The sequence below is a fragment of the Abramis brama genome, assembly GCF_963993115.1.
Source record: "Abramis brama genome assembly, chromosome: 10".
NCBI classification, from domain to species: domain Eukaryota; kingdom Metazoa; phylum Chordata; class Actinopteri; order Cypriniformes; family Leuciscidae; genus Abramis; species Abramis brama.
This window is the reverse complement of record NC_139972.1, coordinates 19,490,835-19,779,192: the sequence shown is the minus strand read 5'-3', so window position 1 is coordinate 19,779,192 and position 288,358 is coordinate 19,490,835. Positions and strand designations below refer to the sequence as shown.

The following is a 288,358-nucleotide window of genomic DNA, read 5'->3' as shown; positions in this document are numbered from 1 at the left end:
TAGGGAACAGATCTGATGACGCCTTCAGCATGACCGCAGATTAAAGAAGAGTAGCTAGTCCCATAAACCTCCAGAAACTCTCTCAGCCCGGTTCGACAGAATTATAACATGATCTTACGGAAGGATGATTCGTGTTTTTATTTCAGTCGCTGTTTGAGCGTGTTAACATCGCAGTTCCTCCGCATTCTCTCATACGCACAAGATGTAGGTTTCTGTGTGAATTTAGTCGACGGCGAGCAGAAGTGCTGTGAACAAGGGCATGTAAATATTTACGTCGTCCGTCACTGTTTTCCTCTCGCACAAGTCATCCCAGTATTTCCTTCCACGCAGCCCGCGGAAATGTCACTGTTCACTGCTGAAATGTGCCGTGTCGAATTATTTCTCGCTGTCATATGACCTCCCCTCCCCAGGTGTGTCCCGTCTGAGGGCTGGGTGTGTTCAGAGGAGAGCGACTGAACGGTCTCTCATCCCTCAGATGGAGCGGAGAGGCGCTGGGTCTCGACATAGGCTGTGAGGGAGGGGTGGAGCGGTCTGCAACATCCTCCACTTGTTTTTCAATCTACAGTCCAGAATGTACCACTGCCATGGTACAGTTAACCAAGTGGAGAATATGGTCGCAACTGGGACTGCTCCATGTCTGCACTAAGACGCATTTCAGCACTTCAAAGGATATAAAAAGAACCATTCACACATTCGGGCAATCCCATATCCCCGTATATGCGTAGGCATAGATTCTCCTCAAGTTATTTTATATCATTGACTTGTTCACTGCGGTCATAGTTGGCCTTTCTTTGGTGACATCTGGTGTTTAACACATGGCATATCATCTCCTGCACTTTTTTGTTCTTAGGAGGAAAATTTGGTATCGAAAATAAAACTAACACTTACAAAAGAAGCATGGAATAATATTTAAGCTAAATATTGCACATAGAACTATAAGACAAATATAGATTATTATAGATAAGTAATTGAGATGACATCATTACCTCATCGATCCTCTTTTAAAGAGATAGTTCACTCAAAAATGAAAATACTGTCATTTATTATAGTATTTTAAAAATATAGAGTGGAAGTCAATGGCTACGGTCAACTCTTTGGTTACCTACATTCTTCAAAATATATTTTGTGTTCAACAGAACAAAGAAATGCATACAGGTTTGAAACAACATAAGGGTGAGTAAATGACAGTAATTTAATTTTTGGGTGCACTATCCCTTTAAGTATCTTCTCTGTAGAGAATGTCAGCTGCTATTGTGGAACCACATCAATTTTAATAAAAAACAGGAAATTGGAAATGTCATTTTATTTATGCTTTTACAAACATATTTACAGTAACCAGTAAAACAGTTCATCATCCAGTAGTCTAAACCAAATATATGATCAAAGGTTGGTTTCAAGATGATGATCTCTAATAGTTTTATCCCACTAGGCTTTTTTAGTCAAACCACATTTCACTGGCTGACTTCGGCATGACCTAAGAATAATCTTTGCATCAAGTCATTAATTAGACAATATGCATTTGGAGAAAGCATTCAATGTACACTGACAGTCTTCACCAGAATATAAGTAAGGAATTAAGCATAAGAGGGGTTTGAACTTAAGATATAAATTGACAATACACTGGGTTAACGCTAATAAGATTATTCAATTGATGAACACAGCCATTCCAAATAAATAAAAGAAAATATAAATCACAATCAAATTCTCTCAATACGGCCTTTGGAGGTGCACTTGCATCATTCCATTTAATAAGATCAACTCCTCAGTTCATCTTGCTATGCCTTTTTTCTTTTAAGATATGTGGTTGCTACACATTTCCAGTGCTGCAGTCAGAGACTGAAGGATGCTTTGCTAAAACCATTGTATATTTAAGGAGCACTGATAAGGGAACAGCCTGTAGGGATGCTGAGCTGAGCCGTGATGGTAGTCTTATAGGTGCAGGTTTATTACAAGGGATAGCCAGTAGGGGGAGCTTTGTCATACTTATTGCTTTCTAGTGAAAAGGGTGGAATGCGCACGTCAAAGTGTGAGCCATCTGTCCTTTCAAAACAGAACGTCCCCCTAAAACAAGGAAATAAAACATGATAGTCACACTTTACTACTGCAAGGCAGAATAACGGTGAAAAAATGAATTCATATATCACATGATCAAAAGTATGTGAAAGCCTTCAAAATGCAAGCATTCAGCCATCCAATCTAACAGATGATTTTAGAAAATGTAAAGCGTGCACTGGTAGAGGTTGTAACAGAATGCTGATAATCTCACCACATATGTCCACTGGGTGCTTGAAGTGAAACATGACTGCTGTACTGAAACGCTGGCTGTTCTCTTGACAAAACAGGCTCCTGGTGAGATGAATGACAGATTGCATTTAGAAAACATCTCATATTTCCATATTCTAATTCTGGTTTGTGCTTTTGCTGACTAATAACTCACCTTGCCAACCACTCCTCTTCCACGGACTGTTTCCAGAGTCCCTGAGAGACTGAAGATCCTCCAGTGTCTTTCCCTTAGTTGAACCACCTCATTTCCCAGGTTCTCCAGACGGATACAATACCGCCACTGAGGAAAACATCAACATATTATCTCTAACAGGTCACCAATGGCCATTCCATAAATAACCCTTTTATTGAGTTATTACAAAAAGCATAATTAGGTAATTTGGCCTACCCAATACACATGAGAGTTTTGAGCTTCCTGTGGACATAGAAAAACAAATCTGAATCAAGACCACAAAGAAAAATCATTTCACTACCATAAATAAAAATGCACACACACAAAAATACACTATTTTATTTTATTTTATTTGATTTGATATTATATATATATATATATATATATATATATATATATATATATATATATATATATATAGTGAGGAAAATAAGAATTTGAACACCTGTGCTGGTTTAAGCAGGGGAACCTTCCGTGCCATGCATGATTTCAAACCATGACGTCTTAGTGTATTACCAACAGTAACCTTGGAAACGGTGGTCCCAGCTCTTTTCAGGTCATTGACCAGCTCCTCCCGTGTAGTCATGTTTAGCTTCTTCCATTTTCTAATGATTGCTCCAACAGTGGACCTTTTTTCACCAAGCTGCTTGGCAATTTCTCCGTAGCCCTTTCCAGCCTTGTGGAGGTGTACAATTTTGTCTCTAGTGTCTTTGGACAGCTCTTTGGTCTTGGCCATGTTAGTAGTTAGATTCTTACTGATTGTATGGGGTGGACAGGTGTCTTTATGCAGCTAACGACCTCAAACAGGTGCATCTAATTTAGGATAATAAATGGACTGGAGGTGGACATTTTAAAGGCAGACTAACAGGTCTTTGAGGGTCAGAATTCTAGCTGATAGACAGGTGTTCAAATACTTATTTGCAGCTGTATCATACAAATAAATAGTTAAAAAATCATATATTGTGATTTCTGGATTTTTTTTTTTAGATTATGTCTCTCACAGTGGACATGCACCTACGATGACAATTTCAGACCCCTCCATGATTTCCAAGTGGGAGAACTTGCAAAATAGCAGGGTGTTCAAATACTTATTTTCCTCACTGTATATATATATATATATATATATATATATATATATATATATATATATATATATATATTTAATAACAAAATATATATATTTACACATATATACATATACACACTAGAGATGCACCAATGTTATATTATTAACAGTAAATAAGCTCCTCTCTATTGTTTTTTTTATAGCTAACAAAATGCAAACATTGGATAATTCCTTTCTGCGGTTGAAACAGTGATGGAGATATTACATGAGACATGATTAATTTCGGTAAATTGTACTATATCTTTCAAAAAACCTTCTGACGTTAATGCATGTTTTATCATGCTGTAACTTGTCTTAAAGAGGAAGAGATGACTCGCGCTGCCACTTAAACTGAGGCCCTACAGCAATCTGTCACGTCACATTTAAGAGCATCAAAACGCCATTTATTGTTTATTGAATTTTGTGATAAAATGGACAGAATTTGAAAGCAGAGACTTTCTTATCGCAAGTAACAAAGAACAAAGCTCTTTGCGATTATTGGATGGGAGGTGCACTACAAATAATGTTTGATGTAGGGAAAAACAGCAGACCTGGCAATCCTGGCTTGAATTACAGGTGATTCACAGGGTCAAATAGAGCCAGCTTTAACGTCGCTATTTTTTAACTGTTAATGCGTTATTGTCGTGTTAACTTGCCCTAAATTCAATTGGCCCTGATCATCGGCTGTTTTTAAACAATCGGCCAATGGCCCATAGTGAAAATTATTTCTTTTATCGGCCGCAAATTATTGGCCGATACATCAGTGCATCTCTAATATATACATACAGATAAACATAAGTTTTTTTACTTTCTATTCAAAGGATTCTAAAATATTTTATCATGGTTTACACAAAAATATTAAGCAGCTGTTTTCAACATTACTAATAATAAGTAATGTTTCTTGAGCACTAAATCAGCATTTTACAATGCTTGAAGACTGGAGATGGGAGAAATGGCTGCTGAAAATAGCTTTCCTATCACAAGAATAAATTACATTTTTAAATAGTTCTTTTAATTGTAATAATATTTCACATAATACCGTTTTTACTGTATTCTGTATATCTGAACTAATAAATGCAGACTTGGTGAGCATTAGAGGCTTCTTTCAAAGACATTAAAACATCTTACCAACCCCAAACTTTTGAACGGTAGTGTATAATATATCGTAATCTATACATTTAATAAGATGTAACCTGCAATGAGAAATTGTAATGACAATAGTAACCCTTCATTCTTACCCTCATGCCCATGTAGAAGGGGATAACAGTGACACGGATGTTCTCTGTGGTTTCCCGGTGCACATCTGAGAGCTCCAGCCAGGGATGGTTCTTCTCCTGCCAGGCCCGTAGGGTATCTCTCGCAGTGAATGGAGGATCTAAACAATATGAACGCAATCCATCAGAAACTTTTTTTTAATCAGAACTAGTATTAGTTGAATATTGTTGAAAGAGGACTAGTTACTTCTGGAGGGGTTAAACATGAGGAAGCGTTCAAACAGCTCATGCTGGATGGGGACTTGCTCAGTGGAGTTGTAAGGCAGGATGTCTTCATGACTCACATAATCCAGACCTGAATGACATTAGCAGACACAGAACAAATGGAAAGAATGAGACAAATAACAGGCAGATAATGGAACATTCATAAAAATGCTAAATGCTTAAATTTAAAGTGGTGACAAAATGGGCTTTCAATAAAACTTTACGCGGCAGAAGAACTTCATCATCATTATTTTTTACAATTATGTAAATCTTGCGAGCACCCCCTTTGCCAAAAATGCCAAAGTACTGGGCGTTCACGCCATGTCATAATTACGTAAATAAAGCTCTGTAAGCTTTTGAAATCGCTCTTGCGGTACTTTGATGTCATACACCGATCGGTCTGCACACCTTAAATCTGCAGTGGTCAGGTGGTACAGCGGCCACATGGTACAAGTCGTAACTCTCAGAAAATTACGAGTTTACACATTGCAATTACAAATTTTACAAGCACGTAAAGGCTTTTTATACAGTTCAGAATTGTTACGGTAATTACGACATGGCGTCCTGTCATTTTCACAAAAGCCCTAGAGTTGTCAAAAGACTTCAGCTGACAAATAAACCGTGCAGGTAACACGGAGAAAGAGTACAAACAATGTTCATTTACAGTTACTACCGACATTGTAACAATGCAAAGCTAGTTGAAAATCGGCAAACTTAACTTTTAAGGATAGTTGAATATTTAAGTTTACCTGGAATTGCATACAGGGCTCTACTATCATCATGATTTGCCAGAAATGTGACTGCTTCAGTCTGAGACCGCTGAGACTAATAGTGACAAAAACAAAGTAGCAAAGGTTGACAATAACCTCATTATTGCACTAATATCATTCACCAAAGACAAACATGAATGCATTGCTTATTTAATAATAAAATGCTTCAACATATACTACTGTTCAAAAGTTTGGAGTCAATACTGCTTTTATTCAACATGTATGCATTCAAATTTATTAAAAGTGACAGTAAAAACATTTTCAACATTGATTGAATGATTAGAACGATCTCTGAAGGATCGTGTGACACTGAAGACTGGAGTAATGATGCTGAAAATTCAGCTTTCCTATCAAAGGAATAAATTACATTTTAAAATATAATAAATAGAAATCAGTTATTTTAAATTGTAATAATATTTCACAATATTATTCTATTTTTGATCAAATAAATGCAGCCTTGGTGAGCATAAGAAACATTTTTAAAAAATTATAACCAACTCCAAACTTTTTTAACAGTAGTCGATGCAGCAAAGAACAAAGTTCTAAAAATACATTTGATGATTTTAAAGTGTGGTTTAAAGTGTCAGAAAATGTATAAGGGCCACACTACATTCAACTATTTACATATGTATTTTGATGCCACTTACTATGTGAGGGCAGTCTCTGGTGTCTATGAGGACCTGGTAGTACGTATGCATTTTGCCCTTCACCTCTTTAGACCCATGGCCCACAGAGTCTGGCTTACTGAAAAAGCAAAGGACAAACAGGAGGATCATTGAGCTGAAATCCAAACTTAAGAATATAATCAGGTATAAATCCATTAGATCCTCAACTACATACCTGTCAGCCACAGCAGGACTTACATCTCTGTCGTAAAGACGAGCGTGCCAGGGGAATAACACGATTCCTCTATACCCAAAAACACTGTGCAGGAAAAGCTGTGAATGTTAAGAATTAAAATTACTGCATCTGAGCAATCAGAATCAAGGGATTTCGCAAAAGAAATGATCACTGACCTGGCCCGTTTCATATTTGCCATGCTGCTTCAGAGCTTCAAATATTCCCACAGGTTCCAGTATTTTACCCTCAGGCCTGTTTCTACCAAAGAAACAATCATTAAAGAATGTAGATTGTACTATTGCATAGCTAGGATGATGAATGACATAATTGAATTCAACATCCCAGCCAGCAAGGTTGAATATTGTGCAACATATTAAAAATGGAGAAATATTTGGAGACCAGACTGAATCTGAAAATTTTATGGTGCACTAAAAAAACGGACATGAACAGAAATAGGACTTGTTTACTGTCTGCTGGCTCAGGCCCAGACTATGGGGGGCTTTAAAGCAAGGCTGAGGTATGTCATTCTTTTAGGCCTCAATTGAGTGTATTGGTATCTGTCCTTTTCCAAAGGCATTTTAAGATCAACTCAAAAGTATTGTAATCAACACATTCGATTCTAGAATTCGGCTGTCCACACACTCGGTAAAAAATAAAGTGCACTGCATAACCGCAGCTGAGCACTGAAACAATATGGAAGTGGTATTACAGGTCTGCAAGCTTGTGAATCACTCAAACTACAGTAACAGCTCATATTATACACGTGACAGCTGATATTAAATTCTTATTGAATATGAATGCTTTTCACAGATACATTTTAAAGGTATTTGCTGTCAAAATAGTTTGCTGAAACTACAAACTCTGCGAAGTTATGTAACAGGAGGACATGGTAGGTAGGACGTTCGTTCGCTTAACTAACGTTAGCTCTTACCGTGATGACATGAACCTCTTCTGTTGAAAACTGGTCAACCCGCAAGCTGAACACAATGGCTGGGGTTTTTTCTGATCTAATCCGCTGCTGAAGTCTAGTGCACTCAATATTCTGTGAGTGCATTTGTGCTGGTTATATTTACTAGCGGTGGACAATAAGCCCCGACGTATTGCACACGCTGCCATCTTCCTTTAGCTATCTGCACATGAACACACGGACGCAGGTTATATCTTTCACGTTAAACCCAAAACTCACATTTTAAGCGCGTGAAATTCGGGAATATTGAGAAGCAAAAGTTAAATAACATTTAATTAAGTTTTTACCCTTTTATTGCAATATTGTACAGTACAAAGTAGCACACAATTTCCCATAAGGCATTGCGACCGGAAGACGTCGATACTATTAAAGGTCACACGTCTTTTCGGTTCCTTTTGTAATCATTTTTTATTTTTTTTTGCCGAAAGATTCTTTCATTTATTATTTTGGCCTTGAACTCATGTAAGGAAATTTCAGAAAGATTTGACTATATTTAATGACCCCACTTTTTCTTATTATATAATAAATGTACTTTTAATTTTCGCTAAATATCATATACATAAATGTAAATATATTAAAACCAAGCCGTTGTTTTTTAATATACCGGTATTCTTCATTCAGATAACAAGAAAGCCATTAAGACTTTATCTATATATGCGAATCTTTCAACGTATTTCTTTTCAGCCACAGGCTGTGTTTTATTTTATTTATATTACTGTAGTTATGAGTGTATGCTGAATTTGTCTTTTGTCAAATACAACGAAATACAAATTCAATACAAATATTAAACAACATACAGTAAATAGATTAGCAATTCACTTAATAACTAATTTAAAAAAGAGGATGCGTTTATAATATAACGTGCATAGACAAATTAAATAAAAACAACATAAAACCACTGATCTATATAGAATGACGTCATTATATAGATCAGTGCATAAAACACAAAATAAAAGGTGATGAGGGACTATAAACCCATATTGGTAAATAAGGTAATTCAAATAACTGACTTGAGGATTTTATTCCTAAAGCATGATTTTGTAACTGTATTTCTGAATAAAAGATTTTAACAAAATATTTTTTATCTCCATTATTAAATCTTAAAACCCTGTTTTTCATTGTTTTATCCAGTCATGCGCCTCAATCCAAAAGGCCAGTAGGTGGCGGTGTGCGATTAAGTAATTGGTTTGCAACCAGCCAATAAACACGCTGAAGAAGAAGAAATCAGCTGATACGCAGGGATGAGAGCAGAAAACATGCTCAATTTAAGATAAAATATAACTAGTGTATGGGTGTAACATTATAGTTTAGTTCTGTTGGGAATATTTTCTGTTTTTACTTTATATAATTTGTGACGCTGAATTGATTGCAGTTTTATTTTGAGCCTTTTTCATATGGTAAATAAGGAAGTTCTCTTTTTGCTTTACGCTACTTTTCTATTTAGTGTCCTCACAACCCAGATTTATTACTGATATAAACTACTAAAAGTAAGTGAACGTGTACTGAACTTCAGCAGACATTTTTGTTATCATGACTTCTTCGTTTAAAATCGGAGAGAGTTTTCGGGAGAAGGCGAGAGATTTACTGGAGAGAGAATCTGCCATATCAGAAGAGCTGAAGGAAGAGTTGAATGCTCTGAAAGATCAGTCCATCATTCCATTCAAGATCGTGAAAAAACTAAGCAAGCTTCTTCAAGAAAATGGTAAGAAACGTACACATGTTATGGAACATTTTGTGAAGCTATTGTACTTTAGAAGTTGAGTTTGATGTTTTTGTAGGACATCCAGTGTATCTTCATGAGCTGTTTGAGGACAGCGCACTTCATCTTCCAGAAGTCATCAAACCTCCAAGGGTAAGTGAGATTCACTGTTTCAAGTTGTGTTTGAAGCATGACCATCAACAAAAAAAATAACGATTAATTTCAACCCAACAGAACCCCCAGCTGGTGGCCCGCCTAGAAAAAATTAAAGCAAAACTTGCCAATGAAGAATATAAGAGAATAACACGGAATGTAAATCCACAGGTGAACTCTCTCTTAGTCTTTATAACAAACACGTGCTCTATAGTTTTTGAAAATACTGTCATATTTATTAATATACGGTTTTACTCAAAAGGAAATGAATAATCATGGAAACTTAGCAGACTTTGGAAGACAAGGTAAGGATGTTCCCTTTTCTCTTCTCATTTTTAATGTCTCCCTGATATGATTTTCATCTTGTCATTTTGTCTTCTGCAGTACGTTCTGTGAAGGCGGTTGTTGTTACTGTATTCAACTTCCTGGTAACTGTAGTTGCGGCATTTGCCTGTTCATATCTGGGCAGCCAGTATCTCTTCACAGAGACGACAGCAGTAAGTGCACACTGCATTCACACCAATCAATGCACTGTAAAACAATAAGGTGTTTTGGAACTAAACATTAATGGTTATATGCGTGTTTTTTCTTTTAGAGAGTGTTAGCTGCAGTGATTGCAGCATCTGTTGTCGGTCTTGCTGAGCTTTATGTTCTCGTCCGGACTATGGAGGGAGACCTTGGAGAGCCCTAATATCAACTAACATCATCCAATATTTCCATATGTTTTGTGTCATTCTTTCTGTACAGCTTACAGTTGTTGTTTTTTTCTTCTTCCTCCAAATCCAAACAGTGAGATGTCTAACAGTGTTTAACAAATTAGTCTTTTGCAAAAGAATCCTTTGAATTAAAATGTACGAGATTAGAATCCACTTCAAAACACCGGAAGGTATATTATGATCATATTGTTGTCTTGTTTTCCACATCTATAATCTTAGTATTTATTGGACTGTCTTGTACAGGAGTGTCATTTCTTGTTTCAGTCATTAGAGACATAGATGTTAATGATTTGTGCTTTGATGTTTATTGTAATTGTTATCGACTCACAAGACATAGTGTGGGAAAATGTCATCTTTTTTTTTCTTTTTCTTTTTTTACAAGAAAATAATAATAAAAAACATCCAAAAAGCTAAAGTTGAGTCAAAAGCGTTCAAAAGAAAAAAACATTTAATATATCACGCTCCCTGGTGATGCTCACTGTTTAACCAGGTTTACAGCATTTCCTGTTATAACGTTGATCCAGTGCTTACTGTACGTGCTGCACATGCACCTGTGTGTTTGAGCTACAGACACAGTATAAAAGACAACCAGAAATAGGCAGCTCTCTGAAAATTAGAAAAAAAAAGACAAAAATTATTTAAAAAAATGTGCTGATCTATCTGAGAACATATATTGTACCTTATTTCCTGTACATTCTATATATTTCTATCTTTCATTAGTAAATATGAAATCCACTAATACATGTCTCTATCTTTGCAGTCTATAAAATGGCTCCATAATGCAGTTAGCGTAACCAAGCTGTTTTGTAATCAATCAGAGGCCACAATTTCTAAAAAGAGCCTGCCATACACAAAAGCCACGTCTCAAGGGTCTGTATTAATAGTCGATGACCTTTTCTTGACTAAAAATGCAACCGTAAAAGCGTCATGCTTGAAATGGTGTGGGTTCCCATGGACATTTTGTAACCCCAAACCATAGTATCTATATCAGAGTTCAGTTTTTGTCCAGCAGAGGGCAGTGCAGAAGTGTTCAGCTGGGGCTGAAGGGGCCAAGATCTCACTCAAACTTGCGCAAGTGGTTATATAGTGACTGGACGTAAGTAAAGACACACATGGGGTCTGGCTTTCTGCCCATCACCATCATGTCCTCCACTTCAATAAGCCTATCGCAGCCAGCTTTCTTCCTGGAAATAGAGAGACACAGATTTAACAGGGTGGAGGTGTATGACTGCTTCTATTCATTCTCCATGTCTGTTGACTATTTAAGTTTATGATAACTGTAATACATATGTTCAGATGACGTTAATAGTGCAGTTTTAGGTCTAGGTAAATATTTCAGGATGTGGGAATTGGGACACTGGGAGAATGATGTCATGCTGCAGCAGGGCTGTCAAGTAGCCGGTTGAGGGAAAGGGGAGGTTCCTCTGAGCTCAACTGGGATTTGTTGGCATGCATTGCTTTACTGGTTTAAAGTGCCGGTTACGGACACCCTAGACTCAGACGCATCGGAAACTAAGTAACATTATCTTTTGTGCCGTACTGTGAGGTGATGTGTAGCATAACTGCAGATGATTTGCGTCAACTTGCATTGTGGAATCATTCTGTTCAGGTCGTAAGGTCGGGTCACATCAAGTTCACATTTCATCTGTCTGGTCCATTCCTATTTAAAGACTTTTAATACCTTATTGGTGCTTTTAAATGAAAATGAATATGTTCCAAACTTGTGTTATTTTTTCATTGAACATAAAAGGAGATTTTGAAATAATCTTTTCATAGTGACCAAGACTGAATATAGCGCATGATCTATATGGATTATCTTTTTGCTTATATGCAGCCTTTTTTTGGCATTCATTATGTTTTTGAAACATGATGACAGAATTTCCCTTTAATACCCTGCAAAAAATACACACGTTTTTACAGTTTAGGGGTCAATTAAGTTTTTTTTTTTTTTTTAAAAAGGCTGCATTTATTGTATCAAAATACAGTAAAACAGTAATATTGTAAAATGTTATTACAATTTAAACCGTGATCCTTTTTTTTAATCGGGAATCTTTGATGAATAGAAACAGAACAGCATTTATTTGGAAAGAAATCTTTTGTAACATTACAAATGTCTTCAGTGTCACTTAGTTCAATCTTATGCATCCTTGCAGACTTAAAGTATTAATTTCTTAAAAAAACTAAAATCTTACTGACCCCAAACTTTTGAACAGTAGTGTATCTCAGTCATCTTTTCAGTATGATAAAGGGATGACACTAAGACAAACGGTTACACTTTATTTTAATTTGTCCCTGCTACAGTGTGATTGTACATTTTAATACTGAGTAATAGTAATTAACTACATGTACTATAGGGTTAGGGTAGGATTAGGCTTTGGTTTAGGGCTAGTTGCATGTAATTATGCCTAATTTATAGTTATTAGTATAGTAAATACATGTAACATGTGGAACAAGGACATATTAAAATAAAGTATTACCAGACAACCTACTCAACTTTAAGAGATAAAGGAGATGAAGTGTCGACATCTCAATGCCCTTATCTAAAGGGTGAACAGAGACGCCTCCATTCCAGTGACTTACTCTGCAGTGCTGAATGCCAGTTCGAAGTTATGTTTGCGCTCGGCAGGGGACAGGACGTTGTAATCAAACTCTGTAGGGAAGAAAGAGTGGACTAGGGCGCAGAATGCCATGCCGTCACTCCAGCTGGATGAGAAGTTTTGAATGTCGATGTTCTGTAGATTAACAGGAGAGAGTGAAGCTATTATACTGTATGTCACAGGACACTGGGGTTTTGCCCCCGTACCCATCAACACAAAGTCAAAATTGGCTTTATATACTTACTCTACTCAGAATAAATGTGCCTGATTTCATTGTGCATTTATATATAGCCTATATATATATATATATATATGTGTGTGTGTGTGTGTGTGTGTGTATGTGTGTGTATATATATATATATATATATATATATATATATATATGTGTGTGTGTGTGTATGTGTATATATATATACATATATACACACACCTTAAAATAAAGTAAAATATAATAAAACTTAAACTTATTTTATTTCAGCTAGATGATAAGTCAATATTTCTCATCTTCATTTACTTAAACTTGATGTTCTAAAAATAACTAAAACTGAAAAAATAAATAAATAAACATTTATTTTTGTGATGATGCAAAATTGAGTAGCGTGCAAGAAATAAAATCAATTAAGCATTTATGAATCTAAAACTAAAACGGAAAAGAATAATGAATAACAATAGATAATAACAATAACAAAAAGAAGCTATTATTCTTCTAGCATTTGTTCCTCTTGATCAGTGAGTAACCGAAAGGAATAGAAAAACAATAACGTCCTTTGAGATTCTGCAGAACTGCTTGTGGTTGTCAGAGCTGATGTTTTATTGTTGTCTGGCTCTTATCTTCATATGCTGAACTTTATAGTATTTTATAGTAATATTTATATTTACTCATTGGTATAGCTGGCAAATCTGACAGGCAAAGACAGTCTCTGTCACTGAATGAAATCGAAATCTTCATGCGTGTTTGCCAGCTGTCTGCTCTGGTTCTCATGTTTACATACTGCTCTCTCGATACTAAATTAGGCTTGACTGTTAATTTACTATCTCTAACTAGAGCCACATGGGCTGGTTTGCAAAGCCGCACTAGAGTCAGTCACAATATATATGCAGAGGAATCATAATACCACACACATAATGTTCATTCACAATCTTACTGATGTTAATAAAGTTGACATGCTAAAGCTAATAAACAGAATAACACTTTATAATGAGCTCAATCTTAAAATAACAGTATAGGAAGCCCTATAAGGCAGGATAATCTGCATCTTATCAGGCTGAAGTGTTGCTAAACCTTTCTTAGTTTTAATACACTGGCCTTGTTGATATGTGGGAAAAGCTCCCTTTTTTCTTCTGAATTGAGATAAGTCCCATGACGTCTATTGAATATCTTACCTGGTACCCAATAGTCTTGGATCGACACCACTCCAGAAGAATCTGCTTGATACTGCTAGCACTTGATACTCCAAAGCTCTGAGAGCGTTTTAGCTTTGGTTTGGAATCCACTGGTTTGGGTCGACTGAGTTGGGAAAGAATAAAGCAAGAGGTTTTTACTTGGATTGACTTTGCAGAGCATTAAAAAAGCATGTGCTTGCATAGACAAACAGGATGATTCCATTACCTGTTGTTTTCAGAGTCCAGCCTCTCAAAAATGGACCTGCGTGCCTGAGCTCCAATGTTTCGAGGTAAAGTCTGGGACCTCACAAGCTCCCGTCTGCGCTCAATACCTCTGCCGAAAGATAAATCTCCTGGCATATCCACATTCCTGATGCAAAGAGAGAGAGATGGCTGAGGAACATTTCAGTACTGTGAAATATTATAATTTTTTGGTAACACTTCATAACACTTCATTTACTGTATGTTCCGAAGATGAATGAAAGTCTTTGGAACGACATGAGGGTGAGTAAATGATGACAACATTTTCATTTTTTGGTGAACTAACCCTTTAAGTATTAGTATTACTATTGCTTGTTGTTAGTTAATGGTAACTAATGAACTAACTAATGCTAACAAATTGAATCTTATTGTAAAGTGTTACCATTTTTATGAGACTGTCTTGCTAAGTGAGAGAATATTGCAAATTCTATTTGCATTAACGTATATTCATACTCTACCCACCTGTCTGTATTGTGTGAGAAAAGCCCAGAGTAAGTCACTGACTTGGCCGGAGCTGAAGATGCTTTCTCTGTAAGACAAAACATGGAATGACACAAACAATGAGACAGACTGTATGATAAAATCACATGCTGTGAATACGAGTCAAAGGAGTTGGTTGAATTTGTCCTACCACTAAGCCGTGGAGAACCCATTGTCCTGGCTGGAGTTGGAGCCCATGTTTTCACAGACGGCACTGTAACCACAAGACAAACAACACACCTTTAGGTGATGACAGCAGAAAGAGTCATCTGTAGCCTCACTCTGTGAAGCTGTGATGGAGTCATACCTGCATTAACAGGAGACTCAAGTTGTGGCTGGTTATCGCTGCTGACCATCTGACTGTTTGTCAGTGAATCTGTTATGGCTGAAGGCATTGCTTGCATCGGGCTACCAGGTGACTCAGGACTCTTCATAACTGCAGAGTCAGCCACTTTGGTGGTTGCTGTGATTGGCAGGTGTGGCATCGCCATGGGAACGGTGGCCGAGTGCTCCTGTGACACACCGTTGGGTGGTGAGTTTCTCCTCAAAGGCATAGTAGAGTTTTCTGATTGGATAGAGGATGTAAATATGTTACAACTGAAGCAGTATAATGTCTGTCTGTCTGTCTATCTATCTATCTATCTATTGTTAAGGGAACACAGAATAGGCTTTCCAGAAGGGATTATGGGTAATACCTGTTGAGGATAAGTGTCCATTCTCCAAGCCTTGGAGAATTGGTGCTGGATCCACTTCAATGGGCTCATCTCGCTCAATGCTCTGTTAGGGAGAGAAGCAGCATTTACGTTTAATCTTTAAGAAGACTATTAATTTAGTAACACTTCAATGTAATCTTTAGCAAATCTCAGAATGAATATCCATTTATACTGTACATTATGATGTTGTGATGCCTAAAGTAACTTATAGCATATAAATATGATTGATTTGAGTTTTTAGAGATTTATTTTTTGACAAAACAATTTTTTAATGTCGATCCGTTTTTGAGCCTCGGTCTGCTTAGTTTTTTCTGTGTTTCGCACCGCTGGCACCTGTATGTCGCCTTTAGTCCTTTTGGTGTGTTCAAAAGCAGGTTTTGGCCGAGATGCAGCCGACGAGAGGCGACAACACAGTCAGCTTCTGTCGCTGCTAGTTCTTGGATGTCAGCTTGGTGTGTCCTGTGCTTTAAAAAGGCTATAAGTAGAATTCAGAAACTCTGGTTATAAGCGACACTGGTGGCCATTAAGTGAACTGCAGCCAGCAACTTATTGCTAGTGCACATGTAACGTACAAGAGACTGAATGTGATTCGAGGCCCCGATATACTCACGGCGAAGTTCTTTTTTGTTCTTTGCTCAGAAGTAAAAAGTTGAAAATATCTTTGCAGCGAACACCCTGACCCTTTCCTCTCAATAACAAAAGAATCACACAACAAAAATGACAGCAGTGAGAAAGCGGCAGTTAAGAAAGCATCTGATCATGGCGATGTGGACATTTGGACTAGCTCTGCAATTCACCGGCATCTTGTCAACAGATGAGGTCATTAAAATCACACTGTTATGATAGTTTGATTATAAAGCAGGCCTATATTTGAGACTATAGACTATAGATCTGGCTATGTGAGTCTATAGTTTGAATGAATCCCTTTTCTTTGCATGACACATTGACATTACAGTACAGAATGGCTCTTTCGGCATTATCCTGAACATTGTATAAGCATTCATTTCATGTGTCATTGAACGGAAGCGAGGCTCTCGGAAGCGTGTGTGACCATCACGTCCTTTGGATTTTACTGGCAAAACCAGCTCGAGTCCATCACATAAAAATCAGTCTACAGGCTTTCATAGACAACCTAGGAAGTCGGGGAAGGTCTTGTTTTTTTAAGTTTTGCTACAAGCTGTTCACACATTGGCAATACAAAAAGCGATTAATACATGACAATTCTTACATATAGCCCCTTTAACATAAAAATAATTATCAGCTTATTGGTATTATCCAGAATTTGAAGAAAGATATCAATCCCTGGTGCGCCTAAAACAAGTATCCTTTACAAGAGGCACAGTCCCAAGTAGATGAGCACCAAAACAGGGTATAGAACATGAGGCAACTGATGCGATTATCCAATAAACCCCAATCAAAGACATGAAAAGAGACAAAGTGGCTCCAAATGTGTTTTTCAGGAGGGCACATTCTGCAAAAGTAAATGAATGATGTAATCTAATCAAAGACATTTGATTGATGGTTCACTATGATTCACTATGGAGACCAGTAATGTTTAAAAAAGCCTAGTCTCCTTTAAAAAGAAATCAATGCTCTGGATCAGGGCCGATGTGGGTTATCAGTACAGATATTGCTGCTGGTCTATTTTAATCTTTAATAGTTACTTCTACCCTCCATGCACTTTTCTGCATGACCTAAATGCAAGATCACATGTTGGTATTAGTGCCTTGAAGTTACACACTGACACATGAAGCTCGCCGCCTTGCTTCATTTCCTTTAGACCTCAACCATCAAATAGTTATACAGATACAGATGTTTGGCGTCGGCTGCAATGAGCTAACCATTATTAAAGTCTATTGACTATTGTCTCCTAAGGGGATAAGGGGGTGGCGGACTAGTTTTTTAGGGCCTGGATGTAAACCAAAAGAATGACTGTGCATGTTTAGTTATCTCTGGCGCTGTCATTAATTACCTGGCAGCTTATCAATGGACTTTAAAAAGCTCTTTTGTGTGTGGCCTGAACCTCACTAGTACATGCAAACACATGCTAATATGCTAACAAATGTGCACAGGCTATAAGGAAGTGTTTGTTTATGAATGCAAATGCAAAACACACAAGGATTAAAAACCAGGCACGCAATCAGGAAAGCATTGCATTTTAAAAGAGAAATAACTTCTTAGTGAGACTCAAGGAGTAAGTTAACTGGCGAGAAGGAGGCCAGGTGACATCACATCTAAAGAATGCTGGAGGGGCGTGCGGTCGAGGGGGAGCAGCTGCCTGTCCCATTGAGAGAAGGAGATAGGGGGAGACAAAATTCACCCCAGCCATGAAACGTATCCAACTCTGATTTGCTGGCTGAACACGCAGGTTCTTGGCTCAATCCAGTGCTGGAGTTGCTGCAGTGCGAACGTCTGTTGTTGGATTGTGTCATATGTCAGTGTCTCTAGGGTATATCAGCAGACACGTGACCTGTATTACAGTGATTTTGGGCAGCCTGAATTAAAAAAAACAAAAATATTGCCTGCAGACATTAAGGTTTGTATCTGAAATTCCTTCCAAATGTATTGGTTCAGGCACTATTCTGGCACAGAGGTCACCTGCTGCTCGGTCCCTGGGCTAAATTAAGAGGTGTAGGGGGGGATCTTACCACACCCATCTCACATGTTCACTGAACTACATGCACTCACCCCAGTTGCTCTTTTTTTTTCCAGGAACAACACATTCCCAATCCCAGAGAATGCGTCATCGCATTAATAGAGAGAAGCAATAAAACAAGTGCAGGAAATAGGGAGGTGAGACAGAACATGTGGAAAAGCACTTTAGTATAAGGCTGCAACAGCTATTTTGATAACCGATGAATCTGTCCATTATTTCTTTAATTAACTGATTAATTAATCAGTATGAACATAGTTTTGTATTGCTATGATTTTTTATTTTTCAATCTTATTAAAGTTACTATTCATATTAAAAGATATGATTTTTTTAAACATTTTTAATTCATTTTAATATTTTTTTTAAATGAACATCCAAAAAAAAAATTTGTTTTGATTAAAATGACACATCTAAAATGTTCCATTTGATTGACAGGCATGCACATGTAAGTGTAAGTTGTACATTCAAGTATTTAAAGAACTGCATTTTATCACTATTATTCTTTTGACCTAATTAAAAATAGATTTTTAAGTACCAAAAAAAGGGATGAAGATAAGACTAATTGCTAATTAAATTTGACTATTTTCAATATCAATCTGAAAAGAATGATTCATTCACAAATCTGGGTCTCAAAACAGGTCTCGAACAGATCATTGAATCAATGACTTGATAACTAATGCAATCAGATCATTTGAATTCACTATTTAATCATTTTAGTGCTATTTGTGAACTGCTTCAACTAATCAATGGAAAAAATTGGCTCAAAAAAGGATTTGTACGTGAATCGGATATCGCTATAAGACCTCAAGTAAATCACTGAATGATTTAGATGTTAATTACTGCAATTGGATAAGTCGAATTCACAAATTAATCAATTAATGTAATTTTTTTAACTGATTCAACTGATTAATTGAAAAGAATCGGCTCAAGGAATTATTCATTCATTAATCGGACATAGCCATTGGGCCTCGATTCCGAATCATTGAATCACTGGGTTGTTAACTTCTGCAGTCAGAATTCACAATTGAATCATTCACTGCTACTGCTGTAACCTTGTTCAACTGATTCACTTAAATTACTATTTTCAATATCAATTATCATCAACATATAAACGTTTAGTTGTTCAGCTCAACTTCAGCTCGAGTCCTCAAGCCACACAAAAGAAGGGAAAAAAACTGGACAGTCCATACTTTTGTCCTCGGGGAGGGTCACTCGTCTCCTGTACGTGCTGTTCCTCCATAAGTGAGGACACTCAAAGACAATGAGGGTGGTGTGGAGAGTAGCGTCGCCTCCCAGACTATACAACACAGACCACTAGAAGACTAAATGCAGCCCCTTCAGAGACACAGTAATCACTCCGGCAGGTGAGGAGACAAGAAAAGGCCTAGAGGAGTCTTCAGTCTATTTGTGCTGTCCTACAATAGGCCTACATAAACCGAATGCCTCTGAATGTGGTTACTATGTACAATCCGTTCAGACAATGGACTCCCCTTACAGAAAACCTTTAATGTGAGTCTAAATGTCCCTCTACGGCAAAATAAGAATTTCCCCAGCGTGTTGGCAGCCTGCCTGTGCAATGCTGGGGTGCATAAAAGAAGATTTTTTCCAGTGGATAATCACAAGGTTGTATTGTATATAATCTCAGAGTGATTTGATGGGAGTGTGGCGGCTTGAGCATTGTGACTGCAAGAGAAAACAGAGAGCTGCTCTGTGTATGATCAGAGAGATGAATGCCAGTTTTGATGAAGCTCTGTGTGTGTGAGTGTCAGATTTTAAACGTATCTGAGGAGATATTCTTGCGTCTCTGTGACATTTGAGTTTCTTGGAACGTTGTGGTGGCGGGGGAATGGAATGGAACATAAACAACAATAGAGGGCATGTTTGTGGGAGAACTCTGGAGGGTTCAGTGGACTCATTCCAGCCCCAGTCTCTCAAATCCTACAGATAGCCAGCTCTTACAAGGCCCTCTCTGGTATTAATAAGCCATGCCGATAATGCTATTTATATTTTTCCAGTGTACAAATAGCTGGGCTCATTTTGGGAGTGGGGGTCAAGATCAGAAAACGTAAAGTGGATACTGTTTAAGGCATAAATTAACAGTGCGAAAAGCAAATGTATAATTTGTGATTGAGAGAAATTTTTGCCCCCAATTTTGCCGACCGTAATTTAAGGGTCATTTTTCCTGCTGTTAGAAAATCAGAGAGATGTAGAGTCTATAAAGTTGAGACAAATGGGGACGGGATGCCTGGTTTGTGAGGGTCTTTGCTCTGTAATTTCCTCCACAAACTCAAGTGTTCATGCAGAAAGAAGCCCAAACACCTGTTTTTAAAGCACCACAAAGTCTGCAATTTCTCTCTTCTAGCAGAAGCAGGAATGGAAAGAAAATCTGCGCAGAGAAGCAGAGAGAGAGACGTTTGAACACTCAGCTGTGTGTGAACTACAAGAATTCAGGGAGTTAGTTGGGTGTGCTTCATTTTCACTCCCACATACTCACAAATTCACAAATTACATTGTAAAAAGCCTTATAAAAATGGTCCTTCGGGCCATAAATTCAAGCCCTGAATCTGACCTTCTGATTTAATTTCATTGGTGTAATTTAATGTAGTCAGGTGGATTTGGTGACATTATTATAAATAATGAGTCAGCATATTCAAATTCAATTCATCAGTTTGTTTTGTTAGCTTGAGAGTCACTTCAACTAAATTACTGAATCAGTAAGTTTAACAATGATATTTGTGAATCGAAGCATTTCAAACTAACTAGCCTAACTAACTAACTAAACCGGAGATTGCCATCAAGTCTTGGAGCAGGTCTCGACTGGAAAATTTAATCAGAATTGAAACTGAGTTGTTAACTGATGCAATAAATCACTCAAATTCACAAATGGATTAATTAATGACATTTGTGTGCGGTTCAAGTGATTCATTGAAAAGAGTTGGTTCAAAAGAATGATACATTCAGAATGATACAAATCAGACATCAGGACTCCACTAGATCATTGAATCACTGCATTTTTAACTGATATAATCAGATCAGTTGAAATCACAGTTAAATCATTCTTTGCTATATGTGAACTGGTTCAACCGATTCATCAAAAAGATTCATTTGTTTACAAATCAGACATTGTTATCAGGTACTTTTCAGATCATTGAATCTTTAGGCCCTATTTTAACGATCTGAAACGCAAGTATCAAGCGCAAAACACAAGTAACTTTGTGGGAGGATCTTGGGCGCTGTTGCTATTATACCGGCGGGATAAATGACTCTTGCGACTGACGCAAATCTAAAATGGGTTGGTCTGAAGTAGCTTCATTATTCATAGGTGTGGTTTGGGCGTAACGTGAAATAAACCAATCAGAGCGTCATCTCACATTCCCTTTAAGAGCAGGCGCGCTTGTTCTATAGCGGATTCCTATTATAACGGCGGATTTGCCAGGCGCACGCCAGGAGCGGTTCACAGCCGAGGAGACCGACGTTCTCGTCAGGGACGTTGGGGATGGAGAAACACACCCAAATTAACTTCGGTTAAACACGCGTATGATAATTTGGGTAAATGTGTAAGCTAGATGATTGCTTTTATAATAAATCTATCTATCTATCTATCTATCTATCTATCTATCTATCTATCTATCTATCTATCTATCTATCTATCTATCGTAATAATGTATGATTTGCAAAAATGATAACTGCTGCGTCTGTGTGTAGATGAGAGAATCAAAGTGTATGCGCGTTGAGCACACGCTACATTGATTATGGCCCTTAAAATAGCATATGAATAACATGCGCAAGGCGCCACTGACTTTAAATTGTTTTTTTTTCGGCCAGTGGCAGAATTGTTTTCTAAACCTGCAAAATAGCATGAGGGAAAGTTTGCGCGGGAACACGCCTCCTCTTTGCGCTGAATCGCCCCCGGGAGCGCAAGTGTATTTCTTAGTTAACCGACGTGCGTCTGTGGAGGGAAAAGTCCGCTTTGCGCGGGTGCAAAATAGGAATGATACATGCGTCGGTGTACAAAGTCAATTGTGCTGGGTGCAAGATAGGGCCCTTTGAGTTCTTTTCTGCAATCAGATCAGTTGAACTTACAATTGAATCATTCAATGTTATTTGTGAACTAGTTCAAATTATTCATTGAAAATAACTTTCTCAAAAGAATGAAAATTGGCTTGAGAGGATTTGTTCACAAATCAGAATTCAGGAACATGTTTTTCTAAAAATGTAGTGAAGTAAAAGGTCATATAGTAGGCTATGCCTTGGAATGTAGTGAAGTAGTGAAACTTTAGAGTAAAGATAATTAAAAATCTACTTAACTACAATAATGGAGTAAAAATAATTTGCTTCCGTCAGTGGTGGGTTGGTACTTCATTGGAGTATTATTTTATAAGGGTATCTGTTGTTTTACTCAAGTCCTTGATTTGAGTACTTCGTCCACCACTGGTTACTGTCCACATGATTATTTTAGATGCTACCACACAAGAACATTTTAGGTTGCCTATCAAAACATTTTTACTGTGTGTACACCTCTTTGGTTTACTAAACAACCATATATTGGGAAGTGTGCATGTAGCCCAGTCAAAACTAAACTGTCCATTACTCATCTGTAAACAATCATGTGTGTCCTGACGCATTGACGCAGGAGCTCCTGAGCTCTTGAGAAATCTCATCAGATTAATACTACGTGGCCACTGGCCATGCAGTGATTCCACTTTAATATGATTCACTGCAGCGCGATTGATGGGTTGTAGCCTAAAGGGACGCACTACATCTAAAGCCCCACCTGCAGATGGAGAACACAGACCTGGGCAGTGGTCAAACACACCGCCTCAGGCCAGAGAGAGAAAAGAAACCATTCCAGGAATACACAGCAGTTTGCACACAATATCTAAGAGCTTAGCTTGGTTTAGACTTCCTAGCACCAGCTGAGATACCAGCAGCCTTGTACTCTGCTCCAGTGACACACACATGGGTGGTAATGTGACCCCATGCACGGTGGATAAGCAAGGTCTTCACTAGAGTTTCCTCACTTAAATTCTCTGCACACATGCATTCCTTCAAGGTGGGACAATGGTTCCTGAGGGGCAGTGAGGTCATCCCGTAAACAACGAATTATTAACCTGTAACCATGGAGATGAAAATACATGGCATTGTCTGGAAGTAATTAGGAGAGCTAGGGGCAGCATGGGAGTGGCTGGATGCCTTTCTCTAACCTCCCATCCACAATCTATTCTCTCTTTCCACCCTCCCTCTCACATTCCCTCTTTCTCACCCTCTCTTTCTCTCTCTTGCACTCTACTGTATTAATAGCTGTGCAAAGGTTTTTTGTTCTGCTACTTCTTCTCTGCCAGGAATCTGTGCTGGACATGGAGATATAGGCAGGGCAACGGGAGGAGATTAAACGTTCCGTTCCATTGTGAGAGCTTTGGCTTTGGGCCAGTCCGAGCTGGAAACATCAAGCATATCTCAGGCAAACACATGCAAACAAACACACACGAGTGTGTTCGAGTAAGCTCCTTAAACCCTCCTGCTAAGGTGTGAAACTACACAGGCGCATTTTCATACACTTTCGCCTCATAAATAAAAGTCAGGAGTCCAGTGGCCTTGCAAATTTGGACGCTTAAGTGAATCTTTGCAAACAAATGCTCAGCCTTTAAGCCTTCTGAGGCCTGCTTGGCTACCTGGTTGGCTATCCAAATCTAGAAAATTCCCAACATCAAAACTGAATTTAAAGCAAAGCACATCAGATCAAACGACATTCCGTTCTGGGCTTCATGTTTTAAAAACAGCTCATCTCTGGCAATGTTAGATGGCTGTGTGGACTAAAAACTAGATGTACTGGTACTCTGGGGTAAGGTAAGCCAAAGTGAGGAGGGTGTTTCTCACACTGCCAGAGCCAAACGTGGGATTTGAAGTACTATTATGGTAATTTGGTAATGCTTGGCAACATGGGGTGTGTGTGTGTGTGTAGAGGAAAAAAGGTCCTTGCTACAGATGTGTGGTGTATATAAACATGACAGGAAAGATATAAATGTTTATGCTATGTCATAGCATGGTAAACGGTGTACGTCAAAATTATGAATGTTAGTGGTTATTTGCCAGTTTGAAAGTTCTTGAAAAGTATGACCACAGGAAAGAAGGATACACATTCTTGAGCTCCTCAGTAAAAACAATATCTTAATCTAATAATCTTAATTCTTAGGGCTAGTTTGGTTCAAGAAAATGTTCGTCAATAAAGGGTTTTTTTTTGTCAACAAAAAGATGATTAAAAGTGTGTCATGGCAATAATTATAAACAATGTTGATGAAAATATAACTAGTAAAAACACAATATTTTGTACTCTCTCGTAAACTAAAATGTTAATTCAGCTGAAATTAGATGCTATTTTAGTTGTGTAAAACTGAATAAAATCAATCAGAATGACAAAATACTGACGGATATGTTCGTCAACAGACAAAATGACTAAAACTGTGTAAAAATTAACTGTGAATGAACTGTCAAGAGAACTACAACACAAAATTGTTAGTTGACAGATTTCTGAAACCCACTGTCAACCATGTTAGCAAGTCAACCAGGTTAGCAACCGAACCAAGATGCTAGGAGACAGCTGCTAACATTCAGTCTGATGCAGGGCTAACTTGGAGCACAATGTGGAGCAGCTAAAAAAAAAACTAAAAACTCTTAGACAAGAGCAAGAATCCGGAGGCCAAACCCAGGCCTTATAATCTTCATAATTTGGGATTGACAGCATGAAGCTAAGTTAATGTTTAAATATTTCCAATATCTGTTAGCTTATTTGTGTATGTGGGCATCTGTGCATGTTTATATCCTTTCATTGAGATTTTAAATGTGCCTTAACGGAGTTTCCACAGATAACAGCCGTGCAAATCTTATCTTCCTCCCACCCCAATCACTTGCCCTGGAGAAGCACAGCCGAACACAGCGGGAGTTCAAAGTATCTGACATTTTCAATGCAGTGCCAGTGACTATATTGAGGCACAGTAGAATCAAAGATAACCCACTGACCCCTAAACAATTTATTCACATCGGCAGTAATGAAGGGCAGAGTCTTTGTGCTCGGGGCCAAGTGTGATCGTGCGGTGAGACCACGCTCCACAGGTGTGGTTCCCTTCCCAGCCAAGCACCTGTCCTCCGAGCAAGAGAGACTCCAGAGGAGCCAGCAGGGCTACATCTACATCACATTTTGGTGAAGAAAGAAAGGAGGAAGGTGTCCTGGGTGTTCTTCAAATCCTGACTCACCCAACGTACTTCAAATGAGGCAGAATGTCGACACAATGGTCCATTGAAACCACAGAAATGCTGTGGTAATTGGCAACAGCAGTGCAGGACTTCTCTGTGGAGCCAGCACAGAGTGAGGACAGAGCAAAAGCATTTCGCTGGCCGCATGAACTCTGAAAGGAGAGAGGAACACAGCACGATCCGGTTCATGCGCATTTAAAGTTTTGACGGAAAATTCAATGCAGCATAAACATACATAGTGAAGCTGGTATCTTTTTGTCATCAATCAATCAATCAATCATTCCATTCATCCATACATCATCCATCAAATCATTTATCTATCTATCTATCTGACTGTCTGCTCGCCCATCTGTCTGTCTGTTTATCTGTCTGTCTATCTGTCACTATCTGTCTGTCTGTCTATCTATCTATCGTTCTACCTATCCATCCATTCATCCATCCATTCATCCATCCATCTAAACCTTGACAAACTTTTTTAGTTACTGATATGAATTTCTTTGAATTGCTATTACTACATTAAAATTTTAATTTCAATTGTACATCTTGTTTGCTACCTGAATTTAAACTAAATTCAGTTTAAATTCAGAACTAAATTTGAACTATAAAACCTGCCAGAGGACTATAAACTGCAATGAGGCCAATCATAGAATGAGAGAAAGAAAGATGGAGAGGGAGAGAAAGTGATAAATATATGATGTGGACTGGAGACTGGAGCTTTTTGTGTGAGACAAAATGATAGTTGGGAGAACTATCCACAGAGAACAAATGCCACAGATACAGTGGCGGCAGTCTCAGATTGAGCCCGGGATAAACTGTTATTTCCCAAGAACAGAAAGTACAACAGGGCTCTGTAAGAATCATAGACAGACAGAGTTAGGAGGAAGAGCGTGAGATAAAGCGTGATTCTCATGATATCTGCAGGTGCTCACAGCACAGCCATGTGGAGGCAGGCCAGCACACATCCCCACGTGGAGTCTCGCTGTCTTTTTTTCCAGTCTTTCTCGCTCACTTTTTCCTGCAGGCTGGGACTGAAAGGGAGTGCTCCGAAGACCTGCCACAACAGTCTCTGAGTATTTTACAAGCCCAGAATGCAGCTCTCTCATTATGCGGTTGGCAGGTGTGGATGTGGCAGGGAAGATAACAGCCTTCCTTGTCTCTACTGACTCTCACTCACAGCCTAAATCAACTGCACACCCAGCTACTGATAATGTAAAACAAGACCTTATGAAACAAGCCAATGTAATTTGAATGCTATGCAAATGATAGTATTTTTATACTCCATAGCACAGAGCTCTAGATTAATGAGTGACGACTGCATGATGTTTGAGTTTTCATGTCACAGGCAGCAGCTGTAAAGGCTGCAAAGGCTTTGGTGACAGGTTCAACTCAATAGAAAGTCTCCTAAAAATAGAGCTAAATCCTGAATAGAGTCATTATCTATCATGTCAGAATATGTTTGGGGGTTTACAATATAAATATGCAAACTATGAAATGTACCTATCAAATAAAACATGCTTTGAATTAATGACATCTGCTAAAATGGCCTCATGGTCAAAACATCTGGGTTGTTTGAGCATTTCAAAGTGATTGTTTTTAATTAAAATGTGTAATTTCACAAAAATATGGAATCTTTAGACAGGCAAGTGTAGGTTTCTCCGAGTGAAAGTGGCTCTGTTCCTGCTCCAAATTATGCGTAAACGCACAGCGTTGCATAAAATATGCTGCTTTGTTTCTTTCTGTGTAAATGAAATGCAGCATCAGAGCCACCTTAATTTATTTCCATAATTCCATATTTATTATAAGCTCATATTATTAATTTAGTTCTGTCATGTCAACTCTCTGAGTGTTTGGCATGGTAATGGGTATGACGATGTTGATTTGGTACTGGCAGAATAGATCTGCTACGCTGCTGCTGTTATTGCTGCTGCAGAGTAAGTGCAGGGCTTGCTACTGCCAATAAATTCACAACACAACTGCTGTGAGCAAGTAAGACATGCTGCTGCTGTACAATATAGTGTACCGTATTTTCCGCACTATAAGGCGCACTTAAAAGCCTTCAATTTTTTCAAAAAACGACAGTGCGCCTTATAATCCGGAGCGCCTTATATATGGATAAAACAACCGCTGACTTAAACCTTGTTTATACTTTCGCCTGGCACCGGAGCGCGAGCCTCCGCTGACTGCGCGCGCAACTCCCCATACAGACGAGGCATTTATACTTGACGCAACTGTTTTGTTTTAGACTGAACACCAGACCATACAACTGATTTAGACGCGCAAACTGGGTGCCGGTGTGATGAGATATATAATATCCGTCTGCTCGGGCAGATAATGCTCAAAGTCATGCATCTTCGGATGCGGAGGCGCGCGCGCTGTTACAATGACGTCATTTTTGCCGCGCGCGCGCCTCCGTGTCCGGAGATGTATGACTTTGAGCCGAATCTGCCCGACCAGACGGATATTAGTTTTTTTATTACCTACGCGCTCATGCGAACGCGTCGAGTATAAACAAGGTTTTACAGCTCAGCCACTTGTTTTTTCATATTTTTTTGCAAGTGGTAGATCTTGGTTTACATTTGGACTTTGGATGTGATCTTAGGCTTGAAAAGGTTGGTGACCACTGCATAACGCAAACCCAGTCAAACGTTTGACTGCAGTATGCGCCTTATATTCTATGCGCCTTATAATCCGGTGCGCCCTATATATGAAAAAGTTATAAAATAGGCCATTCATTGAAGGTGCGCCTTATAATCCGGTGCGCCTTATAGTGCGGAAAATACGGTACAAGAATTACCAATAGCAGATCTATACAGGTGGAGCTGGGGAAGGAGGAGGGTTTCTGAAAGAACTGCAACTGCTACAGCAATGCTGACCAAATAATTGAAGGTTGTGCAGTGAGCTCATTGGCTAAGCCACTTAAGATGCAGCTTCTGTATCGCCTTTGTAAACATCCAAAAAATATTACTTGGTGGTCAAATTCTTTGTGCCTATAAGGACACCCTTAACTGTGGTACAATAACCATAATGCATGGCCATATGTGGCTTAACTTCATCATAATGCTAGGTCGAAATGGTGGCAGTAAACGACTGTAAATTGATTTAAACCTCATCCCACATTTGTCAGAGACTGCGCCAAAGGTCTTCTACTTTTACAAACATTCAGCTCGTTTGTATACGTTTTCCAGCTTCGGGCTTCTCTATATGTCTAAATATTTAGTTTTCGAACATAAGGTTTTCTCACATCACTTCATTTTTTCCAGTTCCACAAAATGACCTCACTCGAGGTCACGCTTCCACTCATTCTTGCAGATGTCTACTCACGTTTGTTTTGCTGGTGACAGAGAAGGTGGCTCTGCTGGAGAAACGTGTGGTGGTGGGGCTGGAGGCAGAGCCGCTGGCGGAGCCGGTCAGAGCCGCTATGCTGGGGGCCGCAGACGGTGGAGACTGATGCCCTGCGGTGTTGCTGTTGGTCTGTGGTGGCGCTGATCCTCCTGTGAGAAGTGCGCTTCTGTCACACACCGACCCAGTCAGCATCTCTACCTGTCGGGTCAAGGCCTCTAACTGACCCCTGAGCTGCCGGTTCTCCTGCTGCAGCTGCGCCACGGCTCGGCCTAGAGGTCCGCTCACATGGATGGCCTCTTCCAGTCTCCGTTCGATGCCTAGCTTGAAAGCGCTGACGTCCACGTGGATCTCACGCACGGCATCTCGCAATGTGGTTTCATAGCGGGCCAAAGCTGCACAAACCGTCTCCCCTTCCGGGGAGCCCTCGGCCACTGATGCCAACGGGCCTGCGTCCATCTCTTCTGTGAGTCCAGGTATCTTCCTTCACAGTCCAACAACAAATTGAGATCTGTCTCTGATATTTCCCTTTTGAAATTGTTTAAAGTCCCAAATCCATATAGAAATCCAGAGGAAATGACAACAGTGACCTGTGGAATCAAAACTCAGTCAGAAACAAACTTAATTTCCTTATTGAATGAATGAAAACATCTTTAAAGCTCACTCAGCATAAGAAAAAAATTCAGTAGAAATAGTGTTTACAGACCTTGTGTTTTCAGTATGATTTTCCTGCTGTAAGTGTGTCTGAGTGTGTGAGTGTGTTCTGCCCGCCGTGCTGTTTTAAAGTACAGCTCTCACAGTCACGTTAACCTCCTACTACTCCTGGAGTCCGGGGGAGGGAGGAGAGAGGGAGGGAGGGAACAAGAGAAAAGAGGAGGAGAGATAGAGCTCCACTTTATCCTGGCTCCCCCTCCTTCTTTCCACTGTATTTGTATTAATCTCCACTTTCACAACACAGTGCTCTGTCTCTGCTCTCTCTCACTCACTCTTCCTCACTCTTTTTTTTCTCCTGACAGATAAAGGCCACAGCTCACATTACTCCAGCTCAAGCATGTCCCACTGTCTCACCAGCGCTATATCAGAGAGGAACAGACACGCCTTTTGTTTTTTTTTCTGTCTCACTTTCACTGGGTTCAGAATGTGGTGGTTGAGGTCAGTATAAAGACTGCACTCTTAAGGTTTTAAAGTACCTGTCTGCACTGCAAAGATTTACCATATGCGGTTTAAACTGTCCTAACAAGTTTCCAGCATCAAGCAATTTGTCTGAATGTGAAACTGCTGCATGATGATGTCACACAATCACATCCAATCTAAACATATCATTTGATGTTTAATGTACCGTTATGAGAAGTGAGATTTTGGGTTACGTAATGCATTGTTGCAGAAACAGAAACCAAGTTGTTGCATCATGCAGCGTTTTTGAGTTCGGTTGGGACAGACAAATTTCTTGTTGCTGGAATGTTGGTTAGGAAACAAAAATTACATAATGTAACATAATGTAATCAGGCTGATTCAATGTTATTAAATGCTATAATTTACTTTTTATATTTAATATTTACTTTTTTAATTATTTAATAAATATACTGAAAGATAAAATGTATATAAAATACACTATTAAATATATTATTTTATAAAATACTTACATTTAGTATCTTTAATATATACATTCAAAAGGTTAGGGGTTGGTAAGATTTTTTGAAAGAAGTTTCTTGCTTATCAAGGCTGCATTTATTTGATCAAAAATAGTTGATTGTTAATTGTAAAATATTATTGCAGTTAAATATAACTGTTCACTTTTTTATATATATTTTAAAATGTAATTTATTCCTGTGATGGCAAAGCTGAAATTTCAGCATCATTACTCCAGTCTTCAGTGTCACATGATCCTTCAGAATCATTCAAATATGCTGATTCGGTGCTCAAGAAACATTTATTATTGTTATCAATGTTGAAAATAATAATGTTTTTTGGAAGCCATGATACATTTTTTTCAGGATTCTTCAATGTATATAAAGTTCAAAATAACAGTATTTATTGAAAAACATTTTGGTAATATTATTTGTCTTTACTGTCACTTTTGATCAATTTAATGCATCCTTGCTGAATACAAAAAAAAAAAAATCTAATTAGGCTGCCTGACAAAACATTTTGGAATCCTCCCTTCTCATTTAAATACAATGGCTAAACTCAATTCAGCATAGTAAACAAGGAGGTAATTCCCTTGAGAATTCCCCCCTGTACTTCATAAGAGTTCAATGTCTTGTCCTTTCCAAACTGACCTTGTGTCCTGTCATGATCATTCAGACTATAGGCAAAATAGGGGCTGATTGGATTTCAAGAGTTTGCTGTTAAGGGTGAAAAGAGGGACATAATGGATCTGGAGGAAGTGGGCTTGTTGTGTTTGTGTCTGTGTTTGTCTTTTGAGGGTGGAGGGAAGAGCTGCAACAGAACCCAGGCAAAGCAAACAGGCCTGATCAGATAATGAGGTACGGGGGGGCTCTGGGTAGGCCTAACGGTCTGTGGCACAACCACTACAATGAGTCCTGGCCAACGGACTGAAATAACTTTACATTCCAGCCCACTGTTTACTGTAAACACTGGAAGCCGCGGGAGAGCGGAGGTGATTTATAGCTGTACACACTGGGCATGTGCTCATCAACTTTACATAACAGAGCTGTGAGTGAATGCTACACGCATGAGTCAAAGATTAAGATGCCATGCTAAGGAATAGGTTATCTATTCATTTTTCCACAAGACATCTTGATCTAGACAGATCTAAAAAATATGCTGCTAAAGCAGAGATTCTTCAAGAGTTAATCTTGCAACATATCTTTAACATATGACTCAAAGTTTGCTGGAAATTCTGTTTCTCGTTAGCCTTCCAAATATGATTTCCATCTTGCAATGATGTCAGACTTTCACGTCAGGCACGGGCTGTAAATGTCTCTCAGGATCAGCAACAGGCGCATAGAGGAATGGCACAATGTCATGCTTCACCCTGGCAGTTTGTTATTGTATCTTATGCAGCCACCATTTCTCTCCTATCGCCCTTATCTGATCTAAGATACCCAGTGGTGAGAAGTCGCGTCGAATAGGATCAGTAGTGCTGAGAAGGACCAGTGCAAGACCTCACATGCTCATGCAAGACCTCTTATCAGAGGAGGGATCGGTGATAGAGATAACCTGCACAGGTATTGCAACACTGACATGAGAGAAGGATGTGACTGAGACAAATCTAGGACACAACTATAACTTCTCCCCAAGGAGCTGTTGAGCCCCAGGGATTTCTGGGTGTTGGGAAATGGCAGCTGCTATACAATCCTGATATGACTCACCAAATTACAGTGTAAGATTATGTATGATTTAAACATACTCATGTATACAGTCATTTTGACAAATTCTTACAAGACTAACAAGTCAGATAAACAATAGTGTCTATTCATGAAAGACACATAATACTTTCAACACTTCCAACAATCATGTAATTATGTTGAACTTTATCCACAGTTTACAAACAACTATATATGTACAGTATATGTACTATATATGTACATATGTAAATATGACAGCATAATTTCATCTCACTGTTTGTGTTTTTCATCATCTGACAGTCCAGAGTCCAGATGCTGTGGATGTTCAACGCTTCCACTAAGCTCACATTTTTAAGTAACATTTTTTAAAGCAATTATTAGTCCTATTTCTTTTTTTTTACTCCAGTTGGACTACGCACCTTTACTCTCTTCCATTGTAGAAAAGTGAAGCTGCCAATGCCCCAATCTGGCGCTGACATCTTGTGCTCATTACGCAGACTCTGAGCCCGAGTCTGCGCAGTAGTGAGTGTGAAGTGGTTATCTTCACACTCCCGCCCACACCCATTATGTCAGTGTGAAATAAACTGTTATGGAAATGTAGAAATTAAAGTTAAAGCTCTAATCTACCCCCTAAAGATCCGGAAAAAAAGTCCGTTGGTGCCTCATGGCTACTTCACTCAGAGAAGCTGTCAACCATAGCTGTCAATCATGAACGTCACACCCCGTTTGTAAAAGCATCAAATGAAATTAGGCTACTAACTAAACTTAACTTATTTACTATTTACACTTGACCTTCCATCAGCCTGATAAAAAACTACTAAAAATGACAGAAACCATCTTTGGCAAAAAAAATTATTTGAAATCTAATTTGATTGTTTAATGGTGCCATTAGATTACATAGAGGGCGGGGTTTATGACATATACTGCATCCAGCCACTTGGGGGCGATTGAAACGTTTTGGCTTCACTTTTCAGGACTTCTATGGCACACACAACACATGGTTCAGACTGTCATTCCAAATCCGTTTTTTGTGCATATCCGATTGAAATCCGATCAGATTTAGCAAGTGTGACCAGCAAAACAAAATAAAAAATCACATGAAATGCGATTTTTACAAATCCGTTTCAAGCTACATCCATATGTGGTTTAAAATCCTATTCAAATCGAATTTCTGGAAATCCGTTTCAGTCTGACCGCTCTGATCGGATTTCGTGTGGTTTATGTGACTTTCTCACGACCATGTATAATGTAAACATCAGATGTGTCAAGCAGAAAATGACAATATAATGGAGACATATTTTGAAACCGGCGAAGATGACAGTGCAGAAAAAAAGCCGTGCATAGCAGCCTCCGGTTCTGTCGCTGCCTTATAAAACGCAGTAGCCTAGGCCAGAAATGCGATTTGAATAGGATTTCAAACCACATATGGGTGTAGCTCAAAACGGATTTTCGCATTTCATGTGATTTTTTGCTGTTCACACTAGCTAAATCTGATCGGATATGTGTACAAAAAAATAGAATTTGGACTGACAGTCTGAACGTAAACCTTAGGTAGCCTATAATCAATGAGAGTTTAGAATTATTTGATATTAAATGACACATCCCTAAAGTTTCACAACATAAACCATAAAAAGCATGCTGTTGGTTAAAGCATCATGAAAGTGTTGAAAAGTACAAGATGTCTTGCAATGTGTTCTGACTGGCTGAGTTTGAATCATGAGTCATGCCCCATTTTCACATTAGGTGCTGGTTTGCTGTTCTTAACTAGTTTTAGCTGGTCTCCCAGCCAACTAGCAGACATGTCTAAAACAGATTACTACTTCTAAACACTAGCTAAGAATGTTTAGGCTTGTTTTTCTGCAGTAAAGAAGCATTTTTGTGTAAAAATATTATAACTATTTTTATCTTTTTATGGATGGATCAGTGGTGCCATCCTAAAATAACCATCCTGTCCTTATTCGGGAGAATGAAGCATGGTGGGAAACATGTGGTAAACATAAACTAGGGAAATTGAGTTAACCACAAATGATCAGTTCTACGTCACAAAATTTAACACACACCGGTTGAACCACTAAGCCTGTGAAGCACATGGTTCCTTAACCAAGCCATGATGACATGGACTGGAACGTTTCCTGTTCATATTGAGAAAATGTAAAACCATCAGCCTAAAGGAAGAAGTTTCATGATCATCCTCAGACGTGAACCTTGTCTGACTTTCATCTGCAATATAGCTGTTGACAAACCACCGATCCTTCCAAAAAACAAAAGCCCATCTATTTCACCACGTGTCAGCTGTGGTTTTCCTGAAAACAAGTCTGCGTGGCCATTACATCAGAGTTTCCATGGGAACCCTGAAGTCCAAACACGTCCAAAAGAATAACAGCCAAATGATGATGTCATGGTCGCTTCAAAGTCAATTTAATTAAGCACACATGGTGCCAAGTGTGTGTGAGAGAGAGACAGAGAGAGAGAGAGAGAGAGAGAGAGAGAGAGAGAGAGAGAGAGAGAGAGAGAGAGAGAGAGAGAGAGAGAGAGAGAGAGACGAGCAGGCAGACGAGAGAACAATAAAACTGATTTAAAGTTATTTTTGTGATATTCTTGGCATAGTCTCAGAGGCATGAGCAAAGACAGTTTCTGGCAGGCTGAGCTGGGACAAGAGTTATAGTTGAAATGTGATTATATTGCATATCTGAACCAGAGGAGATTGATTTCGTGCTCTCACAAACCATTTACATACTTAAACACATCACTGAGATGGACACTGCACGGCCTGTCTTGTCCAGCTGAAGAAATGCTCTTTCGCTGGAGAAGAGAGAGATGGAAAGAGGGTTGAAGGGTGAAAAGAACAGAGGTGTGGAGGAGGGGGACACATTCCCCAAACCCCAGCCGACCTCCTGAGATGACTGGCTCCGGATAATTACAGCCCCTTTTGCTTGGAACGGTCAGGATGGGATGACTGAGCTGTACTTCACTGTTCTATGCTGATCTCCATTGCTGCACACACACATACACAGCCTCTTTTATCAATCGAACCACGCACACATTTACAAATATATACACACATAAGCATGCCTGAGATTACATCCACACCACATCAGAACTCACCGCAACACAATTACCCCCTGATTCAGTTAAACCCTTCGATCAACACGGTACTTATTCTACTGTAGAAATGTGGTCTAGTGGTCTGCTGGGATGTCTTTGCAATGGAGAAAGTGATCCCAACTCCATCTCATCCATGAAATGAGCCATATCTTGGGCTTTGTCTTTAAATGAATAAGTAAACAGAAACTATTGCAACAAGTGCAGAGTAATTATGCACGCAATGGCTTAATATCGCGTTTGGATGGATTAATTTCCTCTCAAAACCACAATTTCCTTCCAAATTAAAGAGTCTGTTTGTCATTCTGGTGTAAATTAGGCTACACATTGCCTAACATTTAAACAGAACAATGGGGAATGATAGTGTTCATTGAAAGCTTGCTGGAAAGTGGGTCATCTCATTAGAAAAAAAGCTTAACCCCAAAAGTCCAGAACATACAAATGAAAAACACTGCGGGGTCCAAAAGTTCGAGACCACATTGAAACATGGGATTTATTTAATTTAAACAGGGAAATAAAAAGAAAGACATAGGATGTCAATGTAAAATGAATAAGAAATATTAAAGATTCTGTAGTATTTCTAAGTAAATGTGACTCTTTTGTAGAGACAGCAAAATGTCTATTGCTCTTTGGATCATCTCAGGTTTTACACAAGATATTGAAATGTTTCTTGAGCATAAATCAGCAGATTAGAATGATTTCCTGAAGGATCATCTGGCACTGAAGATCGAAGTAAAGATGCTGAAAATTTAGCTTCGCCATCCCGATTAATTACATTTCAATATAAAACAGATATTTTAAATCGTGATAATATTTCATTTGTTTTGACTGTATTTTTGCTCAAATAAATGCAGCCTTGTTTGAGCATTAGAGACTTTCGAAAACATAAAAAAAAAATTACAGACCCCAAACTTTTGAACAGTAGTGTATATGAGTGTATTAAAAGAGGGTAAATGCACACAATAAAGTCAAGCTCTTGTCTGCAAAGCGGAAGCCCCTTCCTGAGAAGCAGGAACTATCAGTCTGTAGCCCATGCCAAGAATAATAATTTAGCAATGATAGATTTTCTAGGAAGCAAAAAAGAGTGATGTAAGCGAGGCAACACAAGCCAAAACACATTTTCTGTCATATCCATCTATTGTTTCTGCAATCAGCTCTGCTGTACCGAAACTTGGCCAAAATCTCCCAGGCTCCTTTGCCCTACAGCAGCCTCATATTGCATGACATCATCCTCTCTCTCTTTAACCGTTGGTGAGGCCACTTGCACGCCACTTGCACGCACGTACAGACGCAAAAATACACAGCAGTGCACTTGGAAAATCATCATTGGTATTAGTGTCACCATGCTGAAAGTGATGGGGTATGTGCACTCCTCTGGAGTGGTTTGGACAGCATAATGATCAGCTTATTTGATCGTGTTCCTGATGAGAGTTTCATGAGCTGTGCTGAGAATGTTCATTTTGGTTTCTCACTTGAGGGAAGAAAAACATATTTTTTCTATTAGTGGTTGATGTCAGCATGTACAATAGCGGTTTGAAATAGAAGGGTTGGAAAAGAGTTTATCAAAAAATACAATGAAAACACTTGGACGGTGTGTTACTGATGTATATATTTACTCAATATGTCATATGGCTCACACTTGACTGGTTCCATAATGCATTGTATAACTGCATATAAAAGAATGCAATAAGACCCCTATTATAATGGTTTGTAATCAAAGTTAATTTGAAAACTAGTAATTTAATATAATATAATATAATGTAAACTTCAACCAAAGCTAAAGATAAGAATCTAAAAAAATCAGCTAGTTTTTTATTTATATCTTTAAATTGATTTTATTTAGTCGCCAGTTTCCAATACTGCTTATTTCCAAGCAGTGCTGGATAAACAGTCAACCAAACAAAGGCTTGTGTGAGAGAGAGAGAGAGAGAGAATGCAAGCCCCTGTAAAATCTTTCATTTGGTGTGAGCTATTCACCATGACGGTTGAGAGGCCCTTTACAGGCTGAAGCACGGAGGCCTCTCCAGGTGAATTAGGTGTCTGTGTGTGCTTGAGTATGTGTAACATTCCTAATTGTTTGAGCACAAAGACACTTTGGAATGAACATTGAGAGTGAGCTTCAACATATTATTAGCATGAAGTCTTTGCTCACAAATCAGCCTTTGACAGAACACACACACATCACAGCGGGCCTGTGAGCTCAGAGTGAAAGTGTTACTGATTTGTGCAATAACAGGCTTCGACGTGGCATACGTGCATGTGCTCACCTGTGAGGGATCAGAGCCAAATGTATGTAATCACTCATACACCTGCCACTGCAGTTACAGTATCAGCCTCCAGCAAGAGTCAGTGCTTTGTAGCTCATTAGCTGCGATGCACCCTGGTAAAAATACAGTGAAATATTATAAGACACAAGTGATATATTCATATTGGTGCAATTGGAGCTGACAACTAATTGCATTTTTACTGCAAACGTTGTATACTTAAATATTATATATTAGCTGTCATTTATATCTGCTAAAAATAGGCTAGAACTATTGACCACTTGGGCGCCTTTCATGTAAATTGCATATTAATATTTGAAAATACTTTCAAATGTAATTTTTTCCTGTGATGGCAAATCAGAATTTTCAGCAGCCATTACTTTAGCCTTCAGTGTCACGTGATCCTTCATAAATCATTCTAATGTGCTGATTTGATGCTCAAGAAACCTGTATGCCAGGTTAAAGAGATGTTTTTAGTCTAGATTTAAAATGACAGTGTGTCTGCTTCCTGAACGGCTATAGAAAGAAGATTTATTTAACACTCCTACCACCCCAACAAAAGAAGTACACATCTATGTAGTGGAGTAAAAAGAACGATATTTGTCTTTCAAATGTAGTGAAGTTAAAGTAAAAAGTTTCCAGAAAAAATAATACTCAAGTAAAGTACAGATACTCAAAAAGTGTACTTAAGTACAGTTTTAAGTTTTACTTAAGTAAAAAAGAAAAAAAAAGAAAAAGGATGACATATTTGTGCATTTAAAGTCTCTATGAAAAGTTTTTTGGCTTTTATTAATATGTTAGCCTTACTGTTCTCTATAAGCTAGTGTGCTCCAAATCAATGACCAAATTAAAATTTAGAAGACCAAACCCAACGCTGAAAATGAAAATCAGGTTGATGTCAGAATCCAACGTCAGATTGACATTAATCTCCAACAATGGACAGACGTTGTATTGTGGTTGAAAAAGAAAATCGGGTTGACGTCAAAAAACCAACATCAGTCAGGTTCTGACGTCAACCCGACTTTCATTTCCAACCAAAATGCAACCCCTGTAACCAAAATCATCCCCTGACTGATGTTACTACTTTCTACTCAAGGACCTGACAGAAATTTAGTGGAGTAAAAAGTATGATATTTGTCTTTCAAATGTAGTAAAGTTAAAGTAAAAAGTTTCCAGAAAAAAATAATACTCAAGTAAAGTACAGATTCTCAAAAAGTGTATTTAAGTACAGTACTCAAGTAAATGTACTCTGTTACTGTCCACCTCTGAATGTATGCCATGTTTAATAGAGGGAGATAATGCAGTGTTGATAGAACCGAGCTCATATGGTCATACTTCCTGGTTCCAGTAAACTCTGCTGCATTTTGGACCAGCTGGAGTTTATTAAGCATCCAGGGCAACCAATCAGTAGAGCATTACAATAATAGCCTTGAACTCATGAACTAACTTTTCTGCATTTGTCACTGAGGGCATATGTTGTAATTTAGATATATTTTTAAGATGGAAAAATGCAGTTTTACAGATGCTAGAAATGTGGCTTTTAAATGAAAGTTTGGTATCAAGAAGCACACTCAGGTTCAGCCATCAATTGTTAGACAGTATTCTAGGTTATTACGTGGAGGTTTATTGGTCCAATAATTAAAGCCTCTTTTTTTTGGAATTAAGTAGTAGGAAATTACTAGTCATCCAATTTGTTTTCATATCAAATGTGCATTTTGTTAATTTTGTGAATTGGTATGTTTTGTCAGGGCGTGAAAAGATTCAGCTTAACAGTGGAAACTAATACAATGCTTCCTAATGAAATCTCCCAAGAGTAGCATGTACAGGGTGAAAAGCAACGGTCCTAGTACTGAGCCTTGCGGTACTCCATACTGAACTCCAACTGAATCGATATGACATCTCTTCATTTACTGCTACAAACTGATAATGGATAGATAAGTATGATTTGAACCATGCCAATGCAATTCCACTAATGGCAACATATTTTTTGAGGCTATTTAAAAGAATATTGAGGTCGATAGTATCAAATGCAGCACTAAGATTGAGTAACACTAACAGAGAGATACAATCACGATCGGATGATAAAAGCAAATCGTTTGTAACTCTAATGAGAGCAGTCTCAGTACTATGGTACGGTCTAAATCCTGACTGGAAATCCTTGCAGATACTATTTCTTTCTAAAAAGGAACATAGTTGTGAGGATACCGCCTTTTCTAGTATTTTTGACAGAAAAGGGAGACTCAAGATTGGTCTGTAATTAACTACTTCTCTAGGATCAAGGTTTTTTAATAAGAGGTTTAATAACCAGCAGCTAATAGGTTTTATAGGTACATATATCCTAATGAGAAAGATGAATTAATGATATTAAGTAGAGGATCTATGACTTCTGGAAGACTTCACTGATGATTTAACAAATGTAGACAATTTTTCCTCTCCTTTAGCACAGAATGAAATATCTTTACTGTCACCTTTGATTAATTTAATGCATTCTTGCTTAATACAAGTATTCATTTAAAATAAAACAAAAAAATGTTTGTTACTTTTAAACAATAGTGTATATATAGTCGAAAATAATTAATGAGGTCTATTTCATCCTGGATGACTTCACATGACAATATGTAGCAGGCTGCATTAGATTGTGCTTATTCTGTGAGTTTACTTGACTTGATTAACTTGACTTGCATGTATGGTGCTATTAATATAGAACATTCATCAACTTTAATGCCTAGCTTAGCAGGTGAGGAGAGAACCATGAACAGATAGCAGCAGAAGCAGAATGGGCCTGGAAAAGGTTATCTACTGGGACACAAATCATTTTCAGTGAGGGGCAAGCAGAATTTAAAGTGAGAGTTCACCCAAAAATGTCATTCTAAACCTGTATGAATTTTGAAGTCTGTCCATTTTTGCTTTCCTGTAGCTCATACGGTAGAGCATTAGCACTTGCAATGCCAAGGTCATGGGTTCGATTCCCATGCAAAGCAAGAACTGATAAGAATGTAAATGTGTACCATGAAATGCAATGCAAGTTGCTTTGGATAAAAGTGTCTGCCAAATGCATAAATATAAATGTAAATGTTTTGACCCCACTGACTTTCATTATAATGACAAAGACCATGTGTGGTGGTGATCCGGTCTGCTGTTTGGAATGACAGGTCTGAGAGGTCAGGGCTTGTGCTGGAGGGATGTGGCGACTGCTGGGCGTCTGTCACTGTTCATGATAAGCCTGGTGGACGGGTCTGGCGGACTGCAGAGGTACAGGAGATTAGACATAATACAGAGAGCCGAACAGAGACAAGAAAGTGTGTCGGTAGAAGTTGGCTTCTTACACTGGTCAGAGATAAACTCAGCTGTTGGTAGGTGTTTCTGATCCCGGATCAGTCGAATGCAGACTTGAACAGAGAAGTGGTGTTGAAAGATGATGTCTTTCCTTTCCCTCTGGAAATAATCCCTGTATGAATGAAAATGAATGATAAGCAGTAGGATGAGTATCAGCAGAGCTCTCCCACATACCGCTCCGAGACATTCTGTCCTGGACAATTATTGGAGTCCATTCCCTACGTCTCCACACCATTGACTGCGGGGCGACTCTGCTGGACGTGCTTTACCTCTGACACCATGGTGGACGCAGTGCGAGGCTCAGTAAAGTGCGTCATTGCTACATTTAAAACACACTATGAGGAATGTGAGATTTAGAGGTAGAGAGTAGAAGTAATAACTGGACTTGCCTCTGGCCCCCAGACTTATCCTTCTGTGTGTTTCTTTAGCTATGGCGCTTTTGGACCTGTAAAAATTAAATAAACACACTTTTCAAAGTCATAGATAAACATGTATCACAGGACAATTTTTTTTGTCATGAACAAATGCCATTTCCATCACATCTGAAATCACCATTCAATATGTAGTGTAAATGATAGTAATGGAATGGATAGTTTTTTGGAAAATAATGACAGGCTTCTTTGTTTTGGATAAGCTAATTACAAACTGTAAATCTGGAAATTACACACTTTATTTTCTTTACACATCATGTTTCTCTCAGAACAGAACATCACTGAGGGAAAAGTCATAATTTGGGGAAAAAAATTCTTTTTTTTCACAATAAATGTTGAAATCAAGTCAAGTCACCTTTATTTATATAGTGCTTTTTAAAGCAGCTTTACAGTGATAACATTAGAATAATGCAACATAGTTTGATTTGACTGTACAGCAGCTCTAGAAGAAAATAGTGTTATTATCCAGCTTAAGTAAATTCAGTATGTCATCAAGATGGATTTTCATATATTTATGTCTGGGGCTCAGTAAAAAAAATTGAAATCAGTAAAAGTTATTGATCTTATTGTGATGATTAATCCAGGTATATGTATTTTTTTTACCTCATGATTTTTTATTAAAATATGTGACAGACTCTGGTGACGTATGCCGAACTTCTCCAAACATTTCGTCCCCATAAACCCCACCCCTTTCGTACAACTTGACTTCATCCAATCGACAACAGATGGATAGAAGTCTCGCCCTACATTATTTTCTTTTTCAATAATCCATTTCACTTGGATGTCCATCAAAAAGTGACAGAAAAGATATGTTGCTGCATCAACTAACATCACAATTTTAAGAAAAATCAATGCCCCTGCCTGTATTTATTACTTTTATTATAACTTTTATTTTACCAGGAAACGAAGCACATTGAGATTAAGAATCTCTTTTACAAGAGCGTCCTGGCCAAGACTGACAGACACAGCTTGTGTGAGTTTAACAGATAATACAACACACAATGATGTGTGAGGGTTTTAAGATTTGTTATGAACCATGATTAACAGTGTCTAAAGCATGAAAACACTGTGAAGATGCATGCATTATATATAACATCACCATAGTCCAGTACAGACATAAAAGTGGCAACAAGCCTCTTTTTTGCCTCAGAGGAAACTTAGTTAATGAATAATGGGCATGAAACATTGATTTGAGTTTAAATATTATTATCTATTAATAAAAAAATTATTATGTGAGAAGAAAGAGACTACGAGATACTAGCACAATGTAGGTGACTGTCTGCCAGGAACAATGATCAAATACAGATTAGAGGTCATTATGCAAAAATATTTCACGGAATGTTGCGACTGACCAATAAAAATGAATTATTTCTGAGCGCTGTGCAATAAACTTCTCCATATTAAATGAAAAGAACGAACACAGAGGCCCGCGACGGGCGCCAGAGCTATTGATGACTGTCTATATTGCAAACACACGTGATTGAGCTGACAGGGGCACACAAACACTAAATGACTAATGGGAGAAAGATAAACAATGTTAGGAAAGGCAGACAAGGTAAAGAGATAGAGAAAATGACAGGCCCCCAGCAGACCTGATAAAAAGGAGTGGATGACTTCATTTCTCGGCACTAGGTCCACAAGGCATACGAGCAGACAGGGGTCAGGGGAGGGCAGTGGCCCGCAAGGCTTTTCCATCCCTACCCGTTTTAATGGCTGGGAATCTGCCCTGCTGACCCTTCTCGTGTAGCGCTGCAGGGGAGGGTGTCTGATCCCCACCTTTGACCCCTCAGCTGGTCTTCTCTTCTCTTTCCTCAGTCAGTTCGGCGCAAATAACACCACATCATAGGAATCAGATTACAAGCAGGAAAAACATCAAATGCAGAGTATGACGTGTTTTACCAACAAACCACTCTTTGAATCTGTTATACTCAAGGACGGTCACAGATTTATAGGAGTTCAGCAGGGGAACGTCTTTGGGATCCTAAAATCCTCCCTACTGCAGATTCCTATAAAAATAACAGATGACATAAAGATGGCCGCCTTTAAATTACAGTATAGTGCTGCGATATAGAGACGAGCTGTCAGAGTCATCAGAGTCATCACTCGGTTTGTGGCGTCACATTTTTTCTGAAGCTCACTTTCAGCTGACAGCTTCATCTTTAATCACCTCTGCATCTGGAGAGCCAAACGACTGAAGGAAAAGCCTGGCGCTATTTCCTGGCAGGTCTCGGAGAACATAATCATATGGTCTACAGCTTTGAACGATTGCTAAGCATTTTAGTATGTCTGCCCCATGACATCATGACCGAGCAAACATGTGTAATACGCAAGCCAATTTTCTAATAATGCAGCAGGGAGGCTGGGTGTGTGTGTGTGTGTGTGTGTGTGCTGTGCACGTACCGGTACATGGCTGTTTCTCTTATCTTCAACCCTTTAAATTTTTCAAAGGTGTGTTTTTGTTTCAGCTAAGCACTTTCATCAGGTTTTGTTTTCTTAGTTGGCATTCATTTAACATGGATCCACAGGCTTGTTCCACAGACGGCGTGGAACAATTACCCCTATGTTCTCCGTCCATGCTGCGCTTTACAGAAAAAACAACAACAACAGCCTCAGGCGGTGTGAGTTCAGGTATATGTTGCATGCTTACCGACTTAACGGATAAACACTACATCAAAGCAATGGTTGCTGAGAGACAGTAAACTATTATCATCAAGCTTTGAGCCCCCTGAGACCTTTATATGCCATAGCCATTTTCATTCATGTCATTCTCATGATTCCATGTGTTGATTTGTTAGATCCCCTTTCAGACAAACTCCCAACCCATTTAAACAGATCTTCAGACTAAGTTTTTCTTGGACTGATATTATTAGAAAGCCGTCTCCCACAGGCTCACTGTATAATTAAATGCATATGATAGTAATGTCCTATTGTATATAAATTAACCCTCCCTTTGAATTCATTTTGAAGGATGCTTTGGGGTCATTACAGTTCGTTAAGGTGATTTTTAAATATTTATTGGATTTATTGATTAAAAAAACAGTAATATTGTGAAATATTATTATAATTTAAAATAACTGTTTTTTTATTTGAATATATTATAAAATGTAATTTATTCTTGTGATGCAAAGCTGAATTTTCAGCATTATTACTCCAGTCTTCAGTGTCACACGATCCGTCAGAAATCATTCTAATTCGCTGATTTGCTGGTCAAGAAACAATTATTATCATGTTGTATGCATTTTTTTACCTGAAATAGAAAGCGTTTGTAACATGATATACTACTGAAAAGATTGTTTTTCAAATATGCTGTTCTTTTAAACTTTCTATTTATCAAAGAATCCTGAAAAAAAATTGAATTTGCACACAACTGTTTTCAACATTGATAATAATAAGAAATATTGTTTGAGCACCATATCAGAATATTAGAATGATTTCTGAAGGATCATGTGACACTGAAGACTTTGTTAGCTTTGACATCACAGGAATACGTTACATTTAATAATATATTCAAATAGAAAACATTCATTTTAATTTGTAATAATATTTCTGTAACGAATGAAAAGGAGGAAGCAAGATGCAAGTAAAAGCTCTTTATTGAGTGCAAGTATTTCTGAAGGACAAAGTTCAGGATCGATAGGTTAGTGGCGCAGGGACCCCGATGGTCAGATAAACCCGGTGCGTGGAAGTGCAGCAGTGCGGTGAGAAGAATCCAACGATGATAATAATCCAGAATAAATCCACAGGAACACGAACAGGAACAAGGAAGGCACAAGACTCGAGACGCAGACTGGAACACAACCGTGATACCACAAACAACGATCTGACAAAGGAGATGAGAAGGTGGTGAGCATATATAGGGAGATGAGATGAGCTGCAGCTGGTGACGGGAGTGATGAGCTTGATTACTGATGAGCGCTAATGAGTCGGCACGCCCACATAGTCAGTACACACACACACATAACAACAGAACACGAGACAAGAAAGAGGCAACGGATTTATGAACCGTGACAGTACCCCCCTCCCTAGGAACGCCTCCTGGCGTTCCCAGACTCCCTTACCTGCCGATTGTAATCATCGATAAGGGAGTGATCCAGGATGTCTCTAGCTGGTACCCAACTTCTCTCCTCCGGACCGTAACCTTCCCAGTCCACCAAGTACTGAAATCCGCGTCCCCTTCGCCTCAAGTCCAGAACACGATTGACCGAATAAGTAGGTTCCCCATCTGGTACCCTACACTACACTCAAATGGTGATAGGCCCGTGGATGACACTGGCAACGTGTTGTGGGCGTACTCCACCATAGACAGTTGCTGACTCCAAGAGGAACGATTCTTGGACACTAAACATCGCAACGTTCTCTCCAAATCCTGGTTGGCTCGCTCAGTCTGACCATTGCTCTGGGGATGGAACCCAGAGGACAGACTGACAGTCGCCCCCAGGAGTTTACAAAATTCTCGCCAAAATTTGGACACAAATTGGGGTCCTCTGTCAGAAACCACGTCTGTCGGGAGGCCATGTAGCCGAAAGACGTGGTTAACGACAATCAACGCTGTCTCCTTGGCTGAGGGTAATTTGGGCAAGGGAATGAAATGGGCCGCCTTCGAGAACCGGTCCACCACGGTCAAAACTACCGTGTGACCCTGGGAGGGTGGGAGGGTGGTGATAAAATCTAGAGCGATATGGGACCAGGGTCTCGAAGGCACCGGCAGCGGTTGAAGTAACCCATCTGGAGGTCGATTAGAAGTCTTACCCGTGGCGCAGACTGAGCAAGCCAAGACAAAACTGTGAACGTCACGAGCCATACAAGGCCACCAGAATCGTTGCTTGACTAAAAATTGAGTGCGATTAACTCCTGGATGGCAAGCCACATTGGAACAATGACCCCACTGAATAACGCTGGACCGTAAACCCTCAGGCACAAATAAACGATTCGGTGGACAACGAGCCGGAGGCGTTACCCCTTCTAAGGCCTTCTTGACCTTCGATTCGATCTCCCATGTGAGTGAAGAGATGAATAGATTCTCTGGTAAAATGCACTCGGGAGTAGACGGGCGTTCGGAACGGTCAAAAATACGCGATAAAGAATCGGGTTTGATGTTTTTGGAACCCGGGCGATACGAGAGAGTAAAATCAAAACGACCGAAAAAAAGAGCCCACCGAGCCTGCCTGGAGTTCAATCTTTTAGCAGTCCGAATGTATTCCAAGTTCTTGTGATCAGTCCAGACGATAAAAGGTACCCCCGACCCTTCTAACCAGTGGCGCCACTCCTCCAATGCTAACTTGACTGCCAACAACTCTCTGTTGCCAATGTCATAATTGCGCTCGGCAGGGGATAAACGATGAGACAAAAACGCGCAAGGATGCATCTTGTCGTCTGAAGGAGAACGCTGGGATAACACTGCACCTACCCCCACCTCTGACGCATCGACCTCCACCACGAACTGACGTGATGGATCAGGGGTTATCAGAATGGGGGCTGAAACAAAGCAACCCTTCAATTTGGCAAACGCAGCCGAAGCTGCGTCTGACCACCTGAACGTCGTTCTGGGGGAGGTCAAGGCGGTCAGAGGTGTGGCTAGTTGGCTGAAATTGCGAATGAAACGCCGGTAGAAATTGGCGAACCCCAGAAACCTCAGTAGGGCCTTACGGGAATCTGGACTTGGCCAATCCACCACAGCCTTAATCTTCTCAGGATCCATGCGCATTCCCTCATCCGAAATGATGTAACCTAGAAAAGGAACAGACTGTGCATGAAAAGCGCATTTCTCCGCCTTGACAAAAAGCCCATTCTCTAGCAACCTCTGAAGCACTTGTCGGACGTGTTGCACGTGTTCCTGGAGAGACGAAGAAAAAATCAATATGTCATCCAGGTAGACATATATGAACTGATCGACCATGTCTCGTAACACGTCATTGACAAGTGCCTGGAAGACCGCTGGGGAGTTGGAAAGGCCGAAAGGCATAACCAAGTATTCAAAGTGCCCCCTGGGGGTGTTAAAGGCGGTCTTCCACTCATCCCCCTCCCTGATGCGGACCAAATGATAAGCATTCCTTAAATCCAATTTCGTGAAGATAGACGCTCCCTGCAGCCTCTCGAAGGCTGAAGACATCAACGGCAAAGGATAAGTATTCTTTACCGTGATGCTGTTCAACCCCCGGTAATCAATACAAGGTCGCAACGATCCATCCTTCTTACCCACAAAAAAGAACCCCGCCCCCGCTGGAGAAGAGGAAGGGCGGATGAACCCCGTTGCTAGAGAATCAGAAATGTATTTCTCCATGGCCTCTCTCTCCGGAACAGAGAGTGAATATAACTTGCCCTTAGGCGGAGACGTACCTGGCAATAACTCTATAGCACAGTCATAGGGACGATGCGGAGGAAGAGAAGCAGCCCGAGACTTACTGAACACCTCCTTCAGGTCCAGGTACTCCGCGGGCACGTTAGATAAATCCACTGCCTCCTCCTGAAACACAGGGACAGAAACAGACGGACAGGCAGACACAAGACAAGACTTATGACAATAACTGCTCCACGCCGACACAGACTTAGACTGCCAGTCTACTTTGGGATTGTGACGGGTGAGCCAGGGATGACCAAGGACGATGGGTGCGAGAGGAGTGTCCAGAATGTAAAAGGAAATAGTTTCGGTATGGTTGCCTGATGTGATGAGGGTGATGTCTTCGGTGGCCAGTGAAATGGTGGGGAGTTCTTGACCGTTGAGGGCGTGTACTGCAATCTGGTGCGTGAGGGGTCTGAGGGGAACTTGAAACTTGCGTGCAAATGTGTGGTCCATAAAATTACCTTCAGCCCCTGAATCCAAAAGTGCTCGACAGTCGTGGAGGTGAGTTGACCATCGGAGTCTTACCGGAAGGAGAGTAGATGTAGATGAGGTCTTCTCGGCAGAGATCCCACCCGACAGTAGCCTCATACTTACTGTCGGGCTGGGCCTTTTAACGGACAGCTGTAAGCAAAATGTCCCGCTCCTCCACAGTACATGCAAAGGCCCAGGGATCTCCGCCTCTCCTTCTCCTCCCGGGAAAGCCTGGCTCGACCCACCTGCATGGGCTCGTGATCGTTGACGGGGCTGACCGCGTCCCTGCCTCCGGAGCGTTGTCCCTCGATCCCTCCAGGAGGACGATTAGGTTGAAGACGTCGGTCAGCTCGAGAAAGACGTGCGTCCACTCTCAGAGCCAGAGCAATGAGATCACTCAACTTGGTAGGAAGGTCCATGGCATAGATTTCTCTTTGGACGCGGTCAGCCAGCCCATGCAGGAACATGTCCCACTGCGCCTCCTCGTTCCATTGGCTCTCTGCTGCTAGAGTTCGGAATTCGATCGAAAAGTCAGATACGGACCTCTCTCCTTGTCGTAACTCCGCCAATACTCTAGCAGCCTCTCTTCCAGCAACGGCGCGGTCGAACACTTGCCTCATTTCGTTGGAGAGCCTCTGGAACGAGGAGCAGCATTCTTCCTGATTCTCCCATACCGCTGTTCCCCAAAGCGCCGCTCTCCCAGTCAGAAGCGCCAAAACAAACGCGACCTTGGTCCGCTCGTCGTGAAATGTCTTGGGTTGTAGAGCGAAATGCATTGAGCATCTGGTTAGGAAAGATCGACAGTAATTTGGTTCACCTGAATAAGCCTCAGGAACAGGCAGGCGGGGCTCCGACTGGGATGGGTCCGCTGGTGGTGGTGGGGGAATCGGCGGTGCGGGTGGCGCAGTGGGAACTGAGGTCTGTTGGATCTGCTGGGTGAGCCCGGACACCTGCGCCACTAGAGCCTGAACAGCGCGAGCTGTCTCGTTGAGATTTCTCTCCTGAGTGTCCATTCTTTGCATGCATTTATTCATAAATGCCTCCATTGAAGTTGTAGAGCCACTCGCTGCTTCCATGTTCAAGGTCAGATCGTTCTGTAACGAATGAAAAGGAGGAAGCAAGATGCAAGTAAAAGCTCTTTATTGAGTGCAAGTATTTCTGAAGGACAAAGTTCAGGATCGACATGTTAGTGGCGCAGGGACCCCGATGGTCAGATAAACCCGGTGCGTGGAAGTGCAGCAGTGCGGTGAGAAGAATCCAACGATGATAATAATCCAGAATAAATCCACAGGAACACGAACAGGAACAAGGAAGGCACAAGACTCGAGACGCAGACTGGAACACAACCGTGATACCACAAACAACAATCTGACAAAGGAGATGAGAAGGTGGTGAGCATATATAGGGAGATGAGATGAGCTGCAGCTGGTGACGGGAGTGATGAGCTTGATTACTGATGAGCGCTAATGAGTCGGCATGCCCACATAGTCAGTACACACACACACATAACAACAGAACACGAGACAAGAAAGAGGCAACGGATTTATGAACCGTGACAATTTCACAATATTACTGTTTTTAAAAATAAATAAAATAAATGCAGCCTTGTAACCTATATTTATCACAAAAATATATAAGAAAAAATAACTGAATAAAAATAATAACATATTTTTGTGTTTCAAGAAATGTCTATATAGTAACTGCCATCCATTGTTTATTATATCTTTTAGTTTATACATTAGTGGAAAATGTGCTATAGGACTAACTCTCATTTTTCTATGATCTCATAACTCGATTTGTCTCAGTTATCAAAATATCAAAATAGTATAAATCATGTTCCAGATGCTAAAATGTTTATGCCTGTGAACACGCTAAATTACACAGCCATAAACTTGTTTATATCTTGGTAGTTTTTAGACCAAGTATTTTATTGGCAGACCAGTTTGCTGGGCCCACTTAACCCCAACATCTGTAATGATGAAGCACTCTGTGAAGAACCTTAAAGGCCAGGCATGGATTTAGTTAAACCTCTATTTAGAGCTGGACATCCCCAAACTATTAAATAACCATGATGTCTAGCACATCTCCATCCTGATCTTTACTACACATATCGGTTCTTCATAGGTGTCATTAGGTGCTGTCAGAAGACACAGTGTCTCAACCAACTATCTCACACTCTAAAAATAATACAAGTCGTAATGTCAGCTTTAGTCTTGGCAGTGCTGTCTAAAGGGAGAAGCCCGAGCGTAGATGTAAGGAGAGTGGAAAGATAGTAACGGGAGAGATGAGCGAGAGAGGTTCAAATTTAAAAGGCAGAAACCTCAGACAGATTGATGCGTGTAGCGAGCACAGAAGTCTTTCCATGCTATTCCATTTCACCGATTAAATGTGAGGGGTCTGACAGAGCAAGAAGCCAGTGCCCTCACCAGAGAACCAAAGAATCCAAGGGAAAGTCTCTCTTTTGGATCTTCACGCCACCAGACTTCAAACACAGGCCACACAGGCCAGGACAGGAAAAATAAACACACACAGAGACACAGGACAGGAAGGGGGAGCGGGACATATGGAGAGGAAAATAAGACAGGATAAAAAGACAAACAGTCAAATAATCCTGATGATAAGGTGAAGAATTAAGGGAAAAAGCGAAAAGTGTCTGTTGAAACGTTTACTGGAAAACTGGAATTTTATGGGAGACAAATGTCTAGCAAGTTTATTTGACACAAATTAGGTCTGCAAAGACAAATGCTGAGATACTCTAAAGTAGTAGAACATCTGGTACAGTCAGGAGAACAAATTTGCTCTGCATACAAACAGAGACAGCAGACTAGAGGTAATAAAATATGTCCTTAAAGGGATAGTTCACCCAAAAAATGAAAATTCTGTGATCATTTACTCTCCCTCAAGTTGTTCCAAACCTGTATGACTTTCTTTCTTCTGCTGAACACAAAAGAAGATATTTTGAAGAAAGTTGGTAACCAAATGTCTGATGGACCCCACTGACTTCAATATAGGAAAAAAATATATACTATGGAAGTCAATGGGGACCAGCAACTGTTTAATTACCAACCTTCTTTAAAATATCTTCTTTTGTGTATAGCAGAAGAAAGAAAGTCATACAGGTTTGGAACAACTTGAGGTGAGAGTAAATGATCACAGAATTTTCATTTTTGGGTGAACTATCCCTTTAAAGAAATAGTTCACTAAAAAATGACATCTCTCATCATTTACTCTCCCTCAATTGATTCCAAGCCTGTATGATGAAATACAGCTGAAATACAATAGAAATATTGCCTTGGCAACTAACTGAAATACAATTAAGTTGAAGTATTAAAAATGACAAAATAACAAAAACTAAAACTAAAATAAATTAAACCTAAAAATAAATATATATATAAACAATAATTAAATACACATAACTAAATTACTAAACCTGAACCTAAAATGAAAATTAAAACTGAAAATATAAAAATAAATTACAATAGATATAGTAATAGCATATAAATAATAATAAAATAACATTGCATGAGGGTGATTAAATGTTGACAGTTTCATTTTTGTGTGAATTGTCTCTTTAAGAGCAGCTTAATTGAAAATCCTGTCATTGTGCCTGTAAGTCCATTAGAGAAATGTTTATCCACCAACTAAAACCAATTCAGCCATTATTGATTTCCCCAGAGCACTGACCACCACATGCAATCACATGGCTCTGTATTTCTGGGCTTTGGAAACAAAACAAGCCGTTCCCTCAATTCTCTTTGGATTACAACTCCCAGAGTGACCAGGCCTGTTTGTTTTTAAATCCCATCTGTGGTGAAACCAGCGCCACATGGTCGACGCCAATTGCAGCACATGGAGGTTAGGAGAGGGTTAATCAACTCCAATCGTTCTTTAGCTCAGCTTGATTGATTAATTAGTGCTAGAAAAATGATCTAACTTCCACAACCCATTAGCCGAAATAAAAACAAGTCACTGCCGAATGCTGTTTAAAGTGCCAACAGGTCGAATGGAAACTGACAGGGCTAATAACGGATCACGGGTCAAGGGCAGGCAGCCCATCATTTATGCAGTTGGTGTAATAGAGACTCTTGATTTCTCAAGGCATAAGCCTCATACGGTCCCAGGGCAGCTGTTCCTGTAGAACTGCAAAGCTTGGCTGAGCACTGACCTTCCTCTAGCTACTGACCCACCAGGCACGCTAGTTTCCAATGAGCCCAGAGAGCATCACCACAGGATAAACCTTGAGATGAAAACAAAAGCTAGTTTTTCTCCATCATCGCATGCACATGAGGCTAAAGACTCTGAATTCACTTACAAGATTCCTTATAATGGCCCCATTGTGCATTTGAAGAGAGCTGCGATGAGAGAGAGTGTATGAGAGATGAGGAGGGTACTGTGAGAAGGGGAATGTACCAAGTGCCATTTAGGAACAGCTGCCATTCCGGAGTGAAGTGTTTATTGTTTAGATAACTGGGAGTCAGGGAGATGCCTCGCAGGGGGGCTTCGTGTGGTCCAGAGATGAGTATTTAGCCAAGAATACTTCAAAATCCCACAGGCCTCAGAGCGCCACTGGTGTTGGCTTTCACCGCAAGCAGAAAAAAGCATTGCAAACATCACACAAAGTTCTCTGATGATGGATATATTCCAGTTTGACGCAATCAGAACATGTAAAATTCAACACAGATTTTATTTATATCCTAACATTTTTACACATATTCAATTCAAGTACATTATTTGAAGCATCAGAGGCATGTTTTATTTAAATATCTTTATGCAACTTAAGAGCTCTTTTTGAATACCTTTCCCCACTTTTAATTTATAACTCAAATGATCAAAATCAACAGTGCACTTTGCAATCATGAATTCCTTGCCCAATTGACATTATTTACAGACGTACAAAAACGATACAACCCAGAAAGTAATGAGTAAATTCTTCTTCGGATTTTGGAGAGAGACAGTGCCTTATCAGCCATAGTAAACAAGGACGTAAACCATGATATCTGGAATTACATCTCTCAACACACTCCTCATTTTCCCATGAAGAGCACCTGATCTTGGCGAATGCAGCAGCAGGAGATGGCGGGGATGAGGGGAGAGAGAGACAGACGGAGGGAGGGATGGAGGGATGTGTTGCCTGTTTCCATGACGGCGTACTTTAAAACTTCAGGCATGAGCTCTCAAAACCTCTGCACATAAGAGACACAAGGTAAACATAAAGCATGAGACTGGACATATGGCAAATATACACACACACACACTTACGTCACACTTCCACATATGGCAGTAATTACACATACATGTACACAAAGACGTGTAAAACACACAGCACACACACATACACAAACATAAACAGTACAGAGAACCTATTCATCTCATTCATATTCAGTCATATACAGCTGGAGTCTGTGTCAGTTTGCACAAAATATGTTATTGTTACTCTTCTATTCTTTAAAGCTATCCCTTACCTTTTTTGCTGCATTTTGTCCTAAAACAAGAGAAAGTATTAAGAACATTAGACTTGGAACAAGTAAATAGAAAACTAAAAGGAGAAAATGTTTTTGTTCAAGATAACATTTAACTTTCGATCGACAGATTTCTTTGATTAATTCTTTACTTATGAGCCACACTGTGAACTGATGACAAATAACTGGGATTGGGAGATGGGATGCAGGATGCTGAGATCAAAACTGTGTTTTCCAAAAAGAAAAATTATTTAGGAAATTGTTTCTCTTTGCATTTTACGTATAATCAGTGTTGGGCGTAATGCATTACAAAGTAATTAATTACTGCAATTTAATTACTTTTCCCTTGAAAAAGTAAAGTATGGGATTACTCAAAATGTTTCTGTTATTTAATCACAGTTACTTCTGTAATATCAATTGCTCACTAAAACCCCCTCACACTTTCAAGTCATTTCAAGTTTGAATGTGACATAATTGAATTAAATACTGTATAGACTATAGAACAATTCTACATAAAACAATAGTGGATTTAACATCAAAATTCAACATCTAATATTAAAATGTTTGTTTTTAATGTAACCATCTCCATTTAAATACTTAGTTCAAGAATAGTTTATGCAGTTATTATTTAAATTAACCTAACTCTAAATCAGACTGAATTTAAAGAGCAGGTTCATGCCCTTGAATTGTTCTAGTAATTAGTAACAAGCAATTACTTTTTAGAGTAACTTACCCAACACTGCGTATAATAAAATAAATATTTTCAATAATATCTTATTGATGTAAAATAAGATTTTTATGTTAGCTCCTAATGTGACCATATTGTTCAAATAGGAACATAAGTTGCATAGTGTTTGCTGTTAAATTTTGCAACAAACAATTCAAATGTGGGAAGCACAATATAACTCAAAGGGATTTATGAACAACAAATGACTTACTTGCAAGATACTGCAGTGCATAATAAAGAATTGCTACCATGAGAATTATGAATCCAATGGCTGTGACATACCACAAGGTAGAGTCGGGTTCTGTGATAAAAAAAAGAGAAAGTAAATTGAAAAGTTCTGAAAATCAGCCATAATTGTACATTATGCCTGCCACCTAGTGGTCATTTGTAATATTTAAAGGATATTTAGGTACTTTCCAATTGTGTGAATAATTCTGTGTTTGTGTTGCATCTGATTCACCTGTAACTATGAGGCTAAAGCTCTTGCGGATGGGAGTGAGCAAGGACTTATGGGAAACTCTGCACGTGTACTTATATCCAGAGTCCTCCATGCTAGGCTGGAGAAGGAAGAAGGCTGAGAGCGAGTATGTGCCATCTTTATGAAGTCGATGACTTGAGTACAGAACATTCTTCAGGAACAAAGGTGTAGGGCTGCCCCCGAACGGTTCACGGTACCACTCAATGTTTACGTCCAAAGGATAGTACCCCTCTGCGTCGCATATTAGCTTCTGGTCCGTACCAAGTGTTATAGACAAGGTGGAGCCCACATTCAGAGACACACGGGGTTGTTCTGTGGAGTTTGAAAGGGAAAAAATAAACATTAAAGTGATAGTTCACCTAAAAAAAATTATATTCCCCCTTATGTCGTTCCAAACCTGTATAACTTTCTGCTGTGGAACTCAAAAGAAGACATTTTGAAGAAGATTTTAACTGTTTTTGTTCATGCAATGAAAATCAATGTGGTCCATTGACTTTCACTGTATGGAGAAAATAATCACTGAAACATTTGTCAAAATATCTTCTTTTGTGTTCCACAAAGGGTTTGGAGACATGAGGGTGACAGAATTTTTGGGTGGAATACCTTGTGTGATTTCAATGCTTAAATATTTGAAACACTTGTAATCTTTGAAATAAAATGTATTGTAAAAAGCTCTATACAAATAAATGCCAATTGAATTCAATTTAATCTCACCACTTAGGCTAAGGGGAATATCATGGCTGCCATAGAGAGGAGGAACCATCACAGAGCAGATATATGTGCCCTCGCTTATTTTTCTAGTGGGTGCAAGTTTGAAGGAGGCATTTCCAGCGGCAATGGTATTGACAGCCACTCCGCTACCTTCAGCCCTCCCTGTGCGGCTGGAATAGCTAAAGAGTTTGGTGCGCTCCCCGTGTCGCTGCAGTATCCACTGCACTGTTGCATTAGGCAGTTTATGATCCACTGCAAACTGACAGTGCAGGTTTGGCTCCTTCAAGAATCCCACCTCCACGGAGGGAGTCCGGGTCAAAACAACCATCGCAGCTGGAAAACATATGGAAGAGGATGAAACATTAAAATGTGGTAGAGGAAAAAGTAAAAGTAGAATCCCTTGATTGCAGTGGTGTTTTGAAATGAGGAGGCAAAGTCCTCACTGTTTTTATGATTTAAAAAAAAGAAAAGTAAAGTAAATTCATGTTCAGTTACACTTAACACATTTTTCAGGTTAAATAAACATAACTTACAATTAACCAATTATGTATTTTTACATTAACAATGTAAATCAAGCATTTTTTATTTAAGCATTTTTAACTTTACTCCAAAAAATAACTATAAAGAAATTTTTCATGTATATTTTATTTGTTATCTGATGTTCAGCTGTTCTTTTTAATCGTCAACTTGCATTCGGGTCATCAGTCATCAAAACTCTGTAAACACTCCAGGTGTCATAATGATCACAGACACAGAGTACCTTTACTTTCACCAAACTGATTGCTCACTAAAAACCCTCACAGATCATGTTTTCAAGTCATTTCATGTTTGAATGTGATACGACATAAAGCATTGATAACAAGTTGAATATTGGCATTGTTTTATTTTTGTACTGTGGATTACTTTCTCATAATTTTTTTTTAGGAGGCACTGCCTCTCTTGCCTCCATGTTTGATTGTTACCTGATGTTGTCAGGAGATCCCTATCATTAACTGTTATCCATTCTAGATAGTCCACCTGTCCTTGGGCAGAAGCCGTAGGTGTGTGTCTGAGGAAGGTGGTGATGACGAACAAGCCTTGTGTATGGCGTATCGTACAGGTGAACCAGACGTCATGATCTTGCGCTCCTGTAATAGGCCAGCGCATTACAATCCCTCCAGTGCTGTATCTACGAATCTCACACTGTAATGTATCCTCATCTCCCTCCAAATAACGCCTCATATCCACTTTAGAGCCTTCATGAGACACAACAAATGAACACAGTATATTATTTAAAGAGCAAAGGAAATAATAAGGTTACAACTTCTAATGACTTTCGCTTACCTGTGACGAGGAAGGTAATAGTAGGATGTAAAGGGCTGTCACCGACATTACCAAACTGAAGCACAGCCTCTCTGTGGATATACTTGGTTTCTGTGTGGCCCTCTTCATTTATATGAACTTTCTCATCCACAAACTGACAAGGAAGCCATTGAACATCATGAACCGAGTTTTTCCCATTCACACCTGTCAAAACAAACAAATCCGTAAATACAGAGAATAATAATAGGATAAACTTAATTCTCAATTAATTGTAAATGAAATGTGAGGCTAAACAAAACTTAAAATGAAAATAGGCCCTAACAAGTAAAGCACAGTTCCCAATATAAACAACACTGCTAAATGAAAGTGACTTTAAACTCCTCTAATAGTTATTTCCTTCAAAATGATGGATATAGTACATAATACTTCTGTTTAATTCGATCATTTGATATTTATAATACAACTTTTGACATAATATAACATTATACGAGCAAAGGAAGCAAAGGAAAATATGTCGGTGACTAACGTTACAGCAATATACAATCCTTATTTATTTGTAAATACATTCATAAAAAGGCCTACCTAAGCATAAAAGAGCTAGAGTAAGACCCCCAAAAGTCCAAAACATAATGTCAAGTCTCGTCCTCAGGACAATCATTCCTGTTTCCTAAAACCGCCATGCAAACATGTAACGTATACTTTCTCTTTCGTTTCGTTTCAAACTGATTCGACTGGTTGTGTGTCGTTCAGTCTTAACTGAACAGTTCGTTCGTTCACTTCCACGCTCACTACAGACTTATATTTTAGTTGATATTTTTAGCGAACTGAATGAACTTTGACAAATTGTGTAAAAATTACACATTTCAGTAAGCATAACAAAAATGTGTGTCTGTCACTCATAATGAATGATTATAACCTGCAGAGAGTGTCACTGAATAAGTAAGTGAACGAATCTTTTGGTGAACTAACTCAAAAGATTCGAATCAAACTGTTCCCTCATTGTCCGCGTGAGAGCGCTAGAGAATCGCAGCAAGCGGAACACGCGCTCCCCTCTTTCTCTCTCCATCCGTCTACGTTGACGCGGAAGCACACTGTTCATTTGAAAACTACTCAGAAATCAAACTTGTTGAGCAGATGAATCAAAACTAATGTTCATTTCAGATTTCCAGAGATAAACATCTGAAAACGGCTGTGATCATTTTCTCAGTGTGGGGATTCAGTGGATATGAGTTAACTGTTACTTAATTTGGCGACATTTCTCTGAAAGCCTTGCAGTTATGGAGCAAGGTAAAAAAATCGATTAACTTAAATGTTATTAGGACTTAATGCGCGTTCCCTTTTCTTTCCCACCTTTAGTTTTATGTTGAAATTCTATACGGTTACGTGAAATGCCATCATTAAATTCATGCATGACGTTATCTGCGCTTATTAAGTTTACATTCTTTTATTCTTATAAATTAGCATGACGATCATCTGACCTACACTAGAACAGGATGACATGATGTAACAATTTGTATCATATTTTAGACGTGGACTTAGATTTAAACAGCACCATTGAAACGCCAAATAATCAGAAAGTGTCCCATCTGATCTATATTCACACAAACAATATGACAAGAATTCTGAAAGCATCCTATTCACGCATCGTATCAGCGCATTGTATGACATACACTTAGTGCAAGAGACAAAACTCATTCTAATTATAAAATAAATGGGATGAAAGTAAACATACACATTTCAAATAAACAATATCAGACTATTCAGATCAGATCATTTATCATGCCTGAAAGAAGCATTACCTGAGACACCTCCTCTTTTTCAGAGTCATGGCTGAGCTGTGAGAAGACAGCTGTGCTACAGGGAGGATTCTTATTGGCCAATCAAATCTGTCAACCTGAGCCACTGTCGTCTCTGAGGAAAGAGGACTGGGATCGGATTGGATCTCCGATTGTTAAAGCTGTCAATGAGATATGCGTACATTCGCTCAGAGACTCCAAAGACAAACTCCATTGGAGAAAGAAGATTCTCTGTATTGTGTGGAGCAAGATCCTAGAGGTGAATAACAAAGAGGACATCGATATCAGATGGAAGGAAGACCCATTGTTTGCCATACAGAACAGCCTTCCTGACATTAATCACATTGTGCTGTTTGAGCTGGTAAAGTCGATGAGCTTTCCTACCATCTATGTGGAGCTGCTGTTGTGCTTTCAACCAGCTGAACGGTGCAAAGAGCTCAAGCTGTTGGTTGATCATGTGACAAGCAGCAGCACAGAGGCAGATGTGAAGCTACTTTTGGATGTGTGGTGGGAAATACTGAAGGGCAAGAGAGGATGTCTTGACGCCTTAGACCGTCTCTTTACGGCTCAGTGTTCACGCTCCATGACGTCCACGACCGATCCATCACCACTGGCATCAAAAAGATTCAAACCTGACCCAGAATCCACATCTACATGTATGGTGTATATCTTATTTGAGGGGCTGAGGAAAATAAAAGAGCATTTGACTTCCTCTGAGTTGTGTAATTTTGCCCTTTCAAATTGCATGGACACACTGTATACCAACTACCTTTTAAGCAGTGCTGCTGATCTCTCCATTGAAGTTCAACTCCAGAACATCTCTCGCATAGTGAGTCTTAAAAAGAGAGATGAAGTGAATGATGGTTTTGACTTGATTGAGGTCATACTTGAGGCTCGGAGAGACCTCGCTGCCGCTCTCACTCCTGCTGAGACCAAGCCGTGTGGAATGACATTCATCCAGGCCATGCAGGTCACACTTGAGAGTATATGCTCCTGGGAGGTTATGGGGCTTCTGAAGATGCCCAGCAATGACCCAAGTGTCACGGCGATCCGTCTGAAAGATAGCCTGGGCAGAGTTCTGCCGTCTTTGGAGCAGCCATCACTTGCTAAAGATCTGGTTGGAAATGGGCAGACTTTGAATAATTTGAGAGTAACTTTGAAAGGCTTACTGGCGTCTTTATCATTCATTGTTCCTGAATGTTCTGCAGCAGAAGTAGCAAATATTTCTATGACCATCTTGGACCATCATCTTGAGGGGTTTGAAGGCCTTCCTGGACTGTTTGCCTCCAAACTAAGTCAAAATGTCAATGAGGCGGAGTGGATTCAGTGCCTAGAGAGAAATGCATGTGTGTTTCAAACTAAAGATCTTTTGATGACGTTGATCTCCACCCTTACAGCTAAATGTCAAAGTGACGCTGATGTTCAGCCCTGCAGAAAGCTCAAGGATATTATTGTAGACATATTTTCCCACTTGTCCTTACCTGACAAAAATGCTACACTTTCAGAATTGCTCTCCATCTCCAGAAAAGGTCTTCATGGATTTCTTCCCAGTTCGGTAACTATAGGCTTCTCTGAGGAGCTCAATATGGCCTTCAACAGCATCATTCAGAGTGGTGCAAATAGCAACCTTGATGCAGCAGTCTCTGCTGTTGCCCGAGTGGCTTTCCAGAACCCCGAAGCCACTTTGCGGCGATGCTGCCACATGGCTGTTGTCAACCTGGGAGCTCACACTCTGATAGCCGAGATTCTCCTGCAGCTCTCAGGTCTCGTGTCTTCACCAGGAGTTCAAAACTACAACCTGCTGTGTAGATGCCTGCAGGACACAGTGTGGAGCAAGCTGTCCTCACTTCAAGAGGAGAACCAGTTTCTACAATTCTTGACTGAGATGATGAAGTGCAACATAACTGGAAGCATGGGAGAAAAGCGGAGTTTCCTTCCTCCGGAAAAAGCCTTGCATGTGTTTGTCCAGCCGTACCTTCTCCCAGTATCTCCCAGCTCAAGCAAATTAGAGTTTTGTCTCCGACTTCTTCAGTGCGCACTGAGCCAGGAGACCATGACTGATTCAGCACATTGGATAATGAGCTGCTCTCCATTCCCGCTTTTATATTGTCTAGCTCAGCTCTTGAATGAGTGCAATAGGTGCTGGGACCAGCCTGTAGAAGGTGAGACACCAATCTCCATGGAGTCCAAAGACCTGCTATTGTCTGTACTGCACACACTGGGGATAATTGTTGGGAAGGAAGTGGCCCATGCACCTGATGTTTGGTCCAGAGCTCTCTCTTGGCTCTACAGCAAATTGGAGGAACTGGACTGGACCATGCGGTTTTACCTGAAGGATGTGTGGGGAAAACATTTCAAGTATGAAGTTCCAAGTTCTCTGTTGTCAGTTTGTGATCTTCCAGAGCAGGAGTGGTCCAGTCTGGACTTGCCTCAGTATGGACAAGGTACTGGACTTGTAGCATTTTTAGAATGCTGCGCTCTTTCAGACTGTGTTCATGAGACAATGCTGGAATCTCTCTCCCTAAACCTGCTGAAACCAGATGACCTTAACATGTTCAGTAAGGGCCTGTTAGTAGCTGTGTGTCAGTTGCTCCCGTGGTGCACATCTGGGGAATGGGAAAGACTTCTGAAAGTGTTACAGGAGCTTTTACAGTCAAGCAAACTTTATGTGCCATACTCTTTAGAATACGTTGATTTCCTTCCGTTACTTGACCTACGTTCGTTTGCCGGAGAGATGCGCCTATCGGTGTTTCTTCTGCGTGTCTTCCAGTTGCTTTGCAGTTCCAGCTGTTCTGATTGGCTGCCACCTCAAGGCTGGGTGCATACAGGACGGCTTTACGCCAATGCAATGAGGGGCATTATCAGCTCAGTCACAGAGAAGATTCCCCTGCAGTCCACGGCCGCATCCCCCAAATCCTCTGGAGCTTGCAGTCAGGAAGTTCTGTTTGTGATGACTCAGCTCTTCTGTCATGTGCTCCATGTGCAGGTGATGATACCTGGCCAGCCAGAGGTGCTGTTCCTGTGTGCACTGGAGATTCTGACCCACTATGAGGCTGTGCTCTCGGCATATCCCGACAGCTGCACTGCCCTGCAGGGACGCGACACGCGTCACTTCTTCACTACAATCGCAGACAATTTGCAGTGTGCAGATATGAAGGCTGTTCTACACCAGAAGATAGCTCAGTTATGAGATCACATCAGGAACTCAATGCAATATGACTGCTATACCACATTACATTTTTTGTTGTTGTTGGTTTGTCACAAAATAAAATAAAATAAATAATTGTGCAATGTGCATAGCATTTGTTGTGTTCAACACTTCTTTTCGATTATATATTTGCTAACACTTTGCAATAAGGCTGTTTGTTAATATTAGCTATTGCATTAGGTATCGTGAACTAATAATGAAATATTCTTATAGTTTATTTTGGTTAATGTTAATTTATGTTAGTTCTAAATACATTATTGTTACAGCTTTTTAAAAATACATTAGTATGTAAAGATGAATATTAACCTAGATTAATAAATGCTGTGCAAAGCTGCATCCATGATATTTCTGATCTGTACACATTGGCCTAGTTTCACAGACAGGGCTTAAATTAAGCCAGGACTAGGCCTTAGTTTAATTAGGACATTTAAGTAGCTTTTTTATAAACATACCTTAGAAAAAAACATTACTGGTGTGCATCTTGAGACAAAACAATGGCACGGACATATTTTAAGTTGCTTTTAGCTAAAACATCTTAAACATGCATTTTAATCTGGGACTAGGCTTAATCCTTGTCTATAAAAACGGGGGTGGAAGTTTTATTTTTTAATTTTAATTTAATTTCTTGATAAAAGGCTGCTTGTTGACCAATGAAATTGGCTGTAGGGCAGTATTTCTGCTACACTGGTTTGGGTGGGACAAACACAATTTTGGCCATTTGCCAAAACAAAACCCTGCCCTAAAATGTCAACAGACTCAATGTCTGCAAACCTGCTGTCAACAACTGAAAAATTAATAAGCAATGAGTGTTTCTGATTTCCTCCCACAAAGTGTTGTCGTACTATAACAGGTTTAATAATTTTTTCCTGTAACTAAAAGAACTGAACATTTAAATACAATAAACTTTTTTTTACAGTCTATGGTTGGGCTTGTTTACATCAGTGCGCGTGCCTCTTTGACGCAGCATACAGCAGTGTTGTGCATTTTAAAAGCTTATTGGGTAAAGTATTCTTAAAATGCATTCTAAAAATCTGAATAATTCCTAATAAATAATTATTCACTGTATTTTGAAGTGCCCGCAATAACAATATTGTACATATTCATTATTGTGATATAGGCCTGTCGTATTACCGAATACCGGCACATGTCTAATGATAATGGTTCTCTGGAGGTAACAAGCATTGCATTAACTACAATAATAACAACAAGGCAATCTGTCCCAAATAAAATGTTTTATTCCAAGTGAAAATTTCAACAATGTAAACTCATGAGGATCATCGGTTTAAAGTCAAAGTCAGGTACAAGTCTCATGGTCTTTTCATAAATCTGCAAAACAGGTGATTATAGTAGCTAAAAATTATAATTCACAATATTACACTCATGTGTAGCGAGTACAACATATACCTTATGCAAGTCTCTTAGTGGTTTCAGGACAGACCACTTAATGTCTCACTCACTTCCCAAAGTTTTTTGGCCACAGCATCGTCTTGAGCCTTGGCTTTCACTTTCTGCACAGCACAGTTGGAGAAATACCTGCCACTCAGGGCTTCAATGCCCTCCTGCACGGCACAGTGTAGAGTTGTCTGGGCACCAGCCTCTACATCCTTAAAGAACAGAGCTGCGATGCCTTTCAATAGCCTCCTAGACATTTTATTCAAATTGCGGGCCAAATCGGAGTTTATAGCACCTGGAGAAACAAACGTGTCTGTATGAATGGTTAGCCATTGCATGATATAAAACACTGCAAGTCAAAAGTATGTTCACAACTTGACAAAAATGTTACTTGTGATGCAAAAAAAAATTTGAATCTCAAGGTTTCTGCTTAGAATCTTGAAATTAGTAGTGTAGCGTAAACTTATATCAATTGTGCCTACTTATGAAATTCTTGATAGAGCTAAAATACCAGACCTGGGTGGAGGCTGTAACAGGTCACGTGGGTTCCTTGCAGCCTTTTGGCGAGCTCATGTGTGAAGAGCACATTGCACAGTTTGCTGTGGGAATATATCCTGAAGACATTCCAGAAAGACTCACCTACTCCAAACTCCTTGTGTGTGCGAAGAGTGTCAAAGTCAAGGTTACCATGATTATGTAAATATGAAGATACGGTGACAATGCGGCTTGGCGCGCACTCTTTCAATCTGTCCAGCAGCAAGTTAGTCAGGAGGAAGTGACCAAGGTGATTGACGCCAAACATAAGACCAAAACCATCTTCAGTAGTGCCCTGCATATAAACTCCTAAAAATATAGATATCATGCATTACGTATGGACTTACATATGATTTTGATTAAATATCCCTTACAAAACCAGCACTGGTGGAATCAGATGGAATAAAAAATGGAGTCCACATTGAATATTGTGTTTTTTTTTTATTAATTAATGTATTGAATACGTATTAATACACTACCTTTCTACCTAAAGGTTTGGAGATAGTAAGATTAAGGAAGGGTAGGAATTAAAACCTTTTTTTAAATTGATAAAGTGACAGTAAAAACATTCACATTCTATATTTAAATAAATGCTGTTATTTTTAAATTTCTTTTAATAAAAAAAAGAAATCTATTCCTGAAAACACTGTATCAGGTTCCACAAAACTATTAAGGATAATAAGATATGTATTAGATACATACAGTATATTCAATATAGAAACCAGCTATTTTAAATTGTAATAATATTTCAGCATATTACTGTTTCTGCTGTATTCTTTTTTTTTAAATCAATTAAATGCAAGGTGAGATTAAGAGACAATTTCAAAAGCATTAAAACCTAACCCAAACGCTTGAATGCTAGTGTATTTAATGATTAAAATAGCCTATTGAATTAATATTTTATAGTTAATGATATGTTTGCGAATTAAAGAAAACTCAACCTGCATTGTTGATAAGAATATCCAGTCTTCTCTCGGTCTTGAGAAAGGTTTCCGTAAAGGAGCGCACTGATTTCAAACTGGCCAAATCCAGCTGCATGTACACCACATTTTTACTCCCGCTCTCCTGTGTAGAAACAAAAACATAGTGTATACGTTATTTATAATAATATAACTATAATATCATAATATCAATAATATAACTGTAATATCATATATTTAGTAACTTAGGACAATGTACTCACTCTTTGCACAACATCAACAGCAGCTTGGCCGCGTGTTTGGTTCCGACAGGCCAGAATGACTCTCGCGCCTCTTCGCGCTAAATCCACCGCGGTGACTCTACCGATGCCCGTGTTACTGCCTGCACACCATCACAAAGTTCACATGAAGTGCTTTAAAACGACTGACGAATATATTGACTTGACACATTCTTAAAAGGAAATAATAATAAAATGAAATTTTACCTGTAACGATGACCGTCTTTCCATGCAGTTTTTCCTTGCTTTTGCATCGCGCTCCATTTACATATGTACGAAATATCATCAGCACCCCAATCACAACACCCGCGATCAGCAATAACTCGGACATTTTAAGCGAGAAATACAACATGTACGGAAGTAATCCACAATATCCATACAGCTATGCTGGGGTTGACAAGCCTACCTGTAAAACCTGTTGCACTGTCTAACCGCATGACTTGGGTAGTTCATTTGTTGTTGTATAATAAAGGTTTTGTTTACATGGGACCTACTTTTATAAAACAATATGCGATATGCTGTATATTTGTTATATCGGTTAGCCTTTATGATATCATTTTGAAATATGTCTAAATTACCATTGTTTTACCAAAACGTAAAATTATGGCTTATGTAGCAATAAACTGCTTATGTATTGCTTATGCTTATACATTTATGGCTTATGTAGCAATAAATTATGCTATATGTAGCAATACATGCAGTATTTGCTGCATATAGTTTAACATTAGCCTACATCATGCACAAGCCTACATTGGAAAATAACTTTGAAATAATATTAACAGTGGGCAAAACAACAGGCCCTGTAAGGGCCCCACTCTACTTAGTGTGGGCAACCTGAACACTTTGGGCTGTCCCAGTGGGACTTGCAGTGATTATTATTTTAGAAGAAACTATGATTAGCATAGTAAAAAAAAAGAAAAAACATCTAGCTAAATAGTTATAACACATATAGTAGTTTCCTTTTGTGAATAATAGCTTTAACAAAAATATGAATGAATTATGAATGGTGGACAGGGCTTTTTTGAGCGCAAGCAGAGGCCCCTTCTGTTTCGAGGCCCGTTTCAAGTTAAACGAGTGAAACCCAGCAAAGGCCGCTACTGCACACTGCATATGGATGAAGGCCGGTGTTATACCGAATCATGTTACCATACACATACCCCCGGTTTCACAGATAAGGCTTCTAGACCCAGACTAAAATGTATGTTTTTGCTGTTTTAACTGAAAGCAACTTGCACTGACATTTCTTAAAATATTACAGTGCCATTGTTTTGTCTCGAGTTGCACACAGTAATGTTTTTATCTTCCAAGTAACATTTATAAAAGCTACTTAAATGTCCCAGTCGAACGAAGGCCTAATCCTGGCTTAATCTAAACCCTGTCTGTGAAACCAGGCCCTAATGATGGTAAGGTTAGGATTAGCTCAATACAGCGCCTACTATGGTCACATAATTCAACACAACACCGGCCAGTGCGTTGCAGGATCGATGCAGCAGTGCAGCGACTGTTTCCTCAAAGTTTATTTTTTCTGTGCTGCACGTGATGAATTCCATACCGTGGTAATGTTTCTACTCATATTGTTTCTAAACTGTATAACTGACTTTCTTATGTGGAATTTAAAAAGATAATCTGAGCCAGTGGACACTAAAACTGTTTTGTTATACAACATTCTTCGAGATATATTCTTTTGCGTTCCACAGAAGAAATTCATACAGACTTGAAACAAAATAAAGTTAAGTAAATGACAGAATATCTTTTATTATACACAAAAATCATAAAATGGTCTGTTATTTAAAAATCTTTATATATTTACAATGTAATGACATACATGTCAGAATTTTCTTGCTGACAAAATGACACTTCAGTCACATGTACATGACCAAAAGACAACTTTAGTTGAACAACTAGCTTTATACACAAATGAACTTCACAACCAAGGCTGCGTAGGGGCTCTAACACTACAGAGAAATGGACAGTTCCAGAAGAAAACTAGAACGATCAATGATTCTGCTAATAAATCCTACAAAGGTATTTGCACATGTATGCACTTCTGCATATAGTTACCTAGTGTGCAAAAAACTGCAGAAAAAAGAACAATACATTTTTATAACAAAATAAAATATTTTGGAGTAAATATATTGTTCAAAAGAGTACATAAAAACCTCTTATACTGACACAAAGTATACAGGGTGTAGTGTCGACGAGAGGTTTAGGGGAAAATCCAACATCTGCTCCTCAGTCAAAAGGTTTTGCATAAAAAAAAAAAAAATGATAGAAATGTAATGTGCAAACACTTTGTCCGTAACACCCAGCACCCAAAGTACAAATGAATGAATTAACCGCATTATCAAAGCTCCTCTATCCAAACTGCATTTACGGTCCATCGTATTTTTTAAGGAGAGGATGTGTTATGATACAGACTTGGACTGTAGCACTGGCATTTGGTGGAGTTTGGGAGTCTGTGCGTCAACCACTTCAGTCTCTTCTTGGCTAACGGTAGTGGATGTCTCCTCTTTTTTGGGTTGGTTGCTAGTAAACTCTGTGATGCTGAATAGGAACTGCATGCAGCCCACTTTGATGCAGCTGCTGTGGTGAAGCAATGCGGTGCCCTCCCAGCCGGCTCCGCTGCCCCCTATCAGGCTGGAGCTGCTGGCTTTACAGTTACAAGGGGACTTGGGTCCTCCTTGAGCCTGGCTGCTCATCATAGCACCTGCGGGCATCAGCACCGCCTCCGCACACACCTCCCCCAGCGGCTTCCTTGACCTGTTGCCTCCTGCGGATTTACCATACGAGATGCAATGCATTATGACGATCATATCACGCATTACAAAAACAAGATGTGGGCGGTACTCACTGATGCTGTTTTGCACTTTGGACGCAAGCCCACTGGGTGAAGTGATGTTTGGTTTGTCGGAGAAGTCACATGAGTAAAGCACGTTATCCACAGTCGTCCCGTGCTCACTGTAGTTCAGAAGCTCATAGTGCTTCGTGTTCTACGAGAGATTAAAAAACATTTATAAACATTCCTCTCCCTTGATCTGTTAAATCTGGACAATCAGATTAAAATGAGCTTCCCAAGAGCCTTTAATGATGCATAATTACTGGATTCACTCACTTCATCATAAAAGATGCAGGCATGTTTCCCAGAAACATAATTGCAATGACCGTAGTTTGTAAGGCACACGTCCATTTCAGCACCTAAAAAAATGGAAAACCATCAATGATTCGACCTCAAAATGATGCAATCTTGTTTATGTTGCTTTTTGCAAACCGTACCTGTTCCTATGTACAGAGTCCTATAGCACATGTTGATAGCTGCCCCCTTTCCTGTTAAAGGACACAGTACTGCTCGAGCTTGCACGTCCCTTTTTTGTACTGGAAAAGAGGAAAGATTTGCTACATTATGACTGGAAGGGTCATTAGCACAGCCTCAACATGATGACGAGCGAGTTTTGTTACCTTCAGTGTGTGGGGAGGGTTTGGGCAGAGAGGCAGCGACGGCTGGAGAAATCCCACATTTACTCGAGGGTTGAAGTGATTTGGGAGACAACAGCTGCTGGATCCTCTGCCAGGCCAGAAGTCTGATCAACTCCTCATCCAGCTTATTCATGTCCACTTCTGCAACAGAGCAGATGTTATGCGCGGGCAAAATATAACTCGTTTTTAAATGAACCCATTATTTCCCAGTAGAAATAATAACTTGTACTTGCAAATGCATAATACACAGTTATTTCCAGATGAAGTTGAACTCTTACCTGCATCACCTTGAACCACATTCTTGATGTAGCTGTATAAGCTGCCTATAGAGGAGGGGAGCGTCGAGCCTTTCCCAACAGACATTGCATCAGGGCTCACTTTGTTCTCTGAAAAAAACAAAAAAGGCATAAATAGGAATTTTTATGTGCACTGAAAAATCTCCAATCTTAAAACTCCAATTCAGTCACAATTTGGACAAGAGATACTAGGGTTTTGAACTATAAATTATCTGATTCAGATTTCCATTAATGATTTAGTTAGTAAACAATTCTTTTTAGTAATTTTAGTAATTTAGTTGAGAGACAACATTTGGAATTTTAGTACATTTTTAAAATGTTACAAAATATTTATATTTCAAATAAATGCTGTTCTATTCAAAGAATCCTGAAAAAATATTTGTGGAAACACTAAGCTGCAAGCTGATTCAACACTGATAATATTAAGAAAGGTTTCTTGAGCACCAAATCAGCATATTAGAATGATTTCATAAACTAGTTTTGATCAAAATTCTTTTGAATGGTAGTGAATTTTGTGACAATTATTGTGCAATATAAGACGGTTATTACCCCTTTGTCTTTAAAAAACAAACAAAAAAACACTTGTACTTTTTAATTGCAGGATACAATGAATCTGATCCTCAGAAGGATCAGAAAATTTTTGAAAGGGGGGCGTTCAGGTGTTCATGGGGGGCGTTCAAGAGTTTACACCAAAGATCCAGGAAAGACAAGATTAAACATGTAATTCCTTGCAAAATAATTGCCTACACATTCTAAAATCTGCCAGTTTAATGCGACATGTAAGCTATGTATTGTTTCTTTTGCAACGACTCTATTATTTTTCCAGTCACAGACCAGCGCTCAAGCACTGACTAGAATCCAGCGCTGACAAGAATCAGCATTCGCGTGCTCAAAAATGTGTTTCGCGCTGACAACAATCCGGTGGTGTCTAGAATCCAGCGCTGTCTAGAATCACGCAGCGGAGGAATGGAAAGTTGACAAGCCATTAAAAAAAGGATTGACTTAAGAACCACTTATATATATTTTCAATAAATCATGTTCCCATTCACTCTGGCGACAAATTTTAAAATTAATTAAACTAAATTCTATTTATAAGGTAAAACTTTTACTTGTTTAGGCATTAACTAAAAAGTTGAGAACCACTGTTCTTAAGCAAAGCTGAGGGAAATTATGTATGATGTATAGAGTGATGTAAAGGAGTATGTAGGTTCAAAAACCTTTAGTTTGAGATGAGAAGCTGCTGTTCGGCCCCGAGGCAAGGCTGGTAGATGAAGGAGTATCTCTCTGCACACAGGAGCTGAGGGGACTGCTGCTCTCAGTCTTTATGTCTACATGGTTGGGCAGGGCTGGTTCTGAGAGTGGAGTTTGTAGTCTGTGTGGGGTTTCAGCGGTCATACAAGATTTACCCTCACACACCACCGGGCCATTCACTCCTGTGCCCTTCTCCGCTGGACTGTCAGAATCTCCCTGACAAGATCTTTCTCGGCAGCTTTCGGGCTGTTTGGGTGCCAGAGAGGGCAGTAGAGGAGCCCCCTGGGGGCCAACTGGTGTACCGCTGATCTCCTGTGTCTCCATACACTCCTGCGTCTTCACGCCTGACATTTCAGTAAGCTCCAAAGCCCGGAGGGAAGATGACATCTGCTTAGCAGATAAATGTTTCATAATACTGCACTGAAGTGCAATGACATGACGAAGCCACTGTGGAAAGGAGAAAAACTGAATGGTACAGATTCCTTTTGCAGTCATATTTATACAACAGCAGTTAAGTTTGTTATACAAACACTTTATACAGTGCATTTACCTCCTCTTGTTCTTCTTTGCTGGTTAAATGTTGGGCAGACGAAGAACATTCTTGTTCCATAAAACCATTTGTGACCAGCTCTCCATTGCGAAGGCCCATTTGATCCATCAGCACAGGGGGGTTCTGGTAGTGACTTTTAATGGCATTGGGGACCTATGAACACATCAAAGTGACAGTCATAAACTAAAACTACTGTCTATGTAAAGGTACCTTTGCTGAAATTACAAGATTTTTCCAGCAATTTGATTACTGGATAGGGATGATTCTTAAATCATGTTGTAGAGATCACAGTCAAGAGTAATTCCAGGCCACATAAATTGGAACTGAGCATGAATAAACCAAGGCTACATTTATTTGATCAAAAATATAAATAAAAAAAACAGTAATATTAAATAGAATTACAATAATTTAAATAACTGTTCTCAAATTTTTATATATTTTAAAATGCATTCCTGAGATGATAAAGCTGAATTTTCAGCATCATTAATCCAGTCTTCAGTGTCACATGATCCTTCAGAAATCATTCTAATATGCTGATTTGCTGCTCAAGAAACATTTCTTATTATCATCAATGTTGAAAACAGCTGTGCTGCTTAATATTTTTGTGGAAACCATGATGCTTTTTTTCCCAGGATTGATAAATAAAGTTTAAAAGAAATATTTTGTAACAAATGTATGTACTGCCCCTTTTGATCAATTAAATGCATCCTTGGAGAATTTTTTTTTTTTTTAAAGCTGACCTAAATTTTTTAAATAGTATGGAAATAAATAGATGCCATTTATCAGTGAATTTAAGCCATTTAACAGGACAACTCAATTTAAGTCAACAAGCCATATAAGCTTCTACTGTCAATACATATTATATATTTTATTAATATTATTATTTTCATCCTACATAAAAGGCTTGGTAAACACACTTGTGAACCAGTTTTTGAAGGACTGCAGGAACCCTAAAAACCATGTTACGCTGCTCTATGAGACTCCACCTTCAATGTCTTTTTCTTGATGTGGCGGACACCTCTGCGATTGGGATGGTGTTGGCGGTGAACCCACCGCAGGAAGTCCACTTTGACTGCGTGTTGGGACAATCGGTCCTGGAACTGATCGAAAAGCTGGCAACGTGTGCTGAGGGTCACGTTCTTTTGGTTTAGCTAGAATGGAAATAAACAACTTTTTCATTTTATAGTTCTTAATTTCAGGAGAGAGTAATGAAATCACAATCAAATAAAAGTAAAGATAGGAAAAAGCTATTATTCTTATTGAAATATTACTACTAAAAACTGAAAAAATACTGTAATCTGTTGTGATTGGTTCCAAAAAAAGGTTCAAAGACGAGCCACTCACCACCATGTGCTCTACGTGGTTGGGACACATCCATCTCCCAGTGGGCATGGCAGTGAGAGGCGGGTCCAGGCAGTCCATATGGAACAGGAGCGCACAGTAATCACACTGGATCAGAGGAGCCACCCTGCAGCTCCTGTGGAGGAAGAGGAGAGAGAGAACCTGATGCACTGTGCAACAATACTGACGACAATGTGATTCCATTTGGGTTTCATGGGTATTAAAATACAGTATTTGCAAATATCTTGAATTAGCTTTTATTGCTATATTTTCAGGCTTCATTTTAATTTTAGTATAAATTGTAGTAATTCTGTTATTAAATCAATGTAATTTTTATTAGTTTTAAAAAAGATTCTATTTATCTTTCATTTAAAAAAATGGCCCATTTTACTTTTACTAATGTTATTACTTCAACATTAAGTTTTTCACTTAAAAATAAAGTTTTTCATCTAATAAATGTTTATTAGAAAATAAAGAAATTTCAATCAATTCTCATTTTGAAGAATCAATCTTTTAGTCTATGCTGTTTTGAGTTGATGAATGAACGGAACATTGAGTGCGGTTACATGCACCCTCATAAATGCAATTATAATGGGATTTTGGCAGAATTGCAATTAAACCTTACCTCATGTAAACTGAGTTCATCATTTGTATAATGGTGGTAGAAAATAGCCACACTTCTTAGTGAATAATCAGAATAAAAATTGCATGTAAACAGGAGTGAAGAGCTTTGTTCATGCCATGTAAACATCTTACTGCGATTAAGTCCTTACGCTGATTATCGGAAATAATCGCATTATTGATGTACGTGAACGTAGTAATTGTATCGCGCCTCCCATCCAATAAATCACTATAAGCTTTATTACTTATGGATATTATGTGAAAAAGTTTCAGCTTACAAATTCTGGCCATTTTATTAGGAGATTTAAACAATAAATACCATTTTGTTGCTCTTTAATATTGCATGACAGATCAGTTCAGGCAGCACGTGAACCGATCATCTCTTCCTCTTTACTACTAGTTACAGCATGAAATAAACGTGAACGAACATCAGAGGAATGTTGAAAGATACAATACAACTTATCGAAATTTGTATCATGTCTTGTAATTGCTCAATCAGCGTTTCAAACGCGGAAAGACGTCAATAAAACAGATTGAGAACAATATTTCACGTAATGTTACATTTACCTAATAAAAGCCATTCATGACTCGTTAGTCAGCACTACACAGTGATGTAAAGGAGTATGTATCCATTGTATTTTTACTTAACCTGTTCTTTGATATTTAATGTATGTTGTAATAAATTTGACAGCCACCATTTAAATGTCTATATTTAAAAAAATAACATAATTATGTCATTAAAAATGTATTATAAAAAAACTCCTTATGTGTAATATTATAGTGATGTACCAACTGGGGTTTCCTGTATAGTTTACAGCATAAGTTGAGAGATATTTTTCCCTTGAAGAAATTTGCCATGTACTGTACATGATAGGCCCCAATTAATCAATATTAAATTGAACTGAAACCAAATCATGTAATTAAAGTCAATGCCCAGCCTTAACATTATATATATATATATATATATATATATATATATATATATATAAACACACATACAGTAAAAAAAATATACACATAACAGTGTCTGTAATGTTTCTGGGCTCTTACTTGCCACAGGTGAAGCACACTTTCACTGGCAGAGGGACCAGCCCACTGGGATCCAGCTCATGTTGTGGCCTTTTTACATTCTTGCCTATTGCCTCCTCTTTCCGTCTGCGCTTACTGCTGCCTGTAGATACACACACACACACACATTCACTAAGAGTTATTCAATGCACACTTTAACAACACATCGTACAAAAGTGTGGGCGAGTCTCACCTGGCAGTGAAGTGGTGCATGTAAGCTCAGTGGGCAGCTGGAACTGCGTGGGGTTTCTCTCCATGGCCGCAGCGATCAGCAGCTGAAAAGGTTTCTTCAGGCGAAGTGTGGTGCTCTCGGACTCAGAGCAGTGCACTTCCTCTTCAACGTCCATCAGGTCCTCGTCCACGTCATTCTGTTCCGATGGCGTGGGCGTGTCAGTGGACGCATTGGAAGTGGGCGTTCCAGGACGGCTACTCGTGCGTCGCTCGAGGAGACGGACCTGCGCGACAGCGAGTCTCAGGCCTCCTGACGCAGCAGAGGGCAGTCCGTCCAGACGCAGCGTTCCCAGCTCCAGCTCCGCTGCAGGGGAGGACGACCGCTTGGACAGCTGCCGCTCTAGCGCCCCGTTCACCTGCTCTGCCTTCTGCTCACGTTTCTAGAGAACCACAAAATTATACCATATTGCTCTGTCCTAAAACTAGTAAGCAAGGTTGCTAAGGCAACAGTTCACATGCTGTTAAGGATACTCTTAAGCATTAAAAAAATCATAGCACACAAATGTTGAGTAAAATTATTCTTTTTGAGTTGACATTTGACTTTTTATTGCTAGTTTAAGCATTGAATGAAATGCAAATTTGCTTATGATTAACATTTCTCTCGCCTTGTCTGCCATCTGATTTTTATTTTGCTCAAAGCAATACATTCTGGGATTATATTCTTTGTGAAGGCGGCATGCATTTTGTGTCTTCCTCAATAAATTATTATATGTTCAGGTTTTTTCCTGCTGCCAAAATTAGTCTTTGTTCCACCAAAGATCTCTAACTTCACAAGTTTCTGGATTGACAACCGTATTTAAACGTGTGATTGAATTCGATTGACAGTGATAACCTCGGCAATGGACGGAACAATATCTGATACTGTATGTCAAATGATCTGTGCAAATGATCTTGAGATGTAAATGCAAAAATCAGACCTGCCATTTCTTCTATGTAATGCGTTACTTTGTTGTTCATTTTATTACTTACTTTTTGAAATGGGTCACTCAGTGACTTTTTACATATAAAAGCACTTTTTAAATATCTAATAGTCCTAAGCACATTGATTTATGATCTGTCCTGACAGTGATTATTTTTATATCATGAATAAATAGGATAAGTTATTATTACAAACTGCTCCTTGGCATTAATTGTGGATTTACTGTCAGTACTGGGCTCACAGTTCACGTGTCTAAGGTACTTTGTACGGTGTGTAGATGCCCCTGTTCGTCCGCCATTACCAAAGACCATTTTTGACCCAGGAAAAACCTGCTAAATGTTCATAGACAAAGCAAGGGCAAATATGACTGCACCAACCTTCTTGCGCACACTGCAGCGATGACACATCCAGTCACCAGGGGGCAGCATCTCTCTGCTTAAAGGCGGATTACTGTAAAGAATGACATTTCTTTCACAAATCTTGATATGTTCAAAATACTGCTTTTAAGTTAACACATTTTAAAATTTCCGTAAACTCTTTGCAGTAATAAAAAAAGCTGCATTTATGTATGAAAAATATAGTGACAGTTCACAGGTTTTATTCACTGTGCTAGATGCAAAGAAAACCAAATCGCAGCAATCACACTAAAACTGCATTGGTTTCACAAATCTACAAGTTAAAACTCATGGTAATATTTAGGTTACATGGCACAAATTATGCAATGTCATTGACATGCCACAACTATGTAAATATAATTCTTTCTTTTTTTTTCTCTTTGACATACAGTAGACTAGCTCTATGTTTCATCAGCTAATAGAAAGACTGGATCGATTGAATGTGAAACAACCACACAAATCAGGACAGAGTTGTTGAATAATACATTTACTTCCCCTCAGTGATAAGCACAGGACAATAGCAGTAAAAACTAAGCGTTTGCTTAATAGGACATGGCAGAAAAACGATTATTTTTACGATTATTTTAACGATTATTTATTATTATTAAACGGCTATCAAATAAAATGAGGCAGGGGTGACTCCCTTCAAACAAAACTTACATGATAAGAAATTAAGACACAACTGTGGCTTCAGAATGAGAGAATTGTAATCTTACACATGACGTAGATGAGGACAACTAAATCAATAGCTTTATCGTTCTTAGGGTAAATGTGCATTAATACTTTAGCTCAAGCTCAGGCTGTCAGTGAACAAAAGACCTTTAAATGCCCTTTTTTGGAGGAGGAAGTGGTGATGTGCATAAAACAATATGCAAAGTTAGCAGTCATGCAATCTACAGCGATTATGCTATAAGTAGCTTCAGCAGGATGAACGTGCTGAAATGCCAAACTGACTGTAGTTTCTGACACTGTTACAGTTTTTTCAAAAAAAATTAAAATAAAAAAAGAGAGGTGCGTGCAACCACTACAACAAATACAGTGGTCAACATTTGAAGTGGATCATAGAAAGTGAATCAAACTTGTCCTAAGACAAGAATGGGTATTGTTAAACATTCATGTATAACTTTGATGAAAGGTTTTGATCCACTTCAAATGCTGACAACTGTATAAGAGAAATTATTGCTTTAATTCAGCAAGGACACATTAAATTGCTCAAAACTGACAGTAGACATTTGTTTCCACAAAAATATTTAAGCACTAATCAGCACAACATTAATAATATGAAATCTTTCTTGAGCACCAACTCATGTGACACTGAAGACTAGAGTAATGACATGACAACCCTATCTCACGAAGAATTCGTAACAATTTAACAAAGTGGCTAATTCGTACGAATTAATACGACCTCACTCGTACGAATTATTACGTTTTTTGCTAAATCGTACGTATTTTACGAATTGCCGAATTCGTATGAATTCATACGAATGACCTACCCCTGACCCCGCCCCTAAACCTACCCATCACGTGGGTTTAGACAAATCGTACAAATCCGTACGAGTGAGGTCGTACGAATTCATACGAATTAGCAAACTTTTTATCATTCGTACGAATTGGTCGTGAGATAGTGTTGGTAATGACGCTGAAAATTCTGCTTTGCCATCACAGGAATAAATTACACTTTCAGATATTTAGGAAGTTGGTAGAAATTACCGGTAACTAACATTTCACAATATTGCTGTTTTTTTCATCAAATAAATGCAGCCTTGGTAAGCATAAGAGACTTTTAAAGGTACTATACGGTTATCCGGACCACACCTGACCACAACCGCTCTTGGTTGGATGTAACCCCAGTGACGTGTAGGTTTAGGGACGGGGTTGGGGTAGGTCATCACATGTGGTCCGGATAACCGTATAGTACCCTTTTAAAAACATTTATAAAAATCCTCAAACTTTAGGATGTCATGTTTTTTTATTTTTTTATTATTATTTAATGTTATGCTGACAACTATAAATTCATAAACACTGTCTTTTACTAGAGAAAGATGGCATATAGTGCAAACCATCACTTACCACTCTAACTAGTGCTTCCGATACTACCACAAGTCACCCTCTTACATCCAAATCAGCCAACCAGACAAATAACTTTGTGAGTTATTTAAAAATCAGCAGTACAAACAGACATGTACATAAACACAGCCGAAAGGACAGACAATAGTTCACCATTCTTACGGTTTATCCCTGACACTGTATGAAATGGCATTGCAAACATACCAGCACTGCAGGTGAAAGGCAGCCGGACAGTGATCGCAGCAGAGCAGATCTCCTCCCTCACGGCAGCTGTCACAGGTGTCATGGTTTGTGGCTCGGCCTCCTCTTCTGGTCTCCCTCTCTGGTTTGCGTCTCTTCTCTCCATCCTCGGAGCGTGGAGGTGCGAGCAGCTGTTGAATTTGCTGGAACAAATTGGCGAATATAATTGAAGCACGCATGTAGTGTTACACAAAGATCTCCTGAAATGTTTAAAGTGACAGACGTCAGTGGAGAGAAAGTCTGTCCACACATTAAACGGGTGTTTCCAACCTTACCAGTGAAATGTTTTGGATATCATCCGAATCTGATTGCAGATTTTGGAGTAAAATCAGGTGTTAGTTTTTAATGAAACCTCCAGAGTGTGCAGTCCTGGACCACTGCGTTCAACTACCGAGTAACGTTAGGTCATTAAACTTGTTTCCATGTCAAATCAGATCTGGTCACGTGAGCTCACTAACGAAAACTGTTCGGTTGCTGTATAGCCAAGTTTTGTTCACGTTTCTGCAACAGCAGGCCCAGCTCTACATAAACTCACTAAAACGACTCACGTCCATTCTGCAACTTACTGTCGTTGGATTCATTTAATCCATACATGCCTGTATTATAACTCGCATAAGGCAGTGATTTGTGGCACAGCTGAAGGGCAGACAGGCTTACCTCCATTAGGCCCCCAGACGTGTCCAAATCGTACAGAATCTTCGGGGTCTCCATTTTGTCCCACATTCACACTGCTGAAATGTAGCATGAACACACAACCCGACAACAGTTCTCGCTTTCTCCAAATCCAGTCGGGTTTATCTGCTGTCCTTAAGCCGTCCTGGAGAAATTAAACTGGTCGATAATCTAACAAGATAGCGGATTGGCTGCTCCGATGTTCGGCTAGCTAGCAGCTATCAACAAACAAAAGCACACAGGTCGCCGGAGGTCTGGTGCTAAACGAGAGCTGATGAATCGCTCAAACTCTCATTTAAGTGCAAATATCGTTCCTATTTTGAATGAAAAGTTGCTGTCTGGTGCAGTATTGAAGGTTTCATGTGGGATGTAAAGGCCTAGCTCGCTAGCCTAGCAGCATCCTCTGCTTCAGCAGCAGCCGCCTGCAAAGATGCGTGTAGAAATCCACAGCTGTCTGTCCCCATCGCATACTGACTAGAAAAGCGCTCTCTTTCGCAAAGCAAGTCTGCTGGATTGATTGTCGGCGGTTAGGTCCTTATGTGCAGAAACACTCGCGGGTGGTGTTCAGATGACAGCAGTGAAGAGCAGAGGTGTTGTTATGAAAAGCCATTGCTAGTAGCTATGCTAAACTGGCTGGCGCTGCCCTCCTCTGACTCGACTCAAGCGAGGCTGGAATGAAGTCTGCGCATGCGTACTGAGAGGACGAGAGGAAGGGCTCCTCCTAGCGTTAGTCAGGCAGAATAACAGAATAACTCTCCAAGCCTGCAGGTCATGTTTTCTCTCAAGTATCATAAACAAAAGGAAATATTCCCCAAGAATGCTGGAAATAAAAACAAATAAAACAGCCCAATCCAATGGAATATCATTTTTAATTGAAGATATGTTCTGACAATGCTGTGGTAAATAATTACAGTAGAGTACAATAAAGTAAAAATATATTTTAAATCAAGATAATCCCAAAGAGCCAAGTTTCTTGCAGCCATCAAGAAGCATTTTAAGATTTCTTCCACGAGTGCTTGACTGAATTCCTGCAATGCACTAAAAAAATACATTAAAAACTCAAATTATTCCTCCACTGTTTTTCAGTTCTCTGGACTATCTTGTACAGCGCTTCTCATATTACTGAACTGCTCATGTTTTTCCTCACCCATACATTGCTTTGGATAATTAAATAAATATGAATGTAATGTATGAATATTTTCATATTGAAAAATGCACTTGAGTTCCTTGAATTCCATTAAATGTTGTTTCTTATGTTCCCAAAACACTGTTGTTCAATTGGAGACAGTGAAACACTGAAACGTACACACACAATGCAAGTCTGTCGTGTGACCAGTTGTGATGTTTTTGGCAGCTTTTGCTAATTACATTGAAATAACAATATTTCAATCAATACGGACAACATTCAAATGGAGACCAAGTACATAACTCTTTTAGATGATCCATATCATTGATATTAACAGACAGAGTGAAATGATGAACAAATATCTATTCTATAATAGATAAACCTCATATATACATACATTTAAGCCATATCTAATACAAATTTTATGTACATTCTTAGATATTTATATATTAAGAGTGCCTGCTGAAAGAGTACAGTCAATTGTTATTTTGTTCCATATGTATAAAAACATATAAAAATAAACGGAAATCAAAAAATCAGAGCCAATTGATCAGTGAAGGAGGGATGATTTACAAGAACTTCCTGTACATGGATTTTTACGTTTGGCTTACTCAACCAGTGCTCAAATTTAGCGCAGATAGAGAGCACTTCCCCAGCAGGCTTTTGTTTGACACTGTACACACAGGCGAGTCATAATTAAGGTTAACGTAAATGCTTAAGACCACCCAAATGAAACCCACTTCACATCACTGGATACAGATGTACCAGTTTCCATGCAAAACACTACACTTTATAAAACTGCCAGATGTCATTTGAAGGTTGTGAAAAAAAAAAAAAAAAAAAAAAAAAAAAGATTTAACTGTAAACCATGCATAGGTTTAATTGCATGGTTTGCAATTAAACAAACCATGCAAACAAACCAACCCCCCACCCCAGATTAAATACCATTCAAAAGTTTGGAGTCGTTTTTTTTTCTTCAAGAAATTAATACTTTTATTCTGTAAAAAATAATAAAGAGTTAAGACTTTTACATTGTTATTTTAAACTCTCTATTCATCAAAGAATCCTGATTTTTTATCTTGGTTTCCACAAAATTATGAAGCAGCACAGCTGTTTTCATCATTGATAATAATAAGAAATGTTTCTTGAGCAGCTAATCATCATATCAGAATGATTTCTGAAGGATCATGTGACACTGAAGACTGGAGTAATGATGCTGAAAATTCAGATTTGCCATCATAGGAATAAATTATATATATATTAAATATATTCAAATAAATTAAATTGTAATAATATTTCACATTATTACAGCTTTTACTGTACATTTCATAAAATAAATTCAGCCTGGGTGAGCAGAAAACATTTCTTTCAAAAACACAATAAATCATACTGACCCCAAATTATTGAACGGTATGTATGTCATTGATATGGAAGCTCATATCTGCCAGAAAATTAAAAGGTAATTGTGTCTTTTTTTCATAATTGCGGCTGTATATAGTGTAATTACTTTATATTTCAATGTGAATTTCTATCATTTTTGTCTATATTTCATAACTGCAACAATGTCTCGTACTTGTGATTTTCCTTAATCTCACAATGTGACTTTATACATAATATGTATTACATAAAATTATTTCTTTTTGTGGGGGGGTGGGGGGGAGTGTTGTGAGTGCAAAAGTGCGACAATTAAAAAACTTAAATAAATAAATCTGTTTAGAGAGACATCAGTCACCTAAATAACATGGTTTCCCCTATTGTCAGTCATTCTTTTGAATTCATCAATTCATTTGGCTCAATTACGGGTAAAAACTGTACAAGCAATTCTGCCGGGACAATGCTATTGAAGCTCTACAAAAATAATATCATGTTGTCCACACTCTTCGCTTGTGGATGTCCTCAGAAGCAAGGTGATATTTACAGCAGATGAGAAAAGATGAGAAGGTAGGTCCAGGTGAGAATAAGAGCAGAGTTGGCTACACAAGATGTGAGAGGAACTGAGATCATCTTCCACAAGGCAGAGAAAGGCTCGCGGTCCTCCATGCTAAAACGAGCTTTGTTTTATTTAAATGGAGACTTCGTATTCTCTCGTGTCCTGTGGACCAAACAAACAAACACATCAAATATAATATAAACATTCATGTATATATATATATATATATATGTATATATATCTCATTTCATTTTGTGAGGGGTGGGAATATGTAAACCAAATGCTGGCTGCAAACACATCATGAAAGAGATGCTAAAGATGGAGATGCCCTACACCAGTGATTCAAACCTTCTCAGCCTCGTCCATGTGATGCTATTCCCTTGATCAACTCTCCTTACAGGCTCTTTCTTTACAACAGAATCCTAGAGAGTACCTCTGGTGGCTGCTTTGAATCATAGGTCTCTGTACAAATCAAAAATACCATGCAACTTAAGCATGAAAAGGACTTAAAAATAATAATCAGTAATGGAAGCATGATGGAAGTTGGAGGGAAAACTATTGGGCAATGTGTGATTTAGGAAGCTGTTGTCTAAAAAATGTACACAAAATAGTCGATTATCAAATGAGTATTAAAAAGCCTTTAGATGTTTATGGGGAGGGGGGGGGCATGCAAAGTCAATTACGCATATGAAATAAAAACCTTTAAAATGCTGAAATTAAATACCCAAAACACAATATTAATTGGCTCTACTTTTTGTAAACAATCTTTTGTAAAACCAAACCCATGTCTTTTCATACCCAAGAGAAGTGCTTGTGATCCCGTTTGCATCATCTTTAATTCCTGACACGCATAATCCGAGAACACAACTTCAAGGCGTCAGTGCAAGAGGAACCAGCACACATACACACACACACTCATCCGTCCAGCAACAACACTTACATACAGTCAAACGCAAACGTGGCCCTGGGGGCCAGAAACTGTTATTGAGCGGTTTAGTATATGCAGGCAGTGCTGCTGGGACTGTGTTATGAGCGCTACAGCATACAGAGAGAGATCTGCAGGGACACTTGCACAGCATATAAGAGGTGTGAATAACCTGCAGTCTGTAACACATGGTACACGCAGCAGGCTGGGGAAAAGGTCCATATATCAGTGTAAAAGTATTGACAGTCAAATTCTCACCTCATTGTTCTTCAGGGATGCAGATGCAGAGAGAGAAGAGAAAGTGCAAATGTAAGTGACTGAGCAAGTTTATGTAGGTCAAAAAGAGTCTGAATTATTTTTCTCTGCATGAAAGTGATAGTTCACCCCCCAAAAATAATGATTCTGTCATCATTTACTCACTTTCATGTCATTCTAAACCTGTGTGACTTTCTTTTTTCCCTTTCCCAGAAGCTTTTTTTCCATACTTATATGGACTTCAGCATATTCAAACTGCCAAATTTCACTGGTTGTTGATTTTCACATAATTAAAAGTGGTGCAACACGCAAAAACAGCAATCAGATCTGGCATCATTATTGTGAAACCTGGTGCAACATACAAGTACCATGTTTGTATGTACGGTTCAAATGTTTGGGGTTGATAATATTTTACAATGATTTTAAAATGTCTCTAATGTCTGCACACATCATGATAGAGCTATAAATCAAAGCTGCTTGAAAAGGCACCCTTCCTGAAATTACCAGATTTTTCCAGTAATTTGATGACTGAATAGTACTTTTATAAAGATCACACACACTAGAGTAATTTATATAGCCAAAGATATACTTCAGAACTGAGCATAAATAAACATACATATACTATCGGTTAAAAATCTTGGGGTTGGTAATATTTTTAAATAGTTTTAAAAGAAGTCTCTTGTTCACCAAGGCTGCATTTATTTGATCAAAAGTACAGTAAAACAGTAATATTGTAAAATATTATTATAATTTTAAATACTAATAATTATTATTTTTTAACAGTTTAAAAAATATTCCTGTGATGGCAAAGCTAAAATAAAGTCTTCATTGTCACATGATCTTTCAAAAATCATTCTAATATGCTAATTTTCTGCTCAAGAAATATTTCGTATTATTATCAGTGTTGAAAACAGTTGTGCAGCTTTATATTTTTGTGGAAACTGTGATAGATTTTTTTTTTCAGGATTCTTTGATGAATAGAGAGTCTTTACTAAACTAACTAAACATAATATATTAGAAATAATTTTTTTTTGTAACAAATGGCACTTTACTGTCACATTTGGTTAATTTAATGTATTCTTGCTGAATAAAAGTATTCATTTCTTTAAAAAAAAATCTTACTAACCCCAAACTTTTGAACGGTAGTATACATGAACACAAATGACAAATGAGGCTTTTCACTGACCAACAAAATTAATTTTGGTTTGTTTGTCACTTAAAGCTATTAATTATAGAGTCATGTGGACTAGTTTTATGATGCCATTTGACCATTTGATACTTTTGCGATCACTTTTGGAGCACAACAATCTGTCCCCATCCACTTGCGGCATTGTGCAAAATTTCTTCTCCCTTTTGTGCTGCACAGAAGAAAGAAGGTTTTGGAGCGACATGAAAGGGAGTAAATGATGACAGAATTTTAATTTGTAGGTGAACTATCTCTTTGAGCCGAATGTGAATATTGAACAATGAGAGCAGGTGAAGCAGAGGTGGCGGTGATATGCCAATATACTGCAATAATGAGGTTAAATGTGTCACATCCTCTTTGGTGTTCTGCTCCACTGATAATTTTGTAAATCGTTAATGATGAGATGATGAGGGCGTGGCTTTGTGCGCCACTTCATTTCAACTCCAGAATGCCACTTTACAGCTAATTAGATTACAGAAATGAACCCACAATATGGCAACACAGATGGTGTTCAAAGTGCAGATGTGCACCTGTAAGACTTAACAGATGAGTACCTCACAGTCTACATTGAAATATCACTACGAATGGATGCGATGGGTAATACGCTTCAATTACAAGTGATGAGGAGGTTGCCGATGAATGTAGCCTTATGGTGAGCACATGCTTTACTTACTGCAGTTTCGTAAATGGGGTTTTCAAAAGCTGACTCTCCTCTGATGTGATCATATTGTGGTGATGTGGACATGGACAGCCGTAGAGACTTCCCTTGCACCCTGAAACAAACAAACATCAACAATTCATATGCCGTGCCCTGGCCTAAACCAGAGGAGAGAGATTTGAACTAAACTATCATTGTCACAAACATTGTAGAAATTTCATTGCATTATTACATAACAAAATGTCAAACCATGTGGTGGAGCTGCATGATTAATCGTGATTCACGATCTTATTCCTAAATGACAATGATTCGCCTGTATCTATTAAACATTTGAGAAGTACGATCGAAGTGAAACATTCAGATCTGCATTGCCGCTGTCGCTGAGCCAGAGAAAGCAGTCGTCTTTTCAACCACACAGTATTATTATTTCTATTACAATAATTAAAAGGGTCACAGAACTACTGGGATAAAAGTTTATAATTCGGATAGAAACACTGATATCTACATTAGCGCTCAAAATAGAGTAAATCACCTTTTGAAAGTAATGATTAAAGTAAAGATTGTATCAATTACATTGTTACACCAGTAGGTGGCAACAAGTGACTTGAAAAAATGTGTTTTGTCATTGAATTATTCATTCAAGAGATTCGTTCAAAAATGTTGATTCATCCAGTAAAGTCATTTAATCATTCGTGATTTAATTCTTTTTTTGTTGAATAATTAATTTAACATTTTAAATAGACTGCAGCAATTAACATTTTGTCAGAACCTGTAAATTAGGTTAGTTGTTTGTTCAGAATTGTGATCTCAGTTTGAAACAAAAAAATTGTGATTCTCAATTTATACAGAATCATGCAGCTCGAGTTTTTTTTTAATTATAAGATTTTTTAAATGTTTTTGAAAGAAGTTTCTTATGATCACCAAGGCTGCATTTATTTGATCAAATATACAGTAAAAATGTTGAGATAATATTACTATTTAAAATAACAATTTTCAACAAAAAACCCCCAAAAAATCACAAGCATTTATTAATTATTATATATAATAAAAATTATTATAAACATATTTACTGTCACTTTTGATCGATTGAATCGTCCTGAACCCAACTTTTGAACGGTAATGTATAAATGTTTAAGTGTAGAATAAGTGTTCAAAAAGTTTTTGGGACCACTTACCTTGAAAAGTAGAAATATATCGACAAGATGATAATTATGATTACAGCCACTGGTATGAAAATGGAAACAGCCACACTGGCTCCTTCCATACTGAAATCTGCACTGGCCACTAGTAGACAAAGTATAGCAAATACATAAAATAAGTCGAGATGGATAACTGTGATTACAAATACATGTGCATTTCTAAGATGCAAAAGTTCTTACCATCCAGTCTACGTTCATCGATGTACTCCTGTGTTACCGCTGGGAGAAAAGTGAGAGCTTTTAACAAAACGAGAAAATGTTGCATGTCATACCAATTATTCAAAACAAACACTCCCTTCCCTGAAGAGAAACAACATATCAATAAATAAATATGCAGACTGCAGACAGGATAGAGACCTTGAATATTATAGTATGCAGATCACACACCATGAACATTGCAAAACACACGGACTACCTTTGCACAGCGGGGGTGGATGACTCCATTTGGAAGGGTGCCCGGAGACACATCGGAGAACAGGCTCACCCTGGAGCTCAAACCCACTCATGCAGGAGAAGCGCAGAGTTTCTCCAGCCTGATACGCACGCTTCTCGGAGCTCTGAATGGTATAGGCGGGAGTGCCGGGGTTCCTACACGGCTCATACGATTCAGCTATATAACACAAATACACGTACACACACATTCACAAATGTGGATAAGTTAGTTCTATACTACTACTTCTGTAAAACAAGAAAGGCTCTTTTTCAATGGTTTTGGAGTTTATTCTGTAAACTGTAAAGCCTTCATTGCATGTTGATTAAATTGTAATTATTATACAGTTAACAACCACTATGTGTGTGCATCTTTAGGTGTATATATGGGATTATTTGCGAATGAAATCAGGTACTCACGAATGCATTTGGGAAGTTTCTCGCTCCATTTGGGGCCGGTGGAGTCACGATGGTAGCAGGAGAGGAGGCTGTTTCCTGACAGTGAGAAGCCTTTGTTACAGATGTACTGGACAGTTGAGCCCACGATGAGACGCGGGCCTGACATCACCCTGCGACTGTGCTCCACTGTGCCTGGGTCTGGGCATGACAGGACTGGTAAAGAAAAGAGTTGAAACAATATTAAATTAATCTCAGTTGAACAAGTCTCTACGTGCATTTGATGTAGTAAAGCCCTAAGTATCTTATGCTCACCAAGGCTGCATTTATTTACAGTAAAAAATACAGTAAAAACAATTATATTGTGAAATATTTTTACAATTTAAAATAACTGTTTAGTATTTTAATATATTTCAAAATGTAATTTATTCCTGTGATGGCAAAGCTGAATTTTCTGAATTCTTACACAGTTCAGAGGAACAGCATTTATTAGATTTTTTTTCTTCTTTTCTGAAAATTCTTTACTGTCACTTTTGATTGATTTAATGCATCTTTGCTGAATAAAAATAATGACTTAAAAATTGTACTGACCCTTAACTTTTGAACAGTAGTCTACATGAACAATTACTATTTTAATGGCTTTGCAATGTAAGCTTCATAATAAAACATGTAAATACATTAACATGGCACTATAAACATGGAATATTAAAGTTTACACAATATGTAACAGAGGGTCCCTTTCAGTATGTTAGCCATTCAAAGTTAGTCAACAAATTAGTTGATTTGTATTGTAGTTCTCACTTTCACCTGAGGGTGGCACCAATGACTTATATTAAAAAATTAGTTGAGCAAACAATGCTTTTGAATTATAAGAAATGATTAATTTTATTTAGTTATTCTTGCAGGTTTTTTTTTACATTACATTTATGCATTTAGCAGACACTTTTATCCAAAGTTATATATGGTGCACTCTTTGTTCTTCATGTCTCAGTCATACATGTGGTTCCACATCCAATCAGAGTGCCAGGAGCCACCGCTCATCTCACCCAGACAGTGTGAGGCAAGAAGAGCATGTGACTTTGATCTCAGGGCAGTGTACGGACACACAGTGCTCTATAATAAAAAGATGACTTCGCTCCAGCCTGCCCAGCCGCAAACCCAATTCTCTCCCCTGCAGAAGAGGGGCAGGAAGAGGGGACGGGAGAGGCGAGTAAAATTAATGATGTTTGCGTGGCGGGTGAGAAGCTTTGAACCGGATAACGGTCCCCGCTGCTTTTGGCCTGCTGTTTTTGTGAGGGACAGCGGCCCCAGGGTCATACGTGTGTCCTGTCTGCCGATACTTCAAGTGACGAATGTCTGCGGACGTCCTGGCAGCCTGCAGTATTACACACTCACACACACAGTCCAAGCTACACAATAGCCATGCGACAAGATTTAATTTCAATCACTGGAGCGACCATGGTTACAACAGAGCTACCCTGCTCTGAAATTTGTTGAAACACTTGATGCGGTCTGGTCTCACAAGGGGGTGTAGAATGAAATAACAATTCAAATCACAGAAATCATCTTCACAAAGGTATCGTAAGGCGTGAGCACATAGAGGAAGATGCACCAATACTGCGAAGTGAAATGGCGCCTGCTTCATCCGTAAAGTCGCCCTTGAAAGAAAAGTGAGTGATTACCCACAAAGCCCTCCTTCACTCCTAACCAGTCCTTGAATGGGACCGAGTTGCAGAGGCGAACAGGCACTTGTGAAATTCCCCCCTCAAATGGAATTCAAAAGCTCATCTAGTTTTAGAGCACAGCATTGCTCTTGATCAATAGGTAGTGCGTGCTGGTTTGGAAATGGGGTGAAAATGGATTTTAGAGAGAGTGGTTATCATCATGAATGTGTGTGTATGTGTTTTCACCTCTTTCACAGCTAGGCAAGTCTCCACTCCAGGTCAGGTCCCATTGACACATGAGCATTTCGGTGCCCACCACCTCGAAGCCCGGGTAACACTGATAGGTCACCACCGTGCCGTGCACCAGGTCAGGGTGAGATGTGCTCTTCCAGCCGTTAGAGATCTCTGGAAGCTCTGGACAGGTGTCATTACGGGGAACCTCTGCAAAAAGAAAAAAATCATTTTTCCTCAGATATTTCTCCTACAATCATATGAGATAATTGCTAACATACTGTGAGAGTATAGAGCTATAAAGTGAATGTTTGCATAACACAGATTACTTGTTTTGGGAGAATCTTATGAGAAATATTTGAGATCATGTGACAATTTCTGACTTTTGAAGAAATGTTTTTTTTGTCCATACTATGGAAGTCAATGTGCTTTCATTGTTCAGAATATTGAACAAACACAAATTCTTGAATTCCACAGAAGAAAGTAAGTCATACAGGTTTACAATGACAAGAGGGTGAATAAATGAATGAGGACAGAATTTTCATTTTGGTAGATTTCATTTTTGGAAGACAAAAATTTTCTGAAGTGGTCTCATCAATGCTCTTAGATTTGCTAACATGCCAATGTTTGCAATGAAAAGTCAGAATGTAATCTCAAATATTTCTCATCAAATTCTCCCAAACCAAATGCAACTGAGCAAATTTCTTAATGAATAATTACTTTTATATAACGCTTTTCTCAGCACTCAAAGAGTTTTACATATAGAAAGGGGGAATTCATCAACCGGACCTGGATGATGCAACGGCAGCCATATTGCACCAGAACGCCCATCACACACCAGCGTATTGGTGGAGAGGAGAGAGTGATGAAGCCAATCAGTATATACACATATATGGGGATGATTAGGAGGACATGATGTTGGACAGAGGCTAATTGGCAAATTTGGCCAGGATGTCAGGGTTACTCTTTTTCAAAGGACATCCTGGGAATTTTTAATAACCACAGAGAGTCAGGACCTCGGTTTAATGTCTCATCCCAAAGGAAAGACTCTCCATTTAATCTGACTGCATTTAATATAAATCAATTTAATCTACTCTCCATCTAATCTGACTGCTTTCTAAGAGAGAAGACTGCGACATCTGTGAGATGTAATTTAATCTTTAAGGGATCGCTCACCCAAAAATTAATAGTCTGTCATCATTCAGTCACCATTATGTCATTCCAAACTTTTTTCTTTCATGGAACATAAAAGAAGAACATTTTTCATTTATTTATACAATGAACATGAATGGAGACCAATGTTGTTTTTGGTACCGATTTACTTTCATTATATGGACAAAAACAGTTTTGAAAAATCTTCATTTGAGTTTCACAGAATAAAGCAATTCAGGTTTGGAACAACATGAGGGTGAAAAAATGATAGGATTTTTATTTATGAGTGAACTATCCTTTTCATTAAAGGTCTCCATTTCTTTCCATTTAATCTCACACCTTTCTCTAAGAAACAACTGAGACATCAGTGAGTTCTCATTCGTGACTTTTCTTTCCTATGAAGTGAGTCTCAATTAGTTTGATTTGCAAAGCAAGAGGGGGAGAGGGAGAAACAGAATGTTCAATAATGCTTGCAAACTATTTCTTTGTTTCTCACCATGTCCCTGAACAAACCACAGGTGTTGTGCCTAATGACTGATAAATCAAATGCTAGGAATCAGCTTGGCTGTGATTAAAATATGAATAGAGCAGCACAAGACAGCTGGCAGGCGTTTTGCTGATGTCCATTCTTAAAGTGGCAAAACTGTGGAGGGCACGGCACCCGGCAAATGCGGCTAATGAGTACAAACGCGCACTGTAATTGTTAGCGCCTCTGCAAGGCCAAATCCTCTGCTCCTGCAGGAGCTGCTGGAGGAATCTTCCCTATGTGCTGCATGAAGGAAATGGAAAAACACTCAAAGAATCATCTGCATTCCTCCACCCTCAGAATAGAACTTATTATATGTTATCTTATATCTATATGTTATCGCGCAGTAGTCGGCCACCGAGAGAAGCTGATAGAATGACCTTCACTTTATCCCCAGGAAAGGTGAGGACTAAACCAGCTGTGGCTCTTGTTCTATAACCTCTCTCTCCCTCTTTCGTCTCCTCACCACCTTTCCATCAAACTGAGATTGGCAATCCCTGCGGCATCTCAAATAAATCTCATAAGCAGATAACTAACAAGCTTCATCCGACTACATTTGAGATTAATGAGACTGACATACACTACCATTCAAAAGTCTGGGGTTTGTAAGAGTTTTTAATGTTTCTGAAAGAAGTCTCTTCTTGAAATCTTACTGACACCAAACTTTTGAATGTGTACTGTACATGTTTGAAGCTGATAAAGTGCCATAGAAAGGGTTAAACAAGCCATTACCAAAAAAGTGCACCACAAAGCCGTTGTTGTAGCCGTAGATGTTGGTAGCAGGGTCCGACTGGAACTGGATGGTCACATCAGCCATGGAGGTGTAGAGTTTGAAGCGAGGACGGGAACCGCCGTACTGGCCCAATATCTTTGCAGTCAGGTCATCTCCGTCGTAGAAAGTCAGCAGGTCGTTCTTTCCCATGTGGAGACTGTGAACAGATAACACACAACGGGTCAGTCACAGACTAATCCTCTATCTCAGATGTTCAGGTCTCACCTCAAAGCAATACCAGGGGCCCTGATAGATTCCTGACCTCCTTCTCACCTCTCTTCCACTAGTCCTTATTGTCCAGCCTCAGCACTTTTCTCTTGTCCTTGCTGCATATGAAATCTTTTCTGCTGTTTAATGTTTACCCACTGCTTTTGTTAAGCATTTTTTGGGCCGCAGTTTCGACAGTCATGCAATCACAAACCACATTCATTTCACTCAGACTATAAAGAGCAAATGATCCAACAGAGGGGGAAACAACTCCTCCTATCTCATGTTTAGAAATAGCTGGAAAATCAGTTTCCTGATTTTCAGGAGCCAGAGAGAGAACACTTGGCAGCTTCCCTGTGGCAAATTCAAGAGAAGCTCAATCACGGACATGCTTTGAATTTTGTAGTGGAACTATTATAGATTTTACAATTAGAATTAAAAAGTCTAATTCAAAGACATTTTAGACAAAGACAAAACCATTTTAGAGACATTTAAAAATTCGTATTACCATTTTAAATAGCAATTTATGAATTTACTAGGGTTTAACTTATAAACACCCATGTGCTTGACAGTATCACTTTTAAATTAAGTTACGGTAAGAAGAGAAAAACAAATGAGTAAAAAACTAAAAGAGTAAAAGAAATGTAAACATTTTTTGTTTACATTCCAAAAAAATAGATATAGTAATGCAAATCAAATTAAATATGTACATTTTTACAACTGTAAACACAGGACAGAAACATATAATATTTATATGACATTAAATATGTACACATATTTACCACATACAAATACGCATACTGTTACACACCTACTAATTATTATCAATGTTGAAAACAGTTTAACACATCCTTGTATAATTTCTTTAAAAATAAAATCTTACTGAACCCAAACTTTTGAATTGTAGTGTATATTATATTCAGTAGAATTACTGGTAGGAATTTTCCATAGTAATTATAACTGGCTCTCCTGTCCATACTTCAGTTTTGGATTATATCAAATATAAAACCAGAAAGTTTTATTTTTTTTAAACCAGAGGGGAATCCAAGCCTGTTGATGAATGCCTGAGAATATATGACCTTCAGAACACTTTGTTATGCCTGAAAACCTTACACAAAGGTGCCAAAAATCCCAGTCTACTAAAAAAAATGTCAATGAAAAACATTACCTTGACATCTGATTCACTGCTGCACAAATAATCGGCCTATACTAAAAAAAAACATATTGAGGTATATTACAGCATACAGTATTTATGTCTATTTCTGTGAACGTGAGTGATCTGTAACTGTGGGCGACGTCCACCAGAACTAGACAGTCTGGCCAGTCAGTGGTGGAGGGGGTGTGATTCAGTTGGGCAGAGAGGTGGCATACACACTCTATCTTGTCACTAATTAATCACAAGTGGGCAGTAATGAAAGTCATTACTGAGAAGAGGGGAATAATTAATCATCTCCGTTCTGGTGCTGCACGAGGCAGAATGGTAACATTCAAGCAAAATGAAGACAGGATGTTTAAATTATGGCTTACACACGTACACACACTCATGCACTTACTGTTACATACAGATGTATATTATTCAACTGTCAACAGCCCTCTAATACTGTATGCGGGAAAATCTCTGTATCTATTTCCACTGGGAGACACATTTAAGCCAGAAGAGTCCCTGACCCGCTCTGAGGACCGTAGAGAGTGAAACTGTGTCAGCCCTTATTGGATTTGTTGTGATGAAGTTAAACAAGCCTTTGCGTAGCCGCACACCGTATCTGCCGAGAAAATCAATCATGCTTTCCATTTGCTGGCAGTAATTTCATTTTGTTTAATCACAAAAACAGGCTCAGCTTGACTTGGCCGACAACACAGCCGCCATCAGAATGCATTAAATTCTCATATGGGGCTCGCAGACACATCGTCCTCTGCTCAGCACAATGAAAAGGAAGTGACAAATACTGCCTTTAAAAAAAGGAAAAAAATGTCAATAAAGACATTCTCTGCATCTCAGAGATGGTTGAAATACATTTCTGCAGGTGAACGCCATGAAGATGCATTTAATTCTGTTTTTTTTGTTTGCTAAGAGATTAATGGGAGTATTTTGTAGAAGGATTTTGCGTCTGGTGTTTCTTCGAAAAACTAATACATAATAATCCATCATATGTCAAGCAAAACCGAGCCTATCTGTAATTTACGGGCCACAACTGTTTGTATGCGTCAGAGTGAACAAATTCTTCAGCGGCATCCAGAAGCCTGTCTTTCCTCCTCTGCCCCATGTCTGTTTAGTGAAGAATCATATACCTGAATGATTGCCCTGGTGGAAAAACACCATTTCCAATCAAATCCCCTGTGTCGAGGGTTGGGCACGATGGGCCTGTGCTCGACATACCAATAACAGCTTTGCTCCCAGGGCACAGCAAGCCCCTGCATGTCTTTGAAACCTACAGTTATTTAAAGTAAAAATGCAGGATGAACTAAATAAAAAAGTTAAACAGGTATGCAACAGAGTTACTAATTCAAATGGTTTTAAAAAATATTAAAATGTAAAAACAAGAAGCAAAATAATATTATATACACTCACCGGCCACATAGGTACACCTGTTCAACTGCTCATTAACAAATATCTAATCAGCCAATCAAATGGCATCAAATTGTAGGCATTTAGATGGTCAAGATGATCTGATGAAGTTCAAAGGGAGCAAGAATGGGGAGGAAAGCTTTGAACATGGTGTGGTGGTGCCATATGGGCTGGTCAGAGTATTTCCGAAACTACTGATCTACTGGGATTTTCACGCACAACCATCTCTAGGGTTTACTGAGAATGGTCTGAAAAAGACTCAGTGAGAGGCAGTTCTGTGGAAGAAAATTCCTTGTTGATGCCAGGGGTCAGAGGAGAATGGCCAGACTGGTTTGAGCTGATAGAAAGGACACAGTATCTCACATAGCCTCTAGTTACAACCGAGGTCTGCAAAAGAGCATCTCTGAACACACAACACGTCAAACCTTGAAGCAGATGAGCTACAGCAGCAGAAGACACACCAGTGCCACTCCTGTCAGCTAAGAACAGGAAACTGAGGCTACAATTCACACAGGCTCAGAAAAATTGGATGACAGAAAATTGGAAAAACGTTGCCTGGTCTGATGAGTCTCGATTTCTGCTGCAACATTCAGATGGTAGGGTCAGAATTTGGCGTAAACGACATGAAAGCATTGTTCCATCTTGAATTGTATCAATGCTTCAGGCTGGTGGTGGTTGTGTAATGGTGTGAGGGATTTTTTTCTTGGCACACTTTGGGCCTCTTAGTCCCAATTGAGCATTGTTTATATGCCACAGCCTACCTGAGTATTGTTGCTGACCATGTTTATCCCTTTATGACCACAGTGTACCATCTTGTGATGTCTACTTCCAGAAGGATAACGTGTCATGTCACAAAGCTCAAATCATCTCACACTGGTTTCTTGAGGATGACAATGAGTTCACTATAGGTTCAGGTTTCTGGGCTGTCGCTGAGAAACACGGAGTTTGAGCTCCCTCCAAAGATTCTCTATTGGGTTTAGGTCTGGAGACTGGCTAGGCCACGCCAGAACCTTGATATGCTTCTTACAGAGCCACTCCTTGGTTATCCTGGCTGTGTGCTTCGGGTCATTGTCATGTTGGAAGACCCAGCCTCGACCCATCTTCAATGCTCTAACTGAGGGAAGGAGGTTGTTCCCCAAAATCTCGCAATACATGGCCCCGGTCATCCTCTCCTTAATACAGTGCAGTCGCCCTGTCCCATGTGCAGAAAAACACCCCAAAGCATGATGCTACCACCCCCATGCTTCACAGTAGGGATGGTGTTCTTGGGATGGTACTCATCATTCTTCTTCCTCCAAACACGTTTAGTGGAATTATGACCAAAAAGTTCTATTTTGGTCTCATCTGACCACATGACTTTCTCCCATGACTCCTCTGGATCATCCAAATGGTCATTGGCAAACTTAAGACGGGCCTTGACATGTGCTGGTTTAAGCAGGGGAACCTTCCGTGCCATGCATGATTTCAAACCATGACGTCTTAGTGTATTACCAACAGTAACCTTGGAAACGGTGGTCCCAGCTCTTTTCAGGTCATTGACCAGCTCCTCCCGTGTAGTTCTGGGCTGATTTCTCACCTTTCTTAGGATCACTGAGACCCCACGAGGTGAGATCTTGCATGGAGCCCCAGTCCGAGGGAGATTGACAGTCATGTTTAGCTTCTTCCATTTTCTAATGATTGCTCCAACAGTAGACCTTTATTCACCAAGCTGCTTGGCAATTTCCCCGTAGCCCTTTCCAGCCTTGTGGAGGTGTACAATTTTGTCTCTAGTGTCTTTGGACAGCTCTTTGGTCTTGGCCATGTTAGTAGTTGGATTCTTACTGATTGTATGGGGTGGACAGGTGTCTTTATGCAGCTAACGACCTCAAACAGGTGCATCTAATTTAGGATAATAAATGGAGTGGAGGTGGACATTTTAAAGGCAGACTAACAGGTCTTTGAGGGTCAGAATTCTAGCTGATAGACAGGTGTTCAAATACTTATTTGCAGCTGTATCATACAAATAAATAGTTAAAAAATCATATATTGTGATTTCTGGATTTTTTAAAAATATTATGTCTCTCACAGTGGACATGCACCTACGATGACAATTTCAGACCCCTCCATAATTTCCAAGTGGGAGAACTTGCAAAATAGCAGGGTGTTCAAATACTTATTTTCCTCACTGTATATATATATATATATATATATATATACACGCATGCACACACGCAGGTATGCAAGCATACGCACACACACATACCTGGATATATTACAGTGTGTGGGAGTCATTGTACATGGAGTAAAACCCACTATGGAGCCACAAGCGATCCTGGGTTGGCCTTAAGTCCACAGGGATTTGTTTAAAATAGACTCAGGACTGAGGTAGCAAATTAACACAGGACTTTCCAGAGATTAAGGTGGATGAAATCGAGTTACTTCTGCATGAATAGCCATACAATGTTGACTTTAGGAAAAGCCAGTCAAATATAAGAGACTAAAACTTGGATTGTCAACATTTCCAGAGAGACTTAGAGGATGATGCTTTCTCAAATAAAGGAGAGAAATTAGTTCCTCTGTTTTTGGAGAGTTCTTCTTTAATTAGAAAGTTAAATATTGGTCTGGGTTCTGGCTCGGTGCCTGGGGGATGAGACAGCCTTGATTTATTACCAGTCTGCTAAAGGCTGTGACTCTCTGAGGTGCACACAACCACCATACAGAGCTCTGCAGACAAGCCAACTATAAACCCAATGCCAAAAAATGCAGGGAAAAATGAGAGAAACAATAATAATAATAATAAATAAAAAATCAATAGCTCATGGTCAATTAGGACTATACCCCTTAAAAATGGATTCAAACACTGATGCAACACATGAAAAGGCTGCTGAATGTAAGATGGTCAAAATTAGTCCAGAAACAAAAAGACATTTACATTTTTTATCTAAAGTGACTTGCATTGCATTCAAGGTACACATCCATTTTATCAGCTCTTGCTTTCCCTGGGAATCAAACTCATGAACTTGGCATTGCTGGTGCCGTGCTCACATGGATAAAAACAGAAAGGAAGTAGGCCTACTTTAAGCTTGAATTTCTCCAATGGTAGGTATTGCCAGAATTTACCCATGGGCCATAATTTACAGCATTTTTTACACATATTTTTTTCTAATAATTATGGGAAAATTAAATGCAACTATTAGCACAATTAATATACTATTGATACATTTACATATCAGTATGTTTGAGAACAACAACAGCGCTACATGGTGATCAGCAGCTCTTTGTGGCTGTCTTTATAAGCGAGTCATTGAATCATTTATTGAACTGATTTGTTCAGAAAAAAAAAGTGACTGTCTATATCAGTAAGTCACTGAATCATTAACTCAACATATTGGTTCAAACACAATGATACATTCAAGATCGAAACATTTTTGCTCTGTTTTGCTGCTGTGTTTGGAACTTTTCTCATTGGTCTAGCAAAAACTGATAAAGTAACTGACAATATTGTATCTTTTATATTAGGGCTGCCATCAGTAGTGAAGAGGCTTATTCGTCAAAAATTCCACAGGAAATGACAAAGTCAAGCGGTCAGTGAGGGACAGATTGTTAATGGTGGGCCCTTTTGGTAATTACAGTATGTCGGGCAGGAAATCCAAACGGTCGCCTATAATTCATCAACCTCAAATATGGTTTATCATTTAAAACATGTAAGTAGTAGCAACTTTACATGGCTGCTCGCTCTAACGTTAACCTAAATAATTAAATGAGCGCTACTATTAGGCACACATCCAAGTGTTTGTGTGTGGAAGCTAGAGTATAGCACGCTTACTGCATGACATGGAGGCGCGATCACTTGCATTTTTTTCCTAATAACAGCGGAAACAACTTAAAATACTCCGTCATTTATGGTCATACATATAAGAGTAATACATCATTCGAAAGGGTCTACTTTTATTTGTGTAAACTCACAATAACAACAAAACGTTGTGCTTTTTGTAAAATAAAGAATAACAAACAGGATGCGCTTTCTGCTGTCTTCGTGAACTCAAAAATGTACCAAAACTCAGCGTATAGGCTACTTGCCTCACAGACAAGTTGAAAAGTCTACTTTTAAATGAAACAATTTGAATAAAAAACAAATACTCTCTGATTACGTAATCTGTATGAAAGTTGCATTGTCTTTAAATGCGCACTATACTGTTGAGTCAGCATCCTCAACTTCATCTTTGCAGCCGACACTGACTCAGAAAACACTAGTTTATTAATAAACAATTAAAAAGTCTCCTTGTTATTTTTTTTCTGACGCATTTACAATCATATTTGCCTGTGCTTTGCGGCAAGCTTAATGCGTGCGTTTGAGCGCTGAATAGGCTATATTCCTCCATGCACCCAGTGTATATTTGAGCAGCCCAATTAAATTAATATAAACGTGCGATTAATCGACTAATTTCTTAAATGAATGACTATTAATCTTAACTTGGGGGCCCTATTTATATATATACAAAGTACATATAGGCATGAAGGCATGAACATCCAACTTGGCTAAATCATGTCGATCTTGCACAGCTGTGCACTACAACTCCAGTAGAGGGCTGTAGCACTCATGGGAATCCTGGAACTTGACTGGCTCTGATATATTCAGCATTCCATGCTGTGCGGCTAGGTCTATGAAAGACTGTGTGCAGGTGCTCCAGCTGTCACCTGTGCACCTCTCTCCCCGCTTCCTCTGGTTCACGGCCCGGCACATACAGCATGAGAAACCCTCCCTGCTAAATTAATTCATCAGCTTTCATTACGCCCCACGTTCTCAGGTAATTGGGAGTGCGTGGTACATTGATGAATGATTACAGAGGAGTGGGTGCATATTCATTATTGGGCTAAAATGTTCTTATGGCCCCATAATGAGCCTCCAGCAGTGGCCCAGGCCCTGCTATTACAGTACCCATGATTCAAGTTCAACCAAAAGGCTCTGCAGGACACCTATGTAGCAATAAGGACCTGTGTGGGGCCAATGATCGCTTGTTAGAAGTTGCATGCAAGAATATAAGTACAGAACTGGGTGAAATAGGGAAACTGGAAAAGTAGATTTGTTATTAGTCTCTCTGGGCTGAACAGCTGTGGCTGACTCCCTCCTTTCTCATTTCCCCTCGCTATATGTCTCACTTGATGTGCCTGGCTGATAATATCCCATATGTCCTTTGATAAATTTGGTCATTTGAAAATTATAAGGATGGGGGATGCGTAGGCTTCGCAATGGACCATAATGACTCCAGACACACCTAGACCAATCCAACAATGTTGGTATTACACCTGGTATTAAGATTGTCGAGAGAATTATGAAATGACAAGATAAAGTACAAAATTAAGGGGGGAAAAAAGCATGAACATTTTTATTTAAATTACATTTGGCCATTATTAGGGACGTTGTTTTATTTTCTGAAGCAGGCTGTTCACATTATATGTTCATCCTAATTATGAGCCCCTCATATATTTGAAAGCCCTCTCATTTAGGCCTAAATTATGGCTTTCAAATATAATTATACATATAATTATACACATAATTATATATATATGTGTGTGTGTGTGTGTGTACACACGTTTTTCTATGTGTGTGTGTGTGTGTGTGTGTGTGTGTGTGTGTGTGTGTGTGTGATTATAAGTTGCAAACTATCTTCAAAAGTTTGGGGTCGTGAGATTTTTTAATGTTTCATAGAAGTCTCTTATGCTCACAAAAGCTGCAATTATTTGATCAAATATACAGTACTGTTTTCTATTTTAAAATCTATTTATTCTAAATTTCTTATTCTTATCAATGTTGAAAACAGTTGTGATGCTTATTTTTTTTGTAACATTTTAAAAGTCTTTACTGTCACTCCTGATCGATTTAATGCATCCTTATAAAAAAATCGTACTGACCCCAAACTTTTGAATGGTAGCATATGGTTAATTACAGTTAGGTCAAATTAATTGCAGAAAGCGATCCAATATAGCTATTAACTGATTCTCAAATTAAGTTGTATTGTATGATGAACTTCAGACGCAAATGCTTCACATGATCCATGTCATGTTGGTCCATGTTGATATTAGAAGTACTGAAGAAATTCTCTGCATGTAAATGAATCATCATTTTGAACTCCATTTATACCTGTATTTAGAGTTGTCTTATCTTGTTTCAAACCAAAACATATTTTATAATTGGGGCAAATATCTACACACCAGTATAACTGTCTGAAGACATCTGGACCACATGTAAAAGCACGTGGCCTCATCCTCACCAGCAGGAAAAACAAAAACTTGCCATCTCCCTCCATTACCTCCACCACAAAATAAATGGAAAATTAATTATGTTGACTGCATCTCCAACAAAACATCCATAATGTCATTTATTACACAGTCCCACAATGTAGCACTGCAGTCGGGACACTTGCAATAAAAGAGAGAGAGAGAGGGAGTGAGAGAAAAAGAGAGAGAGAGAGAGAGAGAGAGAGAGAGGGAGAAACATGACAAATACGAAAAGAACAATATGCAAATGAGTGAATCTTAATTAAGGCAGCCAATTATTGAATGCATGAATAATCTATCTGGGTCTGACACAGCAGGGCCTCATGTTCCGCACCTCACCTGACGGCACAATCACACTCAACACTTGTTTCCCTGCTCACTTAATTGATTTCACATTCATAAAACCGTCCAATAAATTAATTGTTGTTCTGTTGAGTTTCTTATTAAAGGGTACTAAACCCTAAAACAACTTTTTTTAGTTAATGATCTGTAAGACTGGAGATTTATAAGTGCTGTTCACTGATTCGAGTAAATGTTTTGACATTTGGGTATAAAGTGTTTTAATTCTACAATATGGTAAAAACGTCTGAGTGCTGCCCTCCTTGAGGACATTTGTTGTTTAATGAGATCTAATATATGTTGTTAGTGCGGAAAATTTGTTAATAGTGCGGACTATTCTACGTATGTACTATAATGGGCCAGTGACAGAACTTTTGTCAAGTGTGTCAGAGGTTCTGGGTTCTAATCTGCACTAAGAAGTATAGTTTTTTTTCCTCATCAAAACCGATTATGTTTATCAGTGGTTGTATATCAGGCAGGGATATGTTTGTGTGCATTTTGTTTTGTGATTTCACTGGAACGAATAGAGAATCTCTCCGCAACGGATCGAAGCTGTTTCTTTTTTTGGTGAAACTTATCCACATTCAAGTGTTGATAAAAAAGAATGCATGAAGCTAGAATAAAACAGGTTTTTTGTTTTAAAGCAGAGGCTTTGTTCTTTCTGTTGATATATTGCATGCTCAGATATTCATCCAACAAAATATTCTGGGGGCCACAAAATGTTTGTGAAAATGATCAAAAACGCTGGTGGAGGCTAGCAACTTTCTAAAAAAAAAAAAAAAAAATTCTGGTGGGGAGAGAGTTAATATTCATCAAAGAATTGTGGGGAAAAATTGTAACGCAGTTCCCACAAAGATATTAAGCGACAACCCTTTTCAACATTGATAATGATAAGAAATGTTCTTGAGCAGCAAATCAGCATATCTGAACGATTTCTGAAGGATCATGTGACTGGAGACTGGAGTAATGGCATTTAATTGAATGACAACATTTTTACTTACGATATAAACAGCCATCATAGGTCAATTTTTTAGCTTGTTGCAAAGCGTACTTGAAATGAGATAAGTTATATCTCTTAAAGGTAACTTAAATAATAAGTTACCTTTTGGCACAGCTTTCACATCAATGATGCCTTAAAATGCTGCCTCTATAGGTAGCTCACTAGGTTTTGAAACAGAACATACTGAGTATTTTTCCCTGTGCGAGGAGGGCGTGTTGATCTAGCTTGCATCTCCATGCAGTTTGAGTCTTTTTCCCCAAAAGGAACTGCAGAGAAAATAACTCACTCTCGCTTGCCATCTTTCGATCTCTCTTCCAGCGCAGTTTGACTGCCCCGGAATTTAGCAGGGAGTGTGAACCAAGTAAACCTGATGTGATGTTAACCGCAATTTACAGATATACTCAACCTCTCCCATGACCCCTCAATTAAATTCAACATAAAGCTGCACAACAGCTATCTTGTCTTTGAGAACTTGGCTGACAGTAGAAGCCACCAAGGAAGCTCCGTGCCACACTGATCGCAGTAATTACTGATGCAACGAAGAGAAATTCAAATAGTTTTTGGGTTAATTCTGAAAGAGTTTAAAGTATATTTTGAAAAAAACTGTTGTGTTGTGTCAGTGCTTTAAAGATGTATGCTCTGGGAGATCTTCAGAAAAAACAATCAAGGTCTTCGAGTTCTAGGTCGTCGCAGATGAACAGAAATCTCACAAAATGCCCAGAGCGATATATGACGGGTGTTTCATTTGGACGGTTAGAGCAGAATGAAGCCGAACCGGTCAGTGGGGAGCAGATGACGCAAACACCAGCATTTGTAACTGTGGTGCAATCTCAGCCACATCAAGGACAAACACAGCAGAAAGGCGGCCCCATGGTGAAACATGTTTGAGTCCGTAGGCATCTAGAGTTAGAGACTGATAGGTGCGCCGGGAGTGTGCAGAAAGGTCTTGATGAACCCACAGTGGATTTGATCCACACTTATCTCAGAGGATGCAACATCAGTTGAATTAAAGCACCCCTTATGCTTTTGTGTGTGTCAAGTCTGACAAGTTTTAAAGATCAAAGTGCACAACAAATACATTTATTGTCTCCTAAAAGAAAGAATTGATTCTGCACTACTGCAACAAGTCGTCAGCCATTCAACTCTCTCTTCCTGATACATACCTACAAAACAGTGCAACAAATTTGCATAATGCCAGCCTATGGTCTTCACTGACTGCCCATGAATGACGTCTGCCCTGACCCACCCTCAAACACTGTAGCTGTAGCTGAGACTGGTTTGTGTTGTTCATGTCAAGAAGATGCCGTTTTCAGCAATGTCTCAGCACTGGAATTGATAAGGTAAAAACAACGCCATTGTTCGTATACAAGCGTTTAATTTCCGACATGTAAGCAGTAGACCAATCACAACAGACTGGGCCGTCTCACCAATCGGAGCAAAGCAGGCTTGCAGAAAGGAGGGAATCTTCGAATCTTCGTTTTCAGAATCTTTGAGAAATGAGGAGATACGCAATGTATATTGAAAATGAAAGTGACCTTTGATGCTTGTAAACCAACACTATCTCACGACCAATTCGTACGAATTCGTACGAATGATAAAAAGATGGCTAATTCGTACGAATTCGTACGACCTCACTCGTACGAATTTGTACGATTTGTCTAACCCCACGTGATGGGTAGGTTTAGGGGCGGGGTCAGGGGTAGGTCATTCGTATGAATTCATACGAATTGGGCAATTCGTAAAATATGTACGATTTTGCAAAAACGAGTGAGGTCATATGAATTCGTACGAATTAGCCACCTCGTAGAATTTGTACGTTTTCCCGTGAGATCGGGTTGTGTAAACCTACTTGTAGGAGAAAAACAACAACAACAAAAAAATAAGAACCTTTAAAATAGCATAAAAGGGGCACTTTAACTGGAGATCATACATTAAAAAACTGGGCCATGTCCATCGAAAAACTCTGGAGAGGCCAAATGCAGAGATTTTGGGAGAATATAAATGTATTGGGGTCAACATATATGCACATATGTGTATCTAACTAAAGATTAAAAAATACATGCTTCAAGATCGATGCATTTGCATCGGCAGGATTTTTAATTGATGCATCAAGAAAAACGAGTGAATTGTAATGCAATTTATGAGAAATTTCCCCAAGTTTATATGATAAAGATGTTAAGTATAGCGGAAATGAATTTAAAGACTTGGCTGGCAGATACATATCTCTCTCAAAACTGTGAGGACTGTGTATGGTGTTCATGTATGATTTTTGTCATTTAATATGCATATATGTCATTCACTTGGACGTACACTTGGATGTCTAGCATGATCCTCTTGTCTTCTTCAACATGGATCCCCCAGATGCAGTCCTGACCCTTATCATAGGCCTCAGGCCAGTTTGGAGATAACACCACCCCAGCTGAATCTGTGATCTCTCCACTGCAAACAGCTGCAATGCAACAAAAGAAAGAGAGAAAACAGGTCAGAGAGAAAAGCAAACACACACAAAAGTACCTAAAATGCAAAAGTACCCAAATATTTATTTAATCTGTATTAAATCTTATTTATTGCACAATGAAATAAATATCAGAATAAATAAATAAAATGAATGTTGTCAGTGTTATTTTAGTATTATATAAACTGTAGAATTTAGGCAACATTTCATCTAATAATTATATTTTATTTCATCTTAATTTTAATGAATGAAAATGATTTTAATATTTTTAGTTAATAACAACACTGATGTTATACAAAATCACTGTATATTCAAAAGTTCTCCCAGCTCTCGAACAGAGCTCAAGCTCTGGATTAATCCGACTAGGGTCTAAATGAAAAATTCTGGCCAGATTAACAAATGACTCATTGCTTCCTGTTTTCATTTCCCCCCTATTCACATCACTACACTGGCTTAGCTGGATGTAAGCACATTTTCAAATGGAAAAGCTGTTGTCTTGACCCTCTTCTAGAGCCAGTACGATTAAATCCTTTCAATCCAAACTCTATTGTGAGGCTCAAGAAATGTACTTGAGCAACGGGTCAGATAAGATAACCGTGTGTGTGTGTGTGGAATCTGGGCATTATGAGTGAGGCATTCTCCCACATTCTTCGGCTCTGTGCACCTGGTTCTAGCATCCATGGCTTAATGCTTTTAGTGCTGCTTTAGGTGCGTGACTGTGGCTAAGAGTGTCTGAAACCCATCCAGGTGACACAGGATGTAGTGGATTACATAGAAAAGGCACTAAAAGGATGTGAGGCGCTTGTACTGTACTTGCACATGCGGCATGTAGAGCTCTTCAGCAGCTAACTAATGCAGGATATACACAGAAACGCATAAATGTAAAGCTTACACTATACCCTCCGCACGTGTGAACGTAGAGGAGAGAATCATTTGTGCCTGACAGCTTTATTTACATGCTGCCTGTGTTGTTTAGCACCAGATTCATGAAGCAAATTATCCAGTTTAGGTAAACACTTTTGGATAAATGGCTAGTTATAATGCTCTTTACATTGATTAGATCAGCTTTTGATGAATAATACAAGAAATAAAATAAGAAATCACTCAATAAATATTCAAATAATAATTCAAATAATAATAATGATGATAATCCATCTATCCAATCTCCAATCCGCTTTATCCTCTGGAGCCTATCCCAGCATCTCTCAATCTCCAATCCGCATTATCCTCTGGAGCCTATCCCAGCATCTCTGGCCATAGGTGGGGGACACCCTGGACAGATGGCCAGTTAATTATAATAATAATAATAATAATAATAACCGGTATTAATAATATTATTAGGTTAAATTTGAACCAATCCCCGCCTAAATCATTTTTTATTTTCTGATAATCCGTTACACTTGCATGTACGTCACAAAATGGATGAAAAGATCTGTCGCTACTTCAATTTCATCACAAATTAAATAAAGTGTGGTGCTATATGCTAGTGCATTTAACGCCTGAATGAACAAGTTTGGAGGTGCTTTGTGAATAAAATGCACATTTTTATTGAACAGTGAATTTGACCCACAGTGTACATAGGGTTGTGCAATTCAAAAAACTGAACTCAAAACAAAGACAAAAGTGTTAGCTTGACAAAGCCTTGTTTGAAAGTTAAAAAAAGTTTTAAAATCATTGAAAGTTTATAGACCTAACGGACAGATTCAAATTCACTCTCATAAACTGAAAAGGAGCTAATTCTTCACTTCTGAATTTGGCCCAATCCTAGTACATATGCATATGCAAACATTCCCACACACACCTCTGCAGGCGGGTTCAGTCTCATTCCATTGAGGGTTGCTGGGATCCATGCACTCGATGATAACGGAGCCCTGCTCCAGGGTGTAGCCGGGGTCGCAGGTGAACTCCACAACCGTGCCCACAGCGTAGGTGCTGTCAGTGCTGGTGAAGTTGCCGTACTTGACGAATGGCTCGTAGCAGTGCCCTGCTGCAAAAGCTGAGAGGACACACCATAAATCACCTGCTCCAAGACGTACATCACAGTCCAAACACTATCACCAAGCATCTGATTTCAGAAGAGCTTAAAACACACAGACAACCAGTCCGCTCGGCTCAGCCTTTCACATAATAATTTCATTGGAAAGGCAGAGGGCAACGCGGAATCTGAATTTAAAAGCATTTTTAGATGGCAGTCTAAAATAATTTGTCTGTTGAATGTGGCAAAGCAATGTGCAGCGTTTTACATTCCCACCAATCAAAATCCTCCTGGATGCAAAACCAAGGTTTCGGGTTGCCCTTGGAAGGATATTGTTAGTTAATCAACCTTAGCCAGACTTGCAAGGCCATTTACGGGCGCAAAAGGAAGAGAGACGGCTCGACAACGTGAATAAATGTGCAACGTGAATGAACAAACTCACTCAGGGAAACAACAAACTGACATGCCTGGCTGAACCGTTATTGGTTGTTGTGCTCGCCTGAGAATGTAGAATAGAGATTAGAGCAAGAGGAGGAGACTTAAGATGAGGATGTTCAGACTATGGGTAAACACTGGCTTTGATATCCCTCCGGGTCCGGCCTCATTCAAGCATGCGCTAGATTAGACTACCCACTTTCAGCCTCGCTCTGTTTAATAAACACAGGCCATTCTGCCAATTACAGCAAACTGTACCCCTCCCCCTCCACCAATCCCCTTACCCAGACACATTTGCATTATTCATCTTTGTATTCATCTGGCTCCTTCTCTAAAAGAAGTAAAAATTAGTCATTTTAATCATCAGTTGATTCTTGCTCTCTTATATCCACAGAAACAATCATTACATAAGATGGCATCAACATAAAAGTCAGATTTATATGGAAATGAGCTTTGCACATAATTTAATTTAATGCGCATTGCACATTTTGTGTTATTGCCATGAGTGAGTTCCCCATAGGAAAGAAAAATCATAAATTAGTTATTTCTCATCAATTAGATTAAATTGTGATCAAAAATACTTGCTTCAGTTTTATATATTTATTAGTGCTGCACGATTAATAATATCGCAATCGCTATAAAAGCCAACGTGATTATATGATGCAAAATGCTGCGATTTTATATGAAATAAACAAATTAGGGCTGTTAACGCAATTAATGCAGCATCTGTTAATTTTTGTCATCCTTTGGCTAGTGTTACATGATCCCGCTCTTATTCATGCAAATGCTTTTAAACCATTCATGCGCGACAAGACAAAAAAAGAGCGCGCTGCCTGTGAATGTCCTGACTGTGACACAAAAGACTCGCGCTATCGTGCGTGCGCACAAGACAGAACGCCAGAATACAGTTCTCTTTCGCGCTTAAACGAACAATAACACACAATTATGCCAAAATGTCTTTTTGTTGAGTATCTTCATAACATAAGAGCAGTCTTATGATGAACGTGAAGAGTTGTGACTCGTGAGAGAATGAGGCGCGTGTGAGTATGAGGTGCCCCAGGTCAAGTTAACAAGGTCAAAAAATAAAGAAATTTACCTCTGAAAAATATGACAATACCTCTATTTCAGCAAATACAAATATTCCATTCAAATACAATTCTTACATAGATTTACATGATTCTGGTTTAAATGGCCTTCAGAGAACTGAACAAGTATTCAATGTGTGGCTTCTCGATACACAAAGAGTTCCAGATCAGTTCTTTTGCTAGTCTATTGAAATTGATAAAAACAGATCCATTTTGATTTTAAGCACTTCAATCAGAAAGACTATTAAAGGCTGAGCACTCTAACTGGTGTGAAATTCAGAGAGGTGTCAGAAGAGTGAGAAGACAAGCCAAATTATTACAGGTAGCCGTGAAGGCACATTAGTATATTGTAGATAGCATAATCGGATTGTGGCATGGTAAATGAGATTAGATTGATCTCGCCAGATAATGACTGCGAGGTCCCGAGGTGTGCATGTCATCCCTGTGAACAAATGCAACTGCACACATTCGACTGACCTGTCAGAGGGAATAGGAATGTAATTTATGCAATTTCTGTTTCAAGTTAAAACTCATTTTAATGACCTTGCCGGGTTGCATTTGATTCGATTTCCATTTGATCTAATCTGAATAAATCTCATTTGAGGCATGAATCTAAGGAGTGTTTAGCAAGGCACGTAAGAGAAAAGATCTTTGGTGTGAATCGAAGCAACAAGGGGAATGTGCCGGAAGGTACACTCTTTGTCTCCACCACAGCCCTGAGGCTCTGTAAAGGACATGTGTTCTTAAAACAACGTTTGAACTCGGTAACCGCCGCCGTGTATGGCCCGGTTCAGAGACAAAGCAGCGGAGGACGGATAAAAAAATGTGTCAAGTCCTCATTATTACGACGTCCTGTGACCAATGCTGTACAGTGACTAAAAAACTGATAATGAATAAGACATTAGTGAACTGAATCATTATCTACATTTACACCCAAATAATACGCTTATAATCGAATTGATGGCAGTCAATCGAATAAAAAATTCTAAATAGAAAACATCAATCGATCCACACTTGAATCCAACCAGTTCCAAAAAACCTTGTGCACACGCAATGGGTCATGATGTTTACATACATTCAATGACTTATGAACGTGTGTATGTTAATGTCTCGCGTCTTACGAACTGGTCAGTGGAGGAGACTTAATATTTACATTTGCTAAAAAAGCTCTTCTAACATATTTGTCAGCTTTCTTTTTAGATGTGTCATCAAGATAGAAATTGCACTCCAGTAAAAATAGCTCTAGTGACATTTTCCCGATGGTTTTCTCGGTTCTGAATGTGGCGACTGAAATTTTGTTGAGAATGCATGTAATGCACATGTAAACGAATATGTGAATCAGATTGCAGCATTTATAGTTCATGCAAACAGAACTTTCAGAATGTGAAATCAGATTGTATTCATTCTGACTGACGTTAATTAGTGATTGGTTCACTCGCGAACTGACCTGGGCTGCGATTCTCATAATTTGATCATAAAGACCATTGGTGGCAATGGTTCTACGATTTACTTAAGCTTACAATGAATTGTCTAGTTAGTCCGTACCTTCATATCTGATGGCCACCCCCGTGTTGGTCCCGAAACCATCCGTCGTGAACTCCACAAATAGATATCTGTCGGAACAAACGATCCCCTCGTTCGGAAGGTATTCCACCTCATACGAGTCATACAGAATGGGCGAGTCGATGTGGTTGCCATTTTTTATCAGAAACCTGCAGACATAAACAGAACAGAATGGTTTAGTTTGGTTCAAAACAGCGAATCTTTCTACAGTATCTGTTTGGCAGCAGATGTAACGTTCCTCCGACTTCTAGTACTGTCTTTTGGCAGTTTTCATAATAATTGCCTGATATGATTTTGAATAGCTGAGCAGCAAGTGACCTCATTAAAAGTCCATTTGTTAGCAAAGCCTGCAGAAAAAGCGGATACTGCTAATAAAAATAACTTAATCCCCCTCCTGAGGCCCCGGAGTGGGCTGTAATCGCTCTCTCCGCGCCTGCACGAGGGGATTTGATTATTCTAAATTATTTTAAAGGAGAGCAAGTGTCTGATCTCAGAAACTTTCATCCACTTTCACTCACGCACTCACAGCTGTTCCTATCATCCCTCGCTCTCGCCGTAGCAGATAATGCCCTGAAGAGCAGCGCCACATTTGGAGTGTGACGCACTGTGAAGAGACACTCTGAGCTTCTCCAACTGTCTCTTTGAACATCAGTTGACTAATTAGTGTATAATAGCGGAGTACTGAGTGAGTTGACTGATACGAACCTGTCATCATCTTCGGCGAGGGCCACCTTTTCGAAGTGCACGTGCAGTCTTTGACCCTCAGGGGCCTCCAGCACCCAGTGGCAGGTCAGGTTGTTGCTGTAGTTGCCAGGGAAACCAGGCGATACAATGCGGCCGAGAGTCGCGTTCTTCACCATTCCACCACAGGCCACTGTTCAAAGTACAAATGGAAGGAGACAGACGCCATTGCACTTAAATAAAAAATAAGAGCGCTAGAGTTCAAGGAAAGCCCTCAGAATGAGCTTTGAGCTGTGGATAACAAAACTCTTTCATAGTGCATGAACACAGAGACTAGATCTCTATCTAAAACACAATAATGTAGCAATAAGAAGACATAGTAAGTGAGGGTACACGTCAAAGACTTTCAGATACCCTCAGTGTATGAAAATGTGTGCTTATATAGTAGGAGAAAAACTGTATCTGAAATGAGGAGTATGTCTGAATTCAACAGTAGGTGAAAAGAATCCGAATGACCTACTACTTACGGCGAGATTCTGACGTGCAAATCTGATGGATGTTTTCTATCCCATGAGGCCACGGGAGAGCAGTTCTGAATGGCAGTGAAGCGATGCAACTGACACCACAAGTCACATGACAATGTCAACATGGCCGATGTAGTAAAGTGGGATTTATTCATACTACATACATTCATTCTGTAGCCTATAGAATATATATTTTTAACGGTCGCAATTTTTTTTCCCATTAAAAGCCGTACTTACTTAGACATTATGTGATTTCAGATGCACCAGGTGCTTGGGATTATAAAAGACTTTTTAAAATCTAGTTTAAAACACATGTGCCGAGATCTTAAAAATTTACTCGTTGTATTTATGCTGGTTTCATATATATTTTTCAAAGACTTTTATACCATTTTCAACAAAAGTTTAAATGTAATGACTATAAAAAGTGTCAAGTATTAACATAATTCCCTGACTCCGTGAACAAATGCTAGTGTACAATTTCATTATTAATAATTATTTTTATTTAAATAATTGTATAGTATTTTATTAGTATTTTACGATAATAATATACATATAGTAAATAATTAATATACCTTTTACACGTTGAAGTAATCTTGCCTTGTCATTAAAAGGTTAAATTACCTGTCATTTTAAGAAACTTCCTGAACTTGACAGGGGTCCTCTCTATGATATAATTTCCTGTTTTATAATTTTTTTTCTGCATTTTGGTCATACCACAAGACTTTGGGGAAAAAACCAAATAGTAATAATACGGGAATCAGTTTTGTATAAAACAAAAACACTAAAAGAATTTTAATTGAAAAATGTTTTCATTGTGATATCAGGACAGTTGTGTCACACTGAAATTCATCCCCCACAAAGCCATTCAATTATTTTTAATTCAGAAATGAAAAATGCTGAAAATGAAAAGAGGAGCATTTAAGTTATTGTATTTATGCCACCTCTTGACTCAAGAAACTTTAGACCACAACGACTCAAACAGAGAAGGATTACTATTACTAAAGCAACAGTAAACAGTTTTTGTTAAAGCAACAAAAAAAAAGAGTGAGAGCTTGTCGGAGGAATTCCTTCAGAGCTTGACAGCTGAAGGTTAGTCAGGCGGACAGAACGTAATTAAAGTGGACCCAAAGCTCCCTGCTCCCTGGCAGCCGGCCCATGCTGATCAGTAATCAGACTCTGACACTCTGGCCCGGCTCCGCATCAGCATGCTTCTAAAACTGCACATTTATGCGATTTCACTCCAAAATAATGGCGAAAAGTGAAAAACCCCGGGTCCTATAGGCCACGTCTGGCAGCCGCAGGCTAACTAAACCACCTCACGACTCGTGCCGCCGAAGCACTAAATGAGATCCTTCATCAAAACAGCCGTCCTTCAGGGAATCCGGTCTTGTTTGCAATCGAAGATGTTGTTCTGTTTGTCATGCAAGAGGGAAGAGTTCTCCAGCTCTGGGATTCGGCTCTACAAAGAGATTGAGGCACAAAAAGTCCTTATTTATGCAGAGGAGGCAGACCTGTCAATCACGCTGTCACACCAGGCTGCCTTGAGGGGGTACGGTTGTTAATATTCACTGCCTTGTAGCACAAACAATTCTGTTACAACCATTCCAGCCAAAATCAATGATCAAACCCCAATTAACTTAAAAGGAGGAGGGAGCAACCGCACCGGGAGTTTCTCCTCTGTCAAGTTAAATCACACCTGTGTGGACTAAATATTTACACAGGCATGAGGTTTGGTTGCGTCTGAATGACAAAATGACTTGTGGGTGTATGTTTATGGTGAAACGAAAAAAATAAAACGAAGGATAATTGCTAGTGAGTGAGTCCAGGGCAGCTTCACAATGATGCAAATCAGCAAGTGTGAGGAGGCTGTGTTTATCATTGGCAGGCAAAACCACTTGCATCTAGATAAAAATGAAATAAGGTTCATTAAAAGCAGAAACTACTATTTCATAGATTTTCCTGTACTTGTAACATTAACAGTGCTGCTTACTAGTGCTACTGCTTCATAATTGAATTTCTCAGGGGCAGAGATCAAATACTGCAGATTTGGTAATTAACTGTCATTTAGCTGATGCTTTTGTTGTAGCGCACTCAATACAGGGACAATCCCTCTGGAGCAACCTGCAATTAAGAGTCTATCTGGTGAAAGGGCAGATGTGACATGTTAGGTAGTTTCAACTTCAAGTTTACAGCCACCTGGAAGCAACCTGCATCTATTGTATTAGCAGCTTAGATCCATAACCCTTTAAAGGGATCACTTGGGTCCAATTCAAGTGATGTTCAATGGACCGCATTTGGGGCATAATGTCAAATAGCACAGATTCCTTTAGTTAAAATAAAAGCAAAATTCTTGGTAAGAATAATAAACTTAATGGAGGTAAATGATGCCATCATTATTCAGATATTATAAAAGTAGAAATGTGAGGCACATTTTTTGTCAAAGCACTTTAATTCTTGTCTAAATTGTAATTTTTCAGTGGAACGACTGGTCTAGCCACCAGTGTAACCAATTTCACCAATGTAATCCCAGTGGTTGTCAGGTAAAAAACATACGTGTGTTCACTCTTGGCATGTTTTGTTCGATTAAAATTAACCCTGGTGCAATTACTGTTAGTGCGGTTCATTTGAATAAGTTGAACGGTGCCATCTGAACCCTGGTGCGCACCAAACAAACGGACACAGACCACTGAAAAGATCATAGTCGAGATGTTTTCCATCACAGTTCGGTACAGACATCAGAACCGCGTCTCCTCGCAGCAGATCTTCATTTGTGTGCGTGACAAAGGGATTCCTGGTGCTGATCGACTCCTTTACACATTTTATAAGCTCTTCACGAGTTCTCAGCTGGTCAAAATACCATCATATATAGGCTACGCACATACAACGAGCGCATTTGGCCCAGCACACAACATTGTTTTGGATGTTCAGTAAGTTCTGTCATGGAAAATATGTAATAAAAGCCGACCAATCAGGTTGTGAACATATCCCTATATATTTAGGTTTGGTATCTTTAGGTTTGGGGTTAAAATGCCAATGTGAACGCTAAGCGGACCAGGATTAAATGTTTGTTTTTTTGTGGGGGTCTGGACCAAATGAACCAAGCGAACCGAACTACAAGTGTAAACAACCCCTAAATTCATCAAGTTTGGGTCTCACCAAGACAGCGTGGCACTCTGCCACTCCAGTAGGGTGTGGTGGCATTGCGGCACGTCAGTGTGGAGGGACCCTGGAGTTGATATCCATTGAAGCAGTAGAAATAGGCCTCTCCCTCCGCATGGAGGCTTGTGACGGACACATCTCCATACGCTGGTCTATCAGGGAAGTTGCAACTCAAGACAAATGCTGTAATGGAGAGAAAAAGAATAAATGATTAGGCACATGATTAAAACTGCAGCACGTCAGACCACACTTATTTAAACAAACGTCTGAAGCAGCTCTGAAACTATCATTAGACTGAGACTAAGGTCTGTGGGGAGTTTGAATATTGCATTACGGCGACTCCCACTTATTTCAAGAAGACTTATTATCTTAACAAACTCCATCTGTCTTTCTTTCTCTCAGTTTAATATGGTCTCCGAGGGTCTGTCCCCAATGCATGTCCTCTCTCCATGTTCTCCAGACCGCAGTCGACCTTTTCTGTGTGACAAATAAACCCGAACCCTGAACACTGTCCGTTTCCCCAGCCAGAATGGGCCTGCTGGGATGCATGGAGACAATCATTAGCTGCCTAAGATGATAGATTAGACTCACATTTGGCCTAATGGTCGCAATAGAGCAAAACCCTCTCTACCGCTGAGACTAGTGCAGATTCTTAATCATTTTCAACTGGACACTCTTTCCATTTTGACTTTCACACAGAGTCTCGCAAAACTCTGGTCCACATAGCAGCTTAATCTGGCCCACTTAGACAGACCGTCTGAATGTCTGATGACATACGGTATACAATGACCAGTGACAATTCAACGAGGTTTCATTTTGTTTCTATGTGCCATTTAGAAGCAGGTTTGAAATAAATGATGCCTCAATAACATTATTTGTATTTAAGTAATCTTAGTTACTGGTCTGGTTTAAATAAACCTTCATTAAAAATGGCCTCTTACATAAGCTTTGGTCTTCTGAATAGGGCTGTAAAATTAGTGTTTATTGACCACTGTTGTCACTGTTCCTGTTTGTCCTGTGTGTTCTTTTATGTTCTTTTCCATGTTTTTTAGTCCTTTTGTTGATTGGTTCCCCGTTCATTAGTCTTGATTGTTCCCAGGTGTGTCTTGTTATATTGTTAGCCCTTGTGTATTTAAAATACACTGAAATCGCCCCATGCCCTTAAATAGTGCACTATTTGGGGGGACAGCCATTTGTAGTGGTGTCCTAAACAACAGTGGACGTTATCAAGTGCACTCATTCAATCCCATAATGCACCTCAATGACAAGTGTACAACTGATGTATACCCATAATGCACTGTGAGGGTCGTGCCGAATGAATTCCCAGGTCTCGCTAGAAGATGGCGCTTGCAGCTGAATCATCCATTTTCCAAACCTCTGGTCCAATGTGGGTACAGCGTAATATTTAACAGGTATACATTTCTTTTTGATTGCTTATTAAATAGTTTAAACAAGGTTTGTACATGCTAGTTACCATGACAGAATTCAAGATAAATATTTTCATTACTACTGGAGCTGCCAGTTTCAAATGATTATTAAATAGCAAGCAAACTATGCAAAAGCTCAGCCCTTCCGGCACTCTCATTGTACAAATTCACTCACTCATTTCTATTCATTCCTTCAAGTGGACTATATTAGTGGAGTATTGTAGGGAATAGTGAATGGCGATAGGGGCGATTTTGAACACAGTCCCAGTGTTTCTTGGTCAGGACTTATTCTCTGTCACACCGAGCTCTCAGAGAAGAGTGAAGGCAGGATCCAAGTGCAGAGGATATCCACAACAGAATATTAACAAACAAAAATGTAACAAAATGAACTAAACACAAGAAAATCAAGAAAACCAGGGAGCAAGACTGAGACCAGCAACGTAACATCCACCAAAGGAAAACACCAGACAACAAACACAGGAACACAAGTGCTTATATACACACAGGTTAATAGACTAACAAGACACACCAGCGACCTAATCAAACAAGAAAACGTTTCTTTCACACTTTCAAAAGGCCTGAAGAAGGTCTTGGATCGAAGTGCTGCAATTTAGAAAACATTTGCAAGCTACAACAGTGCAATTTTTCCATTTTACCTTCTACCTGTGAAAATCAACAAGCCCCGATGATGTGAATACTAAAGACATAAAAGACAGAGATTTTTCTTTGAAATGAAAGAGGTAAAAATTCAAGGCCAGAGAGAATTTAATTGCAAGTCATGTACAGAACTGTGTCTGCATATGAAGGATCATGCTTTGATAAGCAAGTGACCATCTTCTCCTTCATCACAAAAGTTCGCACTGCCTCCGCAGTAGGCCCTGCGAGGCAGTAAATCCAGGTTAGACCGCAAGTGCCAGTCGAGCTAAGAACTGCTTTCCCAACACCAATTTTTTCGTCTCCTCCCCCCAATCCTCCTCTGAGAATGTTTTTGCAATTTATGACATAAATTTCAGGGCTCATTTCTCCGTCTCGATGTGGCTGCGGCAGCCGTATTGTTAGCAGTTGAAATTCAGAGCGGAGTGTGGGTGTTGTTTTTGTCACCAATGACAAGACTGAGCCTGAGGCCAAAAAATTTGCACAGGGGCGATATATTATAACCTTTGACCTGGCTTGGATCCATGTCATATCTGCTCTCAACTTCTTTAGCTGACTGAAACAGGCCTAACACAAATCTTTTCCAGCGCTAAGCGGGATAATTCATCAATAATGAAATGTGCCAACCATAAGCACATTTATTTGCATGCATTGCAACTGTAAATAAATTTGGTAAATAATAGCGCTGTACCATTTTCAAAGATAACTTCAATAGCTTTTTTTTTGTTTTATTAGTTTTAGTTTTTTAAATTTAAAAATAATTAATTTATATAGATATAAAATACAAATATAAATAATATATTTAATAAAATTAAATATTTCATTTCTAAAAATGAATGTAATTTGAATGTACATAAATCATGCAATTGAGGCCCAAAAAAGTCTGTGATGAGCCATTTTCATGGCACAACTGCTTCTGAGCGAGAAGTTGCGGAGGATGCAGCAGTCTACCAAGATCTGGCATTTTACCTGTTAAATAAAGCACAATATAATAAGCTTAATTTAGATTTAAATAGTTTTTTGTTCTTTTGCAAAGAAATGAATGTTTATTTAATTTAAATACTATGGCATAGTGGTATTTCAGTTCACATTGCATCTGGTTAAACTGGATTGTGGGAGGTTAGTCATAAACACAGATTTTAAAATGCAATACAGCAAAGTGAATTCTAGCCAAAGTCTTTAGAGATAACTTGACACTGTCTGCACACAGCAAGCAAAGAGCTCATAGGGCTAGCAGCTAACGGCAAGCACAAGGTCTTCAATTACACCAAAGCCCTGTAAATAACAGGTAAAAATGTCAAGTTGTATTACACATGATCGAGATGCTATCCTATCACAAAAGAAATGTTATCTCACATTAGAGGCAATAGAAGCTTCTACGAACCAGTCTTCTCTAAAATATTACAGCAATTTTTCAGGTGTCAGGCATTAATTAAACCGTTCTGTACAATGCCCTGTAGTATTGCTTTCATGGCTCAGATTATCCGTATCTGATCCTGAACCAACAGCAAAAGTGAATCACTGCCGTGTTTCAAGCGAGAATCACTCTCTCTCTGGTCTCAGATCCTGTGGTGGTGTTTAGAGAGGTAGAGGGCCCTGTCAAACAGAATTAATGTTTTTGTTTAAGTTTTTTTCCCCTCTGCTGGCTCAGGTTGGATTCTGTGTCCAAGAAAGCCACAGTTTGATAAATCACTGCAATTCTTTTCCCTTACTGAACAGAGAGGAGCTGCGTAATGGGGTGGTGCACCTCAGCAACAATACAGGAGCCAGTAAGCGAGTGTTATACAAAACTGACATCCACAACCCTGAAGAGCATTTTTTGTGCCCCACGTGATGTTGAGATTCTGTGGTACTGTACTTGCATGAAAAATCTGAAAACTATAGTTTACTCTGCAAACTGTGTTACAGGTGAGCAGTCTACACAGCTTCGTTGATTATAATGGCTTTTAGTTTTGATCGATCTTGATGCTCCACGTTTAAGGTGTAACCCCACTCTAAAGCAATTTGCTTTATACATTTATATCAGAGTACAAGCAGTTTTAGCTTCAAATTAAAAAGAAAAGCTAAAACAACAGTAGATAAATATAAATATTTTTAATGAACCATGCTGAAAATCAACCTATTTTTAAAATATTTTTAGCTGATGCTAACTGGCTAGCTAACTAGAAAGCTGGTGCTAACTTGAGGTCATTTTTCAATTCAAAGTCAAAATATTTTTGTTCAACCACCTATAGTTAAATTACATTTGATGGAAAAACAAAGTATGTGATGTTTAGAACATGGTAACTACAGTAATTATGATTGGGTGTTTTACCCCAAGCTTCACGGTGAATACTTCTACATCACTCTCGTCAACATCTTGACTTTATCTAGAGGTTATTTTGGGAAAAACATTTAATTTTAATTTAATGAACATTTTAATTCAACAGCGTAGTCTGATTCATGAACAAATTACTTATTTAAACCAGTTCTTTTTAAAGAATTAAAAAAATATATACAGTGTAATAAGTAGCCTATAGACTGATTCAAAATGAAAATCAAAAACATAGTGCAACCAGTAGCCTATAGTCCAATTCATGAACAAATGGCTGTTTAAAAATTTAATTTTTGTAAATTAAAAACACTAGTGCAAAGTGCCCATGCAAAATCAGTTTTTGTGTGTGTTTTTAGTAATTGTTGGTTCGGTGTGTTTGAGTGCTCATTGTTACAATTACACAGCAAAAGTTCAGTGACATTTTTATTTGTGCATGGTAGAAAGCAAATACTGATACTGACATAATGACATACAATAAATATGGAAAATTTAACTACACGATTGAGGGAGCAGGCTAACACAGTGAACTCTGAGAAAACGCTACGCTTGAGCAAACAGTTTGTGAATAGGCTACTACAAATGATGGCCGTGAAAGAGACTGTGAACGCATTGAATAGGATATGTTTAGTTGGTGAATAGCATAGACTACTATTACACAGTAGCGATAACGTTAAGCGCACCAGAATAAAATATAATATTCAGAAATAAACAGTGCAGCTGACTTACGGATTCAGTTAACATCCACAAATGAATAAGCACGACGATTCAGAGAGCAGGCTACACAGTGAACTCCGAGAAAACGCTACTTAAGCTCCGCTGCTTTCTTCGACCCTCTCTGTCTCTGGTCCTGCGCTGTGTTCACTCAGTGTGCAGTGTGAGAGGGGGAGTGGCCAGCTGTGCTCGCTCAGTGTGCAGTGTGAGAGGGGGAGTGGCCAGCTGTGCTCGCTCAGTGTGCAGTGTGAGAGGGGGAGTGGCCAGCTGTGTTCACTCAGTGTGCAGTGTGAGAGGGGGAGTGGCCAGCTGTGCTCGCTCAGTGTGCAGTGTGAGAGGGGGAGTGGCCAGCTGTGCTCGCTCAGTGTGCAGTGTGAGAGGGGGAGTGGCCAGTGGCTAGAGCAGCAAAAGCCAATGTGTGCTTCTTTTAACGATATATTTAACGATATCTTTTACATTTCTAATCCAAACAACGCCAAACTTGGCACTGCACTTACTCGTGCCCATAGCAAGACACTTGTCTAGTTTGAAATCCATCGGACTAACGGTTCGAGAGATATGCGAATAACAGACACACAGACAGACAGACGTTTCTGTAATTTATAGATAGATGCAGCGCAACAAGTGCAGCACAGTTTTGTCACGCCCAACCAAGTTAGAAGGTTTCCTGTATAATTTACAGCACTAGCTGAGAGAAAATTTCTTTGATATGCAAGCAAAATGCACATCATAATCTAAATGAATCAGAACTAAATAAGCCTTGCTTTCTAGCCTGTGATGTTTCAAAAGTTGAGCTGTAGAAGCAATTTAAAAACACCCTAATTCCCAGTGCTTAGTGTATATTTTAGTATTTGATGAGGCAGTTTTGCATCCTCTCTCTCTTATAGCCTTAAAACAGAGTATCTGAACTCACAGTAATTATGCCCTGCTCATGACTTCCATCCGCTTACACCGGCACACATGTATAAGAGCTCAGCGCCTGCAGCGACGGGGCATGTGGAGAGGGTATCTGCCCCTGATGACTGTCTAATCTCGACACGGAGAGGGGGAGCACTCTCACCGACTCAATGAGCCGGCACATGGGGGGGGGCCCTTCACTCCCTCAGCCATCTATTTTATTTATGGTTTATTAACGCTGTTTCAGCACAGCGGGGCCCGTGCGCCAGCACCGCCGGGTTGTTATAGCATTATTACCCCTCTGCTTCCATTTCAATTAGACTAATACTGAGGGGGCATCGGAGGCTGGCTTTATGTGGAGCCGTCCGGTCAACACTAAATCACATGCCCGCAAGTTGCCTTGTGGCTTCATAGGCCATAAAGACTGAGTGTTGTAATGTGGCCTGAAGATGACTGTGTGGGAACTGGCATGGTGGAGATTAGCTGGCAACTGCTTAGACAGCAACAGATGCAGTGCTAATGTGCTTCATTAGGTGCCCTGGAGGAAGGCCCATGGGTGGACGTGGTGAAAATGGGGCGATGTATGTCCGGTCACACTGGCGAACCCCATGGTTTAGTTGGCTGGTTTAATTTAAAGGGATAGTTCACCCAAAAATAAAAATCCTTTCATTGTGATTTGGCTGTTTTTGTTAATACACTGAAAGCCAATGGGGACCAAACATTCCTCAAAAACCTGATGTATCACATTTGATTCTCAAACTTTAACAGGATTTTTCTAAAAAATTACATTTCAGTTATCCTTACATTTACTGTATGAAAATACACATGTACCTCAACCTGAAGGGGGACACTTTTAGAATTTTTAGTACTAAAAACCTTTTTACTTTCTAAAAAAAGTATAAACTCTCAGTCAGACAACACAAGGAATGTATTAGATTGTGTACAGATTCATTGAGCAAGAACAGGATATTCAGCAAAGTTTTGATCATGTTGATTATTTCGAAGAAAAATTTGCATATCAGATATGATATAGTAGGCATTATAGGACTTATATTGCACATCAGCAACCAACTTGATTAGGAAAGCTATAAATCATTGTGTGTTTATGTGTTTGATTTACATTATAGACTACTGTGCTGTAGTGAATAGCGATAGGTGAAAGAAGATCACACTGTAAACCACTGAAAGGTGCAAACCGATAGATCTCTTTGCTCTGGATTCTTTACACGTATAAACATCACAAAAAGATTTCCATCCACACAGGCCATTTGCCCACTGGAACTCTCTGAAGGCACTGAATATGAGTCAGGACCTTGACTTGGCACATCTCAGGCTTCCAAACAAACATGCTCACCGCCTCTAGCTCAATGCATCTTCAGCTTGTAAACACATAAAAGCCTTGAGCATATGCAATGTGCTCATGAAAACTCTCATTCATTTTGGGGCAGGCCAAAGTATGATAAAGGATGGAGAATGAAGGTTTATTTCCAACTCTGATCAATGCACTCAATGGCAATTAGAAATATATAGAGAACATTGCCTATGGCAACATAAACAGAGAATCATCACTGTATAAGCACTATATGTACCTTTAACCATAAAGGATTAGGTGAGCGTTGGAAAACAAAGGTCTTCAAAATGCAAAAAGGAAATATTCACAGTATTGGCTGATGGTGATAAAAAATAAAAAAATCAGTATGGTACAGATGTATGTATTTCATTTCAGTATTAAAGTTAAAGTACATTTAACAGGTTCTCTATGACATCAAAGACCCTTTTTGGTCCTAACTGGAACTTTTATTTTTAAGAGTGTAAAATCAATTGAATGGATTTCAAACCTTTTACAGGCATTTGTAGATAATGCTAGCAGAGGAGGTCTCGGTGAGGTGGTGCCTGCTGGGTGAATATTTGTTTTCTTCAGACAGGACCACATCTGCTTTTTGATAAGACCACAGTGACCAGCTGTGTGTCAGGCTGCTCTGACAGCATGTCAAGAACTAGTGGAGCAGTACACATCCATAAGTGCCTGGGCTTCCACTCTTCCAGCGCTTGTACAGGTTCACGGTCTACACAACCGTAGAAATTCACTGATAAGCAGAGCTTCATCTCCGATTCTGAGCATGAAATGCCTGTGTGTGTGTACATATCGTCATCTGGGAAAACATCGAAATGATGCCACTCTTGTGTCATGCAGTGTCTTTGGTAAAAGTAGTACAGCAGGGTAGTAGTACACTTACAAAAGTGAATGCACTATTAATTCTGTTGCATATTACATGAGTTAATAAAAAAATATATCCTCTTTTGCTTATTTATGAAGTATGGGCAGGGATTCACAGACTCCAAGCTCATCATGTCTTATTGAGGCTGATTGCATGTGAGTGACTAAATCCAAGATAACACAGACGCAAGGGAAATCTCCCTCAATTTAAGACTGGCTTCTACATCATTTCTTATTAACCTGGGAACATGTGGTGGGAGCAAACGGACATCATGAAGTAGATCATCCAGACACATATGGGGAACAACACAGGAGTATACTGACATCTTCGGCGTGTTTCTCACACACACACACACACACACACACACACACACACACACACACACACACACACACACACACACACACACACACACACACACACACACAATGAATTACTGCGATTACTGGGTTACATTATTTCTATATATATATAGCCTATATATAAATGGAATTAATGTTAAGAAAAATATTAAGCATGACATTATAAAAACATCACATTTTCAAATTGTTATAATTATTAAGTCATTAGCTTTTATATTATCATTGAAATTACAGTATTACCTAGAGAATAAGTACTTTTTTCTGTCAAACTATTATAATACAAATAGATGTACAAAGCCTATATATATATATATATATATATATATATATATATTATATATATATAGGGGGCACGGGGCACAACCTAAAGGAGGGTTAAATGTAGCATGGACCTTTTACATAGTTAGTCAGGGTCAAGCAGGTTGTATTTCCACTTATTTTCTCTCGCTGCCAGAAGACGGTCTCCCGCTGATTTGTGGAAAGTTTTGATAAGATTTCGTGAAGATACTGGACAAAGAGTGTTTTGACACCATGCAAGTCAATTTTTTCATCATTCGTTTTTTCCAGTTTCTGAGTTGGGTGTGTACGTCACCAAATCTAACTTTATATTCCTTAATCATTTGCTGGCAAAAACATAGCACCATTTTGAAACAAGTCAGCAACCTAGTAACTGTTAGCTAGGCTTAAAATATTTTGTACACAGCGGGGTTAGTTGTAGCACAGTGTTACAACTAAGCCACCAAGTGTACAACGATAATGAAATGAAAACAGGGAGCCACACAACTTTTCAGGTTTGAGTATTTATTTATATATTTTGCCACATTTATCTTAGTTGGACTTTCACAAACAATGTTGGAATTTAAATGTCAAAGTATGATTTTTTTCACATTTGTTAACTATGCATTGATCACTTGTTTTTTATTAAAAAGCCTGTTTTTCATGCAATAAACACTTTAACGTGATTTTGAGCTCGTTTTTATTATTATTATTGTTATTATTATTAATAATAATTTTGCATGCAGCTGCCACACACAAATATAATTCAATAGCAATTACAATATTTGATGATTTTATTTATTTATTTATTGCAAAACTGTGCAGCCCTTTCATATATCTCTATCCATGATATTGATCCATAATAGAAGGATGTTTGAATGAGGGATGGATGTATGGATATCTATCTATATAGATGTACAAACAATATCAAACTATACAGATAAAATAGTACTGAATTATGTGTGTAACAACTAACCCCTCTGTCTGTTACAATTAAGCCCACATTAGGGTAAGTTGTCACATTTGCACTTCTGTAACTTTCAGTGCAACTGTACGAAAATGGTAGGTCCTAGAAAAAATCTTTAAGTGTTCATTTGTAGCAAAAAAAACTTTTTTGTAAAAAAAATAAAATAATTTAATCTAACTTAATTATTTTTTTAATAATTGAGCCAAAACCAAAATGTGTTAGGTTGTGCCCTGTGCTCCGCTACATATATATATACACTGTATATGCCATAAAACCCCCAGGGAGCTAAGAAAAAACACAGACATTTTTTTTTTTCCCAAAATAGAATGCAAATGTTTTAATAATAAATATTATGATAATAATAAATATTTCAATAAACATATTTAATAAAGTCAACGTTAAGTTTGACAGCCGTAATCAATACATTTAGTAAAAAAAAAATTTGCAGACCGCTCTTGTGGCCCCCATGCAGTAACCTTTTATATATGGTCACCACATACTGTGTGTGGTGTGTACACACATACATTTATAACCCAAAATATAATGTTTTAAGGATGGTGAGTAATAGTTGTCAGTGAAAAAAAACAAAAAACAAACATCTTTGTGTATATAGAGCCACACCACTATGCACTCCTTATTTTCCACTACATGACTTTCTGTTCAATTTAAAAGGTACAGCGAGAACACAGGTGGCAGCATAAAAAAAAAAACATAAAAAAAAACACATGAGGCACAGAAGTAGAAAGTAGAGGTTTCATCAGCAAAGAAAAATCTGTCTAGTTCCCATGGAAATAAAAGCAACCCAAACTTATTTTATTTGCATTGTCACCTCAAGTGACACAACACGGAGACAGTAAGAATCTTTGCTTCATTAAACGTACGTCTCACTGTCAGACTTTCTCTTTTATGGAAGTGTTGAAGTATAATTCATGTCATCTAAATGTCTTGCTCCAGCACGCCCACATAACTCAGTGCCAGCACATATAATTTCATAAAAGCAAACAGACAGTCGGTGGCAGAGTGTACTCCGTGTTCACGCTGGCATGTTTTTCATACGGCCCTACTAATGATGTGAGGGCATAGAGAGCGGTCAATAAATGACAAAACAATGGTGTGTCACAGCACGGCCCAACGGCTCGGCGGGAAGCACTCATTAACTGGCCGAACTGAAGCACAACTTTGAGAGTTCAGGATCCAACGGCCCGGCAAAACATCAAACGACTTCAAATAGTGGCGGCGGGGGAGTATAATAGCCTGTGTTTGATTGAGGTGCTCTTACTGCCATGCGCTTGCTCAATCAATCTGCCCTTCTCGCATATGCTCAAGTGCTGTCTTCTGAGGAGAGCCTGCATTTCACACTAGTGTCATTCAGACACTATGTGTTATATTTTTATTTGTTTTGAATTATGCTTTTATCCAAAGCGACTCACAAATGCGGGTCCGAAAGAGCAGGACGAGATGTGATCCCTATAGACCTTTATCTCTGAATGTCCAGACTGTTAATCAAACTCTGATAGGTAGACACTCTGTGTATGCAAATGACCTCCTTCCTTCATATTGCGAAGATCTTCATTTTTTTCACAGCACGGGTAATGTCATTTCTCATAATTGCTAAGGGTTCTCTTAATGAACGCTGTTTGATAGCTAATGGGCAGATGAGCAGGTGGTCGGCGCTATCAATCAATTACACGAGCGCACATGCCCCGCCCAGCCCCTAAAACAACCGCAATTTAATTCCATTTGCCGCGGTTAGATTTTACGCTATATCACGTCCATTAAATGCAAATGAGAGAGCAGCTGTCTGCTCTGTATTATTAAAAGCAGAGGAAACTTCCACTGCAATTACCTCTTAATAATTATCTGATAATTCCTTACCAATAACAACCTGGAAACATATTAATTTAGTTTAGGACAATGGATTTTTTTTAATAGGGCTCCTGCAACTTTGTGATAAAGACAATGCCCTTTATTAAATTTTAATTAAAAAGATTTAATGAAATGGGCTCCTCTGCCAAAGTGTTGCCAGAGTTTTATAATAACATCCATTCTGTACAATTTCGCTTTAAAGAGAGAGCCGTTCAAATTATACAGGATTTAATAACTGGAACTGTACAGTGCAGAATCCCTCAGAAAGGGGATGAAAATATACCAATAAATGACAAAACAGTGTTAATCTCGATATTAATGATGAAAAAGTTTTTTTTTTTTTTTTTTTTCCAACACTAGGAAAGACAATACAAAATGTGTTGCTGTGTAGTCTGTAGCTATAGATGATAATTAAATGATTTTAATTAAAACATACTGTTCATGAAAAATTGATTAGCAAAAAAATAACACCGCAAGATATTAACAATGTTTTTGTAGAAGAAAACTCTCATAGTCAATGTCAGGGATTGACTCGCCCCAAAATGAATTATTTTGGCGAGTTAATTAACTTATTACAACAAAAAACAAATTATGTAACACATTAAACAGATTTATACACTACTGTACAAAAGTTTGGGGTTGGTAAGATGTATTCATTTTATTTTTTAAAGAAGTCTCTTATGCTCATATTGTTTGATAAAAAATACAGTAAAAACAGAAATATTGTGAAATATTATTATAATTTAAAATATCTGTTTTCTATTTTAATATATCTTAAAATCTAATTTATTCCTGTGATAGCAAAGCTGAATTTTCAGAATCATTACTCCAGTCTTCAGTGTCACATGATCCTTCAGAAATCATTCTGATATGCTGATTTGCTGAAACATTTCTTTACTTAATATTTTTGTGGAAACTGTGATCCATATTTTTCAGGATTCTTTGCTGAATATAAAGTTCAAAAGAACGGCATTATTTGAACTAGATTTTTTTAATTTTTTTAATGCCTTTACTTCCACTTTTGATCAATGTGTCCTTTCTGAATAAAAGTATTATTTCTTCCAAAACAATCTTACTAACCCCAAACTTTCAAGAGTAGTGTACACAACATAAAAGTATAATATAAATTATTATATAAAATTATATATAAAATGTTTAATATTTGCCTTATTTTGCCAACTAAAATGTAATTTATCAATTAAACTCAGATGCCAGTTTAGCAATTATGATTAAATTATGCTGAACGGAGACTTTCTAACTGGGATATGAATGTATTTATATATACATGTGTTAATATATAAGAAATGAGCGAAGACTGAAATTAAAAATACACGAGACTGCACAACACGGCGGACAGCAGCAAATATGAACACAAGTGTATACTCACATCCTCAAATTCCCTCTGGGATCAACAAAGTAGCATTGTATCATATCTTAAAACAAAAAAATGTTTGAAAATAAACACTGTTTAGCAAATATGCATTTGCTCATTCTACTATTAAATTCTCAAACCAGGAATTTCAAGCCTTTCACTAAATAGCTCACAATACAATTTTACAGCCTTAAAAAGGGAGCATATGTTCTCTGAAGGAAGAGGAAGTCTCCTGCGAAAAGCGCCATTTTGTCCGGACGGGGAGTGCTCTCCTCATTATAAGTTGTACTTTCTTACAGCGCTACATTGACAGCATGTCTGCAGAGTGTTGTTGAATCTGCGACACGAGTCCACGGACTGTGTCCTGAGAGATTTGCGAAGGATTCCGGGGGCCGCATGTGTCACACGGTGAGGCAGGGAGCCTGGAGACACTCCCAGACATCTTGACAGCATCCCAGCATTCCTTTCTCTCACTGACAGGCCATCAGAGCACTCATGTGCTTTCAGTAAAACCCAGAGCAACCACATCCCCCTGACTCCAATAACACAGCCTCCCTTTCGCTGTCGGTCTGCTCACAATACAGTGATAGATTATCTACACATTGGCCGCCGCACCGAGTGACGTGAATGCATCTCTCTCAGTATGTAGGCAACAAAATTGAACAGAATTTTTCTGCTCCATTGTATTTGGGATGAGGATAGACTACAAAAGGCAGCCTTTTCATACAATAAGTAAACAACTGTGGCAGTATGATTGTTTTGTAAATAACAGCACACGGTGATATTTGAAATCCAATGGATTATTTCAAGCTGCGGATCAATTCGTACAAAAGTGTTTCAGGGAGGCAATTACACAGAATGAAAAGTGAACTTTAGAACTGTACATGTGCTCATTGAGATAGGATTCACATATTAAACTGGATGTCAAACTTCATTCACAGCCGAATGGAAATCTGCCAAGCAGAGACTTTCTAACTGGAACACGAACGTATTTAAAAATCCATGCATGAATATATAAGGAATGAGCGAAGACTGAAATGAAAAATGCATGAGAATGCACAACGCGATGGACAGGAGCAAACTTGAACGCATGTGTATACTCGCATCCGCCGGTACACGAGAAAGCATGAAAAGTCTTGATGTTTTCTCCCACCCACCGACATCACGCTCCATTGTTAAACCATCTGCACTGACATGCACCCTGTGTCACAGCCAATCATTAATGTAATTACTGTGGTTTTGCATCATTACTGTTATTCACAGTTGTGAAGTAGGAGGGAACAGCTTTTAGTGGAAGAAGGAAACAAAAGCAGCCGTAACCCAGACAACCTCAGGAGCCACACTGCGTTTAAATCTGTCTCTCAATTACTATTTTTCTGCACTTATTACAGAGTGTTACAGAGTGACAGGCACATACATGAGAGCAAGACCATTGAAAATAGGTCACTGTTATGGCAGTGAGTGTGTTTGAGCAAGAAACAGCTGATCAATAAAAAACAGAAATACTTGATATTTACAAGTAGATTTTCTGAGGAAAATATTAGTGGTGCTTACCAGCAAATTTCATAAAGCGGAACCAGCGGTACCTAGATTTTCAAAGAAAGAGCAATATCCTCTGTTCCTGAGTCCATAGAGGTTTAGACTGTTGAACCCTATACAGCCTTGCAACCTTCAGCTACCTCTTGCTTTGCCAGCCAACAGTTGGGTGTGGTTCGAGAACCCAGTTTCACCTTCTCACGCACTCTCTGAGGTCATCTAGAGACAGGTAAGAGTCGCACTACACACTCAGACCCTGTCTCGGGCCACCTTTGGGCCTTTTGAGCTTGTTGCCTGAAGGCTGTGGTATCCGTGGTTCCGCTGCTTCGCTCGGTTGTAGCACTACATGGTGCTCCTGGCTGATCCAGCGGTTCTCCCATACCTACAGACTCGGCTTCTTTAGCTGGCATTGAGTGCGTTCGAGGACCCGGTCACGCCCTCTCACGCATTCTCTGCCGCTACCTAGAGACAGGAGCTTACAACTCAGACCCTGCTTCGGTCCGCCTTCAGGCCTTCCGAGCTGGGTCCCTGTCTCTAACCCACTGCCTCACTCTAAGTACGTCTCTGATACCTTGGGCCCCCTGTGTTGGTCCGTTGTAGCACTGAAAGGTGCTCCTGACCGACTCAGCCGGTTCTTGTATCATCAGACTCGGCTAGATGATTCAGTTCGTCCGGCACCCACCCATGTGCAGCGCTGTTTGTTACACATCTGTGTTCCGAATTGTTCAGCTGTGTGCGGTCGTCGCTTCCTAATGGCGAAGGTTGTGATCAAGCCGTTCCTCCAGCCGATATGAAAATAGGCTTCTAAGTGAGGCCTGTTCTTCATTGTACTCAAACTATAGAGAGTTAGACCATTAGGGATCTGTGTGCTTGATTCGGGCCCTTTTTCTAAGCCTCCGTTCAAGTTACTACACAGTACGCATTATTAATGCCCATCCCTATGAATGGTCTGCAGCGTGGGGCCTGAAGGACGCGTACTTCAGATATCCACTCCTCCGCAAACACGGGTCATCCTGTGTCTTGCGTTGAGGGGTCGAAGTCTCGGTACAAGTCCCTCCCTTCGAGTGCTCCAGTTGGGTTTCAGGTCAGCTGGAAAGGAGTACTCGTCTACAGACTGAGGAGCTTTTTTCCAGTACGGAGGTGAACTTGGTTTACACATTTCTCAATTGAAATGTGTCCGGTCGGTGCTTAGAGGTGAGAAAGGGTCCCACTAAATAAACTTCAGAGGCTCCTGGGGCATATGTGAGACGCAGCCGCATATAAACGGTTTCCTCCATATTATGTCCGCTTCAGCACTGACTTCATGACCAAGTTCCTAGGTGGCCGTGGCAGAGCAGCACGCGCCGTGTGTTAACAACACCTGGTATGCTGCCTAGTGTTGTTTTTGGCGGCCTGTTTTAATTTTAGTTTTAGTCTAGTCTTTGTGTCAAGCTGTCGTTTTAGTTTTTATTAGTTTTAGTCACGTTCATACTCTTTTTAGTCTAGTCAAGTTTTAGTCGACGAAAACTGATGACATTTTAGTCTAGTTTTAGTCAACGAAAACTGATGACATTTTAGTCTAGTTTTAGTCGACGAAAACTGATGACATTTTAGTCTAGTTTTAGTCGACGAAAACTGATGACATTTTAGTCTAGTTTTAGCGTGACATTTAGCGTGTGAAACGCGCTTTACAACTAAACTTGACGCGCCCTATGTCTAATATAACAAGCACAAACTGTGTTAAAAAGAATTTGACATGCAAGTACAAATGTAGGCTATCTGTCCTACAGCGTTTTTCTACTTTACCACAGTAAAGAATACGAATATAATAGGCCTAATTAAAAGCGAACCAATGAAGAAACGTTTATAATCCCTTTAGAAAATGGGTGAGACGTGAGTGAAGATTTGGGAAAAGAAACAAGAGATTCCATGCAGGGATGAGTCACGATTTTTGGATATTCGATTAGTTTATTTAATTATAGAATATCGAATAGGTTGTGCGATTATTCTCTAAAATAAAATCTCCATGTTCTGGTGCTGATGCGGTGACACGTTCATGTAACCAGAGAGGCTGCCAATAACGCACATAACAGCTGTCACAAAGAACCGGCAAAAGTAATGATTATGAATGTGTCAAATATATCAATGAGACATTTTAATAGAATAACTAATGGAATAATATTGTTAAATTCGCTGATAATCGGGTGACCAGATCGCAAACCAGAATTTAAAGCCGACAAAGCTATGGGTTCACGCACAACTCTCTCATTCGTCGTGACGTTATAACATTTCGTCTCGTCTCGTTTTGGTCAACGAAAATGAAGAGACATTTTAGCATAGTTTTTATTTTGTAAACCACATTTAGTCTCGTTTTTATTTGTCAACGATAATGCATTATACATGTATTTTAGTCATCGTCACATGACCAGCATTTACGTCTCGTCTCGTTTTCGTCAGGTGATAACGGTTCGTTGACGACAATATTTCGTCATAATTTTCGTTGACGAAAGCAACACTAATGCTGCCAAACTCTCATCAGTGTTCAGACCTTTTGTTTCCCCGGGCATGCAGTAAGGAGGGCTTGGGCTTACCTCACACAGCATTGGCATTCAATTGCCTCGAGTTGTAGCAGTTTCCTTGCTTGATGCTGCTGCTCAGCAAGATGCACTGCCCAGTACAGCGACTGTTGCTCATACGCTTCCCTCGTATGTCACAACTCGCCCGCCACCTCCTCCTATGGGGTCAGAAGCTTCTGAGATCGCTTCTTTCACTCTAAAATTCCGGCCTGCTCAATCGTGCCTCCCAGGTGGCCTTACGACAGCCTGTTGCCGAAGAGAGTGGAGACTCCATCCCCAGGCGTTCCAGCTGTCCGGATATCTTCTGGGCCGCACAGTTACATCTGTTGCCACTCTGATTTGTTCCCTTGCTAGTTGTTTACTCCCTTAAACACGGAGACAATGGCTCACAGCTGACACCAGGGTCTACGCAAAGTGTGTTAATAAAAACCCCAGTGAGCCTGGGGTTTAAAAATCTGTTTTTAAAGAAACAGTTCTCCTACTTGCTTACTCTATCGAGAAGGTAGGGGACCTGCACACATTTTCGGTCAGCGAATCGTGCCTGGTTTCGGGCTGGTTAACTCTCATTAATTGAGACCCCAGCCTGGATTGTGCTCAAGGTTCCTACCTCTCCCTTAAAACGGGACCAGGTGGTGAGCTTGCAAGCACAGCCCCGGAGGATGCAGATCCAGCCCTGACTTTTCTCTGTTCCTCCCGCTAGTGCGGTTATATAGGACAGAATGCAAAGTCTTAGGACCTCTCCAGCTCTTGTCTGTTGCGGAAACCAGCTGAAGGGAAGGCGGTTTCCATGCGGAGGTTGGCCTACTAACATAAATTAGTATGGCCATCATCTTGGTAAATTCCAAGGTGCACCATGCCCACTTGGGTAGTGAGCTCCTCCATAAAGAGAGTGTAGCTTCTTCCTGGGTGTTGACACGAGTGACTCACTGACAGATTAAGAGTTGTGGGCTGGGTGACACCAGCACATTCGCTAATAAATCAGCCTATGTGTCGATCCGGTTGCTTCCGTGGGCTCCCTTCTCACGAAGCCAGCTTCACCTTAGCCCGGTTTGAAGTGTCGGCTTGCTGCGCTCCTATGGATTGGATAAGTGTGCCTTTTGCTCCAGTTGAGTTCCCTCTTCCGAGCCCTGTTGAGTTCCTCCTCACCCCGTCGGTGTTGGACATGCCGGAGCGTCCGATACTAGACCTATCACTTGTATGCTTGTGTAACTTGTGTTAGGTGGGGTCCATATGTTGTGATCCCTACGGTGATCCCATATGTTCTTCCACGGGTTGACTCCCTGCGGAGAGCCCGTGTCTTCCCTTGGCAGAATCTGCTCTGCCGTCACTGTCCGGTAGCGTCTCCCCCCTGTTACTGGCTAGTTCGCTCAGTCCATATGTGTTCTCCACATGTTACCTCCTTTGGGCAGGATGTGGCTTCCGCAGCGTAGACCTTCCAACACAAGGTACGCTTTCCTAGTGGTCCTGTGGAACAGCAGTGACTTTCCTGGCCTAAGCCCTGTCATATTCGCAAGTGCGGAAGATCTGGAGGCTTTTGTCTAGGCACTGGAAGGTGGCAGCACTAGTGGCGACTTAGTAGGATCCCAATCAGTCGACTACCTCGAACGTGCCCGACTGAAAGGGAACGTCTCAGTTACGTATGTAACCCTTGTTCCCTGAAGGAGAGAACGGAGACGTAGTCCCCTAGCCACTACTGCTGTACCACTGCTGACCGGGTTCCGCTCGGCTCCTCAGCAAAAAACAACTGGTCCGTGCATCCACTTCCGTATTTATACCCGCGCTGCGGGGCGGGGCGTGTAATGCGATTCACGCATGGCAATGTCCATTGGCTCGTTTTTACAATACTTGAAGATGACAGGCTCCCTAGCCTGATCCCAATCAGTCGACACGTCGACTACATCTCTGTTCCCTCCTTCAGGGAACGAGGGTTACATACATAACCGAGACGTTCTGTTCTTATAGACGTTGGCGGTGTGCGACACTTCTCTGCTAATTGGCTATGAGGATTCAGCCTCATGTTGTTTCTCATTTCGGTCTAATAAAGCACAGAGTGTAGCACACTTCTCACGCTCGCTTTGTTACATTCAGATTCTTTTTATTAGATCACTCTTCAGGCATGAGAGTCCTTCAGATTTGATTGTAGAGGGGTGTCTTATGTGATGGTAGGTTTTCTTGTGTAAGCTCATTGATCATTGATGAAGAACAAGTCCCTGAATGCTCCCTGACTTTCGAGGACATATGAATATTGAGAGCTTTGGCCACTGAACTGACTGGCAAGATGTGGTCAGCATGTCATTTCAACTTAAACGCCTTTTAAAATGGGCTACTTTTCAGATATTAACTAACCTGAAAAGGCATGCCGACCTTATTATAAGCTGCTGTCATGGACAGAGACAAGGACACACTCTGCCAAAGGGGCTAATTACAATCTCTTTTTATTCTTCTTCTTTGCTCGGCTGATCTTCATGAGCTGAGCCAAGATAGCTTGTGTAAAGACCCCGATATACTTCAAGCGAAATCAAAGAATGAACTGATGTGACAATTTCGAACAAAATCAGGCCAAAAAAAGTTTGTTTGGAGTTCTGAGAGTTTGAAACAGCATGCCAAAGCTCCAGCAAGTAAACACCTTCGTACTACCATTGGCTCCTTCTTTCACATGGAAATCTTTTCTTCTATTCAGTCCGTTGAGGTCAGACGTCCGCGAGTAAAAACATGAACACTGGATAGCCGCTTTATAGTAGAAAATGAAGTTGTACTTCTGATTAAATGAGACACTGACTGTTTTTCATGTTTAATACTGTAAAGCTGCTTGTATTTAAGCAATCTATTGTGTAAAGTGCTATATTAATAAATGTGTTGTGACTTTACTAGAGCGTCAAATTTCAGAGCTCGCACAAACATATCCACTTTGCTATGATCAGATGATTTTCTTATGCTTTCTTAAAAAAATGCTTAAAAATGCTTGCTGTTTTAATTTTAAAATTTTTTTTTACATTTTGTTGTGCGTTTTATTTTGTTATTGAGAGGAAAGCGTGCAGCACAGTGTGCGAAATACCCGTCAATATTCGGGGGTGTCCCCATCTCCCGGTTGTTGCGCAATACCAATCAAAATTTTCTCAATATGCAGTAGGCCTATAACATTACAATATTTCATGAATGCAAGCCAAGACAATCAGTCTATAGCCTACATGACAACACACACACGCACACACTTAACAATTTTTGATAATCCGATATACTATAGTATTCGTAAAGCAACACCGACATAGGAGGTTGCATTGGCTAAAGTTGTTTGGATGTACATTGTTTTATAACAAGGAGAGGCTAAGTTGTGCATTACAATGCAGACATGACAATAATTGGCACCAATCTGGCGCACTTACAAGAGCAATCAACTGAATAAATGTCAGGTATAGCCTATTGGAGACTGGCACGCAATCAGTGAACTTGCAAATGAGAGCCTGCAGTTTGACCGATCATGGTGTGACAATATCAGCCTGCATTTTGTTCGCAGATTTAGTTGCACAAACAGCGCAAGCGGCTCGTGACAGAACACAGACCGACTGAATGACACTTTAATTTAAGTAGAAAATCTCAAATGAAGATCGCGGAGCTCCAGCTTACTTGTCTGTGTTTTTAGATCATCCGCGCTTCTTCAGCAGTGTAGAAAGCGTGCACGCATGGTTGCCAGATAATATTGAAAAGACCGGGTAGAAAACGTGATCGTTTAACAGAAAAGACTTGGGTTTAAATTATTGAAATCTGGCAACTGTAAGCATGAACGCTCGTAAAAACAGTCTATAATGTGTCTCCTCCTTTGTTCGACAAAAATAAGTGGTTTTGGTCAAGTTTTTTTAAACACATTTCAGTCTTTTTCGTCAATGATATTGCATGTGTTGATATAGTCACAGTTATCGTTTAATGACGTGGGTGTCATCGTCTCTCATCGTCTTGTCTTAGTCATGGGAAAAAAGGTCGTCAACGTACATTTTTCGTCATAGTTTTCGTTAACGAAATGAACACTGGTGACAATAAAATATTTTATTTGTAATTTCTTTGACATTTTTTTTTATTATAATTTTTGACAAAATTTGAGACCCCCTTCAAATTTTGCTTTTGAGGCTTTCAGGGGGTCTCATGGGTTAATCGAAAACAAACTTTGCTGTGAGTATATCGGGGGCCTTCCGATATATAACCGCCTTCCCTTCAGCTGGGTCAAAGTCTCATATTTGTATGTTATGTCTGACAGACTCTGGGTTGCGGCCGAACCGGAGAACAGCCAGCAGCCTTGGAGAGAGGACCACATTTGTGCTTCAAACAAACATAAAAGCTGAAGGCTGGTCAGATGCTTTCTATTGAGCTTAAGTAGCCGGATCACAGGATTTTTGTCTTGTTGTATTGCTCAGCACCCGTGTACTTGACATGTGCAGTAATGGATACAAGTCACCAGTGATTACTTACAGTGTTGGGAAAGTTCACTTTCTACATGAACTATTTCAAAGTTCAGTTCACAAATTTTAAAATGAACTAGTTCAGTTCATAGTTCATACTTCAAAATTTTGAACTAAGTTCACAGTTCCAAAAATGAACTAGTTCACAGTTCTTTTTTTCCATACAGTATGTTGCTGCGAGCTATTATTTTACAAAATTATTGCCACAGCCCATATAGAACCACAGACAGCAATTATTTTATCAGTTTTAACACTGAAGCTATGCGTCAGATTTCATCTTCATATCCAATTTTGAATCCTTATCCAACCAGGGTTTACATTAGCATTGAGGGGACAGCATTTCCCCATTGTTGCTTTGACGCTTTGTTGCTGTCCATTCAGTCCACACTAGTAGCAGCTGCAGCTTTCACCCCTACAGTAGCCTATATTCTCAAAAACATGAGGAAAAACGTGCTGCTTGAATGGTCTTTTTTAATGAGGATTTATTCAAAGAAAAACAGGACAGTACTCCTTAGGGTGCAAATGTTTTTCAATTTTAATAATTTTCCATTTCAAATTCCATTTCAGTACATACTAAAAAGGAATACTGGAATCCTGGAAAAATATACCAGGCAGCGGTTCAACAAGTGCGGATTTTCTTTTTGAAAGCCGGCAGGCAAAGTTTGCGCAGATATGTTTTTTCCATCCTCACCGACCTTGTCATAAAACTCGTTTAAATGATCATACGACGCCTCCTCGCTGCTTTGCCGCGACGTCGCCTACATGCTGCTTTTTGTTTTGATTACGCATGCTGCGGTGCGACACTGGTGGTTGGTGTTGCCAGCAGGTGCAGAGTTTGCTGGGGGGCAGGGGGAGCATTGCCCCCCCTGGTGGTTGAAACGGGTAATTGCATTTTTTTTTTTTAAATAGCATTGTTTAAAAAAAAGATAAATTATAAATATTTTAAATAACACAAAACAACTAAATGGTGGTAGGTAATACATCTGATTTCATACACTGCTTTAGTAAAAAAAAAAAAATCAGGGCTTTGGGTCATGTGACAAGTGACAGGCTAACGTAAGTCCAGCGATTCTCACATCGAAAGCGACATTACGGCCAAGCTCTCACCTGAGACCATTATTGACGCATATGCAGGACGCAAAAAACGAAAATGACTGTTGCACTAGTCTGGACAATGTCTAGCTCTGTAAGTTTTATTTCTCTGCCAAATAACTGCTTAAGCTGGAGAAACTCAACACACTGCTTTCAATATGCTGTTCAATATGTTTCAAAAGTGGAGAGTTGTGTGACTGTTCATTTTTCCCGTGTCTCAAAATGTTTTAAATGTTTCATGAAGTAGGCTACAACAAAATGCGAAATATAACTTTGCTACAATGTGTTTCAAAAGTGGAGAGTATTGTGTGACTGTTCATTTTTCCCTCTCAAAATGTTTTAAATGTTTCATGAAGTACAACAAAATGTGAAATATAACTTGTTTTTTTATCACTCTCATTGCCACAATGTGTTTTGAAAAAAAGAAAGAAAAACTTTAAAAATCTTTTCGTTTTGGTTGAAGATAATATTTTAACAGTGCAAAAGTGGTCCACATTTAATTGATCCTAATTGTGTCCGAACGAAGATGCGATGCGAAGTCAAGTGGCTGTTTATGCGAAGTTCTACCTGTTTACAAATATGATTGAATTGTTGTACTGTTTTTTTTCTTGGGTTAAAAATAAATGTGTTTATTTAGCATGTTTGTTTTGTCCATATGTGCTAGTGCTGAGTTCCCCAATTGATAGGCCATGCAGGTCCCAGCTGCTACAATGATTTTTTATTTTATTTTTTTTTGCCCCCCCCCTGGCTCAAATGTCAAACTCCGCCTATGGTTGCCAGGTGTTTTTTTCCGCTACATTTTAAGGCCTGTTTATGGTGTGTTTTAGCCGGGTTTTCGCCTGGAAACCTCTACAGAAATCTGGCATCCTATTGAACGAAGTTAAACTGAGAGAGTGCGCCGTTCACAGACACCAGAATGAACGAGTTCACAGTAACGTTCATCAGGCAGTAATACAGTACGTTCAGTTCACGTTCGCCCAAAATATGAACGAGTTCATGAACTATCGTTCAATGAACGCGTTCAGGCACAACAGTGATTACTTTATCAACAAATTTACCTTCATTTCACCTTCTATGTGGTGAGCCTAGTCTCATGATACTGTATTTGCTGGATCAGACGCAGGACTGGATCCTCTAGAGGTGTGAAGTGGGATTCCACCTTTTTAAAAGTGCACTGTTACCTGGAACATCACAGGCTGTACCTCCTAGCTGAGGAGGAGGGCATATGAATAAATGGATGGTAGATCTAAAACTATGCTAACTGTGCGGCAGTAAGGAGTGAGTTGTCAACACACTTTTCACACACCTACACACACTAGATTTCTCTCTCTGTCCTCCTTTAGCATCACTACCAGTGGAGAACAGCCTGAATGTTACCGCCACAGTGCCTGAATAGCATGCCGTTTGAAACAGCTATTAGCTATGTCTTAGCTAACAGCTGCCAAAAAAGGGTTCGCGGAAGGCCGTTATCATCACAATCATCATCAAGTGGATGGGGTGTTAGTCAGCGGAAGTCAGACCCATTAATACTGTAATTCTATTGATCAGCTTCCAAAATGTCTGCCAAAGAAAGCTGTGCATGTGAAAATTGTTCCTAGCAGCATGATATACCTTCCTGGTCTTAATATAAGCATGATTCATCGATGCATGAAATTGCACTGAAAATGTTTGTCTTTGTAATGGTTTTAAAACTGATTGTAATGTTATCAGAAATGATCTCTGAATCAACTTTTTCATCTTTTTCCATCTAACATCACCAATCAGTTTTAAGGGCCATTCACACTAACTAGGTTTCCTTCCACACATGTTATGCTAATTTTGGGATATCACTTAAAAATGTCAGTTAAAACCACCAAGATGCTGATAAAATTAAGTTAATATAAATTAAATGACAATATAATATAAAATAATATATATAATAAATTATATATGTTTTTATATATGACAATTTCCAAAGACGTGCAAAATATATTTTAAATAATATATAAGTGACAACATGTTTCAATAAAATAATGGCTTAAAAATGCTGATTAAAAACACCAAGATGCAACTAAAATGTAAAAAAAAATAAAAAAAAATACATATATATATATAAATAATTAATACGTATTAAATGATATCTAAACATTTATTAAGACATTTTAATTCAATTATATGAAAAAAAAATGATTTACTAAAATAAATAAATAAAAAAGAAATAAGATACACACAAACTACAATGGAATAGTATAGCTTTGCTGCTGTAAATCACTGTTAGTGTGAACCGCTCTTTAGTTTTCAACCCCTCACAATCAACCATTACTCTCCATTCAGTTATGTAATAGCCACTTTTTACAATCCAATCAGCTCCTAATGGATTCTTTTTTTTTTTACTCATTAAATATCCTGTTTCACTCAGAAGGCAGATCATCTATGTAAAATAGGATGCAAATGCCAAGTTATGCTGACTTGAAGTTAAAACATACTGATTATGTACTCTCTGATAAGTGCAGGGTGTACAAAATAATTTATTATAACAAAAAACCAAGACCAAGACCTCCATAAATTGGCCATAGACTTGTGCACAGGGGCGGTTTGGCCTTTTATTATTGGCCGTCACACACGACAGGGGAGCACGAAAATTAATGTTGCAGAAATGAGACGGCCTCAGGCAGAAGTGAACCTGGCATAAAGGTGAAATACAGCCTGAGCTGCACATCTGCTTAAGCTGATCTGACACCTCAGCCGCCGAACGCTCTGACACCACTAAATGTCAAAGCTCTTTTACGGAAACTTTGCCTGTCTTTTAACGCAGCCGTCAAAGACACTGATCCATCCAGACGTTTATCACTGAGAAGGGCAATGTTTGCGCCAAGACGTGGAGGTTTCAGGCTTACAAATCAGACATGGACGCATGACACGACTCCCTAATTGGGTGACATACTGTAGTGTGTACAGAATGGCAGGTAAAATAAAGTTGAAGGGATAACGGTGCTTATAAAACTGAGAAAGAAAAGAACTACAGCTCGCGACTAGCGCTCAATTTCTGAGAAAACTCGCAATTCTATGGGACCCAGCATGGTACCATCTCTTTCTGTCAACCCACTGACTCTTTAAATGTTAAAGCAATTTCCCACAGAGAAGCGGAGGAAGGAGAGTGCTTGATGGTTAATTGTGAAGCCTTTTCACTGCAAAATCTCCTTTACTCTTTTTCTTATTTCATGAATGGCCCTATTTTCATCTATCAATCTCCATGCCCTCGGCCACCTGCAGCATTGTTCATTCTTAAAGGCGTGCTTTGAAATGACCTGACACGATTCCTCTTCCTGTGTAGGTCCAGATCATTTTTTAGATGACTCCAAGGCGTAACTCCGTGATGAGAGGGCAAGATTCATTAGCCTGTCAACCTCTCAAAAGAGGCAGCTCATTACGCAGAAATTAATTAGCCATTCTCTCAGAGACAGCGTGTCCATCTATAATCAGATCTGTCTCGTCTTGCATGCCTGTCTAACGAAAATGTTTCACTTTTTTCACACCAGACAAGGTGAACCTAGGGATCAAACGGAATGAAACATCAAGGCGTCATCTTCTTCCAGAACAGAAAAATTCAGGCAATTAAATGATCAACGACACCGTTTATTCATAGAATAGCTTGAATTGTTTAATTTCGCTTTACAGCTATTCCGACTCACCCGTCACACAGTCAAGCTCACCCCGAGATCTGTTCAAAATCTCTCTGTTCTAATTTCATCTTACGCTATATAAAACGCAAGGGCGGAACTGAAATAAAATCTGGATGTGGCGAGCTCCAGATCATTTGGGATTCAGGGCCTCGGTCCAATGCCACACAGACGGGCAGGGTCGGAAGGAAAGAGAAGTGCATGAATGAGTCAAGGCAGGGCATGTCTAGACACATAAAACTACCACATTCCCATCTATCACAGAAATCTGGTCTGTCAGTGCATGACAGCACTTACAGTGCCTCCATGAAGACCTTGCAGACAAATAAGGTCAAAGGACGACTTACACAGCATTTAAGATTGTATCATAAAATGGCTTGATTTAGACTTTACGGTCAAGCAGCAAATAGTAAACTTTGACCATCTTGAGAGTACAGAGCTCCTGATGGGTTTGAAACATATTAACCGAATACTGCTGTGACATTGCCACCGGCTGGCTGAAGATTGCCTCTTTTACTTCTACTAGATGTGAACTAGACGTAGAAACTAGAAAACCAATTTTTTGAGCACAAAATCAGCACATTAGACTGATTTCTGAAGGATAATGTGACACTGAAGGCTAGAATAACGGCTGCTGAAAATCCATCTTTGTCATCACATGAATTCATTTTAAAATATATTAAATATATATATATATTTTTTTACAGTATTTTTGATCAAATGCAGCCTTAATGTTTTTGAAAAAAGTCTTACAAACCCCAAACTTTTGAATGGTAGCGTATTTGTATCTAAAGGAGGAAGGTTCTCTCTAATTTAAGTCTTGGAGTTAGTAATACAAAAGGAAAAAATGTCACAAAAAAAAAAAAAAAAACAATGAAATTTTCAGAAGCCTCACAAAACATAGTTTCACTTTATTTTGATGGTCCCTTTAACACATTCTGTTGACTATAAGTAACATTGCACCTACATGTCTACTAACTCTCATAAGAGTGTTAGAAGAGTATTAGTAGATTGGTAGGGTTAGGGTTTGAATAAGTTGACATGTAGTTGCAAACTTACTTATAGTAAACTGAATGTTAAAAAGGGACCATCAAAATAAAGTGTTACAAAAAAATATTATTATTAGTAGTATATACATGCCAACTGGCCAATAACTCTTATTTACTCACAAAAGTCTAGTTTTGCTTCCATGTGGTGCTTGGTGAATGCGACTTTTGCTCTCATGAAAGTGCAAAGAAAGTAGCAGAGGAAAAAAGTGAGAAGTGGAGCCCTGCTTTGGCTGAGGATGTGTGTCAGTGGGTGAGAGCGTGTATCTCAGCTGGTGATCCCTCGCCCTGCAGGGTTAATCTCCTCTGGGAGGGGCGAGCGGCAGGGTGGAGGATATTACAGCAGCTTCCTCAGTCATCACTGCACACTGCAACCCGCCATGCACTGCTAGGCTCAGCCCAGATCAGCCGACTTTATCACGGCTCAACTACACAACTGAGCTCATACTGGGGCAGGACTCCAATCCTCAGCTCATAATACCTCGTCACAAAATAGTTTACCCAAAACACTTGCATATGCACACCTGCTTCCCCTGCAGTGCCGTATGAGAGTGACAACCTCTCAAGCTTCTGACATTTAAGTGGTGGGGCGAGAGCGGTGCGGCAAAGGGGGCGATTACCTGTAGAAAGGCCATTCAGACCCCAACAGCCTTCATTTCAAACTTCACTCCATCAGCCCTGCCTTGTTTGTGTTTAACCTTTATCCAGACGCAAAGGGGTGCAGCAAGGGTCCTTTCATTGTGAGCTGAATTATTTAGAGGTCTAAATCTTTAATGTGCGCGTCTTTGATGGAGGTTCCCATTTAGAGAATCTGTCATTCGTCAAACTGTACGGCCTGCTGAACGTCGGGACAGGACAGGTGTGTTAGATCTGCGTGGATGGTATAGCAGAAAACTACTTGCTTTAGACATATGACAAGAGATCAAAGTTCAATGTAAAAAGATTTTGATGCGTTCATACTCTAATGCTCACACACCACAAAGCCGTGGAAAAGAGCTGAGGCGATCAAAGAATGCTCATTCATGTTGAAACACAGCCAATTTTCTTTGCAGACATCCCTGACATGACCATGTTAAAAACTGATATTGGAAAAAAAAAAGAACATCCAGAAATGTTATTCCATTCATTTGTCTGGTGAGTTTGTGAAGTAAAAGGAAGCCGGGAAAAATGATAGCAAGTGCAATAATGCAAACAGAAACAGCATCTAACCTCACTGATTGCAGAAAATCAAGAGGAGCTTCTTCATTTTGTCTTGTAGCTCAATGAGGATCATTTTCTCTATAATCTCAGTATGTTGCAGTACAAGGCCTTAGGTTTGGTTTTAACATTGACAGGGACATTTTAATCTCAAATTATAGAGATGCACCATGTTTTTGAAAAGAAAATGAGACCGCCTATTACAGCGCATCAGTTGTTTTTGCTTAAGACTATTTCATTTAAATATATAAGTGTTTGTCTAGTACCTTTTGTAGACTGAATAAAAGCGTCCAGCAAAATGTAATGACTTTTTAAATTATTATTTTTTAAAATAAGTTATTTTACAGTATGTTCATGCTGGTCTTTTCAATAATCCCAAAGACAAATCCTCCGAAATCATAGATTTGTGTGAAGAACAGACGAAGATTTTAGTCATTATTATAATTATTATCATGAATAAAATAATTAATTATTATCAATACATAGTAATATGATAATATTAATGTTAAATATTCTGAAAATATGTGTCATTTTACATTTAAAATGCCATATATTCATGCCATTTGAATATACATATATTTTGCACTGCAATTTAACTTGCAGTGTTGTTATTGTTAACTAAAAAAAAACAAAAACAATAATTTTAGTAATTCAAATAAAGTTAAAATAAAATAACAAATATTAGATGAAAAACTAAAAATAGGAAAATTCAATTGTGCATTTTGTCAATTGTGCAGCTTGACAGCACCTGATCTACATTATCTGATAAAGAACAGTGTGAATATTCTGCTAAACTTCTCCTTTTATGTTTTACAGAAGAAAGAAAGTCATTTAGGTTCGGAACGACAACAGGTTGAATAAACAATCAACATAATTTTGACTCAACATTACAGTCATGTTGCAGTATGTATTTACGCTAGATCTCAATCCATGCTTGGTTCTTGTCCTTCCTTGTTTGCCATTACATCAATGCCAAGGCAAGTGTAAACCCAGTGGCAAAATTAGCTGCTCTTGCGTGTGCACATCCATCCAGCATAGCAGCTGGGGAACATTAAATTGAACCGGAATCAGGGGAAGCAGGGCCTTCGGAACCAAGTAATTGGAAGTTTTGTAAAGAAACAGAGAGCCTTTATGAAATATGTGCTGTCTGGCTCCTGCGGATGATTGCAATGAGTCTAACGGGGAATGTAGCTTCTGTTCCATGAAAGCTGAACACCACTGATTACCCCCCACACACTCATAAAGACAGAGAGAAAGAGGGGGTGGAGTGTAAACGACTTTCTTATTCAAAAGGCATATTAAGGATGTGCAAAAAATGATATTACGCCACTGCAAACCCGCCACAGTTCATTAGCTCACAGAAACAAAAGAATTTTCCCGTAACGGTCATTTGTCATTTTATCGCCCCGCATAACGAACGAGAGAGTGGCGCAGCGCTGGGCCAGGGCGCATCAGTGCTCCGTAAACCTTTTCTGTTGTGCCGATCTCCCCTTGATGACTCTGTTAAAAGACTATTAGCAGAGAATTATCCAAGTCATTCTCCGATGTAATTATGCAGCCTATTGACAGCAGCTGTCATTTTCAGGCTAACATGAGCATATTATGTTGACATGAGATAACAAGGAGTGTTTCCCCTTCAGTGCACAGAGAGTCTCTCCTAATAGAAAGGAATGATTGAGAGCTCCCTACTCCCAGAGTCCTAATCGTTCGTGCCAATCTAATCAGTAAGTGTACACTCATAAACAGGTTTGTCTAGAGCGCTGGATCCATGCCAGCCGGAGACACTGGCACAAGTGCAATTAGCAGGAAGTAGATGAAGCAGATGTTTAGAGGTTGACGTAGGACATCTCACCTTGGTAACGCAGCAGCAAGGAGCTGAACTGCGGCTGCCGGCTACGGAAGTGGATGGATATTTGGTTGCTCCAGCTGCGTACCACCAGACCTTTAAGCAAGATGGACTCGTTGGCCAGCATCGAAGGTTCCCTGCCGCCCAGGTCTTCGAATCTGACTACGTCACCCTCAGCCAGGCTCACGTTCATCACCTTAATGTTATAAGATAAGAGAAGAAAGAGAACAGAGACATGGTTAAAGAACCAATGAAATCAAAGTGAGCTTTTTGGACTTTAACTTCTCATAGTAATGGATATTTTTTATCCTCTGGATTTATAGAAAAAAGTGGACATACAGTACATTGATTTTCAACCCACTTTGTATTGTTACAATGTCAGTAGTATATATGTTTACTTGTTCTCTGTGTTACCTGGACTGAGAAATTCATGTTTATTTGTCAGCAAAAGTCCACCGGATGAACAGAAAGAACGGCATAAAACACAGTGTTTGTAGTCAACAATACAAGTCGACACCATCATGACTAAAAGTTTGCTAAGAAATATCTCCTGCTAAAGCAAGGTGATATTTGACTTGGTAAGCGTATCCATAGCAGACTGGTGGGAGTGGCCTTGGATGGCAACATGCCCAGTGCATTATGGGTATTGAAGTTTTCCTTCCTATTCGTCAAAAGGAAAGACAACAGCCTTTTTCTTTGTTTCAGTCGGGTAGCACTGATAAAAAAAAAAAAGAAATCTGCCTTTTTACTGCATAGGCATACGCAAAAGTCAGTTTTGCCAGCAGTGAAGTACCCCTTAATTCCTGCAATAAAAAATTCCTGGGATATAAAAGTGACTCCCCCATGGTTTCAAACATGACTCATCCAATCAGAAGCAAAACTGTGTTTGTTAAGTGATTTAATAGGGATAGGAATGTTTAAAGGTGGAAAAGTTTCGACAATACATAAAAGCAGAAGGACAGATTGACGTGTTTTCAGCTGTGCAGAGATGGCAGTGGGGTGACACATTCTGCCACACTGACTGCACTCATAATGGTGTTGGCTTGTCTGTCTGCCAAGCTGCATGGTAATTGCACCACGGGCAATCTCCTGTCTGCTGAAGCCAGCATGCATATCCTCACCTGTCACTAATAGAAAGCCATAGCCGCCCATTACTTCTAGTTCTGCCCGTCTTCCACTTTAGACAATACATGCAACAACTGCATGAGCCAATATCCAATATGGCAGCGTGGGTGGAAGTTGTGACACGGAGCAGAGTAAAAAAGTGCGCATCTGAGGAATAATTACAATCATGCTGAATGAAAAAATCAGAACTATTCAACTAGCTAGCGTCGTCGTGAAACTGTGCCATTGTGGCTGATCTGGGATCAGCTGGGATGTGCCCTTGTGCTCCTCTCAGGTAATGAAAGTGCCTTTAATCAGATGCAGGCAAATGAATGTGACCCGATGAGTGACCCTGCCTAGTCGCAGACGTGACGATAGGTTAATGAGGCCTCGCACACGTCGCCCTCAATCTAGACACCTCAAACTCTTTACGGCAAAAAGACACGTCAAACTCTCAGCACAAATTAATGCCACTGTCTGAGGGTTCCCATCAGGAAAATTTCACAAAAAGCACAACAGTACCCAGCTATTTAAATTCGGCCACAGTGAACGATGAGGACTGAATTTAAATAAGCACTGCTAAAAACACGCTTGAAGGCCCTTGAGTGCTGTGAAGGCAACAGGTGACAACCTGATGATGTGTACTACAGAATAAATTCACGCTTAATAAAGCTGGAGCTGCAATGTGCTGAAGCAGTCCATAAAACAAAAGTGCATTACAAAGTAATCACATTACACTAAAAGCCCTTGGATAATAAAATGTTTCCAGAATATTGCTCACCATAATCCAATTTGCGTTGGCACCGGGCCCGACCGTCTACCCTACGCATGTAATCCCTTGCATAAACATGACTGTCAGTCAGATGCAGACGTTGGCGTGTACTGTAAATGTGCAGCCGCTGTGTCATTCGGGGTCAGTGTTGATTAAAATGTTTGCTGTTTTTTACACAGAGCACAACAGACAGGTTCAAAATAAAGAGAAATTAAGTCAATTATCCCAGCACTCCCGGCCCCATATGCCATAGAATGAACAGGGAAAACAGAAAGCCCATTTTTTTGTCCCAAATACAAAAAAAAACCCTTAAAGGGACAGTACGCCCAAGTTTAAATTTGTACAGATATTATAATGTCAGTATTAAGGTATGTCAGTACTTTATTTTGCTATAATATAACACCAATTTAACAGACTAGTAGCAGACAAAAAGAAAAGAAAAATGATTTGTGCAATAAATTGTGCCTTTTCAGACAAAAATGTTGGTGGGAGGAACTACGCTGCTAAGAAATAGGTCTCAAAATTGTCAGTGAATCAAGGCTCATACCTTACATATCTTGTACGTTTTTGTCATTTTCTAGCACGGCACCTCAGACAAGCTGTCAGGGCTCAAAATAGTGTTGCTGCATTAAAAACAGTCGCTCAGTGTGGTACTTTACGCCATGTGGATTAACATAAATATGTTTGTCATTACCTGAACCTTTGGTGTAAATTTGTATCTAGAATGCATTTTCACTCTAGTAAACAAGTGAAATCTGTGTGTAGAGTGGGATTTAGGATTCAGAACAGGAGCGACACTGTTTAGCTTCAGTGAGTGTGCATGGCCTAAGAGAGACACACTGATACAGTCACTGTATCAGCACTATGAGGGCAGGCGGATGGTTAATTAATCTGGAGATACATGCTGTGTCACATTAACAGAGAATTAGCAGAAAACCCCCTCCAGCTATGTCTGAGTTTGAAAAAAGAGCTCCTGCTCTCCTGCCTTCCTGTCCTGTGCTGTGTTGAATCTGATTTCCTGTTTACAGCAATAAAAAATTCAGAATAATTGAGGTGACACCTCATAAATAAACAAGCGTTATTTGCAGGTGATATGAATCACCTTATGAGATCTGAGTGAGAGAAACAAAGCAAAGAAATGAACAGAGTCAGAGCCGTGGTGTAGTGAGCTCACAGGGACAAGGGTTTGAATATGATCTGTGTCATCCTGATTCCTCACCACTGGCCAAAAGCCCATAAACAAACAAACATGAAAAGAGAGAAAAGTGAGAGATAAGATTAAGGGACAGAATGAGGGAAGGAAAGAGGATTGATGTCCATGTGCTCAGCTCTTTCAGTAGCAATGTGTCCAGCAGAGATTTTTTAATCATCTCTGTTGCCTTAAAGCTAATGAGAGGACTGGCTATGTTTTTTTCTCAAACACGACCTCTCTTTCTGTATCTGACACACATAACCGCTCTCTGGTACAGAGTAAATGTCTGATTAACAAATAAATGCCAGACAGATTCCAGGTCAAGGGTCATTCTATGAAACTGGTACCTTTTTTCAAGTCTTTCGATAATACATTAGAGATTTTCACAATTGAAATAGTTAATCCTGAGTCATTCTAAACCCTGGGTAAACAGAATCCTGGGTTATTTTGCTTCCGGTTTCACACTGGGTTAACGTTCTTATTTGCGTATTTGCGGTGTCAATGTCATTAATTGGATGAACGCAGCATGCGACCTGTTTGCATAAAAGCTCTGGCATTGCGCATCCTTGTATTTCCGACTGTACTATCGAGTTTATACTGAATGGACATTTCGGAATATAAAGGTAAGAAGTACACATTTGACACCACAACGCGGGGTTAACACTGCAAAAGCGGTGCTAACTCTCCTCCAGAGCAGGGTTTCAATACCACAAAGAAAAAGCGGTGCTAACCTCGCTTCTAAATTACAAGTGTGAAACGTTCCTTTACCCGGGGTTAACAGCGGTGTTTAAAGCGGCGATAACCTGGGGTTAAGCACAGTGTGAAAAGCAATAATGTCAAGATAAATTACACCAAGATTAATGTAATGTAATAATACATATGTAGAGAAAGAGTAAAGACAAAATAACAGCTTTACATAAATAAATAAATAAACTGCATTGTATTATGTAAAAAATACATGAACCAAAATTTGCATCTCTAGCATATATGCAGACGATATTAGGGATGGGCGATATGGATTAATAGAGATACAGTATATATCTCGATATTTTCTACTTTTTTCTATTTGGATTTAAAAAAAGCCCCTGTTTTTATTTATTTAAAAAAAATATTTCATATCCTGCCCAGTGTTGTTCTACAAACAATGTTCATATTGAAGGCTATGAAAACAAATACAGTGAATTTAACCATGTAGGCTATGCTATTGATTATGTGCAAAAAAGGGTTAAAATGATTACATTCTAACATTGTAATAAAATTACAATCTAAAAACACAAACTTGGTTTAAAACAAATATTTTAGTCGGAATTATTGTGTTGCGTCTGCTTGGGGCAAATGCGAGTCTGTGAAGTTTAGTGGAGAGTCAAAAAGGAAATATTTGCATGACTTTCTAACATTTACAGATGAAGAATATACCTGTGAAATGTAAGTTACACACTGAGGAAAACGCATCTCACACATTAAACAGCACAAGTATCTGTCAGAGCATCTGACGGGGTAAGCCACGTTAAACTATTCACGTTATTCAAGTTATTTTGAAGCCCTTAATATAGAGCATGTCTCATGTTTAGGACAAATTGGATTAAGCCCTTTCCTCAAAGCAGCTCACTCTGTGTCTTCTGCCATTTTTCAGATGCGCTCATATCAAACCACTGTATATTGATATAAATAGTCTTGCCTCATCTTATATCGTTTATAAAAATATATAGTACAAACTCAATATACCGCCCAGCCCTAGGTGGTATATAGGCCTGTCACGATAACAAATTTTGCTGGACGATAAATTGTCCAAGAAATTATTGCGATAACCGATAATATTGTCAATCGAGACCATTTTCATCTAATATAATGATAATGGCATAATAATGCAGGTACACCTTTTCAAAGATAAACTTTTATTTTGCTTTTAACTTATATTGAAAACGGAAAAACATTTTAAATATCCACAAAAAATTAACAAAACAACCAAAAACAATAAAAGCAATGGACTCTCAGTGTCTGTTAACAAAAAAATTCACTTGAATAAATACCAAAAATATTAAATAAAATGGATGTAAACAAAATTGCACTTCAAAAAATATTAAACATTAGGCTCAGACATAAATAGTGATACATTCCATAACAGGCAAAACTGCCGGTTAGGACCTTTGTAAACAAATAAAAAAAAGCCTCAACAGGATACCACAGCATTTTGCACTGTCCTCCTGTTATTTTGTCGACTAAACGCCCGAGTGATTGTGTAATTTACTGTCGGGAAGACGGAGACGCACTTTATTGCGTGTATATGCTATGCACTGAAAATACTTGGTTAGGATTAGGGGTGAGGAGTGCGTGCGTATTACACGCCATAAAGTGCGTATCATATGCACGCAAAAACTATTTTTGGCGTATAAATGGCACGAGAAATAACATGGTATAGATACGCATTTTCATGAGATCGAGCTCGCTGTCGCGTTTGGCTTTGAAACCAATTCCATCTTTTTCTCTTTTTTTCCCTCCAACTCACAACTAGCGTCTTTTCTCTCTCCCGCCAGTCACTGCAAGCAGTCCCGCCGGCGCTTTCCCATACAAAGACCACGTGACTGACAAGCGCTGCGGCGCCGCCTCCCCAAAAAGACCATGCAACTGACAAGAGAGTTCACTAAGGAACTGAGAGTGGTCATCCAGTCTCTTTGGTAGAGAGAGAGAGAGACGAGGAAAACAAACAAGCATGCAAATGGAATTATCGCGGCCGGAAAAATTATCGAGCTCATTTTTTTTTATCGTGCGATTAATTGATTTATTGACTATCGCGACAGGCCTAGTGGTATATAAAAAATATTTCACAATATTATTATTTTTTACAGTATTTTTGATCAAATAAATGCAGCCTAGGTGGGCAATGGAGACTTCTTTTAAAAACATTTAAAAAAGCATTTTTGGAAAAATGTCTAACTTTGATGTTAGTCAATGAATGTAGACATTAAGGACACAAATAGTACCCATTTTGAGGAATAACCCCAAAAACTGAAACTTTAAAACTTGCCAACCGCTCAAGCGTTTCAATGCAAAATAAATTCCAACTATGTTAAACTTACAGCAACTTTCCGCATCCAGGCGTGTAACTACAAAGGATGCCACTCTACAGATGCCAAGTTACAGCAAATGCCACAGTGAGGAGTTTCTCCTCTGAAAGTCTCTTTGCAGTGCAGTGTATGGCATTCACTTCTATGCACATCACTGCTTATGTGGGTCACACACGCCTGAAGCTCTCCCAACATGAAGGACAGCAGATGACAATACTGATCTGATATAGAGTGGTCACCAACTGCGCTCTGTCTCTCTCTCTCCCATTGCCAGGCAAGTTAGTACCATTACGAACCCATCAGAGTTTAAAACAGCGGAGCTTGAGTTGACTTGATGTAGATTGTTTGGATTTGATTGATGTGTTTGTGTATTCAACGAATTCTCAGGGAGTTTCTCTCTTATGCAAATCCGAGTCATGTAAAAGTCGAATAGTCCCTTGTGTCGCTGTATAAGAATAGAAAAAGCCCAAAAGCCCTCAGTGGTGCTGCTCTTTCTTTCTGTCTCTGCTGCGTTCTTCTCCTCTATTCCCGTGGTTCCATTTCTCTGGGATAACAGGAAGGATGGAAATTTCCTCTAATTAGCAGGGTCCATTCCTCTGGAGCTGAGAATCACGTTGGGAAGAGAATGTGCTTGTATTTGGGCTGCTAATTAGAGCCTGTAATTAAGAGCAAACAGGAAATGATGTACAGATCTGGGCTACAGGTGCGGATGAGTTGAAACGGGCAGTAGAGGCCGGGAAAGATCAGGGAGCTGTTGCTATATTAAGGAGTGCCTGGAGTGTAGAAGAAGAGAGATGATGAGACCCATCTGTGCCATCTGGAGGGGCCAAACCTAGGCAATCCATCTGACAGCCGTGTGATAATCCGCAGGTGGACTCCGGCTCTGACGGCCCTTATCTCACTCACCTCTCCCCTCGTACATTACCCAAGGAAGACGAGCCTCGTCCGGCATGCGTACCATTATGTCACAAATGATCAGACATGTCCTCCACGTGTCATTTGCCTGACCTTCCTCACTGAAGCGCCGTATTGCAGCAGACCTGAAGCCGGTGACGAGATAAAGAGAAACCCTGAGATTAACGCTCAATGACAGGCTGAAACTTTTGTCACGCCGTACAAAGGCGACACTCATTATTTTCCATTCTGTTTGAGCACCTGAATAATCCACTATGAATAGGCCCCGTGAATACTGATATTCTTCACAAGATGTATAAGGACAGACCGAGCACAGAATTTCTCTCATTACCTGCAGGAAAGAATTGTCACAAATGACATCTCTTTAATGCAGTGGTTCTGGTTTGGCCATGGGATCCACATATTCCCATGGTCATTAAGCTGCGACCCAATTTTTTAGGAATTTGACCTAATAAAAATTGTAATAAAAACCAAGCACATTTTTTTCACAAAAATATCACACACACATGTGCCATCCCTTATACACATCAATTGTAAGAATATGACTAATACTGATGAATAAACACTTTAAAGTAAGTAAGGCTATTAAATAGCAGTCCTAAACTATTTTTTGTTAATACAATAAAGTTAGTAAGTTGGTATGAGCCACCACAGTCATTTAAAAATATACAAAATAACACAAAGTGAAATAGTGGCATGTTGGTATTGCGGAAACGACAGCTACCATGGTAAATACACAATACTGACATGAACTGTTAATAAAACATGGAAACTGCTCCTGGTGAATAGAATGAACATCACACCTGCATGTAAATCCTTCTCAGCTTACACATGAAGTGCAAGTTATGTAATTTATTGGTACTTTTTGATAATTTCATAACTTAGTAATTGACAACATCACTACGACATTGCATGCTCATAATTTCTTTTGCGATTAATTTATAATGAAGTGATATACAGCGTGTGCCGCTGCATTTGAGCATGAAATTGAAGAGTGTGAGCTACGAGTAGGAGCACAGTAGCTATCCACCTTACGCAAAAGTAAGGTGTTTTCTGTGAATGTGCGAACCTTCCGATTCATTAGCTGCTATAGTGGGAAATAATGAGAAGAATACAAAGTGCAGTAAACTGTAAAACTGTTTGCGCTACAAACCAGTGTGTTTAGAATTAAGACAACACATTAAAATAGTATTGTAAGAAATATCAGTTTGGAGTATCAAGCAGCATAACGAGCTGTTTTGTACAGCTAAAAATAACTGGAAGAAAAATGACACCGGAAGCCAGACACATTAAATTTACAAAAGGTGGATAATGGCTGCCAGGACAGGAAAGTTAGCTTTTCTGAGGTGAGAGTTACAAATATGTTACAAAAATAACGTTAGAATAATGACACTGACAAATTGCCTGACAACATCTCAGCTGACCGCAAATGCTGAATCGGAACAGCAAGGTTTTCTCAGGCACTCTTTACTTAAACTGCATTTCACAGAAGTGTCAACAGCTTTCACTAATCTTTTGGGGCAGTCGTAGCCTAATGGTTAGAGAGTCAGACCTGTAACCCGAAGGTTGCAGGTTCGATTCTAAATACTGGCAGGGAAATGTACTGGCAGGGGAGTGAACGAACAGCGCTCTAATCCACCCTCAATACCCACGACTAGGTGACTTGAGCAAAGGCCCCAATTGCTTCCCGGGCACCGCAGCAAATGGCTGCCCATGCACTGCTTCGGGTGTGTGTCCACGGTTTGCAGTGTGTGTTCACTACTCACTGCTCATAATGTGTGTGCACTAACTTTGATGGGTTAAATGCACAGGGCCAAATTCCGAGTATGGGTTACCTTATTTGGCCTTCATGTCACATCACTTTCAGTGTCACTTTCAAAATAAAAGTCTTGAATCAGAAAAACATAGAATTATGTTTGTTGTTGCTTCTTTGACTGCACATTACACAACCCACTCAAAATGGTCTTGCGACCCACCAGTTGAGAAACACTGCTTTAATGTCTCAATTATTTCTCCTAGAAAGAAACAGGATTTAATAGAGAGCAAATGAGACTTTGTAAATCTCAGTCTTGGATGATTTGATTCATTTCAATAATTGACCTTTTAACCAATTAGTGTGACATTGTGAGTGGATCTAACCTTACTAGTAAATCTCAGATTTACTTCAAGTAAAAGTCAAGTCAAGTCATCTTCATTTATATAGCGCTTTTAACAATGTAGATTGTTTCAAAGCAGCTTTACAGAGATAAACGTATAATTTAAGGTAACAGAGATTGTTTTGGCTTTATAGAGGTTCTTTAATAAAGTTATTTTCCAGCTAAGGTTAGTTTTGATTGATTCGCTTCCGTCGCAACGATCATTTGTTATTAAATTAGGGGCCGCTAAGACGACACCATTCTCTCTACACAAACTTTAAACGCAAACCTGTGATAAACGCTGATGGCGTTCACATGCGCATTAAGAATTGGTTCTATAGTTATGTGCGAATTGGTTCTAAAAGACCCCAGAAATCTCAAATGCATCTCCTCTAACATTTATACTGTCTAAAATCAGTAAATGTTAGTTTATTATAAAGACAATATGTTATAAATTAAATAATATATCAATAGATGTTAACCTGTGCATTTATACACATAAAAGCATAATACTTTTGGAACATAACATAACAATTTTTTTCTTTTTTTTTTGCCATTGACAATGGAAATCAATGTCCACTAAAACTCTTCTTCAAAATATCTTGTTTTGTGTTTCACAGAAGACAGACAGTCATACAGGCTTGGAACAACATAAATGTGAGTATACAATGTCAGAACTTTTACTTTTTTTGGTAAACTATTCATTTAAATATTCAAAACTGCTGTCAATTGAATAAGATAACTGTAATTATTCTCATGATTTCCAACTAGTACTTAGTATAAAAAAAATATATAAAAAAAATCACGTTATTATAATTACAAGGTCAAAAACATACAGGTGCTGTTCATAAAATTAGAATATCATCAAAAAGTTGATTTATTTCAAGAATTCAACTTAACAGGTGAAACTAATATATTATATAGACTCATTACATGCAAAGTGAGATATTTCAAGCCTTTATTTGTTATAATTTTGATGATTATGGCTTACAGCTTATGAAACCCACAAAATCAAAATTCCAGAAAATTAGAATATTACATGAAATCACACATTAATTACACAGTGATACCATGGTCATTGAACCAGGTTTTGGTTCTTTTGGCAGTGTGGGCAGGTGCAAATCCTCCTGGAAAATGAAGGAAGCATGAAGTGCTCTGAAAATGTCCTGGTAGACGGCTGCGTTGAGTGGACAGCACAGTGGACCAACACCAGCCGATGACATGGCTCCCCAAACCAACACAGACTGTGGAAACTTCACACTGGACTTCAAGCATCTTGGATTGTGTGCCTCTCCATTCTTCCTCCAGACTCTGGGACCTTGGTTTCCAAATGAGATGCAAAATTTGCTCTCATCAGAAAAGAGGACTTTGGTCCACTGTGCTTTATTAAATCCAGAGTTAACGCAGCCGTCTACCAGGACATTTTCAGAGCACTTCATGCTTCCTTCATTTTCCAGCAGGATTTGCACCTGCCCACACTGCCAAAAGAACCAAAACCTGGTTCAATGACCATGGTATTACTGTGTAATTACTGTGTGATTTCATGTAATATTCAAAATTATATACAAAATTATAACAAATAAAGGCTTGAAATATCTCACTTTGCATGTAATGAGTCTATATAATATATTAGTTTCACCTGTTTAGTTGAATTCTTGAAATAAATCAACTTGATATTCTAATTTTATGACCAGCACCTGTATATATAAAAAAACTGAATTTTCATTTCATGTCAACTTTGAGTCTCCCAAGCAATGAAAGTGCAACCACTAAGCACTACCTCTGCAATACAACCCACGTTGCCTCAAATTCAAATGAAAACGTGCAATACAGCTTGGTCATCTTATGTGTTTCTTTGCTATGAAAAAAGAAAACAAACTATATACGGGCCATAACAGGCTTCTATTGTATTGACCATCCAGCGCTGCCACTACGTGTCTCTTCGTGCTTGACACACTTAATATGTGCAACACACACTTATGTCACACACTTTTATCAGCATCCAATTACCCTGCTGTTGTTCTCAACATGTGGGAGGAACAAAAAGTCTTCTGGGGGGAATGGCGCTGGCCTTCCCACCGTCAGGGCATTCACACAATCTCCATGTCTGTGCTTATCTCGTTTTAACATTCACCTCAGCCAGTCTCTTTTTCATTATCACTACAATCCCCCCGCACGCCGCACCAGAAATTGGTTTTATGCGACGCGGCTGAATAACGGCAGGGAAATTGCAGAGGAAGGCAAATCTTGACAACATGAAAACAAGGGCAGGGTGATGGGGGTGGGGTGGGGGGTGGAGAGAGTATAAATAAAGGGTGTGTAAAAGGTGGGTGGTCTGTTATGGAAGTTGAATAATGATTTAAGAAACAGAAAGATGAAGACAGAGTTCACTTGGATACACTATGAGCAGAGTTGAGGATCTTTTCAATTAAAGACGGAGGGAATTTCCAATTCCGCCGTTGAAGTCCTCTCCGGAGACATTACTCAGCAAGAAAAGTACTCCACGCAGCAATTTTTCTTTCATTTAAAAATATTTTTTCTCTAAAGTTTCCCTGAAGATTAATCATCCTCTTATCGTTTTGCTCCAGGTGCTTCATTTATTCAAAACAACCACAGTGTGATTTGGTTTAAGCTGATATAAACACAAGGACAGAATTTTTTTGTCAGCATTTTTCCTTCTGCACACGCCTGTGCTGCCCGTCATTCGCCCTGAAATAAGGGAATGAAACAAAACAATCTGAATATTGTGGTATTTCCCAGCTTCATGTCAAGAACAACTGTCAAAAATAAAGCACATTCTGACTGTCATTTTCAAAAGTCACAAAGAAAATCCATTGAAATGTGCTGCTCGCATTATTCCAAACATATCAATTAAAGATTCTTCTTGTTTCCATTAAGAAGCTATTAAAATCCATATTGAACATCCAACACACATCAGTCACTCCTCTTTTGTTTATGCAATCTTCAAGATAAATAGTTAGAGCGTCTCACAAAGACAAGTCAAAGCTGACATTTCACTGAAATATTGATTCTGTTTCTCCATTTGGTTTGTCTGGCTGAGTGAAAAGGGAATATTTATAATAATGACACTAGCTAGAACACTGTCATCTGTTCTTCTTGCCAAATTTGACGAAAAAATCAGTAATTTGATTTGTTTTAAGTGGCCAGTTACTCTCACACTGGATGAAGTGAGAGTTATTTTATTCTTTTATTTTTTCCCTCATTAATTATTTATTTTATTAAGTTTTGAATAAATGTCGGTTCATAGGTAATAGGTACATTTAGATATTTCTTTCTGTTAATAGTCTAATACTTCCAGCTCCGTTGGGCAGATATTCCTCCACAATCATTGGAGAAGACTTGAACTTTTCTAGGCCTAACAATATCAGCTCTAGATACAGCTCACATTGAGTGGTGGATGTTTGGACTGGGCTTCGAGATTTCGTGATGATAATAGGAAGGACCAATAGTCACATCGATGAAAAAAAGTGGTCTGCAATGAACAATACCTGGTTGGACTGTTGTTATCTCTTCAGAAAACAAAATAACATCTCCAAACAAATTTCATATTGATCCTAGCAAACAAGCTACCAATCTGGCATGACAATTTCCACTAAACTTCACTGGAATGCAATCAATACTGCTGAATTTAATACAAGAAAAACAGTCGGCAAGCTGTGCAAATTCACCACCACCCAACAAAAATAATTCATAAAGCTATCACTGAACTATCCGTGTTCGCAATACAGACCAAAACCTTGTATTAAGCAAAATGTTATCTTAATGTACATATTACACTGTGTATGTTTCTGTATGTACTACCTATCAAAATTTAGGGTCAGTAAGAAATTAATACTTTTATTCAGCTTTTTAAATTTCAAATAAATGCTGCTCTTTTGAACTTTCTATTCATCAAAGAATCCTTATTTTATTTTATATTTTTTTTACCAAAACTAAAGTTAACATTTACATTTAGCAGAAAAAATAAAAATAAAGTTTATTTTATAATCAATGAATCTAATTTATTTAATAATCAACACTCACATAACTGATACATAAGATACTCCAATTTGTTGCTGAAATATAAACATTTGAAAGCTGGCTGTAATAAAAAAAAAATCATGGCAGATTTATTCAAACATACATTACATACATGAAAAAATCGTACTGACCCGAAAGTTTTGTCTGGTAGTGTACAGTATACAAACACAGTCTATATCACAGTCTCTTTTATCAGTCAACTTTTTTCATTACAAATTATATTATCAGCATCACGTACCTTTAAAATAAATAAAATACATCATTCAGTCAGAAATCAGTCTCTAACGTTCCCTTACATAATATTCGGTCTTCAGTATTCAGTGAAATATTCAGATTTATACAAATATGTAGAGCTCATCAGTCTTCATTGTATCCTTTTCCATTGGTTTCCATTAATCAAAAGCCTACGAGTTTCGTTTTGTAAAATGGATTGAATAATGAACCGATGTCACATTTCTCTTTCCCGCTTTTATGCTTGCTTCTTCTTGTCTCACTGAGCAATTCACCCTCTGTGGCTGAGTGAACATGCCTAGATGTGCATTTTATAGGGTGCAGAAAATTGAGGCTGAAATCTTCCAAAAGGTGACCTCTGGGAGTCCGGGGGCAGAGCGAGGCGAGAGAGGGGGAGAGCCCTCGCAACAGAATAAATCAAAGGGAGTTGAGAGGGCTGCAGAGAGCTGATAGCTGACCTGCCGAGGCCAAATCACCACAAAAAAACTCACATACACACATAGACACAAACACACTCACACCTGAAAAGCTTCTAACGCACAGCGCTGCACTCTCCACATCTAAAAACCCTGCCTCAGCCGCCCTGGACAAACTTCAAATCCCTCACAACAATAAAATGCTACAAAAGAGACCTGCAAGAGAGGCTGCAGGCCTGATGATGAGTAATGGACTCCCTCATCTCGCTCTTCATATTACTCTTTCTATATCTCTCTCACGCTGTCTTTCTACCTCTCACTTTCTCTCTCTAGACTTTTGACATGGTAACAAAGCTTCACATTGCCAATGCATTAGTATTAAATATACATACACTTTCGCATTCTCAGTGGAGAGAAAATACAAACTAAAACAAAACAAATATCACAAAATACAAACTCAAATAGTGTGTAAAGTTATTATTCTAAAATAACACCATGCAAAAGTGACACCAGTGGTGTCTGAAGGAGGAAGCATTTCTTATTTATCTATGATATGTTTGAAATAAACTGCAAATCAACCCGAATTAGTAAAATGTATGGAAATGAATGGACTATACTTCATTCACTACAAGTGAAATCACTACATTTGGTCAAGTTTAAGTTTAAATTAATTGCAAATGAATTTGAAATAAAGCATAAAATGCTTTGTAAATAAGATTAGTTATCTTATGGGCATTAACACAGAAAATTAAACAAAACAGAAACCATTCACAAAAAACAAACGCATAAAAGGGACTCATTATTTAAAAGGAATAAAAATTCTTAATAATATTATACAGTGTGTGTATATATATATACCGATATATATATATATATATATAGTTTACATATAAATAAGTTAAATATTAATCAAAAAATATATTTATTTACCACAACACTACTATTTGTGTGAATATATTTATATAAGCTTTTATAATAAAAAAAAAAATTACCTTTGGAAAATAAATAAATAATGAACCAATGTCCTATTTCTCTTTCATTATTCCTTTGGCCATGTCTGAGTTGATATAAAGGAGTGCCAGTGGTGCCCCTTCAAAGAATATGGTGCATTACGCCCCCGCGCTCTCTCCCTATTTTTTCACTCTATCCATCTCTCCCTCCCACTATATACGTATATATATATATATATATTATGTTTACCATACAGCCTATCTCTCTTGTGTTCCCTCTCACTACCCAGCATTTGGTCCTGCAGTAGGGACTTGCAGCAGGAGTCAGTGCCGTGGCCCGGTGGCACAAGGTGGAGCTAGTATGGAGCAGAGCCAGAACTCACAGCTGCTTCATGGGCTGCAGAGATTACAGCCATTTAATGAAACCAGATCTGAGTCAGTCACTGAGCTGATATGACAGACGCCCAATGTCCCCTGCCAACTCATCCCTATAAATCTATCATCAAAGAGCAGACAAGTGGGTCAGTGGTGAGCGTGACGACTGGAATTGGAAGCTGCAGTGAGCCCTTCAGAGCTGGACGCGAGATTTATGTACTTTCATGAGACTTCGTAAACTATCAATTCTCATTTAGGCAGAACAGCACATATCTGTTAAAGAAATGACAACTTTCGCCAAGGTCGTATCTACAGTGAACACGTTTTCTGAAAAAATAATGCTATACTTCAGCTGTTATTAATAGTACTGAAGAGCTTTCCTTGAAAGGGACTTTGAACTGTTGTATAAAAACAATGTCACTCTCGAATGTCAGAGTGGTTGTGATTTGATTGTAGGCACGAGGCTCACATAACTAACTTTTTTTTTTTTAATGATTAAGATGTGAACACTCATTAAACATTAAAAAAAAAAAGTTAGTTTTGTGAGCCTCGTGCCTACAATCAAATCACAACCACTCTGACATTCGAGAGTGACATTGTTTTTATACAACAGTTCAAAGTCCCTTTCAAGGAAAGTCTGTTCACTCGGCAGCCATATTTATAATGTCTCAGGGCTGCTCTTTCATGCATCCAAGCCATTCAGTTTTCCCCGGGGTTTAGAATGACCCAGGGTTAACAATTTCAAGTGTGAAAAGCCCTAAAGACTACTTACTGAACTCACATTTAAATAACATGTTTAAAATCAGCAACAAATATCCCATAAATGCTGTTTCTTGAGCTCAAATTGCATTAAAAAAGCTTATTTTTAAGGCAAGACCAGCCAATGCGCATGTGTAGTCCTAAGCGCGCGTCTCAGAATATATATTTCTATAGCAACCAGAGTTTCTAACAGCAGCTGCAGTGACGCGATGACTTTACCATTCAGCGATTGGCTCTTTTATTTATAAGGCAAGATATATTCAGCCATATTCAGGCATGAAAACTGGTCAGGGGTTAAAAAAAAAGGTGAGAAGGATACGGCAGCAAAAAATCCAATCCAATCAACTTTATATATATAGCACATTAAAAAAAAACAAGGTTACCAAAGTGCTGCACAAAGAATAAATTGAAAATATAACACATAAAACATATAAAATATGGGGGCCATTTTAATGTATGGAGGCAAGTATTTACACAAAACACACAGCATGAGATTATTGTTTTCTTTTTCGCCTGAACCAGAATCTCAAGGGCCCGTTTTCTCTGTTTAGCAGCATGTCTCAGCCTTGCCCTCTTCTCCTCTTCAGCTGCCTGTTTTTTGAGATCCTGAGCACTACTGGATCCTTTGCAGTGCATCACTCTCTCCTATCTCTCCTTGCGAAATACGGGCCCTCCCCCCCGAAAAAATGTACGTTGATGACCTTTCTTCCCCTGACCAAGACAAGACGATGAGAGACGACACCCACGTCATTAAACGATAACTGTGACTATATCAACACATGCAATATCGTTGACAAAAAAAAGACGAGACTGAAATGTGTTTAAAAAAATAAAAAACCACTTATTTTTGTCGAATAAATGAGAAGACAACACATTACAGACTGTTTTTACGAGCGTTCATGCTTACGGTTGCCAGATTTCAATAATTTAAACCCCAGTCAGAGCTTTTCTGTTAAAAGAGCACGTTTTCTACCCGGTCTTTTCAATAGTATCTGGCAACCATACACGCGCACGCGCTCTCTCTCTAGATGATCTGGATGAAGCGCGGATGATCTGAAAACACAGACAAGTAAGCTGGAGTTCCGCGATCTTCATTTGAGATTTTCATTGAAAAGATTTTCTCACGATGTTCAAAAACAAAACAGTACTTCCTGACTGAATCAGCTAATCAGCTGAGTGAATGATTCAATGACTCATTCATAAGTCACTTGTTTCGCTCCTGAATGAATCAGCGCTATTGATTGAAATAATGATTCATGACTTATAAATATAGTTACCTACTGGTGTTAGTTTGTTAGTTAGTTAGTTAGTCGATGTAACTTGTGGAAAGAGCCACTAATGCGCTGAGTTATGCCGAGTTTACACTGAACGATTTCAAGCCCGATTTTCGTTCGCCGACAGGAAATTGCCGACAAATCATAGGCAAATCGATGCTCGTTCACGTGAGTGACAATCACGCAGTGTGAATTATCAACGACGAGTCGCCGACGCCAGTGAGATATTTGGCATGCTAAATATCTGGACCTGTCGGCAATTCAAAATCCTGCTGTGTGAAAGTGTTCTGACTGAAAATTACTTCGGCGATGACCGACAGCCAATGAGAGAGCAAGAAACAGGACAGCAGGATGATCAGGGAGTAGTTATAGACCAGAATATCAGTATTTTAATAGATATATTTATAATTATATCAAACAGAAACAAAGCACAAACATTTGCTTTACCAGTAGCAACAGAAGCACATTGCAAAATTATTTATTTACCCCCAACTCTCTTTGCAGAACACATAACCATTTCCTCCTGCATAATCAGTTTTTTTCTTCCTCTCCTTTTCACTGCAAATCAGCGCACAGACAATTTGGATTGCAAGCTTCTTGCAGGCTATCATTTTTAATAACAATTTCGGTCTCACACACGCGTGATCTTGCGTTATTTCCTTATCACTTCTCGCGTGTTTGGTCGGAAACGAAGTTTGCGGACTAGACAGAAGTTGTTGGCGATTCTTTCTTTTGTAAAGGCATGCAGTGTGAAACCCCCTGTCGCCGATCCATCGTGCAGAGTGAACACACCAGCAACTGAATGATAGCCTACCCCAGATAGTCATGCAGTGTGAAAAGAACAGTGACCGACTACTTTGAAAATCGTGCAATGTGAAATTGGCATTAGTCTATCTGAAACGTGCTGATTATGTCTGATTATTTTTTCCTAAGAAATAATATGATTATGCCAAACTTAAGGTCTTCTTTTGAAGAATATATATTTTTTAAACAAGGCTTAACTCAAAGTTTTTGACCCACAAAATAAATCAAAATAAATTTTAATTCAAAAATGTTTTCAAGTGAAACTGCATTTTTTATATATTTCTGAATAAATTATTAGATAATAAATGAGCGTCATGTCACTAACCCAAAAAACACTTCGATCTCCTCATCCCCTCATTGCTTGCTACATGTGTTCATTAAACAATCAAATGAGCCAGAAAGATTTTAAATATTGTAATATTCAACATCCATCATATGAATCATGATCAGAAGCGCAAACAGCAGTCACGTTTAAAACGTTTAAAACGCATTTAAAGCCAGAGCTCTCTTTAACGGTTGTCGTATATGATTTTAGGGTAAAGCAAAGTGGGGTCGACAGCAACGTTCTCTATGAGTGAAAATAGCACTGAAGCGGTGTCAGAAAGGATTACGCACGGGAGAACTCGCCCTTGGTGGCCAGCGACCTTCAGGAAGGGCGGGGGGGAGAGACGCGGCCTGATGTTCAGGAGAACGACGTGCACGTAAAAGCCTTTGGGCTCAGACGGGAAAGGTGGAAGGCTATACAGCCATCACCGTCATCCTGCGTTTTTCGCACCATCTCACAGGTGTATTTCACGAGATAAATGTCGAGCATGGTTCATGAGCACCTTTTAGAGCTTGTCTGTGCTTTCGCGTCCCCTGTGTGGTGTTATGAGTGCATTATCATAATTTGATAATTGTGTTCCTCTCAGCCCTTTGGAGGACTATTGCAAAGCCTTGCTAAAGCAATAGAGGTGTAATCGAAGTACAATAAAAGTGTGGTGACAGAAAACACAGAGTGATCAAATGTGGTGAATGTAATAGAGAGTGAGAAAGATGGAAAACAAAATGATGCTTAAATGGACAGCTCACCAAAAAAATAAAAAGATCACAATCATTATTTACTCACCCTCATGAAGTTCACAAAAGCTATGCTACAGTTGGTTACTGAAGCTTTCAATCTTTTAAAAAAAAAAAAAAGCTTTTGTATGGTGTAAAGCTTTTGTAAAGCTTTTATGGTGCTTTTGTATTTTTTATACAAAAGCACCATAAAATGATCTTAAAAGTAGTTCATATGATTCATGCAATATATTCCAAGTTTTCTGAAATCATACAATTAATTTTTCTGATGGACAGTGCAAAAATTCACTGAAAATCTTACCATCCAGTGAGCTGGTAACCACCGCAACTGGACTGAATCAGTATGCTTTACTTAAGAACGACTCATTCAGTCAGATTTTATGACCCAATTCATTGAAAAGAACCGATTCACACACATCACAATCAAACAAACCAAGAACATATTGAGAAGATGTCAAGTTCCTCATTCAAAGTTACTGTGAAATATAGCAAAATCATATGAATCACTTTTAATATATTTTACCATGTTTTTGTTGTTGTTGTCATTTTGGAGCTTCACAGCATTTTTTCAGTGAACTATCCTTTAAGAATCCTATAACTTTAAGTTAACTACCTAAATACCATGCACTTAACTGAAGAAGCCTAGTCAGTTTGTTCTCCCTTTAGAACAAACCATTGCCAGTTCTTGATGAAAAGTGTGTGGGAGAGCCGGACATGAATCACACAGTTGGCTGTATTGACAGTGAAAGTGTACGAACATGCTGGATTCTTCCTTATGGTCAATATGTAACCCAATATGCAAGCCTTTGTTCGAAAGAAACATCTAACTCCACACTTCACTTTAAAATTTTCATCAAAAAATCCTCGTTATGCAGCCTTTTTGCATTTATCGACAGGTGAGTGGCAATTAAATTCTTTAAGGGGCCCAAGCAGGCAGATAGCGCCCTTTCAAACCAATTCTCCAGTGCCGTTCCCAGTTTCAAGGCCCCCCTGTTCAATTTAATGCATTTCCAATTTTAACCTCATGTACGCAATCCACCAAGCCAGAAAGGTTTTAATAGGCATTGGGAAGAATTTGCTGGAAGGCAGTGCTGCTCACTATTGCCTGACTTTCATTCCATGGCCCTTTTCATTCTCCACATGGAGGCATATACTGAATGAAGGCGAAAATAAAATGAGCCCAACAAGATGGCTGCAGCTAAAATGGTGCTGTTTGCATACGCTTTCTATTTGAGGCTCTGGTCGGAGGATACAGATTGAAAACAGTATTTTGAGTGGATGAAGGAGGAATTAAAATACACTGTAAACTGAGAGAAGAAAATAAGGACTGGGGGGGTGTGAACATGTTTCTGGATTGATAACGGACCGTAAGACAAGAGTGACCCTTTGTTATGAGAAATCATCATCAGCCCGTCTGTCACTATCTGTTCCCATCTATTAACAAATACACATCAGTACACACGCTGGATACCATGGAAACAACAGTGCAGGTCTAGAGAATAAAAGAAAATGCAAAAAGAAGTGGAGAGCATTGAAATAAAGGGAAAATGGTCCAGAAGAAGCCTTGCATATACAGTATATATAGCTTACTGTCTTTATAAGGTATAAATCACCCAAAAATCTAAATCCTGTCATTATCTCACCCTCATATCGTTTAAAACCTTAAAAAAGATTTTCGTTTAACTTCCAAACACAAATGAAGATATTTTTAGAGACAAGTCATTCCTCAAACTTAAAAGATCCAAAAAATGTCATTACTACATTATACTACTATATATAATATTGAATGTATAATAATTCAAAGAGGGAATATTTGTGGGTCCTGATAATAAAATAACAATATTATTTTAATAATAATAAAGTAATAATAACAAAAAACCTGTCTTTATTTTGGCTTAAAATATTGTGATATTGTATCGTATCGTGAGGTAAGTATCGCGATTTGTATAGAATCGTGACATGAGTGTATCGTTACATCCCTATGTTGTACATTAAATTATTGAACATTAAATATATCTGTAAAACATTTATGTTGGTTCTGTCCAACAATCCAAACTGTATGCTATTTATCAATCATCTTTGATGATAGTGGTCCTGACAGAAATAATGTTATATTCGATAAAGCAACATATTTGGGCTTACAAAACACACCAACTCCAGTCTATGTTTACTGAAAACAGAGTTTCCACCTAAAGTGCAGATAAGGCACACTGTTTGCTGATCTCAAGCAAGACACAAAGAAGCGCGCCACTCTACTCAGATATCTGTGACGAAAAAGACAGAACCAATCAGTCAGAGAGAACAGGTAGGACAGAAAAGCGCGTCGTCAGGACAAACACAATTAGTCAAGAGGAGAACTGCACGGCAGTGCACTAACACCGGTTTCAAATAAGCCACGGGGCGGTGCGCCTTGAAATAAATGGCGCTTGTGGGACGTTGCGCCCATGTGATTAGGCACGGCTGACTTTCACACTCCGGATCTGTAATTAATTCCGATGGACGCTGATAAATTAACTGAGTTCCTGCACTCAGGTGCCCCTGCATTCTAATGCATGAAGCTTATTGTACAACAGACGCCCTGCATTCATCAAGAGCAATGGGAAATGACATTGGTATGAACACTCAAGGGTGTCTCATGGCTGGCATGTGATCTATGCAGTTCCATGCACATTACCTTATCAGATTAGAATGGCATGCCTCACATTCATTATTAGAGTTTATTTGGGTAAAAACGCAATCAGATTAAATGGATTGATTGTAATCAAGTGTGCTACATTGTCATTTTTTGCTGTTGTGCTATGATTATACGCTTCATTCCATTGAAATAAGCAGGAAAATAGAAGTAAAATCTATCAAAAGTGTTTAAAGAGCAGAATGGCAAATGACAAATTTATCTACTTTAAATTCATTATTTGGTCCTAAATTCTTTTGTTTTTTTGGCTATGTTACTAGCTCACTATTTACTGAATACTTTGCAGTAAACACTGTATATTTTACATTAAATAAAGTGGAACAACAGACAATAGTCAATTATAAAGATTTCAAACTGAAATGTCATCCAATCATATTGTGATACTGCAGTATTCAATAAAGTAAGCTTTGTTGTATATTTAAATATGGAAGGTCATTACATTACATACATACTGTACATAGAATGGACATTTTCAGTATACACAGTAGTATTATATAGTGGTATGCAATTCCAAATATTGCTATTGAGTGCACCAGTGAGTCGAGCGTACAACCTATTAAAAACACAAGCAACATCCAACCAATATTTTCAACAATGACAGTTGCAAATAATGAATGTGTGTTGTGTTATGTAACCCTATGTTTTAAGGTTTTTGTAAAACAATAATTTAAGCTGTTTCATTTTGTATGTAATTTTTTAAATGATTATTTCTGATGGTTTGCTGTATACTTGATCCTTTTGTTTTTAATCATCCCATTGCTCAGAATGTGCTTGTTTTATAAATTGGATTAAAATGGAATAAATGAAAAACATGAACCTATGTTTATTTACAAGAGAAACATAGGGCTACATTGATTTAATTTGATATTTAATTGTTCATATTTAACTTAATTTAATTTAACTTATTTAAATAAAACTGTGTCAGCACAGTATGTTCTGCTGTTGTATCAAAAATTTAATTTGCGAATCACTAGTGCTAGGATTAAGTACTGCAATTCTGGTTTAGAGACATAGACCGTTTGATTTTTGTGTCATTAGAAGATCATTTGCGTTTACATTTGGGAAGATTTGACTTATTTCATGGATACGTTTTGTGAATGATAGCAGTCATAAAACCCTTTCAACTATATTATTGTACATTCATTCATTGTGTTCCCCTTCATGAAACAGCAAAAGGCTCCTGGCAGCTTTGAGGAGAACGGGGAAAATTAGGAGGGTGGCCTTGTTATAACCTCATTCCAGCTAAACCACACTATTCAAATTTAAATGAGTTTAGCACAAATCTCTCCTGGCTGGTTAAGGCCTTTACTTTTATGTCTTAAATCTACAAAAGATTAAGCCACATTGAAGTATCCCTCTGCAAGGGATAAGATTACTGGAAATGGGAAGAGAGGAAATCCTCTGAAAAACAATGGGATCTCATTTCTACACATCCACTCTTATAAAATAACAACAGTCTTTAGTTGTGGGCACGAGCAGCGTCCGGTACAGGCAGCACTACAAACTGTGTCAGTATAGAGGACAGGGCTCATGAAAACAAGTGACAGGCTATTAATAAACCTTGACCATTAGCCCTATAAGTGAGCTGTGGAGGAGGGCAGATGAAATTGTGCTGTCTGTGGTTATTGATCCATGCTATTGAGGAGAATGATACTTCAAACACTGATGTGTGAGGTGAATTGGCTCAAAACCTCAGATGTACAACACTGAGAGCAGCTTTGATCAGAGATCGCTGCAATAATTCCACTCAACATCAAAAAAAAAAAAAGATGTGAATATTTAAGGATTTGCATCTTACATCTGGAGGATGAGGACCAAATTGAGAAACACTATGAAATTCACTCCAAAGTACATTCTCGACCTAATACTGAGCACAATTTCACTGCAATATCCAAAATCCATCCAGATCTTCAAGTTTATTGGAAAAGAGTATTTTAAGCTAAAAGAAAGCGCTGGGTGATAAAGTTCTGGTATCATAATAAAAATGTATGGCAGTTGTATGGCATAATCTTTTACACTCTAAAATATCATATGGTCATTTACAGTATCATTAGATTTATACTTTTTAAATGTAGAGGTTCAAACCCATATGATTCCAACATGAATACAAAGAGTACATTTCTAGGAACATAGGACATTTATTTTTAAACGATTTCCTTTCCTTTATCATGGACACTCTTTTCATTGACCCAATTATGACCACCATTTCACACCTAATCAAAAGAAATAAACACTTAGTCCTTGAGAATTCCAAAGTCCAAAAATCTCCTTAAGCAAAGCACTTTGTTAAACTGACATTTTGAAGGGACCCTGCCAACAGACTTCTGGGTGTTTAACTGTCCAGGTTGACAAATGCATCCAAATCAATCTAAGCTATCAGCTCAGACAGGCTGGAGACCAAACTATATTTATTGAACTGTACAGTGGACCCACTTAATCCAGAGCAGTTGAGAGTATCGACCCTCGGTCAATATCCGTGTGCCACCCATGGTTCTGGAGACGACTTATGGATCTCCCTCACTCCAGTGGATAGCTACTTGAGTTTTGACCCTCTAACTGCTCACGGTGCTTTTTAAGCATCCAATCCATATCGCCATATCAACCCATGGATTGCATGGATGGATTCTGCGCATGCTAGGGAATATCTGTGGGATCATTTAGGCAAGAACTATCCAGACTTGGGATGCGTTATCACTGCACTGATGAGTCAGCATGAAGGGGAGACAGCACAGTTAAAAAAACTAAATCGCTCAGGCAGCACGGAGATGCGAACCATAGTAAGCCAAGCGTTTGGCCGAAGAGCCGAGAATGAATAATACAAAAGCAGAAATCTACAAACTGTTGAAGCAGATAACTCCATCCATCTGAATGTCAGCTGCTTCATTCCTCATGAAATGGCCACATGGTTGATATCTAAATCACAACTTCAATGTTACAACCGACAGAAAATGTGTAGCTGACTGAAATATGTCAAACGTACAACAGTAATTTCTCTCCGAATTTAACACATTCTTTATTAAAGAGGAAGTTCAACTACAAATGACAATTCTGTCATCATTTCATTTTGGTACATATGTCATACCAAACCTGTAACTTTCTTCTGCAGATCACAGAAGATAGTTAGAAATGTTTCAGATATATGTATCCTTTTATATCCTTTACACTGTGATTTAAATCATTATATAAAAAATAATGTTAGTGGCTCCAGGATTTTATTTGTTGGGGGTTAGTTGATAACTATATTCAACATGCCGTTTCAGTCACCTAGCACTTTTTAGATACAACACAGCTTCTAAAAAGAAATGCCACAGCAGGAATGTTGTTACGGTTAGAAAAGATAAGGGGATAAAAATAGCTCCCCAAAATGTTAAATGCATCAATGACTATACAGGATCACATTGTATTTATGTAATGTTTGTTATCAATTTCACTGAAAACCTCTTTATTATTACCATATCAGTTCTTTGAATCAATAATGGTTTATTGAAACCTGACGACTGACGAATGGCTGTTAATGATGAATATAAAATGATTGCTAATGCAATCAATAATTGCTAATGAAATACATACCTGAGTTCAGCTTAATTGACTCTCCCATCAAGATAATTGTTTATACATAGGCACATTATACATGTACACATTTTCTTTTTTTTAATGAAAATGGCATTGAGAGTTAAAAAACTGGAAAATCATTTGGAAATCCTTGTGGGAACTGTGCCGGTGCTATGCAAATTTCTGATGGAGCTATAGCCCCGGAAAGCCCCTGCCCAAGTGTCGCCACTGGAGGTGAATATTCACTTAAAAAGGGCTTATTTTTTCCATTATGTAGGTGGGATGACAACAAGGTCACACAATTCTAGAGGAAAAGAGATGAAAATAGCCTGGCAATCAACACTGTATGGCTGTATAAGCAACGGGAAAAAGAAAACGCAGTGAGATGTTTCTCAAGTAATACGAGATAAATGTACACGCAGTTGAACTTTTTAGTGTGGAGTTTCAAGCAATTAGTGAAATCAATGTACTATCTGGCACAGATACAAAGTGATGAGAATGAGTCATTCTCTAATCATAGCTTAATGTGTAAAGATGAAATGTATAAACAATGTGACGTTATCAAAATATTCTGTTAGCCTGACCCAGCAACAGCGGCTCAACCAATGGCACAAGTTTAAGGCAATGTGTTTGCTGTGTTTGCAGAAAGAAGCAGTCAAGCAACAGGAGGTGACAGTAACTGTAAGTGTTTTGTAACTTTTTCTCATTTGATTTAAGTGCAGTTGTAGTTACTAGGAAACAGTGTTTGTTTACTGTGCTCACGAGCTGAAATCTCGTTGGTGAAGTCTCGTTTGTTCGCGCTTAGTCACGTGGTAAACAGTTTCGCTAGTGAGTCTTGGCCTAAGCCAGCTCGTGCTATTTATACAGTGTGTTTTGTAGCACTTATTAGAAAGAAGCAGTCAAGCAACAGGAGGTGACAGAAACTGTAAGTGTTTTGTATCTTTTTCTCATTTGATTTAAGTGCAGTTGTAGTTACTAGGAAACAGTGTTTGTTTACTGTGCTCACAAGCTGAAATCTCGTTGGTGAAGTCTCGTTTGTTCGAGTTGTTTTCAACCAGATTTCTTCCTTTCTTATACAGAATAACCACCTGGACAACAAACAGTCTGGTTTCAAAAGCAGACACTCAACTGAGACTGCCCTGCTCACTGTAATTGAAGCTCTGAGACTGGCAAGAGCAGCTTCCAAATCCTCAGTTCTCATCCTGCTGGATCTGTCTGCTGCCTTTGATACGGTTAACCACCAGATCCTTCTGTCAATCCTAAAGACGAAGGGCATCTCGGAAACCGCACTCCAATGGTTCAAGTCTTACCTCTCAGGTAGGACCTTTAGGGTGCCGTGGAGAGGTGAGGTGTCTAAAACCCAACATCTAGCTACTGGGGTGCCTCAGGGCTCAGTGCTTGGTCCACTTCTCTTCTCCATCTACATGACATCACTAGGATCTGTGATTCTGAAACATGGCTTTTTCTATCACTGCTACGCTGATGACATACAACTCTACCTCTCATTCCAGCCTGATGATCTGACGGTAGCTGCTCGCATCTCAGCCTGCCTGACAGACATTTCTAGCTGGATGAAGGACCACCACCTTAAACTAAACCTTGCGAAGACAGAGCTGCTTGTGGTCTCCGCCAACCCAACACTACACCACAACTTCTCCATTCAGCTAGGTTCATCATCCATAACTCCATCAAGGTCAGTCAGGAACCTTGGAGTTGTGATTGATGATCAATTGAACTTTACAGACCACATTGCTAGAACTGCCCGGTCCTGCAGATTTGCCTTGTACAACATTAGGAGGATCAGGCTCTTCCTATCAGAGCATGCTACACAACTCTTTGTCCAAGCACTTGTTCTATCCAGACTGGACTATTGTAATGCTCTCCTGGCAGGTCTTCCAGCTTGCACTATCAAACCTCTGCAACTGATCCAAAATGCTGCAGCTAGAGTGGTCTTTAACAAGCCGAAGAGAGCACACGTCACTCCTCTTCTCATAAAACTGCACTGGTTGCCATTTGCCACTCACATCAAATTCAAAAGTTTGCCTACAGAACAACCACTGGCTATGCTCCCTTTTACCTAAACTCATTACTTCAGACTTACGTGCCATCCAGAAACTTGCACTCTGCAAGTGAACTCCGTCTTGTTGTGCCATCTCAAAGAGGCAAAAAATCTTTCTCTGACCTTTTCCTGGTCTGTTCCATGCTGGTGGAATGATCTACCTAACTCAATCAGTTCGTGGCCATTTTCAAGAAACGTCTGAAGACGCATCTTTTTCGGCAACACCTGATCCATTAATACTACCACTTTATCATCTATTCTATATCTATTATCTTCAAAAAACAAACAAAAAACAAACAAAAGTACACATACTGCGTTACATTAAACTGGGAAGGGTCATAGCACTTGCATATTGTTGTCTTATTGTTAGTTTCACTGCTTCTATTGTTCTCATTTGGAAGTCGCTTTGGATAAAAGCGTCTGCTAAATGAATAAATGTAAATGTAATAAATGTTTGCTCGACCAATAGCAGATGGTCGGTGTGTTTGCAGAAACCTGTGAAATTTCTTTTTACATAAGAGAACTTATGTGAAAAACTTATGTGAAATATGAACTTATTTTACACTGCATTTCTAACATATAGTGCAAGGCTTCCTTTTTAGCAGTAGAAAGACAGTCCGTTATGCTTGATGTTGCAAACTAAAATTTTATTTATAATACTTTGTTATTCTTCTAGTTATTTACCTATAGCTGGAAAATGAAATCTTGCACAGGAAATAGCTTCCTTCCACATTGAAAAATAGGGTGGATAGCTCTAAGCTCGAGCTGTTAGCATGCGCTCCTCAGCACCCCAAGATTCAGACTCATTAAATTTCCAATGTGCCATCTTGCTCTCTTATTAACTTGGTAATTGTTTACAAGCAGTGATAATACCCAGAGTCATGGCAACTGTCATGGCTGAGTGGACAAAAGTGATCTCTGAGCACCAGGCTGCCATACTAAACATCTACTCTCTGTCCAAAACAGAATTTGGAATGAGGACGAGCTATTTTTTTCTGCTAAGCCCTAATAGACAAGATATGTCTTGCTTGCGGGCAACATCAGTGTGAAGATCATTACATTAAACTGTACATTCAGGCACTAATACATTAGGACCTGAAATTTAAGACACTTAAAAAGAATAGCTTTTTTTCAGTTACGGTACATTTAGCTGTAATGTCAAGCAACTAATAGAGTGTTTTACAATGTATTTTCTCCTACAATAATAGTGATCGTCTCTCCTGTTCCATCTGAGGAAGAAGCTTAAAGTTGAACATATAAACTGTCCAGACAACAAAGATGTCGAAAGTAACATGATACCAAGTCAACAACATAAATAAAATAAAATCACAGCAGTTCCTGGTCCCCATCCAATTTCACTGAATAAAAGCAGCATTCCATTAAATCTCTCCTTTTGTTCAATGCAAAAAAAAAAAAAACATTTTTAGTGTCCTTTTTTTTGTGTGTGTGCTCTGCATTTCATTAGACTTATTTGATTACAAATTTTTCTAATTCATAATGTTTACTTGAATAATTAATACTGGTGTAGGATACTTGAACTTGCACAAGCACTGTTTACCTCAGTTGTATCTATGTTTTATAGTTTTGCTTGTAATTTTCTTTATTTAATTTGTTATTGAACGTTGCCTGTTTACTTGAATAATTAATTGAAAAAACCTGAGGAAACTTTTATGTAATTGAGAAATATTTAAAGACGAAATGCCATTGGTGTGTGCCATTGTTAATTTAATTTGTTAATATATAAATATTTAACTTTGTAAATCAATTAGGTTCTCAATAGCATATTAGTTTGTGCTGTGGAATTATCAAGAATTGTGAAATATCACTGGTACTGGTATTTTGACAATGCCAAAAGATATTATTTACCAAATAACAGGAATCATCTGTGGCGAATAATTGGGTCAAATGAGGTCAAACTCAACTTCCATCAAGAAATGTATCCTCAACAAAAAAGGATGTTTTGAAGTGGCACTACACAGATGATATTTGAACTCCAATAAAAGCGAGCACCTTACAGCTGCTGTACTTCCTCAGATGACTCATCTCCATCACCGTAGGAGATTTCAGCTGGATGTAGCTCTCGGGGGAGATGGAGTCTAAAGTTCAGTATGTGGGTATTAGAGGAAGAGTGAGCCACGACCTGAGCTCCCTCCGCTGAGCTCAGACTGATGAGGGTTTAGCCATTTGGCCTGGATCAGCAGGTCACTTCTGTACGGGTGATGAGCCCTCTGCCCAGCACAGCCCTCAACATGCAAGGTCAGCAACTACCCGCCACCACTAATACCTGATTCCCAGATGAATCCAGCAGGTGAAGGCCACGGCCATGCAGCAGGAGCAGGAAGCGAAAATGGCACGATGGGCGCAATCAAAAGAAGCAAATCTCTTTCTATCTTCCTTGAGTGTATGATGGAAATTGCTTAAATGCAGTTTAACCTTCCTGATGGCCGCCTTCAAAGTCCAAGATCTTCACAAGGTCTCAAAACTAGATTGTATACAGCAATATACGGCATTCAGAGAGAATTCTGGATCAGAGGAAGACTTAAGCAGGACCGAACAAATAAATTAAGCCGTAAGACCACGGCAAATGCAAAGCAGGCCCTCGCATTGTCGGAATTAAACATTATTTTTGTCTATCAGCAGAAGGATGGGGCTGCTTTAATTAAGTTAAGAGTTGCTTGAGAGACAGTTTAACAGGAGGACATTAAAGAATACCGTAAACAAACAAAAGGAGTTGACAGATAATCCATAAGCAATTAATTAGGGGAGGAACTGTGTGGCTTCCGCACATATCAGTCACATTGAATAATTGCTGAAAAGAGAGAGATATTTATACACTGTCCCAGGTTAACAAGTCTGTACAAGGAGAGGAATGAAATGAGACGAGACACAAGGCTCCCCTCCCTCTCACCGTCCTTTTCTCCCTACCGACTTGCAGTTGCGCAAGATGGTTGACAGTGATTTGGTATGCGCAATCTTTACTATTCAAGATATATTAGCCAAACCACCTGGAAGGTCAGAGAGGTAATGGCTATTGTATATTTTATGAAGGAGGCTGCAGTTAATCATACCGATGAAGGTGATTTTTGTGAGGCCACACATCATGGTTTTGTTCCAAACCCTAGAGAGCTTCCATGCTGTCTATACGGTCTACACAGGCAGTATCCTAACCAAAATGGAGCCCAACCAAAAATTGGCTTGTGGACTTTATGTGACGAAAGAGAAAAACTGAACACAAACTAATATACTGAAAATAAAATGAAATAATAAGAAAAAAGAAAATAGTACTGTTAATATTTAGCAAGTTAGGCGCACTTTTAGGGGTCGAATTTTAAAAGGACAAAATTATTTTGTAACAACACTCTTCACTACTGATTAAAATACAGTTATACTGTTTGTAGAATTGACATTTCCTGACTCTATTTACCATCTTAATAAATAAATAAACAAATAAACAAACAAAACCAAACAAATTAATTATTGCAAAGTTCTGTCATGAAACTCGAGATCAGTGGTGGAGGAAGTACTGAATCTCAGTACTTAAGTAAAAGTACAAATAACCAGAGACTTATTTACTTTAGTAAAAGTAAAAGTACCACAATGAAAACCTTACTTAAGTAAAAAGTAAAAAGTACCTGATTTTAAATGTACTTTAAGTATTAAAAGTAAAAGTACTTGCATAACAATTTATTCTCTTAATGTCTATATTCTAATAATTAAGGCTGTAACAATATGCAATATGAAACCGAAATCACGACACTCGGATCCACGAACCTGTGTCGCGGTGAGTGTGAGAAGGCTGAATCGCTACACACCCCTTATTTAAAGATAACATTATACAATACGTAGATCTATACCACAAAACTAGCTGAGGATAAATTCTTTAAAATTGGGCAATCCCAGCGTTATGGACGTGACAATTGCAGTAAAAACTTGAAATGTAAATTCTCAGAAAATGCATTTAATACGAAACTGTTTATATATCCATACTCCCTACTCCCTTAATAAAGAAGTCCAGACATTAGAAAAATATTAGTCTACTACAGACACATGCGTTTTATATTTAATATGAGGGAAATATAAATCCGTAACGGACGTGACACACAAAAAAATCTTTAAATTTAAGGTGGCAAAATATTTTTTAGTAATTCGGTGAATTTCACTGCGCAAACCAAAAGTAATATAGGCTACCCACCGGATGAAGAAGGGTTGGCCCTCCACAGAACATAAAATATTCATTTTATTTTTTGTGTTCACATTTATGAGGAAAAAACAATGTTATGGACGTGTCAGTTCTCCCAACATTATCTGCGCTCTGAAAGCGGCACTAAAATACTGCTTTAAAACGTTCACAGAGACCTCAAACAGTACAGAAAGCCCTTCTTTAAAGTGAATTTCGTTTTGTATTAATTGTATCTTAATTTTAATCAGTGTTTCATCAACCATTTGCCTGGATTTAATAAATAAGTAAATAGCAGCAGACAATAGATAATCAGGACACGGAGGCGCGGGCGCGTGTAGGCCACTGGTGAAACGCATGAACCGAAACTCAGGTCTGTACTTGCCTCACAGACGTATATATATATATATAGAAAGCTTGAAATGTGTACTTTTAAACAGAACAATTAAAAACGAAAGAAAACAGACTGTTCTCTGCATGTAATCCTTATGAAATGTGCATTTCTCTCTGGCGCGTTCACTTCACTGCAAAGATCGCGCGTCAGCATAGTCAACTTCATCTTTGCTGCCGACAATGACACAGCAGGAAACACTTTTTTATTAATAAACAATTAAAATGTCTCCCTGTTATATTTTACATATTCATAATCATTACTATTGGCAGCGCCACAGTTACATGTTACATGAACGCGTCAGCAGCGAAAACATGGAGATTTTTTTCAATCCCTGTTTTGGCAAGGGGAAAACTGATCAGAAAATGTAACGAAAATGTAACGAAACGTTGTAGAAATGTAGTGGAGTAGAAAGTATAATAATTGCTGCAAAAAGTAACAAAGTAAAAGTCAAAAGTATGCACTATTGATTCTACTTAAGTAAAGTACAGATACGTGAAAAATGTACTTAAGTAAAGTAACAAAGTATTTTTACTTCGTTACATTCCACCACTGCTCGAGATAGAGCAGGCTGATAGGTCCTTAACTCAACCTGCTAACAATCACACCATTCTCTATAGGGCACAGCTGATTGGTTCCTGCTGAATCAGTAGCCAATGACCTTCAGCATTGCAGTAGAAGTTGCAGCGCACTTTCCGAAACCCTCCTCCTCCTTCCTCAGCTCCACATGTATGGTAGAGATCTGCTATTGGTAATTCATGTACGCTATATTGTACAGCAGCAGCATGTCTTACTTGTCGTGTATGTATTGGCAGTGGCAAGTTCATGTACTCTGCAGCAGCAATAACCAACAGCAGCAGCAGCGCGAAGACCAAACATATCAACATTGTCATATCCAGCATGGGAAACACTCAAGAGTTGTCATGACAGAAATTAATTAATTAATTATTGAGCTTATTGCAATGGATTCTGGTATTGGTCATGAAGTATACATGCAATTATTTTCAAAATAATGGTAGCACTTTATTTTACAGTCCTGTTCCAATGTACATACTATTTACTTATTACAATAACTGGTTAATAACTAGGTACTAACCCTGAACCTACCCATAAACCTAACCTTAACCCATGTAGTTAACTTATATTAACCAGTACTTTCTTAGATAAGTACACTGTAAGTACATGTAAGTGCACGTACTGTAAAATACAGTGCAACCAAAATAACTTATAATATAGCATATTTTAACAACATCTGGAACAGACTTCATTTCAGCAGTATGTCTAAAAGAAAATGTTGTCCGTGTAGGGAGATAACTGGGATCCAAAACAAAACTCAAAACATTCAAACACATCAGCCATTTCTGTCAGTTTATGTATGAACAGCGGCTGCATTTAAATGTGACCTTTATTTAAAAAAAACTCCATAAAGCTGAAGGTAGTAATTTTTCCGATGTTAAAATGAAATGAATTTGCCTCTTCTCATATTCAGAGATAACTATAAGAAAGCCGTTTGCAGGTTGATTTCTGAAAAGCGCAACACTGTGTCTCTTTGGTGCTAATAAAACATTTCCAACCAGTTGGACAGCAACACTGAATCAACCAATGGGGTGAGTTGGGGCGAAGGCTGAGCGTTTGTCAAACCAATGCCTGACAGGGAAAGATTGCTCGCAAAACCTGTGTAAAAACTATCATTATTTTTGCAATTCTGTTTATTGCTGGAGGCGCAGAAATTACACACTTAACCTTTCAAGAATAAAAGAGCAGAACTGGATTACCACAGTAATTTAGATCATTTCCAGAGACTGGGTCAATAACAAAAGCACAGTGTGATGAATTTACCTGAATTTCCACACCATAGCCCATGTAGACTGTCACGGTGTATGTGCAGTCAAGATTCGTATTGTACCAACTCCTGGCTTGCTGTGGCGTCTCTATGTAGCCTCCTGGCGATGTGAAATTGGTGTTGCATGGAGCTGCATTAGAAAAGGTCGAAGAACAGAGAGAGACAGAGAAAGTGTGAGCCTTTCAACAGAGGCGAGCCTTTTCTCATTCTCTCCACCTCACTTCATTGCATTGTCTCCCATCTTTAATTGTCTTTCAAGGTTTTCTCATTTTCTGTCAGGATCAACAGGGTCAGTTTTCCTGCCCTGCTGTGTAGGAGAATGCAGACAATTCTAAATGGCAGGTGAGCGAATATTTTCTGGTAGCCTTGAGGTCTTTCTGCTCTGTCGGCTCCTTTATCTCCCTCTAGAGTAAAGAGCTGTAGGTCACAAGATATGTTCTCGCTCCATATAAATTCATACTCGTGGCTTAGTTATTAGGGATGTGCAAAATTACATATTTTCATATTTGAATTGTGAGATGATTGTCTGAACAACTAGTTGGCTAGCGGTCTCAAGGAAGCCCTGTATAATTGAACTGCATCACTTCCAACAGGCCAATCAGATCAAAGTTTCTTATTATATGGACACTTATACATAAATAAATAAATAGGCGAAATAACTTAGGGATGCACTGATATAAACAATTTGACCTATATTGATAAGTAGATAGATATTACAATTTTATACTCTTTTGTCTAAAGAGAACAGTAAAAAATCAAATCAAAGTTGTTTTAAATGCTAAAGGTGAATTTAGGTATCACAATGTTTTTAAATATTAACATTAAGAGAGTGTTAGATGATGACTAGAAGGTAATGTAAATGTAAGGTAATTGATATGATCATGCACTATCACAAATCCAATATTGGATGATCCAATTAATTATTAAAAATAACAATCTCTAATATCCACCGATAATCAATATGGTATCTATTTATCGTGCATTTCTATTAATAGATAAAACAAACTTAAAAATTTTCATACATAATATATGGTTTGCAGATTGTTCTGTGATTTTAAAGGGACAAAACAAGATTGAAATCACAATTAAAAAGCAATTATTGTAAACATTATGGGTGATAGTGTAGTAGGGGAGAGGCGGGACGATTGAAACGCGGGACGGATGAAACACTGAGATTTCCTTGAAAACCACTCATGTCATGTACGTCAAATTTCGTCAGCACGTACAGCACGCAATGCCTAACATACCCGCGAAAACATTTCTTCTTTACGTCGTGCCGTTTTGGAGTTAAAGCCGCAAAGCTGTTTTTGAATACGGTGAGTGAATTCTTTCGTGCGGTACTTTTTTTTGACTGACAAGTTGGATTTATTGTTTCATGTGCCATTGTAATGATAATAGGGCAGGTGTATTAGTACTGCAACACACCCTTAAGTGGGCAATATCAGAGTTTTTTAGTTTAAGAGCAAAAGAGGTTTAAATGACAGGAGGCGCTGTCGGGACGGTTGAAACAGTGTTTAAACCGTCCCGACAGTGCGTCCTGCACGTTAAACCTGGTCATAGCCTATACTGTTCATAGATTCATATACTGTTTCTAGACTTGTGTTTCTTTTAATGCAAATTAATTTTCAATTACGCAACACATGCTATCTCTGTAATAATCATCAATTGTCCAATCTTCAATATTCAATAAATTTCATTTATCGTCTTCTGGTTGACCTCGTTTTCTTCATAATAACAGGCTATTCAACTAGCAAACACTCAATATGACTCAAGGAAGAAATGTAAGAAAATTAATTGTAAACTGATTTGTCTGTCTTCGTCAAAATAGCCTGTTAGAAAGATTACAAAATGCGCATAGGCTTATCGCCTATTGTTTATTGGGCGACAGAACAAAAATGGTTAATATGAACCTTTAAATGAAAAAAAATTACAAAATATGTTTGTAACAATATGTACATAAGTTACTTGTCAGGTGTTGTTCACAAAAATAAGCATTAGATGAATAGTTGCCATTTAAACTGTTATGTTTCATCCGTCCCACCCCTGTGTTTCAACCGTCCCGCCTGATTGAAACAAAGCACAACTCCCGTTCAAAGTCATATTTTACTTAAATCATTCTATATTTGTACCGAATAACACATGATACTAAGAGAACACATATGTGGGTTGTTAATCACAAAAAAATAAAAAATCTATCTGTAACCTTATCTTAGAAAACGACATTTATCTGAAAAGTGTTTCAACTGTCCCCTACTCCCTTTAGTAATAAATGAGAGTGAGAGAGACGAAAACTGTGTGTTACTTCAGTGGTCCTCTCTGTGTTGTTTGAGGATGCCACAGTCGTCATGGCAACTCTCAACTCCCAACTGCCACTCCGAATTCAGAAAATGCAATTGTCCAGTGCAAACTTATTATAATTAAAGTAGTTTAAATAAAACATACATAAACTGTAAATAAATTGAAATAGACATATATAAATACAAAATAATATATATATATATAAACACTTAAACACTTTTGTGACCCAAATATACAGGGCGGTCACAATAGCTTATGTTTTTTCTGACCCTGCACAATACTATCAAAGTCATAGTAAGAAAGGTGTCAAATAGAGCGGCACAAAATCACTTATCCAGTTGCAACTTTAAACCCACATCTTTAGGCACAAGCAGAGCAAGTAAAACTGTGAAGAGCCCTGAATCAGGCATTAGAAAACTGTGAGAAATATATGTAAATCTTAGTCAAGCTGATCGTGTGAATGGTACCTGGCGTCTGCATGGTCGTAATAACCGTTGTAGTGATGATGGTGGAGGTGGTGGTCTCATCATCCAAAGCCCCAGGCATTGATGATGCTTTTACAGCAACATCACTTCCTGGAGTGCCAAGTATCTTGATCATCGAGGACTTTTCTTTGTCTCTTTTCACCGGGATAGGCTCGTTGTTTAAGGTCGCAGTGTCATCACCTGTATCTAACTTTTTGGAAGCAGGCGGTGTGGATGTGTGTGCATCAGTAGTGGTCAGTGACGCTACGGTCATGGATATCGGTGGTTCCTTTGTGCTTCTCCTCTGAGTTTCTGCTGAAGGTTGGTGTTGGATGTTGGGCACATGTGGCTGGGTGAGGGCAGCGGCCGATGGAGCCAGTGTGGTGGTTCTGGGAGCTGCTACATCAGAGAATGGAGGCGCGTCCTCGAGTGGGACCAGCGGTGTGGACAGATCCTGGAGGAGATGGGAACTAGAGGATGGCACTGTGGGATGGTGAGCTGCCCCTCCGCTGTCCTGAAAATACTGCTCGTGGCTTTGGCCTCGGGGGTCGTAAGGCGGGTAGGGCTTAAAAGGTGGATGGTGGTCGAGGCCACTGTAAGGAGGAGCGGTTGTAATATGGGGCAGGTCTCTGTCTGTGTCCTGTGTGGTGTGATATGGGTTAGACCCGTCCTCTGCTTCTAGCTGACCTCCTCTTTGGGTAACTGCTAACCTCCCATTCATAAAAGAACCTAGAGGAGGCAATCAATAAAAGCAGAGCTCATTATGAAACATAAAGTAAGTTTAGAACAGTGTTAACCTCATCAAAAACAAAACTTCTGATGAAAATGTACGTTGTGAAGGTTTTTTTGACTTACATTATGAAGTCAGTGATAACGTAATGAAACAATCCTAAACAATCAATCAATCATTTTGGGGGATGGGGGGGATTTGGTTATAGTTCAGTACTGATGAAAGACTCAATAGAATCCAGCTGCAGAGCCACAGCACCAGCGCTTTCAGACCAGCAGTGCTAGACCCGCAGCCACAGGACGGAAGTGAGAGGCGGAGCTTATACATTTAATATAGTTGTGCTACTTATACACGGAATGTTTTTTTTATTAAATATGAGCGGTTTTCACATGAATTTTGATCAGATCAATACAATATTTAACAATAATACTTTTAAATAAAGTCACTTTTTTGTTCATACGAACATAAGATATGATGATGTATAGTGAGCAATATTTTAAAGCAGCCTATTAATCATCTTTAATGTTAAAGGATACAAACATAATAGGTTATACTTTTTTGTTTTAAAAAATATATGAATAAATGTGTAACATTGTAAAATGTTTCTCATTTGACTATATTTTTTCTTCAGGTTCATGTTGTTACAAATAATACTTAACACCCAAAGTGACATATTTAATGTCAAATATACAGTATAATCATATGAAATTCAAAATAAACATTTAACACAAAGCCTTGAAAAAGTGAAATGTGCATTTCTCTGTATGAAAACCAGTAGAACATTTAAAAAAATATAGATATAAAATAAGATATTTTGTTTTATTATAAATGGCTGATCATTTAAAAAGAAACACACAAACAACAAACTTATGAGCGCTCATAATTTACTGTATATTTTAAAAGCATATGTAACAGACGTACTTGATTAAGTAACTCGCAATTTTGTTTCAACCAGAGATGTCGATAGGTGTCGAAGGTGCCAGATTTCTGTTGTGTACCTTTCTATTTTCAGTATAAAGGACTAAAATGAATAAATATGCCATGAAAAAAATCTACTGACTAAATTTAAAGAACATTTTAATCAAATACTTAAAATAAAAATCTGTAAAAACACTGGGTTAGAACTACAATAATAACTTGTTCAAACAACTATAGTTCCTTTTAACATATTTCAAAGGCAGCCACCCTCCTTTGTGTAAAGTCTTGCAACTAATTTTCTGTCTCTACCACCCAAGGAGAGGAGGACTGTGTGCTATGGCATGTGACGCTTTGTGGTTCAGCCATATGCAATTGCAAAGCATTCAAACTGTGGGGTCAGAACCCCCAGAACATTAACAAAATGGAAAAGTATCCACTAAATGGATTATGATTGTAGACGCTTTGGAAATGCCACGGAGCGTGTGGAGAAAAAAAAGAAGATAAACTCCTTTGCCATAATTGTTCATTTGAATGCTCTCTCTCCTCCCCAAGCCAATTAATGAGTGCATACCTTCATCAGGCGGCACGTGGAAATGAGTGGATTTGAGAAGTGTGGCGGTGAAAATGGATCTCCCCCACCTGCACCTGCTGAGATGTAATCAGCCGGCTTTCAGGAGGGGAAACTTTTGATTTCACAATGCTTCATTTGCACCCTAATGGCTCTCTTTCTGTTTCACGACTAACTAATAACAATCTGCTTCCAACAATGGAGCCCCGTGTATATGAAGAGCATTCCTATGAAGGGAAGGGAGAGGATGATATCTCAAACCGAACAGATCTGACGGGCTATTTTTCCCCCTGTCCTATGAAGTGTCAGAAGCAAAAGATACACATCGTTTCGTAGAGCGGTGATGTGTGTTTTATGAGAGATTGACTTCGCTTTGAGGGTAAAAATCACATCGACATCTAACGCATCCCCCACATCCACGCAAAAAAAAATGACACATGAGCGACAAAGCAAAGGGCAGGAATTCCTCAATCCCTGTCATATATTTAGAATTCAGTCATTTGTAGATCAAACCCCAAAAGCAGATAGGAAGTTTTTGACAAGGACACCAAGATGCAAAAATCATCAGCTCTAAATGTCAGTCAGGGTTTTGCTTTATGTTTTATTTATTAGCTGTGCCCTTACATGAGTAATTATGAAATAACTGATCTCAAATTTCAAGGTTGTTATATTAGACATTATATTCAATGTAATGAATGTGCCTAATATTATGAGGTGAATTATGATCAATTTCACCCTGAGCACAAACATCTCTGGAAAGAGCCGCTCACAGAATGTTGGGAGTGCTTAACTTAAAAAAGCTTCACTATGCATATTGAAGACTAATAGTTTTACTGTTTAATGTTATATTTTATTATTTTTCTTTATTCATTTTCATAATAATTTCCTAATGTATTTTGTGAAGTCAGAGTACTGTATGTTGTACAAGTGTGTTGATGAGAAATCTGGGATGAGCTATATTTTGCTTAGAGGTATGTGTGCAATGCAACGTTCACTGAGCAGAGATGTTCCACTGATGATGATACTTCAGTTGGCATGTTCTTTACAAGGAAAGGAATGTTTCAACTGTTGCAAATGTACACACTGAAGGGTAGTTTCTGGAAAGTGGATTGTGCCATGTGCAAGCATGACATATACGCTCCATTTTTAAAGGAACCGTATGTAAGAAATGTATTTCAATTAATCATAAAATGGCCCTGATATGTCACTAGACATTAAGAAATCATGTTCATTTCAAATACTTATATCACTGACAACAGTAGTCCGGCCAGGATATTGTCATTTAAAGGTGAAGCTGCAGCCCTCAACTGATGGTGATGTTGTCATGTTGAGTTTTGGCCTGAAGCGCCACCCTCCACCTATCTACCAATTACGAAGTCAGTAGTGTTTCGGCATCCGGGTTGCCAGCTTTGCTCTAGTTGAAAGCTCCTTGTAGCAGCCTACGTTCCTGCTGGATCCTACAGCCTATCTGGCAACCTCGAGTCAGGGGGGAGGGGGAGGGGATACACCGCTCTACAGTAATTTGAAAGTGATGCAGTACCAGTTTTGGCCACAATCTTACATACGGTTCCTTTAAAGCTCAAGCAACATGTTTTGCTACCTTACAAGGAAGTTGTAAGTCACTGTATAAAAGCTCAATCTTACTGTACCACCCCAGAGAAACTGAGAGATGACGGGTTGAGAGGAAGGAGAAACATAAAGGCATGACGGGTTGAGAGGAAGGAGAAACATAAAGGCATGACGGGTTGAGAGGAAGGAGAAACATAAAGGCATGAGGGGGTGAGGGGAAGGAGGAAATAAAGGCATGAGGGGGTGAGGGAGGAGAAACCCAGAGAAACCATTTACAGCTAGCATGATGAGGTGAGAGGATAGAGAAATGGGGAACAGAGAAATCTGGAATGAAGACCACCTCTCATGTAGCCTTATTCTTATATGCCTGTTTCTCTCGTATGTCTGACACAAGTATAAATAATAAATCTCTTGGCAAAGTAACTGGTGCAGCTTCCGTGATTCAACCATATTGGGGGAAAGCATGATTTTTAAAGTCTACAATATCACACTCAATGTCACAGGGATTTTGCGTCTGGAAAAAATAAAGTAAAAATCAGCATTCCCAAATGCTTCCCAGTGGAAAGTCCCATATACCCCCTGCACTTCACATAACCCCAGCAATTCATAGTCCAGCTCCTCTAAAAACTCCAGGCAAGACCAAACAGACGTGGCACGCTGAGGCAGGAGAGTGTTTGATTTGCTCCATTAGTGCTGGAGTATAAACAGAATCTCTCAGACTGACTTCACTGTCTGTTCAAAGGTCCCTCAGTGCTGTGCTCTTCAATGGATTTGACTTTTAAATGACCATGAGCTTGCCTTAGAAGCTTTTTACACAAACCAGCGGGGGAGTGTGGGCTTTGTTTTACCCTCTGTTGCATTTTCTCTTAACTTGCAAATAGGTATGTTCACTGAACTCCTGTTTAAATAGTGCCCTTTAGGTGCGAAACACAACGAAGGAAGAATAACTGCAACTAACAGCTGAAGGGAGAAGTGGGGTGTCTCTCATTTTTATGCAAAAAGTTGCCCTGAAACATCTGTAAAGAAGCACATCATCTAGTAGTTTATAAGACGCTTTTTTCCAAAGTGACTTACAGCACAGGTATTACCTGAGCAATCTTTCTGGAGCAATCTGGTTTCGTTCCTGCTTTCACATACTCCTAAAAATGCTCCTACTTTTGAGGTCACAGGTCTATATATATTTATTCCAACAGGCCTAAATACATAGTTATGAAAGACAGAAGATAGTCTAAAAGGTTTATTACAGGTCTAAAGTTCTCACTTGTCATGTATCACAACTGTTCAGTGTTTTCAACCATATAATGTTTATTTTATGTTATTTAAATGCACATATAAAAAAAAAATGATAGTTTGTAAAATACACAATGATATAGAAGCAGCAATAATAGTCCTTTCACATATAATTTGACGACGTGTTTTATTGATATCAGATACACACTGTGCATGTACTGTAATTCTAAAGTTATTCTTCTTATTATAACTATTCTTTTCCCAGTTCACCGACCCATTACTTTCATGTCTTTTTGTGGCTGCGGTTACGTGACAAGCATGCGAGGCGATCACTGTACATGCACGTCACCCCCACCCCCCCCCCAACTGATGCCCCCTCAAAAATACTAAGTGCATGACGCCCCTGTCATCATCCAAAACCAGCCTAGAGACAGATGGATACTGCTTCATCTCCCAGAGCTCATGCACCAGCTGTGTGGTTGGAGGACGGAGAGTTTGACTTTGATACTAAACATTGACGGGCAGTAGGCGGGCACTCTTCTGTGATGTCTTTCCACATGCCACTCAGCAAAACCTTAACTCATTTTTTTCCCCTTACCACTGTTTGCATTGATTCAATTATTACTGCTTCCCTGGAAGGATGTTTTTCTGTCCCTTGAAGTGAGTTTTGATAACAGCTCAGCAAGGAGACCGGTATTGTGTTTTAAGAGAGCGAGACAGATTGTGAGAAAAAGGAGACGGAGAGACAGATACAGAGAGAAAACACACACCACAAGCCACAAGCTATAGTGAAAACTACAAAAAAGAGAGAAAGACTGAGGCAAAGCACTCCCCTCCCTATTGTGTACAGCTAGCATCAATAATGCACCAGGGAAACTAACACAGCACCTCCCTCACAGCTATACGTCTTCAGCCTCCACTGTGGGGGAAAAATCCCCTGCAGAAAGAAGCACACTACCAAGTCTAATTTATGAAAAAGAAAACAAGAGGGAAAACAAATCAAACTGCACTTCTGCCAGAGGAAGTAACTACATCTGACATCACTCATTTAAGTTGAGCTGCTTAGTTCACTGAAATGATGGTACTGGAAATATACATAGTTTAGTGTTTAAGGAGCTTAAATGACCCATCACACCTCTCTATTCAGCTACCTTCCCAGTCAAGGTCTCTCCGTCTCCTTCCAATTAACAGTCATGCCATCCTTTCCTTATTGTCCTCCATCTCTATCTCTCTCCACCTCCTTCTTTCAGCCAAAGTCAGTCCAACTCGGAGAGACACAAAGGCCGACTGAGTGATGGAGAACCGCCTCAAGAGGAACTTTGATGTTTATCATTGAGCTTTTCAAAGACTGTAACTAAAAATGGGGCTTATCTTGAACAGACCGCAGAATTCTAAATAAACGGAGATGATTACATTTCCGAGCAATTTCATTCACTGGAGGAACGGTTCGCGGAAAGGCCTAAAAACACTATTTGTTCCGTCGTTTTTTTCTTCTGAAAAAAAGAAAGAAAGAAATGTCTCTACATGGGCTTTTTTTAACCCTATTTTAGCTAGGTCAAAATGCAATCCGACCATTTATCCAATCATTCCACGCAGGTCTTTGAGAACACAAGGATGATGGTAACAAAATGCTTGCTACAGACTGTATTCCTAAAATCAATGCGAGTGGTGGTCACAACCCCTTTTACTTCCACAATATGACATTTTTACAAGTGAAACAGGATATTAAATGAGAATATAAAGTGGAAATGAGTGAAAAGTGTGTTTCATATCAGAATGGAGCCAGATTGAATGCAAGTTTGCCAAAACAATGTGTGAATTAAGCTATTAGGGTATTGTTTAACAGTGTAGGACTGTGTGGGCTAAGTGACAGAAATGGAAAGCTGTTTTAGAGCTGAAGCAAGTTATTGCAATTTGATTAATGAGGCACTTACAATGGAAGTAAGCTGGGTCATTTTAAACATGAAAATGTTCTCCAATAGTGTGGACATAATTAGCAATTTAGTGTGAAAAAAACAACACTTGAAAACCTTTTCTGTGTAAAGTTACACTGCTGTTCAAAAAATTTGGGATTGGTAAGATTTCTTTAAAGTTTATGAAAGAAGTCTCTTTTATTGCATTTATAGTATCAAATACAGTAAAAAGAGTACAAACACAGTAAAAACAATATTATGAAATATTATTCAAATTTAAAATAATTGTTCTTTTGTAATGTATTTAAAAGTGTAATTTATTCCAAAGAAGGCAAATACATTTTCAGCAGTCATTAATCCAGTCTTCAGTCACATTATTCTTCAATCAATATTGAAAAAAAAAAAAAATTGTGTTGCTTAATGTTTTTGTGGAAACTGATTAATAGAAAGTAGAACAAAGAACAACATTAAATTTAATTTTTTTCCAATAGTCACGAATGGCTGCAAGCGCACAATGAAAGGAGTAGATAACAAAAAAAAAACAAAAAAAAAACAGTCTTTATTAAATCCAAACAGAAAACTCAGGAGATCACAGGAGGAAACCATAACATATAAAACTGATGATACCGGACAAGGGAACTGAAAGAACTGAGGGCTTAATACTGATAAGGAGTAATCAAAGTAAAATAGGACATCACGAAAACTAACTAGGGAACACAGGAAGGCAACAGAGGGAAAACAGAGCAAACTGAAAACGAAACCAAAACAGATGTTATAGTCTTTACTGTCACTTTTGATTATTTCAGTGTAACCTTGCTGAATACATCAATTTAAAATATTACATTTTACTGACCCCGAACTTTTGAAAAGCTCAAATAATACACAAGTTTTAACAGAATAATGAATGTAAGTGCTTTTTATAAGAAGTTGTATGATTTGCATTTTTGCTTTTAAATCCTCCAAAAAAATTCCCCATTCATTTTGAGCCTAGAATATTCTTTTAAGAAGTAAGTGTAACTGTCTCAGATCTAAATATAACAACTGCACACATCTGCTTATACAGGCATACATGCATGCACACAACTCTACTTATCTCCAGATGGAACTTGAAAGAATGTCACTTCAGTTATGATGAGCCCTTTCAGAGAGCATGAGGGAAATTAAAGGGAGAAGTGAGATGAGGTGGCTGCATCCCCCCCTAAATTGATTTTCTTTGATTCGTGTCTTCCCCACTCACAGTTCAACACTTACACTCCACACACACAAGGCTTCATAATTAATCTATTTGGATGGCAGAGAGCTGCTCACAGACTCCAATTAAATGTAGAGAGAGAGAGAAAAAGAAAGAGAGAGAGAGAGAGAGAGAGAGAGAGAGAGAGAGAGAGAGAGAGAGAGAGAGAGAGAGAGAGAGAGAGAGAGAGGCGAGTAATCGCTTCCACGGCACACTATATGGTCATCGCACACAAACTTTTAAATGTATTTTTTTAACTCTTAACTGTATTTTATATACCTTGAGTCTTTAACACAACTCATTAAATAATGTTTTAATCAGTAAATCAATAAATGTATGGTTTATGGGTGTTGAACTGTATCATATGGATTCGAAATGTAAATAATGGGTGGGTGAATAAAGACTGAATGTCATTCCAGGTGATTGATCCTGTAATAAGGTTATTGTAAATGACATAACAGCTTATGATTAATTCTAGTATCTTACAGTAAACATAATTTGCACAAGATCTAAAAAAAATAAAAAAAATAAAACAGAAACACCATGGAAACAGAACACACTGGAAAACATATTGGCATTCTCGAATAATGCCAGCAAGGGATGCATCCAAAGACACACACACACACAAAGACATTTTAATCTACTAAAGTAAACAATGACGATGTGAAACGTTTTTCAGTGTGGTAGCAGCCTGACAAATCCTGCAGCATTGCTCTGACACATTCCAACACCCTTCATTATCTTCAACCCCGTCACACATAATTCAAAGGCCCTTTGAAACTTCAAGCTGGGAGAGAAAGCGTTCTCTTTCAGCCCTATTCTGTCACAACAGAGAGCAATCCAAGTTACTAGGGAAAGCATAGTGAGTTGGTTTGACATCTTTCACAATTCATCAGAGATAACAAAGGCAATTTGCAGTACCTGCGAAACACAAATAAGTCGCACAGTCTCTGAACGCAAATAAAATATGATGATAAAGTAATCAGAGCATTAAAAGGTCTAAGAAAATATCGCTGCAGTCTACCGTGCGCCTGATTTCTGCTGGATGATACACGAAGAAAGGCGAAAAACAGTTTCCTAGACTCAATTGAGTGTGTTGTGTTTACTTCAGTCAGGGATTGTGATTGCTTCAGTCATTTACATCAGATTGCTTAATTTGATGAAACAAGCAGTTATTTTTAAGCTGTTCTCATCGCTAACTAAAAGACCTGTTGTGAACTAGAAAAAGTAGCATTGGTTTTGTTGAGTGTTGAAAGTAATAGTGATTGCTGTGGCACTCCAGTAACTTTGAGTGTATCTAAACAGCTCTATTCTTGAAGCTCTATCTTTACAAAGTGATGACAAGTAATACAAGCACACATTTTTTTCCAAGGTTACTGGAGAAATCTGGTTGTACAATTCTGTAAGTTCTGTGCATGTTAAAGGCTCTATCAGTGCATTGTTTTAAAGAATGCAACAATACTATTTGATTGTTATCAATATCATAAAGAGAATTTATCCTTACTATTTGAACTTGAAGTGTTGGGCTGTCAACTGATTAAAAATGTGACAAAATTACTGACTAATTAATCAAAAAATAAAAGAAAATTAAATGACTAAATAATTGACTAAATCAAATAAATACAAATGTAAAAACATATATATAATTGTATGCATGTGTGTGTGTGTATACATAAAATGAACAAAACTATATATATATGTGTGTGTGTGTGTGTGTGTGTGTGTGTGTTTTATTTTTAAATATATCAGAGAAATTAATCAAATAATTAAAAAATTATAAAATTATATATAAAATAAATAACATTGTAATATAGCTTACCAAGTGAGTACATTTATACATATATGTGTACGTCACAGATTGTGTTGCTAGAACACACAAACACGAAGATAAGGCAGTCTTTAATAAATCCACATAAAGATTAGCGTATCACACATCCAAACATAGATGAGACCCAACAATGAACAGAAACAAGGGAACTTAAATACAGGTGCAAACGAGGTGATTAACGAGGTGAAGACTCAAACCAGAAACCATGACAACAAACTAGTGGTGGGAAATAGTGCAGCAAACAGCAAAACAAAGTCCAAACTGAGTGAAACTGGGACAGTGTGTCTATACACACACACACACATAAAATGTGAAAAAAGAAAAACGTTCAACTTATAATAAAGATTTAATTTGTACTGAATTGATGTGCTAAATTGACATCCTTACAATAGCAAAAGTAAAGCTACAGTACAAATCTCTTTATAAATCTCTGCAGAGCAATAGCTATAAATCTTTCATTATACATATCACAGTTCTATCTTCTAACTTCTAAAGTTATATGTCTTCATTCATGATTTAGAGTCACTGAACTGTCAACTGCTCCACTCTTTACTGTCACTTCCCCTTGTCACCTCTGGAGATGTCTGAGGGTTCACCTGTGTGCTAGATCTAGAGTTAAAGCTCTACACACAGCAGCACAGGTGCCTAGTCCTCTGTAAGTGTCCTTTCTTCCATTCTGCACACCACAGTGGAAAGGTCACTCTCACATCTCCATAATGACCAGAGACAAAGAACAAGCAGGGCGGATCAATGCAAGGACACCTGCTATCAGTGGCTGCTTATCGACCAGCAGCCAAGAGGAGCCAGTGATGCACTCAGGCAGGCATCACCTACTCCATCCCAGCGGAGAAACAGAGATAGAGCACTACCCAGCCAATGTATTGATCTCCTTCCCTTTACCATTTGTAAAGACAATCAACAAACCAGAGCAGAAAGTGAGACTCAACGTATAAAGTGACAAACAGTGTTAAAGGTGCCCTAGAATGTGAAATTGAATTTATCTTGGCATAGTTAAATAACAAGAGTTCAGTACATGGACATGACATACAGTGAGTCTCAAACACCATAGTTTTCTCCTTCTTATTTAAATCTCGTTTTTGAAAAACACCCCTGAAAAACAGGCGAATCTCCACATAACACCGACTGTGACGCAACAGTCGGGATCATTAATATGTACGCCTCCAAAAATTTGCATATGCCAGCCCATGCTCAGTGCCAGGCGAAACTGCGCAGCCGAGTCATCGGAAGTTCTGCAGGTGAAGAAACAAGCAGGAGGAGGATCATAGGGAAAATGGCAGATCTATCTATAATCTATCTATCTATCTATCTATAATCGGATACCGCTACAGTTTAATTCGAAGTTGTTAGTTGCTCTGCCCATTTCACCACGGACTGTTTTTCTAACCTGGGATAATATCAAGCAGCCAGGCTTCTCTCGGCGTCTCAAACGGACGAAGGGGGACAATTTCAACTAACGTTATATTCCCGCAAGCGGTAAGTAGTGATTTTATTAACGATAATTTACACTGTGTTATCTAGATCCAGCGCGATATTATTTTTTCCTCGAGAGACATCGTGGCTTGCAAACGAGCGAACGAAGCATGGCAGTTGCTCAGTGTTTGGATGTACAAATGAACACAAAAATATTTTTTTAGCTCCTTCATCCGAGCCTCTGGAGAACCAGTGGGTTATGTGAATTTCTGATGTGTAATTGTTCAAGTTCAGACAGATAATCTTTCTCTCACAGTCGTTCAACACTGTTTATGCATCAGTAAATCGCATTGCAGTGATAAGAACTGCATTCACGCGATCAACAGGCTGTCATCTGCTCAATGCTCATCACTGCAACCTTTTATGTGATGGGAATAGATCTAAATACTTAAAAAACTTCTCATGATTCGTTAATCCCGATAGCTGTAATAGTAAAAACGTATAAAAGCTGTAATAGTAAAAGTTTTCCAGATAGCTCTACATGTAATGCCAGATATTTCATATGCAAGCATGTCAGCCAATCACAGCAGTGGGCAACAACACTGAAGTCTCACAGCAGACACGCCCCTTCAAACAGAGTGTTCAAATCAGGGGATGAAATCAGGCTAGGAAATATGCCTTTTATTTATAAATTATAACAAATTTTGATCTAAAAAACATACTAACATTATAAGGGCACCCCAGGAAACATTATAAAATAATAAAATAATCCATTCTAGGGCACCTTTAAGTAGGAACACACAGCTTATAAAATTAACAAAATAATGTCAGTTGATACTGACTATTACTTATTCACCTATTTGAACTTTTAAGATTAGATATAACTGTTCATTGTCCATGCTTGAGCATGGTGCATACAAATTCTACAAAGCAAGAAAATGTCTGTTTATGTCACTGTTATTCAAAAGGATTCCTGTTGTTGAGAGTTTCTGACATAGGTATGCATCTATTTGTTGCATGGTATCTAAACCTTCTGCATGTCCATGCTGAACAAAGCCTGGCTGTGTTCATTCCAGGGGTCTGTCCTATACCATCAATAATTGTGCTTATAGTGCAGCATGATGTGAGCACTCTTGTTTTTTGTCCATAACAAAGTAATAATCTTGGCACAAGCATGGCTGAGATACAATAAACAGAATCTGATGCAATGCTTAGTCATCACTTCGCTTATAAAAGAGTATTTTCAGACCAGCTCCATTGTCAGTTTTAACTTCTTTAGTAGAAACTTCAGTGCAATGACTGATGGGAATGTGTCATCTGCAAATACTACAGATGCACTCATCTCCCTTGTTATTTCTTCAAATGGGGAGAGAAGTGAAATTATGTTCTCAATTAAACCCCACGGGAGGGCACTGAATGTCACGGGCTGATCATAATCTGCTGAGTAAACCGTGTGTGCTCATGTTTGCTCTAAGAGGCTTTTCAGCACACAAAACATGCTGTTCCACCTTGTTGTGACATCTTGCTGTAGCATTATTGGTGGCATTCCCAAATGAAAGTAGAGAATGACTACAAAAAGTGATGGAGCATTCTGTTCAGGGCTCTTCTCAGATGGCAAATTAAATTTGGGGGGTTCAATGAGTTTACTATGGTTACACTTCTTGTTATATATAGTGATTTTGTTAACCTTAGACTGTATATATAACAAGTATACCTCACCAAGGCTGCATTCATTTGATCAAAAATACTGGAATATTGTGAAATATTAATTATATATATATAAAATATAAAGGTAATTTATTATGTGATGCAAAGCTGAATTTTCAGCATCATTACTCAGAAATAATTCTAATATGCTGATCTGGTGCTCAAGAAACATTTCTTATTATTTTCAATGTTGAAAACTGCTGTACAAAGTATTTTTTTGGAAACGTCTTGGAAAAAGTCTTTACTGTCACTTTTGATACATTTAATGCTTGCTTGCTGAATAAAAGTATTTATAACAATGTAAACTTAAGACTAATCAAAAACATAGTGTTTTACCAAAAACAAAAATGATTTGTGCAATTAATTCTTCATCATCTTCTTTAAATTCTGATATTACTTTCAATAATTAGGAGCTAAATATGATGTTCAAAGTGACCAATTATTGCATTAGAAAGTTACCAATTTTAATCTCTATAGAGACAAACACTTCACAGTCATGTTAACTCCATCAAGTAACAAGAAACACTTCTCACCAATGCCAACCCAGAGTGTGCATATCTAGTATCCTAATACTGCAACTGAGGCAACAGAGGAACATGATATAAAATATCAGCATCAGACATCATTTTGAGGTATAAGACCTCAATATGTCACATTTCTGAACACGGAAGCCTTGAACAGATCATGGTGAAAATTTTATGTGCTGCCTAAATAGGAATAAACAAACTGTCACTGAGTCAAAGAGTCTGCCTGAGCTCACTGATCTGATAAAACCCAAAACCAGAAGTGTCCTGACTGCAGCGTGTTCGTACACACGCTTCAGTCAATGAGCATTTTTAGCTTACAAAACAAACAGCTCGGACTGAGAAAGCTCAAGGGGAAAAGAGATTCCAGCCAAAGTGACATACCGCGGTTGTAGCCTGGGAAAACCCTGACGAACTTCCGGCAAATTTGAGATTTGCTCTGCAAGTCCGTCTGGCCAAGAGCCCATTCCAATTTTTCCAAATCGAGGCACCAATCACAAACGTTGAGGCGGGCTTTACACTATGATGATCGCTCTGATTGGTTTTAGGTCTATCCAATTGCACCCAGAGGCATTTGAGTCGTCCGTTGGTGATGCCCCTTTGGAAATGGGCTGTGAATGAACCTTCCCCAGACCCACTCTCAGTTACAACTGAGTTACCGCCGTTGGGTCAGACTGGGGAAAAGATGGAAAAATGGATTTGCTCTGCTGGGGTATAATATAAGAATTAAGCCCTTTAGAGGCATTCATGAGGGCCTAAGAAGGGTTTGCATGAGTTGATCAAGGAACTTGAGAACATGGATGATCAATATAGTATATTATTGCATGGATCGTTCCAGTGTTTACTGTCTAATATGTATCTAATTTATGTTTCATGCATATAATGTACTGTCTCTTTCCAGAGTCTGAATTTTCATAAATCTTCACAACAGAAAATAAATCCTTGCTTTGTGTTTTGATGCTAAACATGCTCCTTAACAAAGAAGACGCCATATTTACACTTCCTGAACAGTCAAATGATGAGCATTAAAACAATAAACAAAACAAAAAAGCAATGATAAATGGCCCCCTTTTTATCCAATTAGCAGCCCCCAAACAGATCACTTTCTTCACCCCATTCACTCAGCTCGTGCATCTCCCTTTGCACCCCGGAGACTTTCGTTCCCATTTATTTAGACCCATACTGGAATACAGGTCTTTTGTGTTCCTGCTTAAAAACTGCCTTTTGTTTGGATGCAGAAAACATTCACCCTTGAGCAACAGATTAGCAGTGCTGGCTCTTTGTGAGGCTGTACAAAGCCAGAGCAATTAAGGCTCTTCTTCCCCTTAACAAGCTTTAATCCAGACATGCTTTCATTTCATTTCATCTTTCCCTGCCTGTGCCAGCAAGACTGTGAGATGTTCCCCTGTGCTTCATATACAGTGCCAATCGGCAGGCGCTGCTCTCGGAGCCTAATCCGTGTCATCTGTGTGCCGAGGAAAACTGCGCTTCATTAAACCGAGACATCTGATGCAGTAAAGTTTTACCACAGAAACTGTCAAGGTTATTACATACTTCACAGTCTATGTTATGGATGTTTACTCGGTACATTATCTTAAAATGGATGATTTATGGGGTAAATCTTTGAAATAGATTTAAATAATACTTTGTAGTATTATGGTAATAACCGAATCTTAAACACTACATTTTGATTTTCAGACTAATTAAAAGAGGTCCTTTTCTAAAAAAAAAATATGAAAAATTATCAAAATTGTAAAATGTCATTAAATTGCATAGATTATACTACCATTCAAAAGTTTGGGGTCAGTGTGTTTTTTCTTAAAGAAATTCATTTTTATTCAGCATGATGTATTAAATTGATCAAAAGTGACAGTAAAGATATTTATAAAGTTACAAAATATTTCTATTTCACATAAATGCTTCAACAGAAATAAGCAACATAACAAGACAACGAAAAATAAATGTTTCTTAAGCAGCAAATCAGCATATTAGAATGATTTCTGAAGGATCATGGACAGTAATGATGCTAAAAATTCAGCTTTATCATCACAGGAATAAATTTAGGCCTTCATTTTAAAATATATTAAAAATAGAAAACCATTACATTAAATTGTAATAATATTTCACAATATTACTGGCTATTATTACTATTTTTAATCAAACAAATGCAGCATTGGTGAGTTTAAGAGACTTCTTTCAAACACACACACACACACACATGTATTTTTGTTCAAGTACTTTTATGATAAACATCTGAGATAGTATTGATAATTATGAAATATAAATGAGCTATGAAAAAAAAGACCAACCTCTGAGTCTCATGCTGTACAGCTGGCTTTGTTATACCAGTATTATTTCATCACTTGTAAAAATGCAACCCTTAAAAAAGTCAGTAAACTCCCCCAGAGGTTTATTATGGTGCAGGCATGATCTATGATGTAATTTGAAAATGATCTACATAATACTTTAACATCATGTGCAATACATCTACATATTTTACAGTTTAGACAACGTTTTTGAATGGCGGCTGCTGTCAAAGATTACAACTAGGCCTTAACAATTCCAACATTCTGTAAATTTGTGCACAGTAGGTTTCCACAAAACACTAGCAGCATATCAATGGAGTGCTGGAACACTTTGCGATGGAAAACAGGCTAATCAGCCTCTTCAGGCAATACACAGGAGGAGATGTTGAATGACATTAGACTCTAATTTCCAGCCGTCATTATCTCATTACTCTGAGAAGGCAAAACAGAAAAACAAGATCCAATTTCTCTCCAATCCAGGGTTAAAGGGTTAGTTCACCCGAAAATGAAAATTCTGTCAGTAATTACTCACCCTCATGTTGTTCCAAGCCCGTAAGACTTCCGTTCATCTTCGGAACTCAAATAAAGATATGTTTTATTAAATCTGAGAGCTGTCTCAATTTGAGATTCAATTTGATTCCAGTTCACAACCTCTCAATTGGATTAAATTTAGATTCACTTTTGTATCAGCTGTCCACTTTGCTTACAAATTAAACTTTTCCTCTCAGCTAATGCTGTAAATGCTTACAAAGGGAACCTCCCATATAGTGTTTATACAAATAAATAAAAAATACAGATTTCTATATGGCTTTGCTATATCAATGCCAAATTGTTAAAAAAAATTATAATCTCATAGACACTTTGTGAATGATTAATTTGAAGAACCAGCCCATATGAGTCATTTGTACAGTACATGAATGGGACTACATTGGTTGTGGAGTATGTTTTTGATTGACTAAAAATAACCCATGTAGTCATTTGTTTGTGAATCAGGCTACACTGATCTCACTTGATTTTTTGATTCACTAAAAAGAACCTATTTAAAAGAGTCATTTGTTTGTCAACCAGACTAGACTAGTCTCACTGCATGCCTTTGATTCACTAAAAACACCAATTTAAAAGAGTCATTTTTTCATGAATCAAATTAATTTGATATTGCTGCATTTGTTTTGGTTTACTAAAAAGAACCTATTTATAGCTCATCTGTTTGTGAATAACATCTCATGTCTGTTTTTATAAATAAATCGGAGAAAGAACCGGATTTATAGAGTCATTTGTTTGTAAATGTGACGACACTGGTTGTGCTTTATGTTTTTATTTTCCCAAAAAGAACAAGTTTAAAAGAGTCATTCATTTTTTTGTGAATTGGACAAATCTACCTTTTTATATTGGGAGACAGAATGGGTGGGAGTCCCTGGGCCTGTAAAGGTCAACAACTCCTGCTTCAGTGAATCGGGTGCAGATAGGTAATAAATGGCACATTCTTAGCCAACTCCCCCCTGAATATGCTAAAACTGTTCATGGATTAAAACACATACGGCTGCATTTATTTCCTCTCTCTTGTATTTTAGAGTGCAATTAAGCAAAAAGCCACAGAACACAGCATCTATTACATGATGACTAATGAGAATGTCTATTCTGTCTCCTTTGGTTTGCAAAGGTCTTTGGATTTTGCCAGGTGGCTAGTCTGTGCCACCTGACGCCATGTTGCCTCAGTCAGCACACTCATTTCCCTTCATTAACAGCTGCTAAAACAGCACTTTACACTCCGTACGCACGTTTCTCATTCCAGCTCACTAGCGCGGCTCTTCAGGGACTGACAAATAACTGCATCCTAATGGTTCCAATGTGCTCATTTCACATGACCTTTTGTTAATGCCAGGAAACCACCTCCTAAACGCACATTAGCATGATGCAAGTCATCGCCACCGCTACCCTTCAAAGCCTGCCAAATATCCATCCCCACGGAATAGCTTTTACTGCTGCTGTTAATGAAGATGTCCTACTAAAAATCATCGTCTCAAGCAGGGTGCTGAAAAGGTAACGAAATGTAAAAATGCTGCGAAAGAATCTCATCCTTTTGGAGCCTAAAGCTGTGGCTAAACAGTTCGTTCAAACTTATCTATAATGAAGTTGTAATAAAACAGCTCTGGCTTCAAAATGACTACCAGCACATTCACAAATGCAGCACAATAGCGCAGTTGCATATATGCATAAAACTCTGAGATCATGGGCAGATCGTCCACTTCTCTCCTCCGTTTCGGTCACAGTCCAGCGGCCAGGCCACAGAGATCAGCCATCCACCTCATATGAGTATCTCACGCTTATGCTTCATTCATCGCCTCTGTAAAAGTTAATGAGTTTATTCAGAGAGGGCTGCCAAAACAGCATTTATGTTTTAATCAGGATTAACAGTGGCATGGGCTCCTGCACTGATTTTTTATTAATCGCTCTCTTTACACTTCATTACCTTCTCCCTGGCTTCCTCTCAGAAGCTCATTTCCCCTCCTGAACCCACAACTACACAACAGAGATATTTGTTAGAGGACTTGGGAGAATACAGAGATTTGGCCTTAAAAGCCCATTTAGAAAAAGGAATTAGCTTGCGTCTACTGATTGTTTCAGAGCACAGCCTAATTTAATTATATTCAGTACCAGATTTAACCAAAAAACATGACAATGGTGGACTGGAAACTACAAATTACATTGTTTTCAGTTGCATTTCTGAAAATAAATCTAAAGAAAACACTGCAACTCAACTACGTTATGCACATTTTGAGGAAGCCAGTTGTATTTTTGAGTCATAAAAAGCAGCGTGTTGTCTCCTCAATCGTTAATATGCGCTAAAAACATGTCATCGTTTTTGAAAACCATTACATTTTTGCAAAACTCCAGAAAATCTAGCGTATAAACACATATTAAGCATTTCCATTTAGGTTTTCTTAAGAACAACTAATTTGCATAACAATAGTATGAAGTAATAGTGTGAGAAAGAAACTGCTAAAAAAGTCAATTCTGGTCACTGTTCTATATTGACTATTAGTTTTTATTGTGTTTAAGACTATTAGATGACTATTAGACATTGTAAAACAAAAACAGTCGGTTCACACTGTATTATTAATAGTACTTTTTGAAAAATATGTTTAAAATGTAGTACACTTACATAAGATGAGATGAGACTCCAGTCATGTCTCTAGACTAATATAAGAACGGGTCGCCTCATGGATGCCGCCATATTGAGATCACATGACCGCTCTATTTATTTCAGTAACTACTAGTCCTATTATTGGACACTTTAACAAATGAATCAAAGCTGATTGGTAATTGCACATTTCTATTAGCCTATGTAGAACTAGAAGTAAAGCATTGCTTTTGTATTATGCTACATCCACACCACTAGGTGTCAGTATGTCTAAGTTGACTGTCGACCAACGCAACACAAACAAAAAATGACAGAGTATGCCTTAAAGTGGAATGATATGCAAACAAAAAAATCAATGCATTATGCATAGTCACAGCCACAGGATGTAAGTGGTATGCCTTGTTTTCTTTCTGACATCGGCTCTCTCACCTCTCCTCTCTAATACAGACAAGGATTCTATCAGCAGGGCCCAAATAAAATGAGTCTTCCCCTCTCTTGAAAGCTCATTACTTATGGCAGCGTATGCCCAGACACTTTAATGCTGATAAACACGTTAGCACACGCTGCTAGCGCTGCTGAAACATAGCCAAGCAGACGGCAGATGGAAAGTGTCAGTGAAGGAGTGGGATGCTGGAGGTAAAGGCAGCACAATGCCGCTGCCTGTCAAAATTACTACACACATCACATATCACACTGCACAAACGCTCTCGCTCTTCAACCACGCAATGACGGCATCCTAAACACACAACGGCACAGAGCTAAGAGACAGAAATATGCACGCTGTCAATCTGAAAGTGAAATTACCCCGGTGGTTATTCAAAGTTATTGTAATGGTTTGTTTTAAAAGTAGTCATGTTAAACTGCTGTGTTTTGCTTCATCGCTTTCATGTCTCCTGAAAGAGCAGTTCCGTGGTAAATAATGTTTAAGGTAATGTGCTGTGAAAAGACGTTAGCAGCATCAAAATCGCATCATTGTCACAGAACACATAGCATCCCTGCTGAAAAAAACAAACACATTTTACAGGATGGTTTATAAAGGAAATCTTGCTTGTTGAGCTACTCTAGTTAAAGGTGGGGTATGTGATTTGCAAAACGATTTTGAAAATACACAACTCAAATGGTCCTACCTTCTTTCCTTTGACTCCACCCATTCAAAGAACATGAGGGGGATGGGGGGAGGGGGGTATGGTACGACCATTTGATTGACGCACTTACTGTCCAATGATTCTAGGTGGTCTTGGAAATGATTGGCTGGAGTTTTTCGAGTCCTGCCCGTTCCACAGATGATTAAATTGCTTAATTTTCATTTCAGTGCTTCTAACTCAGTGACTGTAAGGGGGTTAGGAATAGGATTTCAAGTGATTTTGAAAAAATGGACAAAAAAGAGAATTACATACCCCACCTTTAAAAAGACTGGTAAGTAGACCAGCACACCAACATTTCTAGGTTGTGATTTTGTTTACTGTTGTATACTTAGCATACTTGGGGAACTGTGTGGGAATTAACATTATGTTTGAATATACGGTATGAGGTTAGTGTGAGAACTGAACAGCTAGTCAATCACAACAATTAATGCTAGCACATTTAAGATCTAACTTTAGTGAGGAGTTTAAAGAGAGGAAAATAATTTTGTACAATTCTGAATATAATTCTGTGGAAAATGGGGGAAATTATACATTATAACCTTTAAAACGAATGTGCTTTTAATGGCTGTGAAACATTTATGCTATATTCAAGAGTGGGCGAATCATTAACTGCACTTTTTCTGGCTGCTAGATAGATGATTAGCTTCTATACTGGAGCAGAAATAAGTCTCTGGGCGGACAAAAATCAGTCTGAAAACACAAGTATATTTTTCGAGCATCATCTCAGATCCCTTGACAACTTTTCAAAAACTCGACTCGAACGCACCTGAATTTCAATATGGGATTTGGAATGAGCACTCTCATATGCATACTAACAAAGAAGGTTTATTCACAGGCACTAAAGCTCTGAAGAATTCTCAGGGCTGTAAATCTCTTCATCGGTTCAGCGGATTATAGATGGCAGCTTGTGTTATATAGGAGTGATAATGTTAATGTACTTACATCACTGGACTATAATATGAGAGACTTTTACGATTACATATCACCTCAGCAGAAAGCCGTTTCTCAAACCGCCAGAAAAATTAACTGTATTTTGAATATTCATGTACTTTAGAGTTTTGAACATAGCATGATTAAAGTCTCAGTGATTTAATGCAAAAGTTTAAAGAGTTGGTCTGTACTTAAACTACTTTCAACATGAAATAAAAATTAATTGCATGTTGTTTCAAAGAAAAAAATGTGCTTTGAAGGAGTATCAGAGCAGTCACTTCCAAAGCATTTTTTACACTGTACAAAATGAGACTTGCTGCCGTTGTTCATGTATTAAAATTATTACAAAACATGAACTGTCATATGATCTCCATGTTTGTCTATGGACTTTTCTTTTTCCTGTTTTCTGTCCCATGTGCCTAGTTTTTCTTCCCCAGGTGTATCCCGTTACTTTGTTAAGCCCTTGTGAATGGGCAAATTCCAATCGGAAGTGACGTGAGCAACCCTACTCACTCCCAAGGGCAGAACATGACCATAAATGATTAAATGACTCCCTTAAAGTGACCATTGCATGTTCCCCTCACTAACGGACTTGTGGAAGGGCCTTCGTGAAGCGATTAAGTTGTTCAGTTTCGTTTGGAAAGCTCCTACAAATGGCATATATATAGCCCTTGTGTTTCCCTTGTTCCTTGTCAGTTGAAGTTAGCTGTTTCATGTAGATGGTTCCTGTTTCCTGTGCTCTCAATGTTCCTTCGTTATTGGTTTTTGTTTATGCTTGTTTGTTCAGTAAACCCCCTTGCAAATAGATCCGTTTCTCACCTGCCATCTCTACAGTCTCATTACATGAACAATACAGTAAAAACAGAAATATAGTTAAATATTATTGCAATTTAAAATAACAGTTTTCTATTTTAAAATATTTTAAAATGTAATTTATTCCTGTGATAACAAAGCTGAATTTTCAGCATCATTACTCCAGTCTTCAGTGTCACATAACCCTTCAGAAATCATTATGATATGATTTGTCACTCAAGAAACATTTCTTATTATTATCAGTGTTGAAACAGATGTGCTTTTTATGGAAACTGTGATATATTATTTAGCATTATTTGATGAATAGAAAGTTTTCATTTTGAAATTTAAATTTGAAATGAAATTTAAACATTTTGTAACATTATAAATGTCTGATCCATTGATCCATTTAATGTCCTTGCTAAATAAAATTATTAATATTAATATAAATACCCCAAACTTGTGAACAATAGTGTACATTATAATGTTCCATTGTACCGCTTGCAACAGGTATAATTTTAATACCAACCATAATATAAAAATAATTATCATGCTTGATAATTATCAATATGGAATTTTAATATCTATGCATCCCTATTAAAATTTGTAATATAAAATCCTCACAAAATTGCATTCAGAGTACCAAAGCCATGTTCTATCTAGTGAGGAGCACCAGTCATGCTTGCTACAACAAATGACACTATGTAGCAGGTCAGTGATGATCTACTGTCTATGACTTTGTCAGAGAAAAAACAGTAGGCCATGCATAAATACCAGCATAGCCTGTCTACCACCATTCCATTCTGTCAGCTTCAATACCAGCTCCCCTTATCACTGCTCAGCAGAGGGACATCCTATAATGACAGAGTCCCATCACCAGCTTTACATGCCTCAGTAAATGGACAGAGTTGGCAGGATGTGCCAAGGCCACTTGGGCTATGTCCACAAACAACTACATATATATATATATATATATATATATATACAGTGGCCCTTGCAAATGTAGAAAACTGGCTACCGCAGGACTCAGGCTCTGGGGGAGATGTTGCCTGGGCTACAAATTGGATTCTGACAGGCCGCAATCCTATTAAATGAAGAAATATGGAGGCAGGAGAATGGAGATGCAGTAGTGGCTGGCAGCTTCACGGAAGATCAAGCAGCCAAAAGGAAGATCCCCGCCCTGTTCCATCCAGGCGGTTGATGAATTGTCTAAAGCATCCGCTCTGTTTTGCTAAAATAAATGGTGGAGCTGTCACCAAACATGAGATCATCAGCTCAGAGAGACATTACATCATCTGTGCATTTCAATTGCCTTGATTGCCCCCAATAGTTTTTTTTTTTGAACACTTTAAAAAAATTTGAACGCCTTTGCATTATATAACAAAACAAACAAAACAAAAAATCGATCCAAGTGGCATTTATTTTAAAGATTTAGGGCCAGATTTACTAAACAGGGCAAATTAGCATGAGAGCGCAATTCCAAAAAAGCGCAGATGGGAGTGGAAAGTTCTGCGAGTGATCTACTGACAACACGCAAATTAAAGAACACAGACACAGATCGTTTCCATAATGACCAACGCAATCTACCAGGTAACGTCTGGTGCTTTTTTCGGGCGGTAAACAATGGCGCAAACACCAGTACATTGATAGTAAATCACCTTGTGTGATTCATTTAAATACTCTCCTCCCATAAATTTTGCGCCTGAAAGGGAAACTCCTACAAATGCATATGCAATAAGGTCAGCCACAAAAATAACAGTGTCCACGCCTTTTCAGCGCTCATTTTTCACTGCGTGTCCTTAGTAAATCCTGATAAAAGTTTTTTAATGCCAAAAAAGGGTTTGCGCTGGCGTAAGTTGTTAATAAATCTGGCCCCTACAGTTTATACAGGTTTATACAACAACAGCACTCCAATGGCTTGTTGTATGTGCATATGCATGTGGTCATAAAAAGTATTCAAAATAATGGACATAATGCATACTTAAACCTAAACTACAATGCTGGAGAATCACACTGAAAGATGCCACAGAATGAGACAAGATCAGCACAACATAACCTTTAACCACTCGAGTAAGTGCTCAGAATGGATTCTCCACAAGTGAGAGCAGGAAAAATTCAATATGGGGCTTCCACACACCGTCCGGCCCTCTTCATGTTTGCCGTAGTGTGATAGCACAAGAGTCATTAATTTCCACGAAAGAGTATGAGATGAGAGCCGGAGAGAGTGGCCATCTTGCCTCTTCTCACCTGCTCCCCGCGCACATAGCCTCTCCTGACTGCCGCACAACCAAGAGATAGCATCTCTGCCACTGAAAGCAATTTCTCCCTGCCATTAGGAGATAGAATGGATGCTTTTGCCGAGGCAGAGGCCATTGGAGTGCGTCTATACTTTGGTGTTTGCTGTGGCCGTGCAGTGAAAAGGTTTGAGTAGAGAATGTGCAGTTGAGCCATATTTTGTCCAAGATGAGGAGATGCACTGGAGGACTGGGGATGTGGAAGTTTCTGATATGACTTCAAAGACCCAGAAATTAATTTTTGTCTTTTTATTTAAAATGTTTGACTTTTTACGTAAATTTAAAACCTTTAAGCAAAGCAGAGTATGAATATACACTCACCTAAAGGATTATTAGGAACACCATACTAATACTGTGTTTGACCCCCTTTCGCCTTCAGAACTGCCTTAATTCTACGTGGCATTGATTCAACAAGGTGCTGAAAGCATTCTTTAGAAATGTTGGCCCATATTGATAGGATAGCATCTTGCAGTTGATGGAGATTTGTGGGATGCACATCCAGGGCACGAAGCTCCCGTTCCACCACATCCCAAAGATGCTCTATTGGGTTGAGATCTGGTGACTGTGGGGGCCATTTTAGTACAGTGAACTCATTGTCATGTTCAAGAAACCAATTTGAAATGATTTGAGCTTTGTGACATGGTGCATTATCCTGCTGGAAGTAGCCATCAGAGGATGGGTACATGGTGGTCTTAAAGGGATGGACATGGTCAGAAACAATGCTCAGGTAGGCCGTGGCATTTAAACGATGCCCAATTGGCACTAAGGGGCCTAAAGTGTGCCAAGAAAACATCCCCCACACCATTACACCACCACCACCACCAGCCTGCACAGTGGTAACAAGGCATGATGGATCCATGTTCTCATTCTGTTTACGCCAAATTCTGACTCTACCATCTGAATGTCTCAACAGAAATCGAGACTCATCAGACCAGGCAACATTTTTCCAGTCTTCAACTGTCCAATTTTGGTGAGCTCGTGCAAATTGTAGTGGAGATGAGTGGTACCCGGTGGGGTCTTCTGCTGTTGTAGCCCATCCGCCTCAAGGTTGTGCGTGTTGTGGCTTCACAAATGCTTTGCTGCATACCTCGGTTGTAACGAGTGGTTATTTCAGTCAAAGTTGCTCTTCTATCAGCTTGAATCAGTTGGCCCATTCTCCTCTGACCTCTAGCATCAACAAGGCATTTTCGCCCACAGGACTGCCGCATACTGGATGTTTTTCCCTATTCACACCATTGTTTGTAAACCCTAGAAATGGTTGTGCGTGAAAATCCCAGTAACTGAGCAGATTGTGAAATACTCAGACCGGCCCGTCTGGCACCAACAACCATGCCACGCTCAAAATTGCTTAAATCACCTTTCTTTCCCATTCTGACATTCAGTTTGGAGTTCAGGAGATTGTCTTGACCAGGACCACACCCCTAAATCCATTGAAGCAACTGCCATGTGATTGGTTGATTAGATAATTGCATTAATGAGAAATTGAACAGGTGTTCCTAATAATCCTTTAGTTGAGTGTATATATATATATATATATATATATAAATATATATATACACAACAACTGCACTTGAATTGCAGTTATGCAGTTGTTTTGCTGGGTCTCAGGAACATAAGCTGCTAAATTCTACATTCTTTGAGGGACAAAGGTAATGTGGTGACAATCATTGTGCAAAAAAGTGTGACAGTATTCAGTACTGATTTCACTTCTCATTCTGTTAAGTCCTCTTCTTACCGTTTGCATACACGTCAATTGTCTACTTACACATAAACATTCCTAAATAGGAAGACCAATGCTTTTGACTAAACTGTGCAAACGTCTCCTGCAGTTTTGTTTTTGAAAGCTTGCCGCTGTGTAATTTGCACTCCTGTGCTGTGAGACCACCTGCATTTAAGTACTGCTGTTACAAAGGAGAACAGAACTCCACTCAACACTGCAATTTTTTCCAGGTCCAACTACAGGCTGGAGGGAAGAAAATGAGTGTGAGACTCCATACACAGCAAACAGTGAACACTGAATCAAATTTAAATTCCTTTAAAGTTACAAGAAACAAACATCAATATCTCAAACTGTATGGACCATGAAAGGACAAGAAAGAAGGCAGCAGAAGAAACAAATAACAACAGCATACCATTCATGTAACCACAAAATACACAAGATCAATATATGGTGCAGTGTGACAATTTTTTTTTTTAGTGTGGTTGCACATTTAAACTGGAAACCACTCTACTACTGCTAAAGGTGAAGCCATGTGCCATGTGAGGGTCTGGTTTAAAAAACTGACAGCCACGAAAAATGAAAATGTATTGCTCCAGGCAGAGGTAAAATCAAACCTGCAGATGGCTTCTAACAGAGCCTATAAAGAAGTGTTGAGTAAAAAATAGAGAAATAAACAAGTGTTTTGGGCCAGTATCAAAAACGGTGCCATTTGTGCTAGAACATTTCAGGAAAATGATTCAAATATATCATTATTTATCATTTATCAGATATATCATTATTTATCATTTATATTCCAAATATAATTTCTTTTGAAAGGGATATAGATAGCTAGATTGCTAGATTTACAGATGGAGACGGAATCATAAAACGCATAACACCCTGTAATATTATTTCAATGCAGCTAAGTTTAGTATTCTGTTAATTATATCAGTAGTAAGGTACCATTTAATGAGAGTACTCATAAAAAAGAAAAAAAGTGAATAGGATGCTATATTACAATAAAAGATAATTTAAAAATAGCCTACAGGTAATGGTGTTTCACATTAAAGTAAAAACGCCATGAGCACAACTGCTAATGTTCTCAATGTTGGTAGTATTAAACATGCTGAATGTAAAGCCACAAGGTCACTTTACATTTTAATAAGCCATTAAATGACAGATGAGGTTTGTCGCATGTCAATCAACCATTCGGCCTCTCCACATGGCTAGCCTCAAAGGGAGGCAGTGAGATGTGTTAGCACTCTGTGTCCACCTTACAGGGGTGGCAGGTGTGAAATCTGTGTGTGCAGTGGAGTGGAAGGAGGGAAATATCAGGGAGACGTCAGGTGAAGACAGGGAGACAGCCTGCCAGTCTTTAAATATGAGCAGGACAGCAACCTTTGAACTTGAGGAAGTATCCGAAATATAAGTGTCCAACGGAGAAGGAGGGAAGCTTTGTTTATTCTTTCTCTTTACTTTCAAATTTCCTTCTCTCTTTCCTTCCCTTTTTCCTTTCTTCCCTATTTTTACTTTGTTTTTTCTTTCTATTTTCCTTCCTTTCCTACTACCTTCCTTCCATTTTCCTTCCTTCACAAGAAAGCAACAAAAAAAGGAGGAAGGAAGGATGGAAGTAAAAGGGGGAATAATGGAAGAAAAGAAACAAAGAAAGGAAGAAAGGAATTGAAAAAGAATGGAAGAAAAGAGAGAAAGATGAAAGAAAAGAAGGAAGGAATGAAGAAAAGAAAAGTGAAGGAAGTGGAAAAGGAAAGTTGGAAGGAAAGAGAAAGAACTGAAGAAAAGTAACAGCAAGAAGGAAGAAAGCAAGCATGGAAGAAAGGAAGGAAGCCAGGGAGGGAGGAAGAAAGGAAGGAAGGAAGGAAGGAAGGAAGGAAGGAAGGAAGGAAGGAAGGAAGGAAGGAAGGAAGGAAGGAAGGAAGGAAGGAAGGAAGGAATGAATGAATAATGGGGAAAAGGAACAAAGCAAAAAGAAGGAAGAAACAAAGAATGAAGAAAGGAATGTATGGAGGAAACGAAAGAATAGAAGAAAAGAGAGAACGATGAAAGAAAAGGAAGGAATGAAGAAAAGAAAAGTGGAGGAAGAGGAAAAGGAAGCAGGGAAGGAAAGTTGGAAGGAAAGAGAAAGAGTTGAAGAAAAGAAACAGCAAGAAGGAAGGAAGCTAGGAAGAATGCACGGAGGAAAGGAAGAAAGGAATAAATTAGTGAATAATGAATGAATGAAGGAAAAGGGGAATAATGGAAAAAAGAAAAAGAAGGAAGAAACAAAGAATGAAGAAAGGAATGTATGAAGGAAAACAAAAGAATAGAAGAAAACAAAGATGAAAAAAGAAGGAAGTGGGAAAGAAAGGAGGGACTGAAAGCTTGAAGGAAAGATAAAGAATGGAAGAAAGAAGCAGTAGGAAGGAACAAAGAAAAAAGGAAGAAAGGAAGGAAGGAAGGAAGGCAGGCAGGCAGGCAGGAAGGAAGGAAGGAAGGAACAAAAGAAAAAAAGAAAAAAAATTAACGGAATAAAAGAAAGCCAAAAGATGGAAGGAGTGAAGGAAAGCTGAGGAAGAATTGAAGAGAAGAAAAAGCAAGGAAGAAGAAACAAAAGAAGAAGGAAGGACGGAAAAGAGGAAGAATAGAAGAAAAGATACAAAGCAAGCAAGAAAGGAAAAAAACTTGACGAAAGGAAGGAATAGACAGAAAGAAAAACAGAAGAAAAGAAAAATGAAGGAGGAAGAAATGAGAGGAAGGGGAAAGGAAGAAAAAAGTTGTTTTGTCATTTTTAATCCAGTGTTTTGTTTTCCTGTCACAGTTTTGCTTTCTCTTGATTTCCCAAGAGAAAGTTTAATCAGTACAGTGTGAAGAAAGGAAAATTGACCATGGGATTAATCCAATAAACACACAACAACCCCTCCCTAGAAAGTACAATGTCTGAGGGCGCTTTATGGAAGGCTGATGATTAGAAGCGAGAGAAATAAATGTGCTGCGCAAAAGGAAAAAAAATATTCCAGAAATGTGATTAAACTCCTGCTCAAAGTTTGCCATGCATCAAAAATAAGAGCTAAATGACAAACAATATGCTGGAGCGGTGAGAGCACAGCCTCGGGCGAGTATTACCACTGCCGTAATTTCGGCATAACTATGTCTGTTATCTGCATAAATTCACAGAAAACAACATTCCTCTGCGCAGCACAGGAAAAACTGACTATGAGAGGGGAAACTGTTGAAGATCAACTCATTTAGGCATGTTATCATTCATTAAAAAGTATTCTGAATGCAGCACTCAATATCTTTTCATCCGTCAGGAGAGGAGGGACAGGGTCCCATCACTGTGGTGAGGTGTAATTGTGTCCTGTGGCAGGCAGCCATGCTTTATCTGGCAGACAGACATGAAGGACAAGCGACACCTGCTAGGAGAGAGACACATCTAGATAACCATGACAAGCCCAGAACTGATTCAATCACAGATTTCCTCACAGTCATCACCGCAAACCTCTATCCTTCAGACGTCTGCACACCCATGGGTGGCAAGACACCTGCTGATGAGGGAGCTCTCGGCTGGAAGGAGACTTTTTCCCTCTCGCTGCGGTCGAAAAACATCAACCGCTGTGATATCTCCCAGTTGGAACGCAAATTGACAGTGCACCTTCGTGCATCTGATTACGGATGCCAATCTGCTGAAGTGTCAAAACAACAGTATCGGCCGTTTCATTCGCCCACGCTTCAACAGAATGCCATTCATCTTTATGGATTGTCTTTGGACTCACTGTTAATTTGACACAAATGAAACTCCAGGGACAATTTCTCAAATAAGGGAGTTGCAAAGAGCCGATCCTCTGGTGACATTCACTAAAGGGCCCCACCTGGATGTAATCCAAATGTCATCAGAGCGCGATCGATGGTTTAGCCTGCCCTTGCCGCAGCACGGGGAACTCACAGGGGAAGAGACTCGTCCAGAGACGTTAGAACATCGGATTTAAAAGCGATGCTGCACAACTGATTCTCTCCTGCTTTCTTGTTTTGCCAGAAGCGAATGCATTCTTGCACCATAACACATATTAATTGTGTCACGCTTGCAGTCTAGATAAGGACGTATTTTAAAATATTCCAGCCAGTCTGTTTCTGAGAAAAAAAACTTCCTCTGAAAAGTTTTACCAACCTTTTGATAAACCCACTGGACCATTAATGTTTGCTCCAAATGTCACGAGAAATAACTAAAGTAATCTTGTTTTTAATGAAAGTGCTGGGCCTTTCTATCTGCTAATTATTCTAATGGTAAGGCATAAAACTGAAGTGCCATTTAAGCAAAGGAAATTCATTACTACAAAAAAACCCCCACAACATATGACTTAAGGTATGGCAAGAATTTGTTCAGCAAGTTTGTTCTGCTTGTGAGTTTGACATGTTCTGTGAACCGATGCTCAGAGGAAACGATAAGCTGTCGCCTCAATTAATAGAACTAGCGGATTCAACTTGTTTACATTAAAGCACTAAAAGCAACTCATCTGTGTTTATGATTAAATCCCATGGTTTAATTGGCAGCATAATTTAATAGACAGATGGCCAGACAGACAGACAGACAGACAGACAGCTAGACAGACGAGCAGACAGATAGAAAGACGGACAGACAGACAGACAGACAGACAGACAGACAGACAGACGGACAGACAGACAGACGGACAGACGGATAGACAGACGCCAGACAGACGAGCAGACAGACGGACAGACAGATAGAAAGACGGACAGACGGACAGACGGACAGACAGACAGACAGACAGACGGACGGACAGACGGATAGACAGACGCCAGACAGACGAGCAGACAGACGGACAGACAGATAGAAAGACGGACAGACAGACAGACAGACAGACGGACGGATGGACGGACGGACAGACAGACAGATGGACAGATGGCCAGACAGACAGACAGACAGACAGACAGACAGACAGACAGACAGCTAGACGGACAGACAGACAGACAGACGGACAGACAGACAGATGGATAGACGGCTAGACGGACAGACAGACAGACGGACAGACAGACAGACAGCTAGACGGACAGACAGACAGACAGACAGCTAGACGGACAGACAGACAGACAGCTAGACGGACGGACAGACAGACAGACGGACAGACAGACAGATGGATAGACGGCTAGACGGACAGACAGACAGACAGACAGACAGACGGACAGACAGACAGCTAGACGGACAGACAGACAGACAGACAGACAGACAGACAGACAGACAGACAGATGGATAGACGGACAGATGGACAGACAGACAGACAGACAGACAGATGGATAGACGGACAGATGGACAGATGGACAGACAGACAAACCGATAGACGGCTAGACGGACAGACAGACAGATGGACAGACGCCGGAAAGACAGACAGCAAGACAGACAGACAGACAGACAGACAGACAGACGCCAGACAGATGGACAGACAGACAGACAGACAGACAGACGGACAGACAGACAGCTAGACGGACAGACAGACAGACAGACAGACAGACAGACAGACAGACAGATGGATAGACGGACAGATGGACAGACAGACAGACAGACAGACAGATGGATAGACGGCTAGACGGACAGACAGACAGACAGACAGACAGACGGACAGACAGACAGCTAGACGGACAGACAGACAGACAGACAGACAGACAGACAGACAGACAGATGGATAGACGGACAGATGGACAGACAGACAGACAGACAGACAGATGGATAGACGGACAGATGGACAGATGGACAGACAGACAAACCGATAGACGGCTAGACGGACAGACAGACAGATGGACAGACGCCGGAAAGACAGACAGCAAGACAGACAGACAGACAGACAGACAGACAGACGCCAGACAGATGGACAGACAGACAGACAGACAGATGGATAGACGGCTAGACGGACGGACAGACAGATGGACAGACAGACAGACGGACAGACAGACGGATAGACGGCTAGACGGACAGACAGACGGCTAGACTGACAGACAGACAGACAGACAGACAGACGGACAGATGGACAGACGCCGGAAAGACAGACAGCAACACAGACAGACAGACGCCAGACAGACAGATGGATAGACAGAGAAAAAGAGAGACAGAAAGATGAAGCAGTAAACTAGAGATTAAAGGAGCACAAACACTTCTCACACACGGACACAGGCCCATTTCACAGGGAAGATTGCGCGTCACCTCCTGTTTGTGCGCGTGCCCTTACCTACGGCCTCAATTAAAAGCGACGGAGGGGAAACACTCCATGGGATTGTTCCAAACATCACGGATGAAGCGGGAAAAGAAGGCTGAATAAATAAACAGAGGGAGAGGGGTGATGGAGGTGCAGCGGAGGGAGCTGGAGCGCTGACAGTAAGTGATGTGTGGTTTACTCTCCAGAAGCGGCTGGGAGAAGAAATCACTTCCCAGGCAATAATAAACATGATCTGCAGCCCCCAGTGCCACTTCTCCAGCTGCCCTCTCCCTCCCACAATAGAAATGTCAAGATGTCCAGGCAGGGGAGCTTATTTTAGAATAGGAGTGCACAGGTCTCACCTCCACACTTTATTACAGCATACACACTTAACCCAAACGCCTGTTTCACATGTCTTCTATCTGCAACACAGCTGTCTGTGGCTCTGAACGTCATGGATGCATGCAAATTCATATTCCTGCTGTCTTAAAACTTGCAATAAGAGAAACAAATTGTCCACTACAAAGTACAAAACAGTTAGCCAAGCAACAAAACTGCAACAATATTACAGCAATATTACATGAAAGTAGTGCAGGTTTCTGAATGATTTTTGTTTTCTTGGTTCCCCATCAAACAGACAATTCGGCCACCAGAGCAAAAACTAGACCTTCATAGCACAGTGTAATTTTAGTACCACTGATATACTATTGTGGTATTTGTCAATATTTTGAGTTAGACTTTAGTTTTATGTTGCTGTTGATTTGTTTTTTTTATTTTAGTTGTAGTAATTTAGTTTTAGTAATTGTAGTAGCAATTATTTTAGTAGTAATTAGAAATGTTGCTAAAATAAAATGTTACCTTTTTTCTATTTAGTTTAATGTCATATAATATAATATAATAGATATTAAACAAACATGGTATGTGACGATCGTGTGTGTGTGTGTGTGTGTGTGTGTGTGTGTGTGTGTGTGTGTGGTCAGTTATTGTCTACAGAGAGCATAGAGCAATCAAAACTATTTGTTAATTTATTGATAATGAACTTTTGATTATGACTGTCTATATCATGGGTTTTCAGTCTTTCTAATCACACAGATCCCTAAAAATTACAGTTCTTTAATATAATATAATATAATATAATATAATATAATATAATATAATATAATATAATATAATATAATATAATATAATATAATATAATATAATATAAATGGATGAATGCGCCGATTGACCAATCAGTATCAAGTGTTCCAGAGCACCGTGTAATGAGACACTATAACTATTGTGCTCTGCTAGTAGATAATGAAAGTCTAAATGTCATATAGAGGTGATAAAACTGTGATAAGCTTAAATAAAAGGCTCATTACGGTAATGATCTTTCTGAATGGTGGAGGTCTATTTCCATATCGTGAAATCATTAACAGCTAATAAACGACATACTGTGATGATGGTTCTAAATTATAAACTATTATCTTCACAGTGTGTTGTTTATTGGATGTTAATGATACAAAGTTCTTGACAACATTCTATTGCCCAAATACAAAACTGGTGGCTTTCAAATACACACAAAAATTACTTCATTTTCAAATGTAACGGCGCGATATGAGGCTAAAAACCGCTGGAGTTTTGGTCACATGTAGGCCTGGTTTTGTTTACCCATTAGAAAAAGCAAATAACATAATTACCAATCCCAAGGTTTAGCTCAAGATACAGTAGTAAACATAGTTACAACTCCATTTAGTCACTCTGATTAGCTCTGATTCGTAATTACCCAGCTTTGCCTTGTCTCCATGTTTAGCTTTTATTCAATAAATGTTTATTGTGAGCTGACTGACAGATGGCACTTTGCAGTTTGGTGGCGTCACAGGTGCACGGCCTTGAAAATGTGCCAAATGCCTCGAAACTTCCTCGTTTTTTTATATACCGCCTTTCAAAATCTGTTGGAACTCTCATAGCACAATAAAATGATCTTGTCTGCATTTAAAGACTGCATTATTCTCGCTCTGTCTCAGAAAGCTTAGGATTTGTATGACCGGTAGTGTTAATAGAAAAAGGTGGAAGTTGAGTGAGAGAGAGAAAGAGACACAATCTGTCAAGGACAGAAAAATAAAAGCAAGACGTCCAGACATGCTAGCGCAAAGTTTTGTTCGCTCAGCAGGCCTCATCTCGCTAGCATGTGTGATTATGTGCGCGGGGCCGGAGTTTAGTTTTCAGTTAGGAGATTAAATTGCTGTAGCATTTCCAGTGCCGTCCTCAGCTGTCAGCGATAGCCGTGAGCTGCCAGCTGAAGGTGAGGCAATGATTTGTGGTTTAAGGGAAGTAATTTCATAGAGGGCCGATTCAGGATTCTTCAGAAAAGCATAGGCACAGAAACGCAGAGGCCCCGTGGCAACCATTTGATTAGTTTTGCCCTTGATGTGCCATTATATACTGCGCATTCGAACCTCACTTTTGTGTGGATGGCCAAAGTAAAAACAGCGGAATAAATACGGAAAATGTCTCATGCAGGTGTTTAAATTATAGTGCAGTTTGACATTCTGGTATTCATATAATAAAAAACCAATAGATAAAAAGTTCTGGAAAGACGAAGTTTGAAAGTGCAATGATTTGTAATGAAGGATTTGTAATGAATTCACTCACCTGACGAGTTGTGTCCACAGGCATTCATGAAAGGGGGGAGAGAGAAAAGAGAGAGAGATTTTATTAGCTTTTCCGAACGCTGGTGGAGTAAAAAAATTTAATCAGAGTTAATATTCAAACAAAGGAAACGGATTCTTAATGTACCCAAAGAAAGCGTGAGCGTGCTGCTCACATTACAGTAAACACTCCCTCAATCGAAGAAAGGCAACGGTATATTTAACTCCTCCATAAATCATCTCATATTGTGGATTCAAGCACAATTAACATCATTTGTGATGTTGGGAGACTAGACGTGGTGAGCCAATGAGGTGCAAAGAGCAAGAGCACAATTGAGCCAGAGAGGAGGAGTGTCTCGTCTTTGTGCTCTTCATTGTGCCTGGCATGTTGTTCTGAGGAATGGCATCTTCAAAAAAAGAACTTTAACATATGCGTATGAAAAATGCATGGGCACACTTTGATTTTTGAAAAGAGATCGCTGGAGAAAAGGCCTTTTGGGCTGGACGTTTTGTCTGCATAATTTTGTTGGACTGCATATGACTCTTTCATTTAAAGGCACACTATGTAATTTTTCGCCGCTAGAGGTCGCTTTTTCGAAACAAAGGCGTTGAGTGTGTTAAAAGTTATGTTATAATGCTACTCTGTGCGTTGGCTACTATGCGGCTACTATGAGACACTTGTTGCACACTGCAGTGAGCTAGAATCGATATTAGGTATGGCAAAATATGGTACTCGCAGTAAATCAAGAAAACGAGATTTAAACAATAAGACTGTGTTGAGCTATATAACAATGATTAGTTTTCTGTTGATGAATTTATCCAAACAGTTGCTCACCTGTCTAGTAAAACACATAATATGTTAAAGTGTCTTTGGTGTTTCCATGGTTTCTACAGAATAAAACCAGAAATCGAGGGTAATGCCGGTATGATGTCATTGACAGTGCACAGACACGGTTCGCGTCCTGGTTAAAATAGCTTATTTCTCTGGATTTAAACATTCTTGGAAACATTTGGGATAATGTAAGTACACAAGTCAACAAAATATATAACATTGTTCTAGTGGTTTTTGGATATTTTAATCCAAAAATCTTACATATTGTGCCTTTAAATAAATGTTTTTTCTGCACACAAGAGCAGGACAAAGGGACTTTAGCTGTTTTATTTTATTTTAAAGGAAATTACAACTGGGTCATTCCATGTCAACTCAAGATGGTCCAGAGGGTAATTTTAATTTTGATATTTTTTTTTTTTCTGCAGAAAGAATTGCATAAATGAAGCAGAAAGCCAAAATATTAAATGTCATGGATGTATTTACTGTGTAATCAAATATTTTGTAGAGGGGGGGTCAAAATGACAATTTTCACCTGGAAATTGGAGCACAATTACAGGGGGGTAAAAAATTCTTTAGAAAGATGGCAGCATAATTATTTAATTTTATTTACTCCACAAAATAGTGGATTAAATATAGATATAAATATAAATATAAATATAAATATATATCCATGACATTTAATTTGTTGGCTTCATCACTACTTATATATTTTTTTAAATATTAACAAAATCAAACATTTGAGCTGGGGAACTTTCAGAAATTTGGTTGATTTCACACAGAATAACCCGACTGTTATTCTATGGGGATGCATTAAAATAAATTTCAAATAAATGCTCTTTTAATCTCTCTATTAATCACTTTCTATTCGTCAAAGAATCCTGAAAAAAAAAATATTAAGCAACTCAACTGTTTTCAACATTGATAATAAGAAATGTTTCTTGAGCACCAAATCAGCATATTAGTCATTTCTAAAGGACCATGTTAAACTGAAGACTTGATATTTGCCGTCACAAGAATGAACTACATTTTAATATATATTCTAATAGAATATAGTTATTTTAAAATAATATAATGTAATAATATTTCACAATATTTCAGTTTTTCCTGTATTTTTGATCAAACAAATGCAGCCTTAGTGAGCATAAACATTATTGCTTTATGGACCCTAAACTTTTAAATGGTAATGTATATATTTTTAGACGTAGTTGTTGTTATCTGGAATCACAATTATTATTATTATTATTTTTTTTTTCTTCTTTGGACTAACTGTACGTACGGTAAAATAGGCAGTGACATTTGAAAGTGGGAGATGAAACCAAAAAGTGTGTGATAAGGCTCATATGAGGTTGTGAGGCTCTATTGTCAGGCTGGAAAATCAGACGTGGAGCCTGAGGAAGTCCTCATGTGTTAAGCTTGAAGTAAATGAAAGTAGCTGAACTGATAAGCTGATCGATTCTCCAGATACACTGACCGGCAGATGCCCTTGAGTGATGTGATTTGATAACCAGCGTATTGGATTTTCAAGGTTCCTGATGAATACAACCCCGACACACTGAGTCAGTCTGGCAAAACAAGTAACAATATGAACATGGACTGTTTAGAGGACCTTGAACAGGATTGTGGGATTAATGTTTTAATTGTTAATAAAAGCAGAAATAATTTCTAGTATACATATGCAAATCTTTTTTGTCAGACGATTTATCATTTCAGCATCCTACTCATCCACTTCAGTGTGTAGTAGGCTACATTTGAGACATTCTGCAGAATCTGTAACTATAAAAAAGAGGAACTGTGCTTTTCATTCTCCCTCTGATGCGTTTACAGTGAGGCCCCAATAATCACTGACTGTCCAGAACAGCTCAAGTGCTTACTAAGAGCTCCTGTCAGGGAGGCAGGAAATAATTCACCCTTGTAACCTTCTTCAAATGCTTTAAAAATAAGTAACAGAACTCTAAATCAGTCTATAGAATGATAATCTGCTGAATAAAAATACAAATACAAAATAATCTGCTACAAAACAAAAACAAAACAACGAAAACAAACCAAACCAAGATTAAAATGTACAATAAAATAAAAAACGTGAGAAAAGACAGATTAACTACCTGCAAAAATAAATATCTCAAAATATCCTCAAACTGACAACAATCTACTACAGATCTTAAAGTAAAATAAAATGTATTAATATATATATAAACTAAAAATAATTAAAATATAAACTAAAATAAAAAGATTTAAATAAAAAGTATAAAATAAAATATAAAAAGGCACCTGCAAAATCTTTCATTTTTAACCAAACACAAATATCCTCAAACCTGACTACAACCGGCTTCAAATTTTTAATGTTTTACTTTTACTTATTCAGTTGTGATTCAGTTCTGATATCCTTGCAGTCTGCTTGAGCATTTGCTGAAATGCTGTTTCAATTCTAAACAGAGAACAATGACTTTGCGCTCTCAGTTTGTTTGCTCAGAGATCTGAACAGACTTTGGGAGGATGTGACCTGGAGCTTCACCTACTTCGGCCGCTTTACCCCTTCTAAGGGTTTAAATTTCTCCTCTAAGATTTGTAAATAGACTCCCTCTCCTTGGTTTGAAGCAATTATGTTTCGTATTAACCCACACCCTGTAAAGGCTCAGAGACAGCTGTGTGGGTCTAGAGGCAAGAAGCCGTTGCAAAAAGCGAAATTAATTAACATGTAGTTGCTCTGCCATTTCTACGCTTATGAGACTCACTGAGGCTTCACGTCGCTGCAAAACTCAAGTCATTATAAACTTAAAGGAGATGCCATTAAATTCAATAACCAAGGACAATTTGTTTCTTTGCTTAACCTTTTCCCTGCTAATGTTAGTGGATAGATCTCATAAAATGTCATTTATACTGCCCTCCGCTTCATGACAGAGTTAGAATCTAGATATTTCTCTCCTTTCCACTGTGCTGTTTCTACTAAAATATCACTTAGGCTCTAAAATTCCTTGTCTCCAGAGTCCATCAAGGGATACGAGTTAAAATCGGAAGCATACATTTTAGTGACACTATCCCTCCCCGACCAGGGAGCCGTCCCTAATGGAGGCATTACAATGAGTAATGGCCCTGCTCACTCTATTACGTCATATTCATCATCATTTCCAGTGACAGACTCAAACAGTCCTGTAGGCGTCTTCATTTACTCAAGCTAATCTTCACTATCCCAGCATTTGGAAGTTTACTTAGGGGTTTTAAATGCAAATTCCCCAGTTTTTCTGAGCTGAACCACAATACAAGAGTCACACAGTTTTGAGGCCAAGCACCTGGCTGCTTCCAACCACAGATCATCCATTCACTGATGCAAATATATGACCCTTTCTCCCAGACTGTGCAGGAGATTACCAGACTTCTACCATGTAGCAGTTCATAAGTGTGTGGAGTTACGGGATCTGAAGCTTTGCCAGTGTGTAAATCTGCTGTAAATAAAGGATCAAGCCCCAAATGTTCACCCACAGAACCAATGCAATCTGATTTGCTCCATTTTGCTTTTGGTATTCAGACATTTCTGACATTGCTTTTTAAGCAATTTAAGCTAAAGGCATTGCATTTTTTTTTTTTTTTTTTATCAAACCAATTATTAATTGAACATATGTAGGAATCTATAGGAAACATCAACTGACTGGAGAGTCTGGTACAATGCAGTTAAGTAGGGTACAATGTACAGTCAGATAGTCAATATCGCAAAGTAAACCCCAACAAAGTGGTCTTGCATTATCCTGAAAGGGGTTATTTTGCAAAAATGACTGGCTGTCTGTACTTTATCCCATTTAATACATGAATACTTAGCAAACAAGTAAATAAATGGACATAAAACATAGATGGAAAATAATTCAGCACCATATTTTTTAGAAAATGGATTGCTGAAGTAATTTCTAGTCAAAGAAACTTCAATGGCTTTCTCATGACCTTTTAAGATTTTTTTATTTCAATTATTTTTCCAGGCCTGGAGAGAGAAAAAAAAGGAAGGATGCATTAAATTGATCACACTGATAATATTAAGAAATGTTTAAAATTAGAATTATTTCTTAACTCTTTCCCCACCATTGACAGAAATTTCCGTCATTTGTAAGACAACGCTTCCCCGCCATTGGCGTAAATTTACGGCTTTTTGTGTTTTCAATGTTACATGGTAGGGGGCTGCTATTACGCATCTTCTGAAAGAGTACTGAATCTACTGATCAAAACACAGGTGAAAAAGAAGCAGAAACAAGTGATAGCATATGTAAAATAACATGATCATCAACATTAAACAACATGAATGACTGAATGATACTGAATGAACTTCTTGTATGAGAACAACTGAGCTGGATGATGACAATTTTTTTGTTTTATAGATGAAATGAACTAATTTAATAACTGATGATCTTTACGACAGAACTGAATCAACACTGAACTGACTTCACCTGAACAACCGCCGAAATGCATCACTTTCCTGTTATCACAGTAAAGCTGCTTTGAAACAAATTTGTATTGTATAAAGCGCTATATAAATAAAGGTGACTTGACTTGATTTCTGAAGGATCATGTGACAATGAAGACTGAAGTAATGGCTGCTTAAAATCCGGCTTTGCCATCACAGAAATAAATCCAATTTTAAAATATATTAATTCATAGCCAATTTCACAGTATTTTACTGTATATTTTATTAAATAAATGCAGCCTTGGTGAGCAAAAAAAGAGACTTTCAAAAACATCAACAAAAACATTCTTAGATTACTTGTTTTTGTTGATGAGGAGATTCTCCCATTTCCACTAAATGCCATAATCCTCTATATAAGGACAGCCCCATAGCACTGAGGTGTCTACGGGACTGTCAAGGCCTCGTTGTGGTAACGCGCATCATATCCAGTGAAGTTTGTGAGTGGGATCAGTGATGCAGGCTGAGATAATGTATGAAGTCACACTGTGATCGATGACAGTGTGCTAATCTGCTTGTGAGATAGTGAGCCCGCTGCCTTCCCTCACACCCGCTCGCTCTCTACCACTCCCTTTGTTTGAGGATCACATTATCTCAGAGGGTTTATTGCATCAAGACAGAAGCTACAAAAACACCATCACGTCTGATTCTATAGAGAGATTCAAAGGTTGATTACATTAATTTCTCGAAGTTTTTCTGGGGTCTTGCGTTTGAGATTCATCAATATGAAGAGGTTTACTTCAGTCCTCATTTTCACAGGACGAATTCACACAAAAGCCCACCGCAATCATCTGAGTCGATTGCATTGACCTTGTCATTTTACACATTTGGACTGTGAGAGAATGAGATCGATTAGATACTATAGAGTTCTTCTGGTGAATTTGTATACATTTCAAAAGCATTTCCTAAAACTGTATTGGCTGCACACACTGCAGCCCTGACACCCTGCCGAAATAAACTAAGCAATCTTTTAAGAGAGATTTTCACTGAGCAGCTCTCCACTTCATTTGCACCTGACACACAGAGACGCCACACTGCTGGCTTTGATTATCCACACCTCCTCCCACCGCTGTACCTCTGACCTTGTGCCGTTCACCCTCTGCATACACAAGATGCCTCCTGACGTCTATCAGATCGCTGCATCTCACTCTACGTCTCAACAAGCATCGAGGAGAATTCTGTCAATGAAGAATGATAGTCCCAACTAGTGCACTTGACACCAAAGGCTTATTAATCATAAAAAGGAAGCAGATTGCTTGTAAATGATTATAAATGCAATCCAAATCCTCAAGAGCTGGGCAAAAACGTGATGAAGTTCTACCTCAGAGACTCGCACCTTCTAATCTCTAGCTTGACCCATAGCAGGAATGATTCCTTAAATGCAGGTCCAATTTCATCCAGTCAATTTTTTTTTTTTTCCAGACACCACACCAGTATGCCTTATTTAATCCCCGTTTACTCTGTTAATGACACGGAGGGAGAAGAAATATAGGATAAGCTCTTCTGCCGTGGCTTGCAGTAATACAGTAAATATACACAAACACGCTCCATGAGATGGAACCACTAAACTGCTGCATCAAATCATTTATTATATATATCAAGTGTGACAGTAAAGACATTTAAAGACATTTATAAAACTCAGCTTTGCCATCACAGGAATAAATTACATGTGAACTTATATTAAATAGAAAAAAATATATATTAGTAATTTGTAATCTGATTTCACAATATTGATACTGATTTTACTATATTTACTATATCAAATAAATTCAGGCTTGGTAAGCATAAAAGACATTTTCAAAAACATAATAAATGTTTGTGTGTGGGCGTGTGTGTGTGTGTGTGTGTGTGTGTGTGTCTGGTATTCCCTACATTATGGGGAGTACATTTTTTTGGTCCCCATGAGGAACATAGCTAAAAATCATACTAAATTATTACTAAAGTGTTTTGAAAATCTAAAAATGCAGAAAATTTTCTGTGGTGGGTACTGTATGGTTTAGTGGATAGAATATATAGTTTGTACAGTTGTACAGTAAAAAAATTATTATGTCTATGGGATGTCCCGATGAAACATGGAAACCAGTGTGTGTGTGAGAGTGAGAGAGAGAGAGAGAGAGAGAGAGAGAGAGAGAGAGAGAGAGAGAGAGAGAGAGAGAGAGAGAGAGAGAGAGAGAGATTTTTATATAAAAATAAAAATATATTTGAGAAACATTTGCCATAAGAAATAAATGTACCATAAAGGATAAAATGACAGCTGAATTTTTTTAAAGAAATATTTATCAAACAGTATGACCTTCATGACATTCTATATTCTTTCTTCCTTTTGTTAACCATTTATGTAAAAAATAAATAATAATAATTGTGTGAGAAAGAGAGAAAGCAGAGATCTGGCCAGTCCTTATCTATATTGGAAGAGCATAGAGATTTTTAAAGTGACTGAATTACAGATCAAGATTACAAAACTCATAAAAAATTTAAAGTCCAGTTCTAAAGTAGATAAGAGACCTAATTACCTCTAATAAACTAGCAGATCAAAGGGCCTTCTTAAACAGATGGACTGAACTTTAGGTTCCATAAGATTAAGCAATAAAGGTAAAACATTCATTTTCAAATCAGAACTCGCATTTTCGAGCCGCCAGATAAAGGCACAGTTTCTATTGTACGGACTATCAGATTGTGTTTGAAACTTGCTGAAAGCCTCTGAAGAGGGAGGAAATTCAGGCTCTTTCAACTTCCTCACAATTATAATTTCTGGCTTTCAGCTTCTAATCCACACCACTACAGGATTTGCCTTCAAAACTGATGAAGACGGCCGAGATAAAGCAGAGGAGTCTGGGAATGGTGCTAGAATGGGAAGGAGTTTGAAGTATGAATCATATACAGTCCAAAAGTCCCCTACACTTTGGCTAATTGGCTAGTCTGTTTTGGCAAATACTGCAGTCAGACTGTATTTACGCCACACATGAGCCTTCCTGTCACATAATTAGTCTACCTTTCTGAGGTCAACAGTCAATTTAATACAGCGTTCCAAATAATGAGATCAGAGGCGTCTGTCAAGTAGGGGCTGGACCTGTCATACTAAGGTGAAACAAATGCAGTTCATTAAAATGATGCTTCAAAGAGTCACTACAAACACAATATTAACAGCCTAAAAATCTCCTGCCCTGTTTTTCTCTTTTAAATGATTGTCAGCACACAAGCAGCTCGAATACACAATGTGTAACACTGGGTGGCACATCTGTACGGGCTTTTAGCCATTTCAGTAAATACAAGGAGGATCTGAGCCTAAACACAGCAAAGCATTGAGTTAGGAAAGTGTTTTGTCTCAGGAAATATAGGCGGCTTAATGGGATTTTACGGTTATCCACCTGGGGCAGATACTGCAAATCTCCTCCACACCCCTGCGGCAAGACCCAAATGATAATGGCTCGACCGATGAAACTCTAGCTGCATGCAAAGGCTCACTTGAGCTGCCTAAGCCAAAAGCTAACTTCCAGCAATATGCTTGTTGCCAACATTATGATCATTATGAGTCATTACAGAAGTGTAAATTTTAGAACAACAGCATAATTCATCATCATAGATCCCATGAGGGTAAAAAGGAGAATTCTTTCAGACAAGAAAAAAAAACCCAGTTGGCATCATTCTGTGTGCTTTATTTGCACACTGCAGCCATTCACTGAATTATAATAAAAAAATCGTGTTATTAAGAAAACCACTGGGAAATGTTTTCCTGGTTTACGACTCATTGTTTTTAGAATTGTCAATTTAAAGGGATAGCTCAACCAAAAATTAACATTCTGTTATTTAATAACCGTCATTTTGTTCCAAACCTGTATGACTTACTTTCTTCTGTGGAATGCAAAAGAAGATATTTTGATACACGTCTGTGTTTTTATGTCCATTCAATGAAAGTTGTTGTTTTTGGACCCCATTGACTTTCATTGCATGGACAAAAACAAAACAATCAATATCTTCTTTTGAGAAAGGTTGAGTAAATTATAACAGAATTTTTTTTTAAGTGAACTATCCCCTTTTCCACAAAAAATTCATATCCGTACTTATGCCTTTTTTTATATGTCAAATAAGTAGCCGTGTAAATGACTGGATTTTCTGTTTGTGCTTCACCGAGCAATAACTTGTTGGGCGTCTCTGCTTGGCTATGCTAATTAAAGCATTAATGCATGACTTCAGGATATCCGCTCCAGTGGAGTCTCATCTCATTATGTATATAGCGAGTGCTACAGGGTTCCACTTCCTCCTCTATTTGTTTGCCTAACATGCTTAAAAATAAGACAGCAAAGAGCCCTGGCTGTACACTTCTCCCTTTCTGACTGCATGAACATGTAAGAGCAGTATGCTAAAACTAGTGCTCTCATTGCTGGAGAGCTGCAGTGATGATGATGATGAATCATTCCCCATTTTCGTGCCTTCTCAGAGCAAAGACTTAGGGATAGATGGGGCTCACGCCTCCCACTGACATCTCCACTCCTCACCGGGATTAGCAGAAAGGCACTACGGCCCAGCCTGGGCATGACTGGCCTCCTTCTGCAGCTTAATCCTGCTGACATTTCAATGGGCTCTATCCTGGCTCAGGTCCTTTTGTCAAAAAAAAGAAAGATTAATCATTAGGTTGTCGCCTGTCAGTGGTGCCGGCTGTAGTTGAGGTCTGAAATTCACTGCAATTCTGTTTTCCAGAGGTGCTTTCTGTCATTATTCACCATGAGAGACACCACAGAGGCAGATTAGAAGTGGGCCGGCAGAGATATATTCTTAACAGAGGCAGATTTCTCAATCGGCTTTGCTGGTCGGGGGGTAAGATGACTTACTCATATCGTCAGCCTCTGCTGATGATTAAATTCAGCGGTCGAGCGAAGAGACTGAACATAAAGATGCATTAGACAGCAGATGTCAGTGTTAAAGCGTGCTTGTTGTGTATGGATGTGTGACTACTCGTCTCCGAGGGCAGATTCATTTTAGCGAATTATTTAAAGGGATAGTTCACCTTTCTGATTCACTCACCCTCATGTTCCATATCTGTAGGACTTACTTTCTGACTGAAAGCATCCCTCTTTGTCCCAGATGGACGTCTCAAGGCTTTATATAATGATTAAAACCTTTGATAGAAGTTAGAGGAGGTATCATACTCTAAAACATTAAGTAAAGACTTCCGGCTCGCTCTGCTGGGCAATGATTTCCCTTAATTAAACAACCTCTGGAACCGGCTGCGGTTCCCCGGGGAGGCTGGTCTTTGCCGGCTCACACGGAAGCATAAGGCAGAGATCTCTTAAACTTTATGAATACAGCTAAGTCATTTCCCCATCTCCCTGAGGGCTATTAGGATTTAGCTCTACTTATTTCCCCTCATAGTCCTATTCAGCCTCAGGATAATCCAGCAGGATCCGGCTGCCCTCATGACTATACAGATGGGAGATTTTGGTGTCAGTGACAATGATCCGGAAATGTGAGAATGTGAGAGAATCAGATATTAGTCTTGGTCAGCGGGTGGTCCATGGGTGTGCTGTCCGAGTCCGTCTTATAACGCACACAAAACTGGAAAGTGTTTTCTTGATCTGGCAAGCTCTAATCTGATTGGTTGATTTTATACAAAGTTACCTAAAATCAACCAATCAGATTAGAGCTTGCTAGGAGGAGGGCACTGAAAAAAAAAAGTAGTCTAGAAACCATTTTCACTTAGAATTTGCTAGTGAATTTCATAATTAATTACAAAGAAATGACAAGTAACACACTGAATTAAACGTAAAATTTTGAAGTAAAAAGACTGAAACGGTATTTTCTTGTAAAACATATTCCAATATATTTTGTTTTATTCAAAACTTTGATTTATTTTTATAGTGCACCATTATTTAAATGTACTTTTTATATACCAGTCTATGATCGTGGCAAAATATATTTCATTTAAAATAAATTACATTTAGTTCATATAAATTAAAATAATTTAAAATAACTTATATATATTTCACCCCAATAACTGTAGTTTCAGTTTGCTTTCTGTTTATTAACAAAAGATTGTTCATAATGTATTTATCTGAAATATTGGAAAAAATATTAGGGGGAGGGGGGTGGGGGCACATAAATGGCACATTAAATAAACTGTGATCGGTCACTTTACACCAATTAGATGGCTCTTCCTGTCTAAGTGGGTGGTTCTTAAGCTGCAATGTGGACTAGATCTGGAGAGCAAAGTTCAGTCAAAGGTCTGGCCATGCGAGACTAATCAGATGTTGACCTCTGTGAGGACTATTAAAAGCCTCAGAAACAGAGATCACATGTGAGGAGACAGCAAGCTCATGTTTAAATGGAGATGCCCTTTCCTCTAATCAAACATGGACTGGGATATACATCATTCCTCAGGGCATTCAGACAGCTCAGCTCTACCATACAGACACACTTGGAAGTCTCATCCACCCCCTTCTATGGCTCCCATCAAATTCCCAAGCAGCTGTCAGGACCTGTACAGAGGGGCAATGAAAACATCTGACCTTCAGCTGGCAGATCCAACTAACGTACCGAGAGAGGGGTAAGACGAGATTCCCCTCCAATAAACCTCCTCTCAAGGTCTATAACTGACAACCCTGTGCATACGTGCCTGTGCAAATGGACTAGAGCATAAAAAGAGAGAAATCATTCAATAAAACCTCTGTTGATACACCACTGGAGGAATGATATTTTAATATAAGATTCCACTCCTCATGATTATGAACAATATCCTTGACAACGCTATCCATTCAAGGTAACTTGCAACTACATTCTGTTATATATATATATAACTAAATCAATATTAAATCTAAATAAAATATATTAAATATATTATAATATATAACCATTATAATATATAACCATGTTATAGAAAGTACAAAATAAAAATCTATGATATAATAAAATCTATAATAAAAATGTTATTATATAGATGTAATACACACACAAATACTATATTATAATATATTATAATAAATCACATTATCAAATAAAATGATCAAATAATTAAATGAAATATTATATTTAGTATTATATTAAAATAACATTTACATATATTGGTGTGTGTGTGTGGAAATGGACCTAATTGTTATTTGCTGATCATTTCAACATGATTTTCAGTTACTTTTAAAGGAGAAGATTAGTCCATAATGAAGGGAAACCAATAAGACCATCAGGTTATTAAGAATAACTTTTTAGATGGAGAACATATCCATATCAACATTCAGAACCAAAGCCATCTGGAAGAAACCCCTACTAACGTGGCCTAATAAATCTAATACGGTTCAATTGATTTCATTCAGAAGCAAAGGGATGCTCAATTTTCTCATATCAAAAGATCTTCAAATTTAAATCCAATTCAAATCACTGTCTCGGTAATTGTTCTTCCACAGTACCCACAGCATGCAAAACATTTTAATTGCCTGTGGAGAAAGCAAAATACGGCTTCATTCCTCACTCGGTTCTTGCGCACGTCCCAGCTTGGAGCCGCTCATGTATCACCCTGATGGAAACGAGTGTTGTCACGGAGTATTCGCCATCTTCAGCGCAAATTGGAATCCCCCTGCAGTTATTAATGAAATGCCCCGTAAATATGCAGAATTACTTATGCTCAACATATCATAATCAGGATGTTGCTGATTAAAAATGCGCTGCTCCTTGTGAAATGAGGTCCTCAGGATTGCTTGGATAAAATACGTGCTCTGTGCTGAAATGCAATTATGTTTGTTGTGACTCTCTTAGCTTTTTCGCAGTATATTGACTCCAGTGAAACTGTAATTAGGTTTAATCTGTGAAAAGCCTAAAATGACCCACTGTGCCACTTAAAAAAATCTCATGATCGCTGCAGTGTCAGAATTACAATGTTTATAGTACTATTATTAATATTAAATATTTTCTTTATTATTTATGGCCTGACAATGAACATTACAATCTTAGAAAAAAAACCCTAGGGTACTTGACAAAAAAAAAAACTCTTTATGCCAAATAGCATCAATATAAAGAGAAATGTTTAAATGATTGTATTATACTTTCATGTTTAACGGGTAAATTTATATTTTTTGTAGTGATAAAGTATGTTTATCAGCTGTTTAATTCAATCAATTTAAAAAATGAATCAAAGCTAAAATTAATAATTAATTAATTAAAGGGGTGGTATAATGCCCTTTTCACAAGATGTAAAATAAGTCTTTGATATCCCCAGAGTGTGTATGTGAAGTTTTAGCTCAAAATACCCCACAGATATTTTTATATAGCATGTTAAAATTGTCACTTTTTGAGGGTGAGCAAAAACGCACCGTTTTGTGTCTGTTCTTTTAAATGTAAATGAGCTGCTGCTCCCGGCACAGAGGGCGGAGCTTCGACAGCTTGTATCCTTTTACCTCACACAGACATGCACTGAAAATTTAAAAAACTTTTAGCCTTTTATGTTCAAACTGGAGTCAGACAAAGATGGAGAGACTCAAGAAGATGTGACAACATGTAGAAGCAAAAGAACATTTCTGAATGGTTAGTTGATGAATTTATGTAGACAAATTCATTATTGATTAGCATATTCTGTCATGATAATCTATAAATTATGTTCCGGGGCGGGGTTAATGTAAATGTTAAGGTTTGTGATGTCACTAACCCTGGAGGAATGTCGTGTAGTCCCTACCAGCCGTTTGTTGTAGTCCTTAAAAAGCAATTTCTTTAAAAGCAAATATCTCCCTTTGCTTTGAACTTTCAGCATTGTAACTTTGCAGATGTTGTTTATGCTCAAACAGCAACATTACACAACCACCCCTTTAAAACTAAATCCATAAAAAGATCACATGATGAGAACCCCTAAAAGGTTCTAATAAATGAAGCACCTGACAGAACCCTTCAACGTTCTATATAAAATCTTTTCTTCTGAAGGCCAATTGAGACTGCACTGGAAATCACCAGAATACAGTGTCACTTCTCAAACACTCTACGAACCGACAAGCTCCGATTCAGCATGGGACAGGGTTAACACACTGATCCCGACAAAACCCGACGACGTGTCTATCTAAGTGTCTTTCGGTACGGTGTGAACTGGCCTTAAGAGTGTACAGTACGGCATATAGAAAAGCATACATCTACATACACAATACAGTCAATACTACAGTGCTTTTCACAATCACTTTTATTAATATCTCTAAATATTTACAAATAAAACCCTTCCTGAGCTTCTTGAGTTATCTACAATCCCTTAATCTCTGCGGATATATTTATAGCGGTACATGCATGCTTTTCTAAAGGTTTCCTGCTTTGTAGTGGCTGCATAGACAAAACCAGACAAAAGACTCTACTCCCCTGTTGTAGGCACACTGCTGTCATGGTGGAGTGGGTGGCATACCACACTCTACTGTAAGTGTGTCAGATCCCTGCAATAAAATCTAATTATAAGCCTGTGTGGATGTGGATGTGTGTGAATTAACGTCTCTAACACAGATGTGTCTTCACTGCCAGAAGCAGTCTCGGTGGGACGTGGCCCACTGAAGGCATTTTGATAAACGGCCTGTTCTCTGGGCATCCGAATCTCTGCAGGGGACTCAAGGGACCATGTCTGTCTCGAGAGGGGTGTAGAGACATCTGTGTGAAGACGGAGAGAGAGGGAGGGGGACGTCTCCTCCGCATCGTACCACGCCTTTGTCTTGATTACAGCCATAAAACAGAAATTACTCTGAGGTACAGTATGAGGGAGGAGTGGATCAGTCTCATTTTCAATTCAAGAATTGCATTTGCAAATTCAAGTGTAATATGTTGCAACTCATGCGAATGGCTCTTTAGATTTGTCTCCTTGTACATACAGTAGTGCTTCATTTGCAGCACTAGCACAAAGCCAAACTCAGATGCTCAGAATAGCATATTACTCTTACTGTACACTTACAGCAATATGTAGGATGTATACGATGCATACTATGCAAATGTTCTGTATGCATGGAAAACCTGGATAATCGACTACATTTTAAATGAACAGAACACTGCATGGAGTATTAGAGATTATAAATGACCAACAATTTTTTGGATATGGATTCTTAAATATCATGTCACAAAAATAGATCCATCTGGCAGGTCTAAAGAATAGCATCATATAATGTAATTCACATGTAAAGATTCACATGTAAACATAAATGGTAATCAATGAATCATTTGGTACATCTATAGATTTCTATAGATGCAGATTTATAGATACAGTTTCTACTTTGTTTGCAATTTCCAATACGGATTACCAACTGTAATGAATTATTTTCACATTACAAGCGATTAATCTTAGATTATTACCACTATGTTCGAAGTTTGTGTGTGTGTGTGTGTGTGTGTGTGTGTGTGTGTGTGTACCTAAAAGTTGGTATTGCATATCAGTTATCGGTCAACTCAGACAAAAAAACAAAACATATATGATTCATATAATAATCTGTTTTGGTATTGGTTATAAAAAAATCTATATATGGCCAATCAATATACTCTATTCCACAATGCAATGCACTCAGTTATGGAAATGGTTAAACTTTCCACATTTCCACTGTGATGAATCACATGTGTGAAAAAACAACTCCTTGTTAACTCTTCTATTTCGCATTTATCATGCTAAACATGTAATGTGATTGACATGTGACAACAATGTAGTATACTACAGTTTGAAATATTATCGTGTGCATATTGCATACTATTTTTTAAAACAGTAGGCAGTATGCAGTGTATACAGTATTTAGGAAGCACTAAGCTGGTATGCCATTCCGAACACAGACACGACTTTCCATGTGTAAACGTGGACATATGGCATATCTCAAGAAGGAGACTAGCTGACAAGCGACATGAGTATGCTTTCATGATAGCATGATTTATGTAAACAGAGGCCTTTGGCATTCCTGACATTAAATTAACGTTCCTTGTCATTGGGATTCAATTTTGTGCTGCTGTGTTAATGGACAAGGCTCATTTTAGCAACAGCCAAGAACATTAAACTGCCAACACAACCTGTAAGCGAAGATTAAATCTGCAGATGCTGTACCATAATTATGAAGCTCATTAATTAACCGCTATGGCCTTACTGTCCATACAATGCGCACATTCAAGAGCGCATGTTCATTGGATCGCACGGTACAAACAATACGCTGCGAGGATGTCATTGCCCATATCTCTTCTCCTCTATAATCATGCTGTTCAGAGCTATATTAAGAATCAGACAAATGCTCCGTTCTTACTTCAAAGGACAAAACCAGTTATCCATTAGACACAAATTCATATACTGAGGACAATGTTTAATAATGCAAACCTAAAAAAATGCAGTGTTCTCCGTATCTTGCACTATATCACTTTTACATTTACATTAAAATACAACATCCAAATCTATAAGCAATAATTTTCTGTGGTCAGCGAGCTTAACCAGAGTGAATTAGATTCTCAGTTTTTTTCCCCATTAATTGAATTATAAAGGCCATTTTATCTCCATCTCTCATTTCCTCTAAAAAGGTTTTTCTATTATAGATAAAGTGCGAGGTAAAAGCCCAGCTCCCTTGTTTGCAAAGACGGGCACCTTGACTTCAATCAGCCAGACTGCCACTCTCTCAGAGCGATAAAGAGGTTATTCGACGACGTTAACGTTCCAGTTGTGTTACGGTCTTCTCAAAACATGCTGAACTGAAAACTGCATTGAACACTAAAGTGGAGAGGAGAAAAGGGCAGTAAAAACATAATGCTAAGAGGTGATGCTACATTAACCTGCTACATTAGCACAATCGCGCTGCGCTAGCAGCTCTTCGCTACGCTCAGTGATCTGCAGCAATCATTCTTCCAAAATAAGATAATGTACGTGCACCTTATTTCTCCTCAAGTGTGTGTTTACCCCAAATGCTTTACTCCTGAGAGTGCAGTCAACACAGTCCATTCAGCCGCTGCAGATTGAATTAGCTCTAGGACGCTATTGTCCAAAGCTATAACATCGGTTCTAGCTTGACAGGAAGTATCTGGATCTAGTGGTGGAGTTTGCAATATCTGCACATAGAAGTAGCAGCTAAAGTAGTCTAACACAAATACAATTAGATACGACAGAACTGCTGATAAAAATGTATTATTTAAATTATATTGTTTAATGTAAAGAATTAAATGCGCTAAAATCTGCACAGATGAATGCTAGCACTGCCGCATACATCCAATTTCATTTTAGATTTAAATTTTGCAAAAGAAAGTAAGATGAGGAATTTAAACTAGCTAGATTGAAGTGATGTTCTATCAAAAACAAAAATCCTTGAGGTCAGTCAATGATCTCTTATTACTCATGAAAGTGCAGACATAGTAGAGTGTGGGCATGCAGAATAATGACCTTTTAATTATACATTTCACTGACAGTGTTTTAGATTTATAAGTCTAAACAGAATGATGCCGTATAATTAGGCTACATCCCCATTTATTATATATAGCTTGAGTGCATCCATTTACGTGAATTAATTTGAATCAATTTCCATCCGGCATCTGGTTATTTTTCCATTCTAATTGCAAGCTTAAGGAATCAGATAAATGACTTCATTCATCCCATATAAAATGACTAGATTAGTGGAAAGCAGTACAAGAATATTTTTACACACACAAAAGAAATCATTAAAACAGACAATCTGTAATTTCAGATATTAAAGATATAATACTTCAAGTCCAAGCCCTAAACCTATGATCAGAACCCTTTATGATATGATTTAATTTAGCAATAATGTACATGCGGTGTACATTGTAATACATATTTATGTTATTAAGTCTCTTATGCTCACCAAGGCTGCATTTATTTGATCAAAAAGTAAAAAGAGTAAAAGTAATTTTGTGATTCATTCCTGTGATGTCAAAGCTGTATTTTCACGGTGAATCTGACTGCAGTAGATATGAAAGATATGAATAAAAATGATAATAATTTAATGTCATATCTTTCACATCTACTGCAGTCAGATTCACCGTGTTCACTCTGAAGGAATCACTCACATGGCTGTGCACTTGTAATGACACATCAAGGATGTTAAGAGGCTAAAAGCAGGTTTAAAACGTGCCCCATTGAAGTCAACAGGGTGCAAATTTTAAAAAGAGGATAACACGGTGTAGGCAACACCGATTTTTGTCGTTGTTCTCTGTATTGACAGCACTCCAAATTTACAAAAAAAATGAGCTCAATGTTAAAATTGACCGGAGTTCTCCTTTAATATTTTTGTGGAAGCTGTGATCATTTTTCCAGGATTCTTTTAAGAATAGAAAGTTCAAACAATGTAAAAGCCTTTACTTTCACTTACAGTATGATCAATTTAATTCATTCTTCCTGAATAAAAATAATAATTTTCTTTTAAAAACAAATCTTACTGACCCCAAACTTTTGAATAGTAGTACTGACTGTACTAGACTGTACTAACATAATGCAAAGATGTATTTATCACTAAAAATAAGAAACATATTATAAAGATAGCACTGCATGTGATTTATCCCCATGTCCATTTACAAAGACAAGACAAAGTCTTCTAAAAGCAGATGACCTGGACAGTGAATTACTATAATTTTTGTAAAATCCTGAGTTTATCATAATTCAGAGATCCATCTGAAAATCTAAAGATCACCAGATAATTTCTAAATGTGTTGTTTCAACCCACAAGAAACACGGCTTGACCATTTTCAGCTGAGTTTAAAAGAAATACAAATGTAAAACAGAACAGGAACCTAAAAGTGTTGTCAGCAAACTTGTTTTGTGTTGTGTTGCTCGTTTTACCAAAAGGAGCCTGTAAGCGTACAACTGTTCAGCTGCACACCTAAGGGCTCAGAGGTCTAAAATCCATGCCACGCACACGATAAGTGTCAGACATTAAATGAGGTCCCTGTCGACTGGCAGTGTCACAGGAAGGCCATGAGGGGGCAGCCTGCAGAGGACCGACATCACTTAAGATCCACGTAGGAATGTTGAGCACTGGCTGATTGCTGCAGTTGACAGGCTAGCTCTGCACCTCAGGTGCTGCCATGAATCTGTCAGCTGTCTCATATATTCAGTGCCATCACTTCACACCTCATACATTAAATTGTAGCCATAAGCACTTCCATGATCTACAGTAAATAATTCAGATGCTTCTGACTCTGGGGAACAGAGCGGTCCAGTCGGCAAGCTTAAGTGGTGACCCATCTCTTATCCCTGATACTCAAATAACACTTTAACAAATTGCGTATGATCACGGCGCACCATGCTGCCTCCGTTTGATCAGTGCTGTGGGTAAAGCTCCAGTTCAAAGAGTTGGGTTATACAAAGAAGTCATTTCTATGTCAGTCTCTCTGCCCTCCCTCAGACTGTCCTCCCCTTTCCAGTCTCCCAATCCACAGCTGCTCTGAAACCAGCCGCTTTGATCTAATGGCCAACTTGATCTTTCCACAGTGGGGCCGGCACCACAAATGGAGATCAAGAGTCAGCTTTACCTTGAAAGTCATTGAGCCAGCACAGGAGCCACCGAGACTGTACGCAAAGCTCTGCTCACTTTGATAAGACGTGATCTGTTCCCTGGGACCTTTTACTCCAAATACGCTCATTTAAATCTGAAAGGACAGACAGTTTGGGTGACATATTTGTTCTAAGGCTGATAAATGATAACCAGGATTTAAAAGTTAATACGCTGATAGCCATGGAGAGTTAACACTGTATTGATAACCTTAAGATAGCAGTGTCATTCAAGATCCTATCCGCCCATAGACTGCTACCCTCCTCAACAAAGCCATTGAAAAAACACTAGACATGGTGCATTTATTTGTAATCAGAAAAAAAAAATATTACTTAAATGTCTACATATCAATAAAAAAAAGTAAAAAAAAAAAAAAATGTCTTCATGTTTTCAGTTAGCAACAGTTTAGCACATAATGGCCTGATTTCACAGACAGGGCTTAGATTAAACCAGGATTAGGCCTTAGGCCTAATTAGTAGCTACATTTAAGTAGCTTTTATAAATGTTCAATTAAGATATGTCAGTGCAAGTTGCTTTCAGTTTAACCAGCTCAAACATGCATTTTAGTCTGAGACTATAGCTTAAGCCTTGTCTGTGAAACCGGGGGAATAATACCGAAGCTAAAAAATAGTCTGATTAAACATATAGCTTTCTGTTAGCAAGCTAACAGCTTAGTTTAAAGTTAAAAATGGCAGGGCTGCCAAAGTCTCACACATTCAGTCAGGCAATTGACGCTGTTCTCACGCTTTCACGCCACTCATCCATTTTTTTTTAAGCAGTTAAAAAAATATATGGCGGAGCAAAGAGGACACGGAAAAGTCTCAGCTTTTAAATTCTGTACGTTTTATTATGAAATTCAAATGATAAATACGGTTGTGGGCTCTTTAATGTACCCATGAAATCAAAATGTATGTTTTCTTCTAATAGTATGAATATGTTAGCCTTAAGGTTATCTATAAGCTAGTGTGCTCCAAAACAATGACAAAATTCACATTAAGAAGATATACAGTAAGCTTTCAAAACGTGCAGTCTCGCAAATAGATAAAATGAAGTGCAATGGATGCACTTCAGGTTCTCATAAGATTTTCTGTCCAATCAAATGCTCTCTAGAATCTGAAGCATCCCGCCACCTACACTATAAATAGACGCTGAAGCTGCGGCTGAAATCAGTCACTTTTTCACATAATTGCTATTTTCTATATTGTGAATGGTACATAAAGCACTATATAGGGAATAAAAGGGGAATCTATTAGACTGTGGCTGTCATTAGCTGTCAAATGCGGCTTTGCCAAGCTCAACGGCTCTGACCAAGCTGTGATATAAACGAAATGCTATAGGCTATTTTTAAAAAGGGGAGGAGCTGCTCAATATGTCCCGCCCTGTCTTCCTGTTTCAGGAGAAATTACGTCAACACATTGAATAACGCTACAGTATGCGTTTCAAGGCACTTCAGTGGGCCTTTAAAGTAGCATGACGGATTGCTGTAGTGGTTCAAGCGAAGTGGGAGCGCAAACTAATGATCTTCCTCTTTACTACTAGTTATAGTACAAAATAAACATGAATGAACATCCAAAGGTATGTTGAACTTACTGAAATGTATCATGTCTTATGTAATTGCCCAACCAGTGTTAAAGACATCAATAAAACAGCTCGCAAACAATGTCATGTAACCTTACATTTATCTCAGAAAAGCCAATCAGTGTCCATAAACTGTAGCAAGAAAAATGTACTCTACAGAGAAGCTTTTTGCAAAAAAAAAAAAAGCCTACTCTATATTTACAAACATATCCAAATGAGTCATACTGAATCGCAAGCTTATGAATCATAATACCCCCACAGGAATAATTCTCACTCCAAGCTGAACTCAAAAATCGGCAGCCCTGAAATGGGCAAATTAAGCATGTCCCTTTATTTGTGATTTCTTAAATTAAATTACATATCACATTATATCATCAAGAATAGTCAAATTAAACATGTCCCTTTCCTTTTTTTTTAGTTAGCAAGCTAATAGTTTAGCCAAGCTTAGCATTTTGAATTACATACCACATTATATTATGAAAGTTAAAAATGGTCAAATAAAACTTTTCCCTTTCCTTTGTTTAGGTTAACGTTTGATTAGCAAGCTAACAGCTTAGCTAAGCTTAGCCAATTAAATTACCTTTCACATATCAAGTCATATACCAAAGGTAGAATCTCTGTGTTTCCAGTTAGCCTTTATTAGCAAGCTAACAGCTTAACCTAGCTAGTTTTGAATTACATATATCACATTATTATATGAAAGCAAAACAATGGTCAAATGAAACATTTTCCTTTCTTTGGGTTCTCTTACGAGAGGTTCTCTCGTATTGCGTAAGTAGCTTACGCTTCGGGAAAGTTCTCTTTCTTCGAGATCTGAAGCAAAAAAATTATCCTTAATTTTGCATTTATTGTCAACGCAGTGCAGCGGCAGGCAGACCAAAGCAAGCTGTATAAGCGTGCTCATTGGCTGCCAGGCGGCAACTGCTTAAGCCTACCAGTGAGCCCGGCGTGACGTCACACCCGCTTCGCGCCCTCCACACCCTTCTAACCATCAAGAAGGGTGTGGCCAGTGTGTATATATTGAGGGCTCACAGGCTGAACTCTGATTTTCTTGTCTTCAGCGAAGCTCTTCGCATCGCTGGATCTTGAGAAGCCGCCGCCGTCGAAACCAGCGACCAGCAAGCTTAGGACAGCGCCTGAGGAAGCCGGCCACCTTCGCCGCCTTCAGCCATCCGTGCCTGCTACGCTATCCGGCGACATATCCTTTTCTTTGCTTAATTCTGCTGTGTGTGTTCGCCCTGCGACACACACTTTCTCTTCTAAAAGAGCTCGAGGCGTTTTTATCAAAATGCCTCGTTTCTCCTGCGGTTCATGCCGTGCCCCGCTCAGCAACGGAGACCGCCATCTCATCTGCGCTCTCTGCCTGGGCCGCGATCACGCCGCCGCCGCACTCTCCACGGGCGGCTGCCCCGAGTGCGAAGAACTCTCAATGTCGACCCTGCGGGCTCGACTTGAGGTTTTTGACCAGGCTGTCGCTCCGCATGTCCCTGTCGGGCCGCGCAAAAAAAAGCGGCGCTCGCAGCGACCACCGGAGACCGATGCGGCGCTTAGAAGCTCGCCGGAACCTCACCCTCGAGCTTCTCTCTCGCCCTCTCCGCCCCCCCTCCCGGCCGCTCAACCGCCGGCTCTCGCCCACGCCGCCGCCGTTTCAGGGGACGAGGCGGATGAGTCTGACGAACGCGCCGCTGACAGCTGCTCCATCCTGGCGTCTGACAGCGAGGACTGGTCCACCGCCTCCTCTACAGTCCAGGATTCTGGCCGTTCTCGAGCGGGCGAGGACGCAGAGCTTTTGCGCCTCCTTACCCGGGCTGTTGACCAGTTAGGCCTCGAGTGGTCTCCTCCTAAGGAGCCAGCACCAAACAGGCTCGACGGCTGTTTTCTTCATCGCCGCCGCCGATCGCCAGCTTCCAGAACCACGCCTTTCCTGCCTGAGCTCCACAGCGAGCTTTCTAAGTCGTGGAATGCACCGGTTTCCGCGAGGGTCTCTTCACACGCCTCATCGACGCTCTCACAGGTTGACGGCGCCGCTGAGAAGGGGTATAATGCCATTCCCCCTGTGGAAGAGGCGGTAGCAGCGCACCTTTGCCCGCCTTCTCGTTGGCGCTCAAAGGCTGCCCTCCCGTCTAAGCCCTGCAGGACCACATCAGCCCTTGTCGGCCGCACTTTCTCCGCCGCCGGTCAAGCTGCTTCTGTCCTTCACTCTATGGCCATGCTGCAGATTCTCCAAGCCAATCTCCTCCGTGATATGGACGAGAAAGAGAATCTGCTTCCATTACGGATCTAATAATCGCAACGGACCTGTCCCTTCGCGCTACGAAATCCGCTGCCCAGGCCATCGGACGGTGCATGGCTTCTCTGACTGTTACAGAGAGGCATCTCTGGTTGACGCTCGCCGACATGAGAGAGTCTGAGCGCGCGGTGTTTCTGAACGCCCCTCTCTCTCCCACCGGCCTGTTCGGCCCAGCGGTTAGCGGGATCATTGACCGTTTTTCGGAGGTACAGAAGACTACACAGGCTATGAATCTCTTTCTGCCTCGACTCTCTAGCTCTGCAGCACGCCGTCCTCGCGACCAGCCTGCGCAAAGTTCCACCCAGCGTCCAGCTCGACCTCCGTCCTCACAGCGACGACAGGGCGGCCGCCCTAGATCGCGCTCTTCCAGCCGAAACAGACCGCCTCCTCCCCGGGGACCCCGGCAGAGGATTACGGTGAAACCTGAGCCCGCTAAGACCTCCTAGCCCGAGGAAAGAAGCGACGGCTGTGTCCCGCTGCGGCCGGACCACCGTTAAAGCTTCATGTCCTGTCAGTCCCCGTTGCCACGGTTACTGCGGACACTCATTTCGCAGCCAACGAGCCGGTAATTTCACCCTCTCGCCTGCATACAACCGCCGTTCTCACGAAATCTCAAAAAGAGCATTATGTCTGGTTGCACGGCTCGCGCCGCATGTGTTTCAAATGCAGTGAATGTGCCCACGTTTCTGTGTTCACCCCTGCACACAAGCACTATAAATCCCGTGTCTCTCACAGAGCCCACTCTCATAAAGCGAGTAGAATCCGCTCGAGTGTTGAAAGTAGGTCACGTGTCCACCTCACGGTGCCCCCGCCTACTCACTGCCCGCTCTGTCACACGGCCATTCACAACCGGTCATGTTCTAAATACAAATGCTGTGCCCGCTCCCCTGCGCTCACACATACTAACGAACATTTCGCCCCCAACGCCGCCCTCGCGCGTCGCGCCTCACGCTGTTTGTTCCCCGTCCAAAGCCACCGGGACACCACGTGTAAAACGGCCAGTTATCGCTGTGTGCGATCCGCCGTGTCTAAGCACAGAGAGCACGCGCGCTGCACCCGTCCCTCCGTTTCGAGCTCTCGAGCCTGCGATGTGCGGCGATCAGAGCCCGGAGGCCATCCTGCCCCTGGCTGCGCACGCAGAAGCGTGTGAGGCTATCCCAGGTGCATCAGAATGGGTGCTAAACACAGTAAAACAGGGCTATACTCTGCAGTTCGCTCGCCGCCCCCCACAGTTTCAGGCGCGTACCGAGACGAGAGTGAATGGGGAAGTAGCACATCTGCTTCGAGCAGAAATAGCGACACTTCTGTGCAAAGTGGCTATAGAACCGGTTCCCCCTTCTATGAGCGAGTCGGGCTTTTACAGCCGTTATTTCCTCGTTCCCAAGAAGGACGGAGCTCTCAGACCGATTTTGGATCTGAGATATTTGAACAAAGCTCTCATGAGAAGACCGTTCAAAATGCTCACAACCAGGCAGATCCTCGCGCAAATTCGCCCGAGGGACTGGTTTATCTCTCTCGATCTAAAAGACGCATACTTTCAGATCCAGATAATACCCCGTCACAGGCCATTCTTGAGATTCGCCTTCGACGGTCAGGTATATCAATACACCGTCCTACCATTCGGCCTGTCTCTAGCACCCCGTACATTCACAAAGTGCATGGACACGGCTCTCGCTCCCCTGAGAGGTCGGGGAATGCGGATTTTGAATTATTTGGACGATTGGCTGATTCTAGCACAGTCAGAGGCCGAGCTCATCGCTCACAGAACAGTGCTCCTCAGCCACCTGGAAAGCCTGGGGCTTACGGTCAACTGGACCAAGAGCTCATTAGTGCCCAGTCATTCAACCTCCTTTCTGGGTTTGGATCTGGACTCTGTGGCAATGACGGCCCGTCTGTCGACACAGCGCGCGCGTTACATTCGACGCCTGGCCGCTTCCTTCCGGTCGGGCAGCACCGCTCCTCTCAAGACATTTCAGAGGATGCTGGGTTGCATGGCCTCAGCTGCAGCAGTGCTTCAGCTGGGTCTATTGCGTATGCGCCTGCTTCAACGCTGTTTGAACGCCCGAGTGCCTCACAGAGCCTGGGCTTCCGGCGGCATTCGAATCAGAGTGACTCAGAGCTGCGTTTCAGCACTGAAGCCCTGGTTAGCGGCCGACTGGTACCAGCGGGGAGTGACAATGGGAGCCGTCTCGCGCCGCAAAGTTATCTCGACGGACGCTTCCACCTCAGGTTGGGGCGCTCTTTTCGAGGGCAAGCCGGCCTTTGGCCTGTGGTCGGACCAGGAGAAATCCCTCCACATAAATTGTTTGGAGATGATAGCGGTCGAGAACGCGCTCAAGCGCTTCCTCCCATTCATACGGTATCACCATGTGTTAGTCCGCTCGGACAACATGTCAGTGGTATCCTATGTGAACCGACAGGGCGGTGTCAGATCCAAGAGCCTGTGCAAACTGACAGAACGCCTTCTCGTGTGGGCTCACCGCTCGTTGCGCTCGCTGAGACCCGCGCACGTGCCGGGCCACTTGAATGTGGGCCCAGACAGACTGTCCAGGGACATCATTCCCCCGGGAGATTGGTCCCTGCATCCTCAGACAGTCCAGCTCCTCTGGCGCCTATTCGGCAGGGCGGAGGTCGACCTCTTTGCGTCGAAAGACAACGCTCACTGCCCGATATTTTTCTCGAAAAGCGAGGACGCGCTGTCCCAGACCTGGCCCAGCCTCCCGCTGTACGCTTTTCCCCCGATCTCCCTGTTACCACAGGTTTTAACAAGGATCAGGGAAACACAGCACCCAGTGCTCCTTATAGCCCCGCGCTGGGAGAACCAGATTTGGTACCCAGAGCTGGTGAGGCTGTCGCACTCACCCCCATGGCCAATCCCGGTGAGAAAGGATCTCCTCTCTCAAGCCGGTGGGTCAATCTGGCATCCCCATCCGGAGCGATGGTCTCTGCATGCATGGGTAATCAACGGATACCCGTTGACCTGCCAGAAGGGGTCGTGAACACGATCACGCAGTCTAGAGCTCCCTCCACGAGACGGCTCTATGCGTCTAAGTGGTCTGTGTTCTCTAAATGGTGCGCTACTAAGAGCTTTGATCCACGCACATGTTGGGTTCCGCAAGTGCTCTCCTTCCTACAGGAGCTGTTGGAAAAGGGCAGGTCCCCTTCCACGCTCAAAGTGTATGTGGCGGCTATTGCAGCGTTCGCTGAGACGACGCGCAGCCGGGCAATCGGAAGGAATGAGCTTATTATCCGTTTCCTCAGAGGAGCCAGGCGGATGAATCCCCCGCGGCCCCCCTCGGTTCCTATTTGGGATCTGTCCTTGGTCCTGGAGGCCCTGAAGGCTTTTCCTTTTGAACCGCTTGAATCTGTGGATCCTAAGTACCTTTCGCTCAAAACCGTTTTTCTGATAGCTCTGTCTTCAGTAAAACGCGTGGGGGATCTGCACGCGCTATCTATTAGCCCTGCATGTCTTGAGTTCGGACCGAATGACTCTAAAGTCATTCTCAGACCGAGACACGGGTATATTCCCAAAGCGATTGGTACCCCCTTTAGGGCACAAATCATCTCCCTCTCGGCTCTGCCAATATCCGATAACGGGGACAGTGATAACCTCCTATGCCCTGTAAGGGCGCTGAGAGTTTACATCACGCGTTCCGCCGCTTTCAGGCGGTCCGAGCAGCTCTTTGTTTCTTTTGGCGGACGCACCAAGGGTCTCGCCGCCTCGAAACAGAGCCTGTCCAGGTGGATAGTGGACGCGATTGCAGCAGCTTACGCCTCCAAACACCTGCAGTGTCCTTTGGGTGTCAGAGCCCACTCCACTAGAGGCATGGCCTCTATTTGTATGGCGGCGGGCTGGGCCTCCCCATCTACATTCGTGAGGTTTTATAACCTGGAAGTTCCCGCCCTGCAGGCTAAACTGTTATCAGTATAAGTGGCATGTATGCTGCCCAGTCGCTTATGTGCAGACTATGTCCACATACTGGTTAATTTTCTGGTTGGCACCAGGGGAAGGATTATTTTCCATAAATAGACCAGCATTTCTGCTCTATTCCCTTTCCCTATACGTGTTTATGCACTGTGTGGGCCCGCGCTGCCGGCCACACCATTTACACTGATGTATACAGACCGGCTATGCCGCTCTATCATTTATGTGAAGTGAAGTGCTTGGTACAGGTGTTGGCCCGACCGGCCACCTGTTTCAACGTTATGTTTTTCCCCGGTCTCCCTGGGATTCATGTGTTGGATGCTCGGCGCGCACGGCGTTGACAATGGGTTCCCGAAGCGTAAGCTACTTACGCAATACGAGAGAACCTCTCATAAGAGAACGTACTCGGTTACCTAATGTAACCTCGGTTCTCTCTAGAAGAGGGAACGAGTAATGCGTAACCTGCCGTGACGCGCCACGAGCTTTTGCGCTTCAGACTATGAAAACCAGAGTTCAGCCTGTGAGCCCTCAATATATACACAATGGCCACACCCTTCTTGACGGTTAGAAGGGTGTGGAGGGCGCGAAGCGCCTTCATTGGGTGTGACGTCACGCCGGGCTCACTGGTAGGCTTAAGCAGTTGCCGCCTGGCAGCCAATGAGCACGCTTATACAGTTTGCTTTGGTCTGCCTGCCGCTGCACTGCGTTGACAATAAATGCAAAATTAAGGATCATTTTTTGGCTTCAGATCTCGAAGAAAGAGAACTTTCCCGAAGCGTAAGCTACTTACGCAATACTCGTTCCCTCTTCTAGAGAGAACCGAGGTTACATTAGGTAACCGAGTACGTTTTAACTGGTTAAGAAATGCTCTTTTGATTCAGTGGCTAGAACATGATTTTTGTTTTTGATCAGGAATTGAGGATGTTTCTGCAGTGGGGTTTCTTGCACAAAATTGCAAAAACAAATTCACTCAATTGAATGTAGTACAAGATGCGAGTCTAAAACTGGTCAATTTGTTCAGAATAAAACAACAAAACGACAGCAAATGATGTCTGAGGGAGAATCAGACCATATAAAAAGAAATCATAGCTGACTACAGCGAGGGCTGCCCTTCCATTTCCTTGTTAGGTGTAACAGATGAAAAGAAAGTGATACGAGTAGCATTTTCAGACAAATGACTTTGTAATGGGGAATTGATGGAGCTGTTGGTCCCCCCAATCTGGGTGGAGTACATGTTCCTAGAGCCCTCCACCCTCGTATAAGCACGGAGCCAATGTGGCGTGAAATGCAGGCTAATTGCCGTTTGGATGCAAGTGTGTAAAAACAGCCATTATTCCGCTCCGTCCTCCCTTCAGCACTGTGCCGTGTGCCAGATGACAAGAAATGTAGCATGAAATACAAAGACAACTTGGCCTTCATCCCTCAGACGAACCAAAAGACAAACATAAGACACCTCCCTTAAGACGAACATAAGCTTCATAACGTTTTTGTTAAACAGGAACATTTTCTTAGTCATTCTTAAATTATGATGTCGTATCATCAGTCATTCAGAACATGCATAACAGAGGCAATTTCATTCCACAATATACAAATCAACAGAAAGAACAGTTTTGTCAAACCAATATTCTACAAACATTTCATTTCCAGACAGGTTTACATGCATTTTGCCTACAAAAAAAAAAGTTTTTACACACCATGATTATTTTATGCAAGCAGCTTCTATCAAACTCACATGAGCATTGAGAGAAGCGTAGCATCAAAGGTGCCCACATGACACGAGTTTCTGTTATAAACGGATTGAAAGCTTGCGTTTTCGACCCTGAACATCTTAAAGACTGTTGATAATAGATGTGGAAACCGCAATCTGTCAAAACACGTTTTTTTCACAGATATTGCAGTAGATGAATATTTATTCTTCTATGGCAAACACTAGAAAGCATGAATTCCACTCCACATCAGCACTCCTAGACTCGCATGCTTTCCCATGTCCAATTTGCAGATTTCTACCAGGCTTGACAAAATACCTGTTCTGTGCTTTGCATATGGAGTACTCTGGGGACCATATATTTATAGGCTGGTGGCAGGCGGGAAACTCACAGTTGTTTTAATGTAAAAAATCCTGCCTGTGCATTTCATACTTATGGAGACTCAAGCTGTTTTCATTATAATATTATTACAGCCACTGTAAACAAGAGCAGAGTCACAGGGTAAACACCGAAAGATGGACTCCACAATCAGCCACCAGAAAGACCAAAGTAAAGCAGAACCTGTTTAAGAGTTGAGAAGAATGCTTGTGGGTTTGTGTTCATGACATAACGTGATAACTTTTGGACGAGAGAGTCTTTGTGTCTAGTAGGGCTGTTGTGATCATGAGATTTTGGCTGAAGATTAAATGTCAAATAAATTGTTATGAATCTCTTTTGTTCATTTCACTTACAGTGTTAAACCCTCTGGTGCTCTTCGGTCATTTTTGACAGAAATATTTTGTGCATATTTTTTTTCATCGGAATGGTACGAAACTTGGTAAAGGTTTTGGCACTTGCTATGTGAACACACACACACACACACACAAAAAATCATGGACATGATTCGAACAGGTTAAATGGTCCTGTAAAAAATAGTCACATTTGTGCTCCTCGTGGTCAAAAATTACAGCATTGGAAATGAATGGATGAATGGAATGCATTTTTTTAGTTCACTTTTTAAAACTTTTTTCACTTCAGCAATAATCTGGCAAGTGTCGTCTTTGAAAAGAGATCAAACTTCTGTGCTCTAAAGCATTCAAGATTTACGACAGTTTAAGTTGGAAATTTAATTTTCAGGTCTATGCTCATAAAGTGAATAAATGGATTATAAATACAGCGTAAATATAATTTAGTACCATAAAATCCCCTAAAAATACAAAATATTAAATAAAAAACATTATCGAATTAAAATATAGTACATTCATTTCATTGAAATAAAAAATAATAATTTCGGTCATTTTTGACAAACACGTGAAGAGCACCAGGCTTAATACACATACACCTTAGCATGAAGTTATTTAAATTAACATTAAATTTGGATACTATATGGTCATTACTCACATGATTACATTTCTTTTTATCCTTTGTTATGTAATTGTGAAGTTTTATGTTTTTGCTTAAAATGATTTAAAAAGTGATTTTTGATTTTTTTTTTACTTTATTAAAAAAATGTTGGACACCTTAAATTGTATGATTTTCTTTAAGGCTTTGTAAACAAATACTGCACAGAAGTAGAAGGACATTCATAATTTTTTAAGATCGAAAGTTGTATCTGTAAATATTTGTAAAAACATGGATTAGTAAATGTTAAGATTAACATTAATAAAGATAAATAAATGCTGTAGAAATATTGTTCATTGTTAGTTCATGTAAACTAAACAAAAGAAACCTTATTGTAAAGTGTTACCTTTTAACTTTCTTCAAGCATCCGATTTCATTTGGAGCTCTTAACATTCTTCTCTTATTTGGATGGCGATATGTGGCTGAAATTTAAAGTGCACAATAATTGCGGCTATCACAAATATCATGATTAGATCAAAAAATTACGACAGCTCTACTGCGTATGTCGCATATAATGTGTAAATACATTTCCTCTGCCAGAGGCAGCAGCCGAATCTAATCACAGCTGAATCCCGTCCTTTTTTAAATTAACAGCTCCTGGTAATTGCTAAAATAATGGAGTCAGTGCTCTCTGGGCCTCAGGTTAACTTCCTCTTTGTGGCCGGCTCCTTTGGCTCTCTGACACACCGATGGAATTAACAGCCGCTCGGCTCCAGCTTAAAGGTCAGGCATGGGCGCTAGTTGTGAGAAACTGCTGATAATACAGAAGCATTCTTAGCTACAGTTCACAGGAGGATAAGAAGTGCCAGACAATAACACAGACCCTCAGTTCATTAGTTTCTTCGTGCCTTTTCCATTGTTCTATTATGATGATGCTCCCACTCGGGAACGTGAACATCGCAGCATTTGACTCTCATGGACTGCATAATGGCTATCACCTCTCTATGCAAGAGTATCTTTTGTAACGTAAGTGTCACTTTCCAAATGGTCCTCTTTTTTTGTCAAGCGGTCAAGTTTTAATTGGTTAGATGGCGTAACTTCAGGACCAGGAACGAAAAAAGCCTCTTTCTACATTAACGATCATTCAGAAGTAGCTGTATTTTTTGTAAGCAACATTTAATTCATAATATAAAATTAAATATATGATGAATTAAAATAAATGAACATTTAATCATTAATAATATGAATAATATTTCAAAATATAAAATAATTAAAATATATACAAAACTATTTGATATATTATTATAAACATTTTAGGTAACACTACAATTAGGTTTCATTAGTTAACATTATTAACTACTTTAGTTAACATACACTTAGAATTAATACTTCTACAGCTTTTATTAAATCTTAGTTAATGTTAAAGGGTTAGTTCACCCAAAAATGAAAATTCTGTCAGTAATTACTCACCCTCATGTTGTTCCAACCCCGTAAGACCTTCGTTCATCTTCGGAACACAAATTAAGATATTTTTGATTAAATCTGAGAGCTGGATCACTCCTCCATAGGCTTCTAAAGACGTTATAACTTGCTGGCCCAGAAAATGCAGCTCTCAGAAATGATCCAGCTCTCAGATTTAATCAAAAATATCTTAATTTGTGTTCCGAAGATGAACGAAGGTCTTACGGGGTTGGAACAACATGAGGGTGAGCAATTACTGACAGAATTTTCATTTTTGGGTGAACTAACCCTTTCATTTCAGCATTTACTAAAACATTATTAAAATCAAATGTTGTATTTGTTAACATTGGGTAATTGATTGTGAACAAACATGAACAATCAATGAACAGTTGGATTTTTATGAACTAACATTATCAAAGATTAGTAATTAATGTATTGCTCATTGTTAGTTCATGTTAATAAATTAACTAATGTTAACAAATGAGTCCTTATTGTAAAGTGCTACCACATTTTATTATATTCCAGTAAATATTTTGGCATAAGTTATTTTGCCTGATTTTGAAAAAACAAAACAAAAAGAACAACATGAAATTGACTTGCTACTTTGAAAGAGTTCTTAGATTTCTCCTCCTCACTTTTTCCCCATTATGAGCAGTATTTCTCAAGCTATGTATCTTTCTTATCATTTACAACTGGGCAAATGCCTAAGGTGTGAAGGTCTGAGATTTATTTAAACATAAAATACCCTGGACACTGTCTGGCGAACCGGTATACATACTAACCTGCGATGTTTGGAGCCTCTTGACATTGCTACCTTAATTCAGCAGGAAGCCATTAATTTCAATGACGTTATGAGGACAGCGTTGGCACGCTGAGTAAGCGTTGCACGCTTTTCTCTTTCATTATGAAGTGCTTTTAGAGCTGAAGAAGAGAAAAAAAGATGTGCTGCTGTATTAAAGTCTCATCCTAGCTTAACAATCAAGCTACTTAGAAATCTTGTGGTTTATCTACAGCCTAACCCCCCTGTGTTAGACATATCTACTGTCCATTGTTAGAAAAGACAGCGTGCACCACAGCAGGGATAGAGCTCCATGGGACTGGACCACTGTCAGGATGGGATAAACTACAGCTCAACAAAGAACCTCTAATCCGCATCTCTGGCAGCTGTTGGCCTTCAGAATATTAACTGTTTCTCAGGCTGTAAAAAAGAAAAAAAACTTACCCACATCGGCGTCAAATGCAAGTGCGCAAATGCAAGCCACAATACGGAGTGTGAAACAGTTTCACACACAAGGTCAGCAGCTCGCTCTCGTATTCCCCCCACGCACTGTGATAATCCTCCACTCTGAGTGGGGTCAGAGGGTGAAATGGTTGTGTAGGGTGCAGAGGCAGGGCTAGAGGAGGAACCAATACTGCCTGGACTACACAAGCTTTAGGCCAGAAAGGCTAGGCCAAGGGCCAGGGAACTGCTAATACCGCCCCAAATTGCTGCTCCAGATGCTTGCATTTCAAGGCTAGAGAAGAGAGGCGAAGAAGTCAAGAGAGGAGGAGATGGAGAAGTCAAGGTCAGGAGTTAAAGAGAAACTTGCTCATTGCAGAAAAGACTTCCACTATAATTGTATTAAAAAAATGTGGAAATGACATTTTTCAATGTACAAATATTCAATGTTGTATTATTTTTGGATACTTTCAATATTGTGATATTGAAATATCACAAGGCGGTAAAAGTTGTCTGCACAATAAACACAATGAATATACGCAAAAAAAAAAAAAAAAAATTCCTGTGGATGCTCTACCCATAGAATCCAAATTATGTCCATTGTCCATATTGTTCTAGAACGATAAATAGATAGAACGACTAAACAGGATGATTCTATGAAGGTTTCATACTAAAGAGTACACAAAGCTTAAAAGACAATATGCTGGGTGTGCTGAACATATCTTTTTTATTTACTCAGACTGTCAACACTGCTGGATTAAGCCAAGCTGAGAAGATTTGTACTCGCCCTGTCTGAGAGGAGCTCATGGAGGGCAGGGGAAAAAAGATACAAAGAGACAGAGAGCACGCGATCAACAGAGTTCAGGAGCCCAACACACAGCTGTCTCTTCTGCCTTCAGCTAAAGCTCCCAGCAGAAAAACAAGAGGCTGCTGGTCCAGGGCCAAGAGCAGCGCAGCAGGTAGCGTACACTTCATCAAGCTCACTTATCTCTCATGAGCACACCCATTCGCCTCAGCTCAGCTGACAAAGAACCCAGCTATAGATTTTAATGAATTTTGGATAATGTTTTGCCAATTTGCCAATGCGGCACTACTACATAAGTCCCAACAGCATATACAGTGCCTCTAAATAAAGAGACAAGTACGCATAAACTGTATGGCAAGAGAAAGTGACAGTGAGCAAAAGAGAGAAAGCATTAAAAGAGCAAGTGTCAGCCTTCTTGTAATGAGTTTTGTAAAAATGGCAGTTATGTCAAACGTACAAGGTTGTTAATTAAATGTGAAATGCTGACGTCCAATCACCAGCATCACCAATTCGCAGCCCAAGCCATTCACCAACAAATCCCTTCAGCGAGTAAAACACTGGAGTATTTTAAAATGAAGCGTACAGTAAATCAAAACAAGTCTGTGAAGGCTGAGGGCGAGCAGAGCGCCATAGTGGGTCAGTTTCTGGGTCGTCTCGCGCTCAATGACTGTCTCTTTAATCTGCCCCACAAACAATAGAGCGAGGGCGATTTTATGGAAGCAACTGCTGAGATGAGCTGCAGAAAAGTTGCCTGAGAAATACATTCAGCTCATTCTTTCTTTTTCTTTTTTGCTGACCTTCTATGTAGGAGGCACTGCCTCATTCTCCTCAGTAAGATTGCTTTTGGCCTTTCACAAATTGATTAAAACCTGCCCACTCAAGAAGGGGAGCCTGGCAGTTTTCCCATGCTTTACAATACAGAACAGATGGGAGAAATTCTATCATTTAATTAGGCTTCGGCATTGTTTTGATTCTAAAAGCTGTTAAACTATTTTAAAAACATATTTTTAAGACATTTAACAATTACTCAAGCATATATTTAAAAGCAGTTTCAGCGGAACTTAAATTTACAGTAAAAAAATAATATTTCATTACCTGGTATAATGTCAATATATAAGTCATAAAACTTGATGTACTGTATATAAAACCCTAATTTGCGAATCTGATATAAAAATAAAACATGATCATTTAAATAAATAAAAAGTGTCACATGGAATTTAATCTACATTTTTCACTGTAAATTCTAAGATGACTTGTTTATACATTTAACAGTGTTTTACTGTAAAATTACATAAAATGTCCCATCTATTATAGTTTTTCATTGTATACAGTAACCATTTAGGTTACCAAAACTAGGTTTTTACTGTAACTTTTACGATCCTTTTATGTGCACACTGAAAAAGACCTCATAATGCGTGTAACAATTTATTGTTATTTACTATTAGACGTGTCCTAACCAGATTTTGTCGTTATGTTGATTTTGTTTTTCCATTTCTGTGGAGTTATTCTGTATAGCCCCACCCTCCCTGAAATCTGATTGGTCCAAAATTGTGTTTAGGAATGCACTGATATTTAAATTTTGACCAATGCGATAAGCTCATAATTGTTCTCATGTTAAGGCCAATAATTATGGCTTATATTAAAATGCAATAATATTTAGTTAAAACAAATTAAAAAATAAAACCCTAAAATCAATTGTTACAACAATTGCTACAAGTGAATTTCGGCATCACAACATTATAATGTACAGTATGAAAAATGGATATTAATTTTGAGATTTGCTAAAGATTATTAAAAAATAATTATTATTAGTTATTAAAAAAATAAAGTTTAGTGTTAGATAACAGCAGTGTTAATCGAAATGTAAAAATAGGGTGAAAAACAGATAATAATCTGATACAGATATACTGTGCATCCCTGATTGTATCACATCATGCTGCAGTTTCATTTTGTGTGGACAGACACATTTCTCATAGATGGATTTATGTATCATGTCTGGTTGCAAAACACAATGTAAAGATTTAAAACACCAGGCAAAACAAGACAGTCAGGGAAGAGACGTTATATATTAGTCACGATTCAGGAGTTCTGGGCCAGTGAACAAACTTAAGGGTCACCTCATTTCCTCTCTTTCATTCTAGCCCACTGAAAGCCATGTGCTCCAGATCCTCTGAGCATCACTCTATGTGAAAGACAAGCTTTGTCTCATCCTCTCACAGGTACAAGGACGCAGCGCACCGGGGGGACGCTACACACAAGCAAATATGTGCAAGTACAAAGACAAAACACTTAGTGACAGCTTCTGAGTGCTTTTAAACACAGCCTGGCCCACACAGCCTGACCAATGCCGAGCGGCAGATAAGCAGGCACAGACGGTGTGCATGTGAGGACAGTGCAGAAGGCAAAAGATATAAAATATTTAGAGAAAAGCAGTATTTTTCACTTGCTTTCTCTGACTCATTCCTTTGAGTGCAGCAAGAAGGGTTGTGAACCTACGTTGTTCTGTTATACTGAAGGACTAAGCCTGTTATGGGGGTGTAGTGTTGGATTTTAACCTCGGGTAAACAGCAAATTTTATTTTTACACTATTAAAATGCAGTATATTATAACTGTCGGTTAAAGGTAGGGAAGGCAATTTTGTCAGTTAAAGGTAGGGTGGGTTGGTAAGTAGTATGCAGAGTATAATATTTGCTTCAGTTTCCAATGAAAATGACTAGGGTTTAATCCAAGCATTGCGTTTAGCAATGTGGTGTGAAATGTAATAAATGACACTACACTAAAATAATCTATATAATAATAATAATAATAATAATAATAATAATCACTTGCATAAATATAAATATTTTAATGTGTTATGCAATAAAATATTTTAAATTGTATGATAATAATAATAATAATAATATTGTTATTATTTTATTTCATACACAATATAATTATATATATAGTGTTATTATAAAAGCTATGGAAATATATCATTGTATAATATATGAAAAAATATAATTTACATTTATGCGTTTAGATCAAATTTATATATCATTTTAATCCTAAAACCTGGTTCACACTTTTGCTTTGCACTTTTGTATCACTTTTGCTTTGAAAAACACAAGATGCTGGCAGTGGAATGGGGAAAAGACGTAAGAAGCAAGCATAGAAAAATAATGGAAAAGTAGAGCAGTGGAATGGAAAACCGCATTCTGTGTAAACGGCCCCAAACTGTACTAGTTTCTTTATATATTAGCACCAGTTTTAGTGTTTGATTTACTGTTGAAATAAATTCCATCTCTCTCAAAGCCCTGTCTCATGCATGTGGCACAGCTTTATTCCAGGTCTCCCTGATCTCGGCTCTGGTCTAATCTCGAATTAATCCTCAGATCCAGCCATACTGTCATCCTACAGTACTGGCCTGTTCTCCTGAGCCTCAGAGCTTTACAGACCCTCAGCACATTCTGAAGAACTCCATTCTCTCTTCTCATTACAGCAGCTGAGAAACAAAGAGAGGAGGAGAGACCAGGAGAGAAAGCAAAAACTGTCATGGCTAAGCCCACACAGAACCTGTGCAAGAGAAAATCAACAAAAACTAAATGATACATTCTTATTTTAGCTTACAAGTATTGTCAAATAAGCCAAAATATTTCATAAATGAAAAAAAAAAAGGATGGAAGATATGCGGGACTTTGTGATGGATGGCCGCTCAATTTCTGTGGAAATCTGCTGAGCTTTTCGTGGAATTCCACGAAACAAACTGTTCAATGGCCTGTTGTAATGGCCAATTTAATACTTTGCGTGCAGTCTAGACATCAATTTAGACAGTCCAGATCGGTCAGCATGACATTTAGTGAACCACATCTGCCAGAACAAACCCTCCAGGCAGCAATAAAGCTAACTGTGGCAATAATCTCAACCACAAAACTGACAAGACTTAAAAAATAATCCACTGTATTGAACGCCAGAGAGAACGACAACCCTACAGTGTCAGCCGCCCCCTGTTCTTACTGGTTAAGCCAATACGATTGGGTTTGGAGGGGGTCGCGGCGGAGATGGCTAAGGGTTGACAATGGACACATTGTTTAATGGAGGTTTTACTGGGGCAGGCCTGGGGGGTCTTCAGCGAGCCGGCCAATTTCCCTGTGAGCTGAACTGTTCAGCCCCTGCATTTCCAAAGGCTGCCCGGGGTCAGCTCCAAGCCTCCTTTACTCCCAGCGTACAACAGTGTTACAAGCCCAGTGCAACGTATCTACAAACTCAAATCACACACGCATTATACCCCTCCGATCAGAGGGTTTTCATCAAACGCTTTGTGCTGTAATGATTTCTCCATTTTCGCTACGGCACGCTGTCAAAGTGAGTCATATTTAAGCTGACGTATGAAAAAATCAGTACCCGACAGTAATAGGATTTTTAAAAAAAACACACAAAACAGCAGCGAGGCGCTCCAGACATGAACCGTACTTGTTCATGCATTGAATATCTTGGGCATCTCGTTAATGTTAATATGAAAACATCCCCATCCGATGCAGCGTCATGATGTGGAAGAAAGGAGGCACATAACACACAGTGATCTACATACTGCCATCATACCCTGAAAGTCTTCCTTTTTTACCCATGAGTGATGGCATGTCAATCAAAATACATAAGACTTCTTGAATATGGCTGATTTATTCAGACACAGGGAGTTGTCAATCAGCAATGAAACTTGTCAGACATCCTCCTTCAAAAAAATATGAGGTAACATTCAAATAAGCAAAGGAATATTGGAGAATTGCACACATTATCCAGCATAACAGCAATTAGACACAGCAGTGTAAGTGAATATATAGAGATGCTTGAGTGAATCTCACAAAGCATTTCACAAACAAAATAAAATTTCATGACAATTAAGAACATCCAGCCAAATTCTAATTACTTGTTTTACTTTTAAGTGATTTTTAATTGTTTTTGTTTTTTTTCTTCATTAATTCCCACTATTCTCAATGGGGATTCTCAAAAAATACCACTATGGTACTATGAATAATTTCTTTAATAATATCTTTTTCACATTCACAGTATAGAGAAAATTTGTTTTTGTTTTTGCATAAAATCCCAATGGTCCTAAAATTTTGTTATTTGTATGTTAAATATAACCTATAAATGTTCTTGACATTTTTCCCCCATCTATACTGTATATATGTCCATGAAAACAAAACATACTCAATACAACACATCAGAGAAACGAGAATGAGGTTGAAACAAACAGAATGAATACTTTAACCGGATCAATATTTCACTTGTCACATTTCCATTTCAAAGAAATCGAAGACAACCATTTTTTGAGTCCGAAGACATTTTTCACAACAGAGACTAATTATAAAGATCTCCGACTCCGAAGCAGAGACAAAAAAACAAAAATCCCCAAAGCACAAGGGCTCAAGGACATTTCAAAAACAAAATAAAAACAATTTCTTCCTCTCTCCTGGTTGCGCACAGTCGTTCTCTCTTTATTTTTTAATATTGTCATTTTTAATAGTGTCTCTCTGCATTTGTTTGTGCCAGTGTGGCATATTATGCGAAAAGATGCATCACCCTCACAGATTTTATTAAGTACAGTGTCACCAGAACTAAGCGGTTCACTCTGATTGCTGTCATCCTGATACATTGCACACTGTTCAATATTATTGCATCAGCAAACACAAAACAAAGTGCAACTGGCTTTGCAACTTTTTTTGCTCCCTTGATTCCATCAAGGCCTTGCTTATTTAGAAACCAAACCATTCAAACAACATTTACTGGATTATCTGTACTTTGGATATTGATTATTTTGTGAAAACTCTACTGATACAGTATAATCTGATCAGCAACTTCAGATGCACTACACTTACCCAACCCATAGCCGTTGTCGAGTTCATCAATATGCAGCATCTATAGGGCTGCATCTAGACTAAACTTCCCAAAGGCTAAACAGCTGAAATTTCAGTGGAACATGACTGGCTCCCACAGAAGGGCAACTACACCCACAGGAAATACCAACCACAGCCTGATGTTCCTCAGTGAGTCATTTATTACACTTTTGCCAAACCAAAAATGACAAATAAATGGCAAACACCAGGATTAATATTAATGTAGTCATTACTGTCAATGCCACTTCATCCTGCCGCTGTACCAACTGGCATTTTATAGTTTCTGAACAACAAAAATGTCTTCATAATGCTAGGTTTGGAACAGCTGTGTGAAAACATTGATTGGAGTGGCTCACTGCTCATGAATAGAGGCTGGCAAACCTTCAAACTGTAAGTCATTACATGTGATTCAAAACCCAGAGCTGCTGGCCACTAACACAATAAGAAATGAACAGCATGGGACGAAAAAGGTAATCAATGTGACCATCACTTGTCTCCCTCAATTCATTAAAAGCCTATAGGAGATGTGATGTTCAGTCTGTACTCCAAATCTGTCAGCAAGGAACAAGAGTCAGCCATTTTGTTTTTTTCCCCCAAAGCTGAGGGTTTGTCTTGCAATTACTGAAAAAAAAAAATCTAAAGTGTTAAAGAGGCAATTCTACCAAATTTTCTAAATCTATTTTGATATCTTCAGTAGAGATGTATCATTATTAAAATTCTAGCACAGATGACAATTATGTTCATATTATGGCCAAAAACCAGTACAAGAAAATAATAATATTGTCTAACTAAATATATATTAAAAAAACTGTAAAAAACAGACCATTGTAATGTAAAGTGTGAAAAAAATTATATTTTGAGATTTCTCATCAAACATGCTAAATTACTGCGTTCAAACAACAGATAGCCCCGCCCCAAACTGTCGGGATAGCATAGTGCATTTAGGAAGAGACAACCTATAAATGGGGACACATTTAACGACTAGCTGAAACATTCTAAGACTGAACTGAACACACTTACAGACTGTTTCCAATGACTGGAGCAGATAATTATCAAATTACATTCATAATCGGCCTTGCAGTCGTTAGGTGTGTCCTTGGCTTTACTTGCAGTTCAATATTAAGATGCCATTGAGAAATTCATTCAAATTCAAATAAAAGCAATACAATGTGCCCCATTAAAACATCACTATTAAATATGCACTGTCTATTTGAGAAGATATTCATTATCTGTATAGATCAGGCACAAAATGGATATATCGAATCCACTGATAAGATTATTAACAAACATTTAATTGGCAAACGATTGCCCACACTGACTGTGTCCAATTCTGTCCCCTTCTCACTGCCAGAAAATTCAACGATCGATTTCAGGAACCGCACATCCCTTTTGAATATCAGTCACAGGGGAAGCAGAAAAAGTGCCCATAATGAACGGCTGGGTTTGAATGCATCAATCAATCAATGAATAAGTGCTCTAAAGCAGAAAAGGCTCCAATCAGGGCTAACCACGCCGCAGCTGGTTGTACAGTGCAGAGCATTTGCTCTATTCCAGTCTCACATCTGCTCCTTCACAGACTGCACTGCCTGCAGAGTTAATATGGCCTCGGAAAGGGGCAAATAACGCCATTCACCCATCTCCCGTTTCCTGCTATCTCCAACATAATATAAAAACCTTGCTATTCCTAGTATGCTCAAAACTTCTGACACTTGCAAACAAAAGATGTGTTCAGCTGTAATCATTAGAATCATAAATGGCAGCCAGAATGCTGCAACCAAGGCTATTAGTGCTTCCGCTCCACAGTGTTTCCTGCTAATGGTAGCGCAGTGGAAGAAAAATCACTGAAGAACTGTCAGATTAAAGCCACTTGAAGCCTTGGTCCAGTCTATCCTTCAACATTTTGCTTTTCGGTTTGTCTTGAATGCCTTTAAACCTACGTGTGTTTATGTGCAAAAAAAAAAGTGTGTGTTAAAACAGTAGGAAATCTGTCTTACTTTAGTAACTCGAAATCCATCTATTTAGCTTTCGGTGCGATGTGGCATTGTTCCCGACAACATAGTAAAGGTAAATAATGAGCAAAGTGATTCACAGCGAGCGACACAGTCCTGTGCAAACACCCCAGATTTGCATGATTTATCTTTATTATGGAAATGTCTGGGACTCTTAAGGGCCTGACACTGGGCTCGGCACATAAACGAAGTTCATTAACTCGAGCTCCGCAGGACGAGCTCTACCCACAACCTGCGGCAGGATGCTCATTACGTTAGTCTAAAGAAAATGACTATATAGAGGAATGAAAATAGACCTTGCAAGGTGTTTATATTTTAAAGAGTTTAGAGGGATGAATCATATCTGCATTGTGCTAGCACACAATATGTTTTCTATCTTCTAAGTAAATACACATTAATGCAGAAAAGAAGTAGTGCATTCGGGGATTTGCTTCATCTGCGTGATAGATTTGGGAGCAGAGGGCAGGATTTATATGCAAGAGAAGAGCAGTTTCGCCTGTGATCTAATAGCTTGTTTTAACTGACAGGCATTTTGTTCAGTCGCTGCATCGTTGATGGTGTTCAATATTTTGCGCCCTGGAGCACATCTTGTTACCACCTTTAAATCATCCTGCTAGTGCGAGATCTGTGAGAGCAAGGGCACAAAGCGATTTGAATATCCTTAAGCACTAGGGGTGTATGCTAGGCACAATCCCTGGCAAGCCATCAATCAGTCCTTTATGGGGAATGAGGGACTTTATGGTAAATGCAAAATGTGATGGGAGGGAAATTACTTTGAGGTATGTCGTCGCCCATGCTAGCGCAGTTCAAATCCCTCTCTTTCCCTCTTCCTCTCCGTAGAAAGACACAACTAATGACAATCATTTGTGCCGCATAGATGATCCAACATTTTAGATCCCAGTGAGTGGCAACTTATGTATTTACAGATATTTCGGAGTGGATTTACTGAACAGTTCTCATGTACAGTATTTCAGCACAGAAACCTGGGTCTTATTTAACCAAATCATCCGCAATCCAGCCTAACCAGAGACAAAAAGCACTGAAATAATGCCATTATGCATTTAAATTACATTTTTGTTATTAGTTTCAGCACTAACACACCTCCTTTCTATGCAAGTTTGGCAGACTACAAATGCCCTCACAAAACTGTGCTGTTTGTGCAGCTTTCTATTGATCATGGCAATAGTAAATACTTTTTTTTTTTTTTTAAGAAAATAATTTTTAGAGACACAAAATTGATCATGTAGGACAGAAAAAAAATCTGTCATTTACTGACCCCTTTTTAAAAGAAGATATTCTTTAATTTAGTAAGGAAGGATGTATTAAATTCATCAAAAGTGACGGTAAAGAAATGTATATTATGGCAAAAGATTTCTATTTCAAATAAAAATGGTTCTTTTGAAAAGAAAAAAAAAGTTATCACAGTTTCAGAGAAAAATATTAAGTAGCACAAATGTTTTAACAATAAAATGAAAAGAAATGTTTCTTAAGCACCAAATCAGAATGACTAGAATGATTTCTGAAGTATCATGTGACACTGACGACTGGAGTAATGATGCTGAAAATTCAGCTTTACCATCACAGGAATAAATTACTTTTTTATGGTGATCTTAAGAGGCAGTTTTCAAAAACATTCAAAAATAAACGACCCTAAACTTCTGAATGGCTATACCTTAGCAATATACTGTAAACTAGCTGCCTACATATTTTAGGAAGGATCTCCCTTTGACATCAACAAGTTTGATGATCACTACTCCTATAATCTCGATCAATTACCTACAGCAGTGTCCACATAAATAGGCCGTATGTTAAGTCACGTTCTGTTCAATGCTTTGAAGCGGAGAAAGCAAGGATGCACTCCTGCTCCGCTCCAAATGTTCCTCCAGTGATTACCTGCCGTCTCCCTAACCGCTGCACCCTGCTGGGGAACGCTCTAGATGAAGTAGCTTCTAGATGGGAGCTGGCACTTCAAACGGAGGGAAGGTTGTCGGAGACTTAATTGTAGCGGAGAGCCTATGGTTCTGCATGTGCCACAGACGCCAGGCCCAATTAACCGGGCGTACACAGTCTGCCAATCCATGAGGGACAATAAGCAGCTGATCCGCCGTTTGCTTTCCTCTGACTAATGGATCGATACGGAGACAGGGCGTGGGAGACGTGTGCGGTGGAGAGGCTGGCGCACCACCTGACGGCATCCACATGCATGTTACACCTTTTTTCAGTTTTTTTTTTTTTTTTGGGGGGGGGGGGGGGGGGGGGGTACCTCCTCTCACAAGTGTGCTTAATTGTACTGAAAGTGCATTTGTAGTGTACTTTAAATCATTTAAAGTATTTAAGTATATTAAGTACTTTAAGTATATTTTAAAAAAATTGCACTTTCAGATAATATAATACTAATGGAAGAAAAACATAGTAACACTTTAGTTTAGGGTTCAATTCTCACTATTAATTAGTTGCTTATTAGCATAGATATTACTAGGATATTGGCTGTTTATTAGTACTTATAAAGCACATAATGCCATATTCTGTATGACCATATTCTACATCCCTTAATCCTACCAAATTCCTAACCGATACCTAAACTTAGCAACAACCTTACTTTATATTAATAAGTAGTGGTGTCTATTGAGGAAAAAGTCATAGTTAGTAAATAGTGAGAATTGGACCCTAATCTAAAGTTTGACCAAAATCATTTAAGTATAGGCTACTTAAGTAAAAAAGTTTCTTAATGCACTTAAGTACACTATTAAAAAGTGCACTTTATAATTTTAAATTAAAAGTTGCAGATAATATAAATGAAATAAAAGGCCACCTAAGCTTACTTAAGAGTGCACTTTTGAAGTATTTTGTTTTAATAATCTTTTGTTATGCTTTAAAAGTACACTTATTTTGATGTGCGGACTAATATGCTAAAGCCCCTGTAAAGTAATTGATTATAATTTAACTGTAGTGTGTTATTAAATATATTAAATGTACTAAATTGAAACTTCATTACAATTAAATGTGTATTTCATGACATAAAAGTTTCAATATAAATGAAGTATATTTCAGTTTACCATGAATGCTTGTCAGTACATTCGGCTGTACACTTTAACCATATTTCTAAGACAATAGAAGTATTATGAAATTACATAAAAATATGTACTTAAGTCCTACATAAGTGGGTCAAAAAACCTTTAAAACTATAATATAAACCTTTTCCATTTTATTGTAACTAACATGAAATGAAAACATTGCATTCAGTTTGCACTTAAGCATATTCTTTCAAAGTATGTTATTTCCATAATAAGTTCTTTTGCAAAAGGGGAGGGAAGAAGAGAGGTAAAACAAAGGTCTGGATCAATCTCTCAGATAGTGAAGAGATCAGCGGACTCACCGTCCATCCATCAATACTGCTACATAAAACCTAGAAGAAAAGAACCACAAAATTTATGAGCGCAATACATCACCAGCATAAGCCAAACGAAGATGGGCCGAAAAATAGAGCCGTGGACACCAGCCGATGGCGTGGGAGATTGGCTCATTGATTTGTAATGAATATCCACCAGCTTTCCTTTCTCCCCTCAAGTGGGTTGAAAGCCTTTATTGTGGAATTATAAATTATTAGCGTCCCACTAATGTCCCACAGTCCCCTTACAGGCGTCACCGGTGGCTTTGGTGGGACCCCAGCTGTGCATCTTGCTGGACAAGGGAAGAAATCTAAATGAAAGGACAGCGGCGGCTCTGAAAAGCGGTATTGACACAGAAGGCGTTTTGCCTGCTATCAAGACTGCCGCATTTCACAACGTGAGCTGCTGGTTCAATAATATACAGTTTGGGCTTTTAAAAAAAAAACAGTGGAAGTGGAGATCAAATGAAGTGGAAGCTTGTCAGAATACAGAGGCTGAGCGGGCATGCAGGTGCTTTTGAGCGCGGCAGATGTTTAGCGCATCAGACAAGCTCTTGAGTGAGATGAGGAGCAAGAGCGAAAGGGGAAAAGGCATATATACACACACATGGCAAAACGCAAAAGGGCTTCTGAAGCAAACTAACACAACCCGAGAGAAGCGGCGCTGGGGGAAAAAGCAATTGGGATACACACTTCACAAGGCTGTGGAACCGTCAGCCATGCCTCAGAGACTGTTATGCCAGAGAGAAAGAGAGAGAGAGAGCGGCTGTTAAAGCTTTCCCATCGCCTCGGCACCTGGAAACTGTCAAAGCCTGATTCACAACTTCTGTCCTAAAGGAGGGGTAGACGCACAGGCACAATAACACTCATTTTCATGTGAGCGCTGTGAAAAGGAGTGTTTAAGGAGGGTCTTCATGCACTGAATGGCTCTTGATGAGAGTCTGAGGCACACTGCAATAGGTTAATCACTGGTAATCAAAAAAACAGGTGTTGAATATTTGCAGCTCCTGCACATGATCATCAGAACTCGGGAGCGCGTAGTTTAATTAATAGTGATGTCCCTCTCTCGCAAGTTTTTTTTTCTCATTCCCTTCTGTTTATTTTTGCCTTTTTTCAGCCTTTTTTTTTTTTTGTTGAAAGCCATGAAGCACAACTGATTGCATCGGATCACCAAGAGCAAATTGCTTTTCCTCGGCAGAAGAGACAGGCAGAGGTGGGGGTGATGGGGGGTGGGGGTAGAGGGAGTTTGTCGTTTATCAGCGGCTCAAAACATTTGGGGGCCCTTCAGCTAGGTTTTGGAATGGCAGTAAAGACATATTATATGTCTAAAGCCCAAACACACTCAAAGGTCACTTTTCAAAAAGAGAGGAAATACTGGATATTACACAAACTGAAGTGTCTGAACGTGTTAGAAATACAGTATATATTTTATACGGCTCTAGACTAGTAATTTTAGAAGCCAATGACTCCATAGTCATTTTGTTTTTAAACGTTTAGGAGCCAAATTACAGATTCACTCAATAAAGATGGCTATTCATTCGGCCTGTTTTTAAAAAAGTATTATGACTTCAACATGTCTCCCTTACAGCTGATTCAAACTTACAACTGGATCTTATGTACTAAAACTAACCAATATTTGTCTATAAAAATATGAATATCAAAATATTATTATTACTTATTCAACAGAAATCTGCTGTGAATATCTATCTATATTTATACACTGTCATTTAAAAAGAAGTCACTAAAACCTTAAGTGGGAGAGCGGGGCACAACCTAATGCAGGGCTAGTTGTAACACGCTTGTTTTAAATATTTCCACACATGCCAGCATGACGAAACTTAGTGTATTTACTAGTTGCCATATCAACACTATATAGAGAAAAAATTGCGGCAAAATTCAGAAATCTTTGGAAGATACCACTGAACATTTATTTAACCATAGCAAAAGTAAATTTCTTACTTATGTTAATTTTTCATCTCTATTTTTGGTGTTTATTTTAAATTAGTCAAATCTGATATTATTTTAATCTCCAATTTGTTATTTAACAGTTGATATGGTTCTTTAATGCTTCGCTAACTAGCAGAAGATATTAGCAGGGTTTAAATCCCAGTTGTGCAGGTGGGGCATGTTGTAACAATGTGTTACAATGTGCCCCTATTAGAACTATGCCATTCTATTCTATACTTATGAATTCTATTGAGAAACCATGAAATAAAGGTGAATAAAGACTGAGAGTCAATGTTCAGAAATTATTAATTATTATTATGTTTTGAACCGTGTTGTATAGCTGTGTTTTCCAGTGTGTTCGTTGTCAAACTCAAATTTTAGTTTATTTTTTATTATTAAAAAATGCCATTATGTTATATGAAAAAGTTAATAATTGTATTTTATTGAGAAAATATTTTAGTTAGTCTGGTATATTTTTTTGATTAGATTTTAAGCTCTCATATGGTCATGTTACAATGTGCCCCTCACATGTTACAATGTACCCCACCTATGGGGCATGTTGTCACATTTCACTTCCATTCTTTCGGGGTATATCAAGAAAAAAAGTATACACTGTATTAATAAAACAAAACCACATTATTTTACTAGACATGTGTGAAATTAATGTGGGAAAAAATAAATACTATGAACCCTAAGTAGATTTACACAAACTGAGAAAGTCAAAAAAGGTTGTGCCCCGCTCTCCCCTATACATCACATAAATGGTTCCTGGTTCCTAGTCCGAATCGGACTTAACCAACAAATGACTCGAGGTTACACCTATAATGATTCACAAAACAAGTCTGATTCAAACCGCTAACTAAAAGCTGTTTCATGAAACTTTTGACTGACTCATTAAAAAAGAACTGGCTTATAAGTGTCATTTTTTCAAGAATCGGACATAATATAAAAATGATTCAAATCAGTAAATAAAGGCTGTTTCGTGAAACTTTTTGACTGACTCGTGAAAAAGAACAGCTTCATAAGAGTCATTTGTTCATCGTGGCTCATGCACATGATGATATCTAGATGAAAAGGCATATTAGTCGCAGTCTGGAGCCCTGTTTTACCGATTATTCTGCATAAATACAAACGGCAGCTAAACATGATATCTAATACAACATTGCAAAAACTATTTAAGTTTAAAGTATCTGATTTATTTCAGTTGAAATATGTCCTCAACTGTCTCATAATACATCCGCCATCTGCGGTTAATCTATACAAACATAATCTCGCCACCCTTGACTTATAACCGTGTGTGTATAATAAAAGCTGGGGGAGGAGGTCAGTGAATTCAATCATGCTCTCATCGGCAATTTGCACCCATTCATTTTCTGGAGAAGGACATGACTGAATTAAATTGTAAACCATAATGTGCTTCCTAGAATACCGTAGAACGTGATGTAAAAAAGCGTGGCGGGCTGAGTTATGGAAAGGGCAGGACAAGCACATAAAGCACCATTACACCCCATGCTCCTGCCACGGCCAGAGATTAAAACGGGCCGTAAAAACAAACACACATACAGTGTGGGATAAAGGACGAGAGAGCCACAGCAAGGGCTCCCATTTTTATCAGGGCGAATGAAGAAAACAGCAAAAATGGGCAACAACATTTTTAATCCTTTTTGAGTCAAGCAAGCACGATGTGCGCACGAGCGCAATGTTGCAGTGAAAAGAGCACGGGAATCATTAGGAAAGGATATAGACTATGGCATATTCAGGTCAAGAGCAAACATAAAGACTAGACTGCAAAAATACGCATTTTATAATTAGACTCAAGCCTGTCAGACTCCTGGGCCACATTATGCCTTCTTCTCATCCGTATATAGCCCAGATCTATTATAGTACGATGAGTTCAGTAAGGCAATAGTGTTATTTCAATCCCACCTCTACATCTGAACTCCCTACATTTCCATCTTTACCATCTGGCCTTTGGAAGCCTGACAAAGTCATTGATCATCATGCACAGATGTTCAGATGTAGCCGCTGCTAAAGAACTTCAAATGCTCTTTAAGTGGGTTAGTTACTGTATGATGGTAAGAGCAGGTCATGTAGCACAGTTTTTATGTGTGGTATTTTAACACAATGTAAATTAATGTTCCAGTCACATTTAATGTTGATACATTTTCCAGGTTAAATAATATAAAAAAATGTGTGCATTTTCAATGGAATGGATGTTTTCTCACCAAGTTAGCATTTTTACATTTATTCCAAAATAATAATTATAAAACACAGTAACAAATTTCTAATTTCATGTATATTTTATATGTAAACTATTGTTCAGCTGCTCTATTAAACATTCAACTAATTTTTGGATCATCAGTCATTAAAGCTCAGTAAACACTGCAGGTGTCATGATGGACACACACACACAACTTCAGAAAAGCTGATAGCTCACTAAAAAAAAAAACCTTACAGGTTGCGTTTTCAAGTCATTTCAAGTTTGATTTTGATGTGACAAAGCCTTGATATCTCTGTGGATGAGTTGTTTACTTTATAATTAGTCTTCCCAAACACCATTATTATATTTATTAATTTAGACCGATGTGGGGATGTGGAAAATGCATGAAAATGAGAGGCTTTATCACGTGAACGGCGCAATAGGCCAATCATAGCGCAGTGGAGGTTTTGCTTCCTTTAACGTGACGTTTACCCATTCATTCTCCACCAAACCCAAAGGACGTACAGATACACTGTTTATGTTATGTTGCTGTTGGACAGTGTCACTCTTGCTTATCTACTTTTTAATAGAATATTTGCATTGTTTTATTTTTGTACTGTAGATATTCTCTCATCCAAATTTTTAAGGCGGCACTGCCTCTCTTGCCTCAATGGCCATGGTGCGTATGTGCCAGTTGCGCTGACAGCGGGAGGCTGGGCACCCTGGCAGCATCCAGATTTCTCCCAGCAGTGTTGTCTGCTGAGTGCTGTCCCAGCTGACCATTCATCAGAATTACAGGAGTGGCAGGTCTGCCAGTGTGGCCGTAGGAGGCCATCCAGCCCGGCGGCCGACTCATTTATCAGAGTCGTAATAAAGACAAGGAGAGCAGACGCTCAACCTCATAGCTCCTGCTGAACCGAGTGTGCGTGGGGAGGTCAAGGGGTCAAGCTGACTATCACTCCCTCCTCCATCCTTCTTCTCCAGCACTGCCTGGGACGACACAGGGCACTGATAAATTGCTGATTGAGTGATATTGCTTGATCCTAAAAGACAGGGTGCGAGCCTAATGGCTTCTCAGAGCAGGATGAGCTGCGTTGGGAGGAAGTGTGGCGCTGGCGCTTCAGGTAATGGAGTCAGGCTGTGGCACTCACCCACCTCGAGGGCCGATCTCGGCTGGGTTGACTACAAGTCCACCCATCACTGACACTCTTATTCTCTCAGTGGAGACCTGGGATGTCTGATCTTACACCCTGCCAGAGCACAGACAGCAGCTCAGACGACTGCGTTAGTTTCTTGGGCTGCTTTGAGACCATTCGGCACTACAGTCATTCCTCAAATGTGGATTTTAATGCTGCTCTGTTTGCTAAAAAGTGGCTAAATATGGACTACAGCCGCCACAAGGATGTGAGTTTACATGCTTGATGAATGAGATAAACATTGTAGCACTTATACACTGTAAAAAATGTTTTTTTCAAAGTTTGATTTATAAGAAAATACTATTTCAGTCTTTTTACTTCAACAAAGTTAATATGCAATATAGCCCTCTTTTTATTAATAATATTATTAGAAATGCACAAATTCATAGATACAATACTGACTGATACAAGTCAATAATTAATTACGTCAATGACCAATAAATGGCCAATGTTACAATTCAACACTATGTTGTCTAATAAAATTAATTTAAAATAAAATGCTTTTTAAATGCAAAAATGAATTTAGGCATCACAACATTATAATGTACAGTATGAAAAATAGATATCCATTGTGTATGGTTGAGATTTGCTAAAGATTACAATTAACATTGTTAATTTTTTAGCATAAGATGATGGTAAAGGTAATATCGAATAACGATCAATAACCAATATGAATATAGACTACAGCTACCACAAGGATATTTGATGAAAGAGAAAACCGTTGTAGTCCCTATATAGCAGCTTCATGTAGGCGGTACAGTATGAATTTATTTTGTAGAACAAAAAAAGAAAGTCCCTTAAAGTAATGATAACCACAGAGCATATTTTAATCAAAATAAAGGTACAGATACATTGTGCGTCCCTAATTTATATCTTCATTGCGCTTTTCCTTCGCTCTGTTCTAATATTTTGGTTAAGAGATTTCTGTCAAAGTGTAAATTTGCTGTAAATGAGAGAAGCCATTCTGCAGCAAAGATTCTAGAATGGAGCTCCATTACAATCGTAACACTGCATTACAGTGAAGCCGCTGGTAAAGCTGGTAAAGGTTCTAACACCATACACAAGCAGCTCTGTCATGACATTCACACCATAGTTTTCCATTCATTGTGCATGCAAATCAATGCTGCATTAAAAAGTCTTTGTAAATGCACCATAGATGAGCTACTGTATGTAGTGTAGAAACTGCTCTAGATTACAAATTTAACCATTGCTATAGCATTTGCTCACAATGCCATTAGGGAGCCGTGAGGGTGTCTATACACCACTGAATCTCATTTAAAAACATTTGTACTGGCACCTTTGCTTTGTTCAAAACATCCGTAACATGAGTCACATATTTTTTTTACACATTAACATTAGTCTATTTCCAGCGTGCTTTCCTGGTGCGCAGGCACTAAATATGTATTTACATATGCGTCTATCACAGCAGGACAGCACAGACCAGAGCAAATTGACCCCTGACCTTCCTGCGTTTCTTGTATAGCCCATCATCCATTTGTGAGTGGTGGGCCCTGCTTTTAGCCTGCTGTCTATGCTCAGTGTGGAATGATGGAGCTGTGCATTAGTCAGAGTGCTTTTCAAGGTAAGAGCCATTCAGCGCGCAGCCCTGAAGCCTCATCACACCGTCCTGAAGGTGACTGATCGGAAAACACTGACTCATACGCTCATAGCAAAAAAGGTCAATGTTCCAATCACCGATGTATAATCAATACAGCACAAGACGTAATTAGTTAAGACAGACAAAAAGAGTCTGAAACAAGAGACAGGATGAAAAAGCTCAGATTCTTTCAATCAGTCTCAACTACGAAGAGCAATTTATATGCTGTCACCTAAAACTAGGAAGCTTATCACATTTGCAAATGAAAGATTCTTCTCGAATGATGGTAAGTTGATTGCTTTGCAAGTCTCTCAACAGCAGTTGACAGGTGAGTAAAAGTGTAAAGGTACTCTCGAATTGGAAGAACTTCAAGACGGAAATACATTTAAAAACATACTTGTAACTTGGCTGACATGCAATCAGATTCCTGTTGTTTCTTTAATTTTTAAAGGATTTTTACAGAGAAAAGAGTGCTGCATCTCTCAAAAGTATACTGCATGGAGCTGCTCTTGACAAATAACACAGGATTATCCCTTGTATTTCTCGCCAAGCTTTTACAGTGAGACAAAAAGAGTGAGGGGAATTGCCAGACGAAAGCTAAAAACAAGACAGAGCTCTGAGGTAGTGGTGTACAACAGTTTTGAGTGAACATGAAGTGCAACATGGCCTGAGAAATTACTGTAGCAGGTTTCAGTGAGCTACAGTATATAGAGCAAACTGCAGAGCTACAGCATATAGTATTATTCTGTTTATATATTGTGTGAATTTAAATCAATGTTTTAAAGATGAACATGCACTAGCAAGACACTAGGTATAACCTTCAAATTGAATGCAAATTGTGAGACACCCATGTCAAAGTGTGTGTTATAGTTTGTTATATTGTTATAGCCCCCTCATTTAAGTGACAATTACTAGAAATGAAACATGTAAACTGTACAGAATATGTCACTCACTTATTCTATCAATAGTGTGGTGTAAAGGAACCTGAAACAGGCCTACAGTTTATATTAGAACTACATAATACTCATTTCAAACATTTGTGCTTTTGTTTAACATCTTTCCTTTTCTCTACCACAATAAAATACAATGATAGTCTCAGATATTTAAATAAGATTACTGTGAATGGAATGTTTCCTTTAAGTAAAATGCAATTTACAGTGACAGTTACAGTGAAAAAATAAGGTGCGGATCCAATCTTTATTATCACTGAAAGTCTGTTTCACTTCTAAATCAGTGAAGATAATGTTACGCTGTGATCCCCAAATTAAAAACCTGTTGAACCTCAAAGTTTTCACCTTGTTATACATAATCACATTTAACATACTGATGAGATAAATTTCAAAACAAAGATCTGGGAATGTGCTCTAACTTTACGTCATATAAATAGTGTATACAGAGAACAAACAGCTATTACACAGGAAAAATGGAAAACGAGAGAATTAAACATATAGAGCCCTGACTCGTATAAAAATTCTGCAATGCTTTAAAAAAAATATGAAGTCAGAGCGTAGAGCAATAAAAAAATACACTGTTACGCGCTGTGCGTGTCCTATGCGTGCTTTATCATAATTACGCCGATGACTTTGTGACTTACGAGTCCTTCTGTTGTGCAATGTGTGATTCTCGCGTGCAACCAAAGTAGGCTACTAGTGAAACGTCTTAAATAGCCTCCTCGGCACAAAGATGTTTCTCAAACCGGAGTTTTTTTTTTCTCCGCAAACAAAGGTACAATACAGTGAGAAATGGGTCTCGAGCTCGCATCATCTACACATCGAGCTCTGTGGAGCTGCGCGTATCCAATCCGCCAATCGCGTGGACAACAGAACAAGTATTTCTAATGTTTAGAATTTTAAATATAAATTCTTACCTTGCCCTCGTGCCATCCCCAAGCCAGCAAATACGGCCAGAATCAGAATGACCATGCTTGGTTTGTAATTTCTTGTCGAGTTCATGCTCGCGGCAGTGGGTTCCTATCACAGAATATGTCCTTGTGTTAAAACACTTATTTAAAGAGGAGCAGGACACAAACCTTCCGCGAGACCTCCGCCGCACGCGCCGTGAGGAACGTGAAGTCGCTGCGCGAGACGGGAGCTCTGATCAGATTTATAATTGTGAACGGAGGAGAGCCAGAGAATGTTCAATTTCTGTCAGCACCTCTCAGACTGAGTCGAGCCGTTTCAGTACCGCGGACAGCTCCTAGCGTCAGCAACTGGAACAACTTCAGGCTTCGCGCAAAGTTTGTACCGTACATAATCTAATAGTGCCCTCGATTAAATGGCTCGAGTATTGCCATTTGTAGTTCATTTCAACTGCTAACTGAGGCGAAAGGAGGAAGTGGTCGACCGTGCTCTACAAGATCAAAGTGCTCGGATTAAACAGGTTACTCCTATCTAAATAGTGTGCCTATTTTTTGCTCTATTCAGTTAATCAAAAAAAAAAAAATCTAATAAATGTAATTCACCCAAAAAATTAAGCATTTTTCATATATTACATATATTCAAGTCATTCGGATATATTTTGTGGGTTCTAGAGTAAAAATGTACAGGTGCTGGTCATAAAATTAGAATATCATCAAAAAGTTGATTTATTTCAAGAATTCAACTTAACAGGTTAAACTAATATATTATATAGACTCATTGCATGCAAAGTGAGATATTTGAAGCCTTTATTTGTTATAATTTTGATGATTATGGCTTACAGCTTATGAAACCCACGAAATCAAAATTCCAGAAAATTTGAATATTATATGAAATCACACAGTAATTACACAGTAATACCATGGTCATTGAACCAGGTTTTGGTTCTTTTGGCAGTGTGGGCAGGTGCAAATCCTGCTGGAAAATGAAGGAAGCATGAAGTGCTCTGAAAATGTCCTGGTAGACGGCTACGTTGACTCTGGATTTAATAAAGCACAGTGGACCAAAGTCCTCTTTTCTGATGAGTTACTCTTGTCTGTCATCTGTTATTTTGCTTGGTGATTTTAATATACATGAAAACACTGCACAATGCAAAGAACTGAAGTCTGCACTGGATTGTTTCAACTTAACTCAATATGTAACTTTTGCTACTCACTCCAGGGGTCATATACTGGATCTCATATGTACATCTGGCTTATAATATTCTTGTTAGTGGCTCTGATTTTGCTTTCTCAGATCACAAACTCATAAAAGTTTTCCAATATCTATATCACCACTGAAGAAAATGCTCACTTATCGTTAAATCAATTCTGTGAATCCATCTTCTTTCTCTGTTTCAATAAGGGCTTCAACCTTGTCAGAATGTTTACTATCTAACTGTCCGTCAGAAATCTGCTGTATTCACAATAATGCTTTTTCTCAAATACTTGAGAGGCATGCTCCTGTTAAAACTAGACTGATTCCATCTACCCGTGCCTTACCCTGGTTTACTCCTGAACTTCGAACGATGAAAACTGAGGGTCGTCGCCTAGAAAGACTATACAGGAAAACTGATTGTGCACTCTCTGGCTTTTAAAGAACATTTGCTCAACTACCATACAGCCCTCAACAATGCAAGGTCCTCTTATTTCTCCTCTACCATTAGGAATTCCACGTGCAGGCCCAAATCACTCTTTGCTATGGTTAACAAACTCACTAATCCACAACATGTTATTTCGGGCTCTGGGCTGCTTGTGAATAGCTTTTCCCAATTCTTTTCAGACAAATTGAAGTCAATCACTGAATCCATCACCAAAGACACCCCTCCTACAAGTGACTCAAATGTTCATTTAATGTTATCTGGTTCAGCTCACTCAACAAACTCTTTCTCTGCTTTTACTCTGACTACTCCTGTTGCCATAAGTGATATAATTGTGAAGTCTAATTCCACATCCTGCCAGCTTGATCCTACACCTACTGTTCTGCTTAAGATGTGTGTCCTCGAGGTTGCACCCTTCATAACACATATGATAAACTGTAGTTTGGCTTCCGCCATTGTCCCGGCAGAATTAAAAATGACCCCCATTCTTAAAAAAGGCCTTGACCATCTAAACATGGACAATTACAGGCCAATATCTAATTTAACATTCTTAAGCAAAATCCTTGAAAAGGTTGTGGCTTCGCAATTGCGATCATATTTAGATGTTAATGGTCTTTTTGAACCTTTTCAGTCAGGATTTCGCCCATCTCATTCTTTTGTCCGTGAATTCAGGGTTAATAAACATCTTGATGCTTCTCGATCTAAGCGCTGCATTTGACACAGTCTGCCATGAAATACTGATCTCTCGGCTTTCTGATATCGGCATCACTGGTTACGCTCTTTCCTGGCTCAATTCTTACATCAGCGACAGAAAGTACTATATCACCATACAAGGGTATAGATCTGCCACTGCTTCGCTTACACAGGGTGTTCCTCAAGGTTCAGTTCTTGGCCCACTATTGTTCATCATCTATATACAGTGAGGAAAATAAGTATTTGAACACCCTGTTATTTTGCAAGTTCTCCCACTTGGAAATCATGGAGGGGTCTGAAATTGTCATCGTAGGTGCATGTCCACTGTGAGAGACATAATCTAAAAAAAAATATCCAGAAATCACAATATATGATTTTTTAACTATTTATTTGTATGATACAGCTGCAAATAAGTATTTGAACACCTGTCTATCAGCTAGAATTCTGACCCTCAAAGACCTGTTAGTCTGTCTTTAAAATGTCTACCTCCACTCCATTTATTATCCTAAATTAGATGCACCTGTTTGAGGTCGTTAGCTGCATAAAGACACCTGTCCACCCCATACAATCAGTAAGAATCCAACTACTAACATGGCCAAGACCAAAGAGCTGTCCAAAGACACTAGAGACAAAATTGTACACCTCCACAAGGCTGGAAAGGGCTACGGGGAAATTGCCAAGCAGCTTGGTGAAAAAAGGTCCACTGTTGGAGCAATCATTAGAAAATGGAAGAAGCTAAACATGACTGTCAATCTCCCTCGGACTGGGGCTCCATGCAAGATCTCACCTCGTGGGGTCTCAATGATCCTAAGAAAGGTGAGAAATCAGCCCAGAACTACACGGGAGGAGCTGGTCAATGACCTGAAAAGAGCTGGGACCACCGTTTCCAAGGTTACTGTTGGTAATACACTAAGACGTCATGGTTTGAAATCATGCATGGCACGGAAGGTTCCCCTGCTTAAACCAGCACATGTCAAGGCCCGTCTTAAGATTGCCAATGACCATTTGGATGATCCAGAGGAGTCATGGGAGAAAGTCATGTGGTCAGATGAGATCAAAATAGAACTTTTTGGTCATAATTCCACTAAACTGTTTGGAGGAAGAAGAATGATGAGTACCATCCCAAGAACACCATCCCTACTGTGAAGCATGGGGGTGGTAGCATCATGCTTTGGGGGTGTTTTTCTGCACATGGGACAGGGTGACTGCACTGTATTAAGGAGAGGATGACCGGGGCCATGTATTGCGAGATTTTGAGGAAAAACCTCCTTCCCTCAGTTAGAGCATTGAAGATGGGTCAAGGCTGGGTCTTCCAACATGACAATGACCCGAAGCACACAGCCAGGATAACCAAGGAGTGTCTCTGTAAGAAGCATATCAAGGTTCTGGCGTGGCCTAGCCAGTCTCCAGACCTAAACCCAATAGAGAATCTTTGGAGGGAGCTCAAACTCCGTGTTTCTCAGCGACAGCCCAGAAACCTGACTGATCTAGAGAAGATCTGTGTGGAGGAGTGGGCCAAAATCCCTCCTGCAGTGTGTGCAAACCTGGTGAAAAACTACAGGAAACGTTTGACCTCTGTAATTGCAAACAAAGGCTACTGTACCAAATATTAACATTGATTTTCTCAGGTGTTCAAATACTTATTTGCAGCTGTATCATACAAATAAATAGTTAAAAAATCATACATTGTGATTTCTGGATTTTTTTTTTAGATTATGTCTCTCACAGTGGACATGCACCTACGATGACAATTTCAGACCCCTCCATGATTTCTAAGTGGGAGAACTTGCAAAATAGCAGGGTGTTCAAATACTTATTTTCCTCACTGTATATACTTGGTGACGTCATACACAGGCATGGACTTCAGTTTCATTGCTATGCTGATGACATTCAAATTTATCTTACCACCAGTTCTGATAGGCCATCCCTCCCTGACTCACTCACTGCATGTATCAGGGACATCAAGCATTGGATGTCCCTGAATTTCCTCAAATTAAATAATAAAAAAACTGAGATATTGGTGATTGGAGTTCATGTTAAGCTTTCGTCATCTATTCGTAACCTTGGTGTCTTAATCGATTCAACTATATTTTAGCCCTCATATTTCTTGTGATTTAGCTGATGCTGAAACCTTAATTCATGCATTAATCACATCACGTCTGGATTATTGCAATGCTCTATTTCTTGGTCTGCCCAAAAAACCTATTGCAAGATTACAGTATGCTCAAAACTCAGCAAGAGTTCTCACCTCCGCCAGGCGTTCTACTCACATTACTCCTCTGCTTCATGACCTTCTCTGGCTACCCGTGGCTAACATTTAAGGCATTAAATGGTCTTGCACATCCATATCTGTTTGATCTACTTTACTCTTACCGCCCTGCCCAGTCCCTTAGATCAGCTGAACTTGGTTTATTGTCCATCCCTCGTTTCCGGATGTCTACTGTAGGTGGAAGGTCATTTAGTGTTAATGGTCCTAAATTATGGAATTCACTACCCCTTACACTTCATAATATCTCATCTGTGGCCAGGGGTGCGGGAAGTGGGGGTGCTGCAGCACCCCCTGTTTTCACAGGATTGCAACGCAAATGTTTGTTCATTAACATTTATTCATTTTAAGCATTTAGTGATTTATTTGTAATAAACACTTTAAGTGGGCTATTTAAAAAGTGTTATTTATATGTTAAATTATGTTTTTAAAACACACGCGCAGTGTTACATAATATTGTGTGTGCGTAGAAAGAAAAAAAAAACTCCTGAGCTCAAGTCCACCGTCAGTGTTGTGTAAGGTATAGCACTAGGTAGGTTTTTTGTGTTCATTTCTATTTTCTGTCACTGTGCAGGCTCTTTTATTGTATATGACACTGTAAACAGCCCAATAGCCCCTTTCTTTAAAGGCTTAATTTATGTCCCGTTTGTCAGGGAGAATCAAAAGTTCTGAAGCAAACTTTAACAAACAATATAATCCAAACAGGTACAGACAGGCAGAAGGTACGTACAAACGCAGAAGGTACGTGTATCTGTACGTGCACACACACACACACACACACACACACAGGCGATGGACAAATACTGACTGAACAGAAAGGAACTAAATCTCTGTAAACTAAAATAACAAACTCTGATGAACACTGATTAACAGAACACAGGTGACACAGATGATGAAAAAAAAAACTATTTACATACGATATAAAATGGAGCACCAACAAAATTAAATACCTCGGAGTATTTCTGTCTAAGGATCCTTCACTACTATATAATTTTAACTACATTCCAATAAACGAAAGTATTAGAACAGACATCCAGAGATGGTCTACTTACCCACTCGACTTAAGTGATAGAATAAATGTGGTAAAAATGAACATCCTCCCTAGGCTACTTTATTTATTTCAATCCCTCCCGGTAAATATACCGTCAAAACAATTCACAGAGTGGGATAAGCTGTTATCGAAGTTTATATGGGATGGGAAGAAGCCCAGAGTTAGGTATTCAACACTACAGCTGCAGAAAGATAAGGGGGGCATGGCCCTTCCCAATTTAAAAATGTATTTCTATGCAGCTCAATTGCGTTACTTGTGTTGCTGGTGTGACCCTAGATATTTTGCCAGATGGAAAGAGATTGAGACATGCATCCCTGGATATAATGTTCAGACACTCATGGGAGAGGACCATATTCCAACCGATTTAATAGAGTTACTTGGCCCAATTGCACAATTCACAATGGAAATTTGGTATAGTGTAGCTAGACAATTAAAATTGAATAAAGAAAGAAAAATATTAAGATGGGAAGCTCATGACAAAGACTTCAAGGCAGGAACGGATGACTTAAAATTCAAATATTGGATCAATAGAGGGGTTACAGCCTTTTGTACTTTAATTAATAATGGAGAAATAAGAAGTTTTCAATATCTGAAAGACAAATTTAGTCTAGATAATCGAGACTTCTTCCGTTACCTGCAAATAAGAGAATACTATAATAAAGAAATTAAGGACAGAAATGAACCTAATGCGGTTTTAGAGACTGCGTATCAACAGAAAATGCGCAAAATCGTTTCAAAGCTGTACACTAGCTTAATGTCCTGTCAGAAAAACACAACTCTGTATGTCAAAGAAAAGTGGGAAGAGGAAGCAGTTGCCACGATCTCAAATGAAGAATGGTATAAAAATCTGTAAGATGTCACAGACATCTACAAATTCACAAAAATGGAGAGAATTCAATTGGAAAAATTTCATTAGATTCTTTATCACACCATCTATTAAAGGTAAACAACTGTCCACCCAACAAATGTGTTGGAGGCAATGTGGTACTGTGGGTGCTAACCACACACATGTTTTCTGGGACTGCATTGAGATAAAACCTTTCTGGACTTCTGTCCACCTTGCTTTTTGCAAAGTACTGAAGTATCCTGTACCGTTAACTTTTACAACAATGTATCTGGGCCTTTTGTCCAATGTAAAGAAAGATGATCAATATTTGGTTAAGATATTACTGTCAGCAGGGAGGAAAGCGATAACAAGAAGATGGCTCAAACCTGAGCCACCCAGCCATACTCATTGGATGGACATTGTGCAGGAAATATTCACCATGGAAAGAATGACATTTATTCTAAGATTGAAAGAAGCTGAATTTAAAGAAAAATGGGTCAAATGGATAGCATATAAAATAGCATTAGAAACTGTGTAATCTGAATGTTTTTTTTATTTTTCATTATCACGTCTTCCGGTTGCTGTCTTATGTTTAATTGTTCATTTTATTTTATTTTTGTACTTTGCAAACATACTCAAAACTGAGATCACCATGTTATTTGTTTTATCTGACTAAAACAATAAAGATAAGAGTGAGAAAAAAAAAGAAAAAAAAAACTATTAAAATAAGTGAACCTCAAGGTACATATTAGAATAATAAAAAAATCAGTCATGACCACTTAAAATTATATATTCAAAAAGAAAACTGTGATTTTAAATTGTAATATTTCACAATATTATGGTATTTTGGGATAAATAAATGTGGCCTTTGTGAAAACCTTCTTTCTGAAGGTTAGTGTACATCCCATAGTTAAACCATAAATCAAAGGGCAACTTTAGTTCAGGTCAAATAGTGTAATTCTACAAAGAACATTATGTTCATGTTATTTTCAACCCTCAAAAATCAAGATATTTTGACCTTTCAATGAAAAGCCATTTTGTTCAAGTCAAATGGAGTAATTCCAAGATGTTCATGACTCAGAAAGTAGTAATATTTTGTTTAAAGTAAAAAAACTTTGCTTAAAAACAACAATTACTCAAAGTGTAAGAAAAGTATTTTAGTACCTTTTACCTGATGGCTACACAGCTTTTTTATAACTGACTCTAAACATTAACTTTCCAATGACAGCAATATCACTGCTATTTGCAACAGAGCCACTGTTAAGATCTTTTTGTTGTTGTTGTTTTGCTGCAATTCTTTCCCTCTGGAATGGGTTATTCTGGTAAATAAAAACATCTAATTAGCAAACTGCCACCCATTTATAGTGATAGTTTAAAGGAATCTAGAGTAGAAAAGGGAAAATCTGAAAACATACCTCTCCTAAAAATTACCCATACAATGACCTGCTCATCGGTTCCCAGTATTTGCACTCCACAAAGAACTAAATGGTAAGGAAAAGAGCAACCCTCATGAAATATACATGAGGTGAGAGAGAGGACTTTGTGGCAATAATATAGAAATGTTAAGTGATGCCGCAGAGAGAAGAGTTATGAACGTTAAGCACCAAATGATAATGCAGTCCTCATCTGCTGGCCATTATTGGAATTATGGGAAGCCATCATCACCTTTTCATTTCACCGTATTTCCCTCGGAGCCCGTTCATGTTTATGTGGAAATGTTCTCTGTCTGTCGGTGAAATAATTACTATTCCAAGCTCAGTGGCGAGGCTGAAACTGGTAATTATGATTGCACACTGTAAAAGTAAGAATACTGAAATTACAACCTGTTTAGACAAACTTAACAAGGAGCAAATGACTGATTTCTTGATTGAAGTTGTGCAGCCTTAACCAGCTCCACTGTTTTCTGTCTGTTTGAATGCATATGTTTCACAAGAACAGGGTTATTCCCCTGAAGCTAGACTGGGCCGGGGTTCACTGAAGCATTAAGGTTGCCTGTGCCTACCAGCAGTCAGTATCCTGAGGTTAAATCATCTCTGCGTGTCAGTGCTTAAAGGGATATTACAACCAAAAATTACAAATCTGTCATTATTTAATCATCCTCATTTCATTCCAAACCTGTATGACGTTCTATCTTCTGTGGAACACAAAAGGAAGATATTTTGAAAAAAAAACAAACTTTTTTTTGTCCATACAATGACAGTCAACAGGGTCCAAAACAACATCAAACACCACTGACAATTGAAAAGTACAAAAAAACATTTTTCAAAATATCTTTTGTGTTCCATAAAATTCATGCAGGTTTTGAATGACAAGACAGGATTTTCAATTTTGGGTGAACTAAAGGCGAGGTATGTGCAGGGCTCGCAAAATCGCCTGCCCGACGTCCCGGGGCTATTGTGTTTTCCAGTCGGGCTACCAAAATGCATAACCGGCCTGCCCGACGGGCCATCTGACATAGTGTTCGCTTCAGTCTTGTTATAATCAGATTTAGCGCGTTCTTCATCTTCACTCCGCAGCGGCGCAGAGGAGAGCGCACGTCAGAAAGGTGTGTGTGTGTGTGTGTGTGTGTGTTCATCTGAGTCTCATTGGTCTGTCAATGTCAGAATATTTGAGATGACCAATCAAATCAAAGTAGGCGGGCTTTATGTTCACAAGAAGCTGCAGAGCGCGAATTTGAGCAGAGCAACTGACGCTTTGGTTTACGGCCAAGTGCGATAAGATGTAAGTAGCTAAACTAAACATTTCATATTTGACAGCTTTTTTAGGTCATAAATGTGAAACGAATGACAAAAATAATCAGACAAACAAATATACTTTTGTCGAATTTCGCCATTTTGAACTGAAAATAGGCCTATGTAACGTGACTAATAATTAGTTTACTGTCATTATTTGTGAGGGGACATTAACAGAGCATTAACAAAGCCGTTTTCATGTTAGGCACAAGATTAATAATGAATGTGTACATGTTGAGAATTAATATACAATTTGTAGCCTTCAGTAAAGCCTTCTCCTAAAAAAGTTCAGCTTTAGGAGGGAAGAGACAGGGCAAGATGAGGAGACTGAGAGAAAAAGAAAGAGTGATGGATAAGAAGTGAGAGCAGGTATTGACACATAATCTACTGCCTGCTGACATTGTTTTAAAGCTATTTCTTATCCTTTTTTGGCCTTCAAACGTCTTGAAATGGACATATCAGAGAAATAAAAAATTTGAACCCCCTAATAACCTTAAATGTAGGACCTATTTGATAAAGCCCTGTATTAGGAATAAGATCAATAATGAATGTGTACATACTGTGAATGAATTTAATAAACTTAGTTAGGCTACCTAGCTTTCCTAGTAGCTTTCAGTAAATTAATGCGTCTGTGAAAATGATTCATAAATCAACCTATCAGTTGACCCTAAGTTTACTTCACTGACAGACAAAAATGAAAAGCCTATATCAGTCAAAGCTCAGCTTTAGGAGGGGAAGAGACAGAGCAAGAGAAAAACAAAGAGAATAGGAGTGTGATGCTGATGAGGAGAGAAAAATAATCAGCTGCCCACTTACATGGTTTTAAAGCTATTGTTATTCAATTTTTTTGGCCCTCAAAACATCTTAAAATGCACATATGTAGATCAGAGAAATCAAAATGTTTTGACTCCTAACCAATTTTCTACATTAATAAAATTGTCTTTTTATATGGGCTAGTAAAATTCATTTCGGGCTACCAAAATCTGAAGAGTGCCTGCCCGAAGGGCTACCAGCGATTTTGAAATTTTGCGAGCCCTGATGTGGTTTCTGTGACACTAGTGGCACTGGCAACTAGAGGAATTACAAAAATAATGCATATTTTCAAACAACCTTGCAAACATCCCTTTAGCAAATCGCACCTCCCCCAACTCAAACATCACAAATAGGCCTACAACTCTTACGGGTGCTTGTGAAGGCATGTCTCAAGTAAAAGTAGGCTACTTTCAATAAAAGTAGCAACATAGGAATACTTTTAGCTGTGTTGCTATGCAAGAAACAATTGAGTAGCAATTGAGTAGTAAAGTAATTGAGTATAACAACACTGTCTAGCAAGCATCATGCATTATCAAGCATAATAAACCCATTCAGCTTATCTGCACCAGGCACATTTTTTGACATGACACGCCACAACTGTTTAAGGCTGTCTACATTGGAGACGAAGTAAACATTATATGGTATATTTGTCTTTCTGAACCACTGCATCATAATGCTGCATGATAATGAAGCGTCCATTGTAGCACGTTGCATAGCAATGCCCTGTTCGCTTTGACGTGTTCATGACGTTTAATCTTTGAAGGTCTAAATGCAGCAAATTCTGCACTTCTGTAACCGATGCTGAATGTCTTTTTTCATCAGCCGGATCCGGGCCGTATCCAGATCAGATGGTGCACCTGCACCTAGACACGACCACAACGCATCCCTAAAGTGTCAGCAGAGATTGTGTCAACTAGGCTCTCCCCTGTGAAGACCTCATCGACATGACAGCAATCAGCACTGATCCTCAACAAACTCGTCTCCATACCCACATGACACTGATCTTCAACCAGATGGAACTGGATAATATTCTGAATCCAATCTGACTTCTGACCTATAATGCTGCCTGAATCATAATCATACACTGTTCGTTCGTTGGCCAGAGGAGAACTGGCCCCCGACTGAGCCTGGTTTCTCCCATGTTTTTTTTCTCTATTCTGTCACCCGATGATGGAGTTTTGGTTCCTTGCCACTGTCACCCGTTTCGCCTTTGTCGCCTTTGGCTTTTGGCTTGCTTAGTTGGGGACATTTAATATTCAACAATATTGTTGATCTGCCTGCAATGGCATCATTAAATGAGAACTGAACTGAGCTGGACGTTGACTTCCCGGTTTTCTCCAGAGCGGCTATATATATAAATTAACTATAAATTAATAACTTTTTTACAACAAAAATGAACCATCACTGAACTTACTTAAAGTTTGTTCAAGCTTAAAGTTAAAGCTTCAAGGACTGCGACGCAGCCGCTATTTTCCTGTTATCTCTGAAAAAGCTGCTTTCAAACAATCAGCGGTGTGTTTCCCGAACAACGACGTAACTCGCTGCTTAACCACCATAGTACGATGTATCGTTGAAGAAATCAACTAGCTAGTCGCGACTGTTTCCCGAAACTGTACTGTCGCAAAGTGGTCGTTCAACCACGTCGGTTTATGACGTCACCCACGTGTTGGAGTAATAACTTTTGCTATAAATTACAGACATGGCATCTGAGGACTATTTCTCATTTTTCTCAGTTATTTTGCTTTATTTCCAGATTCAATCATAGGCTCGTTCTTACATAGTATAGAGCACGTTCGCACATGCGCACTATTCAAAAACGGTGCTGTAAATCTCTTGACAAACTAAAAGACGTAAATTACATTTTTATGTATTCTAAATTAAAGACAGGTTGTACTGAATGTCAGCTTGCTTATTTTGCTCAAGATAAGGATTTATTAAGTCCACATGTCATGCAAACTAGAAACTCTGCTTCTAACCACAGGTCGAGAGCTGTCGTTCCAACCACACAACTCTGCGATGCTGTTTGCGAATGTTCGTTAGAACGATGGTTTCGGGAAACACCGATTTGTTAAACTATGCTGATAACGACGGAACTTGCGAACATAGTTGGCAAACGATGCTTTTGGGAAACGCACCCCTGTATTGTAAAAAGGTAATAAAGGTCATTTTAAAGGTAGCTTGACTTTTCTCATGTAACGTGTCAGTCATGGTCCCAGAACGGCTAAACACCTTCTGGCTCTGCCTGCTACAGTAGCCACACCTCAAATTTTCACTATAAACCTTTTTCCTGAGCAAACGGTTAAGCTCTGCTGTTGATGACAGCCACAACAACAATAAACTGAAGAAATTCCTGGAAAGTCCGTGTTTTTTGAGCATCAGCAAATCTGAAAAGAATGTCCATATACGACACCATATGCCTGCATTTTATGCCAAAGACTGACATGAGAAAATGATTATGTAAAATACTCCCCATAAAAGGTAAATGTGCACTCTTATTATATTGAGGACATTGTAAAGGATAATTCCGCTGCGAGTCGGGCGAGACTTCCACGTTCAAGAAAAAGGTGGATAAATTGAGCTGGAAAGAGATTGATGGATCTGACCGGATCTCAATGTTTTGATGGTGCCTAGGAGGCTCAATGTTTACACTTTTGGGGGAGATAAACCCATGAATGGCATACTAATAGTAGTCAATGAACAATAAACTGAGTTAAGAGAATGCATTTTAACATAAAACATCTTAGATATTTCACCTAACACCTGGTTTAATCTAAGCCCTGTCTTTGAAACTGGGTCTAAGAGTGCTACAGTAGTACGGCAGTAGGAATATTCAGATGCAGGTGCACAGCTATTCAGCATTAATGCAAAGATATTAAAAAAGTCGTACTATAATAACAAATGAATCACCACGACACAATTTACCATGCAAATAAAATTATCTAAATTATTCTGTCAGAACTGGAAGATAAATTGGAGCATTAAGAATTTTTGCATTTCCTATTCATATAAAAGATTTATCAATGTAGTTGCAGTATTTCATTTATATGACTTGCTATGGTAAGTTGTGCTGAAAAATGAAAACCACCTATGTACAGTGCTATGCATAAGTTTAGACACCCATGCTAAAGTTGACTAAAAAGAGGAATAAAAAATCATCTTTTGGAAATTGAACTTAATGCCTTAATTAAAAAAAATTGGAAAAATCCAACCTTTAAGGACACCAATTTTCTTTGTGAATGAATAATGTATCGTAAATAAATAAATGTTCTTCCTTAAAAGTTCCCTTGGCCTTTGGAATTTAAATAGCCCCACATCATCACATAGCCTTCACCATACCTAGAGATTGGCATGGTTTTATTTCAGTTAGCCTAATAGCTGGTTTGATTTGCATTGAGAGATGATCTTATGGAAAGTACCCCATGCCAATCTCTAGGTATGGTGAAGGCTATGTGATGATGTGGGGCTATTTTAATTCCAAAGGCCAAGGGAACTTTATCAGGATGCATAGTATCCTGGATCCATGAAGTAACTGGACTTTAAAAATAAAAATCTGCCTGCCTCTATGGGTATTTAACATAGGGGTGTCCAAACTTATGCACCCTGTATTTTAAGGAAGAACATTTATTTATTTACGATACATTATTCATTCACAAAGAAAATTGGTGTCCTTAAAGGTTGGATTTTTCCTAATTTTTTTAATTAAGGAATTAAGTTCAATTTCCAAAAGATGATTTTTTATTCCTCTTTTTAGTCAACTTTAGCATGGGTGTCTAAACTTATGCATAGCACTGTATGTGTTGATAGGTGGCTCTGCAGCTGAGTTCTGGGTTCCATATAATGAAAACTACTCAAAAGCTAGGCTTATTAATTAATATTTCATCTCCTGCTATAAATCACGAGCAACAACATTTTGCATTTATCTTAATTAAGTCAGAAGTCAAACACACCAACACTAATCTCCAGTTTGGACAATAATTCATGCAAATTAATTATTAAGGTCATCAAAGGGAAGCAATTTTGTGCCCTCACACGTAGCTGGAAGACAAGAAGGGGGTCAGGCTTTATGGGCTCTGGATGGCTTCAGGGGTTTTAGTTTTGTAATTTAGTTTTAAAGCTGGGTCACTTGTTTCATGCTACAAAACAATATATCTTCCCTTGAAATAGATTTTGCTTGCATTTCGAAATTATAGCTAAACAAATTGGAGAGTTCAGGGTTCAGAGTTCAGGCAAATTGTTCGAATACATTTCTGTGTTTCTGACCACTTAAAAAAAAAAAAAAGACAACAAAACACCGCAAGTAGGAAATTAAGAAGTCCTATACTTCAATATATTAATTCCTAAACTTGCTTCGAAACAGACTATCATGCTTCAGAAACTCTTAGAACTCAAAAGCTTCACAAAAAGATCTGCCACTCTGAACCTGCCTAAAACAACATCAAAGCAGTCTGGAGGTTTATATTTAGTCGTAACTGTTGAACAGGGGGGGTTATGCTAGTGTCTGTCAGCTTTATCAGGATAGAAATTTACTCATCAAATGTGCAAACTAATGTGGGCAGCCTGTGACTTATTTAACACAAGTGTGAGATGTGAGTTCTCTCTGCTCAGAAGTAATTGTCTTCGCCTGCTGTTTGCAAGAAGCTAATGGCAAAAAACAGTCCGTATTTCAGGACCTCAGTCACACCACATCAGAGAAAATACGTTCAGACTCTGCTTCATTGACACTACAGTAACTTGGAAACTTTGATTGTGTGTGTGTGTAATTTAGTTTTAAAGCTGTGTCACTTGTTTCATGCTACAAAACAATATATCTTCCCTTGAAATAGAATTTGCTTGCTTTTCGAGATATAGCTAAACAAATTGGAGAGTTCAGGGTTTAAACGAGTTTAATAAGAGTCTTTTCTACGCCGCTGAGCCACCCCAGATAGGATGTGGGCCTCATTTCCTGCCTGCTCATCACCTGTCAATCACCCTGTCATTCAGGACCAAGGTCTGAACACAGCTTAAACACCTACCACTGTTTGCAAAGGAGACGAGCCAACGCAAAAGGAATGAGAGACACTTGACAATTCCCTTTTTCTCTGAACTGTAAATATCTAAAATCCCAGATTAAAACAAATATGTATACATTACATTTATTTAGAGAATAACTCGAGAGATACTCTGGCATAGATAGTGTATCTAGTTTCGTTCCTGTTCAACAAAGCTTGTCTCGACATGCCGCAAAAACAAAAACTTCAATCATCTTTTTATCACCCGGGCTGAGAAAGGCAATAATGTACTTTCTACTTCAATCGTAATGAAATCTGTGTTTCTGATCTCGCCACAATAATTGAGAACAGGATCTTGAACTGTTAAAGCACTATGGCTTTACACAATCCCAACATCGTCAGGCGTCTTCGTTCACATTGCAATCAACTCTCATCAAGCCTGACCACCAGATCTTTCTGTCGGAAGTCGCTGAGCTATTTAAATTATTTAAAATGTGTGTCTTCAAACTCTATCAGTTTATTTCATGCAAAAAGCAGAGATTTCTCTTTCTCAGTTTTTGTAGGACATAGTGTCCATACCACAAACTGAGCCGACTGCAAGCTTGTTCTTGATGAGGTAATTCTTCCCGCACAAGCCATCTGGCAAATCCCACAAAACCAAATGCAAACAACAACCTTGCAATTCAAGACCTTGTTTTGTGCATTATAAAACACAGTGTGATTCTTTGAATATTTGTTCTTTCTTTATGCCATGGGAAAATAGCCTCTCTCATTGTTTATGAGATACAAGCCTGAGTGCATCAGCATTCTGTAAACTACATTTATTGTCTTGTGGATCCTGAGGCTGATGGAATGACTCGCATCCAAAACATATGGAAATAATCATTCCAGTGGCTATATCTAAATATGTATACTGGATAACTGAAATGTATAATTTGTTTTGAGACTTATAAAGTAAAACCTTTTTTTTTTAAAGGCACTGTACCTTAAATCTTTATTTAAAAAAAAAAGACTATCTCTTGAGGACATAAATACATCTTACATTAGAGTGAATGAATCTGCGAAACTCAAATTACACATACTTTTATTCAGCAGATATGCATTAAATTGAATAAAACTGACAGTAAAGACATTTATAATGTTACAAAAAATCTCTTTAATAAAAAATTGTTTAACTTCAGAATCCTGAAAAATTTTCTACAAAAATATGAAGCAGCACATCTGTTTTTCAACATTGATAATAATAAGAAATGTTTCTAGAGTACCAAATCATCATATTAGAGTGATTTCTGAAGGATCATGTGACAATGTAGACTGGAAACTTTGCCATCAAAGGAATAAATTGTATTTTAAAATATTAAAGTATAGAAAACACCTTTTTTTTTTGTAATAATACTTCAGAATATATATTTTTTTTGATCATTGTATTTTTGATTGAATACATGCAGCCTTGGTGAGCGTAAAGGGGGCACTCACATGACACGATTTTCAACTAAATGATTTTTTATTAACAAAGTTCGGGAGGAGCACGTTCAGATAATTAAACCTAATTAAACACATGTGGAGCACATTCAAAGAATCAAACCTAATTAGACATGAGTGGACCACACTCTGTTAATCAACCCAATCAACGAGGTAAGAGGTGTATATATATATACTGCAAACTTACCTCTGTTTGTTGACAGTTTAGCAGCATCCCTCCACCACCCCATCTCCTCACTTCTAGTCCTAAATACTCTCACAACAACGGGGTAGTACTCTGGGTTCGGGCAAAATTTCCGAGCTCGGGGCCCTCCCCCGGACAGCACGCCAAATACGCATAATCTTTACTCTGTTTAACTGATGTAAGGGTGAACTCGTGAAACTAAAAACTGAAAACTTTTTAAGCGTTTTGGCTGTTCATTTACACAACAACAACGTTTTGGGGGCCTGAAAACGAAAACGAAAACTTTTGAAAACGGGTTTTGAACAGTAACTACATTCAAAAACATAAAAAAATCTTACCACCCCCAAACATTTGAATGGAAGTGTACACTATAGGACATAAAAGACCAAATCACATTAACATGGTTAAAGGTTTCAAGGCCTCACTGTATATGTCCTAAGGGCTCAGCAGTACATCTAAACAACCTCATCATGCTTAAGAAGCTTTCTGTGCTCTCTGGTATAGTGCTCTGTCGCAGTGAGTGTCCATGTCAGACAGTACAGACTGTGGCTTGACCAGTCACCGCAGCATAGATAGTCTGTGGAGCCTTGGTTTTTGCGCTACAAAGAACCCACAGACCCAGCGGCCATTCAGCCCCACTGGGCAGGGATCTATCAAGCAGTCCACCTGCGTGCTTGGACTCACACATAAATTCAGGGGCAAGCATAAAGCATTTAGCTTCAGGGGAAATGAAAGCCTTGCACTATGGTGACATCTGTCCTAAAGAAAAATTGTCGCAAGTGGCATTTCTGTGTTTCTGACCACTTTTAAAAAAAAAAAAGACAACAAAACACTGCAAGTAGGAAATTAAACGGAGACCAAAAAAAGAAAAAGAAAACGAAAAATCACTGAACCTGCAACTTCAGAGCACTAACGTATGTGTTTTACAGAAGTCCTATACTTCAATATATTAATTCCTAAACTTGCTTCGCCAAGCAGAAACAGACTATCATGCTTCAGAAAATCCCTTTATCTGTCTTAGAACTCAAAAGCTTCACAAAAAGATCTGCCACTTTGAACCTGCCTAAAACAACATTAAGCAGATTTCTTTTTAGAAATTTCAGTGTATGAATATTTGAGAGTAATGAATTCAGGCAAAAATTGTATTTCTCAACCCATTAGACTTGAACTGTCAGAAGACTATATTTTGCTTTTCCTCTGAGTCCCTATTTATTCAAGCAATACATCTGTGAGTAGATAGTGACCCTAAGCTCCTTACACTGTATCCGGCAATGCACCAAGACACATAAACCTCACATCAAAAGTTAAAGGGCAATGCTCATCAGAGCAGATAGGAGTGCTGCGGGGTGAAGGAACCAGACACGCTTTTTCACTGCTCAGCCGATTTTATGGTCATATTCTACAGATGACAGAGCTTCGGACTGCCCCCGAAAAGTAGCCTCTGGCCCCTGGGGTCAGTCGGACCTAGATCTTCTCTATTATCTGAAGAGTATAGGACGAAGCTGACAATATAAATCAGTGGTACAGGAGATATTGGTGTATGAAACTAACTATTATTAGACTGAGAGGTTGCAAAAGGACACAAGACAAACATATAATAATCAAAATTACAAATGTCCATGCATAGGCCTAATAGTCTGACCTGCTGAAGGAAGCTGTGTTATAAGCTGAAATAAAATATAAATATTAGGGCTGCATGATATTAAAGAAAAATGCGATATGCAATAATTTGTTAATGCGATGTTCAATTTGCGATATATTGCTTTAAGTGTGTAAAATACATTTTTATTATATTTAAATATAGGCCCCTATTTAAAAACTGAAAATGTAATAAATGTACAAATATGTATGAATATATATGTGTGTGTGTGTGTGTGTGTGTGTATATATATATACATATATACATTCTATATATATATATATATATATATATATATATATATATACATAAAGATTCTTATTAAAGCTACAAAAGTTATTCAGTTAAGAGCAGTGAGTTATTTTGTCTGTTGTTGTTTTATTAACATTAAGCAGACAGAACGAAGCAGGTTTATAGGCTGCTGTCACTTTAAGAGCTGCACGGATCCAATAAATTGTTACACGCCTGATTTCTTTCCACTCTTTATTCCACTTAAGACATAACTGACTGTGTTTGCGTGAATACTCAGCAATATGACGACATTTTGCCATAATTTTGTGTGTATTTGGCCATATAAGCTGAGGAGGAGAACTGAATTCAGGATTACATGCTGTCTGAGAGATGGCTTACTGTGCTCGTGCATACTTTCTGTAATATTTTGGAGTATTAAAATCATGCAGTTATTACAAGCCATTACAATATGCATATCGCGATATGTATATTTGCGATATTTCGATCATTTCTATATACATCGTGCAGCCCAAAATATATATTTATAATAATTAGATGAAGAGACGAAGTTGAAGTACTAAAATTGCTAAAAACTAAAACTGAAACAAAAAAATGAAAATTAGATTTAAACTGAAAATATAAAAAATAAAAGATAATTCAAATGATTAAAAGAAATACTACAACAGTATATAATAATAATAGAACAAGACTGGAAGGAAGTCCAGGAGTCTTGCTATCCTTTGATGGTGTAGTTGCAGTAGGTGATTTCACCCCTGAGATGCTTTTAAACGGTGCATGGGGAGACTGTGTACTGCATAATTGAAGACACTCACGCATTTCATTTAAGGATTTGGCGTAAAGTATGTGGGATCATGTTATGTCCACTGCATTCCTCACATATAAATGTACAGTCAGTACACTTTGAGTCAATTAGATACATATTTACATGTAAGGCCTACAATACAATTTTTTACAATAAAATAAATGAAAAAATAAAACTAATAAAAAGCAGAAATATTAATGTCTAATTTGGGTTAGAATTTTTTTCATGATTTTGCATGTTGCCGTTAAATGTGCGGTCAATCTGTGACCGTCACAATATACACATTTATTTTATATAAAATGTAATTTGTGAAATTGTAAAAAACCTTTTTAACTCTAATGTTTATTATATT

At 38.9% G+C, this 288,358-nt stretch overlaps 9 protein-coding genes across 15 annotated transcripts in view; 2 read left to right on the top strand and 7 right to left on the bottom strand.

Moving 5' to 3' along the window:
* The window catches only part of lrrc75a (leucine rich repeat containing 75A), a 21,572-nt gene extending 21,045 nt beyond the window's left edge, over positions 1-527 (bottom strand). Inside the window, exon 1 of the mRNA XM_084125601.1 lies at positions 1-527. This exon is cut by the window's left edge and continues 1,351 nt beyond it. The gene's annotated coding sequence lies outside the window, so the exon portion shown is untranslated.
* A 761-nt stretch (positions 528-1,288) lies between these two features.
* poldip2 (polymerase (DNA-directed), delta interacting protein 2) lies at positions 1,289-7,983 on the bottom strand. 2 transcript variants are annotated; one of them, XM_084127416.1, is made up of 12 exons: positions 7,903-7,971; positions 7,580-7,778; positions 6,825-6,906; positions 6,649-6,746; positions 6,456-6,552; positions 5,788-5,863; positions 5,022-5,129; positions 4,799-4,935; positions 2,672-2,698; positions 2,438-2,563; positions 2,267-2,346; positions 1,289-2,061 (listed from the first exon to the last, which is right to left on the bottom strand). In XM_084127416.1, exons 2-12 carry the CDS (start codon positions 7,762-7,764, stop codon positions 1,947-1,949), a joined length of 1,131 nt encoding a protein of 376 aa, XP_083983542.1. In that variant the 5' UTR covers positions 7,765-7,778; positions 7,903-7,971; the 3' UTR covers positions 1,289-1,946. The 2 variants fall into 2 exon arrangements, with proteins under 2 accessions (XP_083983542.1, XP_083983543.1); XM_084127417.1 differs by having other exon boundaries at positions 6,825-6,900; positions 7,580-7,983.
* An 834-nt stretch (positions 7,984-8,817) lies between these two features.
* On the top strand, positions 8,818-10,598 carry vma12 (vacuolar ATPase assembly factor VMA12). The gene is made up of 6 exons (XM_084127130.1): positions 8,818-9,317; positions 9,394-9,467; positions 9,549-9,638; positions 9,730-9,772; positions 9,852-9,964; positions 10,063-10,598. Exons 1-6 carry the CDS (start codon positions 9,146-9,148, stop codon positions 10,156-10,158), a joined length of 588 nt encoding a protein of 195 aa, XP_083983256.1. The 5' UTR covers positions 8,818-9,145; the 3' UTR covers positions 10,159-10,598.
* On the bottom strand, positions 10,464-29,874 carry smtnl (smoothelin, like). The gene is made up of 10 exons (XM_084127129.1): positions 29,567-29,874; positions 28,843-29,450; positions 15,600-15,681; positions 15,212-15,469; positions 15,056-15,118; positions 14,887-14,953; positions 14,390-14,533; positions 14,164-14,287; positions 12,764-12,915; positions 10,464-11,367 (listed from the first exon to the last, which is right to left on the bottom strand). The coding sequence occupies exons 2-10, from the start codon at positions 29,317-29,319 to the stop codon at positions 11,241-11,243; spliced, it is 1,494 nt and encodes a 497-aa protein (XP_083983255.1). The 5' UTR covers positions 29,320-29,450; positions 29,567-29,874; the 3' UTR covers positions 10,464-11,240.
* Positions 29,875-52,780: 22,906 nt separating this feature from the next.
* On the bottom strand, positions 52,781-57,516 carry dhrs13b.2 (dehydrogenase/reductase (SDR family) member 13b.2). Its single transcript, XM_084125736.1, has 8 exons — positions 57,375-57,516; positions 56,814-56,996; positions 56,453-56,725; positions 55,494-55,823; positions 54,762-55,091; positions 54,513-54,602; positions 53,578-53,597; positions 52,781-53,298 (listed from the first exon to the last, which is right to left on the bottom strand). The coding sequence occupies exons 1-8, from the start codon at positions 57,448-57,450 to the stop codon at positions 53,290-53,292; spliced, it is 1,311 nt and encodes a 436-aa protein (XP_083981862.1). The 5' UTR covers positions 57,451-57,516; the 3' UTR covers positions 52,781-53,289.
* A 334-nt stretch (positions 57,517-57,850) lies between these two features.
* On the top strand, positions 57,851-61,883 carry gemin4 (gem (nuclear organelle) associated protein 4). The gene is made up of 2 exons (XM_084125547.1): positions 57,851-58,079; positions 58,615-61,883. The coding sequence occupies exons 1-2, from the start codon at positions 58,070-58,072 to the stop codon at positions 61,776-61,778; spliced, it is 3,174 nt and encodes a 1,057-aa protein (XP_083981673.1). The 5' UTR covers positions 57,851-58,069; the 3' UTR covers positions 61,779-61,883.
* Positions 61,884-63,009: 1,126 nt separating this feature from the next.
* Positions 63,010-65,381, bottom strand: dhrs13b.1 (dehydrogenase/reductase (SDR family) member 13b.1). 3 transcript variants are annotated; one of them, XM_084127025.1, is made up of 6 exons: positions 65,128-65,345; positions 64,906-65,024; positions 64,664-64,787; positions 63,705-64,031; positions 63,201-63,483; positions 63,013-63,122 (listed from the first exon to the last, which is right to left on the bottom strand). In XM_084127025.1, the coding sequence occupies exons 1-5, from the start codon at positions 65,270-65,272 to the stop codon at positions 63,224-63,226; spliced, it is 975 nt and encodes a 324-aa protein (XP_083983151.1). In that variant the 5' UTR covers positions 65,273-65,345; the 3' UTR covers positions 63,013-63,122; positions 63,201-63,223. The 3 variants fall into 3 exon arrangements, with proteins under 3 accessions (XP_083983150.1, XP_083983152.1, XP_083983151.1); XM_084127024.1 differs by having other exon boundaries at positions 63,010-63,483; positions 65,128-65,381; XM_084127026.1 differs by having other exon boundaries at positions 63,011-63,483; positions 63,828-64,031.
* A 1,269-nt stretch (positions 65,382-66,650) lies between these two features.
* On the bottom strand, positions 66,651-78,716 carry phf12b (PHD finger protein 12b). Of its 2 annotated transcripts, none has more exons than XM_084127415.1 (15): positions 77,649-78,716; positions 77,338-77,516; positions 75,049-75,121; positions 73,715-74,132; positions 73,504-73,624; positions 71,836-71,968; positions 71,478-71,642; positions 70,492-70,644; positions 69,908-70,388; positions 68,673-68,780; positions 68,377-68,535; positions 68,194-68,292; positions 68,033-68,115; positions 67,772-67,910; positions 66,651-67,690 (listed from the first exon to the last, which is right to left on the bottom strand). In XM_084127415.1, the coding sequence occupies exons 3-15, from the start codon at positions 75,097-75,099 to the stop codon at positions 67,326-67,328; spliced, it is 2,475 nt and encodes an 824-aa protein (XP_083983541.1). In that variant the 5' UTR covers positions 75,100-75,121; positions 77,338-77,516; positions 77,649-78,716; the 3' UTR covers positions 66,651-67,325. The 2 variants fall into 2 exon arrangements, with proteins under 2 accessions (XP_083983541.1, XP_083983540.1); XM_084127414.1 differs by having other exon boundaries at positions 78,031-78,710.
* A 2,384-nt stretch (positions 78,717-81,100) lies between these two features.
* sez6b (seizure related 6 homolog b) lies at positions 81,101-268,952 on the bottom strand. Of its 3 annotated transcripts, none has more exons than XM_084127126.1 (17): positions 268,651-268,952; positions 179,760-180,485; positions 176,991-177,124; positions 143,195-143,384; positions 112,739-112,924; positions 109,083-109,251; positions 108,360-108,526; positions 105,121-105,315; positions 103,175-103,313; positions 90,455-90,651; positions 88,060-88,254; positions 86,174-86,365; positions 85,740-85,934; positions 85,505-85,561; positions 85,301-85,409; positions 84,141-84,240; positions 81,101-81,263 (listed from the first exon to the last, which is right to left on the bottom strand). In XM_084127126.1, exons 1-17 carry the CDS (start codon positions 268,733-268,735, stop codon positions 81,234-81,236), a joined length of 3,066 nt encoding a protein of 1,021 aa, XP_083983252.1. In that variant the 5' UTR covers positions 268,736-268,952; the 3' UTR covers positions 81,101-81,233. The 3 variants fall into 3 exon arrangements, with proteins under 3 accessions (XP_083983252.1, XP_083983254.1, XP_083983253.1); XM_084127128.1 differs by having other exon boundaries at positions 85,505-85,543; XM_084127127.1 differs by lacking the exon at positions 81,101-81,263 and adding an exon at positions 82,155-82,293.
* Positions 268,953-288,358: the final 19,406 nt, after the last annotated feature.

Excerpts from the sequence above, each read along its gene's own strand:
- smtnl (XM_084127129.1), bottom strand. The coding sequence starts at position 29,319 with ATGGACGCAGGCCCGTTGGCATCAGTGGCCGAGGGCTCCCCGGAAGGG. Across the intron at positions 15,119-15,211 it reads TGAGTCTCCTGTTAATGCAG|TGCCGTCTGTGAAAACATGG; the intron begins GTATGACTCCAT and ends TTGTGGTTACAG. Across the intron at positions 14,534-14,886 it reads TTCTCACACAATACAGACAG|GAATGTGGATATGCCAGGAG; the intron begins GTGGGTAGAGTA and ends TCTTTGCATCAG.
- poldip2 (XM_084127416.1), bottom strand. The coding sequence starts at position 7,764 with ATGGCAGCGTGTGCAATACGTCGGGGCTTATTGTCCACCGCTAGTAAA. Across the intron at positions 6,907-7,579 it reads AAGAGGTTCATGTCATCACG|AAACAGGCCTGAGGGTAAAA; the intron begins GTAAGAGCTAAC and ends TTTCTTTGGTAG. Across the intron at positions 2,564-2,671 it reads AAAACTCTCATGTGTATTGG|TGGCGGTATTGTATCCGTCT; the intron begins GTAGGCCAAATT and ends TGTTTTCCTCAG.
- phf12b (XM_084127414.1), bottom strand. The coding sequence starts at position 78,096 with ATGTGGGACAAAATGGAGACCCCGAAGATTCTGTACGATTTGGACACG. Across the intron at positions 75,122-77,337 it reads GCCTTTCACCTGCAGTGCTG|TAATCCGCCTTTAAGCAGAG; the intron begins GTATGTTTGCAA and ends CATTCTTTACAG. Across the intron at positions 70,645-71,477 it reads TCAAGAAAAAGACATTGAAG|GTCCCCAATGCCATTAAAAG; the intron begins GTGGAGTCTCAT and ends ATGTGTTCATAG.
- dhrs13b.1 (XM_084127024.1), bottom strand. The coding sequence starts at position 65,272 with ATGTTGTATTTCTCGCTTAAAATGTCCGAGTTATTGCTGATCGCGGGT. Across the intron at positions 64,788-64,905 it reads CTGTTGATGTTGTGCAAAGA|GAGAGCGGGAGTAAAAATGT; the intron begins GTGAGTACATTG and ends GTTTCTACACAG. Across the intron at positions 64,032-64,663 it reads TATTCTTATCAACAATGCAG|GAGTTTATATGCAGGGCACT; the intron begins GTTGAGTTTTCT and ends CTATATTTTTAG.
- sez6b (XM_084127126.1), bottom strand. The coding sequence starts at position 268,735 with ATGAACTCGACAAGAAATTACAAACCAAGCATGGTCATTCTGATTCTG. Across the intron at positions 143,385-176,990 it reads GCTATGGTGTGGAAATTCAG|GTGATGAACGTGAGCCTGGC; the intron begins GTAAATTCATCA and ends TATAACATTAAG. Across the intron at positions 109,252-112,738 it reads CAGAGTGCCACGCTGTCTTG|TGGCCTGTGGTGGAATGGTG; the intron begins GTGAGACCCAAA and ends TACTTTGAACAG.
- vma12 (XM_084127130.1), top strand. The coding sequence starts at position 9,146 with ATGACTTCTTCGTTTAAAATCGGAGAGAGTTTTCGGGAGAAGGCGAGA. Across the intron at positions 9,468-9,548 it reads AAGTCATCAAACCTCCAAGG|AACCCCCAGCTGGTGGCCCG; the intron begins GTAAGTGAGATT and ends TCAACCCAACAG. Across the intron at positions 9,773-9,851 it reads AGCAGACTTTGGAAGACAAG|TACGTTCTGTGAAGGCGGTT; the intron begins GTAAGGATGTTC and ends TGTCTTCTGCAG.
- dhrs13b.2 (XM_084125736.1), bottom strand. The coding sequence starts at position 57,450 with ATGATTGTCCTGAGGACGAGACTTGACATTATGTTTTGGACTTTTGGG. Across the intron at positions 56,726-56,813 it reads TATTACCTTCCTCGTCACAG|GCTCTAAAGTGGATATGAGG; the intron begins GTAAGCGAAAGT and ends TGTCTCATGAAG. Across the intron at positions 54,603-54,761 it reads CTTTAGCCTCATAGTTACAG|AACCCGACTCTACCTTGTGG; the intron begins GTGAATCAGATG and ends TTTTTATCACAG.